General features: G+C 37.3%; 3 protein-coding genes and 1 long non-coding RNA gene across 10 annotated transcripts; 2 read left to right on the forward strand and 2 right to left on the reverse strand.

Moving 5' to 3' along the window:
• Window positions 1–12,409: 12,409 nt before the first annotated feature.
• On the reverse strand, window positions 12,410–108,720 carry TAFA2 (TAFA chemokine like family member 2). 2 transcript variants are annotated; one of them, XM_026667672.2, is made up of 5 exons: window positions 108,633–108,720; window positions 44,641–44,747; window positions 26,355–26,507; window positions 25,637–25,761; window positions 12,410–12,556 (listed from the first exon to the last, which is right to left on the reverse strand). In XM_026667672.2, exons 2-5 carry the CDS (start codon window positions 44,744–44,746, stop codon window positions 12,545–12,547), a joined length of 396 nt encoding a protein of 131 aa, XP_026523457.1. In that variant the 5' UTR covers window position 44,747; window positions 108,633–108,720; the 3' UTR covers window positions 12,410–12,544. The 2 variants fall into 2 exon arrangements, with proteins under 2 accessions (XP_026523457.1, XP_087824079.1); XM_087967953.1 differs by lacking the exon at window positions 108,633–108,720 and adding an exon at window positions 57,953–58,047.
• An 18,226-nt stretch (window positions 108,721–126,946) lies between these two features.
• Window positions 126,947–130,704, reverse strand: LOC148130166 (uncharacterized). The gene is made up of 2 exons (XR_015750048.1): window positions 130,579–130,704; window positions 126,947–127,255 (listed from the first exon to the last, which is right to left on the reverse strand). It is a non-coding gene; the product is annotated as an uncharacterized LOC148130166 (long non-coding RNA).
• USP15 (ubiquitin specific peptidase 15) lies at window positions 130,556–192,837 on the forward strand. 5 transcript variants are annotated; one of them, XM_026667810.2, is made up of 22 exons: window positions 130,556–131,019; window positions 135,193–135,320; window positions 135,889–136,019; window positions 138,257–138,383; window positions 139,907–140,052; window positions 140,912–140,973; window positions 155,377–155,460; window positions 159,715–159,859; window positions 162,722–162,895; window positions 163,224–163,382; window positions 173,884–174,108; window positions 176,504–176,587; window positions 176,676–176,770; window positions 176,904–177,095; window positions 179,306–179,421; window positions 180,487–180,759; window positions 183,504–183,574; window positions 184,747–184,862; window positions 186,753–186,902; window positions 188,163–188,266; window positions 188,352–188,440; window positions 191,016–192,837. In XM_026667810.2, exons 1-22 carry the CDS (start codon window positions 130,733–130,735, stop codon window positions 191,199–191,201), a joined length of 3,144 nt encoding a protein of 1,047 aa, XP_026523595.2. In that variant the 5' UTR covers window positions 130,556–130,732; the 3' UTR covers window positions 191,202–192,837. The 5 variants fall into 5 exon arrangements, 4 of the variants coding, with proteins under 4 accessions (XP_026523595.2, XP_026523596.2, XP_087824070.1 ...); XM_026667811.2 differs by lacking the exon at window positions 155,377–155,460 and having other exon boundaries at window positions 130,622–131,019; XM_087967944.1 differs by lacking the exons at window positions 130,556–131,019; window positions 135,193–135,320; window positions 135,889–136,019 and adding an exon at window positions 137,819–137,881.
• Window positions 192,838–199,331: 6,494 nt separating this feature from the next.
• MON2 (MON2 regulator of endosome-to-Golgi trafficking) lies at window positions 199,332–269,084 on the forward strand. 2 transcript variants are annotated; one of them, XM_026667804.2, is made up of 35 exons: window positions 199,332–199,666; window positions 211,379–211,442; window positions 214,805–214,932; window positions 216,781–216,912; window positions 218,417–218,546; window positions 219,754–219,851; window positions 221,560–221,685; window positions 222,121–222,315; window positions 222,713–222,837; window positions 223,134–223,273; window positions 224,859–225,012; window positions 227,781–228,016; window positions 229,363–229,444; window positions 233,316–233,497; window positions 233,995–234,107; window positions 236,802–236,906; window positions 237,274–237,354; window positions 237,445–237,518; window positions 237,711–237,801; window positions 240,108–240,209; window positions 242,476–242,586; window positions 243,788–243,963; window positions 245,065–245,227; window positions 246,357–246,650; window positions 249,606–249,804; window positions 250,919–251,547; window positions 254,890–255,033; window positions 255,487–255,504; window positions 255,764–255,892; window positions 257,269–257,459; window positions 260,253–260,313; window positions 260,593–260,716; window positions 261,639–261,846; window positions 265,276–265,358; window positions 267,710–269,084. In XM_026667804.2, the coding sequence occupies exons 1-35, from the start codon at window positions 199,556–199,558 to the stop codon at window positions 267,871–267,873; spliced, it is 5,163 nt and encodes a 1,720-aa protein (XP_026523589.1). In that variant the 5' UTR covers window positions 199,332–199,555; the 3' UTR covers window positions 267,874–269,084. The 2 variants fall into 2 exon arrangements, with proteins under 2 accessions (XP_026523589.1, XP_026523592.1); XM_026667807.2 differs by lacking the exon at window positions 255,487–255,504.
• Window positions 269,085–275,835: the final 6,751 nt, after the last annotated feature.

Raw genomic sequence — 275,835 nt, forward strand, 5'->3', positions numbered from 1 at the left:
AACCCGGGGTTAAGCCGCTTTCTAAAAAGAAGTTTTATGTTTTTATGTTACGTGTTTTGTTTGTTTATGTTTGTTTATTGAGAATTAAGAATGTTGGATGAGAACATATGAAATCATAAATAAGACAGATGAAAGTATAAGTTTAATGAATAAAATTGAATAGAAGTAAAGGGAAAAATAGTGAGAAGTTGGAAAAAGAGTAATAAGATATGAAGTTGAATACATAAGATGCATATTAAATTATGGAAATGTGATAATTTGGATGCTGTACTTAAATAAGATGTTTTATTTGTTCTGTTAAAACTTAATAAGCAGTTTTTAGAAAAGATGTTTTATGTTCTTACATTTTATGTTTTGTTTGTTTGTGTATTGTCTTTGAAAATCAATAAAATTTGTTTTAAAAAAAATATACAGTACAGTCCTGTTCAGAAATCAAAATGCTATTCTATAAATAAGCATAAGATGAAACAAAAAAAGTATTGCTATATCTGTTTATATTATTGGTCTCTAAACTAATGAGAATGCATAGAAAATCTTCCAAACAGCCATAAAATAGGTGGCCTTATTTAGTCAACATCAGTTGAAAAACAAACTTTCCCAAGCATAATCCTTCCAGGAAATTCCTTACTTCTCTTGCTGGCAATTTTCTCTTTCAGAAGGTGGAGAAGACATAAGCATATCTCTGACTTGAGACTAATTTAAGAAATACTAAATTCAGAAAGTAGTAGTGGTAGTAGAAGCATTTGGGGGAAATGCTATGTAACATTGGTTTTCTTGATTGTTATTATTACCTTTATTGTCAGAGTACAACTTGTGTACAATGAGATTGGCTGAACCTCCCTTCGTGCACCACCACCCCCAACACATAAGTGCACCAATGTGCCTACCGTCCCTGTCCTATTGTTTCTTTTATTTTATTTTTAATTTTTCTTATATGTATCCATGTATTTATAACTATGTTTTTACTTATACCTATTATCTTGTAAGCAATTGACAAACCAAATAAATAAAAAAATAAAATAATCCAGACCCAATCTTATTACCCTATGTGACCTTGTTGCACAACGCACCAGCCCCGCAAGTCTGTCATACTATGGTGACATGAAGTTATTTTCCATTCAGTAGTCTGACAGCCCATGGGTAGAAACTGTTCTTCAGCCTGTTGGTACAGCTGGCTATGCTCCTATATCTTCTACCCGATGGTAGGAGAGTGAAGAAGGGCTGACCAGGATGTGAGTCGTCCCTGAAAATTTTCCTCACTCTTCTAAGGCAATGAGCCCCAGCAATGTCATCTCATGTCAGGGAACAGGGCACAATGTTTTGTCCTAAGGAAATGAAGTCTCTGTTGGGCCTTTCTGGCCACCTGGGTTGTGTTGATTTTCTAGGTGAGATCTTCATTGAGGTAGACTCCCAAGAATTTAAAGGAGGAAACTCTCTCCACACAGCCTCCCTCAATGTAAAGTGCGGTGGGTTCCTCTCTCTTCTTCTGGAAGTCTAAATCATCTCCTTTGTCTTGCTGATGTTAAGGTGCAGGTTGTTTTCTAGGCACCACAAGGATAATTTTTGAACCTCCCCCCTGTATGCTGTTTTGTCTCCACCTGTAATGAGACCCAATATGGTAGTATCATCTGCGAACTTAATGATCACAGTGGATGGGTCAGACGATACACAATCATGTGTGCACAGTAAGTACAGGTAGGGACTGAGCACACAGCTCTGTGTGGAGCCAGTGCTAAGCTTCAGGGAGGTGGATGTGACAGACCCAGCCCTCACTGTTTGTGGTCCGTCCCTCAGAAACTCTTTGATCCAGTCGCAGATGGAAGAGGGAAAATCCAAGTCAGTCAGCTATTCGATAAGGATGCTCGGCAGGACAGTATTGAAGGCCGAGTTGTAGTCAATGAAAAGCATCCTGACATAGTTTCCGGGTTGCTACAGATGGCTCACTACAGAATGTAAGGCAATAGCTGGTGTCATCTGTCGACCGGTTCCCCCTGTAGGCAAACTGATGCTTGTCAAAGTCTGGTGGGAGGCATGTCCTAAGGTGTTGGAGAACCAGTCTTTCAAAGCATTTCATCACTACTGACGTTAATGTGATAGGTCTGTAGTCATTTAGGCAGTTAATTGCTGTTTTCTTGGGGACTGGGACAATAGTGGCTGTTTTCAAGCATGATGGAACATAGGCTGTTTGCAGGGAGATGTTAAAGATCTTTGTCAGGACCCCTGCTAACTGATTGGCACAAGTCTTTACCACTATCCCCAGCACCCCATCTGGACCTGCAGCTTTTCTGGGATTCACAGCCTTCAGTGCAGCTCTCACTTGATATTTGTATAGGATGAGTGGCTGGGAATCAGAAGGCTGGCAGGCAGAGGCTATGGGGTCTGGTCTTTTCACCTCGTAGTGGGTGAAGAAAATGTTCAACTTCTCTACCAACGAGGCATCAGCATTGACCATGTTTCTCATGTTGCCCTTATAGTTAGTTAGTTGCTTCAGGTTGTTATCTGCTCGGTGGTTCTCCACCTTATATTTGTATTGTTGTTTTGCTGTCTTAATGCCTCTTCTAAGGTTTGCCCTGGCCTCTCTCTATATATCCCTGTCCCCTGCCTTAAAGGCAGGATCCCGGGCTCTCAGAAGTGTCCGTACCTTGGCAGTTATCCAGGGTTTTACAATTCCCATAGACTCTGATGCACTTGTCCATTGTTTCACTGTCAGTGCATACTTTGATGTAAGAGAGTATGGCATCAGTGTATTCATGCAGGTCTTGATGTTCAAATACATTCCACTCAAACAGTCCTTCAGCTGACTGAGAGCACCCTCTGGCCAAATTTTAACCATTTTCATGACTGGCTGAGTTCTTTTCCTGAGAGGGACATACTTCAGGCATGACAGAAGTGAAAGATGGTTGGATGGACCCAGGTGGGGGAGGGGGATTACTCTTTATGCCTGTTTCAGGTTACAGTACACACAGTCTAAAATGTTCTTCCCTCTGGTAGAGAATTGCATGCACTGCACAAACTTAGGGAGAACTGTCTTTAAACAGGCTTAATTGAAGTCCTCAGCCATGACAAGAGCTCCCTCTGGGTGAGTTTGCTGCTGCCTGGAGATGACATCATATAGCTTAGAAAGTGCCGCACTGACATTGGAATCAGGTGGAATATAAACAGCTATAGTAATTATCACAGTGATTTCTCTAGGCAGATAAAATGGCCTACACGTGACAGTCATCCGTTCCACATCTGGGGAGCATTACATATAAACTACTCTGCTGTTAACACACCAGTCACTGTGTATATATACAGAGTCTACCTCCCTTGCTCTTACCAGTCACATTTCTATCAGAGCAATAAATGACTCAACTTGTCAACTCCACTGCCACATCAAGTATAGCTGGGTGTAGCCAGGTCTCTGTTTCAATCATCACACAGCTTTTGCAGAGAAGCCTGCTTGCTGCCATCTGCAGCTCTAATTCATCAATTTTGTGGATGAGACATCTGGCGATGCTCAAAAAGACACTTGGCAGCGCTAGTCTATGGGGCTGCTTTCGGAGCTGAGCCAACAGACCAGCTCTACAGCTGCGCTTTTGTTTCCACTCCTTTCGCTTTCCTCGACACCGACCCAACCCAACAACAATCCATGGAGATCCTGGAAGCTTCACTATGCAGTTCGGCATGTTGTGGGACTGCTGAAAATCACTGGTAATCCCGGATTGACTTGCGAGCCTGATGTTTAACAGCTCTAGGCGTGTGTAGGCAAATTTTGCTCCTTGCTCTACACTGTGCACACACATCGATACACACATCATTCCAAACACCATACACTAATACCAGGAGCTGGAGGCCACTGCGTGTGAGTGCACCGCCATCTTGGTGGCAGAAAGGCAGGATCAGGAATGGGGGGAAGAAAGCAGCCTAACTGCCTGTTTGGTGGAAGAAAGGCAGAATCAGGCAGGATTGTTAAGAATTTTCAACAGACTATAGTTAAGCATGTACCTTGGACTTCTAAAAGCAGTTTGAGTAAAGTTGTAACAATTATAAAAATATTTTTTTATAAAAATAAAATTTTTATAATAAAATGTTTATCATAAAAGATGGAGGATGGAACTAATACTAATAGAGAAAAAGTAATAGAGGGAGTTGAAGTTGCTGAAACCTTGGGCAAGAGTGACCAGTGTCTTAAACTTTAAAAAAGCTGATTTTAACAAACTCAGAGAGACCCTAAGAAAATTTCCATGGATAAAAATCTTAAAGGGGAAAACAATTCAAAAAGCATGGGAAGCTCTGAAAAATATGATCATAAAAGCCCAGTTCAACACAATACCACTGAAAAAGAAAAATAACTCCAAGAAGAACTCTGCATGGTTGAACACAGTGGTGGGATTCAGCCAGTTCACATCAGTTCGGGAGAGCCAGGTGTTAACTTTCTGAGCAGTTTGGTGAACTGTTTGTTGGAAGAAATCATGAGGGCAGAGAACCAGTTGTTAAATTATTTGAATCCCACCATTGGTTGCACAAAGATCTCTCTGATAAACTGAAGGGCAAAAAGGATAAGTATAAAAAATGGAAAGAGGGCCATATAGCTACGGCAGAATACCAGAAGATAGCCTGAATCTGCAAAGATGAAGTCAGGAAAGCAAAGGCTCAGAATGAACAAAGACCTGCAACAAAAGTCAGAGATGATAAGTTTCTTGCAACATATAAATAACAAGAAAAAAGTCAAGGAAACAGACAGTCCACTAAAGACAGAAGATGGCAAGGAACTAACAGGCAGTAGCGAGAAAGCAGAATTCTTTAATTCATTCTTTGCACCAGTCTTCACACAAAAACAAACTATAGCCCAACCTACCAAAAACATAACCGTAAAAGACAGTCTAGAAATAAAAATTAAAATAAGCAAAAAAATGGTAAGAGAACACCTGTCTGATCTTGATGAATATAATCACCAGGGCCTGATGGATTACGTCTCAGTTCTGAAGGAGCTGGCAGATGTTATCTCAGAACCATTGTACCATATCTTTTAAAAATCCTGGAGCACCAGGCAACTACCAGAGGATTGGGAAAGGGTTGATGTGGTTCCCATCTTCAAAAAGGGGGCAAAAAAAAACAAACAGATCCAGGAAGCTACAGATCAATCAGCCTAATATTTTTCCCCCAGAGTCCGGAAGCTTCCTGGTGCCCTGATCTCGCAGGACTTCAGACACCCATTCTCTGCAATATTGGATGGGTGTCTGAAGTTGCATGAGATCATGGTCCCCAGAAGTTTCCGCTCTTTGTCTGGGTGAAAAGTAAGTGCCCAGATGCAGACCAGAAGCTTCATTTGCATATCCAATGGGGCTCTTGCCTCAAAGCACCTCATCAGTGCTCAAACACTTTTTGTCCAGATGGAGACTGGAAGCTTCTGGGAGCCATGATCTTGCGTGACTTCAGGCACCCATATGCTTTTGCAGAGAATGGATACCTGAAATCCCACAAGATCAGGGCACCCAAAAGCTTCCAGTCTCCAGAGAAAAAGTGTTTCCACACCAATGAGAGGCTTGAAGCAATGCGATTTCCCTGTCTCAGTCTTGGCACAGAAAAGTATTTGCCTAACTCTATTCTGATTGATCCTGAGGCAAGAAACTAATAGAAATGGAACACAACCTGGTGGGAATTTCCAAAAGTTGAAGATATCAAAAGGGCAATTGAAAATAATTTCAAAGAGCATAAAAATAGGGGTCAGCAAAAGAAGCTAATGAGGTTACAGAAAATCTTACTGAAGATGTAGATATATGCAAGTAATAAAAAGAAGGCCATACTACAAATGAAAGCACAGATGTCAAAAATGCAAAAACTGAGAATGAACTGAAATCTTGGCAAAAGATTTAAGAATAACAAAAATGATTCTTTATAGCTGATCAGTGTTTGACAGTAAAGTGGGAACAGGAAAAAGAAAAAGCAGAGTTACTTAACTCATGGTTAAATTTAATATTCTTTAACAAAAAAAGTATGTACTTCACAATTAAACTATGACAAACAAGATGAAGTCACAGGATCGACGCTTGAGATTGAAAGAAGCATGGTCAGGAATTATTTCTTTACTTTGAAGGAATTTGAATTTCAGGGTCAGATAAAGGGAATTGTTAAGTAGTGTATGAGATGGACTGGCTTATATATCATCCTAGAGCATACCCAGAAAATGATGAAGTACTAAATAATTAGAGAAAATGAAATATTGGAATTGTTTTTAAAAAGAGAAAGCAAAGGTGAATGTTTGGGATATTTTAAACTGGATTCATTTACTGAGCATGAGATTAGAGCCAAGGGTCAAATTGGCCCTTCCAACTATATGATGGTATGCAATAAAATTCAAAAATGTACCATCATTCTTCGACTCAGTTGGAAATGACTCATGGACTTGCTCCAAAGACATATTAGCCCAGAAAAATTCTAACATCACAATTAATGTGAAGTTAATTGACACCTTATCAATTGCTATTTAACTGCTGATACTGCACATTCATAAACATGACATCTATAGGGATTGTAAATTTATGCTGAAATGGATGCAATGTATTTGAGTTTGTTCGTTGTTATTGTCATTATTACTATTTTTGTTGTGGGAAACTTCTAAAAAATTTCTATTGCTAGCATCCCTGTTGCTCCCTCTTTTTTTCCTGTACATTTTACACTTTTATTCTGAGTAATAGTCAGAAAAGGCCATCTTTGCCATACTCTGGAACATAACTCCTAATATAAGAGCAGGAAATATTACCCACTATTGTTAATGACATCTATTCAATTACACATTAAGATAAAATGAACGGTCTGAATGTAGCAAATCAATTTCATAAAAATTCAATTCTATTTTAGCTAATATCCCTTCAAGGTTTTTCCAGGAAGGGTTTTATTTTTGGATTGTGTCCTAGCTTTTCAAAAGAGCAGCTGGAAGGTACATGTCTATTACAATTTCCTCATTTTCTTAATAGAAAAAGAGAATTTGACAGCAGTACTGAGCTGAACTTAAAAATCCTTGGAGAACACTAACATTCCAAAAGTGCTCTAATCAGTTCCAATCAACTTTAAATTAATTATTAATATATCTGAAAATTTACATTTGCCTTTTGTTCAGCAGCACAGATTGAAAAAGATGTAACTCTTAAAACATGTATATGAATTAACTTTGATGTACTTCACAATATATTGCTTTTTAAAAATAGTGTATTTTCTTTGACATGCTTTATATTATAAATACAAATAATTAGACACTTTCATTTTCTGTGTACTCAATGTGCAGTGATGGTATAATTACTCTGCTGTTTCAAGACTTTTTAATTTAAATTTGTGAATAGCTGTCATGACTCAAGTAGACTGCATATGAACTCACTAGTTAACACAAAATTAAATCTAAAATAATTTTACACCTTAGCTAAAGTTTGACAAATATAAATTCAGCCTGCATTGCATCATTTACAGTACAAGTAACTCAGAAAGACTGAAAGAGAAATGTATTGTTTAACCATTGTAGTACTGTGTCTACTTCTAAAGTGAGAATAAATTGGAGATATGGTAATTAACTTATGTGTCTGAAGTGGATCAATGACAATTTTCTACAAAGAATGGAAATGCATATAGGAATTTTAAACATAGCATGTTAGAATTGGGAGTGATTATCTTCCCAAAATATATAATTTTCTCTACAAGATTATAATTCACAGTGAGAATCTTGTTACAAAGTAAATTTCCATATGGAAAGTAGTAATAAGATAATGTGACAAAGAATAAGAAGAGAGAGAAAACAGATCACTATTCAATCCTAATATTCCTATACTTCTATTCTATTAAATATTCTATTAACAAATATTTGCTTTATTCCAATTGAAGACAATTCGGTTTGATCTTATTTGCTATCATATTTTATGCAGTTATCCTAGACTTTGAGAATTCTGTGTCTGAAACCAATTTTCTTAATCACTACAGGATCTGTGTCACATTATAATTTTCCTGTGGTAGAAAACTAAAAGTTCTTTTTCCAAATGATATTTCATTAGATTCTATTTCTCAGGAACAAAATAGGGTATAACAAAACACAAGAATCAAGAATAAATCAAGGCAGCAGGTGTATTAGATAAGGAGATATAAGGAATCAATCAATTGCATGACAGAAGATGATATTAGTTGTTTTTTCATCTTATTTGCATAATTGATTAATATGACTAGATGACCAACAGAAAATAGATTGCTAATTTCTTACCACTATCAACCTAGCTCTTACCAATGAGTTGATTACTCAGTCAATGAAAAACCAGCAATTCACTGTGAGAAAAAAGCACCATGGAACAGGGTGAGAGGGATGATGCCTGAACAGCCATCGCTGAATAGAAAATGCTTTTTCTGAGACTGTTACTATGAGAACATGCACAAGAACATGTTTTTGTTAAACAAAAAAAAAATATGTATGTGCATTGCAAGCAATCCACATTGTCTTATTTTAGAATGAATTCTCACAATCAGAAAAATATATTGATTATTTCTCACACTCTGCAAATTAGACATTTTTCTGAAAATGCACAGGTTCCACAAATGTAGAACCATTTGTAAGAATTTTGGGAAAGGAATATATTTTCCAAAAATCAACAACAATATGTGAGACTGTGTAAGCAACAGAAATTATAGGAAATTATAAGAAAACTTTCAAATGCAGGACATATTATTCAACATAAATATGTCCAGGACAGAAGATGGGAGACAGGAAGGGAATCCACCCAGTAACCCTCAGCTCTATTCAGTTGCCCAGATTCCACCCGCACAAGGGGTTATGGGGTTATTAAAAGGGGATGATGATGTCCAGAACAGAAGATATAAACTTAAAAGGCAAGAAATAACTATCCCAAATTACATTTTGCCCAAAAATAAAGTCTGTCTGTCTGTCTGTCTGTCTGTCTGTCTGTCTGTCTCTCTCTCTCTCTCTCTCTCTCTCTCTCTCACACACACACACACACACACACACACACACACAGAGAGAGAGAGAGAGAGAGAGAGAGCCCCAGAACACATTTGCTTTTTTGTCATCTAAAACACTCGTGCAAAAAGTTAACAAGCTTTATTAATTACTTCAAGACATGTAAATGAGTATTCCTGCACTTTTAAATTTATTTCTAATTTGACCTTTCATGCAGAAAAAAAGTATTCCGTTAGGAAAATATCTTGGCCACTATACAGTATATCTCTGTAAAATCATATCACATAGCTTTCTGAAGTAAAAGATGTCAGTGATGCTTATTGCTATATATTCCAGGAATTTTCTGACTAGTTTGTTAATGTTCTAGGAGAAATTTAATATATAAGCAGTTTTGGTGGTTTATGACAAACTGGAGTGAATTCAGTTGTACAATTCATTAGACTATATATCAAATGTTTCTGCTACTGTTTAATAAAACTAATATTAAAGACTGAATCAATTTCAGAATAGAAATTCAAAGTGTAGAACCTAGGTTGTAGTCATAGCAAGTTAATTCAAAAATTAATATAACAATCCTATAAGCCAGGGTTCTGGGAAGCAGAACTACAATATTAAAATATCACCTGACTTCACCAGTACTTCCTGTTTTTAATCTAATTACCAAGTCTCTTGTTTTATTTCATATGTTGTTTCTTCATGAAAAACTGGTGTATGTTTTCTCTAATCTATCTCACTCATTTTTAGAAACTTATGGAACTTCTTAAAATTTGTGGCATCTTGAGACGTCCGGTTTGAGCTTCTTCGGTGACAGACCGAAACCTCGTCTCTGCGAGGCTTCGATCCGTGCTCGCCGCTGGAGCGCCCCGAGCCAGCTGGTTCCGGGGCTAAGCCACCCCGTAGAGGTGGTGAAGAGGGGGGAGACTGCCTGCAGGGTTGAGGAGAGCCGCATCTCTCCTCCCCAGCTGGCCATTACTCCCTTTCCTGAAGGCGGTTGTAGCAGTGGTCAGAAATGGCCACCACAAAGAAGAACTCGACTGGAAAAGAATGTGCAGGAGAAAGATAAGAAGAGAAAGTTTTGGTTGACCAGGTCAAACAGCAAAAGTAACAAATAAGGTACCCTGGAATTTAAACTTAACAACATTGTTCCCAAAGAAGATTTTGAAGCTGCGAAGGAGAGACAGAAGGGAAAGGATTAGGTTTTTTTTCTTCCCTTCCTTATACTGACAGCTAAGAGACTTAAGCAAGAAACTGAAAAAAAAATCCACTTTGACATTAATAGGCATCTAAGCTGAAAATAAAAGTCAAAGGGATAAATAAAGATTTTTGGACATTTAAAAGTTTTTAAAAGCTGGAAAGGAGAAAAAAAAGAATAGAAGGGCAGGATCTGGAAAAATGGAGGAGACTGCCTGGAATTAAGGAATGGAACTGTAATTAAAAGGAACTTACAGTGAAATTTTAACTTCCCTCTCCGTGAGCAGGTGAGTTGGCAGGGTGCTGTCCAAAGCGGTGCCTGGGACTCAAAGGCCCTCTTTCTCCAGCCTTGGGATGGGTGCCCTTCCTACCCTGCCCTGTGCCATGCTTCAGGGAAGCCTGGCTGGGCACCGCGTATTGGGTCTGGTAGCAGATAGGGAAATGTTGCACCTTCCTTTGCTTCCTGCAGGGACTGCTGGTGGAGCATCCCTCATGTGCACCCGCTGCTGCAGTCAGGTGTGCGAGGAGAACTTACTCCACACACAGGCCAAGAGCAAGACCTGCAAGAAGAAGATGACCAACGGTGACCTGCTTTCCAACTGCAAGTCAAAACAGACAGTGGGACAGAATAAGCGCGTCCAGCAGTCCAGATCACATTCCTGCCCACAGCCTCTGCTTGCTACTTGGACAGCCAGCCCAATCCTGGAATTTGTTCTCTAATTATCCTAATGTTGGAGTGGAAATTAATATACAGCATATGCAATGGTTCAAAGACTAAAAGTATCACCTCCATCCATTCAAGAGTCAATGAGAAAAACAAAATTCTCTTTTTAATCAGGACCTGCTGAGAGTTATTCTAGTGATGAGGCAGCGGACAGGTTAGGATCATAATCTTAAATAGGACAAAAGGACCCTAGGAGAAATAATTGCCAGGAAATAGGAGGTGAGGTTAGTATGGAATAAATCACTCTAGTTTCTCAAAATAAACTATAGATCTGTACTAAACCTGTAAAACACAAGTACATTCACCAAAGCCAGAACATACCCTCACAATATAAAGTTATCAAAAGAATCAATGCACACCACAACTCTCAATACCTTGCAGATGCATATCTATATACTACCTGTAAATTTAGAATGCATCTTGATACATATTTTTACCATGTTAAATATAACATCCTATAAATTGTTTAAACATTGATATATATTCAGGGGTGGACTGCTGTGGTTCAGGAGAGCCCCTAGCTAAGATTCTGTGCAATTTGGAGAATCCCCAAATGCCACTCCTGGCTGGCCCCACCCACCTAGACCACCCCTCCCAGGAGTCCTCACACAGCCCGTTTTGGATGCAGGTAAGTGCAGGGCATGCATGGAGGCTTGGGCATGGCAAAAAACAGGCCTCCCGGAAGTTTGGGAAGGCCGGAAATGAGAGCCTCCAGAGAGCCTGCAGAGCCCGGGGAGGGCAAAAATGCCTCCCCGCCATGGTGCAGGAGGCCGACTAGACCATGCCCACCATGTCCACGCCCACCCAACAGTCGGGCAGAGAACCTGTTGCTAAAATTTTTGAAGCTCACCTCTGTATATATGTTATATGTTGTATATGTTGAAGAGTACATCTTCCTATAAGAAAGTTCCATTAAGGGCTTACAGCAATTATACTAAATTGTAAATAAACGTATTAATAGCACAATATAGACAGCAATATTTTCTAAGGGCACAATCTATAACATCTGTTTGATAGCAGATACATTGAGTGGGTAATGGGAGCTGCACAATGTTATATTTAAAGTGACACCACAGGTAACCTCAGAATGCTTTTCCTTATCAGAAATGAAACATTTTCTATGATTTACATTTTTTAATTAAACAGTACTTCGCTTGTTGCAACAGAGGGTGTTACTGAGGCAACACCTCAATTATAAAATTGTCTCTCAAAGGTGAAATTGTGGCATTTAAATGGGAAATGAAAACCATTTTATCTCCCTGTTACATTTTATAATGTAACATAATTAAAGGTTTTTAACTCAAATTTTAGTTAATTTATGACATTTCATTTGTTTTGTTCTGCTATTTAAACTGCTTTTGGTCTCCTCATTAGTGGTGTAAAGCAGTTTAACAAACACTTTCATGGAAGTATAGATAAAATATGTTTAAGGAACAATCTGGTAGCTTAAATTTTACTACAACTACCTGAATTTATACATACCTGCTGTCCTTTGATAACAAACCAAGGCTGGAACATCTTTCAGTAGTTTTGACTCTCTCCTCATCAACACACCTTCTGACCCTTCCTGAGAATCCGACCAAGACTAGGATTCATTACAACTATTGCTCCAAACGTGGAGACAGAACATTTTGTGTGTGTGGAATATCAAAAAATGTCATCAGGCACTGCAGAAATCTCCTTGTTCTTGTATGGTTTTACACATTAGCCTAAGAAACAAACACATGTCAAGTACTAGGATGAGTTGTGTAAAACAGAACTGGGATTAATGGCAGAATATTTGTGGAGAAGAAAAAATACATTGTATCTTTTTAAGTGTTTTAAACAAATACCATGTTTTCCTACTAAAACCAAATGACAAAAATATTATTCTTCAAAATCAATATATTGATATAATTATATTGCAGATAAACAAAGTGTTTAAAGTCAAATATATCATTCATTTAACTGATGTAGTGATACCCAAGAGATAATGGGTATACAGAAGAGGAAATTAATGTTTTTTTAATAAAAGGACCCAATTAACACATAATGTTTGGAATATCATGGAGAGAAAAATCCAAGATATATATGAGCCATAATCACAGTATAACATAGAACATTGGTGGAAGATAAAACTAAAGGAATTCAGCTACTAAAAACTTTCTATTGGAAATTAAAAACAACAAATGGCTAATTTTTTAAAAAAAAAAGAGTTTTGAGTAGGTCATTATAAAATTCAGTCAGGTATCCAATTCAGTAATTCATATCTTGCCAAATTTAATATGAAGAAGAATAAATATTTTCCAAATAATTTCCGACTCTACACTCTTTCTGTGTTGTCTTGCAGGGAAGCTTCATGCCTGTTCTTTATTAATATTGATCTAAGTGGTAGAGCCCACTGTAACTACATAGCCAAAAAGGCATTAAGAGTTGTTAACCTAATCCTACGTAGCTTTTTCTCTGGTAATATCACACTACTAACTAGAGCATACAAAACATTTGCTAGACCAATACTTGAATACAGCTCATCAGTCTGGAACCCACATTATGTATCTGATATTAATACAGTTGAGAAAGTCCAGAAATATTTCACAAGAAGAGTTCTCCACTCCTCTACCAGTTGCAGAATATCTTATGCCACCAGACTTGAAATTCTAGACCTAGAAAACCTAAAACTACGACGCCTTCGGTCCGATCTAAGTATAGTACATAAAATTATACATTGCAATGTCCTACCTATCAATTAATACTTCAGCTTCAACCATAACAATACAAAGCACACAATAGATACAAACTCAAGGTAAACCGTATCAAACTTGATTGCAGGAAATACGACTTCAGCAACAGGGTGGTCAATGTCTGGAATACTCTACCTGACTCTGTAGTTTCTTCCCGAAACCCCAAAAACTTTAACCTTAGACTGTCTACTATTGACCTCACCCCTTTCTTAAGAGGTCTGTAGGGGGCGTGCATAAGCACACCAGCGTGCCTACCATCCCTGTCCTATTGTTTCTTTTATTTTTCTTATATATACCCATTTCATGTATTCATAACTATGTATATACTTATACCTATTATCTTGTAAGCAATTGACAAATCAAAATAAATAATAAATAAATAAATAAATAAATAAATAAATAATATCTGTTTTTACCAAGCAATCCCTGATCTACCAAGAAATAAGAATATTTGCATCATGGCCTGAATAACATAGTGCAAGATGCAGTGTTGAATCACTGTCCTTTTTTAGGCCAATTAATCACAAGGAGGATGGAGAAAAATGAATCCTGCCAAATATCTTGTGTGCATAATTCCAATTAATTCAGGAAGACACTTGATTCATGCTCCAAACATGATCCTCCATCATTACTTTCATTACTTTCAGTCATTACTTTCTTTTGCTACCCCGGGGTGGTATAATTGTTGTGCTTAAGTAATACAAGATATCCATGCATAATCTACAAGCAAAATAATAGACTCAAGCTGTATTGAACAGCTGAACTTACACAAGCTCCATCTGACCAAATTTTTATCATCCAACGGTACAGATGGAGATCCATTTCACTCTTTAGAGCTACTATCCCCTGGTTCCATGTTTAACTGTTGTGCCTATCAAAATATTCATTTTTGTTTATGGGGGGGGAATAAAGAGAATAACTTTTTACACTCCTCTTATTTTACAACAGTATTTTTCTTATTTCTTAGCTCCTTACAAGACAGAATTTGTTCCTTTCTTTGTTTAAGTCTTTTTTACAATACAGATAGTCCTCGAAGTATGACCACAATTGAGCCCAAAATGTATGTTGCTAGGTAAAACATTGTTAAGTGAGTTTTGCACCATTTGACAACCTTTCCTGCCATGGTTGTTAAGAGAATCACTGCAACTGTTAAGTTAGTAACATGATTGTTAAGTGAATCTGGCTTTCCTATTGACTTTGCTTTGTCGGAAAGTCACAAAAAGTGATCATATCACCCCAGGACATTGCAACCATCATAAATATAAACCAGTTGCCAAGCATCTGAATTTTGATCATGTGATCATGGGGATACTGCAACGGTCATGTGAAAAATGGTGATAGGTCACTTTTTTTCAGTGCCATTTTAACTTTGAACAGTCATTAAATGAACTGTTGTAAGTCAAAGACTACCAGTAATGCAATGAAGTGGCCCATTATAAAATCCCAACTCTTATCCTGAAATTCAAATCACTGCCTTTACCACAAGAGTAAGAGAAGGAACTAAAGGAGACATCTGAGATGCTGCCTCTGTCTGCTACTTCCAACATTTGGTATTGAAATATTATTGTCTCTTTCAAGACAATTACTAGCATATGCTCCTTCTTTACCAGAGGGCTTTTCTGGGATGACACTGAGTTGCCATACCTGTACTCCATTGCATTTGCTGCTGTTTGCTTTTCAAAAATATTCCTCTTTGGAATAAAAATGGGGTGGCTGATATCAGCTACTGAGGGTGAGGAACCTATAACTATGAGAATTACATATCGTTATAGTTGTAGTTTTTCATCACTTCATATAGAAATATTGGAGTTGTGATGGTTGCTCCAAAATACTATTCAAATACAGAAGGGTACACAATTAAAAACTAAACAGATTGGATAAGACTGAACAGGGTCAGTTTTAGCTCTAACAGGGACCACATGTTATGCTACACATGATTGTGTTGTGTGAAGTACAGATGAATTCACACCCAATACCTACTAAGTAAAATGTTAAGAGTTTGCAGCAAAGTTCAAATCCAGAAAACACACAGATGACTGACTCAGCAGGATTCATTAACTTCCTTTTGTATAAAATAAGTAAATGTACAATACCAGTACATTTACTTATTTTATATAAGTAAAGGTTATATAAGTAAAGGTTTCAAGCAAACGCAAATAGAAGCAGATACATTACAGGTCCAGTTCAGAGCAGAACTCTAGTTTCAGCAAGCAAGCAAATTAGTTTCTCTTTCACTTTAGAGCTGAGCGCAGAACAGACATAAACCATGGCCAGATTCTCTCTTTTAAATTTCAGGCCCCAATTCAGCTCTCATTGGCTGACCTTATTACTAAGCTCTATTGCAGTTTATGAATACACTCTGAAAAAAGACTGCAGTGAAATCAAACAGCAAAGTAAATTATATGATTTATTTGCACACAATGGTTCACAGAACTGAAAACTCAATTTAAAATGAAATGCCTGAAGAATGAGAGCCAAAATTGAGCAAGGAGAATAACAGGTAGGGAAGTAAAATTAGATCTACAAGTAAGTTCCAGAGAGATACAACACAGACAGTTGTTTCTTCATTACACACATCTGCCATACTGAACCTTTAAATTTATCATCAATGGCCTGAGCCACCTGACCATTATTTTTATGGTAGTTGGTCTCTTTTCTTTAATGCCCCATTTAATTCCCAACAATAGCCTCCCCTCCATCACAGAGACAGTTCATCTACTCTTTGGACAAGGATTTCAGAACTTCGGTTCCAAACTTCTGTTAAGTTTTTTATGGCAAGAAAGACCGGAAACAGATCAGCTTATCTGAAGAACAATAAGAACTTCTATTATGTTCTGTAGAAAAGCTAAAAAGCTAAATACTTTGAAAACATTCCAATAACTGCTATGTATGAAATGCAATTCTATATATAATGAAATCAAGATTCATATTTGGTTGCTTTCTCTCATCTATACAGTGTAATGAAACGATTGTCTTTTATCTGGATGTAAATGGTAACTGGCCATTCCAGAGCTATGGAAGACTGCGACCCAAACTACATCCTCCTACATCAAGACAATGTCCACAAAAGCATGTGTACATTTAAATTTTGGGGGACAATCCTGGACTTCGATTTCATTGTACTGTAGAGGGAAAATGATCTGTTGTGTATAAGGCTTTATTCATGGCTGCAATAAAAATTCTAATCTAATACAATTTTATCTACTAAATAAAACACTTAATCTTGTGTTAAGTCAAACTGGTAAATATAAATCCTTTGAACTATATGTGTAAGTTGCACTACAAGCCCACCTAACACCCTGTAACACATATTTCATATAAACTGGTGGACTTACATTATGATCACATACTTACACACACACACATAATTTTCCATACTATTCTACTGAAATAAGAACTCAGAAAACATATTTTGGTTTTAAAATTATTATTTTTTTCTGTTCACATATGATATGTTTTATATGTTCTCAAGCTATTCAGTTTATAATGGATGATTGGTAAATATTTATTGTTTTCTACCTCTAAAGAGTAAACTTCAAAGTTACATTTCTCCTCTAGGGTTTCTTAAGCTGATCAAACAAGCTGAAATAGTAATCATATTGATGGCAAAATAAATCATAATGAATATGAATTTATTATTTAACAACTAATTATGGGGAAAGGGAATTTTTTGATTTAAAAAACTTCTCAGAAATTTAAAACTTTATGCAAAATGTTCTTCAAGTCATGCCTGCTTGGGGAGAAAGGACACAATTATCTTGATAATACATTTATATTAAGAATTGAAGGGAAATTTAAAATACATAAGTTGTGCACATAAGTCTTAATATAGATTTTTTTATATATGAATAAATATATTGGCATAAGCAAAAGACCTGAGAAAAAATTGTAATATTTTATTTTATGCCTTTAAAAGAGCAATTACTCCTGGAGACTGCCCATACTATTCCCTGACATTTTCATGGCATGATTTTAGAAGTGATTTGCTCTTATCTTCTTCTTCCTACAGCTGAAAAAGAGCAACTGGTCTAAGGTCATCCAGCTGGTATTGTGTCTATTGACAGACTAAAAATCAGGGTCTCATGATTTCTAGCCTTACCACTCCACTAAACTAGTTCTCTAATATTATATAATATACAGATGAAACTTGAAAAATTAGAATATCATGCAAAAGTTCATTTATTTCAGTAATGCAACTTAAAAGGTGAAACTAATATATGAGATAGACTCATTACATGCAAAGCAAGATAGTTAAAGCCGTGATTTATTATAATTGAGATGATTATGGCTCATGATGATTATGGCTTATGAAAACCCCAAATCCACAATCTCAGAAAATTAGAATATTGTGAAAAGGTTCAATATTCTAGGCTCAAAGTGTCCCACTCTAATCAGCTAATTAAGTCATAACACCTGCAAAGGGTTCCTGAGCCTTTAAATGATCTCACAGTCTGGTTCAGTAGGAATCACAATCATGGGAAAGACTGCTGACCTGACAGTTGTGCAGAAAACCATCACTAACACCCTCCACAAGGAGGGAAAGCCTCAAAAGGTAATTGCAAAAGATGCTGGATGTTCCCAAAGTGCTGTATCAAAGCACATTAATAGAAAGTTATGTGGAAGGGAAAAGTGTGGAAGAAAAAGGTGCACAAGCAGCAGGGATGACCACAGCCTGGAGAGGATTGTCAGGAAAAGGCCATTCAAAAGTGTTGGGGACTTTCACAAGGGGTGGACTGAGGCTGGAGTCAGTGCATCAAGAGCCACCACACACAGACATGGGCTTCAAATGTCGTATTCCTCTTGTCAAGCCACTCCTGAACAACAAACAACATCAGAAGTGTCTTACCTGGGCTAAAGAAAAAAAGAACTGGTCTGTTGCTCAGTGGTCCAAAGTCCTCTTTTCTGATGAGAGCAACTTTTGCATCTCATTTGGAAACTAAGGGTCCTTGGGAACCAAGGACCCAGAGTCTGGAGAAAGAATGGAGAGGCACACACTGCAAGATGCTTGAAGTCCAGTGTGAAGTTTCCACAGTCTCTGTTGATTTGGGGAGCCATGTCATCTGCTGGTATTGGTCCACTGTGCTTCATTAAGTCCAGGGTCAACTCAGCTGTCTACCAGGAGATTTTGGAGCACTTCATGCTTCCTTCCACAGACAAGCTTTATGGGGATGCTGACTTCATTTTCCAGCATTTTCCTCTGCCAACAGCACCAAAACCTGGTTCAATGACCGTGGGATTACTGTGCTTGATTGGCCAGCACACTTGCCTGACCTGAACCCCATAGAGAATCTATGGTGCATTGCCAAGAGAAGGATGAGACATGAGACCAAACAATGCAGAAGAGCTGAAGGCTGCTATTGAAGCATCCTGGTTTATTGAAGCATCCAGTGCCACAGGCTGATAGCTTCCATGCCACACCGCATTGAGACAGTAATTGCTGCAAAAGGGGCCCAAACCAAGTACTGAGTACATATGCATGCCTATACTTTTCAAAGGTCCGATATTGTTCTATGTACAATCCTTGTTTTATTGATTGCATGTAATATTCTAATTTTCTGAGATTGTGGATTTGGGGTTTTCATGAGCTGTAAGCCATAATCATCTCAATTATGACAAATCACAGCTTGAACTATCTTGCTTTGCATGTAATGAGTCTATCTCATATATTAGTTTCACCTTTTAAGTTGCATTACTAAAATAAATGAACTTTTGCATGATATTCTAATTTTTTGAGTTTCACCTGTAGATATACAGTATATCCTGAATTGTTTACTGTAATGTTAATGTAGAAGACAGATAACTAGAAAACTGGTAATTTAAGTCTATAGAATGCCAAGAAATCAGGTTCTCTTGAAGATTATACAGTTTTTTATTCTGGAAAACTCAAGAGCTAGGTATTTAATAAGTCTCTATCAGTTCTAAATTAGTTGCATATACTGTTAGTCCTTTGTTTCTGCTGTAGAATATTATTCTCAAACGACTGTCACAGATTCTGTCTGCACTCTACTTTCTCTTTCAGATGCATCACATAGCATCTGCTCTGGTTTCTGATTCCCATTGCGCTCAGTATTAAAAAAAAAAAAAGCTGTTTAATCTTATCTGCAGAAACTTGCATTTTTTGACATCATTCTACAATGTAAATCATTTTATAATCTTCCCATTGCTTTTTCTACAGATTGCCCCACAAACTCAGCAATTGCTCTTTCAGATTAAACCAGCTGAGAGTAGCATCTGGAATGATATTTCCTTACTTTTCCCCCACATGTTGATGATTCTCTTGTCTAACAGAGACTTTATTTCAACTTTCTTCAATTTTGGTTTATTCCAGATGTGCTGGCACTGCAACATTCAGAATTTCTAGTCTGGGGAAAGTTGTAATCAATCAATAATGTTGGTACACATACATATACTAATTTTCTAAGATAAATGAAACATAACAAATCATAATATGTGCTATATTTCTATTTCTGAGAAGAAGAAAAAGAAAGCAGGGCTCAAAAAGGATGAAAAACTATAATCATATTTCTAGTATTTTTATTAGCACCGATAACAGTATCTGTCCTGCTTTGCAGTTACCTAAATTGCATATGAATGTGTGGTAATACTAAGGAGGGACATATACAATGGTGGTATGCTACCGGTTCGGCTGTAGTAAAAAAAAAACACTACCGGTACAGCCAAACCAGTTCCTCCGATGATCAGCTGAAAGGATAAAAGAAGCAACAAGCGCATGGGTGGGTAGGAGGGTCACTCCTAGCTTTTCATTTCTTCATCCTCTCAGCTGATTGGTGTGTTAGGGGCACGTGCACACACATTAGGGGCACGCATGCACATGCAATCACCCACTGAACTGGTAACAACCAACGTAGGAACCCACTACTGGACATATATCGATGTATAAAGAGACACCTTTGACATTAGTATCAACCTTACTTTCAAAATAAATAAGATTCCTAGATACATCATTCATTTCTCTCTTAAGTAAAAGAGCTTATTAAACAGGAGTAGTCTTAATAGAGCAAAAGTGTATAGTGAATGCTATAGTCATGAACACCAGATGATTACATTATTGTACCAATTATAAGTCATTATAATGGCTGGGTGGGGAGTGTATTTATTCAGAGCCATTTGAGGCATCATTAAAGCCTTCAAGCTTCATTTCAGACACCAAGCATACATTGCAGAGCAACATGATTTCACTGCATACTTTCAACTACAAACCAGGTATCTGGTGTCACATTATCATAACAGTATCAAAAACTTTTGGAATGCATGAGCAGAAGGTGAATAGATGCCATGTTCTTTAGTACAAAAACAGCTTCAGTATTTTCTCTATTTCTCCAGCCTCTGCGCAAATTACAATGACTTTTGAAAACATGTTGTGCTGTGAAATCTGATGGTGACCATGTGGTTTTTCAAATATTTCTTATCCCTGCCACATATAGTAGACACAGAAGGAAGAATTATAATTACAAAAGAAAGTACTTTTACTCTTTGCTTTTTGAGATATTTTTCCCCAAGCAAGAAGACCATTGTTCAAAGAACCATACCTCCTTTGCACAGAAACATTTCTAGATGCAATAATTTACATTCTGAAATATAAAGCCAGACATTTCTGAGTGTTCATCTTTAAATTTAAAGAAGCTGCTGCAAAGCAGGTCATAAAATACTGGGCTGAGCATACAATTCATCTAAGTAACTTTCTGTGAATTAAGAATCAGTTTTCTTCCTGAAACCAATTTCAAATGAACTCTCTCATAAGCAATGATAACATAAAGTATGACTATACTGGAAAATGAAACAACATATATTTATTTTCTCATGGGATTTTACATACTAATGTCATTTCCATTTTGATATATATTAATTAAAATTTCCTAATGAGTGGACTTGCCATGTAGCAACAATTCATAGAATCTACTTTCTATCTTCCCTTGTTCTAAGTGTTCTGATCCAGTCTTAGCAAGTAATGATAAGCCACTTACTCACGAATACAAACAAACCCTTTTCAAACAGGGTAGGAACAGTCTTTCATTCATGTGGATAAACAAAAATCAAACGTAATTAGTTCCAACAGACGGGGCCAAGAAATCTGAATTGCTTGCTAAAAGTGAACAGTTGTCTGTGATTACTGGCCACTCCCAAACCCCTACTTCCCAGCCAAGGAGGGGCTGGCTAGCATTCACTTCTGCTTTTCCTTGAAAGATAGCTTATTGTTTTCCTTTGCTCTCCTATCTTTTCCTCTCTGTGCATATGTACGTCTGGGATGGGCCCAATCTGTTCCTCCCTCTCACTCATCTCAGGCCCCAAGGATAGCTATCTCTCCATCTGGGGGAGGACAGAACGCCCTGGCTCTGCCTCTGCCTCTGATTCTGCTTCCTCATCAGAGCCTTCCAAAGGCTCCAAAGTTGACCTAGGCTCTCCCTCCACCTCCTTGTCTGACTCTGCAGCGAGCTTTGCTGGCAGCCGATGGGTCACAACACTGAGTTATTTGGCAAAAAGCAATCTAAGAGTTAGTTCCATTAATTTTAATATGACTTACTCTCTAGATATGTATATTGGACAAAGCAAATAACATTAAGAAAATACACACACACACACACACACACACACACACACACACACATATATATATATATATAGTTTTCTAAAGTTTTCGCTGGTACTTACATGTATGGCCTTCAGCTTTGTTCGGGTATTTTCCCACGTCATAGTAGTGGTGCTTTTAAAGTTGTAGCAACGTTTCAGCAGAATCTCATCTGCCATCATCAGGCTTCTGTATTGTGTCCATCTGTGAGTCAGACTTTTACAGTGGTTTCAGATTTAAATTTGGGGCAGCCTGTTGCTGTGCCAGAATGGTTTTTTCTTCATCCTGATTGGTTGGGAGTCTTGGTCTGTGTTTATTGGTCTCGGGGTTTGCTGTGTTCTGCTTGATTGGTGTCTCTAATATCTTCTGTCTGTTTTTGGCTCTTTTGTATCTTGATTGGCTGGCAGCATTGTGTTACTTTATTGGAGGCCTTTAGTGCAGCTTGGCTTCGGGTAAATGGACGGCTATCATTAGTTAGGAAGCTGGGTTTCATCTGGGTGCCTGGTTGGGATGTGTTTGAGCTGGAGGTATCAGGGGATCTGTTTGTGCCCAGGTGTTTGCCTGGCTTGTGGTGTGGAGATTTTTTTGTTTGTGAGTGCAGGCTTCCAAATGATTGACAGCCTGGTGGAATCATCTCTTCTATTCATGCTTTCTGGTCTTTTTCAATCTCTATGGCTTCTCTGATGATTCTGTGGCTAGGGTTTTCTATAGTGGCTAGGGTTTTGGTGCCATTGAAGTTGATGCTATGACCTGTGGCTTCCATGTGTTGGACTAGTGAGGAAGTGTGTTCCAGCTTTTTGACTGCATTTTTGTGTTCATCCAGGCGGGTGCTTATTCTTCTATTGGTCTGTCCAATGTATGTGGCCGGGCATGGTGCACAGGGGACTTCGTATATGCCTTGGTTTTCCAGGTCAATTTTGTCTTTGGGGTTTCTGAGGATGGCTGCTATTTTTCTGTCTGTTTTGAAGGCAAAGATACAAGATACAAACAAATAGAAGGAGCTCCCATGGGATCACCACTGTCACCTGTCATTGCAAACCTGTTCATGGAAGAATTCGAATCCAGAGCCCTGGCCAATGCCATCCTCAAACCCAAACTATGGTTAAGATACATCGATGACACATTCGTGATTTGGCCCCATGGACAAGAAAACCTAAACAATTTCCTAACACACCTAAACAGCGCACACCCCAAAATCAAGTTCACCATGGAAACAGAAACAAACAAACAACTACCATTCCTAGATGTACTAATCTACAAAAACAGATGGCACACTAGGACACACCATATACCAGAAGAAAACACACACCAACCGCTACCTCAACGCCCAATCCCACCACCACCCAGCACAGATAAACTCCGTGGCTAAAACACTAATTACTAGAACCAAACGCCTGGCAGACAAGACACACATTAAGACTGAACTATGCACCCTGACTAAAATATTGACAGCCAACGGCTTCCACAAAAGCAAAATCACCAACTTGATCCACAAAAACACACTGAGACATAATAGAGACCCAGAAGATGAACAGACCTATGGAACAGCTGTCCTGCCCTACATAAGAGGCACTACAGACAAAATTAGTAAGATACTATACAGACACCACATCAAGACTGCCTTCAAAACAGACAGAAAAATAGCAGCCATCCTCAGAAACCCCAAAGACAAAATTGACCTGGAAAACCAAGGCATATACGAAGTCCCCTGTGCATCATGCCCGGCCACATACATTGGACAGACCATAGAAGAATAAGCACCCGCCTGGATGAACACAAAAATGCAGTCAAAAAGCTGGAACACACTTCCTCACTAGTCCAACACATGGAAGCCACAGGTCATAGCATCAACTTCAATGGCACCAAAACCCTAGCCACTATAGAAAACCCTAGCCACAGAATCATCAGAGAAGCCATAGAGATTGAAAAAGACCAGAAAGCATGAATAGAAGAGATGATTCCACCAGGCTGTCAATCATTTGGAAGCCTGCACTCACAAACAAAAAAATCTCCACACCACAAGCCAGGCAAACACCTGGGCACAAACAGATCCCCCTGATACCTCCAGCTCAAACACATCCCAACCAGGCACCCAGATGAAACCCAACTTCCTAACTAATGATAGCCGTCCATTTACCCGGCCAAGCTGCACTAAAGGCCTCCAATAAAGTAACACAATGCTGCCAGCCAATCAAGATACAAAAAGAGCCAAAAAACAGACAGAAGATATTAGAGACACCAATCAAGCAGAACACAGCAAACCCCGAGACCAATAAACACAGACCAAGACTCCCAACCAATCAGGATGAAGAAAAACCATTCTGGCACAGCAATAGGCTGCCCCAAATTTAAATCTGAAACCACTGTAAAAGTCTGACTCACAGACGGACACAATACAGAAGCCTGATGATGGCAGATGAGATTCTGCTGAAACGTTGCTACAACTTTAAAAGCACCACTACTATGACGTGGGAAAATACCGAACAAAGCTGAAGGCCATACACACACACACACACACACACACACACACACACACACACACATATATATATATATATTTGTTTTAGTAGATTTTCACGGGTACAGGTATGTAGGTCTGGTGTGTTCTTTCCCGTGTAAGCTTACACGGGAAAAGACCTGAACACACCTAGACCTATACATATAGATATAGATATAGATATAGATATAGATATAGATATAGATATAGATATAGATATAGATATAGATATAGATATAGATATAGATATAGATATAGATATAGATATAGATAGATATAGATATAGATATAGATATAGATATAGATATAGATATAGATATAGATATAGATATAGATATATGTATGGTATTCAGCTTTGTTTGGGTATTTTCCCACGTCATTATAGTTGTGCTTTTAAAGTTGTAGCAAAGTTTCGGCAGAATCTCATCTGCCAACATCAAGCAAAAGTAACATTAATTAAGGAGTGATCAGAGATTTCCATGATAAAAGTGACAGTTCTTTCTTCTGTTTTCATTATGAAATAAATCTAAACAAAAGCTAAATCTTAGAAGACACATTTTATTTATTGAATAAATAACTTGAATGTTTGAATTGATTATAATCAGCAGTATAAATGTGCTTGATAAACAAACAATCCAATGTTATAGATACACAAAATATTTAGCTCAATATATGAATCTGACCACGAGTCCAGTTTGGCTCATCACTAAGAGTGAATATTAAATTTCAAGGCATGCAGATCAATTATAAATAATTATCATGACAACAGTTAAATCAAAATAGCTGTTAGATCTAGATACAATAATACTTAGAATAATCCACCAAAGTAACATATTCATAAATAACTTACATATTGCCTTTGATAGATATCCAAGGCCAAGCCAATTATTTTTTTTCTCTATTACACCTATTCCACATCTGTATCGAGTTCACAATTCTCTTTACAAAATCTGGCAACTATATTTCATGGGAAATTCCCACTTACCCTTGTTGTTTTCACTTTATTCCCAGATGAACAGCTCCACCCTTTTCGATCTGGGAGGACTTTGCATTCCTCCCCTTCAAGACATGGTTGCATGTGGCACCACCATTTTTGTTCTACAATTGAGGCTAAAGAAGAGGGAGAGAAAAGCCTATTGTTTTTAATTAAATCTTTTTTGCCTTATATCAGAGAAATATTATCAGGGTGAATATACAATATATATTGGTGATGAATATTAATACTGTACTGAGGTAATGTTAAATTTATATACTACATTGGACTAAAATAGTATTTGATCTCATCCAACATACTTTTTAAAAAAGTTTATAAGACATATGTGTACATTGTATGAACAAAATATTCCTGGCTGGAGTTTCTGTACCTTCTGATGTCTGCTATTTGCATCAGAACAAAACAAAAGGTAGTCTGATGTGCAAATAAACAAAATAAACTTAATACAATTCCTACTATAAAGGCTATATGGCCATTCATTTTTCATAAGGGCTTTATTTCATTTTCAGACTTCATAATTTATATCAAAATTTCTAGTTATCTTTCATTTTAAGTACTTTCACCATACTCCCAAGCCTTCTTCTTCTCTCTCTCTCTCTCACACACACACACACACACACACATTTCAACAATTGTTTTCATTTAAAAGAATCAATCTTAGAAGAGCTACAACTCAAAAAGAAAGAACAAAGCACCAAAGATATCGCACCATCAACACAGGAAGGAGCTGCTCGAGTGGTACCTGCTACCTGACCAGGAAAGCAGGAACACTTGACTGTCTGTGATCTTTCTTCTATTTTATTCTTATTACAACATCGGTGGAGTGCCACCACTTCACAAGTTCCAGTTTTAACATGATGAGCTGTAAAAAGAAGATGTTGAGAGAAGTAATGATTCAACATAATTAAGAAGGACATACAAATTGGAACTTACTTGCATTGCAAATTTCATTAGAAATACTAATGAATGGGTCTTTTAGTTTTCCCTAAACTGAAACATTTATAACTCTTTAGGTCTCAAAAAAGGAAAGGAAGGGTGTTCATTTGACATATCACACTGTGTGGCAAACAACAAATTACAGTTAACAACAAAAAACTATCAAGAAACCAAACCCTATCAATTTTCTGTTTAGCTATCTTATTGCTCATCTGAAATGTGTAAAATGTTACACAAGAATCCTTCCATTTTAGTGGCTGTAACAATACAGTAATTACCTAATTAATATATCTCTCTAAAACCTGTTGCTAAAAGCTCATTATTCTTCAAACTAGGATTAGCTCTGAGCATATCGGTCAAGCACTTCTGCATTCATCCAGTCCTCTTTACCATTACCAGTTTCCCTTCCCCACCCCTCTCTTTCAGATAAACAGTGAGTATTTTGTGGTCCATGGGTTTCCTCTATCATCTTTGTCATCTTATTTGGACTTCCTCTATGCATGGCAGTATCTCTTTAATTTTCTCAGAAATTTGATGGAAATTACTACTGGCCAGCCTGGTTCCAGGTTTTCTAATAATATATATAATTATCTCTGAAGGCGGAATAACTAATATGATGCTTATTGAATTATCATTAGTAAGTTACAACTTTACTCCATCAAAGACTCAAGAATATGGTGGCATATAAGACAAACAGACTGCCATAGATTAGAAACTTTCAATTTCTCAACAAATATTTATTACAAAATAAAAGTAACCTAGTTTTTCTTCTGATTATGTAGCTCTTTCCATTTACCAAAGAATATATAAATAAAATCCAGACTACTAGACTAACAAACAAATATAGAAAATTCTGAACATTAATTAATAATAATAATTATTATTGGTAACTTCCATCTGGTACTCTTATGTTGAAATGGAAGGTTTAAATGCAGAAACTGATGCATAACAGAATAATGTTAAGAATAATGTTAAGAATTAAGAATAATGGATATAAAGAGTGGGCAAAGCAGGCAATCTATGAAACTACATGGAAGGGTCCAAATTTTTCTGTTGTTTTTTTTAGGGGGGTTGTCCTGGTTATTAAGATTATACTAGCACACATACATATTTATTACTTAAAATGTTATGTTAAACTTACATAATGGTCCCATGCTATATCTTATGCATACTCCCACTTCAAAATACCAGGAAAAATATTGGTTTTGAGGGCTACTTTTGAGGGTTCTTTGAGCTTAGACTGTCTGTCTCTGATTTAATATAACCAACTTTTATATTTCAGCTTTGTGGCACAGTGGTTAGATTGAAGTACTGCAGGCTACTTCTGCTGATCACCAGCTGCCAGCAGTTTGGCAGTTAAGGCAGTTTGGGTCTCACCAGCTCAAGGTTAACTCAGCCTTCCGCCCTCCCGAGATCTGTTTTTGCTGGCAGAGGGTCTCCGGAGGCTATCGCAGCCAAAAACGGAGTTCGGAAGCCTGTTTTTGCTGGCAGAGTGCTCAGATCAGCACAGGCTTCTACTTTTTAAACTCCACTTTTTAAACTGAAACTTATGAAGCATTTCTACCAAAAGATGACAGAGATAGAGTGAAGTTGGGTACAATATTTAATTCATGAAAATAAAGGAAGCTTATATAACAGAGGAAATAGAATGACATTTATTACATAAAACCATTTTGGTCTCTGAAATGTTGATCTCATAGTTAGATTTCAGGAGTGACAAAAAAAATCTAACTCAACTGCAATCTCTTCGTTATTTTCCCCTTTTGAGTCTGAACATACCAACCAGATAAGTCATGAAAGCCTCTGTATATAGATAATTCTCTTCACTCTCCTCCCCTCCTGAAAATACATCCATTATTGGGCAATACAGATTACTTACCACACAGCCCTTTTTCCTTATTCTGTATTTGACCACCTTTCTGTAAGAGCCCAGAAATACATGCCAATTTTGGGCTGAGACTAATAACAAATCAAGAACTGGCCAGAAACAATATAATACTCTATGAACAAGCCCACCTCTGCTCCCCATTATGAAGCATAAAAAACAATCCCTTCCATCTTCAGTTTTCTCAGAGATTAAACTAGACTGAAAGTTCCTCTGTGAGTTTATTTGCTTTTTTTAAAATCACAGTTTCTATATGAACTTTTTATTTAGAAATATTATGCATACAACCTTTTGTTCATGTCCCCATATCCCAGGAAAAGAGGGAAAAGAGAAGTTGAAATAACAGTTGTTTCCTTGATGGAGCATATTCAACAGATTTTTTTTATGTGAGTGAGGAAATCCGTACCTCAGCAATTAGCTTCCAAAGATTATTTGAAATAGTATAGTATAATAGTAGTATTATAATAAAGTATAATAAATATAATACTTAATGTGGTTCATAGAGTAAGTTCTCATATATTGTCTTTTATGGCATACCCACCACAAAAAGGATATCTAGTTGCATCCAAGATGCAATATTTTATTAAGATTCATGAAAGATAGTAAAGATACTTCACATTTCCTCCCCCAAATAAATCTAAAATCTTTTATAGCCCTTAGAAACTGTTAAAGCTTACAATGGTCAACTTGCCAAATCTGTTGCATTATGCCAGGAATAAATCTCATTCATCATCTTGTCTCCACTCCACCAGCTATTGTCCTCTGTACAGGAAGATTTTTGTCTCTTTGGCAAACAATCAAGGAAAACTGCTTTGTAATTGTATTATCAAGATAGAAATTTCCTAATGTCCCAAAGAAAAGGTACAGATATCCCAAGTTGGTCTTCTAAATACAGAAATAAATTTCATGTTAAATTAACTCAGCTGAGTGGAAATAGCTGCATTAACAGAAAACTGGCCCAAATTTATCACAACAAATTCAGATTTATCATAATCAACTATGCAAAACCAAAATCCATCAATGACAGCAATAAAGTTTATTGTATTTTCTTTATTTAGATAATGTGTATGGCAAGTAAACAGGATTTTAGTATGGAAAATTATATGTGAATATGGAGTTGGAAGTTGATTGCTAATAGACTGCTAATAAGAAGTATACATTGGAAGGAAACCATATATGAGGATAAACAAAATTATATGTTATGTCCTTAATTAAATGGTTTTTAATGTATTTCTGGATAAATATTAAGGGATACTTGTGGAGTTGTTCATATTTACTCAGTTGTGCTGAGTAAATACAAACAAAGCTGAATTGTTAGCTCAGAATCCAAATGATTTGCAGCAAATGTTAGATATATTGTATGACACAAGAAAAATTATATATCTGAAAATCAAACTCCAAAATAGATATGTTGACAAGATAAATAGAAAAGTTTATGATGAAAAACCAAAGAAAGTAGATGAAGTTGTATAGTGTTATATAATTACTACTAGATATGGAAAATGGAGTGTTAGGATTGGTAGAAAAATAAACATGTATGTAGACCATTGCGCAAAATGAATATTTATTAAAAGAAGCAATTATTTCTTTAATATTTATTAAAAGAAGCTTCTCCTATTTTTTCATGTAGTAAGCAGGGTTGGATTTGTTAAGAGAAATATAAAAGTTAAATGGAAACTGTTGTGATAAGGCAAGAAGATTTGGGATCAAGAATGAATAGATGTTAAATGAATTTTATTGAATTATTGATAAGTACAAAACAAGTACACTGAATGATGTTAAATATAGCATGAGACCAAGCTGCTCAAATACATTATTTACACTTAGAAATTCTAACTGTTTTAGGTAAGCCCCTTCTTTTAGATCTACCTTCATCAAAAGCATGTTTTCTTGCTTAGAGCATTCTCCCATAGAATCTCATGTTATCTTATTTTTGAAATTTTTCAGTAAAATGTTTTGATGAATGTAAGAATGTTTGTTCCTGAGTTGGATTGTTGGCATCTGTTTGATTAATCCATTTCAAATTAGGTGTTAGATGTTTAAAAAAAATATTTAAATTTAATTTTGTTATTGTTAGCCTTGTTGAGAGTTTGTACAACAAACAATAAAAGTTCAGTACTCAGCTGCAGAAAAATAAAACCCTTAACCAAAAATAAAACATATTAAGACCAGAGCTTTTAATAACTGTATCAGCCTAAGGCAGCCACCGGGGAAAAAGTTTGTACAGATTTCTAATTACCGCACTTCTTGTGAAAACTGGTATTCTGCATTAAATTCAGTTCAGCTTGAACATTTGACATAAAATCTTATCTAAACTAATGTCTTGTGTAAAATGCAGTATCTTCCTTTGCCTGTGGATTACAGGATAATGTTTCTACAAGTGACATTCAAAGGCTTCTTCAGTGAAATTTATTTTATCTCAAAGAATCAAGAAAATGAGAGTTCTGCAGAAAAGCTCATTTTTCACATAGGCTACATATATCGCTGTTTACCCTGAAAAGATGATAATGAGCCAGATAGTATTCAGGATAAAGTTATGAAGAGATATGAGCATGTAAAAGAATAAACATAATTCCACGAGGCTTCTTTCCAAATTTTTGATTCCAGTTTGCCTTTCCAAACACCCATCAGTGTAACTGAAAAAAGGTAAAAAGTTTGGTGAGCTGTGGCAGGAAGATTCAGTGGTTGCTGTGTCAAGCCAGAGTCGAAGAAAAGAAAAACAGTTTCCCCAAAGTTCAGAATATCAGATCTCCAATGAATCTAAGAAGAAAAGCTTGCAAAACAAACTCAAGGCTTCAGGTTTAGGGAAGTGCTTAATAAATAAGAAGACATGCTGTATATTAACTCACAACTATTAGTAACACTGCTTCAGGGTAGAAGAGGTAAATCTAACTCTCAGGTATGAAATAATACTTTATGGTTTTTTAATTGCTTTAACAATTCAGACTTTTGGTAATAAGCCAAAAGTTAGAATTTGGCAAGATGTACCTCTGAGCAAACCTATACATTAAAATTTTGAAAAAAAATAATCAGTAAGGGTTCTGACCTTTTTAATTGTGTAAATTTAAGCTTCTTGGCTTTATAAGATAAACTGGACTATTTTATAATTTGTCTATTTCCAATTATTCATTAATGTAGCTTTTTTGTTTCCTATTGCATAAATCTGAACAAATTATCACAATGCATTTATAAATATAACAGAACTGCACCATTCTAGATTATGATTCTGAAGAATTTTCTTTTAGTACCAAATAATCTGCCCTATACTCAGGGGTGGGATTCCAATTTCTCCATTTTTTGGAGCCAGATAACTGGAATGTTGAAGAAGTCGTAGTTCCATGGCCAGAAGCTGAAGAACAATTGCTTACCTTTAATGAAATCTTTAATTATGAAATTAATGTCAACGATTATAGAGATTTCATTGAAAATGTTTTAAAAGATTCAAAGAACTATTCAATTCCTGACAGCATTAAAAAAGCTAAAGATATTGTCAGGACAATTGCTGTAAGTTCAGCAGAAGCGGAAAGGGGATTCTCAAAAATTAACCTCATATGTTCAGAACAGAGAAGTCGGCTAACTGTTTCTAACATAACCAATCTGATGACCATTAGTGTGATTGGCCTACCTCTAAAAGAATGGGACCCTCTTCCTACTGTCAAAAAATGGTTATGAGCACATGATCACACAGCCGATAATCCGAGGGTGAAAACTAAGAAAAGTGCAAGCGAGGAGGGCGCCAATAAAAGAACATTGTGGAAACATCTCAAATAACACTTTTATGTAAGTACTCGTGTGTACCTCCTTCATAGTTTGTGTGTGTTTGTTTTATTCTTATTTAAGTAGTAAGTGCGTGAAATTAAAAACTTAAGAAAATACCTTCTTTCTGCAGGTCATTCATTAGGCCAAACAAGTCAATGATGTGAAGACACAGAGCACTTTTATCATTCTTATGTAAGTACTTGTGTGTACCTCCTTCATTGTTTTGTGTACTTATTTTATTCTTATTTAAGTAGTAAGTGCACAAAATAATAAACTACCTTTTTGTATATCTTCTTTTTGTAGGTCATTAGGGCAAAGAAGTGAGTGACGTCGGCTTGGCCACACCCAGCCAGTCACATGACCGCCAAGCCATGCCCACCAAATAAGCCACACCCACAGTCACATGACCCCTAGACCACACCCACAAAATAGACCATGCCCACAGAACCGGTAGTAAAAAAAAATGAATCCCACCACTGCACACCCATTTTCTTCAACCTTGACCCCCAGGTTGCTCCAATCTAAATGAAGTCGTGAAGAGTACCATTCGCCTTGCACTCAAAAGCTGATGAGCAACTTAGCAAGCTCATCAGCCAAGGTATCTTGGAACCTGTTGACCACGCAAAATGGGAGACTCCAATTGTGACCTCTGTGAAGCCAGACGGTTCTGTCCGCATCTGTGCAGACTATAAATGTACATTAAATAAAGCGCTACAGCAAAATGCATTCCCAGTGGCCATGGTCCAGCATCTACTGCACTCTCTGGGTGAGAGTAAGATCTTCGCTAAACAGGACCTTGTCCAAGCTTATCAACAGCTACCAGTTGATGATGCCACAGCTGAGGCTCAGATGATTGTAACACATCCAAGGAGTTTTTAGATGTCGCCGGCTGCAATTTGGGCTGAGCATTGGCACTGAGACTTTTCCAGAGCCTGATGAAGCATCTCCTGCAAGGCATCCCAGGTGTCATCCCCTGGAAATTTTCCTAGAAATTATTCCCTGGTTCAGAATACAAAATCAGATTCTACAAATATTACTATTTTGGAGCATACATATGCAAAAGGTCATTTAGCATAATGTTATGTTTATATTCTAACCAGATGATCTCATGGGATAAAAGACGTGTAGGTGAATCACCATCACTAGTGAAGGACAAATAATTAAATGCAACCTTTATCATCTTTCTCTGCAGTGACCCCTGCTTTGTGGAACTGCCTCCTTTGGGAGATTAAAATGGCCCACCCTGTTAGTTTTTAATAAGTCCCTAAAAGCCAGGGTATGTTCCCAAGCTGGGGGCACTGAATGTGTCAAAGTAAAGAAGTAAACCCGCTTCCTGCCTTTACTGCTAAGTGGCCAATATTTCAGCTGCTATGTATATTTATTTTGCATGTTCCCATTTTTTGTTGCTGTTCTTTTAAAATGTTTTAATGGTTTTTGTTAGGAATAACATGGTTACCTAACGTAGTTTGGGTAAAATAATATATATAAACTATGATAGTGAGTTTAACTGTGTGTCACTTTAAACTGCAAAGCATGTAATTTTGGGTGCGGTTGTAAAATCGCCATAAGAGGGAGCAAGAGAACTTGATTGATTGCTGGCTTACTGACGATGATGGATTGATGGTTTGGTAACTGCGTGTTCTCTGCTGTTGCTGAAGGAAGAAAGGAGGTTTGACTTCTTCATATCTCTACTGCGAAGAGATATATTACTGGACTGATATTTGTAAGTTTACTGACCTCTTTTTCGACACTGGACTTTGCAACTGAATAATCCCCGGACGGACTGAATTAGTGTATGATATATGGACTGTTTGACTATGCTAAAACTATTACTGGAATAAACTATTTAACTAGCACAGTGTATCTGTTTTACTGAGTGTAAACTACAAAAACGTTTATCTCACATATTTGCCTGCCTGCCTGACTGCCGTGCAGGTTCTGCTAGGGTGTATATCCCTAACACTGGTTATGGGCCCAGGCTGCACAGTCAGACTAACCAGGATATAACAGGCTTATATAAAGTGAGAGTTAGTGTAGTTACACAATACTGTAAACAGGCAGCTGTGTTTTATTAATTATAGTTTAATATCCAGAAAAAGATGGCACAAGTCAATTTACAAAGTTTGTCTCTAATATCCAAACTGGATGGAACAAACTATGTTTCATGGTCTATGAAATGCAGCCTACTTCTACGCAGAGAAGGTTTGTGGAGTATAATTCAAAACCCACCAGAGGTAGATGCTTGGGATCCGGAAGATGAGGATGATGCCCAGAAAATACAAGAATATAAACTGAAGAATGAGCAAGCTCTCTGTATAATAGGACTGACACTCTGTGACCAGCAGCTTGTCCATATTCGTGGAGAAGAAACAGCTGCGAAATGTTGGGAGAATTTAAAGAAGATTTATGTTCGAGACAGTGTAGGAGCACATATAAATCTTACACGGAAACTGTTCAGAACACATCTTCAAAAGAATGGAGACATGTTGACTCATTTAAACACTATGAAGAGAATTTTTCAGGAACTGCATGAAAAAGAACTTATCTTCACAGAACTACATCAGGTTTATATAATTTTGTCTTCGTTAGATGAGAGCTATGACGACTATGTAACTTCACTGGAAGTACTGCCAAAAGATAACCTCACATTAACTGACATTACTGGCAAATTAATTGAAGAAGCCAGGAGAAGGCTTGAAAGGGATCAACTCAGAAGGAAACAACCACAAGAAGATAAAGAATCTACGACAGCCTATACAATTAGAAAATGTTTTAATTGTGGAGGAAAAGGACATTTGGCTAGATTCTGCAAGAAAGGAAAACGCCACAATGCCAGCCAAAATGCTAAAAGGCATCAAAAGGATGAAAAATGCTTAGAGTTAGCCATGTATAGCAACGAAACTGTGAATAATAATTTATGGGTTGTAGATAGTGGAGCATCTCACTGCATAACGAAAGATAAGAAAAGATTTGTTAAGATGTCCACGAGTTCACAGCAGATATCGTTAGCTAATGGCTGGAAAATGAAAGCAAAAGGTGAAGGTATTGCACATTGTTCTTGCATAAAAGAAAATGTAAAAATGTTATATGTACCACAACTTAAGTTTAATTTGCTTTCGGTTAGAGTTTTGGTTAAACTACCCTGTTTCTCCAACAATACGGCCTCCCCCAATAGGAAGTCCCAGCCTGTTTTATAGGCATGAAATGAAATTAAGCCCCTCCCCCAAATTAAGGCCTATATTAAAACATGTGAAATGGGGGAATGGTGTGGGGGCTTGCCATTAGGAAGTACTTTTGTTGCACACCCGGATATGGTGCTGCCTGCGTTGACCCCGATACGAAGTGCCCCACCAACGCCGAGGTCAACATCCAAGCCGTCGCTGCCCGCCCGAAGATGCAAGGGGGAATTAAGTCACCCCGAAAAGACGGCCTAGCCATTTTTTCGGCTCAAAAAAAATAAGACCCGGCCTTATTATATGAGAAACACGGTAGGTTATGTAGTTACCTTTAGGGGAGAAAACTGCATAATAGAAAAGGAAGGTAAAAAAGTGACTGCAACTTTAAAAGGTGAATTGTATGTGTTAAATGATAATCAGTTAGAGGTAGCTAACACAGTGTATAATAACGTTAAACCTCATGATGAATGCATACATTTGTTACACAGACGTTTAGGGCATATAAATTTTAAAATGCTCAAGCAAACGGTTGAACTGTCTGAAGGTATAAAACTGAAGCCTTGCAGTAAGTATTTGCACTGCAATGCTTGCAGTCAAGAAAAAAGCAAGGTAATACCAGCAAATAGAATAAATGGATTTAAAACTAAGGAACCTCTAGAGGTCGTATTTGCTGATATTATAGGTCCTAAAAAACCAAGTGTGGGAGGTGCTCGTTATATATTAAGTATAATGGATCATTATTCTACATATGATTTCTGTTATTTAATGAAGAGTAAAATGGAAACATATCAGAATTTCTTTAATTGGTTGAAGTTTGCTGAAAGAAAAACTAAAAGGAAACTAGTAACTCTTGTAACTGATAATGGTACGGAATTTATAAATAATAAATTCCAAAATAGACTGAAGATGGCAGGTGTTGAACATAAAAAGTCTGCACCATATAGGCCACAACATAATTCCTTTATAGAAAGACGAGGCCAAACAATACAGGCAATGGCTCGTACTATGTTGTCGGATTCAGGATTACCTGAAACTTTGTGGGGAGAAGCAATAATGTGTGGTAATCATATATTGAATAATGTTGTTAACTCAACAACAGGTGAATTACCATTCACACGGTGGCATGGTAGAAAACCTGACCTAAGCTACATGCACACATTTGGAGCACCAGCATGGGTGCATATTCCTACACAACTGAGACATAAGGGGCAGCATAGGGCTAAAAAGTTATTCTTTGTAGGTTATGAATCTAATCACAAATCATACAGATTCTGGGGAAAAGGTACACCTAGAGTTTACTGTAGTGCTAGTGCACAATTCCTTGAACATGTAGGATGGGAAAAACTGGGACAAGATTCAAGTAAGGATGTAATCATAGAAAACTACAAAAGACCAAAACCACATATCAGGAAGAGCCCATAGGACCAGAACAGGAAGAAATAGGTGAACAGGAAGAAATAGATAACCAGGAACAAGTAGTACATGAAAGTCCACCTGTAAGCCCTGTAATACCTAGACGATCAACACGTGAAACCAGACCACCTGACAGGTACCAAGCAAGTGTAGTTTGCCAAGTTAGTAAAGTTCCAACTACTGTTGAAGAACTTAGAATGTATCCAGCAAAGGAACAAGAAAATTGGCATAAAGCAATGGAGAAGGAACTAAATTCATTGAAACAAATGGAAGTTTATGAAAATGTTAAATTACCTCCAGGTGAAAAGTCCATTGGCTGTAAATGGATATTTAAATTAAAAACAGATAAAAATGGGACTGTTACCCATAAGGCTAGGTTGGTAGCTCAAGGATTTAATCAAACTGCATGTGATTATGATGAAGTATTTGCACCGAGTCTAAAAGCAACAACCTTGAGAGCAGCTTTAGTGTGGGCAGCTAAGAAGAACTATATTATAAATCACTTAGATGTAGAAACTGCCTATCTGCATGCACCATTGCAGCACACTATATACCTAAAGAAACCTGTAGGAATTAAGGATGATAAAACAAATAATGACTGTTGGAAGCTTAAAAAGAGTCTCTATGGATTAAAACAATCTGGTTACGAATGGAACCAATATATTGTTAAGGAGTTAAACAATATAGGGTTTAAAGCAGGTTTAGCTGATCCATGTGTATTTAAGAGAGAGAAAAATGGAATAGTGTCATTATTATTGTTGTTTACAGATGATATTGCTTTAATTACAAAAACTAATAATGAAGCTACTGAAATAATATCATTATTAGGTAAGAGGATAAAATTAAAGCAATTAGGAGAGATAAAACAGTATCTAGGATTAACAATAAATAAAACCAAAGGTGGCTATAAGATATCTCAAGAGGATAAGATTTATCAATTACTAAAAACATACAAGATGGAACTTTGTAAACCGGCTAAAACTCCAATGAGTCAGGAATTTGGCCACACTGATGCTCAAAGTCCAAAATTCGATAAGACTATTTATCAATCACTAATTGGTAGTTTATCGTATATTAGTAATTGGTCAAGGCCAGATATTGCCTATGGCGTTAATCAATTGGCAAGATTCAACGCTGAACCCACTGAACAACACTGGCAAGTGACAAAATGTATCTTAAGATATCTTAAAAGGACAATGCACTATGCATTGTATTTGGAGCCAAAAGATGATCCGATTTTAAATGCATATGCTGATGCAAGTTTTGCAACAGACATAAACACTAGGAAATCAACTTCAGGTATGGCTATACTGTTAGGAAAAGCACTGATTGGTTGGAGGTCAATTAGACAGCAAGACATAAGTATGTCCACAATGGAAGCAGAATTTTCATGTCTATCTTTATTATGTACTGATTTAATTCTGTATAAACAGTTGTTATTGGATATGGGAATAACTGTTAATGATTCCATTGTAGTTTATGAGGACAATCAAGCAGCCATACGGTTGGCTACAAATATTGCTGTAAAAACGAGATCTAAGCATACAGATCTTAGATATCTGAATGTAAGACAATCTGTAAAAAATGGTTTAATAAGATTGGAATATTGTATGACTGAAGAAAATATTGCTGATCAATTTACAAAAGCCCAAGGTTCAGTCAAACATAAAGAAAGTTGTGATAACTATGGTTTAAGGTTGTAAATAGATATATATATATATATATTATTATATTACTCAAAAGGGAAGTATGTTAGGAATAACATGGTTACCTAACGTAGTTTGGGTAAAATAATATATATAAACTATGATAGTGAGTTTAAGTGTGTGTCACTTTAAACTGCAAAGCATGTAATTTTGGGTGCGGTTGTAAAATCGCCATAAGAGGGAGCAAGAGAACTTGATTGATTGCTGGCTTACTGGATTGCTTGCTGACGATGATGGATTGATGGTTTGATAACTGCGTGTTCTCTGCTGTTGCTGAAGGAAGAAAGGAGGTTTGACTTCTTCATATCTCTACTGCGAAGAGATATATTACTGGATATTTGTAAGTTTACTGACCTTTTTTTCGACACTGGACTTTGCAACTGAATAATCCCCGGACGGACTGAATTAGTGTATGATATATGGACTGTTTGACTATGCTAAAACTATTACTGGAATAAACTATTTAACTAGCACAGTGTATCTGTTTTACTGAGTGTAAACTACAAAAACGTTTATCTCACATATTTGCCTGCCTGACTGACTGCCGTGCAGGTTCTGCTAGGGTGTATATCCCTAACAGTTTTGTCATATATTTTTAAACTATAAGCTGCCCAAATTGATTGATTCTATGGGTACTATAGAAATTGAATAAAGAAATAAAAAATAAACTTGGTACTTGACCATCTGGAATATGTAATCCTAATATGCTCTGTCTGTCCTCTGCATCCACAGGCTGCCAGAGGATCTCACTTTTCTATCTCATTTTTCTATCCTTACTACTTAGACTACAGTTTTGTTTTTTAAGACAAATATTGTATGTTGCTTATCACAAGGCTGTGTTATTATAAAGGCTTTTTTCCTCAATTTTAATTTATTTTCTTTATCTGAATCACAGCCTTGTCACTTTCTTAAAATATGCAATTAACTGTGGTTTAAAATAAGCTCCAAAACAAAGTGGTTATTTGAGGAGCAAATAAGAACAAATGTACAGTTGTTTTATTATTTCTTCTATACACCACTAGCCAAATATATGTCACCAGAGTCCACTGGAGTTAAGTGGCCAATAAATTTAAATAAATAAATAAATGTCATAACCTGGGTATGATTGTGAAGAAGAGACAATTCTCTCACTTCAGTGATAACTTCCACTGCTACAATTGATTATTTTCTCCAGCCAGTGGGGTTAGCAGCAGTAGATATAAACAGCTGAGTAAGTAAACATGGCTGATATTTTCTGTTCTCCATCCTCATGTCTTTCCATATCTATCTTTATCCTCAATTGTTTAATATCGTATCCTGTAAAGCTTGATGAGACCCCTAAAATCCAGGCTTTGGTATCTTTTTTCACATAATAAATATTCTGCAACTTACTTGAAAATAGGGCAGGGGCAAAGGAAATAGCAATGGAAAACATTATTTTGAATTATTCTCATAACTTTGATAAATTGTACTTAAAATTTCATAGAAATGAGGAAAAAGAAATCCAATGGTTTAATCTTTGTTGTTGTTAGTTGCAAAATTGTGTCCGACCCATTGTGACCCCATGGATAACATTCCTCCAGGCCTTCCTGTCCTCTACCTTCTTCTGGAGTCCATTTAAGCTCATGCCTATTGCTTCAGTGATTCCATCCAGCCACCTCATTCTCTGTCATCTCCTTCTTCTATTGCCCTCAATCTTTCCCAGCATTAGGCTTTAATCTTACAAAGCAAAAAAAAATATCTTTCTAATAATAACTATAATGAAAAATAAGGCATATGGATGAGGAAAAGTTTGGGACATTTAATTTCATTATTTGCCCCAGAACATCTGCCATGTATATGAAATAAAGATAACCGAATATGAAAAGATATATACGATTAAATCAGTGGGGCACTATAGAAACACTAAAAAAAAAAAAAAACCTTCTGACGAGTCAGTGGCAAAAGTTAGATTCACTTAATGTCACTAATTTAACTGAAGTGATTCACTTAACTGTGGCAATAAAGGTTGTCTGACATGCTCTTGTCTGGAACCTTTTTTCTTCCTTACAGACAATTCCCAAAAATTAATTAGCTATTTTATAAAGGAGGGAACAGCCCTTAATCAAGGCAAAGTTGCTCAGAAACCTTAAAAAATCTAAAATTTCCTACCTTTGCCCTCAGCATTAAAATAGAACAGTGGAGAAAAGCTTTGTCTAGAATTTAAGAGGTTGTTCCAAAATTCAGCAGATATGTTGATATTTCCTTCATCTAGCTATCTGAGGTCTTTTCTGGAATTAAAAAAAAAATGCAGAGTCCACTATTCCATTTTTTAATCCATATATAGAATAGAATTCTTTATTGGCCAAGTGTGATTGGACACACAAGGAATTTGTCTTGCTGCATATGCTCTCAGTGTACATAAAAGAAAAGATACATTTGTCAAGAGTCAAGAATCATAAGGTACAACACTTAATAATAGTCATAGGGTACAATAAGCAATCAAATCATACTAGAAAACAGTCAATATAAATCGTAAGGATACAAGCAACGAAGTTACAGTTATACAGTCACAAGTGGGAGGGGACAAGTGATAAGGAGTGATAAGAAGATTAATAGTAATAGTAATGCAGACTTTGTAAATAGTTGGACAGTGTTGAGTAAATTATTTGTTTAGCAGAGTGATGGTGTTCAGGAAAAAACTCTCCATGTGTACAGTTGTTCTGGTGTGCAGTGCTCTATAGCATTGTTTTGAGGGTAGGAGTTGAAACAGTTTATGTCCGGGATGTGAGGGGTCTGTAAATATTTTCACAGCCCTATTTTTGACTCGTGCAGTATACAGGTCCTCGATTGAAGGCAGGTTGGTAGTAACTGTTTTTTCTGCAGTCCTAATTACTCTCTGAAGTCTGTGTCTGTCTTGTTGGGTTGCAGAACCCAACCAGACAGTTATAGAGCTGCAGATGACAGACTCAATAATTCCTCTGTAGAACAGTATCAGCAGCTCCTTGGGCAGTTTGAGCTTTCTGAGTTGGCACAGAAAGAACCTTCTTTGTTGTGCTGATGACGTTTTTGATGTTAGGTGTCCATTTTAGGTCTTGTGATATGATAGAACCTAGAAATCTGCTCTACTGTTGATACTGTGTTGTCTAGTATTGTAAGAGGTGATAATATGGGAGGGTTTCTCCTAAAGTCTACCACCATTTCTACGGTTTTGAGTGTGTTCATTTCCAGATTGTTCCGGTTACACCACAAGGCATGTTGTACAACCTCCCGTCTGCATGTGGATTTGTTGTTGTCTCGAATGAGACCAATCACTGTTGTAACATCTGCAAACTTCAGTATTTTAACAGATGGATTATTTGAGAGTCATTGGTATATATAGAAAAGAGAAGTGGAGAAAGCACACAGCTTTGGGGTGCCCTGTGCTAATTGTACAGGTATCAGATGTGAATCTGCCTAGCTTCACCTACTGCTTTTTGTCTGTTAGGAAACTTATCATCCACTTACAAGTGTGTTCAGGTACCGCTAGCTGGTTTAGTTTAGTTAGAAGAATGTCTGGAATGATGCTATGGAATGCTAAACTGAAGTCTATAAAGAGGACCCTTGTGTAGGTATTTGGAGATTCGAGGTGTTGTAGGATGTAGTGCAGAGTCATATTAACATATTTGAGGTAACAATGAAAATCAAATAACAGAACCTTGCAGCTAAAAAAACATCCTCAGCTAGGTAGATAAAATTAGACAGAGGAAAAAATAGTAAGTTTTAAAAATGTTTCTGCTGAAAGTGAGCTGCCAAATGGGGTATAATAGCCAGCAAATCAACAGAATAATTTGCAAACTACTTACAAAGTGTTACCAGTCCAAGCCTGTTTTTTTTTCTTAAACCAGTTTAAATAAACAGCTATGAGCACAGAAACAAATTAAACAGTTTATGTTGATATATCTGCAGTCACAACCTTAATTTCTCAAACAATTTATTTTACAAATTTAAATGCAATAGTGGCCAACAAATTAGATCCAAAGTATGAAAGTGAGAAAAAAATGTTATACGAAAAAAATTACAGTAAAATTTATTTCTCCTTGCTGTTACACTTTTGGAAAAAGTTGGCAAAATGCCAGTCTAATCTTTTGTCCCCACCATATTTACAGGTCTTTCTGCCAAATACCATAACATTTTGGTCTTTTTTACTGTTCCTATAATAGTATCCAATAGTATCCAACAGCTACCATTTTTAATTACAGAAATAAGTAAAAGGGTTTTTTTTCTAAAGCTTTTTTAAAAACACCAAAGTAGTAAGGAAAGCCCTACCTGATAAATTTCTCAAGCTGGTGACTATATTGACAATCCATGTGCCTACAGTTCTCATCCCAACACATCCGAAATGCATGAAATAGGGGAAGGCTATACTGAGGCAAAAATTATACTGTATATTTGTCAGAAATTCACTGATGTAGAAAAAAAATTGGTATTTCAAAAATATTTTTTTCTGAAAGCCTAAAATGTGAAATAAATACTTATTTGACATTATTAGCAACATTATAAAACATACTTTAAATGAAAAATACATTAGTTTTGTTACAGGGCCTTAGAGCAGATACAAAACATGTCTGACTATACTTCTAACATTAAGAGCCGAGGTGGTGCAGTGGTAGTACTGCTGGCTACTTCTGCTGACTGCTGTCTGCCTGCGATTTGGCAGTTCGAATCTCACCAGGCTTAGGGTTGCCTCAAACTTTCATCTTTTCAAGGTTGGTAAAATGAGGACCCAAATTGTTGGGGGCAATATGCTGACTCTGTAAATCACTTAGAAAGAGCTGTAAAGAACTGTGAAGTGGAATATAAGTCTAAGTGTTATTGCTTTATTATGTCTTTCTTTATAGTTAAATTGGCATTTATTTTTTCAATTGGTCAAACAACTTAGATGAGCCAATCCAAAATTTATATGGTTTGAATGCGAATACTGTGGTAGCCACAGTTGTTTCTTTCAAGTATTTGTGAATTTTGGTTTTGATTTCTTTGTTTTTATGCTTTTAGCCACATGTAAGCCACCCAGTATTATTACTGCAAGTTGGGCAGTTATGTAAATGATCTAAAATAAATAAAGATAAATAGGTATTTTACAATAGTTCAAGAGCTTATCAAATAATTGATTAACAGAATGGGCAAGCAATTGTCTTCAATACAACTATTTTCTAGAAATAAAAATCAAAGCAAAATTACCTTTTCCCTATGTTGCAGGAATTATTATAAGGGAGATAGGAAAAACAAAGGATCATGAATTTACTATGTCTAATCTGATAATATCTTTACTTCTATCAAAACCTCTCTTCCTTTTAATTGCAAAAATAAGAAAATCATTGTGAGCTATGTAATCCAAAAAAAGGTAAAATATGCAAACATATGGATTTCAAAAGCATAGCATTAAAACTATTATTAGTACCCTTATGTATTTTTACTTAGAGCTTCCTTCTATTCATCTATAAATCAAAAGATATCGTTCCCTGAAGAGAAGACCTAATAAAAAATAAATAGATTATGAAAAAGCCAAAAATCCATATTCTATGGATGTTTAAACAGAATTCTCTCATAGATTACTAAGAAAGCAGATTTATTTTCACACAGTGAACCTGCAGAATCATTGGAACACTTCAGAACAGAATGTATTCTCTAAGGTTTTTTTAAGAACTCATTTATAGCTCTTCAAGGAGCTCTTTGAAAAAGGATATTTTATGAATAAAAACTTTTACATAAGCCTATTTATTTTATAAAGTATACCAACTTCAAATGAAAAGGACAAAAACCGAGATATAAAGAGAAATTCATGAAATTCGGGTACAAAAATGTCTTCATGGATAATTTGCAAAAAATTGAAGTAAACTTTTAAAATAAAATTTCAAGTGTAATTTCTATCCCGGCCAAACCACAAGCAAACTATTTTTTTAAACAGAGTCTAATTATCCATGGGTCAGTCCAGCCATCCAGCCATCCAGCCATCAGCCATCCAGTCATCCAGTCATCCATCCTTCGTCTTCCCTTAAATTAGCATGCTCACTGTAGAATTCTGAGAGTTGAAGTCCACACATACTAAACTACTGAGGCCGAGAAACTCTGCTTTAAATCACTTTGTCCTACCACATTGATACATAGAACGTTGCTTCTTACCTTTGTTGTGATTTGCCCCAGATGCTATTTTCCCCCACAGTGTTACAACAAATATTATTATTAGCAGTTTTCCTTTTGTTGCTTTCTGCAAGTATCTTTTATTCATCCTAGAGGGAAAAAAATACACAAAATGAAAAAATTCCAAAATATATTTTTTCATTTTATAAAAACAGTTAAAAACATTTCCAAACACATACAAATCAGTTACTTGCCAAATACAACAGGAAGTTAATCTCTTTAACATAAAGTCAGATCTAGTTCAGTTCATCCACTTAAATCTTTCTGCCCAAACAAAAGTCTCATATAATGGTTCTAAATATGTGAGATTCATGGATGGGCATTTAGCAAGTCCAAACAAAGATACTTTCACTTGAATGCTACCAAACCATGAATTCAAAACAAATTGGGTGCTTAATATGTTACTAATACTTTGACTGGAGCACCCAAAATTGGTTAGAAGATAGGCAACTATATAAATGTTTTAAGTAAAAAATAAGTTAAAAATACTTAATACTAAGGATCAGCAGGAGCTAATTAATTCTACAAGAACTATTAATATCAATTCCTCATTCCTGCTTCCTTGTTTGGACTTTAAGCATCTCCCAAAATTTACATCAATGGGGATAGTACATAAATACTGTTAATTAATTAATTAATACTAAATTAATTATTATTAAATTCAAAGAAACAAAAATGTACAATAACATAACTGCCCAGTTGTGGCCCAATTGTGACAGTGAGGATATATTATCTATAATAGTTCCAGAAAAAAACTATATGTATTACTCAAACAGTAGAAGGTTTATCGTTGGGAGGTAAAGCAGTACAGAAATTTCTAAAATGTTGTGACTGATTATTGAGCAAAAAAAATAGTGAAGTCAATGGCATCTCCAAATTACTGTTCTTAAATAGCTTAATAAAATCACTCAAAATCTTGTTCCAATATCCATAAAATATTTGCCAATATAACAATATAAGATGCACTGCTACAGCAGATAACAATCACCATAATCTTCAGCACGAATGGTCATGTAATGCAATGAACACCTGGTATTAATAATAACGAGAACATATACAAATTATTCTGAATCACAGGAAGAACTCTGCTAATAACATTGTGCCTAATAGGCACAATGCTCCAAACCATCATAAAAAACAAAGCACTTGGTGAAATTTCTGCAATACAATCATTGTAGAAAGCTTCTACAGCAGTGAAGACCCCAGAATAAAAGTCAGTTTAGCTTATTCTACTTACCGGCATTTCAAATATTATAATACACCCAGCCCAATTTCAAAGATTTCTGATTGGTAAAAATGCTAGATTCAAATGTAAGCAGTGATTTATACATATACAGGTAAGTTATATAGCTAAAAATGGCCCTCCATACACAACAAGGAGATAAGCTTTGGGAACTACAAAAAACCCATAATATTTTAGGGAGATAGTAATTTTAAAACACTCAAGCATGATGAACTAGTAAGACAGCTGAAAACCATATATAGCAGAAGCAATTCATGAAGAAATGAAACTGAAGACTCTTCACTCGTGACATTTTGGCACTATAGGATAAGTTTAGCACTTCTGTGATTCTATACTATTGGCAAAGAAATGCTTGGGGGAAGCGAGGGCATCTGGGCACCAGGTGCTGAACTGGGCCCGTTTCTCTCTAGTTGCTGCCTAGGCCCACCGGAGAGAAGGCCAGCATCTACTGGCACTTAATCATGACAGCATTCCAGCTCTGGCCTGAAAGGGGCAGCTGGCATGGCAGGCAGGATGCCCGCTCGCTTCAGCACCTTCCCCAACCCTCTGGTGCTTTGGCCCTGGGCTGCCACCTTATGTACAGGCCCAGCCCCTACCACCTGACGCAGTTTTCACCTGAGTGATGTGATTGAAAATTTCCATTGTTCCTCTCTTGGACTTTTGGGAAGGGGTTTTTTTCAGAACACATCTAACCAGTTCGCAGACATCAATAAAAAATTAGATACTGATTCTATTGAACTGATGCGAACCAGCTGAATCCCACCACTGATTACATTGACTATCAATTTATTTCCAGATGATATATAAAATGTTCCCTATCCAGCTGGAGTCCAGGATTCCTGTCAGAATGTCATCTTCTAAATCGGGGTATCAAACTCAATTTCATTGAGTGGTGCATCAGCATTGTGGCTGCACTCGGGAGGCTGGAGGCATGGCCAGGGTGGGTGTGGCTGGGTGGGCATGGTTGACTGGGTGGACATGGCCAGCTCAACATTGCTCATGTCAGGGGCCGCCTCTGGGGGACCAGGCAGGCCTGCGGGGATCCAGGTGTCTCCGGCAGAGAGAAGCAGCAGCAAGGCTGGTACTGTGCCTGATCCACCCAAGGAGCTAAGACAGACGGTGGCATTGCAGCGAGGCAGCCCAGCTAGTCACCATCACTGCCAGACCCCTTGTGTGCTTGACACCTGCCATCCAATCTTGTCCTCCAGTGAGCCTTCTACCCACCCACCCATGCCAAATAACCCTGGTGAACAGGAAGGGAGGGGAATAAGCTCGCTGGAAGATGAGATTGGACAGTGGGGACCAAGCACTTAGCATGGCATTGACAGCGACTGGCTGGCTGGCTTGCCTCAAATCCACCATCTGTCATTGTTTGCCCGTGGCTGCTACAGCTGGGACTGGGCAGGTGGCCACATGGTCACCCTGCACATCCAGTAGGCCAGGTCATGTGCCTCCCCCACTGTGTCTCTGCCTCAGTATGCTGCTTGGAGACCCAGCCCAGTGGTTGTAGTGCTCCACTTCCACCTGCACTGCATGGACTGAGGAGCCCCATAGTGCAGCGGCCGAGGGGCCGGTAGGCTTCTGCTGCTGGACATAGTCCCTCCTGTGCATATGCTGGCAGGCATCCACCTGGGGCGGGCTGTGGTCAGGGCAGCAGGGACTGGTCCCTCAAAGTCTCTAGGGTGGCCCTGCAGGCCAAATCTGGATCCATCATGGGCCTTATGCTTGACATGTCTATTCTAAATGATTCCTCTGTTCCTCATAGTTGGTCAAGATGATCTGTGGACTTTTTCCACCTTTGTTATGTTCTTATTTTGCAATAGTTCGGGTTGAGCTTTGATGTATTCTCTGGGATATAATCGCAGATGAGTTAATAATCCTAATGTCTGCTGTAATTTTAAAAAAGATTTAAAATTATCTTTTGGAGAGGCATTGATGACAATGTAAACTTATTTGGGGGATTGTACATCAGCAGATTCCAAATGTCACGCAGTCACCTTGAACTATAAGATGTGCCATAAATAGATTTAATAATAATAATAAGTGGCAATCTTCAAATAAATTGGGCCATCAACTTAATCATATAAGCAGAATACCAGGTTCAAAAAGGCTGGATCTCCTGAGAACACAGAACAGTGTTATTATTATTATTATTTAGTTTTTTGTTTTTGTTTTACGTATATATTAATTTGGTTTATTTAGATTTTTAGATTTTTTTATTTAGATTTTTATTTATTGCTTTGTTTGTATTCTGTTCACATTTTTTCAGTTCCTCTTTTCTGTAGTATTAAGAAAATAAAATTATTTGTAAAAAATATTTTAAAAGGTTAATTTATAGAAATGCTGTGAGAAGAACAGTATATTAATATTTTTCTTCTGCAGATGGAAACCTAAATCTAAAATTTAGTAAATGAACTTCAAAAGCAAACCAGTGAATTAATGGAAGAAATGATATTTTAAACAATATTGCATAATTCATACACATTATGCAAAGATATAGAAATGGATCTGATGTTGGGGAAAACAGAAGTAAAGGGAAGAGGATATGTAGCAGCAAGATGGATGGACACAGTTACAAGGGCGATAAGTGCACTTTGGAAAGATCTGGGATATCAGTTTAGGGATAGATCATTATGGAGCAAATCAGTGTGTTGTTAGTAGTTGAAAACTACTTCAACATAATTCTTAGCTTTCTAAACATCACTGTTTAAAATATAGCAGTAATTCATACTTCATTTTTATTGTAAACAAAGTACAAATAGACCATGCTGTGACCATTTACCCACATTATGCAGTTATTTTCTCTCCAATCTATATCCACTTACTTGTAAACAGTAACGAGCAATTGATTCTAATAATGGCTTTGATACTTCTGGAAGTAAGCAAATGATGTCAAACTGCATTCAATACAATTTTCTTTTCTTTTTTATTTCATCTATATCCTGTCTTTCAAATCTTCTCTATATTCAAGGCAACATTTTATAAACAAAATCAGAATATACAAAGTTAAAATATGAAACTAAAATTAATACTAAGTCCATAACATAGGACAAAAAAAGTGTATTCATAATGCTCTGAGAGAAGAGCTAAATGTAATTCATAAGAAAGAGTAGTCCATTGCTACGGAGCATAGCAAGAAAATACCATGTCCATGACTGAAAGATGAGGCTCTACAGAGGGGGCATCACGGAAATGACAACTGTTGCAGATCATAACTGCAGTCTTGTTCATAATGCAGTAAGAGATGCCTTAGTAATGCCTTGTTACTAGGACTCCTCTATAATATTGCACGGACATATGATACAAATTGAAAAACAGAATCAGCAGCAGGAAGAGGTTTCCACTGAAGATCACTTTAGTCTGCTTTTGTAATAAATAAATAATAAATTGTACTTTTTAAATGTGAAAATAATTTAATATGTTAATGTTGGAAAAAGTTATGGGAAACCTTACATACTTAATATTAGCAGTTTCAGATAAGTGTCATATTTAATATCATTCTATACAAAGGAAGTATAAAACCATTTGATTTGAATTATGTGTCATATAATTGGATGCAAAGCTTTGGAACAATATAGTTTTGTTTTTTTAAAAACTGTCTGTTTTCAGGACTTGAAGCGTACAAAAAGAGAATTTCTCATTTCTTCATTTAATACAAGGAACAAATTCTGAGCTCTGAGCCATTTGTTTTATTTTCTGTAAGAACTGCAATTTAGCATATGAGAATCCTAGAACTTAATTGACTGTTTTACCACTCTCTTAAAAAGCAGAGTAATACCTATCTTACAAATATATGTTAAGATGCATTTCAATAAGAATACTAATTAGTTAGTACAACTGATAACAAAGTGCATTAAAATATAATTGCTAAGATACTTGCACAAATAGATAATCACAGAAATTAAAGCCATAATACTGTTATTTTGTAAACTCAGGTTTCAGTTTAATGGCAAAATGTTAATGTAATAGGGTATGGGAAAACATGATATTCTAATGAATTCCAGAAGGGTATCCATGTAATGTTATCGCAGTAAAAGTCATGTGATCACTCCTTGAAAACTAATGAATTGTGACATAAACATTTGTGGACTACAGCCAAATTAAATTTATCTATGATTAGAAGCTCAAACCAACAGGGTTCTAATTTTGAATATATGATGTTGCATTTAGATGGCTATATAGCGCCACAGGAACCTGATAATATATCAACCACTCTGCAATGCAATAGTCTCTCTTACTGAGCAAGTCAAGGTGATTTCTGGTACAGCATAAGACTACCTAGATTTGTTATCTCCCATTATGATAATAGGCTTCTCCTAATTAGTATCTGGCCTCAAGCATACAGCAGGATACATGCTTGCGAGAAATTTTGTCCAGTTGGTCTTGGTATTGTAAAAGCATAGAAACTTTCTATTTCCTGTTTATCAGTATATCATCTTCTAGTTAGCTTTGGTGTAATAAATGCCAAAGATCACTGCTGAAGTGGAAGAACAACTAATATTGACTAATAGATCTTGTTTTAATCTGAGGAATTTTCCATTCTCTCTGTCACTGATACTGCAAGACATCTGGTTGATTTGTGCAACATGAAAATGTTTGGATAGTTTCCACTATAATTCCTAAGTGATCTCTTCCTTCCACTAGAACTCATTCAGCATCTTGATTTATCAGGAAGCTAAGAAGCAGATAGACAGAGTATTCTTATATTTTTTTTTTTTTTAAAAAAAATATATTTATTTTTTATTTTTTTATATAAATAAAAAAAAAAAAAAAAAAAAAAAAAAAAAATAAATATGTAGGAGTTCTCATGTCTAATCAGCTGTACATGGAGTCAGGTCTTTGTTCAAGTTCATTTGAAATACTATATTAATGAAAACATCAAAGAATGCCTTTTTTCGGCTTCCATTGCACTGACACAGCACACTCCAGCATATCTTCCATCAATTTGTAAGGTTCATATGAATCATTTATAGCATATAGATCTTGAGAATATGACCAAAGAATGAAGCGGGATTATATCTACCACTAGTTTAGTCAACCATTGTGCTTTCTGGTCCACAAATTGGGACTGGTTCCATAGTTAAATGAGTGGTCAATGCTTCCTTAAATGTGGATGTGCTGTTGTATCTTAATGGAGATGTAATGGTATGTGGGAATGGCCTTGGGAGACTGGACCCAGAGATGCTGCTTAGGGAATGATCATATAAGAGACAGTATAATCCACAGCTGAATAATCCAGTAGAATAAGATGCTCAGAGTGATGGCTTTTGGAAAAAAAACTGTTCTTGTGTCTAGTTGTTCTGGTGCGCAGTGCTCTATAGCATCGTTTTGAGGGAAGGGGTTGAAATTCTAAGGAACCAATCAATGCTCTTTGGTATTATTCATCTCAGTAATGGACAGTTGAAGGGGACAAGGTAAAAGTAAAACTAGACAAGATGGAGGTGCTGTTGATAAGAAAAAAATATCTGGCTTATGAAATTAAAATGAAGCTTCTCTACATGCAATTGTGCTTACCTAGAAGTAAAATACTCCTAGTTTGGGAAAGCTCTTTAACAATTGCCACTGAAATATAAATTACAACTTTAATTCAGCTAGAATAACTGTCAAGATTGAAGGCTCTTATGCTTCTTTTGAACCATATCGCTTTTCAACTTGCCAAAGAACTGAGGGGAGGGAGGAGGGGAGATGGAATGCAGAGGCTCCGGACTTTCGCCGTGAGAGCCAAGTACCCACCAAGGACACTTCTGTTGAGTTCGTTAGATGGACCATTGACAGTAACATTTTCACAGGATGAATCTTGTGAATTAATTATTTATTTTATTAATTAAAATAGGTAAGCCACACTAAATATATAAGGAATTTATGTGACATTCTAATGTTTCATATTTGAATGATCTTGCATCATCCTGAGCCTGGAGAACATAAGCCATTTCACAAACCATCTCATTCAAAGTATGAAATTCTGATATAAAAGCAGCAATTACGGTACTGAAGAAAAGGATATAATACCTGCTCTTATCCATTAGTGGCTGGGTTGCCACTTAAAATGATAAGCAGAAGAAGCAGCTTTTTTTATCCATTTAAAAACTGTATGACAACAATAGTCTGGCAGCAAAGCAGTAATAGTTGAGAGAGCTAGCCAACAACAGTGATGTTAACAAAAGCCCAATGTCTTTTCACATCTCTGGAATACAATATATTAATCCAAAGCTGATGATAAGGCATCTTTTAAACAATCTGAAAGATGACATTTCCAAAGTGTTGATTGTAGTACAGATATAGCAAATAGGATTAGATGTTCAAAGTTTACAGATTTCTCCCTGTTCCATGCCTAGAATAAGATTTAAAACATAACACAGAGAAGAAAGTTTTAGAGCAAATGTAGCTGTAATCTACAAATTGATCTCTATGTGATTTACACAGATCTACCTGGTTATGCAACTGGCAACTGTTTACAATAGTAATTTTAAGATCAAAATTAGATCATTAGAATCACTATTCAGTAGTATATACTTCAACAGAATATAAAAGTAAGCCAGGACCCCTACTTTATGTACTACTTATTCTGTAGTATTCACTAAATACTACGTAATATTATGGCTTCTATGGTTTTGTTTTATTTGGCCCGCAGGCCTTGAGTTTGACACCCCTGCCTTAGACAGATCAGATAGTTGAGAGAACATCTCCCTATGTCTCAAGAATCTATGGTCTCTACTCAGGGGTGGGATTCAAATTTTTAACGGTTTTGTGGGCGTGGCTTAGGTGGTGGGCATGGCTTGGTGGTCATGTTATTGGCTGGGTGTGGCCAACTCAATATCACTCACATCGAGGCACGCATCTCCTCGCCTGGCCTCTCATGGGGATGAGGATGCTGCAACAGTCATAAGTGTGAAAAATGATCATAAGTCACTTTTTTCAGTGCCATTGTAACTTTGAATGGTCACTCCACACAAGCAAAGTACCAGCAAAGAAGGGGAAAAAAAACTCCAGAGACGTTCCTGAGTCAGGAAGTCTAGTCCTGCCAAGAATGTAATAAGGATTAACAGAGAGGCAGTTTCTGTAAGCAACACCAGAAAGTTTTCTTCCTGCCTTCCTTACAGGACTAGGCCAGTAATTTCTTCTAACAACCGGTTCTCCGAACTGCTTAGAATGTTAACAACTGGTTCTAGCGAATAGGTGTGAACCGGTAGAATCCCACCCATCTCCACCTCTATATGCCTGACATAAAAGGAGCTTATTACTTCCCCATTTTTGGTCTCTTGCTATTCCTGGGGCTCCCACCATCTCATAAAAGAGGAAGAAGCGCTCAACTTGATCATCATCAGACTCCTGCAAGGCCAGTAGTTGCTAAAGATGGGATTTGTTGGAATATTGGTCATGAAAGTGATGCATCAACTGTGGCTCTGTTGGTATCTCCCATGATCTTTCTGACTCTGACTCTGAGCCTTTCTAGTATACCAAGTTATTCAACCTCTGCATCTAGGTTCTAACAACACTTCCACTTCATATCCTGCTTCCTGTTTACTAGAATTGGAGGATGGATAGTGTCTATAAATCTAGGGTGCAGGGGATCCTGTTTCACAAGAAAGATGGATAGAATACAGGGTGAATTTTCATTGATTCTGGCAACTACAAACAAAAGGCTACAGGGTTGATTTGCTTAATCTCTGAGAAATAAATGTTCAAGGTTACAGCAGCCCCTCTCCTAAAAAAACTACTTATGACCTAGTTTCAAAGTTTCAATGTCATTTCTTCCTCCCATAGTCATGTGACTTCATTTTAGAATATGAATGAAGAGGATACCGGCCCACATTTACAGCAATTTGTAGGATCCCACAATCACATAACCATAATTTACGATTTTGCTGGGGTTCTCTTTGACTTTACAGAAAAAAATGTACTATAGTGAAAAATGGGTTAACTTAATAACTGCCACATTCACTTAACAACCATTGCAAAACAGGCCATAAAATCAGGTGGTGATCTGTTTTATGACTTTCACAGCTTACGAATGTAATTGGAAGGCTTAGTTATGGTCATAACTCAAGGACTACTTGGACAAATGATGAACATGTAATTGTTGAAATGTATATACTTATTAAATTTGAAACAGAAGAAGAATAAATGAAAGAATAAATCAAAGTATGATAAAGTAGGCTAAAAGTTTTGTTCATAATATACAGATGGAACAATGGTAAAATATGTGGCAGAAAGCCTATTAAGATTCTCAGTCCTCCAAGTCATGGTTGTGTAGGAAGTTAGTACCCACCCCTCTCCTAGAAAGTTGAAATATCTTAGGAAATATTAAAAAGGCAGAATGTTTCCCCTAAAAAGAGTAGAAACTCAGAAGCAGAAACTCACCTCAGAAGTAGAAGCTCACCTTTGTTAATGGGTGGGCCATTAAGGCCTGGGCCAGAATATTTTACATAACAAAGATCTCCAGGTAAAACTATAGCAATTGCCCAAAGCCCTTTCAGTGCATCATCATCCAGTAAGGCTCAACCAAGCCTGAAACTCAAGACAGCCTACAGAGTTGCCCCTATATGACTCATGGGAGTCTGACAACCAATCAGAATACAAGCTCCAATTCAAATCCCAACAAAGGTTATAAAACCCTGGCACTCTCAGCATATCAGTCCTTCCTTCTCTTTTCCTTCACCTTGGAGCATGTGATCATCCTTCTTTGGAGCTTCAAGCCATGCGGTCCTGCTGTCCACCATTAAACCATCTTTCCTAACAGCCTCCATGTTTCCAGTGTCTTTTTCCCCACTTGGAACTGAACCCAGAAGGATATTTCTTCCAACAGTTGCCTCAAAGGTGATTTTTCAAGAGGCAACTGGTCTTACCAGAAAGTCCAGTTGCCTCTTGAAAAAGTACTTTGGATGTGGCTGAAAGGATTAAATTTTACACTATGTTATAATCTTAAACAAAAAATTAATAAAATGCTGAATTGTTGGTATATGTCACCAAAGAAACTGCCTAGAATGTATAAAGAAACTTCTATGTTGGAAATGTGATAAGAAGACATTTTATCTTATTTGGTAGCTATATAAAAAGTTGTAATATCTTGGATTCAAATACAATGATTCAGAGGATTTTAAAGATGAACATACAATTGAGAAGAAATTTCCTTTTGGAATTGACAGGCAAACAGTTGAAAAAACATCAAGGAATTATTTTTTTTGTGAATTATAACTGCAGCAAAATTATTGTATGCACAAAAATGGCAATATTCACTATTCATTATGGAAGAATAGTTTCTGAGATAATTAAAATGACTTCTTCGCTTAAAGACAACATCTTCATTTATTCTAGTCTTCATTTATGACTAGAAGCCACTTATGGGCTTTTCTGCATAAAATAGAACAAATAATTATTTAATACGATTTATCATTTTGATGATTAGACATGATAAATAATAGAAAGAAGACATGTTGTAACCATAGAGGTAAATTTATAATTGTACTTAAAACTGCTGTAAAAAAGATAAGGAGCCACTACTTTGTATCTTTTTTTCTTCCTTTTCTATTTTTCTTTTTTTACAATTTTTGCTTTCTCTTTGATTTGTTTATTTTCCTTTCCTTTTTCTTGCTAATGTTGGCTTATATCAGTGGTGGGATTCAGCTGGTTTGGTCCAGTGCACTTGCCTGCCTTCCCCATGGTCCCCAAGGCCGAGCGTGCTTGCCTGCCTTCTCCGCTGCTTTTCCCGCGGTCATTGAGGCTGCGCGTGCTTGCCTGCCTTCCCCACTGCCTTCCCCACTGCCTTCCCTGCTGTCCCTGAGGCCCAGCAAACTTGTCAACCTTCCCCGCAGTCCCTGAGGCCTAGCATACCTGCCTTCTCCACTGCCTTCTCTATGGGCCCCGAGGCCCAGAGCGCTTGCCTGTGGCTGCTGCCTTATTGCCTGCCTGCTGGCAAGTAATGGATGCTGCAGAGACAGATTTCCTATATACCATTCTAAGCCCCTTCCCCCCCCCCACCGCCCTTGGGCTGACAAAATAAAAGCCATGACTGCCTGCCAAGCCTGCCTGCGAATGCTGGCAAAAGGAGGCTAGGGGGAAAAGAAGAGAAGGGCCAATGGAAACACCCCTTTTTCTGCCTCCATTTGTCTGAAATGATATAGGGTTTCCTGCCTAAGCAAGGATTGGACTAGAAGACCTCCAAGGTCCTTTCCAACTCTTCTATTCTATTCTATTCTATTCTATTCTATTCTATTCTATTCTATTCCATTCCATTCCATTCTATTCTATCCTTGTACATTATTGTGTTTCAAGCCAGCATTTCTTCACATATGGCATTTAGAAACTGGCTGATCCCCATATGCAGCTCTATTTCTGGCTCAAATATCACTTTTCCAGGGATTCCCTAGCTATCATGGTCTTTCTCTGTATCCTTTCCTCTTTCTAGGAACCCTGAATTCAGAATGATCTAGGGTACAGGTGTCAAACTCAATCATATCACATGACGTATTGAGATGTATCACAATGTTTTTTGCCTTTGTGGAGCCAGGTTAGGTGTGGTCTGCACATGATGCATTCAGCCAGTAGGCCGCTAGTTTGATGCCTCTGATCTAGGGCAATGTGGTTTCTCATATAAAACACTCATAGCCATGGGGCTATCATGAACTGGAGCAGCAATCCAGAAGTTGGTATGCCACGATGGCACAGTGATTAGAGTGCAGTACTGCAGGCTACTTCTGCTTCCTGCCAGTTGCCTGCAATTTAGCAGTTAAAATCTCACCAGGCTCAAGGTTGACTCAGCCTTCCATCTTTCCTTCCTGTGTCCCACTTTAATGTCTTGCCTGTCTATGATACTAAACTGAAGGTACAACAGCACCCCTTTTGCTGAATGAATCAGCTGTGATTGGAAAAACCTGAGATAATGTCCTTTTAACAGCAACTTGAACCTACTATTGTAACTCCTTTTGCTAACAGAAATTTCACTTCTGACAATATCAATATCCTATCATCTTGAATCATAACCCTAACATTTCCAGGAGAGCTGGAAAAATTTATTTTAGCTGCCAATATCTTATGCAGCAAAATGCTCTCTAATTTTATGATTACACAAATATAACATTTTCTATGGTTTCTATGCTATTGCCTGTTTGTAAGATTTCTATTATATCTCATTTATCACAACAAAAATGTGTGAATTTGTAACTCAGTAATTAGCATTTCAGAATTTTATTCATAAAGTGGTTTTATAATTTAGGCAATTAATTTTAAGTATTTAGACAGATTAATACTAGGTCCTGATGGCCATGATTGACTGACTGATATGGAACATGGTGGGAAACAACATTCAGCTTCAAATGCTGAACAAAAAAGCAATCTCGTTTAAATTATTTGCTGATATGACTTTAAACAATTTATTTAATCTTTACCTCTTTTTATGTAAATATCCTTCAACTGTGGGTTTAAAAAGTATAATTTAGTGCAGATTTTAGAAAGTATAATTAGATGCCCTGTCATATGGGAAGACAAATTAAAGGTACAATTCACTCCGCTAAAGCAGACCTGCCACCAAGGAGCAACTAATCTTTTGCACAATTCTTGCAACAGAGTATACTCTATTCTCCATAGGGCACATGATTATAGACTTGCAAGGAAACTGGGAGCTAAATTGTTAATCAGTGCAGCTTTACTTTTGCAGTTAAAAAAAATAGCATGCCACATAAATAGCAAAATCTGTTAATTCACAGCATTTTACAAACTAGCTGCTGGTTTGACATCAGCTATTACCCATTATTTTTACTACACTTAACAGTACCAAGCTGTTATTGATGAGGCAACTGTGTGTTTCCAAAAAATGTACTACAGACAGGATGGAACTTCCATGCAACCCATTAATTTTGCAGAATGCATACATGAATGTGATGTAAATCATTCAGCAGAAGCCAGCCTAAGCACAGTATCTGATTAAGTTTGCTGATATTGCCATATATATTTTGGAAAGGAATAGAAAACCTGACAAAAAAGAAAAATATTTGAAACAAACAGAAACAGATGTGCACACACATTAAAACACTCAGTTTTGAATTATAGATTCACCTGTCTTCTGAGAAAAGTCATTATCACTTTATATCGACTTAGCCCGTTCTAACTGTTTCAGGTGTGCAATCCTCAAAATTGATACTCATTCCGAGTTGGGGATATTGGAAACTGGGATCCCATGAGAGTAAACTAAGCCAGGGTGGAATACAGGTAGTCCTTGAGGTACGAACCTAATGGAGCCTGGCCATTAGGCTCTAAGTAAAAAAAAACTCGTCAAATGAATCAGACTCAATTTTACAATTGTTTAAAATAAAATTCATTAATTGAATCAAATGACTCATTAAATGAACGAAGATCTGACTTACTATTTCCTCCAATTTGTTAATTGATTGCTGCCTGAAAAGAGAAGCTTTCCCCTTTGCTGCTGGCCACCCATCAGCTGTTTCCGGATCAACTTTCAGCCTAGAACTAAATTGTCTCCAAACAGGCTGCACAGATCTCAGTTTGCAATGTTTAAAAATCTATTTGTTGCTACCAAACAACAACAACAACACCCAGCTTAAGAGTCTCCAGCCTCAGAGGGAGGTGGGGGAGGAGTTTACAGAACAGTTCACTTGTAACAGTAACAGAGATGGAAGGGACCTTGAGGTCATCTAATAGTCTAACCCACTGCTCTCATAAGACAGTACAGTATTTCTGATAAATACCTCTCCAGTCTCTTCTTAAAAGCTTTCAATGATGGGGCACCCACAACTTCTGGAGGCAATTTAAATTTAAAAATTACAAACTACAGTAATATATGTTTATCTCCAAAATAAAAACAAGGAAAGACAACAGTTACAGAATGCATTGTGTAAATGCTGGCTAGCATTTCTACAAGCACTTTAAAGGCAAATGCAATCACAATTTATCTTTGCAAAGGACTGTACTTACAAACACAATAGCGAAATACAGTCCTTAAAAAGCAGAGCAGTTCCCAAAGTGTTTGTTTGCAAGGACCATAGAGTAACATTTAAAACAAAAAACAAAAATACTTACAGAAGCAAATCTAGCACTCCAGGCTTCAAGCTTGAACCAAACAAGAGCCGAGCAGTATCAAAGAAGCAAAAACAAACCAGTGCCAGTTCGGGTCTTGTTTGGCTATCTGACCAGGGACAAAACATAAACAAAAAAATCCTGCCAGCTTCTTGTAGTCCCCAATGGCCTAGGCAAGTCATATAAAAATGGCCATTGCTGCAGCAGAAACTGAATCCAAGTCACATGGCTACACAGGCCTCTTTTGGGTCACAAATTTGAATTTTGAATATAAGTACCCTTTGTGAATAAATTCATTTCTGTGAAAACTCGCTAAATAAATGTTCGTACCTGGGGGATTACCTGTACAGAATTGTAAGGGACCTTGGAGGTCTTCTAGTCCAGCCCTCTGCTCAAGCAGGAGATCCTAAACCATTCCAGAAAAGTGGTAATCCAGTCTCTTCTTCAAAGCCTACAGTGATGAAGCACCCATAACTTCTGAAGGCAAGCCTGGTTTTTTGTTCATAATTTTATTATTTTTGTTTTCTTAACAATAAAATATTTATATCTGCCTATATTCTGCCTTATTTCTGCCTAATTTCATTGCTCCGTGAATTCAGCTACCGTGCTTCTGAATGTTTATTAACTTGTAGTTAATGATCAAACACATTTTTATTAATCAGCTTCCACATCTTTCATCTCATTCCAATTTGACACTGAAAAACTGTTGGAAAAAAGCATTGACACAATAATCAAGCACATTCCTCAGTGTGTAGATTGGCACGAACCTATAACTTTGATTGGTAATGGGTTCTGAAAGGCCACTGCAGATGGATGTTGTACACTGAAATTGCATAATGGCATCTCACTGTTGCTAAATCAAAGAAAAACTTTTGCAGAGAGGCTCAGAAGAGGCACAGAGGGGGGAAAAAATTTCATACCAGTTGCCTCATCTACTGCTCTAGCCAAAACAATTGATAAACCATAATATACCAATAGGAGCAAGTAGTAGGAAAGATGAGAGGTGAGAAAGATGAGAAGGTGAAAAAGATGAGAAGATGACAAGAAAATAAGAGTTAAGGGACTTTTGTATATTTCAAAAATCCTTTTTGATTATTCTGTAATTGGAGATGCAGCCTCTACTGAATAGGGCATACTCCTTTCAAAGATCTAGGTTTATTTATTTATTTTGTTTATTTATTTGATTTGTCAATCGCTTACAAGATAATAGATATAAGTATAAACATGAGTAAAAATACAGGAAATAGGTACGAATAAATGGGGACAATAGGACAGGGACGATAGGCATGATGGTGCACTTATGTGATGGTGCACTTACAGACCTCTTAGGAATGGGGTGAGGTCAATAGTGGTTAGTTTGAGGTTAAAGGAGTGGGGCTTAGAGGTTGTAAAAACAGAGTCAGGTAGTGCATTCAGGCATTGACCACTTTGTTGCTCAGGTAGTGCATAGTCCTGGTAGGCATTTTGTGTGACCACTTTGTGTAGTTCAAGATTGTCCAAGCCCAAATCTCAAGCCTGGTGAAGTCAAACTTTCTGCAATCAAGTTTGAAGTCTGGTTTAGAAGCTTCGTAAGATTGAGTTTGTATCTGTGAGAACTCCAAGGTCCTTGTGCTCGAGGTCATATCTGTATTGTTGTGGTTGAAGCTGATTTTTTTACCAAGCGTGTAGGACAGAGCATTTGTTGGCTGGAGATTGAGTTACAGGATGTTTGACCATTCAGACACATAATCAAGATCACTGGGCGATGGTAGCATTGTCAGTGCGGTGTTGAATAGTTTTTCGTCATCCGCAAAGAGGATGCAGTTGCTTATACGGTGATCGCAAAGGTGATTTATATAGAGTATAAAGAGTGTGGGGTCCTAGAACGTAGCTGCCTTGGGCGACACCGCTGTTAACTGGAGCAGGGTTTGATATAGCGCGTCCCCTATTTTTACTATTTGTTGTCTGACAGGGAATGCAGTAAATCCACTCATGGAGGGATCTGGAAATGCCATAACAGTTTAGTTTTAACAGTAGTTTGTCATGTACCACTGAATCAAAGGCTTTGCAGAAGTCTACAAAATTGTGTCTATAGCTTTACCCTGGTCAAGTAGAGTGGTCCATATGTTTTTGCAGTGTAGAGTTGTAGATTGCAGGACAATTTTTTTCCTGGAAACCAAATTGTTTTTTGGAGAGTAGGTTGTTTGACTCTAAGTGGAGAGTGATGAATTGGTTAATGATTGATTCCATGACTTTGCACGTGACACAACACAGTGAGATTGGTCTGTAGTTTTCAACCAGTTTATCTTTTTATCTACCAACATTACTTGAAATTATGTATTGATTTTACCTAGTTTCTGCTGGTATGGTAACTATATCCCTTCCTTTGAGAAGCATATCCAGGGGTGGGTTTCTTGGTTCAAACCGATTCTATAGAACCGGTAGTTATGAGTCTGCAGAAGTTCGAGAACTGGTTGGGGACCCCTGATATAGGGTATTCTGTTGCGAGCAGAGGAGTGTAGAAATACTTCTGGACTTGCTCAATTGTATTAATGTCTGATATGCAGTGCAGATTCCAGACTGATGAGCTGTATTTGAGTATTGGTCTGGCAAAAGTTCCCAAAGCATCTCCGGGTGGAACAGTGACAGCTGGGGTGGGGGCGTGCTCAAGGGCCCGCTTCAAGGGCCCATCATGCTTAAAGCGGCAGGCTGCCACTTTAAAGCCTGCCGCTTGAAGCGTGACGGACAGGCCCTTGCAACAGGACCTTGAGTACCACCCCACCCCAGCTGTCACCGCTCCACTTGGAGATGCTTTTGGAGGGCTAGGGCAGCAGGTGCTCACACTTAAAGTGGTCCCGTTGCAAAGTCCCGTCACACCTGCCTGTCACTTTAAAGCCGCCAATTTAAAGCCTGCCTGCCACTCATTGATTTCCATTTAACATCGCCAGTGCCTCCAGCTCCAGCCATGCAGAGGCAGATGCGAGTGTGTGCTTGCCATTCCCACCTACCCTCCTCCATCCGCGCGTGGCAACTCTACCCCCTCCAAGGAGGGAGAAGACTGCAGTTTTGCTTCAGCCTGCCCTGTTGCTGAATTTCGCTGCCGCCACCTCCTTGGCCAGCAGCTGATTGTGGGACCACTATCTCCTCAAGTGGCAGCCTCGGCATTACTCACTGAAAGTGGGGGGGGAAACACACACACACACACAGAGCTGCCCCACACTAAAGAAGCTGGCTGCACCGGGGGAGTCAACCAGCTAAGCGCGCAAAAAAAGGTGCCTCGAACTGCCCGCAGTCCTCCTTCCTCCTCTTCCCACCCAACGCTCTGCTTGCTCTGTGTGTGGGTCTGCCTGGCTGCGTCTTTCCTACGCTGCCTTCCCCTCAGTGGTGTGTGTGTGTGTGTGTGTGTGTGTGTGATGAGAGTTTGGTGTGTGTGTGAGAGAGATAAAGACAAGGAAGGAAAGGAAGGAAGGAAGGGCAAGAAAGAGAGAGAGAGAGAAAAGGAAAGAGGAAGAAAGAAAGAGGAAGGGAAAGAGGGAAAGAAAGAAAAACCAAGAAAGAAAAGAAAGGGAGAGAGATGAAGTGAAAGGAAGAAAGAGGGGATGGAAGGAAGGGACAGAAAAAAGAAAGAAAGGGAGAGAGGGAGGGGAGAGAAAGAGAGAGAAAGAGAGGGGGACAGAGAAAGAGAGGGGGACAGAGAAAGAGAGGGAAAGAGAGGGGGGAAGAGAAAGAGGGGGGGAGAGAGGGAAAGAGAAAGAAAGAAAGAGAGGGAAAGAGAGAATCCCACCTCTGAATACTTCTGCCCGGATTGTTTTTAATTTAAAAAGTTAAAATGTTGTGGAGCAAGTCATCAGCCCTTGGCATCATCCACAAGGAAAACCTTTGGATACTATTTCAGTCACATAAGTGTTTGTAGGAAAAACAAAATAAAATGTATAGCTGCAATTCAGAACTTTCTTTGGAAATATTTCTGTTCTGTCTAACAAAACAAAAAGGGGATGGAAGAAGGTTAATGATAGGCAAATGGGACAATTTGGTACAATGCTAGCAGTTTGGATTCTGTATATATTTTGTGACTCCCACCCACCTAGCCATTGTAGTACAAATTGTAGTGACAGAACATATTGTGCAGTTGCATAAGTCACAGGGTTTGTGTCATGATGTTTTAATTCTTGTTTCATCACTTGCCTCATCCCCTAGTTGCTTATCCCTGCCATTTTATGATAATATTTATGACATGTTCCATAGCTTTGCCAGGTCTGACATAGATAAATATGTATTATTTTTGGAGTAAGGGTAGGATAAATGAAATGTAAATTTAGAAGTTACTCCATTTAATATGCAAGAGTTTATTTCTGAAGGTAATGTTAGCCTATAAGAATGATATTACAAGGCACCCTGACTTGAAAAACACTATAGTGATTTTAGCATACTCTTAAAAATATAAGTACTGGTTTATATGACTCTACAGAAAAAAATCTAGGAGTGATAAAGAATTCATATTGTATATTATAATAAATAAAGTGTTTGATCTTTTAGAGTAAGTGAATCTGTGATTCTGTGAGCAATTCAATCTGCCTGCCTGCTTTGCCTGATTTTGGGTAAAAGTTGCTCTTTTTAATAAAAATTCAATATTTATATAAATATTTATAATATTTACATACAAGCCATGCCCAGCCAGTCACATGGCCACCTGCCCTGGCCTTGTCCAGCCCTCCCTGTAGCTCCTCTTAACTGCCCAGGCCTCGCCCTGCCCTCTCCAGGCCTTGGAAACAGGCAAAAACACTTGCTAAGCAACTGGCCATTAAGCGAGGACCTGGTCATTAAGCAAGGAACACTTAAATTTGGTTTGCCAGTCTCATGTCCACCTTCCCGGGCCTCGCCCAGGCCTCCCCAGGCCATGGAAACAGGCAAAAAACACTTGCTAAGCAACTGGCCACTAAGCAAGGACCTGGTCATTAAGTGAGGAACACTTAAATTTGGTTTGCCAGTCACATGGCCACCTGCCCGGGCCTCTCCAGGGCTCCCCAGGCCTTGGAAACTGGCAAAAAACACTTGCTAAGCAACTGGCCAATAAGCGAGGACCTGGTCATTAAGCGAGGACCACTTACATTTGGTTTGCCAGTCACATGGCCACCTGGCCACACCCACCCCAGTCACATGACCACCTAGCCACACCCATTCAGCAAGCCACTCCCACCCCAGTCACATGACCACCAAGCCACAACTACAAATTAGGCCACCCCCACAGAACCGGTTAAGAAATTTGAATCCCACCCCGAGCAGATCTAACAATTCAGTCCATATATTGCATAGAAACATATTGGAACTTAGATTGGCACATGTCCTTCTGGCCTTTAGAAAGTGCCTGAAGACTTAACACCCATCATGCACAGCAGTACTGATGAGCCTTGACAATGGCTATATTAAATGGCTATTTTATTTATAGCCACTGCTGACTTTGATTGTTTTATTGATTTTTTAAATCATGTTTCTGGGTTAGCTTTATGCTGTTCGTTTATTTTTACTGCTTCTTTTGTTTTAATTGTTGTAAACCACCCAGAAACATACTTGTGAGATGGCCAGCTGTACAAATTTAATAAACAAATACTAACTATATCTGTTTAAGACTTAAGTCCTATGGTTGATTTAAGGCCTAACTGGTCCATTTCACCTTTGCTTTGGAGAAATTTAGAAAAATTATACATCTAATTTCTTCACTTACAAATTTGTGCTCAATGGTGTAGAAACAATTAAACTAGCTTCCACTTACAAAGTTTTTAGTGGCTCTGAACCAGGATATTGAAAGATTGCCTCTACCCCAAAAGCCTGACTGTTAACTCATTTACATCAGAATCTCTGCTTTATATTCCACAATGTACAGAAACCAGAATGTAGGATCAATAGTGAACTTTCTACAGCAGCACATTACTATGGGATGTCAGGACCATCAATGGAGTTTCAGATTACCAATAAAAATTGTACTGTTTTGTCTACCCCTTTAAGGGTTTTCAATGTTATTTAATATTTATTGATTACTTATATCACACCTTTATTATTTCTACAAATAACTCAAAACAGCAACCATATCCAATAAAACAATATAGTTTTGATTTTTTTTCTTTTATTCTCTTTCATTTTTAGTATATTGGTATTTTAAATCGCACTGAGGTATAAGGGTCTTTATAAAGTAGTTCACTAATGCTTTTATAAATAAATAAAATTAGGCACACAAATTTTATCGTATTTATTTTATCATTTATTTTATTTTATTTTTATTTTATTTTTTATTTATTTTATTTTATTTTTTTATTTATTTTAATGAGGCCAGCGTAAAGAACTGAAATCTCAAAAAAACCAACCAGCAAACACCTCAAGCGGACACAGCAACCAACACTTCTATACAAAGGCAAAGCAAGCTGAAGGCCCATAGGTCCCAGCCCCCCGTGGAGTGAACAGAGCCCGGCAACGCCCCCAACCCAACTGGCCGTCTGGGCCCCATGAAAACCAAACATCCAACACACACAAAGGCCACACACCCCAAAACAGTTCACCTGGAAGGACCAACTCCCTTCAGTGTCTTCACAAAAAGTGCCAAGGCTACCCCAGGCACACACCCGCTCCCTCCCACCACCCGCACGTAAACCGCAACACTAATTGGTAGAAACAAACGCCTGGAACAAGCCAAAGCTGCGCCCTGACTAAAGTACTGACGCCAACAGCTTCCCCAAAGCAAAATCACTGGCTTGATCCACAAAAACACACTGAGACATAATAGAGACCTAGAAGATGAACAGACCTATGGAACAGCTGTCCTGTCCTACATAAGAGGTACTACAGACAAAATCAGTAAGATACTACACAGGCATCACATCAAGACTGCCTTCAAAACAGACAGAAAAATAGCAGCCATCCTTAGAAACCCCAAAGATAAAATTGACCTGGAAAATCAAGGCATATACGAAGTCCCCTGTGCATCATGCCCGGCCACATACATTGGACAGACCAATAGAAGAATAAGTACCCACCTGGATGAACACAAAAATGCAGTAAAAAAGCTGGAACACACTTCCTCACTAGACCAACACATGAAAGCCACAGGTCATAGCATCAACTTCAATGGCACCAAAACCCTAGCCACTATAGAAAACCCCAGCCACAGAATTATCAGAGAAGCCATAGAGATTGAAAAAAGACCTGAAACCATGAATAGAAGAGATTATTCCACCAGACTGTCAATCATTTGGAAGCCTGCACTCAAAAACAAAAAAATCTCCACACCACTAGCCAGGCAAACACCTGGGCACAAACAGATCCCCCCTGATACCTCCAGCTCAAACACACCGCAACCAGGCACCCAGATGAAACCTAGCTTCCTAACAAAGGATAGCTGTCCATTCACTTGGAGCCAAGCTGCACTAAAAGCCTCCAATACAGGAACACAATGTTGCCAGCCAATCAAGACACACACACACACACACAAAAGCCACAAAACAGACAAAAGATATTAGAAACACCAATCAAGCAGAACACAGCAAACTCCAAGACCAATAAACACAGACCAAGACTCCCAACCAATCAGGATGAAGAAAAAACCATTCTGGCACAGCAGTAGGCTAACCCCAAAATTAAAACTGAAACAACTGTAAAAGTCTGACTCACAGACGAACACAATACAGAAGCCTGATGATTGCAGATGAGATTCTGCCGAAACGTTGCTACAACTTTAAAAGCACAACTATAATGACGTGGGAAAATACCCGAACAATGCTGAATAACATACATGCATGCATGCATGCATACATACATACATACATGCCTACATACATACATACTTACATATATAAGGCTTAATGATAAATATTTAATAAAGTCCAAGCTCTTATTTGATCAGACACATTTTATATATTTAAAAAAATTCTCTAAACACTAATTAATTTGTCAAATTCAATATCCTATAACAACAGTGGCAATTCTTTATATGTTTGCTCTTAGTTATCTGCAAGGAAAATATATATTGGATGTCAATATTTTGTCTTTGGCAATTTCTGTTTTTGCATTCTTTTTAATAACTCTTTCTGATTAGATAGAGCAGTTCTGCCAAGTAGCTATTTCCTGCATTCCCTGTGTGCTTTCAAACTAGTATCCATCTGCCCATTTTCAACTTTAAATAAACCTATGACCAATCAATTGGAGAGAAACGGTGGAGATAAAATATGCTTCCATGTAAATCTTGGGGTTTTGTAACTCATTTTCAGACTGAGAACAAAAAAATCAAAATTACTAATATTTATTTTGTATTTTATGATACTTTATAACCTAATTTAAAATATAGACAAAAATACTAATATTTATTTAAAGCATAATCTGACACAATTGGATGAAAACTTCTTTTTTTGTTGTTCCCAGGTAGACATAACTATCATTTCAAACACTGAAGAAAATTGACTTGTGAAAATTTATGCAAGAATAAATGTGTTCACCTTTCAATTGTCAAGAAATCCTTTGTTTTTCTTTATTTCATATATAGTATAAAGAAAGAACATTAATTTGTGTCATCCATTTCAGTGTTTTAGCAGTTATCAAGAAGACTATGCATCTCTAATTTCTTATGCACTGAGTATGACAAACACTACAAATGTCAATGAAAACTACTCTCTTAGTAAAATATCATGTCTGTCTTAAGACATTGGGTTAATATCATTAAACATATTTAGTTCCCTATAAATAAGCATACTTAATTAAGCCTTTTATTTTAACTTGTTACTGCATCTAAATTAATGTAGTCTCTTGTGTTTGTTTTAAATTACAAGAAGTAGAAAACAGCAGGAAGTTTGTTCTTTAACTTCTATTTAAAGTTATTTAAATAAAAAAATATTTAACTTCTATTTAAAGAAGTAATAAATATGTGCATTTTTATATTGCCTGACAAAGCAACGTTTTCTAAAAGTAATTTACAGATAAGCAGATTTTATTCTAAAAATAAAAGATAAAATAAAGGCTGGCTAAAACACCTGGAATTTTAAGAATTATTTAAAAGCTCTCTGGAGGGAAAGGATGCATTTCCAATGAAAAAGCATTTCATAATAATGGGGAAATTACAAAAGCTCTCTGCTGCTCGTGATGGACATTAACTGCAAAATCCTTGACAAGTATAGTCAAAAGATTGCAAAATACTTTGAACTCCTCAGAAAAGCTTGCTTTGCCTGATTCCTCCATTCTTTTTTCTTTGATGCTTGAAATCCACCATTCTGTTCAGAGTAGTTTATACAAGTAGCTGAGGTTTGCCTTTGTTCATTTTTTGCTATAAACACTATAATGCTAATTATGCTGCAGCCCTTATGACTTTATATAATTAGTATTCTTTTGGAGCTAAATATATATTAAATAGGGGCACATAGGAGTAATAAATACAGGAGCTTTAGATACATCCCAGGTTCCTTTTTCAATCAATGAAAGTAATCCTCTTTCAAATTTGCCATTCCACACCCTTCAGTGACCATGCAAAGGATTAAATCCTCTTTAAGAAGGCATGCGAAAGTATGACAACACTATTGAAACATTTTCACCTTGAAAATGCATAATTTACCATGCTGAATCTTTAGAGAACAAAGGTCATTCTTTATGCCATTTTGCCACTGATTTATAGAAGCTGTAACACCACTGTGAGGCCTGACTGTAGCTACGTGATTTAGACTAGACAATGCTTATAGAAGAAGGGTAAGAATATTAAATGTACTTCATAATATGAAAAACTGAATTTCACTTTGGAAGATCTTTTCTTGGATGAACTTGAGTTAAGTACATGCTTTTATCAAGAAAAACAAATAAGTACAAGGATAAAACATGGCTAGGCAAGATCCAGAAGGAGAGCCTTTTCTGCCCTGGCGTCTTGGGAACATCCTCCTATTGAAATCAGCATAATCTCATCCTCGTTGTTGGGTTTTCATAAGGCTTTGTGCCTCAACTTGGTCCTCTGGGCATGGGATATAGATTATATAATGACATGTAGGAGATTAAGGAAATCCCTAGGGAATGCCAGATTAGAGATGGTATAGTCCGCAGCTGCTTAATGGGCAGAGAAAGAAACTCAAAAAGGCACCTCCTTAACTTATCAGACTATAAGAGAGACAGGGGGAAATTTGATGTCAGGTTTCTCAGGTAGACTAGAAAGAAATGCAACCTGATGAGATTATTCTACTTTATTGTAAAGCTAAATTATCTTGCAAGTACAAATTTTGCACCTGATCATTCGCTAGGCAGCATTCCTCCCCGCATCTCCCAAAGTTGTTCCCACATATGATATGGCATATAAGTTGGATAACGCTCCCTGCTTTGTGTATTGTTTTTATTTTTTATAATGTATACTTTATTTTACTGTAAACTGAACTGTAAGCCACCTAGAGTCACTTATAAGTGAGATGGGCAGCTATATAAATTGCATGAAATAATAAAGTAGAAAATTCTGTTACTTAAATTATTAACAGTTGATAATTTTATAAAATAGAAAAATTGGAGAGTATAACTCAGTTGGAAGTTAGGGCCTGACACAGTTATTCTATTGAAGCGCTTCACTGCCATTGAAGAACCAGTAGATTTGAGAATGCAGATCTGGGATGCACAGCAGCAGGATCCATTTCTGGCAGCATGCCATTGTGACTTAGCTAAGGTGCGGAGAATAAGACGACCCACTGGTCCTAGAGGGAAGACGTGTTCCATTTCCAGGACTGCCTCTACATACCAGTGGGGCCACTCCAGGGTCTTGTCTTGCAGCAGTGCCATGACAGCCCAGCAGCGGGCCATTTTAGGATGTTCAAAACCCTTCATCTGGTTTCATGGATTTTGGGTGGCCACGCCTTCACTGGGTATGTGGACTTGTGTGTGCAGTATAGACAAGCCAAAAATGCCACCAGTGCTCCCCTTGGACTGTTGCAGCCCTTGCCCATGCTGCAGAGACCGGGGGGGCTGTCTCTATGGATTTTATCATTGAGCTGCAGCCATCTAAGGGAGCCACCACTGTGTTGGTCATGGTAAATATGTTCACTTAAAATGACCCATTTTATCCCATGTTCGGGACTACCCAAGGATCGGTCCACAACCCAGTTTTTCATTTGCCATGTATTCCGATTACATGGTCTGCCAGACCAGGTTGTGTCAGTTCGAAGAGCACAATTCACAGCATGGTTCTGGCAAGCTCTGCTGAAAGAACTCAAGAGCCAGTTGGTCTCTCCTCGGCCCAGCATTTGAAGACCAATGGGGGTATTGAATTAATAAATGCCATCCTCGAGCAATATCTCCAGTGCTTTGTAAATCAACAGCAGGACAACTGGGCAGATGTGCTAGCTGTGGCTGAGTCTGCATACAACAACTCACAACACACCTCCACCCAAGTGGCCTCATTCTTTGCCAGTTATGGCTTTCACCCATGCCTCTTTTCTTTAGCCCCATCGGACTCTCAGTACTCACAGTGAACATATTTCTCCAAGAGGTTCAAGCTGTGCACCAAGTGGTGAAATGCCAGCTCAACAAGACCAAGGAGGACTACAAGAAGTTTGCTGATAGTCACTGAAGACATTCCCCTGCTAGCCATGAGGGATCAGATTTGGCTTTCCACACAGCACCTGCCTTTGAATTAGCTGTCCAAAAACCTGGATCACCATTATTTGGGCCTGTTTCCTGTTGAATGATCAACTGTGTCACCTTCAACCTAACCTTGTTTCAAAGCATGAGGATCCACCCAGTGTTCCATTGGTCCATGCTGATGCCTGTGTCAACACAGTCCCCATTGTCCTGCTGCACTACCACTGGGTCTTGTGGCCACACAGGGACCTTCGGAGTGCAAGGTGGACAGCATCCAAGATTTGTGTTGGATGCAGGGATGCTTCTAGTATTTGGTGGCCTGGAAAGGTTAGGGATTGGTGGACTTCACATGAGTGAACGCCAAGTATGTCCATGCCCCCATCTGGTTCAAATATTCCATGTCTACCTGGAATGCCCTAGTCTGCATGGTCCTGGGGGAGGGGCCCTGCGGGGGGATAGTGTAATGGCCCCCTCAGAGCCCAGTATGGAGGAGGAAGAGGACGAGTTGAAACTGGGACCGTCTTATAGGAAAGGCAGAGCAGTGGCTGAGAACAATGCTGTCACAGGCCCCTCAAGCATTGGGAGAGGTGGTTGACCAGACAGAGAGCTGCCTGCTAACCAGCAGCACTGCTGATAGGCAGCCGATCTCCTCTAATGATGAGAAACAGCTGTCTATTCCATTCAATCCAAAGGCAACGAGAGTCAAGCATAGGCAAGCCCAGAAAAGGGCTGCAAGGCTACTCAGGTGGAGGTTACCCCACCTCTCTTCGTAAAGACTACCTGGAGGGGAGTAACTTAAGGAGAAGCCACAGGGAGTTAGTCTTTGCCAGGGACAATTGTTTACTATGGCTTACACTCCCTCAGGTTTGACTTGTTTGCCTGTTTGCCTTGCCTTTCTTGGAATAATGTTCTTCACATTTTGTTTTGGACCTAGCCTTTCTCTTGCAGCTGCATTTGGCCTTTGCTTCACTGTGCCTTTGGAACGGCTCCTTGCCTGCCCCCTGTTTCTTATCCTGAAGACTGCCCTTGACTTGTGCTTGGACTCTGCCTTGTGGATTGGACTTGGAACCCAGAACCTTGCCTTGTGAACGTGCTCCTACTCTGTGGGCTTTCTTTGTACTACCAGGGCTGTATTTGGGAGACTGAGAATGGCTGCCTTCAGGGTAGCATTGGGGTGGAGTCTTACCGGTTGTTGGAAGGCAGTTGGCTGAACATTTGTTAAGATAAATAAAGAGCTCTCTAGAGGCCTGCCTGGGTCATAATAACTAGTCAGATCATTGAAAACAATTTTTGCTTTGAGATCATTCTATTAGTAGTTATTTTCAGATTAATGTAAGCTTTATCACAATGGTAGTCATAGCATGGATTTCCTAAGGATGGGTACAAAGAAGAGGCTTTCACAGATTTATCGAATTCCTGCAGGGGATGTTTCCCCTTGAATTTCACCTATGTCTGCTTAAATGTATGCCCAGAAGATTAACATAATTAATTTTTCCTCTTCCAAATTTAGTACAAGTTAAAACCACAAAATCAAGAGCACAGATGTCTGCCAGTTTTTATTTCTTTTCCCTGAAACTGCTTTCAAGTGTTAGTGTATTCATTTTGGAAGAAAGAAGCTCATTAAGGTGAGTGTTTTATACTCAATAAGTATCTGAACAGTAAACATCAGTTAACTCCCATCAATAAGTGAATGTCTTGTGTTGATGAAAAAATTAAAATAGAAATTATGTATTATGTAAATCATGTGGATTATATTAAAACTGTTTACAGCAAGCAGTTGGTAATTATAGTGACTCATGTTGCATCTGGCATTGGATGTTTCCACATAACAATAACACACTTGAAAATATGCAATGTGCTTGATTAGTCCTCTTTTTTCCTGTTTCCTACAGCGAAGAGACTAAGTTAGTCTTAGGGGCAAGATCCAAGGCAGTCAAAAGCTGAGGTGCTCAGTACTCAATGGGCCTGGTATCTCCACTTGGCTGATATTGAAACACCAGGGATCACCAGGAGTAATAATGTATAGCACTGCATATTGCACAGTATTTTAAATGTGATATAGCAAGGAGGTGACTAGCTGGACTACATGGTTATGAATGCTCAATTCATTATTTTTTACTTATAAATCATCCATTTTCTAGCAAGGTGGATGGAAGTAGCTGGTGATAGGATTTAACTAAGTTTAAAAAAAGGAATTGTGCATAGGTTAGCTTCCATCATAGAACAATTCATAGAACAGCCTTCATCAGACTTTGAATTTTGTTAATGGAGAAGAAATAGTAAAACACAGAATATGGGTTGGTTCCATCTTGATATATGGACTGGGAACATTTGTTTTTCAAAACAGACTAGACACAAATAATAAATATTAGTAACTGAATATAGCTGTTTTAAGACAGCAATAGCCAAAATTCCTAGCCATATTCTGTGTTTCTCAGCTTCCACCCCAGCAAGAGGAATTTATATGAAGCAGTAAACCCTTTGCAATTCAATACCAGGTTACATTCAACAACACCTTGTGAAAATAGAATCTTTCTTCCTGGTACAAACATCTAGAGAAAGTCTGCTTGGAGGTCTCTGTTTCTCATCAGGTGTATCTTGGATTGAAAAGCAAACAACTAAATGGAGAACAGCAGAAGAAGTTATTATGATTGCTCACACACACAAAAATAGTGAATATTTGAAAGCCCCAAAGAGAATCCATGCAGGACAAGGAAGAAGTGCCAGGTCATCAAAAAATAATTTATTCAAGTAGCCCAAAACTCTAGAGGTAGTTTAAGTTCTGAATGAGCTGAGGTAGTTAAAGGATCTAGATATATTCGATATAAAAAGAAAAGAATTAGTATACCAGCTGCTCAATAAGGGTAACAAATGTTAAAATACTGGATTGTGCAGGATTTAAATCTCCAAAAGGTCCTTTGGAGTGCAAACACAACACCTGTCTGCAACATTCTAAAGCTAATGAAGCTGTTTTATTTCCCCAACTACAACATTCACTCAATGTAGTTTGGATGAATGAAGAAACACGTCAGCTTTTAAAGGGGGAATTATGAAAAATCTGAATCAGATTTATTATGTGATTGGCAACATATTTTTTTAATCCAGTCAAAAGTATCTTGCTGAAAATATACTATTCTCATTGGCATAACTATAGAAATTTACTTTTATAAAAATGAATATACTTTATTTATTTTTTTAAACAAATTTTATTAGTTTTTGAAGACAAACAAAACATAAACCTTGTACACATTAAACCTCTTTCCCTTGTAAGTTTTTACAAGGCAGATAATACAATATTTTATACAGTGTGATTTTAATATATCCCATTTCTACTTAAATATCTTTTAACACTCTCATTTCTTCTCATTAAATTTAATCATCATATTCATATTTCCCTCTGTCTTGTTTGCAATTGTTCTCCTCCCGCTTTCCTCCAAGGTTTTATTAAATCTCACATAGACATAGACACACAAAACACATAAGGTAAAACTTCTTTTTCAAAAAAGTAGCTTGGCCCCGGATTACCACTCTTTGTATGGACTTCGATTAAATTCATATTCATCTTATATGCCATTACCTATCTTAATTACCATTCTGTAATTTCTTTATAACTTCTCCCCGCTTTCCTCTCTTCTTAATTCTATTTTGTTTATTAACTTAATTTAAATCATTATATTTCTATCCTTTGTCCATTTTTCCAATTGTCTATATATTTCATTCCCCATAGTAAAATAAAAGAATTTCTCCTGAAATCACAAATCAAAGTATGATGCCTTTCCATCGCACCTCTAAATTAACATTTAAGGTAACTCCAAATTCCCTATCTGATTCTGCTTAGTACATACTACTTACAAAAAGAAAATAGTGAATCCATAACATAATTAAATATGTCATTAAACATTAAATCTCATAACATTCCAATTATCTATTTCAAAAGCAAGTATTACAATAATATATTCATACTAACATCCACACAATAGTCAATTAAAATCTATATTTAAACTAAATATTTTAAACCTTCCTTTTAATATTTTATTAAATCTTAAATTCTACCATTATTAAACCTTTAATATTTTAGTTTTTACTTAAATCTTATAAAATTATAATTTTCTATTTCTAATACAAATACTACAATACTATCATATGTACCTTGCAGAATCCTTTTAAAACAAAATTATATTACCCTTTATCCCTAAAAAACCATTTCTTTTTCACATCTTGTTTGATACCCTCGTGGCCTTTTTCCCCCTTCTTCCTCCCTGTCTTATCCCATCTGGTCTTTTTACCCCCCTTAACTTCCCCTCTCTGTTGTATTTCTCTTTCCTTTTGCTTTCTAGCCTTATATTGATTTTGCATCTTATTTTTCTCTTTCTTAGATATTTTTTTAAGTCTTATATCCTTTTTTTCCCTTTCTTTCTCCTTCCTTTCTTAAGCACCTCTATGGGTTCATTAAAGATGGCTTCTTCTTCTTCTTCCATCAATTGTTGTATTTGCTGATAAGTAGCAAGCGCCATTTCTAAAAAGCAAAAAATTTCTCCCATCGTCTTTCTTTATTTTGCCATATTCCTCTCTCAGTTCATCAGCAGATAAAGTCATTGTAAATCCTCCTCCTCTTCTTCTTAAAACAGCCAAAGGTATTTCCAAGCTTAAAGCAAATCCCAAAGTCCCAAAGTCACCAAACAATCCAAACAAAGCACAAAATTCTTCCCTTCTTCCTGGGTTAAAATCAGTTGCAAAGGGAGAAAAAGAAAACCAGTCTGTATTTTAAGTTCTTATTACAGTAACTTCCAATCTCTAAAATCTTCCAGGCATCTCCTTCAACAAAATCTTAGTATAAATTTTCCTTTTGTCCTCTCCCTTCCCATTTATAACAAGAAGCTTTAGATTTTTACCTTTTATAGAATAGTAGTATTTTCAGCATTCATTTGTTAATTCCATGTGGAAGGAGAGTAAACTTTCACTTGAAAACACTTTCACTCGCCGCTTGCCAATCTCTTCTGGAAACAAAATATCTTTCAAACAAAAAACCAAATCTTAGATTTCAGGGTATTAAATGTATCTTCTAATCCCAGTTCAGCCAAAAAAACTTTCGCTTCAAAAATTTCTCCTTCTTCCTCCAGCACGATCTTGTCCGGTTGCTGGCTTCTTTGTGGCAGCCATTGCTGACCGCCGCTGGACCGACTTGAGAAAAGGAGGTTATGCCGGGTGGGGAAGGGGTCTGCGAACACCCCAACCCCTTGTCCGGATCCTCCCTGTCTTCGGTTGCCTCTACGGGGCAACCTTATCCTCCGGACCCGTCTGGGTCGGAGGAACCAAGAGCGGCTAGCGCGGCGGGGATCGCAGAGATCGCGAAACCCCGCCGCCTCCAAAGCCTGGCGAAACCGGAAGTCAAAAATGAATATACTTTATTGTCATCGTTTGAAACAGTAATATGACAAAAAGAACTAAAGAATAATGATCTTCAGTAGCATTAAGCAAGCTAATAAACTACACTCCCACTCTCACATGGAATGATATAACAAAATGTTATGTATTCCTACTCATCAAATGTATTGTGTTAAATGTTGATACTTTCACTAAAAGGTATAGTATATATAAAATCACTGTTTTAGTTTTTAAAAAGGAAATATAGCACTGGTGAAATTAGGAAACAATCCAATGCTTTTCTTTCTTCCACGCAAAGGTCCACCTCTGTAATGTTTTAAAGTTTCTTTAATGTCATCATTATGAAATATCTAGGTAATGTCTCTCATACTATACATATATTATTTTATATATAGCAATTCTAATGGATTCTTCCTCCACTCTATATTTGTTCTTGGCAGTATTTTCACATAACTTTGGCAGGACTGTGTAACTGATCCATTAAGCATTAACACCACTGTCATCTGCTTAATATTTAAAGCATTACATTATGTTTTTATTTATAAATATTTGCCACAAATGTTGAAATTGTGCATGAAAAAATGAATAGTGAGAGAAGTTAAGGGGTTCTACTACAATTAGCAACAAAATTATTTTATCTGAAGCAGAGCTATAACTACCATACTGGACTTAATTCTTACAAACAGACAAGAAATGATACAGTTAAAACCACAGGAACCTTGGTTGAGAGTGACCATGTCATACTACAATTCAACATAACACAAACACAAGCAATAGAACATAATGATACCAGAGTCCTAGATTTTCAAAGAGCTGATTTTAACAAACTCAGAGAGAACTTGAGAAAGATTCCTTGGATGAAAATCCTAAAGGGGAAAGCAACTCAAGAAATGTGGGAAATGCTGAAAAATATTATCATAAAAGCCCAGTCCAGCACAATGCCACTGAAAAAGAAAAACAAGAAATCCAAGAAGAAACCAACATGGCTGCACAAAGATCTCTCTGACAAATTGAAAGACAAATAGGACAAGCACAAAAAATGGAAAGAAGGACACATAACTAAGGCAGAATATCAGGTGATAGCCAGAATCTGCAAAGACAAAGTCAGAAAAGCAAAAGCTCAGAATGAATAAATACCTGCAACAAAATTCAAAGATAATATTAATGCAATATATACTGCACTGAAAGCCAATTTCTATAGTGGCAGGGTAGAAACCAGGGGACCATCAGTTCTAGTCTTGTCCTAGGTACAAAACCAGATAAATAACCTTGAGTCAATCTCCCTTTCACAGTCCTATTAAGCAGGCAACAAGCCACTTCTGAAATCTTGCCAAGAAAACTTGAGGGACTTGTCCAGTTGCCAGGAATAAAACAAATGACTCAAAGGCATGAAAATAAATATATACCACATTGGCATATTACTTTAACACATTAATTTAGCACGTTAGAAGCTAAAATGTAAATTATATTTGAATAAAATTAAAACAGGTGATAGCAATCAATGGACTGATCTCTTTCCATACATCTGCAAGTAAAATCATTTTAAAAGCTTTTGTAGAATATTTGCTTTTTCTTCCCATATATTCCTCAAAACATAGACATAGTTAAAAAAAAAAACACTATGTACATGCTGTCAGTCCTCAAAAGCCCTCCACAAAAGGACAATCTTCAACTTTTTCTGAAAGGCAATGTTGGAGACCAATAAATTTCCAATAGAAAGTCATTCCAGAGGGCAGCCCTAATGGCAAAAAATAATATTTCTGGGCTTCAGTACCATGATCTCCCAAACATGGGGAATAATCAATTGCTTCTCCTGGCATAATTGACATGGCCCACTCTGGTAGGAAGATGTGGTCCTGCAAGTAACCAGGCACCAAACCATAAAGGAGTTTAAAATCAGTTCTTGCATAGTTTTATTGAATAAGGTGGAGATATAGATGAGAAATCTATGAAATCTATATACTATCAAACTCTTGTGTATTTTGGTTTGTAAGCTTCAATTTGGTGAAATGATACATTATGGGCAGAGCTGGGCTGCACATTCAGTAACAACTGGTTCACCTAGTGCAGACCAAAAATGTGAGGGTGCACACGCACGGCTGCTTGTGCACAGCTGCAAAAACACAGGGATTTCCTGCGTGCAGCAGCTGCGGTGAGATTGGGTGAGGTGCAGAAGTGGGTGGGGCGAGTGAGCCAGATGTATAAGACAGGATAGCACCAGGGTTGGTGTGTGGGCCCAGGCGGTGTGGTCGAAACAAACAGTACAGGCGAGCTGGTCCAAACTGGCAGCAACCCACCACTGATTACAATTTTTGAATCAATGACCTCAAAGAATGCATCAAAAATCCAGGACCCATGATTTCTCTGGGATTGAAATTTGAGAACATTGTGGCCACATCAGTGCTGCCACAATCAGCCACATCCTCTTTTTAGAAGAAGGAGGAAGAGGAGGAGGAGGAGGAGGAGGAGGAGGAGGAGGAGGAGGAGGAGGAGGAGGAGGAGGAGGAGGAGGAAGAAGAGGAAGAAGAAGGAGGAGGAAGAGGAGGAAGAGGAGGAGAAGGAGAAGGAGGAGGAGGAGGAGGAGGAGGAGGAGGAGGAGGAGAAGAAGAAGAAGAAGAAGAAGAAGAAGAAGAAGAAGAAGAAGAAGAAGAAGAAGAAGAAGAAGAAGAAGAAGAAGAAGAAGAAGAAGAAGAAGAAGAAGAAGAAGAAGAAGAAGAAGAAGAAGAAGTATAATTCTGAAAGACAACCTGTTTGTGTAATACTAATTCAGCAGGATTTTTACAGAAAAACAATAGCTCAGCGTACATATAAATTGCTGGGTTTAGCAACAATCCCTTTAGGCTAGTGTTAATTATTTGAGAGTGAAGCCCAGAGGCTAGAGTGAGCCAACAAGGCAGAAATTTGACAAATGGTAAATGGTAGCAACGTGTTCCACAAAACAATAAGAATTGGTTGTGATGATGATGCAAAACTGAAAAGCTGTTTGATATGAAATGAAATTATTCAAAGTTAATGAAGAAGAGAGAGTCTTCCAGACTGGGAGCATCATAACATACATATAAAATAACACATTGTAGAATCTGGGCATGAACATTTGGTCTTTTGTTTTTACTCCTGAATGCTCTAGACTGCTAATTAAAGTAAACAGTGTTTGGACATTGCATTAAAATTATTGATGCAGCTTGGAACTGTTCAGGCATTTGGTATGACTTTTTAAAAATGCTGCATTAAATTTACTTATACAACAACTTTTTGCAGGATCTTGTTCTCCAATTTATGCCTTCCCCTTGATTTTTCTGATAAAATAATAAAATAATGTGTAATAAGACTCACACAAAAAAGAAGCAATTACTGTCGTCACTAGGTATTTCCCTCAAGCCTATCTATTACTCTGTCTCTCCCGCAGCAGGAGTCAAGTGAATGAAAGTGCTTTAAACTATGTATTTGTGAATATATTTGAAACTTAGCAAACTTTTTGCCAGGCAAGATTCCAGAGTTTAGAAAGAGTAAGATTTCTATTCTTGATATCAAATATTTTTTCACAACATAAGATTTCCAGCTGTATATTCATTTTAAAATATATCACAATATTAAAAACAAAATATATCACAATATTAATTTAATATCACAATATTAAAAAGTTAATATATGTTTTGATTTCATTTATAAAGTCTTTTAGTAAGCAGCTTCTACAATATGTATGTAAGTTTCATTTGGTATACCAAATATAACACAAAATTTCTATCTTTAGCTGGGCTATATAATCATATTGTGCCATATGGCAACACTGTTTCAACTTCACTGGTTTCAGGGGCTTTTTTAGGTATAATTGAATTTGTTGATTTGCCTACCCATATCTTGACATCATCGACCTGTTCTAAAAACACCTCATGCTGACATTCATTGAATGGCTATTTGGGCAACTATTTTCTCTAAAACAGGCCTCTTAACTTATTAGAGAATTTGGAACTCTAATATATCTGGTGTCAGCTTTGGAAGTCATATTGAGACCAGATGCTCCCACGCTGACACATTTGCGCCTGGGAAAGTGCGAGGGGTGAATTTCTTGGAATGTACGTAGTTAGACATAAAAACATTCTTTTTCTAATTCAAGGTCATGTTATTTTGCGCATAAGTGAGAGGAAGTCTTAACCTGGGACAGATGGTGATTGGGCCATGTGATGTGATGATGGGTACAGGGGGTGGATTTGTAGTTTTTACTTATTGTAAGGGAGCCTGGAACTTTCAGATTTGGGATTCCCCAGTTGTGCCAGTTAATATCCATATAAAAAGGAACCTTTGAGAAGATGTCTGTCTCGGAGTTATTGGGCGGCGTCGAGGGTTGCTGGTATGCTGACATCTGGAACAGTTCATCTGAGGTATGTCTTAAGAGTTTTCAATACCAGGCAAAAATATCACTGTTACATCAAGCAGTTTAACTTATTATATGCTTTATTAGTGAGTTATATTTTATCTCTCTTCTACTCTAAAGCAGGGATGTCAAACTCTCAGCCCGCGGGCCAGATGCGTCACGTATTAGCCATGCCATGTCCGGTTTAGCATAGGGGGAAAAAGTCCTGATATAGCATGTGATGCCACCATGATGACATGAGTTTGACACCCCTGCTCTAAAGTAGTGTCTCAGACTATTTATGGCAGGTTTCTTTGTTCTATATTTTTGTTTGTTCTGTCACGTTGCTGTTTTCATTTGATTGGAACTTTATATTTGTGCAGCTCTACTTTATTGTACTTGTATTTTTGGCGTTATTGGTTGTATTGATTTTATTGCTTGGCTTTAACTGCATGCATTACACTGTCAATTAATAGGATAGCTCATGATTCCAGTCAATCAAATTTTGTGGTTCAATTGACTTGAGCATATACTGTATATAAAAACACATAAAGCAATTGCAAAAATCACACAGCCTGATTTGGATGTTTGCCCCCAACAATCTCGGTCCTCATTTTACTAACCTCAGAAAGATGGAAGGCTGAGTCAAACTTGTGCCAGTCAGGATTTAACTCCTGGCAGTAGGCAGAGTCAGCCTGTAATACTGCATTTTAACAGAGGTGGTATTCAGCAGGTTCTGACCAGTTCTGGAGAACCGGTAGTGGAAATTTTGAGTAGTTTGGAGAACTGGCATATACCAACTCTGACTGGAGATTTTACAGTATCCTTCACCTGCCACACCCACAGAACCGGTAGTAAAAAAAGTTGAATTCCACCACTGCATTCTAACCACTGTGTCACTACAGCTAATCAATACTGGATATACACCGATCTGGAGCAAGGGTCTACAATAGCAGCAAATAAATTTTAAACAACATAGGACTTAACCAAGAATTCATATTGATTCCAACTCTTATATTTCCATGCATGAAAAGTAATACAAAAAATAACCAGTATATTTTTGAAGGAGCCAGCTTTTGAGTTCATTTTTTGTCCAAAAAGCAGAACAAAAAAGAGAAGAGAATATTCAATACTACACTTTTTAAAACTTACTATTCCAGTTGAATCAGATTGGAATTTTGGAACTAAAGAGGTTGTATTATCAACAACACTGAGTAAGAAATAACTGATTCTAGAATGCCAAAATCAATATTGTATAAAATATCTCTGTATGGACCACACTTCAATGAAAAATGTCTTTCAGCTACTTTTGCATTACATGAGAGTAGAAGGCCTTCAACAGCACATCTATCTGCAACCAATCTACAATATGGGACTGGAGATAGTACACATTACACATATTTCAGTATTCATTATATGCCACAGGACACTCATGATACAAGATTGTTGGCTATCTGAGGAATAAGGAACAGAAAGAACAAGAAGATATTGGGGAACTTTAAATCCCAGTAACATTTTAATGGCCTCTATTTTTAACAGACAATCAATCCAACTTCTAGTTTAATTTATAGAACATGTCTTTTCAAGAATAATGCTGCACCTGTTCCAAGATCTGAAATGAAGCCCTATGAGGTTCTTAATAATGACACAAGAGAATGACAGAAAAGAACTGCTGCAGTCAAACAGCTGCTGAAATTAAGTCCCTGGGACCTTGCATAGATAATAGAAAATTGATCAACTTTGGAAAGCAATGGCAGTGAATTTTTTCAATCCAATGAGTAAAACTGAAATGAAAGATTTATGCTGGAGAAAGCATTCTGCAAATCTCTAATACGATTGCATTAACCAGTACAGCACATCTTCTAATGGAATTTCTCCTCGGTATTTGAAGAAGATAAGTTGTAATGAAGCAAAATGGATACATCACATTTTAAAACTCACAAATTTCTCCTCCAATTTTCAAAATAATACCTTAGAATAGAAAGTTAACATTGTACCATTAGCCTAAAACCACGCTGCTTCCCTTAATATATAATTTGGATTAACTAAATTATTTAAATGTGGTTCTTTGACAATGATGATAACAAAACTGATGTTTTTCAAGGAAAATCTTTCTCCCTTATAAAATAGACTTCAGGTATCTTACAAGTTTAACCTATTTTACAGGGTTTTCCTACATATGCTACTTTTTCTTTAATACCAAAACTCCTTCACTTCAAAAGGGTTTTGCTTATAATTGAAACAGAGATCTAACCAGTCATAGCTAACTTAGTCATCAAAAGCACAGACACTTAGAATAACCCTACTTGATGTAAACTGGAATGGAAATTATAGAAATGTTTGAGAACAGAGCTCAAAATGAATCAGTGATGAATTCTAGGTAAATCAAAGCAACAGGACACAAGACAGAGTATTTGATTTATTGTTCACAAGAAGTCTTCATATAGCACTTGTCCTGGAAAAATGGAATCCCATATTCACATTATAAAATATGTTAACTACAAATAACATATATACTGCATATGATTATGAATTCTTATAATTTTGGTATAGTTAGTACCATGATTAAATGTTTTATCTTGGAATAAAACAGATGTGTATTTTGATTCATCTCAAATCTCTACAAACTTATCAGCCCTTCAAGTCAACCTCTCAAAATTCTGTTATTATACCCTACAACAATAAAATAGTATTTCTGTAATCCTTGTGCTGTCTGCTTCCTGATTTAGCTGGCCTTGAAGGGCTGACAGGTTTATAAGATTTGAGACTAACTAACTCGAGACAGAGTAATTTTGAGTTTCTTTCTCACATCTTCTTCTTCCCCAGGATTGCCTCTTCTTTTTCCTTAATTATTCTTGCATGTCTTCTTCAATACATTAATAGTATTGGTAGTTTTCACTACCCATTATGGAAGTAGGGGTGGGGGCCAAGGTTCTCCAGCTAGAGCAGTTATGTAGTTCCTTGTGCCTAATGCTGCAACTCTGTTAATTTATGGAAAAAGAAGGAGAAAGAAACAATGAATTGGAACCACCATGAAGGTACCTTTGTTCCATATTAGCAGGCTTGAAACCCTGCATTCCCATTGGTCCGTTTTAACCGCTACCTGATTGGTCAGCCTGGGCGGTTATGATTGGCTCGCTAAGAGTCTGCCACGATTGGTTAAAACCAAGCGCGGGAGACTCAAAGCGATGTCATTGGCCGCCAAGCCTCGGCTAGCTCTATAAAAGAGCCGCCGCGGCTGCTACCTTCCCTGAGTCTGACCTAGCCTATTAATAAAGAGCTGTTGTTACTGAACCCGAGTCTCTCGTCTCTGAAATCCGTCCTTCCGAACATAACAACCTTGATACTGTCTGGCAATCAGTAATCAGTTGTTTGCACGGCTTAATTCTTATTCCAATAAAGATTTTTCATAAGTCAATCTTATCCACGTGGATACGATTTCTGCCAGATTTATCCTTGGAGCCAGGATTTAGATATAGTCCTGAATTGGAAACGTTGGGAGGGGGAATCTTGTTTATAACAATAAGCACTATTAAAAATAATTATTCCTTTCCTTAGTTTTAGAAACAGATTGGTTGGTCTTTGAGCTCTAGTCTAAAATAATTTCTATAAAAGCTTGGGGGGGAGACATGGGGTTGGTAACCCGGGTTCGAGACCCAAACGCCAAACAATGGGGTGAGCCCCCGTTACTTGCCCCAGCTCCTGCTCATATAGCAGTTCAAAAGCATGCAAATGCAAGTAGATAAATATGTATCACTTTGGTGGGAAGGTAGCAGTGTTTTGTATGCCTTGACATGCTGGCCATATGACCATGGAAATGTCTTCCAACAATGCTATGAAACGCAGATAAGCACCAAGCCCTAAAATCGGACATTACTGGACAATGGAAACCTTTACCTGCACTTACATAAAAGCTTTGTAAATCCATAGAAGGGAGATTGTGAGGCACTATATGCTGCTCGCAAAAAATAGTGAACAGCAGAGAAAATTGGAAATACCATAGTCATCACCAAACAGAACCCTTAGACAATATACAAATCACATTATCAGAACCCTCGTGTATTACTCAGTTACCCATGACAGTAAGGCAGCACATAAATAGCTACAGTATTTTTAATTTTATAACTATTCATAAGGAAGAATATTCCCCTCATATTTAAGACATATTGCCTATGAGTCAGTAAACTTTATTAATATTAAAACCAAACAACTTGATTCTCTATAAAACTCCCCAGGCCTCATTTAAAACCATCCAAATTAGCAGCCACTTTCATTATTTGGAGCTAATTTTATAATTTAACTATATGATATATTTAAAAGGGCAGTTTGGACTCGTTTAAGGCACTAGGCCTGAATCCAGATTATTAATTCCAGTCCTGCTTTAGGCATGGGTGACTTTTGGCTAGTCATAACAAGCCAGTTGGTCAATTTCTGTCACAGTGGTAGTGGTGGTGGAGGAGGAGGAGGAGGAGGAGGGTGTCACCTGATGATAAGCAATAAGGGCTGGCCAATTTCAGATTAGTAACCATGTTTGGTTACCTAAACAGTTCTTTTCAGGGCCACAAACAATAAAAATGTTAACAAACCACTAGCATCAGCCTTAGTAATTGTAACACGTATGCCACTGGGTATGCATCAGTTAATCTGTTTTCATAGTCATTGTAAGCATGCATTGTAAGCATGCAAGAAAATTCACAATCCCCATCCAAACAGCACCAAATTGCAAAAAACTTATGCTTTTCACTTAAAAACCACCAGTGTTTATTTAAATATAACAATATTTGCATAGCAGTTAGCATAAAATATCATAAAATCAATGGCTATCCAAAAAATGTCATAAACCATAAAGCATGCAGGACTTTTTCACACAGCTGTATGTACCTCCTTATTTCATTCCTAAACAGTTCCAACTTTGTAGTATTTCCATGCAGAGAAACACTATATGTCATGGTCATTTAGACTGGCCCCTTTTTGCTCTTCTTCTAGTTCTATAATATCGTCTATAATGTCAATCCTCTATCCTCTACAATATTAATATCTTAATATCCTTCTTTTAGCTCTATACTATCCAGAACTGTACAATTATTCCAAATCTGATCTCACCATTAATTTGTATAAAGGCAGTATTTAATCACCCAGTTTCCATTCAAGTCCCTGTGTTTTCAGATCTCATGCGTGGAAACACCAGATTCTTCTGACGTTTTGGTGAAATATCACAAGATTCTAGTACAAATAGTCCTCAACTTACAACAGTTCATTTAGTGACTATTTAAAAGTTACAACGGTGTTGAAAAAAGTGATTTATGACCATTTTTCACACTTACAACCTTTGCAACATCCCTATGGTCACATGATCAAAATTCAGACACTTGATAATTGATTCATATTTATGATGGTTGCAGTGTCCCAGGGTCATATTGATCACATGACCCTGGGACACTGCAACTGTCATAAATATAAGTCAGTTGCCAAGCATCTGAATTTTGTGACTTTCTGACAAGCAAAGTCAATAGGGATGCCGGATTCACTTAATAACCATGTCACTGACTTAACAACTGAAGTGATTCACTTAACAACTGTAAAATGGGGCAAAATTCACTTAACAATTATCTCGCTTAATAACAGAAATGTCGGGCTCAATTGTGGTCATAAGTCAAGGACTACCTGTAGTTTTATATGAAATTAAATGAATTTTCTGCAATCTTGCATGAGATGGGGTCAGACCAAAAGAGGGGCACTGGACTATTGCAATCATGTAATCTCCCTGTGAATTTAAAAGCTTGCTGTCCTTTATATTTAAGCTCTGCCTGAACTGTAGAGCTTATACTGCATTAAACAGGCTATTACAAAGCAATAGATACTGAAAGCAGCATTTAATATTAATAAATATTTTGAAGGCAGCTAATGCATATTAAAAGTATGACATTTTTTTAAAATTCCACCTCCCCTGAAAACTAGCAAATCACTAGTTAAATTATTTAAGTATTATGTTAAAGTGAACAAACTTTTACTTTTATTTTACAAAACTAACTGTCCCTGCTGCCAGGGGACTGAACAAGATTTTTAATTTATAGACTATCCTACTTCATTACAACTCTAGACAATTTAAAGCAAACAGTACAAAACTACAAATATAGAAAGAAAAAAGAAAAAACAAGCAAACACTATTAGACAAATAATTCCACAAGAGATCTGCCACCTATCCTAACCCTAAGTGAAGAATCTAATTCCCTTGTGTTATGTCTTCTATTGGTCAAGCCCAGACCCCATTGTTCTTTTTTTTACGCTTTGTTTCTTTTTTCATTTGCTTTGCATTGTGCCACAAAATGTATTTTATGGCATTTAACTATATGATGATGTTTATACCATCTTCTTGCTCTCTAGAACATGGAAGCATAAAGAAAAATGTTCTAATATACTGTTTAATTTTTATACTATGCAACAACTTTTAATTGTGCCTTCTAATAAATATTTTGCTTTATGGTTATGGAACAAAAAAAAAAATCTATTCACTTAAGATTTCTTTTACTTGTCTCATTTATTGGAAAGGAAGTTAATCAAGTTATTATTCACAAAGTATATGTTTGAATTTCTACTGCCAAAAATAATGCTTTTATACATTTCACTATTAATGACAAAAATAAGAAAAATACATTATTCAATAGTCATTAAGTAATTTGCTTCTAATGTCTTACTTGATGTTCTGCTAGCTCAAAAATCCAACAAGTAATAGACTGTAAAAGTTATTCCATAAACTATATTGTAAAGTATGCCTATATTTTCTAAAAACAGACATGGATCATTTTTTATTCACTTCCAATTTTTTTTGCTTTTTTTGACAAAATGCTTTTTCATATTAAAAATTATGTAAGCAGTTACAAAATTATTATTTTCCTGATTAAAACACTAATTTAACAGCAGTTTCATTATATATTAAAATAATAAAACAGAATTTGCATGCAAAGGGCCACATTTCTGCCTTAGTGTACAACATTTATTAAATGGTATAATTATGCAAATTCAATCATTTCTATAATGATGTCATCATGTAAACAACACAAACCTCTATGTTGACAAACATTTCTATTTAAGGACCTTTAGGAATAAGAGGAACTCCTCCCCCTAAGTAGTCTATTAAAAAGGAGTGACTATGCCAGAAGTAATAAGGAGAAAGACATTTTCTTTATATTGTAAAAATGGCATCAAGTAGCAAGATCTGTTAGTAAGACTATCCACCAGTTGTTTTCCTCCTATAGAAGCAGCTAATTAACTTACAGAAACATTTTCTGCAATGCTTTCTTTGCAAATGGCCAAATGCAACAAGAATTATTAATTAGAACCTTATCCAGAAAGAATGATGGGCCTTGTTAAAATTCCACACGCATTAGCAAAATCAAGACAATGATACAGTTCTATGAACTCAGTGGTTTTTATATTTCAAAAATGACTTGGCATCAGGAAAGATAGATAAGAACACTATTAGTTAGATAACAATGCATACATCTGATGTACAGAAACCATGCATCTCTATGAAATTACCTGGTGACAGTTTACTCTTGAGGATACCAGCGAGTTTCACTACTAAGTGGACTCTGATATTTTGTCAGTCAAAATAAGACCTCAGCGTAACTGTAAAATTATGACTTCATTTTTCAATCTTATTTTTATTCCGAACGGCTCCACTAAGAAATTGATGGCATTCTCTTATTTGTACACAACCATAAAACTAAATATTTTTCATTATATATTTTTGTTAGGGTTCTCTAAATTCAGGAATATCTGCAACTAAGTTTAGATCATGAATGCTGTTGAAGTTTTCCAGCAAAACCTCATAACTACAATGGCCCGGGAGTAGTCTTGCTGCATTTTAATATGAACATGTTTGAATTCTTTCTGTGGCTGGATGGTTCTTGGGAAGAGTCCATTGAATTGTGGTTGATGTGTTAGTTGAATTGAATTGTGGTTGATGAGTTAGTTCTGTTCTTGTTGATTTGCCTTGACAGTCTGTTATGAATAATTGGATCTTGCACCTGGTAAATTGTCTATTCTTCTGTTGGAAGCTTGTTCACAGGGTAGACCAATCAGATCAAAATTATTCCAAAAGCTCATTTCTCATTATTATACATATGGTTCAGAGGTGGTATTCAGCAGGTTCTGACCAGTTCTGGAGAACCGGTAGCGGAAATTTTGAGTAGTTTGGAGAACTAGCAAATATCACCTCTGATTGGCCCCGCCCTCATCTATTCTCTGCATCCTAAGTCCCAGCTGATTGGCTGGGTCTTCCTTTGTTGCCCTGCACAGGAGAACGGAGCTGGAAAGCAGGTTAGTGGGGTGTGGAGGGAATGGGGATTTTTCAGTAACCTTCCCCTGCCACACCCACTAAGCCACACCACACAAACCAAGCCACGCCCATAGAACTGGTAGTAAAAAAAAATTGAATCCCACCACTGATATGGTTTCTTTTTTACTGAAATAATAATACATCCCAAAATTCTAACTCTAGTAATATTTGAATAGTTCATTTGTCTGAGCGCAAAATGTCAGACCAAAATTGAAAATAATAAATATGGCCCACTATTTTAGCTATGCTCCACATTTGTATACCAGATAAATCAGAGTTGGAAGGGACTCTAGTCGAACCCCCTGCCCAAGCGGGAGACCCAACAACATTTCTGACAAATGGCAGTCCAATCTCTTTTTAAAGGTCTCAAGTGATGGCGCTCCCACAACTTCCGAGGGCAGGCTGTTCCACTGGTTGATAGTTCTCATTGTCAGAAAGTTTCTCCTTATTTCAAGTATTTAAATCTTATTTAATTATTTAAATTATTTAAATATTATTTAAATCTCTCCTTGTTCAGTTTCCATCCATTATTCCTTGTCTGGCCTACAGGAGCTTTAGAAAATAGCTTGACCCCTTCCTCTCTGTGGCAGCCCCTCAAATATTGGAAGACTGCTATCATGTCTCCCCTGGTCCTTCTCTTCACTAGCCAAGCCCAGTTCCTGTAACTGTTCTTCATATGTTTTAGTCTCCAGTCCCCTAATCATCCTGGTTGTTCTTCTCTACTTTTTCTAGAGTTTCAACATCTTTTTTAAACTGGATGCAGTACTCTACGTGTCGTCTTACTAGGGCTTTATAGAGTGGTATTAGTACCTCACTTGATCTCGCTTGTATCCCTCTGTTAATGCAACTTAGGATTGCATTAGTTTTTTTGGCGGTGGCTGCACACTACTGGCTCATATTTAGCTGGTTGTCCATTAAGACTCCAAGATCCCTCTCACAGTTACTGCTATTGAGCCTAGTTTCACCCAGTCTATATGAGTACTTTAGGTTTTTCTTGCCTAAGTGTAGGACTTTACTTTTCTCTACATTGAATTTCATTTTGTTAGATATGGCCCAGTGTTCTAATCTGTAAAGATCCATCTGGATCTTGAGCCTATCTTCTTGGCTGTTAGCTATTCCTGCCAACTTAGTATCATCTGCAAATTTGGTAAGTTTGGTACCAATATTTGCATATATTGATAGAAATAAGTACAGAAAATTTTGAAAATTAGTTCTTCGTGTCTCTCTGCAGCCAGAATTAGGCTATCATAATTAATGTAGCTTTAACTATACCAAATTCATACAGACATTTACAAAGAGTTAAGAATACTTTGCAATAGTTTCAAATCCATTCCTTTTGACAGATTTGGGTCATTTTAATAGGTTTCTCACTTAATTCATCGCCTTGGAGGCTAAATTTGAAGGGGATTTGAACATACCATTTTTTTTAAGAGCAAAGTCAAAAATAAAAGTCCTTGACTGAGCCATTAATAGGTATAGGGATATCTTATATGTCTCCCAAAATAATATACAGAAGACTGGGAGGCTGAAATCTAATCAGATTTCTAAATTTGCCTTGTTCTGTGATACAAAGCATATAAATTCAAGCCATTCTTGTCTTGAATTTAGTAAAATGTGTCTTATGGATATACACTGTCTTTTTTTTTTTACATTACAACATATTCTCCCAATTTATTCTTCCTGTCTGGTCATCTCCCCCTTTTATAATCCATTTCTCATTTATTATTAGAACACTTTTTCATAAAGTATTTTTAAGAAATTAAGTAGAATGTCTGCTGTAATTATTGAATAGTGCAATCTCTAAATGTAATTAAAAATAGTAAAGCTACAGGTAGTCCTCAATTTATGACCACAATTGGGAGCAGAATTTCTGTTGCTAAATAGAGCAGTTGTTGACTGAGTCACACCCAATTTTATGATCTTTTTTGCCATGATTGTTAAGCAAATCATTGCAGTTATTAATGGAATAATGCAAATCTGGTTTCCTCCATTGACTTTGCTTGTTGGAAGTCAACTCGCAAGGTCACAAATAGAGACCATGTGACCCTGGGATGCTGCAATTTCATAAATACATACTGGTTGCCAAATGTCAGAATTCTGATGCTGTGACTGTGGAGATGGTGCAATGGTTGTAAGTCACTATTTTCAGTGCTACTTCTAACTTTGAATGGTCATTAAACAAATGGTTGCAAATCAAAGATTACCTGCAGTCAAAATCTAGTACTGTTTTACACGAAAAGTGAGATGTTACTTCCAAGTAATAAAGCCAGATGGACAGTAAAATTTCAACTGTGGAGAAAAGAAAATCTCTTCTGCTGTCCTACCTGAGACCAGTAGCATTGTTCAGTGTTAGCACACATTGACTTCATTTTCTTTTAAACACGGACAAGCATGTTCTAACAATGCTAGCCTGGGGTAATAGTCAAGCTATTGACTAGTACTGAGACAACCCAGATTCAAGCCCATATTTACCTATAGAAGTTTCTTGACTTATTTAGGGCAGAGGTGTCAAACTCAAGGCTTGGGAGGGCCATGTGTCAGAGAGCTGCAGAAGGCCATCTCAGCTGAAAATGGAGCCTGAAAATGAGTGATGTCGAGCTAGCCACATGCACCCTGGCCACGCTCATCCAGCCCCCAAGGTCAAACACAACCCTGATGTGGCCATCAATGAAATCAAGTTTGACACCTCTGATTTAGAGCCAGTGGGTCCCTCTCAACCGAACACACCGAACCCAGTTGTGGTCATGGGGAGAAATGTGAAAAGGCAGCACTTTGTTTCCTGAAGTCTTTTTTATACAGCTCACTTCCTTTCCTCATTACTGTCCACTTTTTATAACTTTCTCCCCCAGCAAGATAAAGGACTTGAAAGCAGAGTTCCAATATTTTATTTAAAGAAGGAGGAGGAATCTTTTCATTCGTTTATTGTGCTTTAACGGTAGTTTGAAATGTATTTTTATCTTCAGATGCACCAGACTTCCTTCTGTTGTAGTCTCCAGAGAATAATAAAATATGCAGAATAGGATATTTGTTGACCAGCTGCCACTTTATTTGTCATTTTCAATCCCCCGCCCCACACACACACTAAATAAAAGAATGATTGTCCAGCAAGTATAGGTAGTCCTCGACTTACAACTCCAATTGGGTCCAAAATTTATGTTGCTAAGTGAGAAATCTGTTAAGTGAATTTTGCCTTAGTTTACAACTTTTCTTGCCCCAATTTGTTAAGTGAATCACTTCAGTTGTTAAGTTAATAACACAGTTGTTAAGTGAATCTTAGCTTCCCCATTGACTTTGCTTCTGAGAAAATCACAAAAGGGGATGACATGACCCTAAGGTTCTGCAACTGTCATAAATATGAACCAGTTATTAAGCATCTGAATGTAAATCACATGACCATGGGGGACACTGCAATGCTCATAAGTGTGAAAAATGGTCTTAAGTCACTTTTTTCAGTGTAGTTGTAACTCTGAACGGTCATTAAATGAACTGTAGTAAGTCAAGGACTACCTGTAGTCAATTTCAATATCTTGTTCCATTGAATCAGAACTGGGCAGTGATACAACTACAGCAGAATATACCTCCCCTCCCCGTTCTCAGGGTTACTTCTGGGATCATCACATATGATTATTTAAACTTGGGAAATGCTCAAATGGGGTGTGGAAAATGGGCAGACAAAACAGAGTCAAGGGAGACCCACCAAGGCCTGTCATAAAGCCCAGGTGTTTTTCCCATTAGTGGGTTATGTGATTAAACTAACGGGCAGCAAATTCTGAAGAGGAAAACCAATTGATTACAAGTAGCACATTCATTCGACAGTGATTCACAACAAATGCAGAATCAGGATTGGAATTGGGAATAGTTTATTTCTTACCATTTTAAAACGAATGAATTCCACTGACTTAATAGCAGGGAAAGGCCATTAGTTGTATCCTGCAATCCCGGATTATTCCCAGATCTATTGTCTTATTCTCCCATGTGAAGGAGATCAACCCAGCAGCTAAAATAAAGTTTCTATATTTATTCATGCTTAATTTTCCCATACTGAAACGGGTGGGTTTTAATTTCAATTATACTGGATTCCTAAAAGTAAAGCATAAAAGTGAGTTATAATTGTCCTTCTTTTTTCTTATACTCTTCTCAGTCTGCTTTTATTTGACATTCATAAACACTGTAGAGACATTGAAGGCAATTAGTCAAATATATAGAGATGAAAAACTGTATAAAACCAGCAGAAACTAAAAAAAATACAGCAACATATACAATGAGTGGCTTGTAATGGTATTTGAAGGACAAATTATTTGTCAGTTTTAAAAGATTATAGAGAAAGCAAGTTGCTGTCAGAACAGTGATGTGTCTTGCTTCAAATTAAAGACATATGTCATAAGAAACCAAATAAGTGTTTTTTCATATTATTACAGCAAAGGTCTCCATTATGACACTCTTAGCAGATTAATACATTGCATTGCATCAATTTTACATCATTTTCTAATCCAATTTCTCTAAGCCTGATGTATTTGACTGCTACAAGTCTGTCAGCAAAGTGGATGTTAGTTGATAATTCTGGCAATTGAAGACCGATGTATCTAGACAGTATAGCCAGGGGTGAGAAGGAGAAGAAGAGAGAATATCTGTTCTATCTAGGACTGATAGAACCACTTCCAAGTCCCTCAGTTTCCAGAACACATCTATACATTTATCTACATTCATGTGCAAACTCAGTCATTATCAGTATGACTAAGTATACATGTGTTCCTTCATCGCTGGACAAGGTAATATTAATAAATAACTTGGATGTATAAAATAACTATTATCAATTGCCAACAACAGAGCTGTCACAACACAGCATTTTCATCTGCAGCCAGTTCACATAACAACGTAGAAATGTAACAGGTTTGTCAGATCACACTAAAGACCTACCTTCTTAGCATATGGATTCCCACAATAGCCAACAAATACCCTTTGGAAGATAAGGAGCCAAAAGCCCAACTTCCATATATAAAACCCTCTAAACGTATCACCTATAGGAAATCTGCTACAAGCTAAGAGTTTTTTTCACTGTCATTTTCTAGTTCTAAAATGTCCTTTTCATGGATGGGACACCCTAAAAGACACAATGCTCTCAAAACAGATATACAATTGAATTACACAAAAATGCTGCAATACTATTTAGATTCAGTTTCACTCCTGAACATTCTTTACCAACCTGACAAATTGATTTGACATCTTCTGTGAATCATGTTCTCAAAACATTTCGTCTTCATTATAGTCTATTCAGGACTCCTTCCATATTTATGGGGTGGATGAGGTAAGAGAACACTTGTCTAATCTTGATGAATACAAAATCACCCAGAACTGATGGATTACATCCCAGCATTCTAAAGGAGTTGGCAGATGTCATCTCAGAACCACTGTACCTCATCTTTCAAAAATCCTAGAGCACCAGGGAACACAGAGGACTGGAAAAGAGCTGATGTGGTTCTCATCTTCAAAAAAAAAGTGGGGGGGAACCATACAGAACAATCAACCTAACATAAATATCCAGGAAGATATTGGAAAAGATAATAAAACATATAGAAGATAATGCCAACATCTAGAAATAAGTAAAGTAATAACTAGCAGTCAGTATGGGTTTATTAAAAACAGTTCATGCCAAAACAATCTTATTTCATTTTTCAACATAGTGACTAAATTAGTAGACCAGCAAAATACTGTGGACATAATATTCTTAGACTTCAGCAAGGCATTCGACAAAGTAGACCACAAAATACTTCTTGGTAAGCTAGAAAAAAGGGGAATAGATGGCATGACCATCAGATGGGTTTGTAACTGGCTGACAAACTATACTCAACAAGTAGTCCTTAATGGTATTACATCTACATGGAGGGAAGTAAGCAGTGAGGTACCACAAAGTTCTGTCTTAGGCCCAGTACTCTTCAATATCTTCATAAATTACTTAGATGAGGGAATAGAAGGGGAACTTACTAAATGTGCAGATGATATCAAACTGGCAGGAATAACTAACACCCTAGATCAGTGGTGGCTAACCTTTTTTGGCTCCCGTGCCGATAATTGTGCGCACGCTTGCTTGTGTGTGCTTGTGTGCCAGCACCCAGAAGGCAATGCATGCTGGCCCCCCGCCCCCTGTGCAGGCACGCACGACCCTCCTTGTGCGCCGTGCATCTGCACATGCGCACATGATTTTCCCCCTTGCACACCATGTGTCTTTGTGCATGCGTGAGCAGTTCCCTCGTGTGCTGTGTGTCTGCGCATGTGTATGCAATTCCCCCCTCATGCTCCGTGCATCTTTGCACATGCGTGTGTAACTCCCTCCTCACGCACAGCACACGTGTGCGCTTTTCCCCCTTGCATGCAGCATGTCTGTGCATGCATGTGCGATCCCCTCACGCACAATGCATCCCTGCACATGCACGCACGTCTCCCGCAAACCCCCCCTCTGTCCCCTGCACATGCACACCAGATACCCAACAATCAGCTGTCGGGCTGCACATGCGCAGTACAGCTCTTCTGGGAAACCTCTCGCATGCTGGGGGAAATGGCTCTGTGTGCCACTTCTGGCACGCGTAGCATAGGTTTGCCAACACAGCCCTAGATGATAAGCTCAAGATACAGATGGATCTTGACAGACTTGAACACTGGGCCCTATCTAATAAAATGAAATTCAGTGTACAGAAAAGTTAAGTCTTAGGCAAGAAAAACAAAAAATACACATATAGACTGGGTGAAACCAGGCTTAATAGCAGTAACTGTGAGGGGGATCTAGCAGTGTGCAACAGCAGCCAAAAAAGCCAATGCAATCCTAAGTTGCATTAACAGAGGGATACAATCAAAATCAAGTGAGGTACTAATACCACTCTAAAAAGCCTTAGTAAGACCACACCTAGAGTACTGCATCCACTTTTGTTCACCACACTATAAAAAAGATGTTGAGTCTCTAGAAAGAGTACAGAGAAAAGCAACCAAGATGATTAGGGGACTGGAGGCTAAAACACATGTTGAACGGTTGCAGGAACTGGGCATGGCTAGTCTAATGAAGAGAAGGACCAGGGAAGACATGATAGCAGTCTTCCAATATTTGAGGGGCTGCCACAGAGAGGACGGCGTCAAGCTATTTTCCAAAACACCTGAAGGCCAGACGAGGATTAATGAATAGAAACTGAACAAGGAGAGTTTCAACCTGGAAATAAGGAGAAATGTTCTGACAGTGAGAGCAATCAACCAATGGAACAGCTTACTTCCGGAAGTTGTTGGAACTTCATCACTGGAAGCTTTCAAGGTGAGACTGGACTGCTATCTGTCAGAAATGGTGTAGGGTCTGCTTGGGTGGGGGGTTCAACTAGATCAGCATTTGCCAATCGGTGGGCCGTAGCCCACTGGTGGTCTGTGAGAAAATTTTGGTGGTCCGCAGAGAAATGTCACCCCCAGAGCACCCCCAAAGCAATTAATTCAGGCTGTGCAGGAACACAAGACCAGCAGGAACCATCCCCGCCTACTCACTCCTTACCTTGTCATCAAACTTACCTGCTAAGTTGCTATTTTTCCTTTTTTTCCCCAACCATCAGCTGTTCTACTGCGCCAGGAGATTTAGATTAGCTAGAAAGCAGGAAATCCTTGCATTTCTTGCTTTCTAGCTAGTCTTTAGATATTCGGCTGTGCTTTTAAGCAGAACCGAACCTTCCTTACGACTGAAGCTTCTATTCAGTGCAGACTCACTGCAAGCAAATTTTATGTGACAGACTCAGGTAGCCAATGGCAAATAGATTTGCCTCTGAATGATTCTATGAGCAACTCAATCTGCCTGCCTGCTTTGCCTGATTTTGGGTAAAAGTTGCTCTTTTTTAATTAAAAATTCAATATTTATATAAATATTTATAATATTTACATACAAGCCATGCCCAGCCAGTCACATGGCCACCAAGCCACACCCACAAATTAGGCCATGCCTACAGAACCGGTTGTTAAGAAATTTGAACCCCTCCCCTGCTCCTGCCACCATCAGTCAAAATTCATATTAATGGTCCCCAGGATTTAAAATTATGAGTTTGGTGGTCCCTGAGGTCCAAAAGGTTGGCGACCCCTGGACTAGATGACCAACAAGGTCCCTTCCAACTGTAATCTGTAATCTGTATGGTAGGGAGAGAAAACATTAGATCAATCTACTAATTTGAAAAGATACTTTTAAGGTTCCTTCATAGTCTTGTTTCATTACCACCATATAATATAGTTCACTTCCATTAATTATAACATTATATTATGTTAACTTGTCATGAACTAATGCAGGGTATATCTGTATGGATAATCTCTGTGGATGGAAAAAAGCCCATTGGATCAGATTTCACAAATTGTACCTAGAGAAACAACATTTCATCTTGTACTAGACTGCTGGGTATATAAAAACTCATTTGTTTCTTTTTCTGTTGTAGAAATCTCACAAATACATTCCTAGCATGAAATTATAGACACTGAATTTAGTGATAAAAGTGCAAATTTTTGCATATAACTTTAATTAAAAATGTGTACAAAGAGAGAAGGGACTCTATATCATGCCATGCAACTTTCACATCTTACACTAAATAATACATTTTATAATTATATTGTGAAAAGACTGAACTAGAACACACCACCTTCAATACATAGAAAAATGTTCTGTTTTCTTTAAAAAAAGAAACATGAATGGAACCAAATAAATATTATCTATTTAATAAAAATATGTCCATAATTAAATGCATTCTAAAAGGATCTTATTTCCTGAATAGTATAAAATAGATATTTCATATATATTTTCATATATAAACCCTCAATAAAAGTACTATGCAAATGAAACCAATTCCTGTTATAGTCTAGTAATTGAATCATTTATGCATATTTTCCTAATAAAGTTGCTACATTCATAATTAGCAATTTTTCTTTAAACCAATATTTACTGTACTTATAACTAAACACAGTAAATTGCAAATAATTATTTATAACTTACAGCAGTACAGAAGATGTACTAAATAAAAAGGCAAGGTTGTTAAGAGCTGTAGTGAAAAACCAGCTCTGGATGTAATCACCATCCAAAATAAATATGTGTAAGTCTCTTCTGGATCGGTGACTTATTTATGGAACTAATTTCCCATATCCATTTAAATAGCGCCTATATTGATCAACTTTTGGAATTATATGATAAATTAGGACTAATTGAATTTGCTTACGTTTAAAATTCAGTCTATCAAAAGCATTGTTACTTTTTAGCAATCATTGTACTATTAGATTTAAAATGTTTGTAAGCATTTTCAAAAACTAACGTCTTCAAGGAAAAACAAAGTCCAGTTGCCTTTTGAAAAAGCACGTTTTGGACAACCATTACCTGGATGACTAAAAATCTCCACAGACATTATGCTATTAATATTAATTTTTAAAATGATAGATGAAATAAATTTAAAAGATACATGGAGAGAAAGAAATGCTAAGACTAAACAATATACCTTCTATTCAAACAGACATTTATCATGGTCCAGAATAGATATGATATGGATGTCAACAGAATTGTTAGCTAATATTCAAGAAATAAATATTGAAACAAGTACTTGGGCAGATCACAATCCAATGACAATTAAATGGAAAGGACAAAGAAGAAGATCTAGATGGACGTTAAATAATACTGTTTTAAAGGAAAAAGACTTCACACAGTGGATGGAGAAAGAACTGGCTTTTTTCTTTAGAGAAAACAAAAAAGAAGATACATCAATCCAGAATGTATGGGATACAATGAAGGCATATGCCAGAGGCTTGATAATAGACTATACAAGGAAAAGAAATACCATGAAAAGATTAGCCTCTAAGGCAGGGGTGGGCAAACTTTTTGGCTTGGGGGCCACATTGACTTTTAAAATTTGACAGACGGGCCGGGTCAGCACAAGATTTTTTGGGAATCGCCCCACCCTTCCCCCTCTTCTCCTCCTTCCCCTCCCCTCGGAGTCCCCTGAGTCAGGAGTTGCTACTGCCGGCGCGGCTCGCGCGGCTCCAGTCCCGTGTTGCCTCGGGAAGGGAAAGGCAAAGAATCGCGGCGGTGCTTTGCAACGGCAGCAGCGGCACCGGAGGCTCAGGCTCAGCGGCTCCTGGTTTTGCCTTCTCCTTCCCAAAGCAACGCGGGACTGGAGCCACGTGGAGCTGCGCCGGCAGTAGCAACTTCTGACAGCCCCAGCCGGACACCTGAGTGGAGCCCGGGCAGAACTGCCTGTTGCTGCTGCCGGAGCACCGCCGGGTCGCCTCCTCCAAGCAGCCCGCCCACCCGCCGGGCTTCCCCTCCGCCGCGCGGCTTGGGGCCAGGCGCGAGCGCCCGCAAGTTAAAAGGAAGCCGAAAGTTGCTGGGAAGCTGCTCGGGTTTCCGGGGCTTCCAGGCTTAAACTTTGCACAGGCAAAGTTTCAGGCGGGAGCATCTTCCCGCCGAGGAGCGGGAAGGGTTCCGCCCGGTGGGCGGGCGAGCTGCTTGGAGGAGGCGACCGGCGGTGCTCCGGGTTTCCCCTCCGCCGCGCGGCTCAGGGCCAGGCGCAAGCGCCCACGAGGAAAAAGGAAGCCGCAAGTTGCTTGGAAGTTGCTCGGGTGCTGGGAGCAGGCTTTTAAAGTGCCGCCTGAGCAGGACCGCCGAGCCGGGAAACGGGGCACCAAGGCAGGGCAAGTCTCCACCAGCAGCGGCCTAGCTTTAGGTGGCTCCAAGCAGCCCGCCTGCCCGCCCACCGGGCGGAACCCTTTCCGCTCCTCGGCCGGAAGACGCTCCCGCCTGCAAACTTTGCCTTTGCAAAGTTTAAGCCTGAAGCCCCGGGAAAAAAAAGGGGGACCGGCGGGGACTCACCTTCGGAGAGGTCGCACTCGAAGGTGATTTCGAACTCCCAGCCGAGGCCTTTGCAAAGTTCTTCTTTTCTTTCCTACCCCAAGAGCGCTCCACACTGTTTTGCAGCTTTGGGGGCCACGCGGCGCAGGGCAATATGCCACGCCCAGCGATTTTTTTTCAGGGGCGGGCCGGATTGGACAGACCAACGGGCCGGATGTGGCCCGCGGGCCGTAGTTTGCCCACCCCTGCTCTAAGGCATTAGAGGATGAGTATAAAGGACTTGAAAAAGAGCTACAGAAAATGCCACAGAAAAAGGACATTAAGTTAAAAATGGATCTCACCAAACATAAAATGGGTCTAATAGAAAAAGAAGAATTAGCACAGAAAATTAGAGGTGCTAAACATAACTATTTTGAAGATGCAAATAAACCAGGTAGATGGTTACCATATAAATTGAGAAAGAAGAAAGAATCAAGGAAAATATTGCAATTAATAGATGATCAAAGCCAAGTTTGCTATGGTAGTAAAGAGAAGAAGAATCATTCGAGATTATTATGGGAAACTATACACACAAGAGAATATTGATGAGGAAAGAGTTAAACAGTACTTACAGAATGCTAATTTACCCCAGATACCTAAAGAGATTGAAACAATGTTAGAAAGCAATATAACGATGATGGAATTAACTGAAGCACTCAAGAAGCAAAATAATGGAAAGGCACCAGGCCCAGATGGACTTCCGGCAGAATTTTACAAAACATTACAAGAATCGTTGAATCTTCCATTGCTAGAAGTTATGAAGTTATGTTAAAGAAGAGGATACCTAAATCATGGTCAGAAGCTTATATTACACTTGTTCCAAAAGAGGAGACCGATCCATTACAAATCAAGAACTATAGACCTATTTCCCTACTAAACGCAGATTATAAATTTTTTGCTTCAATATTGGCAGAAAGACTTTAAAAATACTTAAATAATTTTATCCATCCTGATCAAAATGGATTTCTGCCAAAGAGACAAATTAAAGACAATATGAGAGTAATCTTGGACATTTTGGAATACAACGAGGCACATCCTGAAAAACAAATGGCTCTGATATTTCTAGATGCACAGAAGGCATTCGATAATGTGAATTGGCGATTCATGTTATTACTGCTGGAACAGATGGGCTTTGCTAGAAAATTTATTCAAGCAATAGAGGCTATATATCATAAGCAAACGGCAAAGGTAATGATAGAGGGAGAACTGACAGACTTTATCAATATAAGAAAAGGAACAAGACAAGGGTGCCCACTATCACCTCTGTTGTTTGTGTTAACTTTGGAAATGCTAAATAGAAATATTAGAGATGAAAAGAATATAAAAGGGATGAAAATTAAAAAGGAAGAATTTAAGTTGCAAGTATTTGCAGATGATCTGGTTTTCCTCTTAGAAGACCCACTAGAAACAGCATCAAAATTGATAGAAAAGATAGAGACATATGGAAAGATGGCTGGTTTGAAAATAAATAAAGATAAGACAAAGATCTTGACAAAGAATATGCTATCAAGACAAAAGGAAGAACTGGCAGTCCTATTGAAAATTCAGGTCACGAATAAGATCAAGTACTTGGGGATATACTTGACAGCAAGATGCAGTACACTAAAAGAGAATAATTATATCAAACTTAAACAGCAGATAGCGCTAGATTTGGCGAAATGGGAAAATTTACAACTGTCATTAATAGGGAGAATATCAACAATCAAGATGAATATATTACCCAGAATTTTATATTTGTTTCAAACAATTCCAATTAGGCTTGGAAAAGACAACTTTGAAGAGTTAAATAAAATTGTGTTGCAATATATATGGCAAGGTAAGAAAGCGAGAATAAAGTTAAAACTTTTGCAAGATGCTAGAATAAGAGGAGGATTTGGTTTGCCTAATTGGGAGTTGTATTACCAAGCTACAAATTTGATGTGGGTTAAGGAATGGATAACATTAAGAAATACTAGATTGTTGACATTAGAAGGACATGATCTGTTGTTGGGGTGGCATGCTTTTCTATGGTATAAAGGAACTAAAACACAGGGGTATTTTAGAAGACATTATATATGGGAGTCTCTGTGGTTAAACTGGGAGAAGATTAAAAGACAATGTTATTTGAAAATTCCAGTCTGGCTATCAACTATTGAAGCATTTTCTTATCCTATAATATACAAAAAGGAACAAACAGTTAGATATGGTGAAATATTGAATGAAAAGGGTGAACTTAATTAAATCCATACAAAAACTAGAGGAACAAGGTATAAAGATGAATTGGTTTTCATATGCGCAAATACATTCAAGGTATGATAAAGATTCTAAAACAGACGGTTTCTATGATAAACTGACTGACTTAGATAAGATTTTGACAGGTACTGATGAAAAGGTGATTAAAAAATTGTATGGATATTTATTAGAAATTAAACTAGATGAAGAACAAGTTAAAGAAACTATGATTGCTTGGGGGAAGAATTTTGGATATGGGATTGATCTAGAGAAATGGCAAAAATTGTGGTCGCAAAATTATAAAATGACAATGTCAACAGCATATAAAGAAAATTTGTATAAGATGTTTTACAGGTGGCATTTCCCCCCGACAAGAATAGCAAGAATGTTCAAGAATAAATCCGAAAAATGTTGGAAATGTCATCAGACACCTGGCTCATATTACCATATGTAGTGGACTTGTGCGGATGCTAAAAAATACTGGACTAAAATCCACACGTGGTTGGAAAAAATGACAAAAAAGCATCTAGACTTGAAACCAGATATATTTTTATTGGGAACTTTACCTGAAATATATAGACTTGAAATACCTGGTTGTAAATGCATTGACGGCAGCTAGGATTGTATTTGCTAAAAACTGGAAAAATGAGAAAACACCACCACAGGAGGAAATCATTAAGAAGATATTGGAATGTGCTGAAATGAGTGGATTGACATTTGAAATTAGAGAACAAGATGATAAACAATTTTATAAAATTTGGGATCTATTCTATCAATGGTTAGACAATAAAATATAGTAATGAAATATGTAGACTTTTAGAAAATAATAAATATATAAAGATGTATTCTTTTCTTATTATATCTACAAAATGATTCTAGGATAGATTTGGGATGATAATATGAACTGTTATAAAACAAATTAAGTAAAATATGATTATTTCGTAAAACATGAGTGAATAAAAGTATAGTCAAATGATTGATTAATAATGATATTAATGTTTTTAATATTTGATTGAAAATACGAGATTATATACAATGCAATTGTAATTGAAGACTACGAAATGGAAGCACAAAACAATTTGTAAACCAACTGGCACACTGTATGTATATATATGGAAGATGGCTTGATGTTTTTATGTTTTGTTTGTTTATGTTTGTTTTAAAAACCAATAAAAATTTTTTTTAAAAAAAATGTTTTACAGGTGGCATTTTCCCCCGACAAGAATAATGTTCAAGAACAAATCTGAAAAATGTTGGAAATGTCATCAGATACCAGGCTCATATTACCATATGTAGTGGACTTGTGCAAATGCCAAAATATATTGGACTAAAATCCACACGTGGTTGGAAAAAATGACAAAAAAGCATATAGATTTGAAACCAGAGATATTTTTATTGGGTGTTTTGCCTGAAATATATAGTAAAGAATTGAAATACCTGATTGTAAATGTATTAACAGCGGCTAGGATTGTATTTGCCAAAAACTGGAAAAATGAGAAAATACCATTATAGGAGGAAATCATTAAGAAAATATTGGAATGTGCTGAAATGAGTAGATTGACATTTGAAATCAGAGAACAAGATGATAAACAATTTTATAAAATTTGGGATCTATTCTATCAAAGGTTAGACAATAAAACATGGTAATGAAACATGTAGATTCTTAGAAAATAATAAATATATAAAGATGTATTCTTTTCTTATTATATCTACAAAATGATTGTAGGATAGATTTGAGATGATAATATGAACTGTCATAAAACAAATTAAGTAAAATATGGATTATTTCGTAAAACATGAATGAATTAAAGTATACTCAAATGATTGATTAACAATGATATTAATGTACTTAATATTTGATTGAAAATATGAGAATATATACAATGTAATTGTAATTGAAGACTACGAAATGGAAGCACAAAACAATTTGTAAACCAACCGACACACTGTATGTATATATATATGGAAGATGGCTTGATGTTTTTATGTTTTGTCTGTCTGTTTGTCTTAAAAACCAATAAAAATTTATTTAAAAAAATCTTTGAAATAATTATGTCAGTAAAATTTTATATAATTAAGCTACCATCATAAACATGTAATACTTCTGCTGAGGGGCTTATATATAGGTTTACCTACCCATAGGTTTATGAAAGCAATTAGAATAAGAGTTGTATTCAATAAAGCCCTATATGACTTGTATCATACATATCTTCAAAATCAGTTTCTCTGCCTGAAAACAGCCACTTGTGCTCCCTGATATAATCTGTAAATGGTATCTTATTATTAACAGCCAATGTCCCCTCCAAGCTGTGTGTCTATGTGGCTGCATCACAAGGCTGTGCATGAGATGCTATCGCGCACACTCAGTCAAAGATGGATTTTTTTGCAAAGGGGAGGGAGGGAGAGAAGAGGCAGAATGGGACAACTTGCCATGGCCAATTCGCCATAGTCAGCTCACTACAGCCAACTCACCCCAGGACAAGTTGCTATGACCCACTCCCCATGGAACTACTTGCTGCAGGACAATTCAACAATTCATTTTAATTATTTAAAATATTTTTTAAATTAATTTTTGTCATTCACATTTCATTCTGTCCCTCCTTTTGCATCCTTTCCTTAATGATTCTATTCTACTTTTCTTCAATATTAGTGTAACACTTGTCCCGCAGCGAGTTATCCCACATTGAGTTGGCCATGGTGAGTTGTCTGGTCGCAAGTTGGACATGGCGGCTTGACCACAGCAAATTGGTTGTGGCAAGTTGTCATAGACCCACGAAGAGGCAGAACAAGAAACTAGAAACTACCCAGAAACTCGTCCAAAAAACACAGATCTTCTGCTGGGCTTCAGGACAAAGGAGAGATTGAGTGACATCAGGAAAGAAAAGAGAAAAACATAGGAAAAGTGAAGAGAAAGAGAAAAGCAACTCACTCTTTATGACTCTGTTTTATTCTTTCTGGAAAAGTGACAAGAATAACCTGAGAAGAATCAACCTTATAGTTAGCTCATGCTCACATTAAAAATAGTAAATCAGGGATAGTAAATAGTAAATCAGTATTTAAAATTATTTAAATACTAATTACATTCATGTATTCTATTTTAACAATGTTTTCATATCCACATATTATGTGAAATTATATTTCCAGTAGAATAAAAACCTGTCATTTATCAATTTTGTTAATAATTTGGGATGTTTATATATTTAAAATGTATTATGTACTTTTTGAAAAATGTCTCCCCCTCCACCAGTCCACAAGCCAACACAACTGTTGCTCAGATGATATCATGCTTTGGGCACCTAGTTTAGAAGGAATATGGCTGACAGCTGAAAAAAACACCAATGTTTTTCCTTTATTCCCTTCATGAGGTTAACAACCATAGTAATAACTGCCCAGAAGCTAGTAAAAGAAGAGGTTTTCCAGAAAGCACTTGGAGGATAATAAATAGCACCTCTGTATTACTACAATCTGTTACATTGTTTCTCTTTAATATTGTTTTATGGTTGTAAACCCCTGGAGCCCAGACTCTATCAGTACACAAATAACCTAATAAACAAATAAAAAACTCTTGTGCAATGTGCTGTTCCATTTTATGCATGTGGCCCATATGGTGTGCTACAATGTAATCAGTGCATTTGTCCAGTACCACTGCTATTGACTAGAAACAGTCAAAGCACAATCATTGTTCTAAAGCTAAAAGGTTCTTAGAGACTAAAGTAGATTTAGTGCATTGATATTGGAAACCTTTACCCTTTTCTACTCAAAATTGAAAATAGGAAAAGATTGAAAGATACAATATGAACACACCCTTTCAAGGAGTGTTCCAAAATGATTAGTTTTCAAAATAGGTTCTCAATAGCATATAGTTTACCTTCCTTGACATTATCAAAAGAAACATTTGACAAAGAACATTATATAACAATTAATAGTAGAATGCTTTTAAGAGGTCACAGGAATCAAATGCATACATTATGCTATAAATACAGTACTGTAAAAGCAAAGCAGGAGTAGCTTAGTCAGAAAGCTTTCCTTATTCCACCATTCAAGAATCCATGTGACAGGCTTTATATTTTGACATAAATTTGAAAAGTGAATCTTAACAGCTTTCCAACTATGAATATAGGTACATACTTTCAAGTTGAAGTGCGTGTTGTATAATACATAGAATTCTACATAGGCTACATTATTTTCTCCATAAATCCCTAATATCATTGCAAAGAATTTTTGAGTGAATTTATTCTTGCTATTTGTGTCCATTTGGAATATCATTCTAGTAAGTACCATTGTAGCTATTTTCCCTTCCCACCCTATACATAATATTTTCAAATATGAAAAAACCCAAAACCTATTTGAAATGCATTATTATGGAGTTGAAAAGTTTTACACTACATTCCTACATAAGTACCTGATATAATAGGGGTTTACCAGGAATTATTGATTGGGAAATAGGTAAATATAAAATTAAAACATGAACATAGCTATTAGGTACCTCTGAAGTCAGAAGGGAAAAATCTGAGGATTAACTTTCAAAATACTAGACAAAATTGACAAAAGCTTTATTCAACAATACCTGCCAGACAGATAGACTAAAACTCTTAGAATTCTGAGGCAACAGGTCCAGAGATACCATTAGGTTCAAGTTAGCAAAGCTGCCATTCTGCTCACATCCCCAGACTTTCAGGTGCCATCATCTTGCTTATACAAGAAATTTAATTTCATAAAAATATATTTATATTACAGTCTAACTGTAAAAATATAGATTTCAATAATTTCCAGTCCAAGAAAATGAAAAATGATTTGTGCATGTTGAATGCTGATATACTAAAAGCTCATATTTTAATCACAGCCCTCTAATATGAAGCTTTATACTTGCGTTATTAATCCCATCTGTTTTAGTGAACTCAGTGTGCTTATTACTGCTTCTATATGCACAGGATTGCATTACTAGTATACTATTAATTTATAATTATGAACACCAATCTTTTCAGAAAAGACATAGTACCCATTAAGTTTCCATATATATTGCATTTACATTACAATAGAGATGGAATATAGGTTTAATACCTATAAAATGCAATCCTAGTAATGTTTATAGAAAATTCAATCCCATTAAGTTAGTAAATTTGAAAGCAATAGTAGTATCTAAATATTTTATACAGCATTTTTATTATATTCAATTCATTAGCTACTCAATTTAAACTAGAAAATAGATACTAGAAAGTATAATTATAGTAATAATTTAGTAAGAAGTTATATTTAAACAATAACAGTTTCAATAAAATTATACAGTCCTCCAAAGTCACAAAATGGCTTTATATTTAAAAGTAATATGTAAAGCACAACTGATATATTTAAAAGGAGATAAAAGTAAACCTTCCTAACTACATTGTAAATTGTATGGGGTTTTTTATAGTCACATCATATTCATTTTTTTTAAAAAAAAAATTTCCATTTCAATTGATGCTATGCTTATACCAGAGACAAAAACCTACCTTTTAAAATTTTACTATACTGTATCTTTGTATATACTCCACTACACTATATTCTATATTACTATACTAACTATACTATACTATACTATACTATACTATACTATACTATACTATACTATACTATACTATACTATACTATACTATACTATACTATACTATACTATACTATATTGTTACTTTGTCAACACATGAAAATGGGCAAAATATATCGCAATGTCAACATTTATACAAGAACTTAAGTTGTAAGCATTATACTTCATAAACATTTTTATTTCTCACAGATACATTCCTAAAACAATTCCTGGACTCTTCAACTTCTCATTTAAGCCATCTATGAAAATAGCTGGTATCCAAACAAAATTTAAAATTTCAGGATATATGAAGCTTGGAAGTTATCACTCTTGCTCATTATGAAAGGAGTTACTGAAGAAATTAATCTTTCTCACAGACAGTTCACCTGCATAAATAGCAAGTAGGGAAAGAAAAAATGAAGGCTCAAATAATAAGATATAATAAAATAAGGTATGGTCAGATTTTCAAAAAAGACTTGACACATATAGAGCACATATTATCAAGCATAAATGGGCTAATTAATACAAATTAAATTTTATTTAAAAAAAACAATACTTACTTCCAGGCATTAATGTAACTCAGAATAAAATTTCAGAGTTCATCTGCCAAAGCAATTTAACCCCTCTTTAACAGAGTAAAATATTCAAAAGCAAATTCCTAATTCCTTGCACTTTTATCAAATATGTTTCAATTTCCATATACACCAAACCAAAATGATATCACTTTAATATGAGAGAAATAGTTAGGTGTCACAACTGACTCCTGAAGAAGTGGATCTCTTTCAAGACCAAACATGCCCCATAGAGAAATCCGCCTCATCCACTAACAAATCCAGAACAATGGCTAACACAAGAATGTCAATGCACAATGCCGAGCAAGAAGGCTTGTCACCCATAGATATATCTTAACTCCTTCAGTGTTACACCAAAAAAGGTATTAACTGATTTTTGTTGCAAACAAACACTAAAGTCTTGTGTTTCTTGCGTCTTTGTCCTGCCAACAATGTTGAAATCTAGACGGCTCCTTTCAGTGTATTTTCCAGTTTAAGGGTAGCGATTGCTCAGAAAGTGGATCTACTGGAGTAAGAGAGAGAGCTACAGCTTTGTCCACCTTCCCTCAGTCCCTATACACCCTATTCCAGACCAAGGATTGTAGAATAACTACGCCGATTTAAGTATTCCTCGGGGATGGCTTAATCGCAACACTTTAAAACATCTACCATTAAGAAGATCAGCCCCACCTATCTTTTCACCACTTGCAGGTTTGCTTTTTTAAAATACCTATGAAAAAAGAGAATGACTGGATAGTAAAAAAACATAATTATTCACCTTAACTTGTGCCTCTGAATAGGGAGAGGGGTTGCTCTCGAGACCAGTGCATCGATGGAGGAAATCGCCGCTTGCGACCCTTTTTTGTTTTTTACTTACCTGCAGACCCGCTTCTTAAAGGAACTACCTAGCGAACCTCCTGCACGCTGGAGACTCCAGCTTTATCGGACTTGCATCGCTTACAAATTCCCAATCCGTCTTGAACACCCAGTGGCATGGGGTGGGGGAGGGGGGTGTCAAGGGTGAAAGGTAGCTGGAGGAGGAGGCGGATGGTTACTTCCGATGGCGAGAGGGTTACTTGCTATTAAATGATTATTAAAGTATTGCAGCCGTTGTTTTTCAGTCTCCTGAGGAAAGCAGACTTCTATTGCTCAGAAATAAATCAGGAGGCAAAGCGGAGAAGGTAGTTCGGGAGCAGGAATCGATGCGCTCACCCAATTTCCCAACCGCAACCATACAAAACGCAGAAAAGAGCAGGCAGCAGAGGAAAAGACAAGTTAGAACCGCAGCCTGGGCTGCTTCTCGCCCTCTCAGAGAGCAGCGACGCTCAGATCCTCCGAGGGAAAGCGAGAAACTCCGCGGGATTGGGTGCGCGTGGGTCCAAGCGTGCACAGAGGCATCCCCACGCTCCGTTATTTCATCTCGGCCGAATTTTCAACCCAGAGAGAGACCCTTTGGGCTCCTCTCCCTCCGATCCGCCGACTGCTTTTTCCCGGCCAAAGGAAAGTCTTCCTTCAGTCGAGGCCGGGTGCCGCACTTCTCCAGAGGGCTGGCCTCTCGCCTCCCTCTTCCTAAGTCAGCCAGGTTCGACAGGATCTCCTCTTTTCTTCCCGCACGAGGGCGAGGACGAGGACGATCAGTTGGGGGGGAAGCTGAAACGGAGGGTCCCCGTCGGAAGATCGCGGATCCCTTAGGATGCTTTGTTAGGCTCTGCACGCATCGCCAACAGATCCTATTGGCTAAACGAGGTGTCAAATCCCCAAAACGGTCCCGCCGAGTCGGGACTAGCGTCGGGTCTCTGCTTCACGCTCGGGTTCTGCGCGGCGCTTCCGAGAGCGTTTCCACGCTCCGGAGTCCTCACACGGGCAGGTTCCGCCTCGCCTCGGAGGGTGGGGGGTGGATAAGAAAACCCAGCGGCCGCGTCTCCCTTAGGCAGGAACGGTTCCAGTCGAAGAGCGCCCTTAAGCAGACGCGCCCTTCTCCTTCGGGCGCAAAGAAAGTGAAAAAGGAATGAGACAGTCGTCGGGTCGTAGTCCGGGGAAGGGGTCGGCAGGTCGAGAAAGTCTTGACACGCCTGGTTCCAATGCTTCCCTCTGAGGAGCTGGAGGCTCCTTGGAGGCTTGACCTGTCCTCTGGACGGGCGAACGGCGAGCCCTCGGGCATAGAGTCGGAGCCCTCGGGCGGGCTGCCGGCCAAGTGGTAAGTAAGGCGCGAGTTCTCGTCAAGCTCAGGCGGACTCTTTCGTTATAGCCCTTCTTGCTTTCTCGGCTAAGGCGAGAGCGCCTGCTGGCGGCTCTGAAATCGGCGGCGTGAAACGTTTTGCAAAAGACGGCCTCTGTCTCCCTCCAGTGTTGAGAACGATGCCGAAGTGCAGTGCAGGAGTGCTCGGGTGAGTGCCGAGAATGGGCTGCGAAGTGACAGCCCAGAATCCCCTCTGAAAGATCTACTGCATTTTAGCGTGGTCCATTGAGCGTGATCGTTGCACACCGAAGCAGTTGAGTCTTATCTGTATAACGCGGGGGGAAGTTGGGTCAAAAGAGGATACCTAATTTATTTGCGGGCATGTGCATTTTTAATCTGCTCAATAATTGCTGGCCCCTAAACATTTTTAAAGATAAATAGTAAATGGTAAAATAAAAAGAGAAAACTACCATACATTAATAACACATATGCCCCCCCCCCCCACCACCAATCTAATGTGAGCTCTTAAATCAAAAGTCCCTGGCACCAAAAGGACATTAATGGATGCTTTCGAAGAACTCTGCACTAGTTCAGAAGTAGTTTTGGATGTCAGGGATCAGGACTTTACCTAAATCTGCAATGAAGATTTATTTGTGGTTCAGTTGCACTATTCATTTATTTAGCCTTTTTTTTTTACAACCATGATGCTCAGAGGAATCTTTGGGTATTCTCTTTCCCCTTTGGAGAATCAAGGATTACAAGCAGCAGATCCAATTCAAACTAGAAAGAAGGATTTGAGGTAGCAATAGCACTTAACAAATAGCACTTAGACTTATATACCATTTCACAGTGTTTTACAGCCCTTTCTAAGTGGTTTACAGAGTCAGCATATTGCCCCCAGGAATATTGGTCCTCATTTTACCAACCTCAGTAGGATGGAAAACTGAGTCAACCTTGAGCCAGTCAAGATCGAAGGAATCAAACGCCTGGTAATGTCAGCAGAGTACTGCATTCTAGCCACTATGCCACCACGATTGTAGAAGAAAGAAGGTTGTATGTATTGTGGTAGTGCCCAATGTGTGTGTGCCAAGTAAATCTCTAATGAAGACACTTATAAATGGGGGCCCATAACTAAGAAAGTCTTTGCCTTTGTCTCTTAAGTTCATTTCCACAGGAACTCATAGGAAAACCTGCAAGGGTAATTGGAAGCTCCAACAGGCATTTATAAAGGAAAGTATACTTATGAGATATTCTGAATCAGGTCTGCGTTTTAAATACCCAAATAGAAGTAGCTGATTCAGCTAACAATCTGTTAGCATTGTATTGTCACCTCAGCCATTCAGATTTGTTCTATTTTCATGAAAAAATATGCCTGAATTTCAACATATTTAACAGGCAGCTCAGCTCAGACTGTTTTTAAAAATCCAAAGTAAATCCTTTGTTAACAAGGATAGATGATGGATTCATATTACAATACAGTAAAAATACACTGCTCAAAAAAAATAAAGGGAACACTTAAACAACACAATGTAACTCCAAGTCAATCACACTTCTGTGAAATCAAACTGTCCACTTAGGTAGCAACACTGATTGACAATCAATTTCACATGCTGTTGTGCAAATGGAATAGAAAACGGGGAAAGCGTAAGCAGTTGGCAAGACATCCCCAATAAAGGAGTGGTTCTGCAGGTGGTGACCACAGATCACTTCTCAGTTCCTATGCTTTCTGGCTGATGGTTTGGTCACTTTTGAATGCTGGTGGTGCTGTCACTCTATTGGTAGCATGAGACGGAGTCTACAACCCACACAAGTGGCTCAGGTAGTGCAGCTCATCCAGGATGGCACATCAATGCGAGCTGTGGCAAGAAGGTTTGCTGTGTCTGTCAGCGTAGTGTCCAGAGCATGGAGGCACTACCAGGAGACAGGCCAGTACATCAGGAGATGTGGAGGAGGCCATAGAAGGGCAACAACCCAGCATCAGGACCGCCACCTCCGCCTTTGTGCAAGGAGGGACAGGAGGAGCACTGCCAGAGCCCTGCAAAATGGCCTCCAGCGGGCCACAAATGTGCATGTGGCTGCTGAAACGATCAGAAGCAGACTCCATGAGGGTGGTATGAGGGCCTGACATCCACAGATGGGGGTTGTGCTTACGGCCCAACACCATGCAGGACGTTTGGCATTTGCCAGAGAACAGCAAGATTGGCAAATTCGCCACTGGCACCCTGTGCTCTTCACAGATGAAAGCAGGTTCACACTGAGCACATGTGACAGACGTGACAGGGTCTGGAGATGCTGTGGAGAACATTCTGCTGCCTGCAACATCCTCCAGCATGACAGGTTTGGCAGTGGGTCAGTAATGGTGTGGGGTGGCATTTCTTTAGGGGGCCGCACAGCCCTCCATGTGCTCGCCAGAGGTAGCCTGACTGCCATTAAGTACCAAGATGAGATGCTCAGACCCCTTGTGAGACCATATGCTGGTGCGGTTGGCCCTGGGTTCCTCCTAATGCAAGACAATGCTAGACCTCATGTGGCTGGACTGTGTCAGCAGTTCCTGCAAGACAAAGACATTGATGCTATGGACTGGCCCACCCATTCCCCAGACCTGAATCCAATTGAGCACATCTGGGACATCATGTCTTGCTCCATCCACCAATGCCACCTTGCACCACAGACTGTCCAGGAGTTGGGGGATGCTTTAGTCCAGGTGTGGGAGGAGATTCCTCAGGAGACCATCCACCACCTCATCAGGAGCATGCCCAGGCATTGTAGGGAGGTCATAGAGGCACGTGGAGGCCACACACACTACTGAGCCTCATTTTGACTTGTTTTAAGGACATTACATAAAAGTTGGATCAGCCTGTAGTGCTTTTTTCCACTTTAATTTTGAGTGTAACTCCAAATCCAGACCTCCATGGATTGCTAAATTTGATTTTCATTGATAATTTTTGTGTGAGTTTGTTGTCAGCACATTCAACTATGTAATGAACAAAGTATTTAATAAGAATATTTCATTCATTCAGATCTAGGATGTCTTATTTTTGTGTTCCCTTTATTTTTTTGAGCAGTGTACAAATTAAGTTCTTTTTAGCTTAAAAGAGGTGCTAGATGCTTGAAATGACCTAATAGTCAGAAATAGTGAAGAATGGTAAGGAATAGTAAAATAAAAATAAAAAACAGCTGTAATTTTCAATTGGTTTAACCAGATGCTGATACCTGATGATTTCCCAGGACATCTGTCCCTGAACTCTTGAGATCTCTTTGATTGGCTTGGGTAAGCACCAAAGGATTTTAGGATTTAAATGACTGTGAATTAGATGGTTACAACTGTTAACATGAATAGAGCAATTGATGCAGACATGAGAGGATAGATTAAAAGCCAGGGTGACATGGAGAATAATGCAAGTCACTTGAGACAGATCACCGTAACCCACTGTCAGCAATCCTGCAGTCCTATTATAGATTATTTGAAGCACCCAAATCATCTTCAAATGGTGCATTGCAGTATTCCTAAGCAAGAACTTTCATGAATATATGACTGATAATGGTCTTTGGTGATAAAAGGTATTCCTAGCCATTGAGATCACTCGTGACAATAATTAATTGTCAGAGTAGCTTCTTCCTCCAAAGTGCATATTCTGTTTTTCAAGGTTCTGCTTTTACACAAGTATCTACTTTCTGTCAATTGGCAATTCAGGAAAAAAAAACAGACAAAACAATCTGTTGATGACATTTCAACACACAATCTCCCTATGTAGGTATTAAACAACATGAAAGGTAAAATTGCTATATAACAGAGCAATACGACCCAATAATCAATTTGAAAATGACAAGTGAATTACAGCAAAACAACAAAAACAACTCCAACTATTAGAATATTTCATACTGTATTATATTGAAAGTCTTTAAAAGCTTCAGAAAAATACAAATGGCTAATATTCTAAGATGCTGATTTGTTCTATAACAAACAGAAGGCAAGGAATGTGAGATGAAGGTGGAGGCTCAGATACTCAATAGTTGGCAATTTGCTATTATATGGTGTTGGAATCCGTCTGGTTCAGTTCCAAGCTGGGAGAAAGACACTGGAAACATGGAGGCTGATTGGAAAGTTGGTTTATTAATGAAGCAGAACCACCAACCACATGTGATTCTGGGCAGCTGACAAAATGGTGTTGAGAGTGGGAGGGTTTTTATACCTTCCCTGGGCTTTGTATTTGAGCTTTCTGTTCCTGTGCAATAATTTGTCCTTTAATATTCTATTGTCTGTTGTCAGATTCCTATGGGGTCACGTAAGGGTTATGTAGGGTCATAGCTAGCTCTATAGGCCAGAGGATATGCAAATCCTAGGTACTTGTATGAGCAACCTCTGGCTTATTGTTTATCTGAGTTTCTAGGTTTCTGTGACTTTGAAGTTTGGACTGTTCTGCGGGTGGTTCAATGAAAGGGCTTATGTTCTGAAAGAGTGTTGGGCAATTTATTTTTTTTTTTTTTTTTTTTTTTTTTTTTTTTTTTTTTTGTGTTTTTTTTTTTTTTTTTTTTGTTTTTTTGTTTTGTGGAGTGGGTAAAAAAAAAAAAAAAAAAAAAAGAATAGAAAAAAGGGGAGGGGGGGGGGGGGGGGTTTTTTTTTTTGCGCCTTATTTTTATTCCACATTCCTATTGTGTCTAAAGGCTTTCATCCTATGTTGGATCTTGGGTGAGTGGCTGCTTTCTAATTCTACCATTCTGCCGAGGAGTTTCAAAATATCCTGTCTTGAATGGATTACCAAATCTGCATTTCTAAAAGCTAGCCTCCTCAGTTTCTGCTTGGGGGGGAGGGCAGAGAGACTGGGGCTGGTTTCTGTCTCCCTTAAGAGCATGTTAAAGGCTGCCCTTGAAGAACATCCAGAACCTCCAGTTGGTGCAAAATACAGCAGCCCGCATGGTTTTGTGCAGACCCCAGTGTGCACATGTTTCACCTCTCCGGCGGGAGCTGCATTGGTTGCCAATTTGCTTCCGGGTGCAATCAAAGATGCTGGTTGTCATCTTTAAAGCCCTTCATGGCTTGGGACCAGGTTATCTGAGGGACCATCTCTTGACAGTCACATCTACCCAACCCACTAGAGCGGGGAGGCAGGGAAGGCTGCAGGTCCCATCCCTGAGGGAGATACACCTGGTGGGACCCAAAAGAAGGGCCTTCTCCGTAATGGCTCCCTCTCTCTGGAACATCATTCCCTAGAGATTAGAATGGTCCCCTCTCTAATACTTTTCCGGAAGGCACTGAAGACCTGGTTCTGCCAGCTGGCCTAGGGAACCCAGAGTGGGATGGATTCTTTTTGTTAGTTTTTATTGTTTTTATTTATTTATTTATGTTTTAAATATGGTTTTACATTGTGTAAGCCACCTTGAGTTGCCATGGGCGAATAGGCGGCAATATAAATTAAATAAATAAATGGCTGCCCATGATATTCTTGGGAGTCTACTCAGAAATGAGCCACTCTGTAATGGAATTTAAAATATCTTCCATTTCCTCCAGCCCCTGTATTTGCTTCTCCTGCTCAAGAAAGATTTGCCAGGTTACCCAAGCAAAAGAGGTTATCTGAGACTTGATTAGTCTCTTATATCGGTAGAGACTTAATTTCTGCAATTTATTTTTTACTGTGATTAATACAAGTAAGGCCTAGTTCATGGCAAAGATTTGAGCAATGTTCACGTTTATTCTTCCTAATCAGGTTTTGTTTATCTATTTTTAGATATGCTTTCTGCAAGGGACTGAATACTAGTAGTTTTTTTTTAATAGCTTTGGCAAGCTGCCTCTTTATATTTCTAAATTCTTGGTCAACAAAGGTATACTTTCTATCATTTTCATTTGAAATGGTTGTATACCAAGAAAATGCCAAGAAAAAAGGAGGATTTGGCCTTCCAGATTTTGAATGATATTATGATGCTGCTGTAGTAAACTGGCTTAAGGTTTGGGTTAAATTAGAAAATAGAAGGTTATTAGTATTAGAAAGTTTTGATCTCCAACTTGGCTGGCACGCCTTCATGTGGGATGGAAAATCTAAACAACATTCATATTTCCAAAGGCACCATGTAAGAAATGTGTTGTTCAATATCTGGGGAAAGATTAAAAAAAACCACTACCCAAAGATTCCATTGTGGCTATCTACATTGGAAGCAGTCACACATCCAAATGTATTGGATTATGAAAATATTGTCAGGTATAAGGATTTATTATATGATGCTGGAGAGCTTAAAAATAGGAACCAAATACAAATTCAAGGAAAGGAGATAGCATGGTGGCCCTTTGCACAAATACAGACCCATTATAAAAAGATAGAGAACAATTTGGCTTTAAAATGACCCCACAAGAATTAGATAAAATATGGCTAGGAGAGGAAAAGAAAACAATTAGTAAAACATATAAATATCATTTGGACTACAAATTAAAAGAAGAAACAGTCACAGAATCTATGATAATTTGGGCTAAAAACGTGGGTCATAGTATTGAATTAGATAAGTGGGAACACATCTGGCCAACAAATTACAAATTAACCATGTCAGTCTCGTATAAAGAAAACTTATATAAAATGGTTCATCGCTGGCACCTATCTCCTGCGAGACTGGCTAAGATGTTCCCCAACCTACCACCCAACTGTTGGAAATGTAACTACGCACAAGGAACATTTTTCACATGTGGTGGACTTGCCCATGTGCTCAGAAGTTTTGGGAAAATATTAGAAATTGGATTTTAAATATAACAAAACAAAATTTAAAACTTGAACCCGAAACCTTTCTGCTAAGTATGATAGATTTAAATATGGAGAAAAAATATCAATATTTAATTTAGCACATCATAACTGCAGCCAGAATAACCTACACACAAAACTGGAAACTGTCTTCCATTCCTTCAGAGGATATGGTAATTTAAAAAACACATGAATGCGCTGAGATGGATAGCCTAACCAAATTGTTAAAAAATAAACAAAATAGTGACTATTATGAAATATGGAACGTTTGGTATGAGTGGTTAAAGAAAAGGTAATATTTGATATTTGGATAAGTTATGAAAATGACAGAAGACGTGCATTTAATCATAAACTATATAGAGAAATTAAAATATTAAAAGAACGAAGGAGTTATTGTAACAAGGCAGATCACGTCAATGATAAAAATAAAGAAAAAAAATTTAACCATTGCTCAATATATGCTGTAAAATGTATATATGCATACATGCACGCATACATACATACATACATACATACATATATGTTTTCTTAAGTTTTCGCGGGTACTTACATGTGTGGTATTCAGCTTTGTACGGGTAATTTTCCCACGTCATTATAGTTGTGCTTTTAAAGTTGTAGCAACGTTTCGGCAGAATCTCATCTGCCATCATCAGGCTTCTGTATTGTGTTCGTCTGTGAGTCAGACTTTTACACTGTAAAAGTCTGACTCAAATCCCCCGACAACTAAGACTAACCTGAACACAGCCAAGCCCCCACCTGAACAGAACACACCCCCAGCCAATCAGAACACAGCCAAGGTTTTTAAGAAGAGACTGGACAGTCACGTATTTATTCTATTTTATTTATTTATTTATTTGATTTGTCAATCGCTTACAAGATGAAGTGGTTTACATTGAGTTTGTATCTGTTGTGTGCTCTTGTATTGTTGTGGTTGAAGCTGAAGTAGTCATTGACTGGTAGGACATTACAGCAGATAATTTTGTGTGCTACGCTTAAGTGTAACCATAGGCAGTGTAGTTCAAGGTTGTCCAAGCCCAAAATCTCAAGCCTGGTGATATAGGGTATTCTGTTGTGAGCAGAGGAGTGTAGTACTCTTCTCGTGAAATACTTCTGGACTCGCTCAATTGTATTAATGTCTGATATGCAGTGCGGATTTCAGACTGATTCGAGTATTCGAGTAGTGATCTGACAAAAGTTTTGTATGCTCTAGTTAGCAATTCCATATTTCCGGAGGAGAAGCTTCATAAGATTAGATTTACAACTCTTAATGCCTTTTTGGCAATGCTGTTACAGTGAGCTCTGGCACTTAGGTCATTTGATATGAGAACTCCGAGGGCCTTGACAGAGTGAGGATCATCAACATGGTCATATCCACCTAGTTTGTATTTGGTGTACTGATTTTTTTTTTTTACCAATGTGTAGGACAGAGCATTTGTTGGTCAAGATTTGGAGTTGCCAGATGTTTGACCATTCAGACACATAATCAAGGTCACTTTGAAGGATAGTAGCATTGTCAGTGTTGTTGAATAGTTTTATGTCATCCACAAAGAGGACACAGTTGCTTATAAGGTGATCGCAAAGGTCATTTATATAGAGTATAAAGAGTGTGGGTCCTAGAATGCTGCCTTGGGGGACATCGCTGTTAACTGGAGCAGGGTTTGATATGGTGCTCCCTATTTTTACTATTTGTTGTCTGTTTGACAGGAATGCACTAATCTACTCATGGAGGGATCTGGAAATGCCGTAAGAGTTTAGTTTTAACAGTAGTTTGTTGTGTACCACTGAATCAAAGGCTTTGCAGAAATCTATGTAAATTGTGTCTATAGCTTTACCCTGGTCAAGTAGAGTAGTCCATATGTTTTTGCAGTGTAGGAGTTGTAGATTGCAGGACAATTGTTTCCAGAAACCAAATTGTTTTTTGGAGAATAGGTTGTTTGACTCTAAGTGGAGAATGATGAATTGGTTAATGATTGATTCCATTACTTTGCACATGACACAAAACAGTGAGATTGGTCTGTAGTTTTCAACCAGGCTGGGGTCACCTTTTTTGAAAATAGCGATGACCGTAGCTAAGGACCATAGGTTTGGTAAGGAGCTGGTTCTGAATGATATTTCATATATAATGCTTAGGGGTTCCGCAATGGCAGAGGAGAGCTTTTTTAAGAAGTATGCACATAATCCATCGGGGCCAATAGATAGGGATGGTTTTAGGTTTCGTAGTGCCTTTTCTACATTATCTTCTGTAAAGTCAATATGTAGTAGGTCATTACAGTTAGTTGTGGTACGACTAGGAAATGTGGGGTATGAACCATTGCTGTTTACGAAGTCTGAACTGAAGAATGTGTTGAAGAGATTGGCCTTAACAGCTTCATCGTTGCAGTCTTTCCCATTTGGTCCTTTTAGGGGTGGGATGATTCTTGATTCTTTAAGTTTGGTGTTAACAAAATTGTTGAAGGAGCAGGTGGATTTTGTATGTAGGAGGCTTTCCTCTTGCTTGCAGTGGTAATTTGTGCATTCTGCCTTTATCTGTCAGCATAGGGTGTTGTATTGGTTTTTAAAGTTTGCTACGTAGCTAGTTTTGTTTTTACGCCATAGCAATCTTTTTTTTTTGATTGAAGTTTCCTTATTGTTATGGGTAATTTGTTTTTTGGGGGGGCGTTATTAATGGTACATATAGTTTAATGACTCTTTCAAGTTCAAAGAAGAATGCATTATAATGGTCTTCTGTAGTATTACAGCTAGAGAACAGAATGTGCCAATCAAGAGATGATAGGTCAGCACCTATGAGATCATAGTTGGCTTTTTTGAAGTTGTATTTTGGGGATCCATCATTATGATCTTCTTTGTGAGGATGTAAATTGAGACAAAAGTCGATCATACTGTGGTCACTGTTTGAAAAGGGTTCTTGTATTTGTAGGCCATATATTGAGTTTGAGCTGTTGCAGAAGATAAGGTCGAGGCAGTTATTGAGTCTAGTGTTGTTAGTTACTAATTGATCCACTCCCAGTGTAGTAACAGCATTGTACAGGGTTGCATGTATGGGTTCAGATGTACATTCATTTAGTGTCCAATTTATAAGAGATAGATTGAAGTCACCAAGGAAAATAAGAGGGTGAGGGAAAGAGGCAGCCCACGTTAACAGTGAAGTTAGCTTGTTTTCATGAACTATGTCATAATTTGGGGCTCTATAGCATAGTAAGAAGCAGATTGTGGCATTTGAGGACAGTTCACAGATGATGGTCTCTGGGAGAGCAAGTTCCTGTGTAATTTGAATCTTTTTTTAGATTTAGGGATTTTTTTGTAGAAGATAGCAACTCCACCTCCTCTACGGATTTCGCAATCCGACTGATAAACGTGATATTCACTGACTATGGAATCTGTAAAAGATGCATTTAACTATGTCTCACAGACAAATATAATGTCGAATGTGGTCGTGCCTAATAAGATGAGGAATTCATGCATTTTGTTTGCAAGGCTTCTTGCGTTGAGTAGTTTGCATTTTAGATATGTAGTAGTGGGTTTGGAGGAAGTAAGGGGCGTGCATGCCTAATGTTGGACATTGGAGTGATGGTTAATGGGATGTAAGTTGAAGGTCTTGCTTTTGATACATTCTGTGTGGTAGTCAATGTATAGGTTAGTATTTCCTTGTTCATGGAGTCTTTTGAGAATTTCGAGAATGAACTTGTCTTAAATGGTATAGGATCTCCTGCTTGAGAAGAGGGCTGGAGTAGAAGATGTCAGGATCCCTTCTAGCTCGATTCTGATTCTGTTTCTAAATTCACTTTGAAATAAGTTATTTGAAAATAGTAGGATTTACTTCTGTGTAGGCATTTAGTTAATTGTAATATTAATATATTGCCATTAAATAACTACCTACATTTCCTGTGGGGTGATATAATTTGTGCACTGTTTTGCTTATGCATTTTTCTTCCTCCCACATCCTTTCATATACATACAGTAGAAAATCATTTAATATCAATAATGGCAAGGAATATGGTAAATAAGACAGAGTAAGAAAAAGGGAAAACAGCAAAAAGGATTTTTGCTCTTAACCCTCTGTTTCAACACAAAATATAAAGTAGGATAATACATATTTATGATATAATATGTATTCATGAGGAAGCATTACCTGCTGTCTTAAAATGCTGTTATAAACATTACTAGTGTTCATGTTTACTAAAATTCTAAAAGTGCCAAAGCACAACAATAATCATAATTACAAATGGGCATACATTATGGAATTATCACTGCCCCCAAACCCACAACAATAATTGTAATCCTCACCCCAGATCCAAAAATAGTGTTGATCCCAATTCGGGCCTGAGCTTGGTGCCAAAGAAGAACACCAGATATGAGGTGCAGGTTTTGTTTTCTTTTATTAAAGTGCTCCAAGAAAAGGGGTCCTGGCCAAATATGCCAAGGTTCCCTGAACAATAGAATTAAGAAAGCTTTATACAATTTCACTAAAGCAGAAGGCAGGATAAGGCAGGATGTATAAGAAATATAAACTAATAAACATTTTAGTAATGATCTAACAATTGTTTAGTTGGTTTCTAGCAGTCCTTATTTCTAAACCTTGGGTAATGAATGCTTCAGGAGTTATCTAATACAGGGATCCCCAACCTTTTCGACGCCGCGGCCCGGTTCCGGCATCAGCTGGGCGCCGCGGCCCGGTACTGGCGTCAACTGGGCGCCATCTTTTATGACGAAAAAGCACTTCCGGTGACATCACCGGGCGTTTTCGTCAAAAGATGCGCGCGCTAGCGCTTCGGTGAGCTTTTCGGGTAGAAATGGCTTTCTACCCGGAAAAGCTCACGAGCATGGCGCCGCCATCTTTTATGAAAGCGCTTCCGGTGAGCTTTCTACCGGAAAAGCTCACCGGAAGCGCTTTTTACAAAAAAGATGGCGGCGCCCAGCAACCAGCGGCCCGGTAAGGCTTGTTCCGCGGCCCGGTACCGGTCCGCGGACCGGCGGTTGGGGACCCCTGATCTAATACACATTCTTCTATTTGCTGCAAGGTATCTATCTATTCCTAACTTTTATCTGTGGTATGTAGGATGTCTCTTTGTTACTGTTATCAGTTCTCTAACCATCCAGAATTGATACAAGTTTTACAGATGCATATTCTTTGTGAATCAGCATGCTTTGTCCTTACCGGACAGAACCCACCATTACAGTCTTCCTGGTTTTCTTTCAAGTATATGCCATAGCCTTGCTTTGTTTTATGACCAGATAGCCCGTAATTCCCCCTGGCCTTTGAATCTGAAAATGATTTAATTTTCCAAGATTCACCCAACACCAATATCAGTGTATAGAGAGGCCCCATAGTCCACCTACAGGTACAAAGGCAAAGCAGAAGGCATTGTAATCCACAACATGGGAGTAAGAGAACAATGAGTATATCTGCCAGGGTCATCATTAGGGTTCTCAGCCAGCTGAAATCAGGTAACCATCCAGGAGTGGGTTTCAAATTTTTTAGCAAGGGACTCTCTGCCCTAATGACTGGGTGGGTGGGCGTGGCTGGGTGGTCATGTGACTGGGTGGGTGTGGCCAACTCGACATCGCTTCTTTCCTCTAATTAGTTATTTATTATTTCGTGCATTTAATACTTAAATAAAAGACTGGGTGAAACCAGTCTTAATAGCAGTGACTGTGAGAGGGATCTTGGAGTCTTAGTGGACAACCAGCTAAATATTAGCCAGCAGTGTGCAGAGGCAGCCAAAAAGCCAATGCAATCCTAAATTGCATTAACATAGGGATACAATCAAGATCAAGCAAGGTACTAATACCACTCTATAAACTAAGGTCTTAGTAAGACCACACCTAGAGTACTGCATCCAGTTTTAGTCACCACACTATAAAAAAGATGTTGAGACTCTAGAAAAAGTGTAGAAGAGAGCAATCAGGATATTTGAGACTAAAACAAGTGAAGAGAAGGACCATGGGAGACATGATAGCAATGTTCCAATATTTGAGGGGCTGCCACAGAGAGGAAGAGGTCAAGCTATTTTCTAAAGCGCCTGTAGGCCAGACAAGGAATAATGGATGGAAATTGAACAAGGAGAGATTAAACCTGGAAATAAGGAGAAATTTTCTGACAGAACACTCAAACAATGGAACAGCTTGCCTCCAGAAGTTGTGGGAACTTCATCACTGGAGGCTTTCAAGAAGCGACTGGACTGCCATTTGTCAGAAATGGTGTAGAATCTCCTGCTTGGGTGGGAGGGGTTGGACTAGATTGAATTGATATAAAATGTGGATAAACAGAGGGAAACAGAAGAAATGGTGGAAAGAAAATGCATAAAATACTCTGACACAAAAATTCAACAAAATGTTTTATTACTTTCTCATAGTCACTGTTTTTATGTAATAAGTTCCAATATTCTTTTTATTTATGACATTACAGTTTGCAAGTATACCTTTAAAAGCTTCATATTTATTTAATAAACCAGGCTTCTTAGATAATATCAGATATTCTGGATTATTTAAAAAAGAAAATTCTGGGAAGCATTAATTTAACAAGAGAAATAATAGAAATAGATTATTGGGACAAGTTTATGAATTTGCTCAAATGAAAAATGTGGTGGCAGCACATACTGGTTTGGAAATGTCAGGTTTCTGGATCGTTAGCTATGGTATTGTTAAATGTCATTTTTTTCCAGGAGAAGGACTTTTTGTGTCTCATTAAATTACTGAGAACATAGTTTTCTAAAGCTTTCTTCCCACATGCAGCAGGCCAGGGAATAAGCCTGCATTTAGACCAGGTTTTCTCAATCTGGATTGCAACACTTATAGATTATATACAATTTTGAGAGGGCTTCACTTACTCTCACTCTGCTTGGAAACCAATAGATTTTGCTACTGCTGGTGCTAGTCCTGAACATGTATGGCATCCAAGTAGTAGCCCTTGAATTCACAGCAACTGATCCTGCAGCAGCCTCAACCTTCTCCAGGATTGTTCAGGACAGGACAACTCTCTGCCTAAGCTCCTCAAACATTTCTTTCTTGAAATGTGAATTAAACTTAGTAACATCTGATCTGATTTACCTATGAATCATAAGATTTTTAAAAGGAAAACTTCAGAGGACACCTCATTGATCCTGTTTTATCTTATAAAATATACATAGTTAGAATTCAGGAAAAATGCAATCTGATGCTACCTTGTCCTTTTAAAAAAGTTTGCATATTTAAGAGTATTCTTGGTTGCAGTTCAGATCCATCAAATAATATAACCAAAATAGTTGGCAGCTGAAAACAGCTTGCTTAGGGCATCAGAAAAAGGGTTTACGGGTAATCCTTGACTTAAAACAGTTCATTTAATGACCATTCGAAATTATAACACTGAAAAAAGGGACAATCAGATAATCAGAGTTGGAAGGGACCTTGTAGGTCATCTAGTCCAACCCCCCCGCCCAAGCGGGAGACCCTACACCATTTCTGACAAATGGCAGTCCAATCTCTTCTTGAAAGTCCAAGTGATGGCGCTTCCACAACTTCCAAGGGCGAGCTATTCCATTGGTTGATTGCTCTCACTATCAGAAAGTTTCTCCTTATTTCCAGGTTAAATCTCTCCTTGTTCCATCCATTATTCCTTGTCTGGCCTAAGGGTGCTTTAGAAAATAGCTTGACCCCTTCTTCTCTGTGGCAGCCCCTCAAATATTGGAAGACCACTATCATGTCTTCCCTGGTCATTTTCTTTACTAGACAAGCCAAGCCCAGTTCCTGCAACCGTTCATTGTATGTTTTAGCCTCCAGTTCCCTAATCATCCTGATTGCTCTTTTCTGTACTTTTTCTAGAGTCTCAACATCTTTTTTATAATGTGGTGAACAAAACTGGATGCAGTACTCTAGGTGTGGTCTTACTAAGGCTTTATAGAGTGGTATTAGTACTTCCCTTGATCTTGATTGTATCCCTCTGTTAATACATCTTAGGATTGCATTAGCTTTTTTGGCTGCTGCTGCACACTGCTGGCTCATATTTAGCTGGTTGTCCACTAAGACTCCAAGATCCCTCTCACAGTTACTGCTATTGAGCCTGGTTTCACCCAGTCTATATGTGTACTTTTGATTTTTTTTGCCTAAGTGTAGGACTTTACTTTTCTCTACATTGAATTTCATTTTGTTAGATACGGCCCAGTGTTCTAGTCTGTCAAGATCCATCTGGATCTTGAGCCTATCTTCTTGGGTGTTAGCTATTCTTGCCAGCTTAGTATCATCTGTATGTTCCCCTTCTATTTCCTCATCTAAATCGTTAATGAAGATATTGAAGAGTACTGGGCCTAATGTACTGGACTTATGACCATTTTTCACACTTAACACTTGCAGCATCCCCATGGTCATGTGATTAAAATTGAGGTGCTTGGCAACTGACTCATATTTATGACGATTGTAGTGTCCTGATGATTGCAATGATCACCTTTTGCGATGTTCTGAACAGCAAAGTCAATAGGGAAGCCAGATTCACTTAATAATCAAGTTATTAACTCAACAACTGTAGTGATTCACTTAACAACTATGGCAAGAAAGGTCATAAACTGGGAGGAAATTCACTTAACAAATGTCTCACTTAGGAATAGAAATTTCAGGTTTAATTGTGGTCATAAGTCAAGGACTACCTGTATTTATTCCATAATACTTTTTATGTTTGCTTTTAGAGAAGGGAATGCACATTTAAAAATAGTGGTATGATTGTTTCAGAAGGAAATAGAATACTACCAGGGAACAAGTAGCTTGATGCTATCCTGGTGATCTCCTTGTACTTGAATTTTGTGAGATAATTAAATCTGCATAGGTCCTTATTCTTAAAAAGACAGACTTTTGTCCCAGTGCAGCAGAGATGCTTACAGCTACCTCCTGGATCTCTGAACAGGAACTTTGGAAAAGTATTTACATGTAAATCAGAGTGGTGCGGTTGCATTGCAGCATTTGAAGGTGGAGCTCTCGCCTCACAATCAGGAGGCTGTGAGCTCGATCCTAGGTAGAGGCCGATATTTCTCTCTCTGGGCACACTGGGTTATATATCTGCTGAAAAAAACTCTTCATTGGTGACAGGAAGGGCATCCGACCAGTAAACACTCAGCTCCATTCAGTTGCTCAAACTGCGAGGTGCAGAGGATTATGGGGTTGTTAAAAGAGGATGATGATGATTTACATGTAAATCTCAGAAATTTGAATTGATTTTCATTGTGCCTCTGAACAAAGTGCTTTTTTTCGACAAGTAGCTTTATCCTGAAGTCATGATGGGATGCTAAACAGAAGTGGGCTGCACATACTGTAACAACTGGTTTGCCTAGTGCAGAACCGAAAATGTGAGCGTGCATGTGTGCACCCGCTTCTCTCTTGTACATGGCTGTAATAACAGGGGGATTCCTTGTGTGCGCAGCAGTGGTGAGTAGAGTGGGCAAGGCACAAATATCAGCTGGGCTGCGTGGGTGGGGCGAGCCAGCCAGATATATAGGACAGGATAGCACCAGGGCAGGAGGGCAAACCTAGCCGGTGATCAGAACTACAACCCTAACCCTTTTGGCTAAGAATATCTAACATGCCTAGCAAAAATAACAGGGACACTTTTCCCACAACAAAAATATAGTATCCTAAAGGCACAAAAAGCCTTCATTTTCTGAATAAAAAAAATTGCAAACCTTTTAAGAACATACAATATTTAGCAATTATCTTTTACTCATCACATTCATCTTTCAAGCATTAATATTAGAATAAAATCAAACAATAGTAATTCTCATCCAGATAATTCAGTAATCTATAAATGTTAATTGCTGAATGTATGTAGATAATGGCAGGAAAAATGAAGTAGAAAAATACTTAGAGCAAGTACATAGAATTTGTATTTGTTTAAATAAGAGTGGGCTTCTATTCACTTTGTTTTATGGATATTACAGTCAAGTATGTTGGGAGAAACTAAAAGATAAAAGCAATGAAAATAGAGTGATGAAGAAGCTGCTGGTAAAACAAGAATAAGATCAAGAATATATTGGTGCTAAATGACATGAATTGAGTAAAAAGGCACGTAACCAGCACAAAAGTACATTGAAAATGTTTGGTTCTTTTGAGAAAATGGATAAATGAGGACTGAACTTGAAAAAAAGAAAAAAATGATAAATTTGAATAACAAAAGGTGAATCAATGTGTGAATGTGACAGTCTCCTTAGATTCTCAAAACAATGGCTCAAAAGGTTTCATTTTGTTTATTCATTTTGCCTGATTCTTGATTGGGAGAACTGACTTATGATCATTCACATTTTTGTCACCTTGCATTCCAATTACTGCAATGCCCTTGGTGACCATGCAAAAGCTTTGGCTGGTCCAAAATGCAGGTGTGTCAGTAGTTAAGAAGGTCTCTGTGTAAACTCCTATTCCAAAAGCTGCACTAGCTTCCAAGTACAATTTTTTTCCTGTGTCTGCATAGTCCTTCACAGCATAGGAAAAGGAAACTTGTGAACCCTCTGTCTCTATGTACATTTGCCCATCAATAAGTTCTGATATTTGCAGGACCCAAGTTATGTATCTTCTCTGTTGCTGCTCCAACTTTTTGGAAATCTCTTCAAAGACAGATGCTCTTTGGAATCTCTCCACCCTGCTTGCCTGGAAAGTATTAAAGGTCATTTTTTATTTTTTAAAAATAAATTTTATTTGGGTTTTCACCAAAAAACCATAATACAAATAAAACATCTTTCTTTGAGAATAGCCTGATCACGGGTTATCACTTCTTCATACGGACACAAACTCAATTTCATGTTCATCCTTGTATTCTATTCCATATCTTATTACTATTTAACATTTTCTACGTAGTTTTTCCCCTCCCTTGATTTTCTCAACTTTTTTTTTAATTATCCCATATCTCAATTCAAATAATTATATTTGTACTTTTTGTCTGTCCTGTTTCAATTTCATATTATCTTTTCTCATTAAACAAATTTTCCCCTGTAGTTACTAATTGGAGTATGACCTCTTTATATCTTTTAATTTTATCCATTCAACTCTTATTTAAACTTCAATTTATACCTTTAAGATAATAACAATCAATATAATACATAACTTCCAATCGAGTTCTGCTTGGTACATTCTTAAAGTACACACTATATTCTTAAAAAATTATATATATATGTAAATAAAACACTCATTTCATTCCAATTCAATTCTCTTGTTAATATTCATTAAAATCTTGACATCTTTTTCTTTTCAATTGAATATCATACTTCCTTGTGAACACTTATAAACTTTCCATAATTAATTCTTTTTTTCATATTTCTCTTCACTTATTTTTATAAATCATTAATAATTAAAATGTTCCCATTCTTTCCTAATTTCATTCTCATTCACTTTCTTTCATTTATTACCTATATTACAATAAATATTTTATCCATCATTTTAGTCATCATATTTTCTAAAAATTATTTCTATTTCTAATATCACAATACTATCTTATGTACCATTGCAGAATCTCTTTTCAATTACATTTTCACCCATTATCTCTAAACAGGCTTATACTTTCAATACTCATACCTTTTCCCTGTTTCTCTGTATCTTGTTTCTGTCTTTTATAACTTCTTTTCCTTTCCTTCTCCCCCACCTTCTTCTCCCTCTCCATTTTTCCCCCTTGTCTCTCTACTTCTAATTCTCTCTTCTGTGATCCCCTCTTCTGTTGCTTTCTAATATTGTAATTATTTTTCCAACTATTCTTTTTTGTTGTTTTTTCAAATCTTAGACTTTTCACTCTCTTTCTCCCCTTTCCTTCCCCCCATAACATTACTTGATCATTAAAGATTGTCCAGATCTTCTTGTTGTATAAGTGTTTCTTGTTGTTTCTCATAGTTCCAGATCTCCATTTCTAAGAGTTGAAATACGAAGCCAAAAGAACCTCTCCCTTCTTGTGCATCTTCTTTGTACTTTTTAAGTTCCATTTTCAGTTCTTCTAGAAGTGGTGCCATTTTAAACACTTTTGAACAACCACCCGATTGATTTTAATCATTTAAATGCAATAGCCAAAAATCCAAAAATCACCAAGTAATCCAAATAATCCAAAGCTGTTTCTTCTTGCTTTTTTTCCACTATCTCTTCCTGGGGTTCTATTATTTTGTTACAAAGTTTCAGTTGAAGTGTATCTTTTAGGAATCTTGTTAAGGTTTCACTGTAAATTCCTTTTAGTTCCAGGCAGTCTCCTCCATTTTTCCAGATCCTGCCCTTTTATTCTTTTTCTCTTCCCTCCTGCTTTTAAAAGTTTTTAAATATCCAAAAAGCTTTATTATCCATTTGACATTTTATTTTCAGCTTAAAAGCCTAATAATGTCAAGGTAGATTTTTGTCAATTTCTTAATTAAGTCTCTTAGTTATCAATATAAGGAAGGAAGGAAGAAAAAAACCCAAATCCTTTCCCTTCCCTCTCTCCTTCGCCACTTCAAAATCTTTGGGAACAATCTTATTTTTATCGTTTAAATTCCAGGGTACCTTACGTTGTTGCTTTTTCAGTTTAACCCGGTCAGCCAAAATTTTCTCTTATCTTCTTCCTGCACTTTCTTTTCCGGGCGAGTTCTTTGAGGTGGCCATTTCTGACCACTGCTACAACCACCTTCGGGAAAGGGAGTTGTGGCCAGCTGGGGAGAAGAGATGCGGCTTTCCTTGACCCTGCTGGCAGTTTCCCCCCTCTTCACCACCTCTACGGGGTGGCTTAGCCCCGAAACCAGCCAGCTCGGGGCGCTCTGGTGGTGAGCACGGATCGAAACCGCACATGATCGCGGAGTTTGGTCCATCGCTGAAGAGGCTCAAACCGGAAGTCTAAGGTCATTTTTTATTTTTGTATATTTGCAAAAGCTTTGGGTTGGGAGTGACATCCCTAAGATGTGAGGATTTTTTTCCCTTAGCATCTATCATATGTTATATGAGTTTTATTGTTTTATAATTTAGTTTTTATTGACATCACTGTTATTGATAATGTGTATTACTCTGAGTCACAAGCTAAGTAGAGAAATGTAATCATATTAAAATAATCTAGGCCAAGGGTCTTCAAACTTGGCAAATTTAAGACTTGAGGACTTCAGAATATCTGAGCTAACATGTTTGGAAGATGAATTCTGGGAGTTGAAGTCCGCAAGTCTTAAAGCTGTCAAGTTTGAAAACCCCTGATCTAGGCTTTCTTGCTTTCCACAACTCAGCTTAGCATCAAATGTATATATACATGCACATTGATCAACCTTTTTTATATTCTAGATGTTCCAGAATTTCTATTTCAGCTTAGAAGCACAGAAAACAGCCTACAACATTCACTGGGGTTTAACTCTATTGTATGTATTTGAAAATCAGATGCTATCTGCTGTTTAAGTTTAATATAGTTATTCTCTTTCAGTGTAGTACATCTTGACGTCAAATATATCCCCAAATATGGGGGAAGATTGCATTCTTATTAAAGAAAATAAATAGCATGTCTATCAAGTACGCATTCATATAGCTATAGGCCAAAGAATAATTTCCCAAACGTTAAAAGAAGCATTCAAGTCTATTGCAGCTTCACAAAAATTAGAAGGTCTATCTAAGTTACCAAGGTTGTTACTTTCTGATCTTACAGAACGTCTAATTCATCAACACCAATGGTCCCCTGTATATTTACTGTCCGCAACCCAAATTTTACAATTCGGCTCAATAATCAGTGGCTCTAAAGGTGCTTTTAACTAAGGTGAATCCCTGGAGCCGTAGTTTCAACGAACTGTCAAGGCGCCAAACCGGAAAGCTACTCCTTGCAAATTGAGTATAAGGCGGCTTATCGCACTATAAACAGATAAAAAGAACCTGCCAATTTTCTATAACCCGCCTTGGCGGTTTCAACAGCCTGACGTTGCAGAAGTCCTGCGCGCCGCTAAATGTAAACATAGGAAAAAGCAAACATTCCGCCGGCGGTGTCATGCCCGGCCCACCTTTTAGGTTCTTTCCATTTCCCCGCACCTGTGCCCCGCCTTTTATTAGTCCCAAGCGTAATCTCATTGGAGCTGTAGAGTCCTCCCAGCAGCCTGGGGATGCTCTCTGGCCGAATTCTCACGCGCTCTCTTCCTCTCCTTCCCGCTGCCATCCATGGGATTGCCGAAGTGGGAGGGGGTCGTGGAGGGCGTTTCCCCGGTCGCCGCGCGGCGTCACTCCCAGCATGCAGCGCGGGCCGCCCCTGCCACCGCCGCCGCTCCTGTTCCTGCAGCCGCCGCCGCTGCCGCCGCCTCTCCGCCTGCTGCCGTCACTTTTGCAGCTGTTGCCGGCGCCGCTCCGGGGCTGGAAGACATGGCGGAGGGAGGCGCGGCGGATCTGGAGACCCAGCGCTCGGATATCGCGGCGCTGCTGAAGACGGCTCTCCGCAAGGGCGACACCTGGTGAGGAAAAAGGAAGGGATGGCGAACTCGTGGGGGGGAATGTTTGAGGGCCCCTCTGGGTGACAGGTGCGGGCGGTGCCTGCCTGATCGCCTTTTGGCGAGGGAGGCGGCAACCCTTCTTGCCCCCTGTTCGATCACGGGAGACGCCTTCCTAACCCGGGAGCAGGTTTTCGGGCACCCTTTTTTGTCCCTCCGGTGCCTATGACGGGCTTTGCCTCAGCGCGCTGCCGGCACGGCGCTAAACTCCTCACCTGCGAGGACGCAAAGGTGGCTGCTGCTGCCGCCAGGTATTTTCTCCCATTGTTTCAAATGGTCGCTAGCAACCCCTCCTAGGTGGAGGAACGGCATGAGTGAATATTTCGGGCAAGGTTTCTCATTCTTAGAGCAGCTTCTCAAGGAACTTCCATGGTAAGGCCTGTCTCTGGACTGATCATCAATGGGAGGGCTGCGGGCACTTCTTGGGTTTATATCTCACCCGTTCTTTACACAACACTCGGCTCTTCCCTCTCTGCCACTCCCTTCAGAATTCCCTAACTTCATGGTCATAACAGTGACTGCAGAAAGGAAGGGAGTAAAACAGCAATGGAGGGTTAGATGAAGGTTTATAAAATTATGAAGGATGCTGAGAAAGTGGAGAGGGAGTATTTTTTTCCTCTTAAATTCTAGTACCTAAAATCTTATAATCTAAAATGCTAGGAGAGCTGGGGCAATACAGAAAAGAAGCTTTATGTGTTTTTGTTAAAAGAACTCATTGCTGCAGAGTTTATGTCCATTAGTTTAGTCTCTAAAAGGAAATGACTGTATACCCATCTATAACGTCTAGGTTGGCTCCAAAATCAGACAAGATGTCACTTAAATTCAGAGCAGTTTAAGAACTGTGAAGAAAAAGGCTGTTCAATCTCATACCGTGATTTAGATTTTAGCTACATAAATATCAATGTTTTATTACTTTAAATTTGGATTTTATAACCTTCTGTATTAATATGTTAAACCTTAGCTTACTAATATTTCAGTATTTATGGATTAAGGTACAGCTTACATTGCCATAAATATATTCCTCAGAATGGGAGGAAAGCAGTAGATTGTGCACACACAGTCCTAATTTTCCATTCATTGGCTTCTGTAGGAATGGAAAAAGTGCAAACTAGAGACTCACCAACATCCCGTTTGCAGCTCCAAGTGCACTCTTTTCTGAAAGGCTGGGATCATAAATGTGTACATTTTGGGTTTGCAAGGATATTAAACTTGTAACTAGCATATTGAGTCTTTGTGAAATACACATTTCACTTCTTAACATTCCTGAAGCCCTCTGCCAAAATGGGCTATGGTCCTGGCCACTTTCAGAGGTACAACCCTACGCATCCACAGAAATCTTGCTGCAATCCTTAAGCCAGCAGAAGTTGTATAGTCCTGCACCATACAACAATTGATTTTGCAGTATTCAATGAGGCCAGATTGGCTTGGAATTCACTTAATGACTGTACGTATTGTGGCAATAGGAAGTACATCCAGTAGAGAAATAGCAATAAGTAAAAATGCCAGTTTGCCTTCCATTGCCATTGATTTTGTGTGGTGAACTCCATGCAGATGACCGGATCCATCAAGTACATGAATTATCTTAAGTTTTTGAAAGTTATTTTGGTATTAACAATCTAATCATATACACTTGGAAATATGTTCTATGAATTTTACCTTTCAGTAACAGAATTTGAAATTAGAGCATTATTTTTAAATGTTAATCTGCACAATTCTTACAGTATTTAATGTCAAGTATATATTTTCACCAACACATACAATTGTTAAACAATTTGGCTTTATGTTCTTACATGTTGAATTCAAAGGTGTGCTCTATACTGCTCATATATAAAATTGTTGATGGGAAAGGAAATAAGCTTAAATTGTGACCGTATATTAAGTCTGTAAATCACAAATTAGTCCAACTTTTATAGATTTGAGTTTTGGGCAGAGATAACTGCCCAGATTCTATTGGAGGAAGAAAAATACAGCATTCTTTCATGGAGAAAAAAATGAATAGCTGAATACTTATGTTTATTTCTATTAGTTACATTTCTTCAAAAAGTTTAGAATGGCATACATCAGTATTTGGTTTTATTGATAACCATACAAGATTTTAGCCTAGGCAATTATTTACTATATACAAATTCAGTACCCTGCAATATTTTGCTATGGTACATTTTGTACTCCATATGCATATATACTTTGTAATGTACTCTAAACAATTTTATCTTGTTTCTAGCAGTATACAAGATATTGTACCCCCTAGTTACTGAAATTAGACCCAGGGTAAAGGCAGTTCATAATTATAACTATGTTTACTTGGTATTAAAGACTGAAAGATTCACAAAATTTAGCTAGGTTTTACTATATACAGATTGTTTCTGTGTGAAGTTTGGATCTCTCTGGAGGATCTCTGGACAGATGTTTTTAAAATGTCAGCTATTGTACCTTTCATTTATATTGTTATTAGATTTGGAAACGGATGTTTTGGAACTGAACCTTAATTGCCAATATTTAGAATTACCATTATATTAGCAATTGTAATTATTAGGATAATAAGAGAAATAATATGATTTTACCTTACTAGTTTTCAATATTTTCTCTCATTCCAGTTATGATATTATAATTTTATAAAGTTAAATTCTATTATTCACATGCTAACAAGTTTGGCATTTTGTTTTCTTTTATTATAAATAAAAAGCTTGTTGCTTGTAATGTGTCTTAGACAATTTACCTGTAATTCACTTCAATTTGTATCTTAAATATATCTTCCAAAAGTTTTGTTTCTTAAAGCTGTTCATAATTCTAATCCTTAATTTAAAGGTAATTTATTTCATTAATCTAATTTCCAGTCTTAAATCATGGGTGAATGAGTGCCTATGAAGCTTGAATTAAAATAACAAAGGTTTAAAAGCAGAATAAATCCACCTGAGTATTTCTAGATAATCTGGTATCGAAGTGATGATACTGTATCTAATTGGAGAGCCAGGAATAATCATGGAAGGCTTTGGCAGAAAATATTTGGAAAATTGGAATGTATTGTACTTCAGATTCAGAGTCAAAAGGTCAATGGGAATGGGTGTGCATAACATATCTGTTGGTACCTCGTTTAAAAAATTGCAGTTTTTCTCTGGGCTCCCACAGAGAAATATTTGTGTTAAGAGTAATTGACAGTGCGCCACTCCACTTTCCAGATGATCTCGTTGCATCCTCTTGATGCTCCTTAAAGTGCATGTTTTCCAGTGATCCACAGCTACAATGTGAAAAGAAAAAAAGCTGAGTTTCTTTAAGGAGTCACTGGTAACAGTTGTATGCCACAACTCATGCCACAGCTCCAGGCACTCATGCAACAACTCCAACTAGTTGTCCTAGCATGTCTTATTAGGCTTCTTTCCTTTTCTGCTTGATTTGAAATTTTTATTTGAATGCCAAAAAACTCCCAATAAACAGACATTTCAAATCCCCCCATATCTATGGCATAGCATAATTCATAAAGGAAAAGGAAAATTGAATATCAGTAGCTGATCCATATCCTCATAAACACTTTGATAAACAGGTTTAAGAACAGAGTGATATGTTCCATATGAGAACTCAGTATAAATGACAGAAGAGGAATAACTAGTTAACTTCTGAAAACCAGAAAAGGATAGAACCATTTCATCAGATTCCCAATTGTATTAAAGTAACCAATATAATGCAAGCAAAAAAAATTTTTATCACCTTGGTATGGCAAATGGTAATAGTGAGGATAACCTGTTTCGTTTGGTTTCAAATACAATATATCCAGAGAACCTAGATTTGCACGGTAGACAAACACTTGAGCAACTTGTCTAGCAAACACAAACTTCTGGATTTGTTTAGCTGCTACCTGTGGCAGGAACCAAGTAGAAGTGAAGCAATATCAGTATTTTCTTTTAAATTTCTACAGAATGTGGATTTGCTTAAGATCCTGCTTGGTTATAAAAAAATGTATGTCTAAATAGAGTTATATAAATATAGCACCAGAATTATTTATTAAAAATGTGCAAAGTTTTGATTACTAGACTCATGTCCTGATATATAGTGTCATCTATGTTTGAGAAACTATGTGAGAAATCATGCAGGTCTGTGGAATTGTTTCATATATATATATACATCTACCATGTTCTTTTGAAGGTATTTAGTGGATAGTCGTTGGTTCAAACAGTGGAAAAAGTATGTTGGATTTGACAGCTGGGACAAGTATCAAATGGGAGATCAGAATGTTTATCCTGGTCCTATTGATAATTCTGGACTTCTCAAAGGTAATTTACTTGTGTTTGCTATTTTAAAAAATTCTGAGATGTCTCAATATATTAATAAGAAAGTTTATTGTTGTAGTTTTCTTAGTGGCTTCACAGCCTGTGTCCTAATTCATGGGATTCAAATATTTAATTTAAAATCTACAAGAATATTCATTGCAATTAGTTAATATTTCTAGGATTTTCAAACTATTCCAGAATTTTCATAAAACAAGTTTCTGCTGCCAAAGAGGGAAAAATACAAATTATTTTGTATTGAAAAAGCAAAATAAACTTTAAACTTTCTGAAATTTAAAATAGAAGATGGAAATATATTAAAAGTTATTAAATTGAGGTTTCAGTAACTTGAATAGTTACCCTTTGTGTATCAAATATTGTGGATTAGTAGAATAGTATATTTCTAAGAATCTCTTATAAAAATATTTGGGGGGACAGTGAAATTCAGAAACTGGCTTACTTCCATCATAGATTAAGTTATATTCATTTTTTAAAGTTTCTCAATTATAATCTCAGTGTTTTAACAAATGTTCCATATTGGCTATAAGTAAACATGAATACTTTTTCCTCATAGATGGGGATTGTCAATCTCTTAAAGAGCATCTTATTGATGAGCTGGACTACATTCTTTTACCAACTGAAGGGTGGAACAAACTAGTTAGCTGGTATACTCTTCTGGAAGGTCAAGAACCTATTGCACGCAAGGTACCTCCTATAGTAAAACACTGAAATGTTAAAAACAGTATTTGGAACTTCTTTGTTTATAAGATCTCCCCACCCTCCTAAAAGAACAAAAATATTTTTCCCCAAGCCACATTGAACTTTATTTGAGTTAACTAGTTCTGGTATTAACATTTAAATTTGTTCACTGTTCACAAAACTCAGAACAAAGAACTATCCATCAAGTATTTCTTATATTAAAATATCAGTTATCTCAAATCCTAGCCTCGTTGTCATTTGTTTCTCCTTGAGTAATCCTAAAATATTTCTGTTCCCTGTTCTTTGACAATCTTCTGTAGATAAAGTTTAAATTTGTTCTTTTCTTGGTACAGCAAAGCAAATTCTGATCTAAGTGTATAGGTAATGCATGCTAATTTCATTTAATTTGCACTTTATTGTTTATGTTTCTTACCTGGTCCTTTAAGTCTGCACTTAACTTTTGCATGCCAGACTCTATGGAGCATTCTGCGTTATTAACATTTGATTTTTGCTTGTTGTAACAAGATATATAGCTGAAGTAGCTATAGATGATACATTTTATTAAGATAATTATTTGACTGTACTGTTAGTTGTAACATCTCCCACTTTTGTATATCTCTTCAATCTTCTTCCTTGTGGATGTGTATGGGTTTTTCCCCCTAGGAAATATTTCTTGAGGTAGCTTCTCTTTGCCAGTATCCATACAAGCTCACTGCAATAAGATTGTTAACTTAATCCTAAACAATCCATAGTTGTTCAATAAATATATGTTTTGAAGAGAAGTAATGTATATGCTTAAAATTTCAGTATTTCTTTATACTGAACATTTAAATGGCTAAAGTTAATGTTACAAAGTGTACCTATTTAGCTATGAAAATACTGGCCTTTTAATTTATCATTTTTGTCTGTGAATATTTTTTCTACTGAAATAAATAAGTGTGAATTCATATGCATATTTAAGTTCTTGATCAAAATACAAAACTTTAATATAAACTGGAAGTTTAATTCAGTGCTAAAATATAGAAATTATTTGATGGTAATTGAAATTTAGCTTATTGAGGACAATAATCATTTAATCCTAATACCTTTAATAAAGTGTGATAAAATAAGTTATGTTTTATAATATATAATACATAGATTATGTTTTGTAATGTATTCTATAATGCTAAGTTTTTAAACTGCATAACTGAGAATGTTATAGGTTACTGTATTTCTGCTAAAGTTAAAGATTTCTGCAGGCCATTTAAATATTTGTGCATGTGTGATACATGATTATGGTGGTTTCAGAGAATTCATAGATATTTTTCACCAAACATACTGTCACAATTAACAGTGGCTGATTTAATATGTTTTGTAATGTAAATTACTTTTTCTATAACTTCTTATGGCGACTTGTTGGAAATGTATAAACCTCTAAATGTCTAAGTATTCTCACTTTTTTCCTAAAGAAAAAGACAATAAAATCATTAGGAAAATGATTTTTGATGCTATAGATTTAATGCTTCTTTGAAACTCTGGCATGCACATGGTTCTATAACTTTAGCAATAATAAGAAAAATTTATAAAAATACAACCTTAGTGGTAGACCAGTAACCATACATATAAATATTATTTGGTGTTCAAGCTTTATATATTAAATCCAGCTTTCTTTCAAAAGCTAAGGACATTTGTCTTTTAATATACCCTTCCCCCTAGTGAGAATTCATTGATTCTGTTGCTATAGCATATGATTTCTACCAGTTATTTGGTACTTCCTTTTTTGCCTTATTTGATGAATCACATACCAAGCTGATGGCTATTTTCAGGACAGTCTACATGGCTGATTTATGCAGTAACAGCATAGAAGATCAGATGGAAATATACAAGAGGTGATTGTGAACATTCTGCTTACCTCAGTTTCCAAGTTTTGTTGGCTATTAGTAATTTATGTTGAAGAATAAAGTTAAGATTGTTTTCCTAAATAAAAATGAAATTAATATATCCAATTTCAAAAATATTGCTGATATCCAGTGCCAATAAGCTATTTATGTTGCTATTGTGAATAGTATTTTTTTTAAAGTAGGGTGTTTGTTTCATTATAAACCTATGTTTAAAATGGAAATTAAATTTTGATCTAATTTTCAGAACCTTACATGGCTTATAAAGCATCTAATTCCAAAATAAAGGTTGAACATCTGAAAATTGTGTATTATATATTTAGGAATGTATATATTCCATTCAGTTTTGATCTACTTATTTTCCAGGTAGTTGAACAGGGTATGTTTGTCAAACACTGCAAGGTGGAAGTTTATTTGACAGAATTGAAATTATGTGAAAATGGAAATATGAACAATGTAGTGACACGAAGATTTAGTAAAGCCGATACAATAGGTATGACCACTGAAATTTCTTATAACTATGTAACTAAATTACTTTTAAAAATAAGTTATTTGTCATGCATTGCTTCCATAAAATAATGTTATGGTATATCACTGTATTAACTATTGAGTTTGATATATTAAAATGATCCAAACATTACAATTTTAATTTTAGAAAGTATACTGCATGCACTAATTTTTCTAAAATGTATTATTCTTATTTGACCATAAGTGGAAAAACTTTCTCTAACATAAATGCAAGTACCTTAGCCCACAAAAATTAAATTTTCCATCTGAAATGCATAACATAATTTCTTTCAGACATTGCTTGAATTTCTACATAACACTAAACCAAGCTTTAGTAATTACTGTCCTAGCTTTTTCAATTCTAAATGAAGTCTAGAGCTCAAATAATTTTATTTCACTGAAACAAATGGCTGAACTTATTACTTAAAAATAATGGTGTGTAAAGGTATGGTCAACAATCAAAACCATTTGCAAACTTCTTTTAAAGTGTCTTTTTAAGTTCAAATTCTTTTTTGCTTGTAATGACAACATTGAATCAGCAAATTTACTCTAATTTTGTAAGAAACACAGGCCTGGCAGTCATAGAGATTTGTTTATATTATTTATCACATTTTTACACTGCAACATTTCCATTGGACTCCCTATGGTTTCACAGTAATACAGCATTCAAAATAACCTACATTCCAACAGAAAATTTAAAAAACAAGCATCTGTAAATGCTTCCAGAAAGACCCAAATACCTCCAGAAAAGCTCATTTCTCGATGAGAAATTATTAGCCCTAAAGTCATGGCTAAATCTGACTTCCAGTGGAGACCATTCAAGAGGATCAGCAGTGCTACAACAAAGTAGCACTTCAAGGCTTTGGCCCCTCTCACAACCCAGAAGTAGGTAAACTTCAGTTATTTTTCCGGACAATATCAAATAGGTTGGATTAAATCAAGCAGATGAACATGGTTCTAAAAGTATATCTAAGCCACATATATAAACATCAGCAGTTTACATTGCTCTGGAAGCTTATAGGAAGCCAATATAGAACACAGTTGTAATGTGTTCCAATTGACAAATGCTAAATAATAAATGGTCTCTAAAGGCAGCTCTACATAAAGTGCTTTGCAGTAATGTGTGTGAGAAGTAGACAGGAATCCCTATGGCAAAGTCCTCATAGCACAACCTCTACCTGTTTTTCAAGCAGCTGGTAGTGCTTCCCTATTAAGAGTCACCACTGGAACCACTTGAATCCCCCAATGAATAAACACCTATTATGTCTTGCTAAGATTCAATTTTAACTTTATATTCTCTCATTCAGAACTTTACAACCTTTAGACATTGGCAAGTGGCTATCGTGGGTTTTGCCTTTCATTGCAAATATTTTTAGTGATAATTTTGATACACATATTATATATATTTTATTGTGCATTTCTTTGCATTATTATTATGTGCCACCTAGGAATCCTAGAATTAAAGTACTTTAAAATAAATTATTTAGCAATGTTTTTCTGTACATGTAGATACAATTGAAAAAGAGATAAGGAAAACCTTCAGTATTCCAGATGAAAAAGAAACAAGATTATGGAACAAATATATGAGTAATACCTTTGAACCTTTGAATAAACCAGACAGTACCATACAGGATGCTGGTTTATACCAGGGACAGGTATGATATATATTTCTGGCCCTAAATTTGAAAATATAAATATTATTTATTTTGATTATGTTGACTGATAGTATGCTGCCATCTAGAACCTCCTGTTTCTTGTTCTCTAGGTCAGGCACAGGGCAGTATAGACTAACTGACTCTATTGGTGAACATGTGTTTGAGAAAGATGCTGCAAAGGTCATAATTAATTGTGGGCTTTAGATGAAAAGTATCTTTTTCATGACCATTGCAACTTTGAACAGTAACTATTTTCTAAGTGAGGTCTACCTGTATACCAGAAATGATACTTTACCAACATTCTAGAATGATTTAAATACAGTTTTTGATCTGAATTTAAAAATGTTAAAATGCATAATATTGGCATAATTGAAAAATCTATCATTTGTACATGCTTCAGCATACAGATAAGTATAGTCTTCAACTTATAACAGTTCATTTAGCGAATATTCAGTTACAACAGCATTGAAAAAAGTGACTTATGACTTTTTCACACTTATGACCATTGCAGCATCCCCATTGCCATGTGATCAAAATTCAGATGTTTGGCAACTGGCTAATATTTATGATAGTTGCAGTCCCAATTGATCACTTGATCACCTTTTGCGACCTTCTGACAAGCAAAATCAATGGGGAAGCCAGATTCATTTAACAACCATGTTACTAACTTAACAGCAATGATTCACTTAAAAACTGTGGCAGAAAGGTCATAAAATGGAGCAAAACTCACTTAAATGTTTCACTTACCAACAGAAATTTTGGGCCCAATTGTCAGAAGTCAAGGACCAACTGTAAATATAAATTATGCCCCATTGTTCTAAACTAAATGAAGTTCATGTTTGTCTCTTGTTGCATATAGGTATTAGTGATAGAACAAAAAAATGAAGATGGAACATGGCCTAGAGGTCCTTCAGCTCCAAAGTAAGTGATTTAAAGAAATTAATGCCTTACACTTAATGGACTTAGGCTCCTTTATCCCAAGCCTTCTCTATTTTGGAAGCAACATTTTTGTAATTCAGAAAGATAGTTTTGTGAAATTATTTGGCTTAAAACTGTTCAGAGTGAAAAATGAGTGTTCTTCAGGATGGAAATTTAGTTGTGATTATAACTTCTAAGAATTTTGGATTAAATTTTGAAATAGTATTGTATTTTCAAGTGTGTCACCACTATTTATGTTAATAGTTATATTTGTTGCATTATGATTATTGGCTGTCTTTTGACTTGTATTGTGATACAAGGACTGAATAATTTGTTATCCTCTCATTAGTCAAAGCAATAAATTTGACTCTTCATATATCTATTCTTATGTTGAGGAACTTGCTTACAGTAAAAAATTACAGACATAATTCAACTAGATTAGTTGTGTTATTGCAAGTAAAAATATAGCCATATGCAGAAAGATTTGCAAAATACATGTTCTAGAGTTTATTCCCCCCTCTACATTTTAGGCCAATCAAAATTTGGTTATTCTCTTCATAGTTGAAATAGGAAGACTCAGTGTTGACATGATTATGTCAACTTTCCTCATTTCTTCACACACACCCCCAATATCTGGAGGTATTCCATTAACCTTTCAAGGTTGTTCAAATCAGGAAGCAGACTGTATAAGATAACTAGGCTTAAGTTTTATTGAGAGGCTGTATTAATGGGATTGTGCAAATCTGTTTGGGTTTTTCCTGTCCTCTGTTTTATATCAGAGAATCAGGAAGTAACCACACTGAATCTCTCCATAATACCACCACCTTTTTCAGGGCTCAAGGATGCTTCTTTGTTTTTGTAACATCTGTTGTATATTTCTCTGAAGACCAATTCCATAGCTCTTTACAGATGTGTCCATCTCTGTGTTCTCTAGTGGGTGGCTAAAAGATATTGTGCCTCCGCTTCTAGTTCCATTTCTTTATCAAATGGAGCTCACAAGATTTCAAACATATCCACTGCTCCATTCTCCCGACTCACTATAATAAGGGAAGCATTCTTTATTTTTCCTTGGGCTAAGCTTTTCTTCGGCTCCCTTTCTAGCCTTTTTCTCCTTCCTCTTGACCCTGGGCAAGAAGCGGAAGGGTAGTATTTCGGTTGCATCAGTCACCCACTGATACCCATCTTTGAATAATTCTCTTATGTCTTTTGTTACTTCTACAATTGTTTTCATTCTTTTTTTCAACATATCCTCTCCTCTTTTGCACAGCCTGCTTGCATGGCTATCCAAGCTGATTAAGCTTGTATAGATTTTGCAAAGCTTTGGTTAAGGGAGATATAGGGAGTAAATGGGAGAACTCTGAAATGGGAGGAGGGGAGCAAAATGTTTTGTAGTAGATGTAAGTAGCTGTAGCTGGCCTGAAATGTTTACATCTAAGTGGTGGCATAAATGAATTTAGTCATAGGTAAAAGGTCAGGTTGATTTTTTTCCTGGTAGGAAAATATAGCAGTGTAAGGTGACATTGTTTTCTCTCTGTTTTATCATCAATCTGTGAATTATGAGTATAGGATTGATGAAGTTTAACATCCTATATATGAAATAAAAACTTTCAAAAAGCTGGCTATGAATTATGAGCCTCTAATAAAAATCAGATTGTGCAAATTGTAGTTCTAGACAACTTGAACAGATAAACTGTTTCATGATTGTAGAGGAGGCCACAGCACAGACTGAAATGGGCTGCCTTAAAGAAGACATCCATTATCACCAGAATGGCATCAGACCTTTATTGATAATCTTAGGCATTTATCTAAAGTCTAATGAAACTATGTCTCCTGGTTTATGAAGGAAAATAATGGGATAGTCTACATAGTTTGTTTATTAGAAATTTGACATGATGACAAATGTAGGGACAAAATTCATGCCTTGACACCAACTCTGCAGTACATGGCAAAATCATGGCAAAGGGAATAGATCATTCTCTATACTGTAAAAGATTCAGCCATTAGGTCGGTGATTCTTCTTAACAACTATAAGATGTGTGGACTTCAACTCATAGAATTCCAGGAATTGAAGTCCACATATCTTAAAAGTTCTCAAGGTTGACAAACACTGTGTTAGGTTGTCAAGTCAAACATTTTCTCCTCAGGAAAAAAGGGATACATACTTGGAAATAGTGGGGCAATCCTCTCTTTTCCCAATAAAATAGTGATAAGCAGGCAAAATTCTACTGTAAGAGTAGTTATGTAAGCCTGCACATGTATCCTGCCTTGTAGAAAAATGGATTTTATCAATAAGAGCCGTGGTGATGCAGTGGTTAGAATGCAGTACTGCAGACTACTTGTGCTGATCACCGGCTGCCAGCAGTTTGACAGTTCAGGTCTCACCGGCTCAAGGTTGACTCAGCCTTCCATCTTTCTGAGGTCAGTAAAATGAGGACCCAGACTGTTGGGAACAATATGTTGACTCTGTAAACCGCTTAGAGTGGGCTGTAAAGTACTGTAAAGCAGTATATAAGTCTAAGTGCTATTGCTATCTGCTATTTTAATTCCTGATATTTCTTGCTTACTATTTATTTAGATATTTTTTCCAAAATGCTTAACTTAATGATTAGCTATTAGGTGGCATAGTGGTTAGAATGCAGTATTGCAGGTTAACTCACTGCTCATTGCCAGGAATTCGATTCTCACTGGCTCAAGGCTTCTATACTTGCTTCTGAGATCGGTAAAATGAGGACCCATATTATTGGGGGCAGTATGCTGACTCTGTAAACAGCTTAAACAGAGCTGTAAAGCACTAGGGAACAGTATATAAGTCTAAGTGCTATTGCTTCTCCAAATAGCTAATTACTGTTTTACAATTGTCCCTGAGAATCTCTATTTTGCTGGTAATTAAACAGATATTTGAACCTGGCTTTCATTCCTAAACAGTTGTGCCTGCAAAAATTGTGTTTTAATGTGATAGATATAGAATCAATGCTGTTGCTTTGCTATTGAACATGCTCTCTGGGGTTGCTGGCAGTAGAGGGCACAAGTAACCCCTGAAGCACATTTTCAGAAAGGGAAACTAGATCAGTTGAAGAAATTATTTATGCTTACCAAAGAGTGTAGGATCTGACATGTTGATGCTGAAAACATTTTGTGTTATCCCAGGGCTTCTATGAAAGTTACTGTGAGCCCTGGATCCATCTTGGGACAGATTTTCAGGGCTGCCACAGCGGGGGATAGATGAGTTGTGGGAATGGGAGAGTAGCAAAGGGAGTATAGCCACAACAACATTATTTCACAAGAGAGATCAAGGACTAGTTGCTTACACCTGGAAGTGACTGAAGTTTGGCGGCACCTGAGGCAGGAGATGGATTGGGCCATGCGATGTGAATGTCACTGAACGGGGCAGGGTGTGAGTATTAGTGTGGGTGGAGGAAAAAACGGGATTTCAGATTCAGGTTTTTCCAGATGTGCCAACATGACTTCTCTCATAAATTCTTACTTTGATGGACTTTGTCTTGGAGTTCTGAATTGGAAAGAGGGTTTACTTGGAATGCTGATAGTTACCAGCAAATTATTACTTGTAGTGTGATAGAAGGGTGAATTGTTTAAAATAATTATACTAACCCATTAAATTAAATTGCTATTAAAATGACATCTAAATTAATTCAATTTTAATTTTATATTGTATCATTTACTTTCTGAAGTTCAGCACTGATAACATTTCAGAAAAAAATGCTGATAATTGCTTTTTATTTTTTGATATGATGATATCTCCAGATCAGCCTTATCTGCTATAGTTTGAAGGAGCTTTGGGATTATCAGATCATTCCAACATCAAAGCAAACTGCTTCATCTCTAAGATTGTTTTCAATTTTTCTTTTGGTAATACAATTCATTGGGAAACTTTAAACCAATAGATTTGGCTCCAAATAGTGTTCATCTATAAATTATGTTATTTGATTGTTATGTATGTATGTATGTATGTACGTATGTATGTATGTATGTATGTATGTATGTATGTATGTATTGATCTATAAAAAAATGAAGTATAGATTTTGCATGGCTAATTACATGGAATGTATAATAAAAATGTATTAATGGTCCAAGACCAAACATAGTAAATACCAGCATATGATACAAGAACTATAATAAGAAATTTTAAAATAGTGAGAAAATCCCAAAGCAGTTAGTAGCTAATTAATAGCATAAGGGAGGAACCAGATAGTTTCCAACAGGCTCCAGCTACTGATAAGAATGTGGCAACTTTTTTAGAAGTTTCTGAAAAGTGATCATACAAGAAAAGGATAGTACCCTCCTGGTCACAATGAACATTAGAGTTATTAACAAATAGAAGCGTTGAACTTGATTGCCACTGAGTATACAGTGAACATTTTAATAGCAAATGTAAGACAGATTCTACCTACCAGTCTGAATAGAAACTAGTTTGACTTTTCAAAAATGGAGGCTTATATATCTACGTTAAAGATAGCACCCAATTCAGGCCAAAGTAGATACTGGGTGGAACGTAGAGCATCTAGGAACAAACCGGAAGGAAGGAACAATTATGCTATAAAAGGAATGGACTAGTAGTCACTTCAGCACTGAAAATAACATGACAGTATAGTCAGCTAAAATATTGCTTTCTTTTATTTGTTCATGTTGATAAATTTATAAAGTGTGAGACCACACCTGGATCATTATATTTCCAGAAGAATATTGACAGCTTAAAGCAGGAAAAGAGGAGAATGAAAAGATGATACTCTAATAGTGATTATCAAAGTATCAGTATTGAAGATATTTATACTTTTAATAGACAGATGATAGTCTAGATATCTCTAGATGAGTTTGGTGTTTAAGTGATATAGACCTGTTACCATCACCATTGTGTTTTCTTTAAGTATGAACTCTCAGATATGTTCTTAAAGAGACTGCAGCAATGAAAATGATAGGACAATGTAGTTGATTGAAATACCGTTTTCTTACAGTTGTTCATGCTGATAAATTTAACAAGTGTGACACCACATGTAGAGTACTGTGCATTTCCAGGAAAATATTGACAGATTAGAAAAGGTACAGAAGAGTGACAAAGATGATATAAAGATTTGGGGACATGCCCTCCAATTCCATAATATTGTGATTCTGTGGATTTAATACATGGCAGGATTGGGATAGACAGATTGCACCTTTCACTATTTTAATTGAGTATCATATAATTTAAAACTGTGTTTCTTTACTTTTTAAAATTATTTCTAGCCTAATCTAGAATCAGAATTAGAAACTTTCTTTGGATTCTACTGGTGTTCTCCATTGCTTTTGATTTAAACATTTTATAAAATTTACATTTAGGACTACAAGGAACATTCATTCTTTGTATATTTTTTCAGATTATTTTTAAGCAAAAATTTACCCCAAACTAAGGAATATGCAAACTGATGTTAACTTTTCTTATTGTTGCAACTTGTTCTGTGTTTTGTCACATAAAGCTATTATATTTGATTAAATATTTGTTCAGTGGAGTTGTAATAAATGGCTTTCATAGGTGATTATATAAATTATTGCATATCAAAATAGAAAGAGAGATAGTTATAGTTATGATTTATAATTATTCTATATGGCTAGTTCTGATTTATTACCATTTGTTCCGTGACTGTAGTTCAGGAGTGCTGAACAAAGGACTTATGACTGATCCCCAATAGCCATGTAACCAAAATTCAGACACTTGGCAACCTGCCCACACTAAACAACTGTAGGGGGTTGTTAACTCTACCCATCTGCCTGTCTCCCCCAATCTATGCTCTTTTGGCCCACTGCACTTGATGAGCCCTACTGCCCTAGTTGACCTTCATGATTTTTATGTTCCTGCTACTGACTAGGCATGCTCAGTGTGGCCCTTTATGAGGTAGTTCCTGGTTGCACAAGATTTTCTTCCCAAGATTATTCATGGCAGCTTCCTTGTGAGATTTGGGAAGATAGTCTCACATGTTCAGCAGCTGCCTCATGAAGGGCCAGGGCAGGCAGCCCTCATGAGCAGTGGGAGCAAGAAAAGAGCGAGGGTCAGCTGGGGCAGCAGAGTGCAGGACAGCAGGGGCCTTGGAGGGCAGGCTGGCGAAGGCAACAGGGACTGGACTGAGGTGGCTGAGGTTTTCCAGGCCACTGTGGTTTTGCACCATGCTGCTTGTTGCAGTCCCAGATGTATGGCGCACCAAAAAGCCCCTGAGCTGCAGTACAGCAAGCAACCCTAGAGGAGTGTGGTTTTGGACCTACTTGCCACCCTGCAAGGCAGGTTGCAGAGCAGCTAAAAGGGCATAATGGTGGGGCAGATAATGTGGGGAGTTCCTTTACCGAGGCTTCTGGGAGAGACCAAGCCTGGAATGGTGTGATGATCCAGGGCACGGCAGAGAGATAACATGAACAACTGGCAGTTCAAACTGGTCCTTTTGTGCTCCATATTTTCCCCAAACGCTCCCATGTTGCTGACAAGTCCCTGAGCAAGGTGATAATAAACCCCCACAAGCAGCCTCTGGTTGCAATTAGTCCAGCCCAGCGCTGTCTGCACCAAGGCTACACAGCAATAAATCCCAAATGTATTTGGTAAAACAAGTGCAAATCAAGGAATTCAGGGAGCAAAATATCCAGATAATCAGTCCAGACCGCCCACAGCATCTCCTTAAGTCTCATTCCCCAGGTGTGCACAGTGAAGCTGGGTGGGGCATTTTCCTTTTGAGTGGCCTGCTCTGTCTGAGCTGATCTCGCCTTCTGTGCACTCTCCGAGCCCTCGTATCAGTAGAGAGTGGTTCTTGCCCTTCGTCTGAGCTCTGTTTCTCCCTGCCTGTAGGCCTAACTAATTCCAAAAAGCCTTGCCTGGATTGACTCAGCCCTTCCCCAGTTTCTTCCAAGGCAAACAGAGTTGCCCTCTCGCTCTCTGTCCTTGTTCCATCTCATCTTCCCCTGCCCATTCAGATTCTGATTGGGGCATGACAAATGGCTTCAATTGGAGTGGATACTTTATGAGTTGTAATTCTCAGTTAATGACAGCAACAGGAAGTGCCAAGATTGCCATCCCTAAGTGATGCTGTCACTTAGTGACGCTTTATGACAACGTTTCAGAAAAATTCTGATCTCAATTGTGGTCATAAGTTGAAGACTACACGTAAAGATTACTTTTAATTGTGTTAAAAAGGTAAGACTCCGTACTGTTGATATGGGACTTTAAACAGAATTTAATAACCTCTGGAGTATCTGATAATTTTTAAACAAAACTTAATTATCTGTGGATTATTTGGTCATTATTTTTCCTTCTAATATTGGATAATTATTTGTGAAAAAAGAAATAATGGTATCTGAACAGTCTAGTCATATGTACATTGCTAAAATTTTCATGTCTATAAACTTTAACTGGGTAAAACAGTACATCATCATAGGGCAGAACTTTTTCAACCAAGGTATCTCAAATGGACTAATTTGCAGAATGTGTCCAAAATCTGGGACCCATGACTCTTGTAGTATCGAAGTTGTTCAATTTTATGACATAAAAATTAACATACAGCATTTTAATGACATAATGCAAAATGTCATAAAACATTTCCTGTGGTCAACTGCTGATGTTTGTCTCTGCTAAATAGTTCAATGTGGGCTCCTTTCAAGGTAGCTACATCTCTGAATAACTCCGTTTTTTAAAGAATTTCCCAGTACATTAGAAGAATTAGAATTAGAATTCTTTTATTGGCCAAGTGTGATTGGACACACAAGGAATTTGTCTTGGTGCAAATGCTCTCAGAAAACTTACATTCGTCAAGAATCAAGGTACAATATAAGGTACATACACTTAATAATAGTCATAGGGTACAATAAGCAATCAAATCATACTAGGAAACAGTCAATATAAATCGTAAAGGATACAAGCAACAAAGTTACAGTTATACAGTCACAAGTGGGAGAGGATGGGTAATAATCATAATGTACAACACTTAATAATAGTCATAGAATAAGCAATCAAATCATACTCTGCCATTGTTGAGTAATCTGCTAATCTGGTATGGAAATACCTCTGAAACAAGATTGTCTAGTTGTCTAGTTATATCTAAATACAGAATGATGTCTAAGAAAACTTTTGGGATTCAATATTTTTGTTTGTTTGTTTTTGGTAACATCTTTTGCTACTAGACCATTAGGTTAACTTGATAACAGAAATAAGACTGTACCCCAGATGGCAGAGTTTTGCATAACAAAAGTTGTAAACTATAAATATTCATCTTAACTCCTCCTAATCTTGTAGCTGACTGGATTTTAAAAATCACCTGTTTTTGATTGATACTTGTTTTACATTTTTCCACTTAGAAATGTATCAAAAATTATTATATCATGGTGGGGGTTTCATATTAGGGGAGCATATGTCTGGCAGGGGAAAAAACAACACATTTCACCACTGTGCAACATAAGCAGCAGATCTAAAGCAATTATAATCTAGGAATATTGTATTTCTCCTCTATTAATGTTCAGTCATTTTTTGAGAGTGTTGCCATTAATGATAACATTAAAGAAATCAACCTTAAGCTAGATACTGGAACCTTAATAAATAGCACCAGATGAGAAACCTATACCCAGGGAGTATTTGCTCATACAATAATAGCAATTTCTGAAAGAATATTAATGTTAAGCAAAAAAAAAGTAGATGATTTTAAGAATGAATGCCATTGACCAGACTTTTTTAGAAGTTAAGTCTTGATCAAAGGGAGAAATGTTAGAGATGTCAACTCCAGAGATCTGAGGTTTCCAAAGAGCTGAGGTTTAATCTTGTGACAATCATCCATTTGAATTTTAAATGGCCCCATCATTGGGACTGTCCTGCCAAATGCAGCTTTGGGGAATGATCCACTGTTGACTATTACTGGCTTCCCACAATGTAGTTCATTCACTACTCAATGTGAAAAAGAAGGCATGTTTGGAATGACTTCCCAGTAATACTAATAATAGTACTGAATACAGAGTTGGCCATGCCAGACAAACTACACCCTACACAAGTGTTCCTCAGTCTCAGCAACTTTAAAGATGTGTGAACTTCAACTCCCAGAATTTCCCAGCCAGCGAGGTTGAGAAACACTCCCCCACAGAATTACAGAATTGCAATAATAGAGTACATCTCCAATGGAATGATAAGCGCGAAACAGCTACCATGAATTACTAAAATTTCTAAACTATCACACTAGCTTTTTTCACAGAACAGTCCCATACGGGATACATAGAGAATTCTGAAGACAGGCAATGTTCCAGGCATTGACCAAGTTTGGCCAAAAGCAATAAAACTGAATCCCAAGTGGTGGGCCTCAATACAAGCTTTTCTGCTTACAGTTACCAACCAAAGTGAAAGTAGAGGATTGAACAGGGAAGGTAATCAGCATCATACATCATCATACACATCTATAAAAAAGAAACAGATAAGATCCAGCTAATTGGGTTGGATTGAGGCAAAAAAATTATTGAAAAATCTGGCTTCAACTTTCATACTTGTTTTCCATCATCTTACCCAGAAGCATATACAAGAACTGCAACCTTTCTGTGCATGGTTTCTCTAGATTTCAATTTATCTTTTGAATATGTCTCAAATATCTTGTTTCAAATTGGCGGCCATGGGTCGGATGCATCATGTGCAGGCCATGTCCACCCCAGCTTCCCGAATGGGAAAAACTTTGTGATACATCATGTAACAGCAATGTGACACGGCTAGTTTGACACCTGTGTTGTAGACAAAACTGCAATACAAGCAGTAGCTTTTTTTTCCTTCAGACTGTTTGCATTGAAACACTTCCTGCAAATAATGTTATCAGAGGCAATAAACATGCAGAGAGGGTTCCATCAAGGATGAATTTTGGCAGTTTTCTTATTCAATCTATATATTTATTTGATGACATCAATTCTCAGTAACCTTAGTTTCTTTATTACCAAATAGTAATCTGCAGAGATCCATCTTTTTACATGCAGGTGTTGCTTCCACTGTATACCAAACTCAAGTTGGGCTCAAAAGAGGAAGGAAATCAATTACCTACAGTGAGCAATTCTGTTACATTCAGTTACATTCAATTATCATTATCCTCAGACAGCCTGGATTTCCAAAAATAAAAAATAAAAGGAGTAGCGAAGAGCCCCAAGGAGACCTTGCTGGCTTGGCCCAGTCGTGGCTTTCTGAGAGATAGAGAAGAGACACAGAGACAGAGGGCAAGTGCGCGAGAGAGAGACACACATACAGAGAGACAGAGAGATAGAGGGAGGAGACTGGCTGACGGGCGAACATCTTTGATGAGGGCGTTCTGGCTTTCTCTGAGCCTGATCCCTGGGGTGGGTATGCAAGGTTCAGCAGGACCAGCTCCCTTTTCCCGTTGCCCTGATCCTCTTAAAGCCATGGCTGAGCGCTGCAGGCCCGTCCCTCTTTCTGTCGTCCCATCCTCCCGGATCCCATTCCCATCATGGCAGCTCTCGTGTTAGCGAGACTGGCATAGGTTGCAGCCAGGCCGGGCCAGTGTCTCAGGGTGAAGAGCAGGTTGCGCGTCTCCCCAAATGACTGAGGCATGCCCATCACCAATAAGGGCCGGAAGAAGCTCCAGCAAGAGTGAGGCGCTGGAGAATCAGCCCCGGCCGCTTCTCCATCCCCCGCCATTGCCCTTACCTTCTCAAGCCAGACAAGGGAGGGGAGGGCAAGGGGCGGGGCCAGTCAGTGATGGGACAGGGAGCCGCAGCAGAGGGCCCAAAGAACTGATGTGGCTCCAGAGCCGCAGGTTGCCAACACCCGATCTAGAGGATAATAAGTAGAGTTGGAATTCTAGAGCACAAAGTAAACTGTTTGTGAAATATGGCCTTCTGTCTGTTATATACAGTGGTGTATATTAAGATCATCTAAAAAATGGGAGTTGAACAACAGCAATTGTGTTTTTTCTTTTAACCAATTTAAGACCATTATCAAAATTTCTATATGAGGCTCATCTGATTTATAGGCATCTTCAACTAGTATTTTAATTATTAATCGAATTTTCACACCACCCATGTCACTATCCAAGTGATTCCGAATGGTTTACAAATAAAAATATGATAAATTTTATACAATGACAAATGAAACAGATATTTTATATGTAGTAATATTTCTAAAACAGAGCATGGCTCAACCACACATACAAAATTTTTGTTTCCTTCTAATTTAAACATTGTTGAAAAAAATCTTTATATCAAATGATATTACAGGTAATTCTTGACTTACAACCACAATTGAGACTATGACTTCAGACATTGAGTGAAGCAGTCATTAAGCGAGATTTCACATGAGTAGCTACAATATCAGCATTCTCAGTGTTGGTTGTTAAGTGATTTTGTGTGCTGTTACCTGTACAGAATCCCATATAAGGAGTGCAAGAGAACCTGGGAACCTCCACTGAAAGGACTAAAAGTCCTTCCTGCCAAAATCCAAGGCATTTTCAGCCCCTGAGCAGAGAGATACTTTTGCATGTGGACTACACCAGATCTCCTACAGTCTTTGCACCCCTCTTAGGCATGCCATGCTCCTTTCCTTAGTGTGCTGCTCTCACTCAATAGCTGAAAGTCCTCTCAGCAAAATTCCAGGCAGGATTTATAACCCCCTAAGTAAAGAGATGCTTGCACAAAGCCTACACCAGGGTTCCCAGAACCTCCCTGACCCACCTGAGATACTCCATTGTCCTAATATTACCATGCTGATTCTCCGCTCCCTGCTTGGATTTTGACTCCTTCTCATCTCTGGGGGCTGGCTGAAAGAGCTGCCTGCCAAAGGAGTTCAACTCCCTCTCTGCATAGAAGGGAATTCCTTCAGGGGTATGCAGGAAGAATGCCAAAATCTTCAATATTTTGGTTTTTTTTGTTTCTCCTGTTGAAGGAGTTCAGCTTTCCACTATTCCCTGAAGGAAATTCTTTCGGCAGGATGCAGGAACAGAGTCAGAATCTTCACGGTTTTGGCTCCGTTTCTACACCCCACCAAAAGAGGTCAGCTTCCCTTGGGATACAGCACTTTCTCTTGGCAGGTGACAGCAGTTTGCAGCCTTCTCTGCCAGCTTCACCATTAACTTCCTGGGAAAAGAGAGAAGATTACAGAGAAGATTACAAATAGCGATCATGTAATCACAGGGCATTTGGCAACTGGTCATAAGGGCAAGCTGACCATTATTACGTGATTGCAGGGTTGGTAAAGCAATGTTTTATAATGGCCAGGAGTGCCTTATGACTCAAAAGGCACTTTTCCACGGCCATTCTTGACCATTGTTAAATGGTTGTAAGTTGCAGACTACCTGTGTTAAGATATTGTTTCACTGAAAACAAAGGTAGGGTAGCACAGAATGCTGCTGTATGTGATTAGATATCACAGTCATGCCATAACATTTAGAACAGTTTTCATTGTTATGGATTAAAGATAATTTATATTGCCCTCATGATTATGAACATGTGTTTTTGTTTAGATCAGGTCACAGCCTTTCTGAAAATACATAAATGTGGCTCTTTTTCTGTGACAAGAACATTCAATTTCAAAAAGCTAAAATTTGAGCAGAATTTCAGTTTCCACAACTCTGTCTTTAAGCATCCTTCCAATAATTTGTGATTTAGAATGAGAAAGAAAATGGAAGCAGCATTCTTTTGAATGATGTCATCACTAAAACTTTGTATAATATTTTGTCATGGAAGAATTGGCAGCTACACCATTCCCCATCAAAATGCAATTGGATAAAAACTAGAAACATGCATTTTTCACATCAGGTACCTCCCAGTTTTCACCTATTATGTGGATGCTAATCCCACCATAGAATTCCAATTTTGTTGGTCTGTTTTAGGAACTATGAATGCTATAGATATTCCAAACTGATGAACAGAAAAGGAAAAATCTTAGTAATTGGTGCACAAATGGAGCATTTGTGATTTTTGGAAACCGTTTTTGCTGCTTCATGAAGAAAGCAGCATCACATCATCATGATTCATTGCTTTATACATCAGTATGGACTGATTAAGAAATCTTCCAACCACAACAGTCATTAATTCAAAGCCAAGACTTTAAATCATTACCTTTTCAAGAAGCTTTGTCAAGACAGAGGAGCAGAATAAGTAGTTCTTCTCTAATATACAAAAGTTTGTTGACTTCCACTGGATAAGTCTTGAAGCACTTAATTGAACATCAGGCAACTTTTTTTGAGACAGAAGAAAAGCCCTATTTCAAAGTTTTGATAGAGAGCAGTTCATTCTTTAACCTTAGCAGATATTTTCAGCCATATGAATAAGACAGATCTTATTGTTCAAGGCCTTTTAGACACCATTATAGATATTGCTAAAAAACAATGAACTGTTTTGGCCAAGTTGCCATTCTGAAAGAATTTTGGAAGCAGACAACTATATCAACTTTCCATTGTTGAAGGAAGCGCTTCTACAGACAAAGTACTGTCAGATTCTCCACAGGTATCTGCAAACATGTGGAAATTCTGCAGAATTCTTTTGAAAGTTATTTCTGCTTAGACCAGTGGTGCTATTCTACCAGTTTGGCCCGGTTCTGGCATACCGGTAGCGCCGAAGATCAGCGGAGACCGAACCAGTTCTCTCTGAGGAGCTGCTGACCCACCCTCCTGAGCTCCCATTTCACCTTTATTCCCTGCTTTTGAAGTTCAGCTGCTTTGCGTGGCACAGCAGATTGCCGTGTGTCAGGTGCTGAAGCAACAGGGAGAGTGCAGGATTGCAGGAGGTGACTCGGAAAGCCTCTGCATGTGCACAGAATGTGCCCACCAAGCCACACCCACCGAACAGAGCAAATGATGCTGATGAATTCAACTTGAAGAGTTTTGGAGAATTCTGATGTTCTTGTCACAAGTGTACCCTTGTTCTAATAAAGCAAAATATGGGAGTTCTGATCCCATTTGGTACCATCTACTTTTGTCAGTCATGGTTTTCAGCACTTATTTCATCAAAATAAAAAAATATATCAAAATAATTTAAATATCAGAGATGACATGCACATTGTCATATCAAACGCCACACCTCAATTTCAACATGTGCTTTAACCTGCTCTTATTTCCATAGTTTTTCTGACAATATTGATGCACCTTTATTAATGACTTCCATTTCATTATAAAATAGCTTCCAAACTAATTTTTGGTAAAGGTCATTTTTTTTTTTTTTTTTGCTAAAGCCTAATTTGGGATTTAGCTGACCATTTATGCCTATAATTTGGTTGAGGGTTTTAAATGTGATAATTTTTAATGCTTTTTGAAAATAGTCAAGTTAGAGTACTTGTGTATTTGTTATTTTGATCATAAGAATCTTTTTTAATTATTATTCACATACATTGCTTCATGTTAGTTTTTCCTTTTTCATTATTAATTTTACAATCTCAACATTTTTATCTAATTTAACATTTTCATATTTTTAAAGGTCCCCAGGTGCATCCAATTTTCCAACTTTACCAAAGATCTCTCCATCTCTATCAAATAATTATAACAACATCAACAACAGAAAGTAAGCACTGTATCTTAAAGAACTTTTAATTTTAATCATCCAAGTAAAGTTTAAAAAAGCAATTGTTTATAAGTCTAGAAAAATAACTTGGATGTAGTTTATTGCTATGGAAATGTAGGGGGCACCAAGACTTAAAGAACACAAAAACCCTAATTAGCTGAGAGAAGTGTTTCTGCTTTGCTTTTCAGAACCTAGGAACGGTAACATGCTTTGTAGCATCACTTTCTGATTTGGGACCATTACATTAAGAAAATTCTTTAGCAAGAAAGGACCACATGCAACAATACTCATGTAACATATTGATCAGGTTGTCCTAGTTTAGGGATTTCTCCTAGTTTTAGGAAGGTTTGAGATTTTTGTGATGTTTTTTAAGTATGTGCATTATATGTAATGACAAAAGCTATGCATATGCTTTATACTACTACTACTACTACTATTATTATTATTATTATTATTATTATTATTATTATTATTATTATTATTATTATTTGCTTCTAACTGTTTTCCTAACAGAAATATAATATACTACAATAGTTTTAAAACATTATCTATCAAACAGTTTAGTTAATTTGGAGTTGTATGTGTTAAATTCATTGCATTTTCTACAGCTCATTACAAATATTAAAATATATATATATACGCTTTTTACTAGGCTTATTGCTTTCTGATAGACATACTGGAAAAAAATGGTAGTTACAAATGCAATGTTGCTTCTCAAAATTTGTGGCTATGACGCAATTGTTAAAATGTTTTAGTGTTTCATAGTAATATTTCTAAATATTTTATACAATATCTTCCAGTTAAATACTGCATTTATGAGAAGGGAGTTTTCGTATGGGGCGAAGTGGCATTTGTGCTTCTACTAATTGTGAGTAGCCCCAACTCTCTGTTAGACAAATACATGTATTTAACTGTAGTCTATTGTACTGTGTGTGTGTGTGTGTGTGTGTGTGTGTGTATTATAAACTCAAAAAATTATTTGATGTATGTAAACCAGGCCTCAATTGATGTTATCATTTTATTAGAATAGTGACAGTGTTATATAAAAAAGCACAATGTCTAAAGTTATGAGACAGTTATCTATTTTAATCTCATTTTAAAATATAATATAATTTTTTAAAAAATATAAAATTGTCTTGACTTTGTTATAAAAAGGACAGTTGTATTTCCATTTGATGGAATTGTCTGATAACTAGCAGGCAGGTATTTTTTATATTTTAAGTTAATGCAGTTTAAGAGTAGCTTCTTAATTCAGTTATACAATGTTGTAGTTCTAAAACACAGAGGCTTCCTCTACTGTAGATTTTGTAAAACACCTTTCTAAAGTTTAGCTAAGTAATAACTTGGAAATAATAGTTTATTTTGGCAAATTCTATGCTTCCTACTGTACTGGTAAAATCCAGATGCAATCCTAGAAGTTGATTCCATATACAATCGCTATGATTTTACTTGGGCTCCTATTTTGTTTTAATTTTTAAAAGCAGGTGTTAGGGCTTGCTTGGAAGAAAGGTGGGCATTTTAGCAAGTTACAGTTTCTATGCATGCAGTCCTGTTATATGATGGACATAGTGCAATGAACAAGTTTATATTCTTTCTTCCTTCTTCACAATTTCTTTATAGATAGAGTCATTTTGGTGAGAGAAAACTGTACTGAACTCATCTGAGCTGATTTTTTTGAATAGAAATGTAAGGAATCTATTTGTAGTACATTGTGACTAGCCTTTTGTTTTTAAGCTATGGTCCAACATAGTTGGAACTGAATTGTGCTGAATTCATAGGAATTTAAATCTTACTTTATTCAATCATAAATATTCATTAAATACTTACAGATCTATTTTAGAATATCCTTTTTACCTGATATTGACTCACAGATACGTTTTTAATACAGCATTTAAAACATACAGCCATTGTATTTTACTATTTATCAGCCTAAAAAAAGTAATTGTTTTAAAACACTATTATTCTCCACTGGTGTTGTATTTATATAACTTGCTTCATATTCATTCATTCGTTCATTAAATTAGTATGCCATCCATCTCACTCTAAACAGTGACTCTACGTGCCTTAACACAAAGGATTTTTCCTGCTTGATTCTTAGAGTTGAAGATCACTGCATTTTTTATTTTTAAAAAAATCCTTGTTACACCATTCATACCTGTATGATATCATGCTTCCCCTCCCCCCACCCCCAAATTTTCTGAATACTTTACTTAATGAGTAAAATAGGCTGAAATTCCCTAAATATGCTTATTTTTCTTGTGCCCCAAAGCCTCAGATTCTCTCTATAAACTCAGTTAAAATGTAAAGAAAATTATGAAGCATGCAATTTTGATGGATTACTTTTATAAATCAGCTCTTTTATATGTATACCTTTAACTTCAAACTACTTTCTGAATTTGTTGTACTACTGTTTTATTTCAGCAATACAGGTAGTGCAACCTCCATACTTACAGGATGCTCACTTTACAGCATTGATACACTAAAAAAACTTTTCTTTTTACTACTTTCATCAATCATGAATAAGCTTCCTACTATAACTATTCTTTTAATAAGAATGGTATCAATTGTATGGATATTGTAATTAAAATATTAATTTAAAAGGAGTACAAAAATTTTGAGCGGTGGTGGTCAAAAAAAAAAAAAATTCCCCCAAGGAAATAAGAACCCTTACCAAAATTGATTTGATTATTTACTGTTTATTTTCATAATATTGTATATAAAGTAGTGGGGGAAAATAGAGAAAGTTGTTAAAAACATAAATATTAAGCATTATTTCTGCTTTACTGCTAAAATTGTTTCCTCACAAATTTATAGAAATTCTATTTTTATATCTTTTTCTATATATTATATTGTAAGTTCAGTATCTTAATTAATTTCCCCATTCTCTCACCAGAATATATTAACAATATGTTTTGTCATATCTGTTTTCAGTATTATAGTTTTTAGATCTCTAATGATGTATCAGTGTTTTCCCTTGAATAAAAACTTTAGTGTATAGAGTAGTGTATGTGCCAGTAAAACCAAACTGTATACATCACTATTTGAATTCCAGGTCATGTAATGTATATTTAATTGACAGCCTGCATAGTAAAGATCCCATGCTGAATTACCTATTGGAATTGATAATTTATCATATATGTTCTTATGTAACTATGTTCATTTGTAACCTTATACGGTGATTAACATACTTTTACAGAAGAAAAAACAAATGAACTTGTGAAGGTATTGTTCCACAGCAGTAACCTCCAGTCTGCTGTGTCATAATCATGGTTCTAATGCAGAACTAGAAGATGGTTTTTGTTTTTGTATTGTTTAAGCAATATTAATTCTAATATTCAGATTTAAATGGGAAAATATGTGATTACATTTATTACATCATTTCAGTGTTGGATAGTTAATAAACTTGTATATTAATAGAATGAGTTTTTTCCTTAAAAAATATTCATTTTAGAAAATATATAAATACTGTTTAAAAATATTCATCACATTTTAGTAAGTTTACTGTGCATTTACTGTAGGTGCACATATGCAGCTACTACCTGTGTAACCAACCCACTGTTTTAGTCTCACAAGTCACATATCTATCTCTGTGGCTGGAATGTTGATACAATTACTTGTGCATATGTCATGTAAATTTCACTTGCATATATTAATATGTCTATAAATCCATATGTAAGCAAAACAAGATTCTGAAGACTGTGGTGCTTTTTATGTTTTGCGATACTTTAGTTTTTCCTAGTTTTATATTTTAATGTAATATAACATACTATTTAATTCTCAAAATATTTCCTACTATAAATAGATCATATATGTATATCTTGATATATGAAATTATAAAACAAATTAAAATACAATGCTTAAAGGTACTGTATGGAGCCTTTATTATTCCATGCTTATTGCTTCATTTTGTGCTGGCATAGTGGTTAATCTAAAAACAGAATTATAATGTATTTAGCAGTTTATTCTTGGAAATCTTTATATCTTGCCTGTTGCTAAAGTTTTGCTGTTTCCAGCTTTTAGCATTTAACAGTAGCAGAATTTAACCATGTTATATATCTGGTGGTGCCAAAAATTTTAACTTTTCAGCTGAAATATTAAAAAATGCTACTTTTTAAATCAAAAGTTGAAAAGAGTTTGAAGAATTTTTATTGTTATTGTGTTTAAATTCAGAGCCTAAATATTTCAGCTACATAATGCATTTAAGCTACACAACTATAGCTTATGCAATTACAAGGTAAATATCTTTTCTTCCAGCATGAAAAATTCAAACTACTGCCTTCCTTCATACACTGCTTATAAAAATTATGACTACTCAGAGCCAGGAAGACACAATGAACAGCCCGGTCTTTGTGGTCTAAGTAATTTGGGAAATACATGTTTCATGAATTCAGCAATTCAAGTAAGTGTTTCATATCAAATAAGATTTTACTTCATTTTCTCAAGAGATTTTAAAATGAGGATTGCTAGTAGAATGGGAACTTTTGCTCATGCAGTGTTATAAGAATTTCAAATTTGCATTGATTTCTGTGATTTTTAAATGCTTTTATAGGGAATATTATTAGGAGGCAAATAGTTATAGAATCTTGCTTGTCTATGACTTGTTTCTTTGATATTTATTTATTGTTTTTCTATAATTTCTATCATACCCACTAATCAAAAACTATTTAAAAACAGAGCCAAAGACCAGGAACATAAGAAAATAAACAGAGAGGAGAACATTAAAAAAAATACTTATGAAGGAAAATAAAGCTGACAGCTGTATTGCATCTATTATGTTTCATTAGGTGCATGTAGTTGAGTCTCAGTTCAAATGTTTTCATCTCAGCCTTTATCTTAGTTGGAATTGATATAAAGAGACAGGTATGCATTAGTTGTATTTTTTTCCATAACTCCAAATAACCTAGGCCATCAGTTTCATAGGTAATATGAGGAATACAGTAGAACTTTATACAGGTAGCCCTTGATTTGGACAATGGGGTCCAAAAATTTATCATTAAATGGTGTGGTCATTAAGTGAGGCATCACATGATGACCACACACAGTTTTACTACTTTTTTGCTGCAGTTATATGAGGTATCACATGACCGCAACTTGCAACATCCTTCCAGTTTCCACATTGACGTTGCTTGTCAGAAGCCAGCTGGAAAGGTTGTAAATGGTGATCATGTAACCACAAGATGCGACCATAGTAAATGTGTAATAGTTACCAAGTGCCTGAATCATGATCATTTGACTGCAAGGATACTACTATGGACCTAAGGGCAAGGACCGGTTGTAAGTCACTTTTTTCAGCACCATCACAACTTCAAACGTGATAAACAAATGGTCGTTAAGTAAGGACTACCTATAAGACATTATAGCATGTCTTACAGCAACAGGAAAGGGCAGAGCAATAATTTACCAGTGCTGCCTTCTGAAACTGGGCCTATATCTAGGAATAGATTACATTTAATCTGGAAAAATAATAATAGAAAAAGCCAATTTTGTGTAGTGGTTAAGATGCTGGCCTAGAAACTAGGAGAGTGTGAGTTCTAGTCCCGCCTTAGACATGAAAAATCAGTTGGGTGACTTTGGACCAGTTACACTCTTACTATCCCAATTCTTCACAGGAATGTTGTGGGGAAAATAGGAACAAGTATTGGTGTACTTGGTGCCTTCAGTTGTATATGAAAAACATCTCTAAACATAGAAGTAATCTGCTCAGAAGAATTTCTTATTTAAAACTTCTGAAATTTCCAAGAAAATCAGCAAATGATTTCCCCACTGTTTAATGTCTGAAACCCAACCAAGAGCTGAACTGAAAAGCAGTCACTTACTCCAGTACCTTCCCAGGAATCAAATATTGATAACAGATCTCTAGTTGCCTTCTGTGTCCATGTTTTGTGGTGGTTGTTACTTTTATTATTAGTTTTCCTGAAGAGACTGATACACCTTTTTTTCTGAAAAGAGATTTTTGTGTGTAATTAAACCCTTATTGGATATTATATAGCATCTTCATAAAGGTCAAATACAGTTTTAATCAACCTAGTTATCTAATAAGACTAGGTGATTTTTTTTTATTGAGACTGCATAATTATGGGGTCCAAATTACAATTATTGTGAACAGTTTTACAGTATATCAACATAATCATCTTGTCACATATGGACATATAATTTTCTATCATCTTTGCCTTTAAGTTTAGTAGCCTTTAAAATACTTAATATTTCTACCCTGAGAAAATGCAATAGTGGAAAATTCACTAGTCCCCATTATTTCAATAAAATGGGTTTAATAACTAGTTCTTATTTGAATTCAGTTGAACAGCACAAGTTATTCCTCCAGCTGCATTCCAATCATCAGCACAAACAGAGCAGCACGATTCCTTAGGCAAATATTCCAGAGCCTCTGTTTTTTGTTATATTAATCAACCTAGCATGAGGAACTTGATGACCTGCATATTGTTGATTTGACTGACATTGGAGCCTAACAGTAAACCACAAATTATCCATTTCTGCATTAATTTAAAATAATCTCAAAATAGTCTGCTTTCCATTCTTACAGGGGAGAAAAACCAGGTGTCTCATAGGACTCATTCAGTCATGTCAGAGGCTAAATATTAATTTCTCATTGTTTTATTACCATTCTTCTGTCCAATCAAGAAAACCAAATGAAGCATGTTTTTATGATTAGCAATGTTTTCAGACACAAAATCCTAAGCCACTGTGGAGAAAACCTTGACATGGAAGTGTTTTTTCTCCGGTGGGACCAGTCTTTGAAGGCAACCTCGTCTACCAATTATGGGATGGAGCAAACATAAATTTATGTCAGTAAAACATAAATTTAATCTTGATATGGAAGTTTAAGTCTCCTAAAACCATCCTCTCAAGAGTCTTCAACAACAAATATGGTTCAACCTTGTTGACTCAGGCATAAAGATTAATTGGTAAAGATATTGTACACTTGGGAAAACTAGTTGTCTACCGACTGGTACTAAAATAGTGTTGTAGCACAGGGCTATCAAACTACCGGCCCACGGGCCAGATGCGTCACATGCTGGCCACGCCCAAGCCAGGTTTAACAAAAAGGGGGAGTCCAGATATGTCACGTGACACCGCCATGACAACGTGAGTTTGACACCTGTTGTAGCACTAAATCAATATAAGGACTAGGAAAGGAAAAAGGACACTTGATAAGGAAGTATGAAAACTGAAGATGGCATTGAGAGACTCTATTACTATGCATTAAACAAAAGTATTTAATTTTACTCATATTCATTTTTAGTGTCTCAGCAATACACCTCCACTCACAGAATATTTCCTTAATGATAAATATCAAGAGGAGCTAAACTATGACAATCCATTAGGAATGAGAGGTGAAATTGCAAAATCTTATGCAGAGCTCATCAAGCAGATGTGGTCAGGAAAATACAGCTATGTCACTCCAAGAGCTTTTAAGGTAAGTGTAACATAGTTGAATTCTATAATGTTTTATTTGCTTTCAGTTATATGATTCTTCAAAACAATAAAAGTATTAAAAATAAAAAATGTAGATATATTAATAAAATAGGCCCCTGAAAACTGCACCTGCTTGCTTTTGTTGTTGTTTTGATGGGAGATTCCTATAAATTGCAGCAGTAACTCCTTTGCTTTTCTTCAATCTTATTTCACAGTATTACAGTTATACATTTTAAAACCCATGAGATCAAAATACATTTTTCTTTGATTTAACAAAAATGCCTTTGCAATGTCACATGACTCCACTATAAAAATATTTTATTCTCTAGACACAGGTAGGACGATTTGCACCTCAGTTTTCAGGATATCAGCAACAAGACTGCCAAGAATTGCTGGCATTTCTTTTAGATGGTTTGCATGAGGATTTGAATCGTATTAGAAAAAAGCCTTATATTCAGCTAAAAGATGCTGATGGAAGACCGGATAAGGTAATGTACCCTTTAGGTAATAAGTCTATATGATTGGGATAAATGTTATAAATGCAAAAATGTACCTACATAATCTAGACAATTCAATCCACATCTGTCACACTGCAATAGTATGTTGGAATGACCTTGGGAAACATGAGTGAGAGCCACAGCCAGGAAAATGGTCAGATAAAAGACAAGCTTATCCACAAAAGGAATGTGGACATTGCCAACATCTCTGAAGAGACTTTCACGACTTTCTTGGGTTGTAAAGTCAAAGTGAGAGAAATGTACATTTAGACCTGCACAATTGTTTTCAGCTTTGCAAGGTAGTCCAGAATGGAAGCATGGTCAGATAAATTAATTCTATGGTAAGGCTAGATTAACAGAATCTTGCATATCTGAAAGTACCTTTGAGTATAGATCATCCTGGAGAGGGTTTGTCTATATGGTTGCTAGAAGTCAACACTGACTTCTAAATGATAAAAACCATAACTGCCCAATAAACTGAGCACAGGTAAAAGGCATGATGTGATGCCTGGTGTGCAAGGGTTTCAGCTTTCTGGTCTGAAGAGATCCCATTCATATTTTTGAGCAAAAGGAAATTCTGTATACAGAATTCCATCCTTGAAACTGTTACAGAAAAGTTGTAAGGAGGCCTATGTTAATGCTAGATCTTAATTATTAAAGTGTTTGTTATTAAAATGTTGTGAGAAAACTTGGCTTTGAAATATGGCATTAATTATTTAAATAATATTTCATTTAACCTACCAACTTGGGGAAAGACAGGAGAAAGACACGCTATGTAATTAAAAGTAGCCAAATTCCAGAAAGAGTCCCAAGTCCTTTGAAAATACTAGATTCTCTATTCTGTCACCATGTGCAATTCTCCCATTCTAGGTGCTTTTTTTCACACATCCAACATAAAAAAAGTTCTCTACTTCTCCCTTCCCTTTTGGCCCATCAACTGCTATTTTTCCCACCTCACTCATGTCAAATACTTGCTGTCTACTTTCTTCTCAGTTCTGTCTCTCTTCCCATCATTAAGCAATCCCAGTTTGCCCCACTGCTATTCACAGACTGCTTTCTCATCATTCAGAGCAGTGGTAGGATTCAAATTTTTTTACTACCGGTTCTGTGGGCATGGCTTATTTGGTGGGTGTGGCTTGGTGGTCATGTGACTGGGTGGGCGTGGCTTGGTGGCCATGTGATTGGGTCGGCATGGTCAACTCGACATCACACATGTCAAGGGGCATTTTGCCCAGTCCATCCCCTCCTAGCCACTCCTTGTTACCCCCAGCCTCAATGTATCTGTAGTTCTGTAAAAAATGTCACCTTTTTTCGACTTTATTATCTGCATCCACATACTATAGATGTACTTTTATAGACCACTGAAAGGAGGAAATGGCTCATATGCTTTGCCCAAGAGTGTGATAGGCAGGTCACAAAACAGGGTTTTGAGGGGTTGCCACAAAGAAGGGGGGGCAATGTATTTTCCAAAGCAGCAGAAGGCAAAACAAGAAGCAATGGATCGAAACTGAACAAAGAAGAAGCAACCTAAAACTAAGGAGAAATTTCCTGACAGAACAATTAACCAGTGGACCTGCTTGTCTCCAGAAGTTCTGGATTCTCCAACACTGGAGGTTTTCAAGAAGAGACTGGACAGCTATTTCTCTGTCAGGCAACCTTGGCAACTTTAAGACTTGTGGACTTCAACTCCCAAAATTCTGGGAGGAATTCTGGGAGTTGAAGTCCAGAAGTCTTAAAGTTGCTAAGGTTGGAGACCCCTGTTATAGGGTCGCCTCCAAAGTTTATTCTGACACCTTTGCCTGGCCCTCCACTCAGACTTGACATCCTCAGTTTTCCTGCCTGAGCAGAGGGTTGGACTAGAAGACCCCCAAAGTCCTTTTCAACTTTGTTATTCCATTATTCCTAAATTAAATAGCTAAGACCCTCATTGGGACTCTCTTTTGCTCCCTCTGGTCTAATGGGTTAATAAGATTTTTAGAAACCTGCAGTTGAAAGTTCTCTATGTCTCCTTACCCTGAAGACCCAATTTCATTTGGAATTTAATCCCAAAGTGATTGCCCTTTTAGCATTTCTCTTGACACTTCTCCAAAATGCACCAAGAAGCCACATCACTCTCCCCCCACACACACACACATCAGAGGTTGGATTGGGTATCTTTCCCTCCCTCTCTGTTTTAGGCTTAGAAAGTTTGCCAGTGCTGCTCTTCATTTCGCAATGCTTAAGGAGAATTAGGGGCTAGAGACAGTTGACATTCTCATCTCTGCTACATGTGAGGCTGTCAGAAATACTTTTTGGCAGGCACGCAATGCCTTCTCCTCAGCCTCTCAGCACTAATGGGAGATGCGGTTCTACTGGCCAGGGTAGGCAAAGCCTCTCATTTTGTACAAACCTTCTGCTGCCAACAGATACACACTTATGGGTGGTGTGGGCGGGTCCATTCAGGGCACAGAAGTTCTGCTGCTTAGCTTGACAGTCCAGCTCGAGTCACAGGGTTTTTAAAAAAATATTTTCCCTACAGCAGGGGTCCCCAACCACCGGTCCGCGGACCGGTACCGGTCCATGGAACAAGTCCTACCGGGCTGCTGGTTTGCTGGGCCGCCATCTTTTTGATGAAAAAGTGCTTCCGGTGAGCTTTTCCGGTAGAAAGCTCACCAGAAGCACTTTTTCATCAAAAAGATGGTGGCGCCCAGCTAATGCCGGTACCGGGCCGCGCCATAAAAAGGTTGGGGATACCGGGCCGCGGCATAGGAAAGGTTGGGGATCACTGCCCTACAGGAAGCTACCGAAATGAGAAGCGTGCCTCTGCCTGCATAACTAGAGGGAGACTCTCCACCCCGCAAAAGCCAATGAGTTGAAAACAGCTCCTCTGCTACCCCCTATTAGGGATAACATTGTTTACCCTAACTGGTTTGGGTAAAAATAATAAATAAGTTATCATGGTTTGTTGGTTAAAGTGTGTGTAACTTTAACTACAAGAATGTAATTAAGGGTGTGGTTGTAAAAGCACCATAAAAGAAACAAGTCAATTGCAGCTCTCTCTCTCTGGCTTAATGATCCCTAATTACTGGATGGATTGATGACTGCGTTTTTCCTTACTGGAACGCAGGAGAGAAAGGAGTGTTGATTTCTCAACGGAGAGAAGAGATCATACGGACTGATTTATTGTAAGTGAACTGACATTGGCTATTCAACACGGACTTTGCAAACTGAGTATATCCACGACTGGACTGACTGAAATGATACATGACTAATGGACCGTTTATTTTGACTATGCTATAATTCCTAATGGAATAAACTATATTTTTGATAGCACAAGCGTATCTGTATTTTTTACTGCGTGTTAACTAAAATACAAACTTATCTCACACATTTACCTGTCTGCCTATCTGACTACACTACACATTCTGTTTAGTTTGTTTTCCTTAACACTTGTTGGGGAATTCAGGCTTAACACTGGTTATGGGCCCAGAGACTGCAAAGTCAGTTTAACTAGGATAAAAAACAGGTTTATGTAAAAAGTGAGATTTTGTGTTGTTACACGTTACAGTAAACAGACAGCTGTGTTTTTTATTAATTATAGTTTTATATCCATATATTGAAACATGGCACAAGTCAGTCTACAAAGTTTGTCCCTTATATCCAAGCTGGATGGAACAAACTATGTTTCATGGTCTATGAAATGTAGTCTACTTCTACGAAGAGAAGGTCTGTGGAACATAATTGAAAACCCACCAAACGTAGAGGAATGGGATACTGAAAATGAGGAAGATAGTCAAAAGATAGAAGACTTGAAACAGAAAAATGAACAAGCTCTTTGCATCATAGGACTAACACTATCTGATCAGCAACTTGTTCATATACGCGGAGAGCAAACAGCTGTTGGGTGTTGGCAAAAACTGAAGAGGATTTATGTCCGAGATAACGTTGGTGCTCACATAAATCTAACACGGAAGCTTTTCCGGACGCATCTCCAAAAGAATGGTGATATGCTGAGTCATTTGAATACTATGAAAAGAATTTTTCAAGAACTGCACGAGAAGGAGCTTATTTTCTCTGAACTACACCAGGTCTACATAATTCTATCTTCATTAGACGAAAGTTTTGATGACTACGTAACTTCCCTTGAAATTTTACCTAAAGAAAGCCTAACTTTAACTGATATCACTGGAAGATTGATTGAAGAGGCCAGAAGAAGGCTTGAAAGAGATCAGTTAAGGAGGGAGCAACCTCAAAAGGAAGATAATGAACCTACTGCATACGCAATTAAAAAGTGTTTTAATTGTGGAGGAAGAGGACATTTGACAAGATTTTGTAAGAAAGCAAAGCGCCAGAATGCAAGCCAGAATACTGGAAGTCATCAAAGAAAAAATATAAATTTTGAGTTAGCCATGTATAGTAATGGAGTTGTAAAAAATAATTTATGGGTGGTTGACAGTGGAGCATCCCACTGATAACAAAAAAATTGTAAAAATGTCCATGAGTTCACAGCATATCTCATTAGCAAACGGCTGGAAAATGAAAGCAAAAGTTGAAGGTATTTCACATTGTTCTTATATAAAAGAGAACGTAAAAATGTTATATGTACCTCAACTTAAATTTAATTTGCTTTCAGTTAGAATGTTGGTTAGATTAGGATACGTAATTACCTTTAGGGGAGATACTTGCTTAATTGAAAAAGAAGGTAAGAAAATTACTGCATCTTTAAGAGGTGACTTATATGTGTTAAATGATAATGGTTTAGAGGTGGCTAACACGGTTTATGATAATAAGAAACCTCATGATGAATGTATTCACTTGTTACACCGACGGCTAGGTCATTTAAATTTTAAAATGATTAAGAAAAGTGTTCAACTATCTAAAGGAATAAGTTTGAAACCTTGTAATAAGTATTTGCAATGTTCTGCTTGCAATCAAAGCAAAAGCAAAGTTATACTGGCAAATAGAGTTGATGGATTTACTACCAAAGAGCCTTTAGAGGTAGTATTTGCCGATATAATAGGTCCTAAAAAACCAATTGTAGGTGGTGCTAGATACATATTAAGCATAATGGACCACTATTCTAGGTATGGTTTCTGTTTTCTAATGAAGAGAAAAACTGAAACGTATCTAAATTTCTTTAATTGGTTAAAATTTGCAGAGAGGAAAACTAAAAAAGAAATTAGTAACTCTTATAACAGATAATGGTGCGGAATTTACAAATAATAAATTCCAGAGTAGACTTAGGATGGCAAGTATTCAACATAAAAAGTCTGCACCATATAGGCCTCAACATAATGCCTTTATAGAGAGACGAGGCCAAACACTGCAATCAATGGGACGGACTATGTTGTCTGATTCAGGATTACCTGACAATTTGTGGGGAGAAGCTATAATGTGTGGTAATCACATATTAAATAATGTTGTTAATTCAACAACAGGTGAATTACCATTCACACTGTGGCATGGTAGGAAACCTGATTTAAGTTACATTCACACATTTGGTGCACCAGCATGGGTGCATATCCCTACACAACTCAGAAACAAAGGACAGCATAGAGCTAAAAGATTATTTTTTGTTGGATATCAATCAAACCATAGATCATATAGATTCTGGGAACCAGGTACATCTAGAGTATACTGCAGTGCTAGTGCACAATTCCTAGAACATATAGGATGGAATAGATTAGAGCAAGATTCAGATAATGGTGTAATTATAGAACCCTACAAGAGGCAGAAAGAAAAAACTAGTTATAAGAAAAGTCCAATTAAAGAAGAAGTCCATGAAGAGCAAATAGAACCAGAACAAGAGGAAATAATTGATCAAGAGGAGATAGATAATCAAGAACAGGAAATAAAGGAAAGTCCACCTGTAAGTCCTGTAATACCTAGACGAACACGTGTAACCAGACCACCTGAAAGGTATCAGGCAAGTATAGTTTGCCAAGTAAATAAAGTTCCTACTAGTATAGATGAACTTAGAATGTATCCTGTAAAGGATCAGGAGAATTGGCAAAGGCAATGGAAAAAGAGTTAAATTCATTAAAGGAAATGAAAGTATATGAAGATACCAAATTACCTCCAGGAGAAAAATCCATTGGGTGCAAATGGATATTCAAAGTAAAGACTGGAAATAATGGGACAGTTACTTATAAGGCTAGGTTAGTAGCTCAAGGATTTAATCAAAATGCATTTGATTATGATGAGGTATTTGCACCAAATTTAAAGGCTATAACTTTAAGAGCAGCTTTAGTGTGGGCAGCTAAGAAGAATTATATCGTTAACCATTTAGACGTAGAAACTGCCTATCTACATGCACCATTGCAGCATACAATATATTTGAAAAAACCAGTTGGTATAAATGATAATAAAGCAAATAGCAATGATTGTTGGAAACTCAAAAAGAGTCTATATGGATTGAAACAATCTGGCTATGAATGGAACCAATATATTGTGAAAGAATTAAACAATATAGGGTTTAAATCTGGTTTAGCAGATCCATGTATGTTTAAAAGAGAAAATAATGGAACGGTGTCATTATTGTTATTATTTACAGATGATATTGCTTTGATTACTAAGACCAATAATGAAGCTACTGAGATTATTTCATTATTAGCCAAAAAGATAAAATTAAAGCATTTAGGTGAAATTAAAAAGTATCTAGGATTGACAATTAACAAAACCAAAAATGGATTTAAGATATCTCAAGAAGATAAAATTTGCCAATTAATTAAATTGTATAAAATGGAACTTTGTAAGCCGGCAAAGACTCCAATGAGTCAGGAAGTTTGCCAAACTGATGCTCAAAGTCCCAAATTCGATAAGATCATCTATCAATCTTTGATTGATAGCTTATCATATATAAGCAATTGGTCAAGGCCAGATATTGCTTATAGTGTTAATCAGCTGGCACGATTTAATAATGATCCACATCAATGTCATTGGCAAGCATTAAAGAGAATTTTAAGATATCTTAAAGGAACAATGCACCATGCATTGTATCTAGAGCCAAAAGGTGATTTGATTCTTAGTGCCTATGCAGATGCAAGTTTTGCAACTGACATAAACACTAGAAAATCAACATCTGGGATGGCTATATTATTTGGTAAGACACTAATAGGGTGGAGGTCAATCAGACAACAGCATATCAGCTTGTCCACGATGGAAGCAGAATTTTCATGTCTGTCATTACTATGCACTGAGTTAATTCTGTACAAACAGTTATTATTAGACATGGGTATAACTGTTAAAGATTCCATTATTGTGTATGAGGACAACCAGGCAGCCATACAGTTAGCTACTAATATTGCTGTAAAGACTAGATCAAAGCATACTGAGTTAAGATACTTAAATGTTAGAGAATCTGTGAAAAATGGTCTAATTAAACTAGAGTACTGCATGACGGAAGAAAACATTGCAGACCAGTTTACAAAAGCTCAAGGTGTAGTAAAATTTAAAGAGAGTTGTAACAATTATGATTTAAAGGTGTAAATGATTATATTATTATTATTATTACCCAAAAGGGGAGAATGTTAGGGATAACATTGTTTACCCTAATTGGTTTGGGTAAAAATAATAAATAAGTTATCATGGTTTGTTGGTTAAAGTGTGTGTAACTTTAACTACAAGAATGTAATTAAGGGTGTGGTTGTAAAAGCACCATAAAAGAAACAAGTCAATTGCAGCTCTCTCTCTCTGGCTTAATGATCCCTAATTACTGGATGGATTGATGACTGCGTTTTTCCTTACTGGAACGCAGGAGAGAAAGGAGTGTTGATTTCTCAACGGAGAGAAGAGATCATACGGACTGATTTATTGTAAGTGAACTGACATTGGCTATTCAACACGGACTTTGCAAATTGAGTATATCCACGACTGGACTGACTGAAATGATACATGACTAATGGACCGTTTATTTTGACTATGCTATAATTCCTAATGGAATAAACTATATTTTTGATAGCACAAGCGTATCTGTATTTTTTACTACGTGTTAACTAAAATACAAACTTATCTCACACATTTACCTGTCTGCCTATCTGACTATGCTACACATTCTGTTTAGTTTGTTTTCCTTAACACTCATTGGGGAATTCAGGCTTAACACCCCCCACCCAACCCCCCCCCCCCGCTGCCTTCCCCACGGGGGGAATTGCAAATGCGGCGTGCCATTCGGGTGGGAAATGCCTGGAACACAATAAAGCCCACCCACTCACCTCCTGCTGGCAGGCTGGCTAATGGGGAAAGAAGGAGAGGTGGAGAAGGGGAGCCGATCGGAGCCCTCCAAAAGAAGGTGGGGTGAAAGAAAGTGCAGTTTGCTCAGATGCCGTCCCTCACCCCTTTGCCTGGATTCCCTCCTGCAGTCTCCTCAGTGCTCCCCTTCCTCAATCTATCTTGATTGTAGGCAGAGCCACATTGCCTTTTGCAAGCCTGCTGTCGGTGAAGGTGGGTGCTGGTGAGGGCTGGCTTTTTGCATAGCTTTGTCCAGCTATTGGTGGGGTGGGGGAGAGAATGGCTTCCTCCCCAGGCCCCTGTCCATTTCCCTCCTGACTGGGGAGAGAGAGTGTGAGCAAGCCAAGGCCTTTCCCTCCAGCCTTTGCCCAAAGCCCCTTACCGCATCAGGAGGTTGAAGCTTGAATTTCTTCACCCCCTCCGACCCGCGTGTACCTTGGCAATGGGAGTTTCTCTCCACCCCCTTTTCCAGCTACTAGATCAGAGGATGAACCTAGCTTTGCTGCCCGTTGCATTGCAAATAGGAATCTAAAAGCCAAGAAAGAAAGGGAAGTTCCTGCACAGTAAGGCTGTTGCTACTGCCCACCGGCTCTGGGGACCTCGTGTAAGCGGCTTCAGCAGCACTTTGCACAAACGCCCCCGGAACACTTTTTTCTTTTTTTCTCTTTTCTCTTTTCTCTTTCTTTTCTTTCTTGTCCTTCTCCCTTCCTCTCTCATTCCCTCTTGTTCTCTTTTTCCCTCTTTCTCTCTCTCTCTCTGTCTGTCTCAAAGCCATGGCCAAGTGTTCTTTGCTACTTTCATTTCTTCTTTTTGGAATCAAGAGTAGCTGAACAAGGATTGGCAGCCGCGCTGGAAGCGTCCCTTCGGGTGACCCTTCTCCTCCTCCTTCACCTCGGGTGTGCACGCCATCCTCCCGGCCTCACCACGGCTGCCGGTCACGAGAGGAGGGAGAGGGAGGGGGAGACAGGTTGCCTGAAGAGACACTTGCAGCGTGGCTGGCTATCCTTGTTCAGCCAGTCTGAATTCCAAAAAGAAGAAATGAAAGTAGCAAAGAGCACCAAGGAAAGCCCAGCCACGGCTTTGAAGGAGAGACACACACACAGACACAGAGAGTGGGGGAGAGAGAGGGGGGAAGATAGGGATCCGGCCGCTTCACTATCCCCTGCCGTCACCCTTACCTTCTCAGGCAAGCGAGGGAGGGGAGGGTGAGGGGCAGGAGTATCGGTCACTTCAGGCAAGGTGAAGAGGCGTCGACCAAGCACGGGAGAGTAGAAGCCTGGGAACGGCGGCTCCCGGCTCAGCTAGCCCAAGGGGTTGCTGCAGGCATATCGGGACAAAGGCAGCGAGAAGCCCTGGGACATCTGCCCACTCACCTGCTATCTGGCCAGGCCGGGCTGGGCTGGAAGAGACACATCAGCCGAGAGAAGGAAGAAAATGTGCTCCGGGAGGGCGGGCAGGTAGGCGGATGTCCCGAGGCTGTTGCACATGCGTACTGCAGCCCTGGGACATCCGCCCGAGCTGCGCCATGGCCACCACGTGGTAGGGAAAGCTAGGAGAGCAACTGGGACAAGCGGGTGACTGGGCGACCCGGTTCAGGGGCGTGGCCAGCCAGGGGTCACCACCAGTTCTGCGACCCATGCCAAATCACTGCTACCGGTTCTCCTGAATAGGTGCGAACCAGTTGAATACCACCTCTGATTCAGAGGCAACAGCAATGTTCTCTTTTTTTTTTTTTTGTAGGTTGCTAGAAATGCTTCCAAACCAAGAACTTCTCTATAATTGTTCATTATTTTTATGTTCCAAGAAATTTTCAGTGGAATAAGATTAATAAATGGAAGCCATTTTTTCCATTTAAAAAAGAGAAACACAAATATGCTTTATGGGGACTGGGGAGATGTCCATGGATGCTTTCAGATCCTATATTTAGGGAATTAACTATCTCAAAATGGCATTGCATAGATACTATGATTAAAGATTCTTACTTTTGATTCTATTTCTTTCCCTTAGTCAGTTGGTCCTACTAGATATTAGAATAAAATTTTATGCCCAATGAAAGACCCTAAAAATTATCATCAACTTTGTTTGAGATAATCTGGCATTCATAATGAATATAATATAAAGAGGATAATATATAAAGATACTAAATGATTTATCTTTCTTGAAAATTACTTACTGTTAAGTTCTATATCGTACATATAGGTATGTGCATGATATCTTAATTTCATTTAAGTATTAAATGCTTCCTAAAAGTTATTTGTACTATTTCAATTTTGTCTTAATTTAGATAGTTGCTGAAGAAGCTTGGGAGAACCATTTGAAACGAAATGATTCCATCATTGTAGATATATTTCATGGACTTTTTAAATCAACCTTAGTTTGTCCAGAATGTGCCAAGATCTCTGTAACATTTGATCCCTTTTGTTATTTAACTCTCCCTCTACCTATGAAAAAAGAACGCAGTTTGGAAGTTTATTTAGTTAGACTTGATCCACTTTCCAAACCCATGCAGGTGAGAAATTATGACATATTTTACAGCAATAGTTGCTTTAATGTTTTAATTGAAATGGATTTTGTTTATTTTTATGAATTTCAAATCATACTTTCAATTTGATACAGTGGTCCTTTCTCTTAACTATGTATATAACTTGTAACTTTGCGTAATTTATAGTTCCATTGTAAAGATGGAAGCTATTCACCCCTTGAATCATAATAATATTTGATGTTATGATTACTACAGCGATACAACACAATAATTTGTTATGAATACTAGAACTATTATAAGACAAAAAGTCTGTAAAGCATTTTGATTTTTCAACATGATTGATATTAAATAATATAATTTATAAATATAATTTTCATTTCCCTCATAATTTAACCATATTTCTAGAGCCATGTTGATAGTTCTGTGTTCTGTTAAGAAATCACCCATCTCTCAGCTCAGATTTCAGAAAATCACCCAGTATTTATCATTGCTTTTGGGGCATAGTTCTATCCATAATCTTAATCATTTTTATGGTGGCAATCAGTGGTGAGATTCAAATTTTTTTACTATCAGTTCTGTGGGCGTGACTTGGTGGGTGTGGTAGGGGAAGGATACTGTAAAATCTCCAGTCAGAGGTGGTATTTTCCAGTTCTCCAAACTACTAAAATTTTTGCTACCAGTTCTCCAGAACTGGTCAGAACCTGCTGAATACTACCTCAGGTGGCAATTATAACCAAAAAACTGAGCAAAACTGAACAAAGTATCAGATATTTTATATATATTATGGGAAGAAAAAAAGAATCAAGGTTGGGCTTCTGGGTTAAGCAAAGTTATTAGATAAAGGTCCCAGTCTTTGCATCTTTTATCATAACTTAAGAAAATATATCTGTTTCAATATTCTCATTATGTTATCTGTTCAAATCTGTTTGATTAGGTCTGGTACCTGATAGAAGTTAAGAAACAGCATTATAGTCAAGCTGCCATTCTCAAGAATCTTTGTATTTTAAAATGAGGTTGTATTCCTAAGATAATTGGCAGAATACGTTACAAGGCTTCCTTTAACAATGATGAAGTGGAGAGCAGGGGTGGGATTCAAAATTTTTAACAACCGGTTCTGTGGGTGTGGCTTAGGTGGTGGGCGTGGCTTGGTGGTCATGTTATTAGCTGAGTAGACATGGCTTGGTGGTCATGTTATTGGCTGGGTGTGGTCAACTCATTATCACACACATCTCCTCGCCTGGCCTCTCATGACTGTAAGGATGCTGCAACAGTCGTAAGTGTGAAAAATGGTCATAAGTCACTTTGTTCAGTGCCATTGTAACTTTGAATGGTCACTCCACACAAGCAAAGTACCAGCAAAGGAGGGGGGGAAAACTCCAGAGACGTTCTTGAGTCAGGAAGTCTAGTCCTGCCAAGAATGTAATAAGGGTTAACAGAGAGGCAGTTTCTGTAAGCAACACCAGAATGTTTTCTTCCTGACTTCCTTACAGGATTAGGCCAGTAATTTCTTCTAACAACCGGTTCTCCGAACTGCTTAGAATGTTAACAACAGGTTCTAGCGAACAGGTGCGAACTGGTAGAATCCCACCCCTGGTGGAGAGTCATAAGCTTGCAGTTGAGTTTGTGCATTCCTCAAAAGGAAATAAAATACATTATTGTTTCCAGTTTGTAGTGCACTGGAACTCAGTGCTACAGTATATAGAGATTCTGTAAGGGGCAAATTTTGAAAACATTTGTTCCAGAAAAATGCAGTTTACAATTTATGTGAGAAAAACCTGTTGTGTATTAGATAAGCAATCAGCAATAGGGCAAATTCAATATATTTTTCTTTATTTATTCAGATCTGTTTATTTCATTAAATTGATTTGTTTGGAAAATAATATCTTAAAGGTACAGCAAACTAACAATAAAATGAATGCCTACATACTGTATTGGGGTAAGAATTACTAGATCAGTTAATGAGTTGTAAGGATTCATTATAAATCATATACATAAGGAATATTATAATACTTTACTATAGCTTGAAAAACAGTAGTATGAATTGGAGGATGATGGCTTTGAAATTCAGATATGAGCATTAGTTTGTTTAAATGTTGCAAGAGGATCAGGCTGTACACTTTTCATTGTAGGCAATTGGATTTTATCAGCACGTTGTTTATTAATAGATTTCCTTTCCACCACCAAAAATTTCCTATTAAGCCACTGTCATAGCTAGTAATTCCTTTCCTTTAAAGATGGACTTGGGACTTTGATTCATGTAAGTTTACAGCTCATTCAAAAATTAACTCCCTAACTATATATATTTTCAAAAGCTCTTTTTCATATACATTTTCTTATGTTACTTCAATATTAAATATTAGGGATTATATCCAGTTATCTTCTTTGTGTTTTAAGAATGACAATATTGTATTTTATTTTCTAGTACAAAGTAGTAGTACCAAAAATTGGAAATATACAGGATCTCTGCATCGCATTATCAACTTTGTCAGGTGTTGCTGCAGACAAGGTATGATATTTCTTAGGTGATTGTACATCAAACTAAATATTATCTATATATCTAAACAAATGTAAAATAAAGTGTATTTCTTTTTTAGATGATCGTTACTGATATATATAATCATAGGTTTCATAGAATATTTGCAATGGATGAAAATCTAACCAGTATTATGGAACGTGATGACATTTATGTGTAAGTTCAAATGTATAATCAAAATAATATTTTTATCATAAATTGTATGTGATTTAGTTGAATTATTTAAAATATGGCCTAATTTAAAATGAGTATTTTGTGTTTTTGCTTGACTTCATTTTTCCTGCTTTAGATTTGAAATAGCCATCAATAGAACTGAAGATACAGAGCAAGTTGTAATTCCAGTTTGTTTAAGGGAAAAGTTTCGTCACAGTGGTTATAGCCATCATAGTGGTTCAACACATTTTGGACAACCTTTCCTTATAGCAGTGCCTAGAAATAACACGGAAGATAAACTGTATAACCTTCTGCTATTAAGAATGTGGTAAGTGTAGAAGAGAAATGCTACACTACATTTAACTTATATTGGAAATATTTGCACATCGCAAATGAAGATCTTCTAGCAAAAGGTAAAAAACTTTAAGCTGCTTTTTTTTGATTCCCTGGTTAATCTTTAAAAAAAAGGGTCAGCAATGACTGCATGATGCTACATATTTATTTACTTACAGTTGTACTCATAAGTTTACATACCATGGCAGAATTTATGATTTCTTGGCCATTTTTCAGAGAATATGAATGATAACACAAAAACTTTTCTTTCACTCATGGTTAGTGGTTGGCTGAAGCCATTTATTATCAATCAACTGTGTTTACTCTTTTTAAATCATAATGACAATAGTTTACATACCACAGTTCTTAATATGGTGTATTGCCCCCTTTAACATCAGTGACAGCTTGAAGTCTTTTGTGGTATGTGTGGATGAGGCTCTTTATCTTCTCAGATGGTAAAGCTGCCCATTCTTCCTGGCAAAAAGTCTCTAGTTCCTGTAAATTCTTGGGCTGTCTTGCATGAACTGCATGTTTGAGATCTCCCCAGAGTGGCTCAATGATATTGAGGTCAGGAAACTGAGATGGCCACTCCAGAACCTTCACTTTATTCTGCTATAGCCAATGACAGGTCAACTTGGCCTTATGTCATGTTGGAATGTCCAAGTATGTCCCATGCGCAGCTTCCGGGCTGATGAATGCAAATTTTCCTCCAGTACCTTTTGATAACACACTGCATTCATCTTGCCATCTATTCTGACCAAATTTCCTGTGCCTTTGTAGCTCAAACATCAAGCGATCCACCTCCGTGTTTCACAGTTGGAATGGTGTACTTTTCATCATCGGCCTTGTTGACTTTTCTCCAAATGTAGCATTTATAGTTGTGGCCAAAAAGCTCGATTTTGGTCTCATCACTCCAAATGATTTTGTGCCAGAAGGTTTGAGGCTTGTCTCTGTGCTGTTTGGCGTATTGTAAGCAGGATACTTTGTGGCATTTGCGTAGTAATGGCTTTCTTCTGGCAACTCAACCATGGAGCCCATCTTTCTTCCAGTCCCTCCTTATTGTGCATCTTGAAACAGCCACACCGCATGTTTTCAGAGAGTCCTCTATTTCACCTGTAGTTATTTGTGGGTTTTTCTTTGCATCCCGAACAATTTTCCTGGAAGTTGCGGCTGAAATTTTAGTTGGTCTACCTGACCGTGGTTTGGTTTCAACAAAACCCCTCATTTTCCACTTCTTAATTAGTATTTGAACACTGCTGATTGGCATTCTCAATTCCTTGGATATCTTTTTATATCCTTTTCCTGTTTTATATAGTTCAACTACCTTTTCCCACAGATCCTTTGACAATTCTTTTGCTTTCCCCATGACTCAGAAGCCAGAAATGTCAGTGCAGCACTGGATGAAAGATGCAAGGATCTGTCAGGAGTCCAGGAACTCATTGACCTTTTATACACACACACTAATTACAAGCAAACAGATCACAGGTGAGGATGGTTACCTCGAATAGCCATTCAAACCCCTTTGTGCCAACCTGTGTGCATGTTATCAGGCCAAAATCACCAGAGTATGTAAACTTTTGATCAGGGTCATTTGGGTAGTTTCTGTTGTCGTTATGATTTAAAAAGAGTAAATAAATGGCTTCAGCCATACGCTAACCATGAGTGAAAGAAACGTTTTGTGTTACCATTCATATTATCTAAACAATGGCCAAGAAATAATAAATTCTGCCAGGGTATGTAAACTTATGAGCACAACTGTATTTCATTTCATTTCTACATCCATCTCAATAAATGGCTCTGAGCATACATCATGGAATATAAAAACAAATTAAAAACAATATAAACAATATAAAATAAATTCTGGTGGCACCAAGTAGAACTGTTACCATGCATAATACAACCAAGAAATGGGGCCCTTAACACTCTGGGTCTTTAACACGCTCTGGGCCCTACCTAGGCCAGGCATACAATCTTATGAAAGCCCAGCAAGATTGGGTTCAATCGATATGTGAAAGGGAGAGTGTTCCAGTGCGTAAAAGTAGAGCAATTTTTATCAAGTTATGCTGCTGTAGCACAACTATAAAATACAAATACAGCATTACTCGATTTCCAAACTTTTTAATGGTTAATTTCATTGCATTATAAAATGTTTAAAAAAGTATTGTAACAAAAAGGTTGGTATAATAATTGATTTGCGCATTTCAGTCGATATGTGAAAACCTCTGCTGAAACAGAAGACACTGAAGCATCTCTCCAGTGCTGCAAGGACAATAGTATCAATGGTAATGGTCCAAATGGAATTCATGAAGAAGGATCTCCAAGTAAGGCTTGAATTTAAAAAGCTGCTCTAACATTAAACTCTGTTGTCTTCCTTTAAAGCTTATTTTGTCTTGTCAATTGCCTTTCAGCATCTTGGTTATCCTTAATCCATAATCCTTATTAACATTCTAATAAATGTAGAAAACGGTCACTCCCTAATACTTATGAAGCTAAAAAGTACAAACATAAGGAACATTTTTATTGTCAAACGATCAAATCTTATTTCATATACTGTATATTATAATTCACAGTTAGTGTGTACTGTGTTAAAAGTATGTTATTTTAAAAAGTTTAATACTTTACATGTCTCATGAGATTGCTCTGTTCTCTTTTAAAATAAATGTATTTTATATAGAGAAATTGTGAAAGAAAGTGGCTTTGTAATAACAGTGCTCTTTCATCTGATAGAATGGTGCCATTTATATGTATTTTTCATTTCATTGACATGCCATACAATTCTAATTATTTGGCTTAAAATACTATGGGCAACACTTAATGAAATCTATGAAAAGTCCTAGCAGAAAGATTGAATAAAATTCTAAAGAATCAGAGTTACTCTTTTTTTTAATAGTTTAATTTGTAATTAGCATATATAGTAGAATAAGTTGAAATTGCTTAAAATAGATTAGTATAGAATATACACAGATTCTTAAGTTTTTCTCCTTTATTGTTCTGAAATATTTGAGTTTAGACATTTACCTCTTTTTAACAGCTAGTGATATCCTCAATCCTATAATATTTAAAGAAATATCTGAATTGATTAGAATCCATATTATTTATTATTATTAATAACATTCTTTTGGCTTAATAAATCATTCAGACTTAAGGTAAATCAGGTAGACTTTACCTGTCCTGGTTTCTCAATGAGAATAGTTTATATACAGTTCTGTTAATCTAGTTTTATGCATGTGTTTCAACTTCTAACACAAACAATTTATAAATTTGTGTTTCAGAATTTTTCATTAGAAAAAGATAGTCATACTGTAACTCTTTATGCCTTGATTTTATAATCCATATATAATCCACATATCCAAAAGTCAAAGATATCATTATGTCTTCCATCATAGGTGAGATGGAAACTGATGAACAAGATGATGAATCTAGCCAGGATCAAGAACTGCCATCCGAAAATGAAAACAGTCAGTCGGAAGATTCTGTGGGAGGTGATAATGATTCTGAAAATGGATTATGCACAGAGGATTCCTGCAAGGATCAACTTATAGGGCACAAAAAAAGATTGTTCACATTCCAGTTCAACAGCTTAGGCAATACAGACATCAATTATGTCAAAGATGATACTAGGCATATACGATTTGATGATAGACAACTTAGACTAGATGGTAAGTTTTATACCAGAATAAATTGGATTTTTGTAAATGTTACGATTACTGGTCAATGAATAAATAATATTTGTCAACTTTTAGGGTAAATCCAAAGGTATACAATGAAAATGATAAATTGAATAAATATATTTTTAAAAAGCATTAAATATGTTGCTGCAATGTAAAATCTTACATTTCAGACTACTATATATCCCCTACCATAAAACCATAATGCACTTCCCAAAGTTTGCTCATTGTTGGCTTTTTTACTTTTTCAATCAGAATTTCCCCTTATACCTTGCTAGATAAATTTAACAAACAAATCCTTGTAGTTTTTGTATTCATTCTTACCATTTTTTACTTTTATAGAGAAACAATAATGACATTTTTCCAAATGACAGAGCATTCAGATTCCCATTAAACAAGTTAAACATGGCTCCATAAACAAACCATATCCATGTTTTAATATTTGTTCACATACATCATATATATATGTAGATTATTTTTCAACATTTTCTCCCAGTTTTATAAATTCCTTCCTACCCATATTTTCTTGGACTCCACATTTGTAGATAAAGTTGTAATTCCATACTTCAATGTATCACTATCATTCCCATTCAGATCTCTAAAATACTCCATCCAGGCCGCTTTCTCTTCAGATTCATCCTAATCATTTAATATTTTAAAAATGTCTTTATTCTGCTGTTATTTAAATATTTTTAACTATATCCAAAACAATTTTAACTGGCAGGGTCCAGGTAAAGAGCTTTCTCTCCCATTACCCCCACTCTATGGAGGTCTCTCTCCCCAGAGTTGAGGTGGGCCACCACTCTCCTGGCCTCTCCTGATTTTCCAGAAAGGTTGCTTGCTTGAGACACATAGAAAAGCATGCAGCCATGGGGCTGGTTAGCACCTGAAATCCTTTCCTTGCCTTTAAATTATTTTTTTTAACATTCCTTGCCTCTTTTTAATTTTGTATAATGTTTTATGCTTTTAATATTTTATTTGTATGCTGCTCAGAATCCCTCTGTGAGGAAAATGGGCAATTCCTAAATATGAAAAATAAATAAATATTTTATTTTCACAATTTTTTTGGCATTTTCTGCCCCTTTAAACCTTAAATCTTCCTTACTCTATTTGATGTCTCTTCTTCAACTCTACTTTTTTCAATACTTGTTTTTTGCAGTAATTATTACATTTTATGCATCTTTTATATCTATTGCTTTTCCAGTTGTAGGTATAAAATAGACTTCTGCTTAAACCATGTAATCAAAAGAAACCATTCTTTCTTTATTCACCAATGCCATTATTAGTCATTTGTGGGTATCTGAATAGCTGTCATGTTTTGTTTTGCAAAACAAATCACAGTGACCCAGTGGAAGATGACAGACATGAATTGCTATTTAAAGTAATCCCCTACCCCCATTCTTGTTAAGATTAGAGCTGCAACTTGATATAGGTGTTAAACAGGAGAGGGTACTCCATATGGAACCCCCTGCCAGCCATATTTCTTCACTGCAATAGCCACCACTAGATCCCCCCATTCAAAAAATAGGAAAATTATCATAATACAGTGGCTCCTCAAAGACAATCACAAAGGATATTGTGGTTGATAGTATCAAAAGTTGCCGAGTGGTCTAGAAATAAGTTGATTCTTACAGTTCCACTATCCAAGTCCCACCAGAAGTTAACCATGATGTTCTGTGTCCAAGGCTGCCACTTCTCAAAATCTCTGAAGTTGTCATCAAGCCTTTGCAATTTTCCTCACAATAGTGCACAGAAAAGCCCATTCCAGGTGATCCATATCTGGACTAAAGCATATATTCCAACATGCAGGTTATTTGTGGTGGGGTGATATGTGGGAAACATTGGTGGGGAAGGTGGACAAAGAAAGGTACTCAAAATATCAACAGACAGGTTAGAAAGTGAAGGAAGAGGAGGAAGGCACACCAGTCTTGTTTTATTCGTCCTTTAAGATCCTTTATAATAACAGATAACAGATAATCAGAGTTGGAAGGGACCTTGTAGGTCATCTAGTCCAACCCCCCCGCCCAAGCGGGAGACCCTAGATCATTTCTGACAAATGGCAGTCCAACCTCTTCTTGAAAGTCACAAGTGATGGCACTCCCACAACTTCCAAGGGCAAGCTGTTCCATTGGTTGATTGTTCTCACTGTCAGAAAGTTTCTCCTTATTTCCAGGTGAAATCTCTCCTTGTTCAGTTTCCATCCATTATTCCTTGTCTGGCCTACAGGCGCTTTAGAAAATAGCTTGACCCCTTCCTTCCTGTGGCAGCCCCTCAAATATGGGAAGACTGTTATCATGTCTCCCCTGGTCCTTCTCTTTACTAGACTAGCCAAGCCCAGTTCCTGCAACCGTTCGTTGTATGTTTTAGCCTCCAGTCCCCTAATCATCCTGGTTGCTCTTCTCTATATATCCATCTGTATTTTGTTTCAACCGAGCAAGATGCTGAAGATGTTTTATATATGTGTGTTCAAAAAAAAGTTTCTTATCATGTACCCCACATTTGAGCACTTTAATATAAAATTATAATAACTTTTGGTAGTTGATTTCCATTGCACTGCGAAATAAAATTCACATATTTTTTTTATTTAAAAGTGCAAATTAAATCGATATGGTTATGATTTTCTAAAGTTCAGAGTTATAATTTAATATTATATAATTAGTAATCAGAAGTGTAATATTTCCTTAATTGAAATTCATGCATAATTTCAAATTCTTGTATTATCTTTTTCCTTTTAGAAAGATCTTTCTTGGCTTTGGACTGGGATCCTGAATTCAAGAAAAGATACTTTGATGAAAATGCTGCTGAGGTATGTGATATTTAATAAACAGAAAACACTACCTAAATATTTGCCACGTTGTTTGACAGTGGTAAATTAGACTAATCCATTTGATCTTTCCAAATTATGTGTAGTCAGTTTATCATGGAAGAAAACTACTTTATTGTAAAAATTGTATACATTCAGGAAGGAAGGACAGTATCTACTGTCAGCTGGCAGCCAATTTTTAAAAATGAAATGTTTTATCAAAGAGTTTACCAGTAGAATTGTTGAGACTAGAAAAAGTACATAGAAGAGCAACCAGGATGATTAGAGGTTTGGAGACTAAAACATATGAAGAACGGTTACAGGAACTGGTCATGGCTAGTCAAGTGAAGAGAATGACCAGGGGAGACATGATAGCAGTCTTCCAATATTTGAGGGGCTGCCACAGAGAGGTGGGGGTCAAGCTATTTTCTAAAGCGTCTGTAGGCCAGACAAGGAATAATGGATGGAAACTGAACAAGGAGAGATTTAACCTGGAAATAAGGAGAAACTTTCTGACAGTGAGAACAATCAACCAATGGAATAGCTTCCCCTCAGAAGTTGTGGGAGCGTCATCACTTGAAACTTTCAAGAAGAGGTTGGACTGCTATTTGTCAGAAATGGTGTAGAGTCTCCCACTTGGGCGGGGTGGGTGGGTGTTGGACTAGATGACCTACAAGGTCCCTTCCAACTCTGATTATCCGTTATCTGAGAATAGTTGCTGTTTTCAAATCAGATTCATTTTCCCTGGGCCAAAATAGTCATGGTCTAAGATGTAGAAGATATCATCTGAGGCACAAATGAAAGTCTGCTTGATCAGACTTGGGTTTAACATAAAAAAAATCATCTGCATGCTTTGCTGTCATGATAAACTCCCTTCCTGAAGAAATGGTATAAAATGAATTGAGTTATCCTCCTTTCACCCCATTGCATAATTTATCCAAATTTCCCTCCACAAAATTAGATGAAACTGGAACATGCAAAATAACACTTTCACTCATGAATAATGTCTTTTTTTCAAAGACTTCCAAATAGATTAAAACTAGCAAAGTTCTACTTTCCAATTTGGCATATTTTTCCATTAGTAAACGTATAGCTCTTTTTTACAGAAAGACAAAAATCACTAAAATGAATTTTGTTTCATTTGTTCTTTTAACTCAAGAAATACTTCTCTTTAGGATTTTGAAAAACATGAAAGTGTGGAATATAGACCTCCAAAAAAACCATTTGTGAAGTTAAAAGATTGCATTGAGTTATTTACAACTAAGGAAAAGTTGGGTGCTGAAGATCCATGGTAAGAGCAAAATTTACTGAAATTTCTATACTTTTCACTTTTCTGATAGTTTACTAATAGTTTCTAAGCTTAGTATACATTGTAGAATAATGTGGCTGGTGTTTTTTTTTCCAAAGAGCAGAGATGTTTCAGATATGATGTGGGTGTGTTTACAGTACATGTCACTAGCTTCCTAAAGAATCATCTTTTTCTAAGCTGCAAGATCTATAGTTATTTAACCAGACCTATATTTACTGAAAAATAATTGTTATGTAATACTGTACATAACTCACTTTCTTTTTCTCTTTTTTCTTAACGTGTAGAAAAAATACTAATGAAACCCAGATTTATAATTCTACCAAAAAATTAACATATTGGCAGTAATTAATTAGGTCAAAGAGAGGACTATTTATTGCAGTAACTTGTAGAGAGGAGGCTACAAAACATTTCAACATATGCTTATCCTATGAATCCTATGATGACATATCTGAAATATCTGATCAAAAAAGACTAAAGAAGAAAGTGATGAATTTGGTCGCTTCCTAACTATCAGAAAGATCAAGCTCACCAATCTTGATTAATTGAAATGTCAAATTAACAATTGATGTTAAAAAGATCAAATGCAACTTCCCCACTTATCTATCTACCGTCATCTATGTCCTTCCACTGCCGCTGCCCCCCCCCCCCGCTCAGTACAACCCCAATCATTGGGGCTGATGCAGGTGGGGGCAAAACCCACACCAAATTGGGGACTGGCAAGTGCTGCCACACTGTCTTATGAGGGTACTTGCTGGCAGGAATATTTCAGTTTCCATCACCATGCATGAGGAAAAGGTCAGATTGGAGTGGTTGCCATATCCCTGAGGCCTGCCTGCTTTCTGGCTTCTCCTTCCTGCCCTAGAGTAAGGCTGGACTGGGGAAGCTGGGGCTTCCCTGGCATTTTACTTTTCATTGGAGGAGAGGGGGAGAGGCACTGCACTCACATAATACTGCAGCACCCCCACAATTTTCATACAGCCTGTGCCAGGTCTCCCTCATACTCCTGAGGCACGTCACACTGGGACTTTATTTGTTTAACAACTCCTGAGATTGCTTAACAACTGTAATCAGGAATGCTGAGATTATGTTCATTGACTGAACCAGTCACATGATATCTTGCTTAATGACCACTCCATTCAACATTCTGATCCAAATTGTGAACCTAAATTGAGGACTATCAGTAATTCACATTATTCTTTTCCCACAGTAAACCTACAGTTGCTAGAATCAATGAAAAAACTAGATAGGAGGAAAATTGACTCATTTGGGCTATGGTATTGGAGAAGACTCAGAGCTACATTCCTTGGACAGCTAAGATGACATAGAAGCAAGTTCTGAAACATATACCAGACATACTGTATCTCTGGAAGATACAGCAAAATCACAAAACTTTGTGAGATAAGCACAACCTATGATTTGGTAGTTCTAGCTAGCATTCAGCACCTGTGTCTCAGGCAATTTATTTCTCCTCACATAAGCAACCTTACTCCCACCAGCCACCCACTCACATCTGGGTTGCAGATGGAAAGCACCTCATGTTAAGCTAGACAGACACATCCCTCCCTCCTTCATCTCCTGCCCAAGAGCAGTAGTCAAGCCCCCTGTGTCCCCCTTTTTCATAGATAAGCTTAAAGACTAGAAGGAAAAAGTAAAAGTAAAAAAGTGTTTTTTTTACTACAGTATTTGCATAATAGGACTGATAGTATATTTCCACAAGTTTCAGGGAAAACAGAAAAAATATATCTCTAAGGTTTTAATTTGTAACAAGCATTTAATAAATTAAGCATAGTAAGAAAAGTTTATCTTCATATTTTTCTTGCCACATACTTAATTGTAAAATAAGTCTTTAACAAGATTTTTTGGTCTCTCTAGGTATTGCCCAAACTGTAAAGAACATCAGCAAGCTACCAAGAAACTAGATTTGTGGTCGTTACCACCAGTACTAGTGGTGCATCTAAAACGTTTTTCTTATAGCAGATACATGAGAGATAAATTGGATACATTGGTTGACTTCCCAATAAAGTGAGAACATATCACTAATGGATAGCTTTGTGTTTACTGTTGATATGCTTGGTGTACTTTTACAAACATTTATTCTACTTGTTTGCAAGAATATATATTAGGTATTTATAATATTATATAATGAATCAGGGATAAGCTTTCAGGCTGAATGGCCATGGCCTTTTTTTCTTTTGTCCTGATCATGGCCATTTAGTCCAAATGCTCATAACTGTTTAATTGATGCCAGCTGCAAAAGCTTACACCAGTATAATAGTATATTCTATAATATTTATTATTCTGGTGAATATACATAGTGATATAACTAAATTATGGAAGTGTGATTATTATATTTGGAACTTAACAATACTTTAGGTTATGGTTGCCTGAAAATGAATCTACGTATCTGATTTTTAAAAAATTCTAAAATAAGAGGAAGAAGATAAGGCATAGGCCATTGGGTATGTTATATTGAAATGACAGAGAATATTCTTGCTTTTCTGAAGTTTCAGAACTATACTATAAGTTCATTTATTATATAGACAAAATTAGTATACTTTAATTTGAATAGTATTATGTTGCCTTTTTCATCCAAAAAACTGCTTGCTCTCCAGTGTTTTAATTAAATATGAATACATTTCCCTACATTAAGTAATCATGCCGAGTAATTCCATATGTAGACAAAACTTTGGTCCTATATCCATCTGTATAGAATTATTCATTTATTTTGAATTATGTGTCAGTTTTATGAGGTAGATCAGAGTAAGAAACCTTTCTTTCTTACCTGAAAGAAAAATGCTTCTGAACAAAATATGAACATGCTTATGAATTAAGCTTGTTTGATTGAAGCAGCATGAAGTAGCTGACAGAATGATGAATATACATATACATACATACATACATACATACATACATACATACATACATACACCAAATAAGTAAAGGATCACTTTATTTAGTAGATTTATATGTTGTTTCCTTCAAGAAATACAAAGCAAATATATATGTTCTTTCCTCATACAGGTATTGCTTACATATGGTATGAGATTGGTTGTCACTAAGTGAACTTCAACTTTTTAACTTGACCTTTTACAAAAAAGTGTGACTAAATTATTTTAGAAACTATATCTGTTGATAAATTATTGTAGGTTTTTTTTTTACAAAGTCTTCAATCTCCTAGATTTTTAGTGATTCATTTATTGCTTTCTTCGTTATTGAAGAAAATGATAATTACTGATAATAGAGTTTTTGAAAACTAATCTTGTTTGTTTTTTTAAAAAATAGTGATTTGGATATGTCTGAATTCCTAATTAATCCAAACGCTGGACCTTGTCGCTATAATTTGATTGCAGTGTCAAATCACTATGGAGGCATGGGAGGAGGGCATTGTAAGTAATGTATTTTATATGTATGACTTTATGGTTACTATGGCTGTTATTAGCATTTTGAGTAAAATGATTTTTCTTATTCTAGATACTGCTTTTGCAAAAAATAAAGATGATGGGAAGTGGTACTACTTTGATGATAGCAGTGTGTCGACTGCATCCGAAGAACAAATTGTGGCAAGTATCAGTTTCCAGAAAAAATAGCATTATTGCACAGGAACAAGATCCAAGAGTGATATAGTGTTTTACCATGCCATAAAACACATTGTAATAATATAAAACTTTATGAATTGTATTGTTGTTCATGCAGCCAATCTGGAAATGTAAATCCAAAGCACCATTATAAATGCTGTAAGTGAATCTTGTCAATTTCATCCAGAAAACCAGAGTGCCCTTGCTTCTTATCCTGTGCACATCACTGAAAATACTTTGTACCTTTACTTAATAAATATTTTTCATCCAATATTATTGTATGGACCTTAGGAGGTATTTCAGAAAGCAATGCAGCATACAAAGTCTATTTTTAGATTCCGTTCTTTATGAAATGTTAGCAATAAATTTGTAAACAGACTTTAAATGGTTCAGTTCATTCCTGGAAGTAAGGTCCCTAGTGATGGCAAACCTATATCACACATGTCAAACGTGACATGCCACAATATTTTGGGTGACATACCAGTATTCACCAATATCCAACCACTATTCTTGGTAGCATGCCCTATTCTTGTATAATTTTTGGAGGTTGTGAAATCCTCATGAAAATGAGGTGTGCTGTGATGCAGCTCTGGACATTCTGGGAATTTCATGAAGGTATATGTTCTTGCACTGCTTCCAGGGCCTCTGAAAATCACAGAACAGGTTATGCTATTCCATGGTTTTCAGATGCTGCAGAAGCTGTAGAAGAGCATTCTGTAAAGCTACTTCAAGAACAAAAGCCTTGTGCAACCTGGAGCTACCTCAAATGAAAGAGAACACTGCATGAAGATAAGCAGTGTGCAGTGGTGGGATTCAAAAATTTTTACTATCGGTTCTGTGGGTGTGGCTTGGGTGGTGTGGCCAGTTGTCATGTGACTGGGTGAGCGTGGCCAATTTAGCAGTCCATTTTGCCAATTTAGCAGTCCATTAAACAATACACAGCAGCCCCCTTTTCTATTTTTCTTTTTAATTCTGCATGAAGTTTTTGCTCATGTTTTTTTTTTACTGTGGGGAGAGGTTGGCAATGCCTGGGGAAGGAAAGGCATGCTTTCCACAGGTCTCATGGCTATATTTAAATGGCCAGCTAATGTCATTGGTGTTGGGAGATTCCTTGGTGAGGTGATAGTAACTGGATGTGTGATGTTCACTGGTGCAGTAACTGGAGTTAGTAAATTGACAGGTGTGGTGAGTGTTAACGGAGAACTAATTGGGCTGGAGATGTTAACTGTGCTCAAAACATTGGCTGGGCTTCTCATATTCATTGCAGCAGCCACAAAGTGAGGAGCTGCTCCTTTGATACTAAGTGAATTTTGCCCCATTTAACAACCTTTCTTGCCACAGTTGTTAAGTAAGTCACTGCAGTTGTTAAGTTAATAACGCAGTTGTTAAGTGAATATGTCAGAAGGTTGCAAAAGTTGATCACATGATCCCGGGACAACTGTCATAAATATGAACCAGTTGACAAGCATCTGAATTTTGATCATGTGACCATGAGGATGCTGCAATGGCTGTAAGTTGAAAAGCAGTCATTTCAGTGCCATTGTAACTTCAAATGGTCACTAAATGAACTAACTTAACTGCTGTGATTCACTTAACAATTATAGTCATAAATGGATCAAAACTCACTTATCAATTGTCTTGCTTAGCAACAGAAGCTTTGGACTCAGTTGTGGTCAAGGACTACCTCTACAGTAGGAATCTATTAAACTCATTTTAGGTTAACAGGTAGTCTAAAAAGACGTTGAATTGGCTCTTTTACCTGCTGATATTCTGAGCAAAAGGAAAAGTGTGCATGGCTGCAGCCAGAACCTGGTTTGGAAAACACATGCCTGGGGCGGAGGAGCGATCCTCCTTTATACTGCTTCAAGGCTGGCTTCTTCATGGGCGCTGGAAGTACTGGCTTTCCCCACCCTGTCAGCCCACACTCACCTCTCACTCCAGGCATGTGAACCTGCATTTTTAAAACAAATACATAAAAATCATCCTTTGCTAGGACTTGATGTTCCCCAAGTGTTATTTTAAAGTTTTATTGGCAGATTTAGGAAAAAGAGTTGCTTTTCAATTGCTTTTAGCTTATGCCCAAATAAGTTTTAGTCTCTTTTTCAGTGAGCTACAGTGCTAATGTATTTGAGATTATCCACTGCCTCAAGTTAGTTTAGTAACTATATCTCCCTGCCCTGCTTAGTTCTATGTGATCAAATTTAATTGATTTGTAGCATATTTATTCAAAACAAATCCTGTTTTCCTAATATGCTTCCTCTTTATTCATCTCTCTCATGGTCAATTTTCATTTATGCCTTGTGATGGGCTACTTCTGCATGTATTATCCATGTGCAAACATCTGACCATTACTAAAAACCTAGGAATTAAATGCAGTATCAGTATAACTATTTGCCAAAGGCAGAGACTAGTTATTTATGTATGAAAGCAATAGAATGAATTGTATTGTCCTTAATTTGAATATATTTTACTATAATAAAATTGAAAATTGAAGTAATTAAAACAGGTAGTTTAACTTTGATAATTAACATTTCTCCCCTTTTTTTTTTTTTTTTTGCAGTCCAAAGCAGCCTATGTGCTCTTCTATCGGAGACAGGACACAATCAGTGGAACTGGTTTTTTCCCTCTTGATCGGGAAACTAAACAAGGTGCTTCTGCTGCTACAGGCATTCCATTAGAGAGTGATGAAGACAGTAATGAGAATGACAATGATATAGAAAATGAAAATTGTATGCACACTAATTAATTGAAGAACTAGAAGCCATACAGATGGGAACTCTCAATTTTAAAAATGAAATTATTCACCAAATTAAAAATAAAATCTGAGATGGGAAATTTCAGATAACAGAATGTAAATCCTTGTTACATTTTAACTTGTGCAGTACCTGAAGTGAAACACAATGAAAACACTAGAATTTGTCTCTAATATCTTTGCAATCTTGTATTTACAAGCTATATAGGAAATCAAAATAAATCCCTTTACAATTTCTGCTGCAATCTGGATGAATTACAGTTTCTTTGTTTTGGATGCAAATTAATATTGACAATTTTGGATTTGTTTTTTTGTCTCAATACCCCAAGATTATTACTGCAAAACCTCAGTTTTTCAGTGGATATGTCCTTAGACCGGTAACAAAAACATTGACTAGTATATTCAACTCAATGCAGCAGCATTCTTGGAATGTCATTTTCAAGTGTCTCCCTCAAATGTTGATTAAAAAGAAACTTAATCATGATAAAATGACTTGGAAAAGGTGTTTTAACCTTTTGTAATAAAAGTAATCTTCCAGAATATTATGTTCATCTTACTGCTGCTGTGGAACAGGTTCTGGATTTCATGCTGCATTAAGGAATTGAATTTTTCAATTAAATGTAAGTATCCCTCATTGCTTGTTGGATCTACTTTGTAAACATAATCCCTGTTATCTTGTTTATAAGATGTGCGTAACTTTAATCTGGTGTCAGTCCAAAAATTTTGACTGTGCTGTAAGTCCTTCTCTTCCTCCCAATTTTTAGTAGTTTGACAGTTTACAAACTACATACAGTGTAATAGGTTCCGATTTTTAATAGTATACTGTATTCATAGTAATGATTGTGCATCAAGCTTAGATGACTTTTCCATATAACTTGCCTTCAAATTTGTTAATGGGCAACTGGTTCAAAGGTAGGTCTGATAATTTTTCATGTGCGTTCTTGGTGGATTCACCATAGCCTTACATCTTATCTCAAAAGGTAACTTTACTTAATATAGAAGAATTGGCATTTGCATGTTCGAGAGTCAGAACCTGTACAGTAAGTAGATAAAGTATACATACCTTGAATTGGGTTTTAATTGTGTTGAAGGAGTATGGGATGCCAAAAATAAGTGTGACCGTTTGAAACGTTTTTGTTTGCCGCTTTCCCTTTGATAGTTGAAGAAAAGTATTGTTGATTCATATACAATACTGTCTTTGATAGAAACTCTCTTAAGTGTGGAGGCACACTTCACATATCTACTACCTAAGGTCCCACCATTGTTAAAGCAAAAAGTATGATCTTCACTTGAACTAAGCAAATACAATAGGTTATAAATTGTGTATTGTAAATAAAGTTCACTCTGTGAGTGCACATTTTGGTAAATTATTTATTTATGTTAGCATTTAAAAGTTTAAAATTGCATTTGACCAGGATAAAATTAGGTTTGTGGACATGGCTTTGCTTTATACTTTGATATTAAAAGCTGGTGTTTAATCCTGGTATTTTAAAGCTGCTTTTTTTCAATGTAAGCTAGCCTCCTGCATGACAGAGGTTGAAAATTGTCTGCACTTGAGTTCACTTGGGTTTACATTTGAAATGCGCATGTTTTATTTATAAAAATTTCAATAAAGCTATTCAACGCCTTATTTAGTTTTCTTGGTTTTTTCAAATCTTTGATAATTGCTGTGTGGTTTTAGAAATAACAATCTTCATTTAATAGTGAATATGCCATCATTGAATCAAATACAAATATTGGCCACAGCTAAATTTTCAGCCATCTTGAAGATCTGAAAATGAATGTTCTGAAAGTGTGTCTTTTTAGAACAGTACAATGGCATGAATAAGTAAAACCTGGTACAATTTTACATATACTTACACCAAACTAAATTCTTCCGAACTGATTAAGATACTATCAGCAATATGTATAGGATTGACTACATTTGAATTGTCCACATCTCAGAAATGCCTCACCACTATTTTGACCTCTTTCACACATTGCATTGCTTTATAAAATCAGTTTCACAATTATATAGCACACTTGTATTTTCCAAGCAGCTGATTTAGAAAAATATTCATAATACATGTTCATATTAATAACTAGGTTCACAGCCTGCTTAGACATAGTTTGCTTAACTATGGTTGTTAGAACTATAATTGTGTTTGCATATTAAGTGGATTTGGCATAAGTCCAAAACCAAACCGCATCATGTATTAGTGTGATATGTAAATCAACCCACTATACAAACTTGCTGTGCTAAATTAAACCCCAATTAATTTAGAACACTTATTTTTGGTGAAAACATGAAAAAGAGCATTGGTCTTACCTGAAATGCATCTTCTAGTTGTACTGGAAGTGAATCCAAAGCATGGGTTGTCTCTGCTTCCTTGCTTGAAGCCTGAGTCAATCAAAGCTTAATCCCGCCTCCTACTGGGCATGCCCAGTTTTTGATGAAGGCTAAATGATTGACTGGAGATTTTCTTGGTGCTCTTCCTGGATGCTCCTGAACTCAGGGGCCGACATTGTCAGGGTGGGTTTGGATTCTCCTCCAGTACAACTAGAAGATATGTTTCAGGTAAGCCAACACTCAGTTGTTACTGGTCAGAGAATCCAAAGCGTGCGGCATACCAAAGCTGTCCTAAGGGTGGGTAGTAGTCTGGTCCTGAGTCCCCACTACTTCTTCCAAAGACTGCCTCTGCTGATGCGAAGGCATCCAGTTTATAATGCCTGATGAACAGAGGTGGTGATGACCACATTGGTGCCCTACAGATCTCCTCGATAGAGGCCTGGATGTTCCAAGCCGCAGCTGTGGCTGCACTCTTGGTTGAATGGGCTGTCACTCGGCCGGGCAGTAGCAACAATTGGATCTCATAAGCCTTTGCACTGCATGCCCTAATCCACCAACCTATGGTCGATGGTGAAACCTTGTATCCCGAAGAATCAGGCTGGAATGATACAAACATTGATTCAGTTTTCCTAATAGAGCCTGTTCTCTTTATGTATATGCGTATCGCCCTTCTAGCACCCAAAGAATGCCACTTCTTTTCTAACCCATGGACTGGTTTCGGGCAAAAGTCTGGCAGTACTATCTCCTGCACTCTATGGAACGCAGAATTCACCTTCGGGATAAAGGTAGGATCTAGCCTCAATGCTACTCTGTTTGGGTGGAATATGCAAAGATCCCCCCTAATGGATAGGGCTGCTAGTTCTGATATCCATCTGGCCAATGTAATGCCCATTAGGAAAACCACCTTAAGTGAGCAAATGTAAGCTAGCCGACCACAGTGGCTTGAATGGCTCTATCATAAGTGCCCTCAGCACTTTGGTCAGATCCCAGGTGGGATACCTGTGTATCACTAGTGGTTTTTAATTGGTTGCTCCTCTGATGAACCAGTGAGGATCACCAGTGGATGCCAAGTGAAAGACTCAAAGGTTCCACAACCCAAAACTGATGATATTGCCCCCTTTGTTCTTTGGGACAGGCAGCTTCGCCTTTGCTGGAGTTCTGCTGCCGCGGTCTGATGATTTATGACCACTTGAGAGTATGCTCAACCTCAACTGAGTACGGACACTCCTACTTGCTTGGGACCCCCTTCCTTTGGAATGCTCTAGCTGCTTTCGGGGATGGCGGAGCTCTTAGCCGCCTGTTTGTTTGGGACCATGGCAGCTCTTTTCTAAGTGCTTCCCTGCTGCGTTTTTGCCTCGTGGCCTCAGGATAGCCAAGTGCCAGTCTGCCTTTCCCTCTGGGCCCCTCTGTGATTCAGGATGGCCAAGTGTCAGCCCGCCTACTCGTTAGGAGCCACAGCGGCTTTCTTCTAAGCGCCAAACTGCTCTCTCGAGTCATGGCTTTGGCCCGCCTCACAGTTTGCTGAATTTGCCTGTTTGTTCTCTTTTGAATTGTCTGTGGAATCCAGAGTGTGATTAATTTTTTCTTCCTCTGCAGCACTCTCTCCGTGCTTCTTCCTTGCATGAAGACTGAGTCAAAAAATGGGAATGCTGAGGAGACGAGATTAAGCTTTGATTGACTCAATTTTCAAGCAAGGAAGCAGAGACAATTCACGCTTTGGATCTGCAACCAGTACAACTGAGAACTGATACACCATGATGCAGACTAAGCTAAAACACTTGACTCAACTGATATTTCAAATGTTCAACCTATAACATGATGGACTCTTTTAACTGTTAAGAAAGTAGACAAGATTTCCCAGGACTGTAAGCCCAACTAGTTAACTTAATCTCTGTCCCTCCTGATTGAAGACCAGCTGGGGAATGATAGGCATTTGGTCCAATGGTATTTCGCCTTCCTTAAAGGTGGCAGTGTGCCCCTCCTCAAATCAATGCTGGACCCAACTTCAGAAAAAGTTGAAAAGGTGATCAGGCTGTGCCTTTTGTGGATTCTGGAAAAAAGAGATTATAGTGATGTTTCAGGCACATTTCAGACTGGGGCGGACTACTGGGATACTGGCCACACTTTTTGATGGCTTCCAGCAGAGGCATGGGAGGGTTGCTGCAACTGTTCTGCTTCTCCTGGATCTCTCAAAAGCTTTGGATACCATTGATTTGTGGGATCTTCAATTCCCAAGAGGGATTAGGAGTGGGGGTGCTGTGTTTTGTGATTATAATCAGTTTCGGTCAGAGAATGTTTGTAACCAAAGCCCCTGAAATGTAGGGTACAACAGTACTTGGAATTTTCACCGCTTCTGAATAACAGTCACAAGACTGCTGAGGTTGGTCATTCATCATCTCAAGCATGAGTCAACCTTGAGGCTGGTAAGATTCAAACTGCAAATTGCAGGCAGCCAGCAGTCAGCAAAAGTAGCCTGCAGTACTGCATTCTAACCACTGTGCCATCTCAGCTCTTGGTTCTACTAAAGAATTTATGCCTTTCTTTAGCTTACTATTCCTTATTCCCTATCTTGAAAAAAGCTTATCCCAAAAGGGAATAGCTTCAATAACTAAAGTAATTAAAGCAATATCACAAAGTCTCACAATTCATTTCAAAGCAAACTCGTATATGAAATAAAATCAAGAGTTATTACTTAATCTATATACTGTAATATATTCCCATCAGCGTTACCTTTAGTTTCTTGAATAGCTACTGTGTTTCTCACAAAATAAGGCCGGGCCTTATTTTTTTTTGACCCCCGAAAAAACGGCTAGGCCGTCTTTTCAGGGGTGACTTAATTCCCCCCCCTTGCAACCTCAGGGGGGCGGGCAGCGACAGCTTGGATGTTGACCTCGGCGTTGGTGGGGCACTTCGTATCGGGAGACCTTCCGCCACCGTTGCTTTCCCTTCTCCCTTGCTAGAGCAACGCCGCGGCGTTTAGAGCAACGCCGCGGCGTTTGGCTCAGCCATGCACAGCCAGCTAGGACTCCTCCCTGCAACCGGAGCCCGGCGGAGACACTCGGCTTCAGGCGCTCCTGTTGCCGCCTTCCCTTTGCCTTCGAAGGTAAAGCCAATTATTTTTAAAACAACGCCCTACTACAACAAAGCCTCCCCTGCCCGAGAGGGCAGCCCAACCCAGCCCGAGGCAGTGATAGCGGCCACCCGTCCACGGACAGGGAGGCTAGGTGATGGCAGCACTGCTTCCCTGGCCGGCAGAGAGAGCCCGAAGCCACCCGTCCTTTCCACCCCTCACCCAGCCCGTCCCCGTGCATCTCCAAATGCGCCAGCAGCTCCAAACGCTGCAGTAGAACGGGCATCAGGCAGAGGCGCTGACTCAGCGGGACTCAGCTCGGAGGAGGACACAGTGCAGGCCGTCGCCTTGCCTCCCTGTCCATGGATGGGTGGGCGCTATCACTGCCTCAGGCGGCCTCTCCCGGTGGCACCTTCGGGTTCGCGCTGGAGGGACTTGGGAAGGAAGCCAAGCTCAGGTCGGCCTGGCTCTTTTGCTTGGCAGGCGGGCGCGCACCCGCGGTTTGCTTTCCAGGCTCTGCCCAGCCCGCACGGCTCTGGTGTGGCCCTGGCGAGATGAGCGGAGGGTCCAGCGGGGAGGTGCTCGCTGCCTTGGCAAGAGCTCCACTGCGGGCAGGAGGGCCTGCCTGTCAGCTGCACTGGGAGCCCCAGGCGAAGCTCTTCGCGCTCTGCCCGGCGCCGGGCAGGGATGGCGGCTGGGTGCTTCTCCCAGGGTGGGCAGATCCTGCGCTGTGGCCCTGGGAGATTCGCCTCCCCACATGGGGTTGGGCTGCCCTCTCGGGCAGGGGAGGCTTTTTCATACCTGTAGTAGGGTGTCGTTTTTAAAAGAATTGGCTTTGCCTTTGAAGGCGAAGGGAAGGTGGCGACAGGAGCACCTGAAGCCAAGTGTCTCTGCCAGGCTCCGGTTGCAGGGAGGAGTCCTGGCTGGCTGCACGTGGCTGCGCCAAATGCCGTGGCGTTGCTCTAAACACCGCGGCAGCAAGGGAGAAGGGAAAGCAACAGTGGCGGAAGGTCTCCCGATACGAAGTGCCCCACCAACGCCAAAGTCAACGCAGGCAGCACCATATCCGGGTATGCAACAAAACTACTTCCTAATGGCAAGCCCCCCCCCCCCCATTCCCCTCCATTTCGCATGTTTAATATAAACCTTAATTTGGGGGGAGGGGCTTAATTTGATTTTATGCCGATAAAACATGCTGGGCCTTCCTATTGGTGGAGGCCATATTGTTGGAGAAACATGGTATGTGCATTCTTACCTCAAGATAATGTAAGATTCAATTACAGGCCATTATCATATCTTGACAGGATATGATAATTAAAATATTTCAGAAGCTAAGACTTTTAAGCATGTGAATAGCTTTACTAAACACAATTTAATCATATGCATAATTATATGCCTGTTTTACTGTCACGTTATTAAAACCATCTATATCACATGATACCATTGACACTCCTCTTAATTTTTAATGGAGCAATGCTTTGAATTGAACATGAAAGGTGAGTTGCCTAATTTTTCCATTCAATGACATACCTTAACAAGACTCAAGGCTGTAGTCCAATCATAGCTCCTAGCAACATTGAAATGATGGAACTTAGAAATCCATATTTAGAGAGCCATAGTTTTTTTTTTTTATCTGCTCTAAAATAAACAGCAGTAGTCTAGCAAAATCCTTTAAAGTGTTGTACTGAGTTCAAATTTGCACAGAGGAGTTGGCAGAATAAGATAATTTAACTGTATTTCCATGACTGATCAAGTAACTCAATCTTTAATACACTAAACATTTTCATAATACTGCTCCAGGGAAGCAGGTATACAAGTTGGAACAGAATGCAGAATCCTTAAAAAGACACTCAGCCAAAGAAAAGATTTTGGTATCTCCAAGAAGACATATGCACTTTCATATAGTGACATTTATTAATCTCCTGAAGCAGTTTCTATTCTAAACAAGGAAAGCAACATAGACCACTAGACGTCTGCCCGTAGGTAATGTAAAAAAAAAAAAAGATAGTTTAGATTAAAACCTTGATGGAACTACATTATTATACTGCATAAAATAGGGGAAATAAATATATGAGAGATATAAAGACCAAAGCCCACAATGCTAGCAGGAACAAACCTAAATGAAAGTCGAAAATCAGGCAAGGAGATTTACTTCGAGCAGTTGTTTGCTGACCCTATTCGTTAGCTGGCAATCTTATATATACTGTACTTACCCAAGAGCAAAGCCTATTGAACTACAATTAAAAGATATACGTAGCCATCCACTTTTTGCGCCTTATCTTTAACAGAGCAAACCGAAAAACAGTGCTTAAAAAGATAGACACATCCATCCGAGGCCGATGCTGTAGATCAGGGGTGTCCAACCTTGGCAACTTTAAGACTTGTGGACTTCAACTCCCAGAATTCCTCAGCCAGCTTTGCTGGCTGAGGAATTCTGGGAGTTGAAGTCCACAAGTCTTAAAGTTGCCAAGGTTGGACACCCCTGCTGTAGATGAAGAAAATACTGGGTATTTCATTTGTGCCAGGACTGAGTCTGGTCACCAATTAAGCCCCGAAAGTGACACTCTGCCTGCCGCGGAATCAAAAATCACGGCATTCCCACAGAGCCCACGCGACTCCGAGGGTCGCTTGGAGGAACCTCTCCGAGTCGTCCAGTCGCCGCCCAGCACTCCCGCTCCGCCTCTTCCCCCGAGGCCCCGCGCGCGGAAGCGGGGCTGACGTGCGCAACGCTTGGCATTGTGGGAACTGAAGTGGACGTGGACGCGGCCGGACCGGCCCCTACGGGGGTGGGGGGAGGAGAAGGAGGACTGCCTTCCTGAGGCAACAATACTTTCCTTCTGGATTTATTGATTCGGGGACGCCCCTCGAAAGACGGGTGAGGCTGGCTCGGCCGGCTGGTCATTGTGGGCCTTCTCTCTTTGCTACTGTGCTGATCCCCCCGGCAAAGCCATGGCCGGCACCAGCAGTCCTGAGGCCGTGAAGAAACTGCTGGAAAATATGCAGGGCGACTTACGGGCCTTGAGCCTGGAGTGCCGCAAAAAATTCCCTCCCGTCAAAGAGGTGAGCGGGACTTGGCGCGGGGATGTCTCTACGGTATTAGGCTTTCTTTTGGTGCGTGTGTAAAATTGTGTTGGCTTCTCTTTCGTCCTGGAGCGATTATCTCGAAGTCGTTGGGTACGATAGTGTCGTCCTTTTCTCCCTGTAAACTGAAAACAGTTGGATTAAGACGCGTGGATCTCTTCGCCACAGTTGTCCGATTGCATCGCTTCCTTTACATTGCCCGCACTGTCTTGTCGGTTGCGTGCCTTATTCAGATTAATTTATCTCCTGTCTCTCATGTACTGAATGTAGGATATTGTTCTGTCTCCTGCATGTTGTCTTTTCGATACCCATTTCCACTCAAAGTAGTCTCTCAATATACAATACATTGTACCTAATTTGGCTCTCTTTATAGGGTAATTTTCAGTTCAAATTCTTGTTTGAAGATGACCTGACAATTGGAGTGTTGTCATAATCAAAGGAGGCTTCTGTTTATATATACTCGGTGCTATTACTATTTTTTTCCATATACAGGTAGTTCTCAAGTTACGACCACAATTGAGCCCAAAATTTATGTTGCTAAGTGAAACATTTGTTAAGAGAGCTTTGCCCATTTTACAACCTTTCTTGCCACAGTTAAGTGAATCATTGCAGTTGTTAAGTTAATCTGGCTCCCCCATTGAGTTTGCTTGTCAGAAGGTTGCAAAAGCTGTTCACATGATCCCGGGACACTGCAACTGTCAAAAATATGAATCATTTGCCAAGTATCTGAGTTCTGATCATGATCATAGGGATGTTGCAGTGCTCATAAGTGTGGAAAATGGTCATAAGTCACCTTTTTTCACTGCTGTTGTAACTTTGGAATGGTCACTAAATGAACTGTTGTAAATCCAGGACTACCTGTATAGATAAATAGGTGTTTGTTGTACTCATCACTATATACCATAATATTAACTCTCCCACTTGGCCATCAGAAGTAGAGTAATCTTACACAGATAGATTTGCAAACTTGGATGAGATTTCAGATTTGTAAGATGTATCCACAGTATCCACAATAGTTACTGGTAAGTTTGTATATGTCATTTACATATCATTCTCTTCCATGCCTGAAATCTTAAGACATAGTTGTCATTGATCAATTAGGGATCGAATAATATCAACATGTGATTAACAATATTTTTAATACTGCCAATACTGCCATTGTCAGAATTTTAATTTATTTAGGATGCAGTCCTAGTCTTGTTGCACCATTCCAGCAGCTATATTACCCAGATTCCCTTTTCTAGCTTCAAAGAGAAAAAGAGCTTAAATCTAGAGACAGAATATGAATGCTTTATGTGAAATCATACATAGAGTACAATAAATAAAGATTGCTAGATGAATAGCAGCTATGTCTGAATCAGCCCCATCTGGCAATTGTTATTTATACCTTGGTTGCATCATGCTTAAACTATTATGATATCCTCTGTTGAGGCCTATCCTTTAAGAATATCTAAAAGCTTCAGTTGCCAGAGGACAGCAGTTACGTTGTCGAATTGTATAGTATTGTGATTTTAAATGTCTCCATATTTAAAGATCCTAAACACTGAAGTTAAAACTTTACAGCCTAAAGTTTAGGTAATTAAAGAGCTTCTTTTTTCATTGAATTCCCATCAACGAAGTCCCACCTTTGGCAAGTATTAGCTCTAATGTATTGTAGCATTACTTGTTCTGACCCCAACCTTGTTCCAAGGAAACAAACACCAAACAGAGGTAAAAGCAAAACCTTTTAATGCTTCTCTGCAAATTCCGTTCATTCACAGTTAAAAGGCTATGAAACTATTGTCTCTGATAAGAACGAGCCTTACCAAGGTTGTTCAAGACTGCGAAGAACATTAGATTTAATTGCCAAGAACTATTCAAAACAAAAAGTCTCCAAACACAAACCAGATAGTCCGAATGTCCACAAGGCTTGAAGTGCAAGAACTTCTTTGCTTCCTGCAAAGAATCCCGGTCACTCAGGATGGCTTTTATCCCTTAAAGGAAGGGCCATTATCTTGCAGCCTTATTCCCAAGTCGCCTGTGCTGCTGTAGCTGCTCTTTCCTTCGAGCAGCCCTGTGCGCGCGCGACCTGGGCACAGGCTCCTCGGGGTCCTCTGCATCACTGCTGCCAGCCTCCACAATCTCTGAAGGCTGCATTCCTCGCTCTGATAGTCCTGGCCCCATCCCTGCATCACACGCAGGCCCCTCATCTGAGTCTTCATTCTCCGAGACCTCAGCCGTCCGTACCTGCTGCCGGCGACACAACATTACTAAGCAAAAGAAGTGTACATTTGTTGTAAGAGTCCTCTAAACAAGATTTAAAACAACCCTTGGTTCCTCAATTTCCATCCTGGAACCACAAAAATGTGTGAGGTATTGTCTGCTCCAGGGGTGTCAAACTCAAGGCCCATGAGCTGGATCCGACCTGCGGGGTGCTTAGATCTGGCCTGCAGGATTGACCTGGAAACAGCGAAGGACCAGCTCGGGGTTCCTCTGCCAGCAAAAACGGAGCTTGGAAGGGCCACACATCCATCCCCTGAGCTCCGTTTTCACTGGCAGAGGGTTGCAGGAGGCCATTGCAGCCAAAAATAAAGCTTGGGAACCCGTTTTTGCTGGAAGAGCACTTGGGCCGCCACAGGCACCCCGACACAAGTGATGTCAAGATGGTCCTCCCCTGGTCCCCCCAAGGTCAAGCACAACCCTGATGCGGCCCTCAATGAAATCAAATTTCACACCCCTCGTCTACGCAGACTGATATTTTATCATTCAGTAATATTAGCCAAGGAAATTACTATGTTATATGATAAAGAGTTCCCTACTAATTGTTTCTGCCAATTCTACCCAATCTGGCAGGAAGAGCCTGCTTTGGATACCTTTGGTAAGGGAGTGTTGGCGGGTGGTTCTCAGAAGGAGAACCTTTTCTGCCATGGCAACTGTCCTATGAAATATCATCACTCCTGAGATTAGATTGCCTTGTTAATGTTAGACTTCTATAAAATCTTGAAAACTTTCTCTTGTGCCTAAGCCTGGGAATAGCTCACATAAATAATGTTTGGCTGCTATGTGTTTTATTTTTATTTTACAGTTGTGTATTCTATATTTTACTCACCTGGAATCACATAAAAGTGAAATGGGAGGAGATATAAATTAAATAAAATAAACAACTAAATAAATTGTATTTTTGCACATGACTTGGCTAAGGCAAATAGACACATTTCAGCAAAGAAGCAATAACTATTATTTATTTCAATAGTAGAGCCTTTGAGTAATATAAGAATAGCAAAAATGTATTTATCTGACTGAAGACTTGAGATTTTTTCTAAAGCATATTTGCACACTGACACTTTGTACATTAGATAATCTGCAAAGATAAACATGCAAATAAGATATGGTTGTTTTTTTAAGTTGACAGCCTGACAGCCCAACTGTGAAGCCACTCTATAAGGAGATGTAATAGAGTGCACATTTTTATATTCAACAATTTGCTTAAAGCGCTATGGGCATGTCCAGGGATTTTTTAAGTGTTAAACCTGCAATAAAAGACGTTTCTGTCAAGCAGACATTTTTTTAATTTCCTCAGTTTCTGAACACTTGTTCAACAATATCAACTCACTCTCAGACTCCTTACTTCAGCTAGTTCCACCCAGTGCCAACAGGAATGGAACCCATGCCTGCTATTATACTGCCTAATGGAACCTCTGGATTTCCATGGCTTGAGGCATTGTTCCATTGTCACACTCAAAGCAGTATGGAATTAGTCTTGTTGGTTTTGTATAACAACTGTATACATAAAGGGTTATCAAATCTTTTACTGTTTTCCATCTAACTCTTCTCAATTCTCAGCATTTCTCAAAAACATTATTTTTACTTTGTTCACAAACACATACATGATATAGATATATTATTGGGAATACATATATATTCTCTACATTTGTGTGACAATCATCTTGGGAAAAATATTCAGAGATGTTTGTAAAGGAATAACCACCTTCTTCAAATTGTGATTGGCATCTTTGAAAGGATACTAAATTTGCATACTTCCTTTTCTGATCACTTTTGGAAATTGCTTGTAAGCTGTTTTTCAACTATTAGGAATCTTTGGGTTAATAAGCTTTACAGCACTGCATGAATTTCCTTCAATCCTTAGCGAAATAACTTTTAACTACAAGTTTAAGAATTTTTTTTAAATGCAATAAATAGCAAAATTTATAAATAATTAAAAATTTGATTTTAGAAAGTAATAAGTGGACTAAAGGTCCAGATAAATTTGAAATAAGATTTTGGAATTAATTATAAAGAATCCTTCCTATGGGAAAATGCTTTTGTTTTGATTTTTTTTTTTAAAAAAAAAATAAGATTTTAAAAATTGGATGTCCAACTAGTGAACCCAAAACAAGGAAACACTCTCAGGAAATTTGAATTCCCAAAAGTAAAACTTTATTGGATATACCATGTTGGTACTGAAAAACAAATCCAGCTCTGGTTTTCCCATGTAATTGCTTGCCTAGTTAAGCAATAGCTTCCTCTTCTCCCCACCCCTGACTGATCACATTGTCCAATTATCAGATGTTCTTTTGTTATGGGAACAGTACATCTCTTTCTCAAGCACCTGCAGTGGTGACCTTGATGGTTTCCATGCTGTCACATCTCTGCATATCTGCACACATTCTCGGCATTCTATTTCCCCCTTCCCCTCCCCCCAGTTCATTGGCAAGTTGAAAAGCATTAGGGTTTGAAAGAAGCAAAACAATTAAGTCTTGACCTTGAATACTACAGGGAACTAAATTTTATAATCAAAGAAAACATTTAAACTCGACTTACAATTGCAGAATGAGGCAAGATATTCTAACGGGCATATTGAAGAATATTTTTGAACATGGACCCAGAAGTTGATTTTAATAGTATCTGCTTCTATGGCTAGACTATCTCTAAAGTATGTTACAGAACAGCAAAAGTTCTATCTGATAAGATTGAAAGTGAGTTGAAAGTGGATTTACAAATGACAGACTAATAGAATGACATAGAAAAAGTTGTAACACTGAACAGAGAAAAGAAACTGGCATGTTTTAATCATTAAAAAAAAAAAATAGGGGGGGGGGGGGGGGGGGGGGGGGGGGGGGGGGGGGGGGGGGGGGGGGGGGGGGGGGGGGGGGGGGGGGGGGGGGGGGGGGGGGGGGGGAAGTAAGAGAATGAGTTGGATAAATTAACTATATTGGAGTTACAAATTTACAAAAGAAGCTTATTATAGTTTTGAAGAATCTTGTGAGAAAGAACAAAGAAAAAATGAAAAGAAATAAAGTCCTATGACATTATTTGAATGCATTAAAGATTAATATTGTTAAAAAGAAAATATATATAAATTGGATTATTTGGTCAAAATTAAAATAGATATTATCTCTACTAATGGATTTTGCTAACATCAGGCCTGAAATGGCAATGTTTTACGGATTTGTTTACAGATAAGATAAGAAAAAAGAAGTCAATTACCAGTATTGTATTTTAAGTGAAAGTGATAAGTTATTAAATTGTTTACTTGTTGTGAGGAATGTAGGCATCATTTTTATATGTTTTACTTTTTTCTTTTTTTCTTTTTCTTCACTTTCTCCTTTTATTCTATCTTTTTCAGTTTGTTTGGTTTTTACTGTTATAATCTTTAATAAAGTTAATATTAAAAATATGGACAGCTCATTCAATAGTTCATTTTACAAATCATCTTAAAATAAGTTTTCTTAAATTTTTCAGGTGTTTCTTGAAAAGGACTACATCTATTTTCTTTGTCCTCCTTTTCCTACAGAAACATTAATTTTCTGGAAATAACTTCATTTAGAGGTTATTCCAATCTGATCTGTTGTTTCCTTTTAAAGATGAATGTTCAGGGGAGAGGAGAAGATGGGTCTCAAGGAATTTGCCAAGAGTTTTTTGTGAACTGCCAGCAGAAATTAATTTAAGGACAATTTTTATTATTTATATAATAGTAATAGCAAATGGACTATCTCCATAGTTAGACTACTTAGTACAATTTCATTTCATTTCAATGCCACCCAGCTCCAACTCTGTGCAGCTCACACTATAAATTCTACAGTTTTCTTTTATATGCAAAGTACCTCTGAGAAAATATTCAAAAATATCTATTGATTTTGCCACTGGGTGATTATGCTTAATGAATTGGGATTGTTAAAAATCCAAATTCTCCACTGAGTTGACAGGAGAATCCAGAGTGGGTAGTCTCATGTCATGTGCTCTTCAGAATGAGTTGAATTCTGAGGACACGCCTCCCTAGTAACTGTCCCCATTCTTCAACTCAGTCTCAGTTCTTTAGAGACTTTTCTTACTCCCTGGATTCTTCCATTCGATTTCTTTACAAGAGGAGGACAAAACATCATCGGAACAAGTGACAGAAGCCCCTGAGGCAGCTCAGTAGCCCCTTAACAGGCTGCGAGAGGGGACTGGAGTCCTTATTGCGGCTCATACAATCAGAGGATACGGTCCATTCCATTAGAAGACCCTAGCCTGCAGAGCATACTATTTAAAATAATTATGCAGGGCTACAGTCAACCAGTTGTGCGCCTGCATCCCAGTTGTTCAAACTTTCAAGCACAGTTCATGTGGGGTTTCTAGTTGGCATGTCTGTGGTTCTCCGATAGGTAAGCTGGTCAGGCTGGTAGACAGGGGGCTTCACATCGGAGCAGGTCCTCTGGCACTGGTGTGTTCAGGCAGGTTTCGTATAGATGTCAGGTCATATAGACAATTCAGGCAGCCAGATGGCCTTTCACTGCTAGGATTTATGATCCTACGTGGAAGAATTTCTGTGATTGGTGTTCAAGGCGACAGATTAAACCCACCTCGGTGTCAGTGGCAGATATTCTGGACTTTCTGCAAGACGGTCTAGACAGTGGTTTATCACCAAATACTTTGCAACGGCAGGTGGTAACCTTGGCTTCAGTGGTGTCAGGATTCTGGCAGTTACTTCAATTAAATCATGAGCCTTGAGCCACACTCCCAAAACTAAAAAGGATTTATTTGAAGTTAACATTCTACGTTCAGCATTAACCTGGGCGTAACCAACTCTGAGATATGTAATTCACTTTTACCCTTGATCCTGCTTTTCCCCCCACCCCTCTGGGTGTATCATCCAATGAAAAACATCCATAGCCAAGAGTCATCAATCATGCTCTCCAATTAGATTTTTGCGCAGCAGAAGCTTCAATCATCTAATCAGTCTTTGAAGAAAATATGAATGGAATGTACAGTACTTTCGATTCCACACTGCTGCCTGCTCTTCGAAACTCCCCCCTTCTTTCTGTTGTCAACTATAAAATGTGTATACAAAATGTTTTATGAGTTGACATTTGGCTCCCCTCACTTCTTGAAAGTGATCTGTACAACACACACACAATCAATTTGATTGTAGATATGGAAGCTTATGCTCACACACACCCCAGGTTTGGTTGGATTTTCTGCATGAAACCTTGCTACAAGGCGATTAGCTTGGACGTTCCTACTCTTTACCCATGATGCCTCTGATCAGGGGTAGCCCTTCCACTTGATTAAATATTGGAGTTGTCTCCTGTGCCACTTCGAATCGAGGATTCACAGCACCTCATAAGGGGTTTGGCCTCCTATGACCGCGGGTTTTAATAGGCTACTATGAAATACCGGGTGTATTTTTCCTAACACAGTCAGGGCTCAACAGGCAGCAGAATGAGATGACCCCACAGAGTGGAAGTTCCAGGCCATCACCCCAAGCTCAGCTGTGGAACTATTGAGGAGAAGTTTGAGAGAATGGAAGTTCGCACCCTGGTGACACCAGGAGACACTGCCCAGTACTGAAACCCATCACCACCCCTGCAATGGCTCCTGCTACTGCTACTCATCCACCAGAAGCTCATTCAGCAGCCCTGGTAGTGCAGGCGGCTTGTGGGCCCCTGGCTCTGGGATTTAACCTGGTTCGTGAAGACCACCAGCTATCTCTCTTTGCAGCTCATTTTGATGAGTGGCTGAAGCTCATTTCTTAGCCTAGGCTTGGCATCACATACAGCGCTACAGAGCGTTATATCCAGATAGTGTAGCCCAGGGGTCCCCAACCGCCGGTCCGCGGACCGGCACCGGGCCGGAACAAGCCTTACCGGTCGCTGGTTGCTGGCGCCGCCATCTTTTTGTAAAAAAGCAATTTTTCGTCAAAAAGATGGCGGCGCCAGCTGACGCCGGAACCGGGCCGCGGCGCCAGCTGACGCCGGAACCGGGCCGCGGCGCCGAAAAGGTTGGGGATCCCTGGTGTAGCCCATGTTGATGCTGTTGCTGTCAACCTGGAGGAATATGCTTCAGAACGACTGATGTCACTACATGATGAGGAAACCCCAGAGTTAATCAACCTCAATGCAGAAACCTGCATCTAGGCCATTAAACGGGAAGCAGCCAGTAACAGAGTACATTCAAGACTTCTGCCATCTGGGCAGCTACCTAGGAAACTGGCCTGAATGTGTATTGATCGCCCATTTCCAAGAAGGGTTGAGAAAAGAGGTGTACTACACCAGCCTATCCCGGGGAATGTTGCAAACCCTATAAGTGTGGTAGCATCTGATCAGTGAAGTGGAAATCGATCTGAATGAGTTTCATAGGCATGAGGAATGAAAGACCTGAGGCCACCATCCACCTGAGAGGAAGAAGAAGATGTACAGCCCCTGCCAAGATAGGCAAAATATGCTAAGGCCCTACCAAATATTTCCGCTACAGCAAGGAAGGGCAGAGAGTAGCCAAGTGTCTCGCACCAGTCCTGGGGACAACCAAACAAAGAAAAACCAAAACCAAAAAAAGGTGTTCGTAAAGGAGTAGAGGTCATAGAGGTTACCCCACCATCCAATGAAGAGGAATTGATAAATGAGGTCCTACACAAGCATTTGTACAAAGAGATTTGGTATATTTTGATTTATACCAAAACAATTGAAGAACATGTGAAATTAGTCAGAATTTGAAAAGAATTTGAAAAGCCCAGCTTTATTTAAAACTGTCCAAATATGACTTTCATAAAACAAAACTGGATTATCCAGGATACTGAATTTCGCAGGACAGCATAGAGATGGATGCTGGAAAGGTGCACGTAATCTTAGATTGTGAAGCACCTTGGGTGATGAATTGCAGAGTTGGCTTTGCCAACTTTTACTGGTAATTTATCCCTGCATTTGCTCAAATCATCCTGCCCATCGCAAACTTTTTAAAAACTAAGGGGGCCACAAATCCATGCCAAGACAGCCCTTAAAGCTGACAGGAAAAGAGTGCTTCAAAAGGAGAATAGGGCATAAGGTGCACCTTTCCACCAAGATTTTGCAGTCAAAGCAATCCTTCAAGAAGTTGGGTCCCAAGTACTTGGGACTTTTTCCCATCATCTGGATCATAAATCCAGTGACAGTAGAGTTAAAGTTACCAAAGAATTTTAGGTTCATCCATTCAGTATTCCATTGTAGTTTACTGAAGCTGTTCGTAGTTCGCATTTGCAACCTGACACTAAACCATCTCCCCATTTGGATAGAGGGAGAGAAACATTTTGAGGTGAAAGACATCCTTGAGTCTCGGTTCCATAGTATTACATAGTTACAGTATTTAATCTTATACAAAGGCACAGGCAGAGGCAGAATAGGTAGAAGCGACAAATGCCCGTGTCCCTAGACCAGAGGTGTCAAACTCGATTTCATTGAGGGCCACATCAGGGTTATTTTTTACTTCGGGGGGTTGGGGTGGGCATGGCCAGGGTGGGCATGACCAGCTCGACATCACTCGTGTCAGAGGCGCTTGTTGTGGCCCGAGTGCTCTGCCAGCAAAAACAGGCTCCCGAGCTCTGTTTTCAGCTGCAACGGCCTCCTGCAACACTCTGCCAGCAAAAACAGAGTTCATGAGTACTGCATGTGGCCCTCCTGAACTCCGTTTTTGCTGGCAGAGGCACCATAGGCTAGTCCTTCACTGTTTCCAGGGTGGCCCCATGGGACAGATCTAAGTACCTCATGGGCCAGATCCGGCCCCCAGGCCTTACGTTTAACACCCTTGTCCTAGACTCACCTGGACATTCTATGCCCAGTATCCAGACAAGCCAAGGTGATTTTTGTACAGTAGTGGTATTGTCATGTTATTAATGATGTATGTCTGTTTGTTATATTTCAGGACTAGTCCTTTTTGTAAGGGCAGCATGCAGGGATGGGATTCAAATTTTTAACAACCGGTTCTGTGGGTGTGGCTTAGGTGCTGGGCTTGGCTTAGGTGATCATGTGACTGGGTGGATGTGGCTTGGTGATCATGTTATTGGCTGGGCATGGCCAACTCAATATCACTCACATTGAGGCACACATCTCCTCCCCTGGCCTCTCATGACTGTGGGGATGCTGCAACAGTCGTAAGTGTGAAAAAATGGTCATAAGTCACTTTTTTCAGTGCCATTGTAACTTTGAATGGTCACTCCACACAAGCAAAGTACCAGCAAAGGAGGGGGAAAAAACTCCAGAGACGTTCCTGAGTCAGGAAGTCTAGTCCTGCCAAGAATGTAATAAGGGTTAACGGAGAGGCAGTTTCTGTAAGCAACACCAGAAGTTTCCTTGCTGCCTTCCTTACAGGATTAGGCCAGTAATTTCTTCTAACAACCGGTTCTCCAAACTGCTTAGAATGTTAACAACCGCTTCTAGCGAATAGGTGCGAACTGGTAGAATCCCACCCCTGGCGGCATGTCATGGCTGCAAATCAGCTTGCTCTGCAACTTCCACTCGGAGACAGACATTTAGCAACAGTGGGAAAGTAGTGGGGGTGGGGGTGGTAAAAGAATGCCAGCTTCCCAAGGTTATTTCCTGGGAATGTCTGCCAGAATGAAAACTCTGTTCTTCAGACAAAAAAGAATGCAAATGATTCGACAGTGAATAACAACTATGGGCAGGCCAAGGGAAAAGTTAAATATGCTTTTTATGCGCGAAAATATCAGAGTTGACTTTTCTTTTCTTCTGTATCTATTTAAAAAGTGTACTCTTGGTTAAACAATGGCCCAACAGCCTTTCTTTGCTAGCTAAAGGAATGGGACAGTTGACACATTGCTGTACTTTAAAAAAAAACCTTCTTGGGTGATAACCAAAAATGTAGGAAAGAGCCTTGTTTTATATTTATTCCAAACTCTTAGGATGACACTCCTAACAAAATGATCCTTAAAATCTGCATTCGCTTTAGCTTTGTCATATTATAAATAAGTATCTCTCCAAATCTCAGTACAATGTCTGATAGCCTCTTGTTCTTTAAAATTATCCAGTTCTTTATCCTGGCCAGTTGAGACTCTTAACCTAAGTTGTGCATGCATGTAAACTCTCCCACTGCTTGCCTTTATGAACTAAACTGCATGTTAAACTTATGTGATTTAATTTTTTAAAAAATTGTTTGATATGGAATTTGTTTAAACAGAAAATATAAACAAGGATTTTTTTGCTTGGAACATTTTTTTCAAACAATTCACGTACTTTCCAAAAAAAAAAAAAAATCAGATGAGACATATTTCCATGATTAGTGAGAAACTGCATATAATATGTACAATACACCTAATTTAAGTAAAATTTAACTAGGCTATGAGTATGTATACACTTTATAGTTGCAATTTATGCAACAATAAAATAACATTTTAAGGTGCCGTTAAACAAATAATTACTTATATAAAGTGTAAAATAAACTGATTTCTTAATTATTTTTTCACAGGCTGCTGAGTCAGGAATAATAAAAGTTAAAACAATAGCAGCACGACACACTGACATCCTAGCAGGTAATTATTTTCATACAAAATAAATAAAAGCATTGGTTTTATTAAAAAGTTATATGAGTTGAATCTGTTATGTTTGATGTGAAATTAAGTGTCGTTATTTTTAGAATTTGGAAGTAACAGTTTTAATTTTTTAATTCAGTTGAAGCTAAAATACAGCTTGCTGGAGTGATTTTTAGCCAAAACTAGTAAACTATTACACTAATACAAAAAAACCCTTATCTTTGATACTACATAGATTTAGTAGGTTTTTAAATAGAATGAGTGCTTTATGTAAATAGATAACGTAACTTTAATATAATGAATCATTGAGAGTTAAAGGGAATTCTATTGTATTATTATTATTGATCATCATACAGTCAACCAAATGTTCAGACTGGGCTTGGCATTTTTGTCTAAGGACTTGGGATAAGCAGATATGGATGTTTGATGGTGTTACAGATATCGTCTCAAAGTGGAAGCTGTTCCAAGTAAAGCCGCCTTTTGCAATTGACAGATGGCAAATTTGTCAATGCCACTGGTGTTCAAGTAGTGCTCTAGTTGTTTTGGGATTGCACCAGTAGTGGGATTCAAAAATCCTAGCAATTGGTTCACTGCCCAGTTGCTGGGTGGGTGTGGCCACGGTGGGCGTGGCCTCCTGGTACTTCTGGTAGAGCCTTTTTTCGCCTTCCCAAGGTTCCGGAGGCCTCCTTTGGGCCTATGGGAGGGCAAAAATGGCCTTCCCCGGGCTCTGGAGGCACTCTGGAAGCTGGAAACAGGCCCGTTTCACAACTTCAGATAGGGCCGTTTTTCACCTTCCCAAGGGTCCAGAGCCTTCCCTCAGGTCTCTGGGAGGGTGAAAACGGCCTCCACCGGGCTCTGGAGGCCCTCCGGAAGCCAGAAACAGGCCCGTTTCCGGACTTCCGGTACTTCTGGGAGGGCCGTTTTTCGCCTTCCCAAAGGTCCAGAGGCTTCCCTTGGGTCTCTGGGAGGACGAAAATGGTCTTCCCTGGGCTCTATAGACTTTCTGGAAGCTGGAAACAGGCCCGTTTCTGGACTTCCAGTAGTTTTGGAAGGCTTGTTTTTCCCCCTCACAGAGCCTCCGTGCAGACCCTGCACTTAACTACATCGAAAATGGGCCATGTGGAGACTTCTGGGAGGGGAGGGGTGGGCAGGGCCAGCCAGTCGATTCAAATACCGGTTCAGCGAACCAGATGCAAATTTAACATCCAGTTCACCTGAACCAGTCTGAACCGGTAAATCCCACCCTTGGATTGCATACAAGGCACCTATTACTATTGCTGCTATCCTTGCTTACCTTTGCCACAGTCATTCTATATCTATTTGTAGATCTTTGTATTTATTGTTGTTATTACACGGGTCTATGCTGGTCTATTACTTAAGGAATGAATTGGCATCCTTCAGTCTCAAGAGACTATGGTATTGTGCTATGAAACCGATAACTGTCACTTCCCATGTTGTTTCAATGCTTTATGCAAAGCTGGAGTGTCCTCTCCAGAGCATGAGGCCAGGGTGATTTAATATGGAGGATAAAACTGTTACCCAAACAGAAAGTTACCAGAATGTGATTGTACACAGTCACAAACTGCTTCCGGAACCAGCTCTGGATTTTGCCTCAAGGTTGACTTCTGAAGCCTTTTCCAGTAATAGATTGGAAGGCAGTGGAGGTTTGAAATCAGAGTTTCCCTTCTAGAAGATGGTTCTACCGTTTTATCTGCCATTGGGGCATAAAGCCCTCTTCCACCTTCAAAACTGTTGACCATCTTCTCCTGGAACATTGGAAAGGGGTCCTTACAAGGTGCTACCAGCCAGGCCAGCTGGACCAAAAAATCTTAAGGAGGTATTACTCCTCCAGCACTCCTCCTCATTCTAAGACGCCCGGCTCAGCTCCATTTGCAGTGTCCATTATCTTCCAACTGTCACTTTCCGACCATTCCACTCTACCAGCTCTTGGTTTATCAGTTCTTCACCTTTCTGTTTCTTCAACAAATTCCAGCCTCAAAGTTTGTCTCTTTCTTGCCTTTCCCTCTACACGCTCTTCCACTTCCACATACCAATCTCTATTACTATATCTTGAGCTAATAAGCATAAAATGTTGAAACAGTACTTACATTACAGCTCATCAAAAGAGATATATAACATAAACAAGTTTCAAAAAACAGAAATTGTTTTTTTAATATGGGAAAAAATATGTTCAAAGAATAAATTCACCTGGAATGCCAATACTTACTTACTGTATGACACTTTAATCCAAGTGTTCTGCATGTTTGCCTATCAGCATTAAAAATAATCGGCTGTAATTTAGCACTAATGAAATTATTTTTAATGTACTTTGGAAGGCAAAGTTTAAATGAAAATTGGCACTGGTTGGTTATGATAACCTTTACTTGAGATTGAAGGTATGTTTTAATGGACGAATTGAAATAGCAGGTGTAAGCTACGTATTTGAAAACATATATATGATATACATATCAAGTTTTTTTAGAAAGATTATTTGAGAACAAATTATTTTTTCTACAAGATTTTATTTTATTCATTCACATTTTGTTTAATTTTGAATTGAGTCATCATCATATTAGTAATACTATAACCCTAATATATTTCTAGAAATGCTGCATTTTCAGCAAAGATAATTCTATTTTCATAATAAATTAACCATTTTTATCAAGTGGACTATTGCCAGTTATCTAATAAACCAGATCTTTTATTTTATTTATTGTTCTAAAACTAAAAAATAAGAACTTTTTAAATATGATTATTTTCAAAAATAAAATGATAATGCTACTAGCAATAAAATTATTTATTGTACATTGTACTAGAAGCTAATGTCAGAATATTCCTTGGTAACAAAACCAATATGATGGATAGATGGATGGATATACACAAACACACACACACACACACACACACACACACACACACATACATACATACATACATACATACATACATGTTACTTAACTTGAAGAATTATGTAAAATCATGTATAAAAATATATTTCAGTTGTAACTTTTTTCTGCTTTCACAATTTTTAACATCCATTAATGGGTAAGAAAAAGTAGTCTTGAGGACAGCTGTATAGCAATATGATATTTCTCATTTGAGGTACAGGAAGATACCTTAAAATAATTTAATATCTGGGTTATATATGCAGCTTCATTACAGGTGTTGATTTATTACTGTTTTTCTACTATTATTTACTTTAATTTAGTTATTGGAGGGTGCTTAATTATAGCATAAATTAAATATGTACTAGTCTAAATATGTTATCAAATATAAGTTGTTATCATAAATATATTGTTAGTATTCCTGATTTTATTTTATTTTTAATTTCCCTTCTTGTGTTTTCTCTCTCAATTTCAAAGCTTTGAAAGAGAATAGCTCAGAAGTGGTTCAGCCTTTTCTAATGGGCTGTGGAACAAAAGAACCAAAGATCACTCAGCTGTGTCTAGCTGCTATCCAGAGGCTCATGTCTCATGAAGTTGTTTCAGAGGTAAGGTTAAGGTAACCAAACTGGTTTTATTCAGTGGAAATATTTCATGGTATTATTCATCTTTAAGGAATTAATTATGAAAATTTCAGATTTGCATAGTAGAAAACTGAGGGACCAGTGTAATACTAATACAGAATATTGGGAATACCTTTTCTCTAGACACTTGGCCTTTCAGTTTCAGAAATATAGCATTATGAGAATTAATGTATACTAATATAATTAATATAATTAAGCTTAATTTAGGTAGATAAAGTCTTCTAAAGCACATGTATTATTTAGTTGTGAGAAGCCAGCTTTCTTTTCTTATGAGATAGATGAGTTTGTTTTGAAATTAAAATTGGACAGTACAACTGTATCTGCTGGTGTGAGCTGCATGATAGGAAATATAAGAAATTGTACTAGGCTGCATGTTTTATCTATATACTGATTGAAGCTATTACTGATGCTAATATAACAGCTAATATAACAGAAGCCATTAAAAAAAGTAGGAAAAGATATGCAAGTTTTGAATTCTGTCTTTAACTTATATTCATACTTTGGGGAACAAATCTATTATAGCAATAGCACTTAGACTTATATACCACTTCACAGTGCTTTACAGCCCTCTCCAAGCAGTTTACAGAGTCAGCATGTTGCCCCCAACGAACAGGGTCCTCATTTTACCAACCTCAGTAGGATGAAAGGCTGAGTCAACCTTGAGAATCAAACTGCCAAACTGTAGGCAGCTGGTAGTCAGCAGAAGTAGCCTGCAGTACTGCATTCTAATCACTGCACCACCACAGCTCATAATATTATAATATGTATTCAAGATTAAGCCTACTGTATTTTATTTCCTTAGCAATTAACTTAATGATTCTAATTAGATCTGGAAACTCCATCATTGAGCCACATACTTATAAGCAAAAAAACAACCATATGACTGCATTGTTTAGTGATGGCAGTCCCAGTTGTTGTTGTTGAGTAAGGACTATGTGAATCATTAAGCAAGGTCCTCATGTGACTATAATTTCATGCCGGCTTCTGCATTGAAGCTAGCAAGGAAGATTGCAAATAACAGTCATATGATCAAGGGATGTTGAAGTGGCTGTAAGTGTGAGGATCTATCATAACTACTACTCATTCAGTGCTATTCTAAGTTTGAATGGTAGCTAAACAAGTGGTCATTAGCAAGGACCATCTGTAGAAACCTCACCTAACATTATTTTTAATACATATGAAAATATTAAAAATAAAAATAGGAAGCAAAATACTTTCACTATCATTCTAGAGCAGGGGTGTCAAACTCAAGGGGTGCTTAAATCTGGCCCCTTAGCCGGCCTGGAAATATCAAAGGACCAACTCATGGTGCCTCTGCCAGCCAAAATAGGCCGTGGTGGGCCCTCTGAGGCCCCTGCATGGCCTGTTTTCGGCCTCCCCAACCTCCAGCAGTGCTCTCCCTACCAAAAATGGGCCACTTGGAGACCTCACAGGGCCTCAGCGTGCACCGCTTTTGACTGGGAGAGTGCTGCAGGAGGCCATGGAAGCTAAAAATGAGCCCCCTCAGTGCCCATTTTTGCTGGCAAAGTGTTGCTGGACGCAGTCCAGGCCAAAAGCAGGGCCCGGGGTTGCACACAGCCCCCGTGCCCTGTTTTGGCTGGCAGGGTGGTACAGGAAGTATCCGTTCCATCTCCCCATACACACATGCCCTGCCACCAGCCTGGGGAGAACTACAGTGCTGATCTGGGCCTTGAAGAAATCCAGTTTGACGCCCCTGCTCTAGAGATTTAAAAACCAATACCAATTTAAAGAGTGAGCCCTAGCTCTGTGTCTAGGCATGTACAGTAATTATATGTCTCAATTTCTTCCAAGGTTGCTGCTGGAAATGTTATTAATATGCTTTGGCAACTTATGGAAAATAGCCTTGAGGAACTTAAGCTGCTTCAAACTGTTCTTGTATTACTAACAACCAATACTGTTGTCCACGATGAAGTGCTTTCTAAGGTAATCATTTTGTGCTCTTCAGAATTAATTAATGACAAAATGACATCAACTAATTGTATTTGTATCAGGATGACTCATTCTCTGAATTTCTGTAGCCATGCTTTTGTATACAATCACAGCAAGGGAAATCAACAGGAAAATTACATACCATTATAGATTTTTACATTACTGCTGCAATCTTATTTAAAAGGTTTCACATCTTTCTCTTTCTATTCTTGAAAATCTTATATGAACCTATTACTAATCAGTTGTATAAATATTTTTAATATGAGAAAAAAGCAGTCCAATAACTCTGTAAATGTTTAGCATGCCTTAGCTACTTACTTTCCTTAAGTAAAAGATGTGGTTTCTGGGTTGTTGTTATAATTATAGCAAAGTTTTAAAAAATCTGAAATTCCATTTCGATTACGCTGCCTGAATTCTGAGTCCCTCTCAGATGTAATTCTGAAAGTAACAGCTTTATAAGACTTTCTCAACTCAATGCCTTTGAGAGCTTTTGCACATTAACTCCAGAACTGTATGCACATTTAATATGTAATATCTGAGCAATGTTTGCTAGGCATACTATCTGGGTTGCAATGATCCCAATGACCACTAACACACACACACACACACACACACAAGTATTTCTGCCCATATTTTTGCAGCCTGTGTGATATATTCAGATCTACATAGGAAAGGGGTAGGTAAGACAGGCAGCAAATGATAATTAGAGTGCATTTGGATTTTATTTTTAATATGTTTAAAGCCCTATTCAATTTATGTTTTTCCTAGGATTAGGCTCTATAGTAGAAAACCTACTTATTGTCTGTTTGTAAGCTATTTTTTCCCATAGGTCTAATCCATATTTCCTTTCCTATTGTATATTTTCTAATAAAATAAATGCCACTGTTTAGTGCCAGCTTGTGTCCTTTTTATAAAAAGTATAAATGGATGCATGCATGTATGCCCACAATCTGCTAATAACTTGGGTATGCAGAAAGCACACAGAAGTTGCCCACATTTCCTCCCCCTCACCTTTTCTATTGTCCTTTTTGTGTACCTCAACTTTCCCAATGCACAATGGGGGCTCCCTTTTTCTTTTCTTGTTTTAACCCAGAAGTCACCAATTTCACATATATCTTTACTCTTCCTTTACTGTTGAGGCACGGATATCAGCAATCTGGTTCAACTTGTGAAGTTTTAGGGGGTGAGGAGAGGGTCATCTTTTAAAGTTTTCATTGAGGCACTTTCTTCACCAAGGGGAAGGGTAGGGTTACAAGGGAGGAAGAAGCAGGAAGCCTTCCTAAAGTGAAGAAGATCTTTTATACACATAATACCATGTTTCCTTAACAATAGTTTCTGGAATCATTTCCAGAAAAACATTTTATTTTATTTATTAAACAAATTTGACTCAGCGCCTTACAGCACTAAATTATAAATTGCAAGAATTATTATGTTTCTCTTGAGTAATGACAATGCTTTTCTGTTGAGTAATGAGTATATTTTAATGTTTACTGTTTAGGCAATTGTTCTTTGTTTTCGATTACACTTTACAAAAGATAATATCACCAATAATACTGCAGCAGCCACAGTCCGACAGGTAGTTACTGTTGTTTTTGAAAGAGTGGTTGCTGAAGATGAATGCTATAAAGGTGCGTATGTCTTGTAATATAGTAAATATTTAATTTTGTCTTAAGCATATGCTAAACTTTTTTTTAAAGCAAATTATTACAACTCTACTAAAGATAATGATAGAGAAGACCAACTAGGACAATCAGTAATCTTTAGATCAGACAGAAGTGCATCCAGTCTGTTTTCTTAGTTTACAAAAATAAAGATAGTTTAATTTTTGCATACATGCATACTGCACAGACACATGCATTTATATAGTTAACTAGCTAATAACCCAGCGTTGCCCAGGTATTTATTTATTGTATTAGACAGGAAAAGGAATAAGTTATATCTATAGTGTCAAATCAAAGCAATTTTATTTACAGGGTTTTAAAAGTATAAGTAGAGTATAAAAATTATAAAGGAAGCTCTAGATGTAACAGCTCTATCTTTCTTATCTTGTAGTCAGGACTCACGCTGTTGTACTGTCTCTGAAGCTCTAGATGTAGTAACACAATGTACTATGAAGTCATTACCATGTCTACTCCACTGTGCTGTACAGTAGAAGCCATTTTAAGGCACACATCCCAAGGGTATTTGGTTTAAATTGCTTGAGGCTTTCCAGAGTTATGCTGGAACATACATACACACAGCCATTTATTTATTTATTTGTGTGTGTGTGTGTGTGTGTGTGTGTGTGTGTGTATTTTCTTAAGTTTTCGCGGGTACTTACATGTATGGCATTCAGCTTTGTTCGGGTATTTTCCCACGTCATTGTAGTTGTGCTTTTAAAGTTGTAGCAACGTTTCGGCAGAATCTCATCTGCCATCATCAGAAGCCTGATGATGGCAGATGAGATTCTGCCGAAATGTTGCTACAACTTTAAAAACACAACTACAATGACGTGGGAAAATACCCGAACAAAGCTGAATGACATACATACATACATACATACATACATACATACATACATACATACATAGACTCATTGCTTAGCAATTGTCATACATACACTTCATTTTGTGATTAATTGGAGGATTCATTTCTTGATTACTATTTTTTTGCTAGATATGTATACTTTTTCCTACTTAGCAGGATAACAAAGCAACTATAATATAGACCAAAAAGTTTCTTGCAAAACATTTAAGTAATTGAATCAATGTAGGGAGAAAGAATGAAGTATTGTTCAGTTTTGATAATCCAACTATTCACTTTATATTTTCTGAATTGGATCTATATTTAATATAGGTTTTATTGAAGAACCAGTAGGAAATCAAGGAAATAGTAACAGAAGATCTGTAAGCACCTTGAAACCGTGTGCTAAAGATGCATATATGCTTTTTCAGGTATTGACTGTTATGTTTTTCCTTGACTCTTGCCTATTCATGTAAATTGGTCTCTACATAAATTATATAGCTAATTGGAGATGAATTGGTTGTGATGGAATATAACTACAATAAATAAATATGATAAATAAATAAATCCAAAAGCAATATCCTTTACCCGAACACTAATTTATGTGAAAAAGTCTCAGCCCTAGGAATAAGGCAAACCATTTTTAAAAAATCTTACCAGTAAACTTGCAAGGACTAGTCCAAGCAATAATCAGGAAGCAACACTGACTTAAAGCACACATACATAAAAATTCCAATACTTAGGTCTGGTAAAAGGTAATTTTATGATTCCATGAAAATATTGATAGCTGTTACATTCCTTTATTTCATTACCAATGAAAATAAATTCACTATGCTTATTGGTTTCTGGTATAAACTTTTCTTGGGTTAGTGGTTATGGAATACTCAAAAACATATATTGTCAAATTCTACTTTCCTCTGTCCAATATTCATATCCCAATATAATACAATGATAATATTTATTGAAGTAACTGTAGAGAATTGAACTTTTTCCCCCTCTCCTCTAGAAGAAAGGTACTGGATGGGAAAATCAAATTAACCCTTTAGCCCTAAAACATCTTCCCTAGATTGTAGGATTGCAGCATTCATTAAGATAAACAGACTTTCTTTTTGTTTAAATTTGAGGACATATTCAGAACTCATACTCAGGAAATGTGCCATATTTAAAGATACTTGTCAAATTGAAAAGGTTTTATAAAAACAATTTCACATGCTAAAATTGGATATATAAACAAAAAGTCTTATGAACATAGAAAATGTTCTTGTCTAAGTGCAAACAAAAGTAATGAACCAATAGTTTATATCATTATAGCAAAAAATACAATTTTTTAAAGGCATTTTTATTACATTTATAATGGGATTGTTTTTAGTCATTTTGGCACTATAGACATCTTTAGGCTGATATTAACTACTCTCTTTTATTTTTCTTGATTTGAGGGAAACAAATTTATGACATTTGAATTGGCAACCAATTTTTAACCCATGGCTTCCTTGTTTACAAGGTGATTATAAGATATGAAAGGCAGATTATATGCTTTATAATCAGCATGAAATATTTTATAGAATTATCCACAGGCTCAGAATTATTATTGTAGATATCATAGTAAGTTTATTAACAAGTACATTTGTTTAGTCTGTCAGGTCCACCATCATGTCCTGCAGTTCTGTTGGAAGGGGATGGCATGCTTTGGATGCTTTCACTTTTGCCTGAATGCTTGGCAATTAGGGAGAGTGATTGTCTTTGGAGACAGGGCAGACTCCCTCCCAGCCAGTTTCAACCAAGGCTGTTGGGCCTTGAGAGTGACCTGTTATCTGTCTAGCACCTCAGCGTTCTCAAAACATCCTCTTGGCATTACATTGGCTGCCAGTGGTTTGGTCAAGAGGGTTGGGTTTGGGGAAATGAAAGAATTGCTTTATAGTTTGTGCAGGATCTTGAGATTCCTCATGACTTTATGCAACCGCTTTCTCTCATAAAAGTTATTTTGATTCAATTCAATAGATTGAAGAGTCTTACTTTCCTGAGGGAGGTCCTTACATAGTCATTCTTACCTCTTTAAAAGGAGTAGAACTGTATAGTTTTTCCAGGTTGATTACAGTAACAAAGATACAGGATAATTGTTTATTTGTTCGTTTGTTTTAGGATCTTTGTCAACTAGTTAATGCTGATGCCCCTTACTGGCTTGTAGGTATGACAGAAATGACTCGAACATTTGGTTTGGAGCTACTTGAATCAGTCCTCAATGATTTCCCACAAGTATTTTTACAGGTAACTTTTTTATTTATTAATTGTAGAAAGAAGCTGATAAGATTTCTGACATGTAAGTTTAACAGACTATATTTAGACGTAGAAATAGGAATAGGTTGGAAAAGATATTGAGCTGTTAGAAAGTATCTGTTAACATTCAAATATTGACAATCTTGATCATGTTTAGATAACCTAGTAAAAAAAAAGAAAATTAAACTTAACTTAATATCATTTGATTTCATTTTCTCCATTTTACCTATAACATTTTGTCAACCCAGAGTTGGTTAGATAAAATCATACATGTTTTGGTATACCTATGATTCTGAAGGTTAAAAAATATTGAAACATATGTATTTATGGCTGTTTCAGAATGTTAATATCAACATAGCATTCCTAAAGATTACTAGTGTTTTTTTCTACTAAAACGTATCATGTTAATGTTCTTTTTACTTTCAGAATCAAGAATTTAGTTTCCTCCTGAAAGAAAGAGTTTGTCCACTGGTGATTAAGCTCTTCTCACCAAATATCAAATTCAGACAAGGCTCTGGTACTTCATCTTCACCTGCACCAGTGGAAAAGCCTTATTTTCCTATTTGTATGCGCCTTTTAAGAGTTGTTTCTGTATTAATCAAACAATTCTATACTTTGTTGGTAAGAATGGAGTTTTAATATTAATATTTTAATATATTATTCAAATGATGTATCTTAAATATCTTGTGCACCGAAATGTGATACATGCTATTTTTGTTCTATATACTTGAAGTCACCCTGGGTAATTTTCAGTACAGCTCCATGAAAATCTACTTAGAAGTAAATTTCAGAAGGTTTTGTTATAGACCATTATATGTACAAATTAGAATAAAACTTTATGAACTTGAAAAATTGTATTCAATTATTTTCTAATTGTTTAGAAATGAGATTTCTTAATCATGCTTCCCATTAAAACTGAGGTTGTAGCTAAATGTAACATGTAAGTAACAATAACCTGTTGCACACATTACTTTAAATTAGAATTATTTGTCTCTCAACACGGTATTTTTTTGTTTAGGTAACTGAATGTGAAATCTTTCTGTCATTACTTGTAAAGTTTCTGGATTCAGATAAACCACAGTGGTTAAGAGCTGTTGCAGCAGAATCTATACACAGACTTTGTGTGCAACCACAACTGCTAAGGTAGAGGCTTTTCCTGAATTGATGTACTAAATTAAGTGATTTTTAAAAAATTAAATACTTATATATTTGGAGATATTCTAGAATCTTTGTTGGGTGTGCCAGAAAGTATTATGATGCGTGGATATTAAAATCTATTTTGAATTATTTAATTTAAAAGCTCTTCTATAAAACATGAGGTCTTTTCCTAATTTTAATAAATTGAAGGATAATTATTTTAAAATATGGGGTCACAAATTCTTTATTCAGTAGATGTTTGAAAATAAAAGTAACAATGGTTTTACTCATATTTTTACCAGGTCATTTTGTCAATCTTATGATATGAAGCAGCATTCTACCAAAGTATTCCGTGACATTGTGAATGCTTTGGGATCATTTATTCAATCATTGTTTCTTGTACCAAACACAGGAAGTGCCTCAGCTACAATAAACCAAACTGGTAAATGGAATGTATTGTTTTAAATTGTTTATTCAAGGACCAATCCTATTTCAGTATATTTTATTGTTATTATTATTTTATAATTCCTCTGCTATAACTTTTTTACTTCATTTACATTTTTGCACAAAGAAATTCATATTTGATGAGAGGTCTGTGATCTTTAGAATATGCTTTACATTTTTAGAACTCTGAAAAAATTCAGATAACTTATATCAGGGGTGTCAAACGATTTCATTGAGGGCTGCATCAGGGTTGTGGTTGACCTTGGGGGGCAGGGATTGTGGGGGCATGGACAGCTCATGTCAGGTGCCTATGGTGGCCCAGTTGGGGCTGGGGGGATCTTCAGCAGAGGAAGGCAACAGCAGCATGAGCACCAAAACTTTGTCCACCAGAGGAACTTCGCCATCCCTCAGGCCAGGCAGAGAATCCCCGGATGGCGGCACAGGCTGCCCGGAGCCCTGGGCAATGGAGGGCAAATGCCCAGCCTGGCTCTTGAGCTTGCAGGGCACCGGGACCCCACAGCCCAGACCAGCCCCACTTCCCCAAGGGGATGGCTGCACTTACCTCCTCCTCGAGGCTGCTGCTGCTATGCTTGCTCTCTATAGCCAGGTTGATCATGGTGTGTGAGGGAGGACAAGGTGTGTGGGTCAAAGGGAGGCCCACACCCTCTCCATGCAAGGAGATCCGGCTTTGTATCAAAGCATCCTCAGCTATAGGATGTAAGACTACCAGGAGAGGCAAGGGGATGGCGAAAGTTTAGCAGGGCTGTTGGTGGCCAAGTGCTAAAGTAGAACTTCCCTCAGAAGTCCTTTCTCCCTCTCATAATCTCCTTCTTTCCTACCTTCCTTCCTTCCCATTCCCATCTTCTTTCTTTCCTTCCTTCCTTTCCTTCCTTCCTTCACATTCCCATCTTCCTTCCTTCCTTACTTCTTCCCCCTTCCTCCTTATCTTCCCCTCCTCCTTTTTCCTTCTCTTCCTCCTCCCCCTTCCTCTTTCTATCCCTACCCATTTCCCTTCTTCCTTCCTTCGTTCTTCCCTCCCTCCCCTGCTTGTCACTCCCATCTGCTTCCTTCCTCTGTGTTCAGGAAGAGACGAGGGTAGGGGATTGGCAGTGCTGCCATAGGCTATGCCGCTGACAGCTGTGGCTTTCCCATGCGGGGGCAGTCCGGTGAAAGGAAAGCCTCGCAAGCTGTGAGGCCAGGCTGGCAAACAGAGCATGGAGGCTTGTAGCGGCTAACAAAGGCTGGAACGTAGTCAACCTTAGATTTGACCCACCCTGGAGGCAGTGAGGGGCTGCCCCCCGCCTCAGCAAAAGGGGAGCCTCATGGGCTGCGAGGCAGGGCATGGAGGCAGGTGTCGACCATCCAGGCCGGAACACGGTCCTTGTGTTTGACATGTCTGGCTTATATCAATAAATCAAACTTGTCACTGTTAAACTATTATCTAATTCAGCTCTGGGTCATGTCAGAATTATTTACATATTGCAGGACTACAAGAAGTGAAAATAGAATCATTAGTATTTTTCAGTCTTGTTTTACTGCATAACGCAATATATCACATTATTTTTTCTTATTTGTTTGTATAGGAGGCAATGTTCCTGGTGGTATAACCTCAACACAATCCAATCCTGGAATGATAAGTATTGGTGGAGGTGTGACTGTATTACCTGCTTTTGAATATAGAGGTACTTGGATACCTATCCTCAATATATCCGCACAGGGTAGTGCTAAAGCTACCTAGTAAGTTAAATAATTTATTTCTCTGTTTGTATAAACTTGTTTAATTCATCTTCTCAAAACTACGGAGTAAAATATCCTCCATACCCCCAGCACGTACACGTGCTATTTAGAGTAATCAAAAATTGGTAGTGATGATATCCCATTTTATTTTTTTAAAAAGTTTTTTTTAAAAAAATCGTACACTAAGTTGGTGTAAGGAGACACCAGCTAAAATTATTTGGAACTTTTATAAAAGAATAGAAAATGCTGTAATCCCCTCCTCCCCCAAACATCACTCTCCATTAGCTGAGATTAGCCCCATCTCTGTTAGTCTTTCAGAAAGCCTTAAAAATGTGGTTCTTTATCAATCCTGGGGATCCTATGGCAAGCTTTCAGAATGGCTGAATAAGGTTAAATGATGGTTGTCTTCCCATTGTCTTTTATGGTACTTTTATGTTTTATTACTTTATGGTTTTATTTTTGTTTTTATTTATGTCTTAAGTTTTTATATCAAGCATATAAATTGTTTTTAATTGTTATTTTGCTTATAAATCACAGAATCACTTGTGAGATGGAGCTATGTAAATTTGCTAAATAAGCAAATAAATTGAAGTAATTATTGCAACAGACAATATGAGTGACTACTTTATAAAAATCAGTTGTTGCTGAGAGAAACTTGCTGGCTCATAGTAAGTCAGCTGGCTTCTATCCCTAAGAGGACTAGAACATGGGTCTCCCTAGTCCTAGTCCATCACTTTAAACTACTAGATACAACTAGTTCTCTTTGTAATTTAAAATGTAATTTTTAATTACGGCCATTTATAATACAGATAGTCCTCAACTTATTCATTTAGTGACTGTTCAAAGTTAAAACAGCACTGAAGAAAGGACTTACGACCTTTCTTCACACTTACAACTGTTGTAGCATGCCATGATCACATGATCAGAATTCAGGCACTTAGCAACTGGCATATGTATTTATAACAGTTGCTCTGTCCCTGAGTCATGTAATCACCATTTCTAACCTTCCCAGCTGGCTTACAACAAGTAAAGTAAACGATTCAGTTAACAGCTATAGTGATTTGCTTAACTATGGCAAAAATAGTAAAATGAAGCACAACTCACTTAACTGTTTTATAAGGCAGTGAGAATTTTGGGCTCCGTTTGGTCATAAGTCAAGACTATCTGTAAAAACAAACTGTTTGGTTATATTTCGGCCTCCAATTAAATCAAGAAACTTCACTTTTGATGCAAATGAATATTGCAGTGCTAAACATATTGTATTTTTAGAATAAAAGATCAAATGATTGAATTAATAAATTGATATTATTATTTGATGGTTCAAATAATTAATTAAAATATAATTGAATGAAATAAAGTTAATTTTTAAATAAACATATAAGGTTTAGGTTTATTGAAATACTGTTGATATTTAGAATAGAAAAAAATTATATTGTTAATATTGAGCACCTTCTTCCATTTTGGGGGAAACTAACAAGCTCCCTGGTTTGGGAATTGACTTTGGGTTGATAAACATATAGGTAGTTCTTTCTTAATGATTGGCAACCATTTAAAGTTATGAAGGACCCCAATAAAGGATTTAGGATTGAAATTTGAAGTTCTAACATTTGCAGCCTACCCCCACCCCTCCCAGTTGTGTGATCACATTTTGGGTGCTCAACAACTACCCTGCATTTACAGTCATTTGTAGTGGCCCATGGTCACAGGAGTGCGATTTACATTTTTTGCTAGAAGCTGGCATTTACTTCTGGTTTCCAACAAAAAATACCCATTATAAACAATGGATTCAGTGGGTTCCTAATGACTTTCCCATTTGCTTAACTTCACAATTGCCACAAAAAATGTAACATTGTCATGTGATGACACATTTAACCATTCCAGGCTCAATTATGGCTGTAAATCAAAGGCAACCTATAAGAATAGAACTGAAGAGGAATGTAGAACTGTAACTGACTTTGATCTAGAGACTATTTTGGGATCTGTTTCATCACAGTGATGGCAGCAGATAAATATTTCCCTTCGCTGTTCTGTTTTCATAAAATTACGCAGATGGGTTGTTTTCAAGTGGTTAGCATCATGTTACATGTTGTTACTTGGTATTTTAATTGTATTTCTGTTATCTGTGTGTTTTTATTCATCCTTTACTTTTAGATTATTTCATTTTATTACATTTTAATTGTGGTTTTATTCTGTATGCCCTACAAACTAATGAAAGACCGGAACAAAAATGCAATAAATAACGCACGCTATTCTTATGGCATCAGACCTTTGCATCAGAATAGTATTTGAAAACTTTAGAGGCTAATCTTTTGACATACAAAGCATTAAATATTGATCTTATCTTATTTGGTTTAATCAGTCTAGAGTAGGGGTTCCCAACCCCTGGTCCGCAACCTGGTGCCAGGCCACAGCCTGTTGGAAACCAGTGCTCACAAGCAGCAGGCAAGTGCGCAAAGCTGCATTTGTGCAAGCGGTACACAGTGCTTGAAACCATCCCCTCTCCCCTGCCCTCCAGCCTCCACCTGTTTGCAGAGCCTTAAAGTTGGGGACCACTGCTGTAGAGAATTTCAATTTCCCTAAATCATCCAGTTTGAAAAATAACAATTTAACCAGTTTAATTTTCAACTGCCTTATTGACTTAGGTTAATATATTTTAGTTTTCTTTTGAGTATGGACATGCATGCTGGTCTTTTGCAGTAATGTAAATCTATTCATAAAATAGCATTTCCATATGATTGATTTTGGGTGGGTTTTTCTTCATATCTTAGTCTGGAAATGTTGGATAAAGTTGAGCCACCAACAATTCCCGAAGGCTATGCTATGTCAGTAGCATTCCATTGTTTGCTGGATCTTGTCCGTGGTATAACTAACATGATTGAAGAAGAATTGGGACATATTGAAATAGACAGTCAAGTATCAACAGTCGATGCACAGTCCTTACCGACACCATCTTCATACCGCCAGGATTTTCATTCAGCATTTGATCAAACTCACAAAGATACAGGTATATGATGATATCCAAAACTGGGTTGATAACAGGAAGAAGGCATTGAGGAGCTGATAGGATGTGTTTCTAAATCATCGATGCTTTCTATTCAGACCAAACTTTGTTGATTTAAAATATATTTATTTATTTGATAGTTTTTAAATATACAAAACTAGTTCTTTAGATTTTGTTTACTGAGTGTTTTTGAGTGCTGTTGAAATATTCCATTAGTTTTGCCCTTTAATCTGGTATGTATTATTTTACTTTAAAAATTCCATTCTATTACTAAACTTTGGACAGCCATATTTAATAACATTTTAGATTATTACAAGTTTGAATTAAAGATGTAATGGAATGTGGGACTAACCTTGGGAGATAGGAGGAGACACAGTCTAATGGTCAGATAGTAGATAGCTTAACCTGCAGAAGAAATAGGGATCTGGGAAGGATCTTCTCTAATTTCTTTGACTGTAGATATGAGCAGAGAGAGATGTACTTTTGAATTTGCAAGATTCTGTTACTGTCAAGTTGTAATAGTTAGAATAGTATTTCTGGGTATGCTTACCTGCATTACCTCATAAGATGACAATAGGTGAAGTATATTTCCCTTAAAGCACTGGACGGCAGATTAAAAATATGAAAATTTAAAATTTATTTTGGAATTGTATGTGCATCTTTGCATTAACAAATTACAGTGGAAACTCTGGTCACGACTCTAATCAGTTCCAGGACTTCGGTCACAACCCAATTTGCTCGTGACCAGAAGTGAGATTGATTGCACATATGCACACCAACAAATGGCATGGGAGAGGAAATCACTGTGGCAGGGGAAATCACCATGGCTGTGTTTGATCGCCACCCAAGGATGTGTGCACGACCAGAGTCAAACATTTTGTGGATTTTTTGGTTGGCACCCAATTTGGTTGTGGTCAGAAGCATTCATGACCCAAGGTTCCACTGTACTTAGTCTTCATTATTTGAATCAAGTACAGGCAGTCCCAGTTTACAATGGCAATTGGAACTGGAATTGTCATTACTAAACAATACAGTTATAAAGCATGCTATCCTGTGATTGTACCACTTTGTGATGGCAGTTCCAACAGTCCCAGCTTTGTTATTAAGGGCAAAGGTCATGCGGGTCTTTAAGCAAGCAGTTTACATGACCACAACTTGCAACTTCCTTTCAGCTTCCCCGTTGACTTTTCTTGTTGATAGCTGGCAAAAGGATGTCAGAAATTGTGATCACATGACTGTGAGACAGTGTACGTTTAAGTGAAAACAAAAATGCACCAAGAAATGTATTTTCTATAATTGATTTGCTAAGCATTATTTAATAGTATTGTAAATTTGTTTTTTTTTTTAAGATCACAGAGTTGTTTGGGAAGAAATGGTGAATGCATGTTGGTGTGGTCTTCTTGCTGCACTGTCTTTACTTCTGGATGCTAGGTATTGGATTGTTTTTAAATAGTTTAGTTTCATTTTTGAAAACTATGCTTTCTTACAGACAAGCTAAGATTTCATATAGCAAATTGCACATCAACTATGTATCTTATTTCTTAAGAACTAAAAGAGACAAAATTATAGAAAAATATTTATGGCCAAAAAGCTATAAAAAATTAGATATTGTTGCAATTTAACTGATCAGTTAAGCAAGACTAAGCTTTTCTCTTCTGTTCTTCTAGAGAATATATATATATATATATATATATATATATATATATATATATATATATATATATATATATATATATATATATATATATATAAAATGTTTTCTGAGGTTCTCGCGGTATTTGTATGTGGATCTTTGGTTATTCGGGTTTTCTCCCGCGTAAGATTGGAAGTATCTAGGCAACGTTTCAATGAAGTCTCATTCATCATCTTCAGGCTTGTGTCTTCAGCTCTGTGCTTCTCAGAGTGATCACAAAACCGAACACTTCAACAACAGAATAATCAGAGAAGCCATAGAGATAGAAAAACGCCCACACAGCATGAATAAAAGAGATGACACCTCCCGCCTACCAGCCATTTGGAAACCCACCCTCATGAACAGACAAGTACCTAACATGAAGAATGACACCAGACCCACACCCACCAGGGCCACACAAGATGCCACCACCACACTTCCACGTAAAAAGCAGACTCACACCCACACAGAAGATGAGACACGACCACGGACCAGAAGCCGCACTGCAGCTGCATCACTACCCACTTCAAACCCCTCCGAGCCATACATAAAGCGAACTGACCCCCACCATGAAGATGCGGCACAACCACGAACTCGAAGCCAAACAGCAAGATCACAGCTCACCAGCTCAAATCCCCCAGCAACTAAGACTAACCTGAGCACAACCAAGCCCCCACCTGAACAGAACACACCTCCAGCCAATCAGAACACGGCCAACCCCCAACCAATCAGAACACAGCCAAACCCCAACCAATGAGAGCACACCCCCACCCAATCAGAACACAGCCAAGCCCCCACCCAATCAAGTCACACCCCCACTAGCAGTTAAAAGGAAGAAGCAGCTGCAAGCACAGAGCGGAAGACACAAGCCTGAAGATGATGAATGAGACTTCATCGAAACGTTGCCTAGATACTTCCAATCTTACGCGGGAGAAAACCCGAATAACCAAAGATCCATATATATATTTATATTTATATTTATATTTAACATTGAACTATGGTGTCCATAAATATAGTTACATGAGATTTATCATTTTTGATACCAGGCAGATGATAGCAATAGCACTTACTTATATATCACTTCACAGTGCTTTATAGCCCTCTCTAAGCAGTTTACAATGTTAGCATATTGCCCCCCAACAATCTGGGTTCCCATTTTATTGACCTTGGAAAAATGGAAGGCTGAGTCAACCTTGAGCTGTTCAAAATCAAACTTCTGGAGTGAGCAATGAGTTAGCCTGCAGTATTGCATTAAAACTGTGATATCACCACAGCTGATAATATAACAATTGATTGAAATAAATGAATTATAGCATAAGACAGAGACCTCCACTGACTTCCATTAACTTTCAGATTTTCCTAGCTAGAATTATTACTTTTGAGAATTCTGTGAGATTGATCTTTCTATCTGTACAGCACCAACTAATATAAAGGATTGTGTTACTTTACTATAACACAAAGCTTTATTATACTTTATTTTTTGTAACCCAGTATGCAAAATGATTTTCTAGAAAGATTCTACCGTGTTTCTCATATAATAAGGCCGGGTCTTATTTATTTTTTTAGCCCCGAAAAAATGGCTAGGCCGTCTTTTCAGGGGTTACTTAATTCCCCCCCTTGCATCTTCGGGCGGGCGGGCAGTGATGGCTTGGATGTTGACCTCGGCGTTGGTGGGGCACTTCATATTGGGGTCAATGCAGGCAGCACCATATCTGGGTGTGCAATGAAAGTACTTCCTAACGGCAAGCTCCCCCCCCCCCACCATTCCCCCTATTTGGCATGTTTTAATATAGGCCTTAATTTGGGGGGGAGGGGCTTAATTTCATTTCATGCCTATAAAACATGCTGGGACTTCCTATTGGGGGAGGCCGTATTGTTGGAGAAACAGGGTACAACATGTACATCTTCAAAACATGTACATTTGAAAGATATTAATAAGCTCATATTATTAAAGGACTCTTTTAAATTTGTTTTGTGTCTTCAGAATTACCTTCCATGTCTTATGATACCTTGGTAAATTCTTACATAAATATTTTCTTTTTACACTGTGTGCACATTAGGCAAGTTGTATTTTGGAGGATTAATTTCATTATTGAATAACTACAGTGCTTTCGGTCAATCCAAAATGTTAATAAACCTCAAACTTGAATATTTAAAAAAGTAAAAGTGAGGTTTTGGTTTTCTTAGGAGAATATCTATGTGTGACAATTTTTGGGCAACTATTAGTGTGCAGCATTATTATGCAATTAAATAAAAAATGAAAAATTTGCCCATCTCACGCATTTATTTGCATCTGTTATAGTGAAAATAATAAACAACTAAAATGTACAAATAAGCATTTCTGACATTTCAAAAAAAATCAGTGACCCTTCTTTTCAAAAACAGTCTATCTTTCATTCATGGAGTCTTGTCAATTTCTTGATCTGTTGATGATCAACTTTTTGTGCAGCAGCAAGTATAGACTCCCAGACACTGTTCAGAGAAATGTGCTGTTTTCCTTCACCATAAATCTCCCATTTAAGAAGGGCCCACAAGTTCTCAATAGGGTTTAGGTCAGATGCGGAAGCGGGCCATGTCATTATTCTTTCATCTTTAAGGCCTTTACTGGCTAGCCACACAGTGGAGTACTTCTATGCATGCTATGGAGCATTGTCCTGCATAAAAATAATGGTCTTCTTGAAAGATGCAGGCTTTTTCTGTACTACTGCTTGATGAAAGTGTCTTCTAAAAACTGGCAGTAGGTTTGGGAGTTGATTTTGAGTCCATCTTCAACCTGAAAAGATCCAACTAGCTCATCTTTAATAATACCAACCCATTCCAGTACCCCACCTCCACCTTGCTGGCGTCTTAGTCAAAGTGGAATTCTGTCCTCATGACTGATCCAGCCCTGGGCCTATCTATCTGGTCCATCAAGAGTCACTCTCATTTTATCAGTCCATAAAACCTTTGAAAAATCTATCTTCAGATATTTCTTGTCGCAGTCTTGCTGTTTCAACTTACGTGTCTTGATCAGTGATGCTCGAGTTTCAGCCTTCCTTACCTTTGCCATGTCTCTGAGCACTGAACACCTTGTACTTCTGGGCTCTCCACGTAGGTTGCAGTTCTGGAATACTGGAGGATAATAGGTTCTTGGTAGCTTCATGTTTGATTCTTCTCAAATCTTTGGCAGTTAATGTGCATCTTTTCTCAACACGTTCCTGTGACCCTGTTGACCATTTGCAATTTCAAGAGTGCTACATACCTCTGAAAGACTTTTTACAATTTTTGACTTTTCATAATTAGTGAAATCTCTCTTTTTTGCCTCATTTTACCTGAGGAAAAGAAGCTGCCTAATAATTATGCACACCTTGATAAAGAGTGTTGATCTCCTTAGGCCATACCCTCCTTCGTTACACAAATACACATTACTTGATATGCTTATATCCACTAAGCATTCAAGTTTATACAGCTTGGAGGTGGAAAATATGAAAAAAATGATGATACTGTTAAAATACTCACTTGCCTAATAATTGTGCACACAGTGTATGTATTTTATTTCCAATTGAACAATATGGATATCTATGCTTTGTTTTTAATTGAAATAACTTTTAATATGTATGGATTATGTTAATGATTTCTGTACTATTTCAGTACCGATGAAGCTGCCACAGAAAATATTCTAAAAGCAGAGCTAACTATGGCTGCATTGTGTGGAAAATTAAGTCTTGTAACATCAAGAGATGCCTTTATTACTGCTATTTGCAAAGGTTCTTTGCCTCCTCACTATGCCTTGACAGTACTGAATACTACTAGTGCTGCCCTTTCCAGTAAATGTAAGGATATTATTTAGTCTTATTTTACATCATCTGAATGCAAAAATGCTCTGCAATTTTGACAGAATGTAGTTTTCTTAATATATATTAGACACAAGTACTTATCAGAATTTCGTGGATCTGTGGAACTGTAAGAAGTGAATGATAATTTAATATAAAGAAATATATATGGCCAGATTCTGAAAGCCCGTCAGTTTTTTCTTCATTGGTTGAATGTTATTAATAGACCATAGAAATTACAAACTTCCATGTGCCTATGAAGACTTTCATTGCTGTTTTGGATGCACAGCATCATTTTAGACGTGAAGGCTACATTAAAATATCTCTATTAGTAGCAAACTGATTTTTTACGGATTTTTAAAAATGTATTACTAATAGTTTGTTATAACTATGAGTAATAGATTTAATAAATATTTTTATGTATGTATATGGGTATATTTGAATTAAAAATATAATATTAATGAATGTTCATATCTAAATATTGTTTTGCTTTCCAGCATATTCTATTCAAGGTCAAAATGTGCAAATGATCAGTCCCTCAAGTGAATCTCATCAGCAAGTTGTAGCAGTGGGGCAACCACTGGCTCTCCAACCACAGGGAACAGTAATGGTAAAATACAGTTTGTAAATATTTGTTTTCTGCTTCATTATTACCTATCTCTCTTCTTTTTATTTCCCCCATCACTATTAAGCCATGCTAAACTCAGTAAACTCACATATATTTTCATTAACTGGAAAGCTTCCTAATGTCTTGTGCTAATTATTTATTTAGTCTTTTTATTACACTTTTTATTGCACTATTACAGTTTTAAAAAGGATGGGACTTCTATTATAGCATAGTGAAAAGAACGGAACAAAAAAGTACAAATTAAATCACATAAAAAGCCCATTAGATCAAGAGAGGGAGCTCATGCTAACTACCATTATATTTAAGTGATGTATTCACTGAGGAACAGTATAGATAGCTCCCATTTTAATCTCTCCTGTCTAAAGTTATATAGCATATTTGATCTAGATTCATAATCCTAACAATGGTACATGAAGCAAGCATTATGATTTATTCAGTAACTCTGATTAAATATATCTTGGTTTAATACATTACATGAGCCAAATTTTCACAGCATATTCTAGTTATAAGAGGAAGTATGTTCATTATCAACGTAACCTGCAGTTATTTTCAGATTCATCATTTACAGCTTTTGCTTGAATGATATTTACTTACCTATGTAAAAGAAAGTAAAATAGCCTTGCAGCTGGGGACTAAATCTTCCTAAGCTTTCTTCTGTCTTCATGGCACCATTCTAGTTTCAGTTGTATGGCTATTGTAGAATGTAATCTGATTTAGAAATTATTTAAAATTAGATGATGGCTTGTAAATTTAGACTTCCTTTGTGTTTGTCAACTGTTCTTCCTCTTTACCATTTTCCTGCAAGCTTTATTTATTTTATATTTCATATTTCTTAACCACCCATCTCCCTCGGAGAGGGCTTTGGGCGGTGATTTCCGTCAGTTTTCATTTTTCGCCAAACTACTAAGAGGAACAACAATCCAGCAGAAGCAAAATTTGCATCAGCTCTTCTCCCTTCCTTTCCTGCCTGTTCCCCGCATGCAGAGAAGGGGGAACCCACCTACTCACCTGCATACTCAGGTATCCTGCCAGCCACCATTTTGGATGCGGACTAGGGAGCCACTGTGCAGGTCTTGGTATTTCATTGTCACAGTGGGTTTCTGATTTGGGTCATCCCTGCCCTGATATAAACAGGAAGTCCTTTAAACAGATACACTATTCTTATCTGTCTCATGTTTGATGAGCAGCTTTTTGAGTAATTGAAGTTCATAGTATTTTACATTCTTTTCCATTTAAAAAAAAGTTTCTCCGTATACTTTTAAGAATTTTTTAAGGATAAGTCACTACCTTTTTACTTTTTACTTTTTCTTGCTTTTTGGAGGAATCTTATCTTGGCAGAGGGATTCTTTATAAAAGTTTACAATACTTTTCCAGTATTCAGTAACTAGGTTACTGTGTCTGCTCCCTTTATATTGGTAACCTATCAGCTGTTCTAGATATGGAGTTCCTTTTACTTTTATTTTTCTATTATAGTAATAGTACCTTTAACTAATTAAGATATTTAATATTGTACTTTATGGCTTCTGCTTTGTTCCTGTGATGCATGAGCTACATCTTTTCATGTTTTATTTAATGTCATCTCATTCTCAATTACAATTGTGAATTTATGGTCTGAATATCTGATCTAGTGAGATCTTCAAGCTTTATATTTCACCTTGCAGTAAATTGAGAAAGGGTTTGGTTATTCAATTCTTAATCTTTGTTATTTTTTAAAAAAACCACTAAAGGGATAATATTAATGAACTTGAATGAACGGTGTACAATGAGTTTTGTTTGTAGATATTGTTGCTACTTGTCATTTATAAATATAAATTAGTTCTATCCTGGAATGAATCTGAAAATACTAATTGCAGGAGAACACTACAGGTAGTCCTTGCTTTATGACTGTTCATTCAGCAACCATTCAAAATTATGACAGTGCTGAAAGAAGGAATTTGTGACTATGCCCAAAGCCATTGCAGTGTCCCCACAGTCACATGATTGCGATCTGGGTTCTTGGCAACTTGTTCTTACAATAGTTTGCCAATCCAAATGTGAGCATCATTTGAAATCTTCCCTTGCTAGCTTCTTCAGAGAGCCAAAAGTCAGTAAAGAAAGTTACAAGCTGCCACCGCCTGCTGACAGGACTCCATCTGGTTTTTAGGGTCTGGCTGAAAAAGGTCCATTGGCACCCATTCTCCAAGAGAGTGGAAGACTTACCGGCCAAATTGATTTTGCCCTGTGCAGGGCAGAGTTCCTCCACCAAGCAGCCCAGTCACTCTCAAAGATGTTGGCTGAAAAAGTCTGTTAAAAGCCAAGTAGAACACACTTTAAATACCGTTGTATCAAAAGAAGCATGTATATTTTGGGTTCTCTCTTTTCTGCTTTAGTTTTATTTGTACAAGCTTGTACTAATATTTGTTTGTAAAGTAAAATGTTTGAATATTTGATCAAATTAAAAGGCTTCCCTCTGCCATAATGAATAAGGATTATGTCAGATGTTGTCACTGAAATCCAGGGTAAAATACCCCTTACATACAAGCATCAGTTATAGAAAAATCTAAGAATAAATTGGTGTAATGGGTTGTTTTTTTTAAATGATTATATTTTTCATTAATATTGTTGAAACAGTTTTTCACTTATAAAACATTTTTAGGTTACATCTATAAAATGCTAACTGTTTAAATTTTCTTTTAGCTTACATCTAAGAATATACAATGCATGAGAACGTTACTTAGCTTGGCTCATTGTCACGGAGCCGTCCTTGGTACATCATGGCAACTTGTCTTAGCTACACTCCAGGTGAATTTAAATTTTTTCATAAAAATTGATGTATCATTTTCAGTGGTTGAGCAATGAAATTTCTCATTTGCTAAAAATAAGATCTATTCAATTTGCCAGACTGCTATTGTTATATGACAGTCACCTTGACTTTGGGTATCCATATATGCATGAAATCCTACCATGCATGAAACCACATGTTCTAATCCTATTCAACATCATGGATGGAATGATTATACAGAGCTATAATGATATTTTGCTATTTAGTCTAAGCTTTTAAATTGTGATAAGAACTTTGCACACTTTGTCACAGAAGAACATATTTACAAAGGTGTTTCAAATTTTAAAGTGTGTGGTTTTTTTTGTTTTTGTTTTTTTTGCATTTTAGCATCTTGTATGGATTCTTGGTTTAAAACCAGGCATTGGAGGTGCTTTAAAGCCTGGAAGAGCTGTAGAAGGACCTAGCACAGTAAGATATATATTACTTTATTGAATAGAATGGTATCATATCATATGTTTTTACTATACATTTACCAAATTTTGAAATTATTTCTTTTAGGTTCTAACTACGGCTGTTATGACTGATTTGCCAATTATCTCCAACATTCTTTCCAGACTTTTTGAAAGTTCACAGTAAGAAAATGACTTTGCAAATAAATGTTAGAATACACAGTTATAAAAGTCTGTCTCTAACTATCTATTACTCTTTTTATCATTTTAACCACTTTTATTTGTTGCAAACAGCCCCACTTTGGGGTTCTTTTTTCTTATTCATTTTGAAATAGTTTTAATACTTGATTTCTCGCCTCCATTCCTTCCTCACAGATATCTGGATGATGTTTCATTACATCATTTAATAAATGCACTTTGTTCATTGTCTCTGGAAGCCATGGATATGGCCTATGGAAATAATAAGGTACAATATGTTTAAGTTTTTTGTATAAATCAACCAGATTCATTCAGTTAAGTTTACATATGAATTATATGAACATGAATTATATAAACATTATTTATAAAAAGTATCCCATATGGTCCTTTTAGTGCAAACATCAGATATTCTATTAATTATGTGTCATCAAATTGGTGTTGACTCTTATCAACCACATAGATTTTCTCTGTGATGATCTGTCCCTAATCTGGTCCTTCAGGTTTTTGAACAGTGCAGCCATCCCCACTGGCCTTCCATCTTGCTGCCTTGTCTCTTTTCTCTTTGCCAGCTTTATAGCCTTCTCTAGAGAGCTAAGTCTTCGCATAATGTGTCCAAAATAGGATAATTTGAGCCTCGATATTTGTGCTTTGAGATAAAACTTTGAGATTATTTATTTGATTAATCATTGTTTTCCTGGTTGGCCATGATATTCTCATGAAACTTCTCCAACACCGAAGTTCAAAAGCATTAGTACTTTTTCTGTTCTGCTGCTTCAAAGTCAAGCTTTTGCTTCCATACAGCATCACATGGAGTACCATGGCTTGCACTATTCTGATCTTCATAAGTGTAGGTATATAAACAGCATCTGAACATTTTTTCAAGGTCTTCATGACTACGAAGTGCTATTCCATAATGTATATCGTGTCTGGGGGGTTATGTTGATGGTGGATCCCAAAAGGCTGAAGCTGTTTACCACTTTAGTATCTTCGTTGTCAGTTTTAAGGCTCTTGTACATGTTATCATGAATTTGATCTTCTTTATATTTAATTCTAGTGCCATTTTCCACTGTGTTCTTTGACTTCTATTTTGCAGCTTGTTGATCCTATGCATTTGTGGGTATCAGAGTAGTGCCCTCAGCATAGTATAGGTTATATTCATAAATATAATTCATATGGCCTCTCATCTCACAGAATGTGACTCTGGGTTGCGTACAATAAAATCGTAAAATAAAAGTACTAAAGCAGAATGCCATTAAAAACATTTAAAAGGCTAAGCAAGAACATTAGACATGGAGATATAGAGCCACCATTCCTTTGAGTCTCCCAGGCTTGTTGACACTGCCAAATTTTGCAGGATTTCTGGAAGGATGGAATGAAAATGGTAGATCCCATTGCAGGGAAGAAATGATGTTCCACAGAGAAAGTGCCATGGCAGAAAATCCTTTATAGAGAATCCTTTGTAGATAGAACCCACAACTATAGATGTTTCTTCCTCCAGTTTTTAAAGCAGACACTATTTCTTCAAATGTATCTTCCCTTGATATGTATTTCAGCAAATGGTTTAAATATGAAAGTGGAAAATATACAACCTTGTCTCAGTAGTTTGCCAGTCTGAAGACAGTCAATTTCACGATGTTCATGTTCAGTTTGTACTATGGCTTGACTTGTATAAAGGTTTTGCATGACAGCAAAGCAGTTTTCTGGGATTCCCATTTTTCTAAGCACATTCCACAGCTTGACATGATCAACAGCATCAGTGGCTTTTCTATGAAGCACATAGTGACTTTTGTTGTTATTCTTTGGCTTTCTCAATTATTCAGCATACATCAGCAGTAAAACAGTTTTATGTAACATGATGTATTAATTAATTTACATACCCATTTTAGTCTTTTACCCCTGTATCCAACTCCTTTCTTGATATTCCTTAATTAAGTACAATTGTTCATAATTATGCATTTAGTTCAAATATAGAAGCAATTGTAAAGAGGATGGGAAAAGTTAATATCTTAAATTAAAGCTTGAACTTGATTTATAATCCTAGCTTGTTACACAATTTGTAAATATCATCTTTGTGGCAGAAAAGGGAAAAGTAAAGACCACAGGGAAAGTTTTGTGTGCAGAATTTAATTTATTATACTAAGTTCTGATCAATGAATTCCAAAAATATGCATGTATGCATACTTATGGTCCCTCGGTAAGCTAAGGGTATAAATAAATTTGAATTGTATAGGTATTGGTCATTTAATAAGAATACTTCAATGTCCTCATCATGAGGAGATTTATTAAACTAAAAATGAAATGAATTGATCTCCCATGTATGTATAGTTGGTATTTTAAAAGTATATGTGAAACAGAACCAGCCTCTGTATTCTAACAAATATATACTTCAACTTCATATGAACAGTTGATATATGAATTTTATCATAGTGGATAAAGGATTATAATCCACAACTAAAAATTAAACTGCTATATCAACAAACCTTGAAGATAACACTTTATATCACTGTTCTTCAGTACAGTAACTCAATGTATGAGCTGGTGAATGAAATCTTTTTAAATACCATTTGCATTTAGGAACCATCATTGTTTGCTGTTGCTAAATTGTTAGAAACAGGACTGGTTAACATGCATAGGATTGAAATTCTGTGGAGACCACTGACTGGTCATCTTTTAGAGGTAACGAATCATTTTACAATCTTCTATCAGTATTTTATGTTTGAAAAATCTTAGTAGCTTAATACTTAGAAGCAAGTAATGTTTAATATTAGTTGCTTTCCTGTTCCTATTTTGTTTTTTTTTCTTTATTAACTGTAGAGTCATGGAATTAAAAGGGCTAATTAGACTATTGAATCCAACTCCCTGCTTAATGTGTACTATGTGAATTCTGTACCTGTGTGGATTGGGAAAATATCAGATTAAGAAGAAAGTCATTTTTCCCACATGAACACCATAATTGTTTCAGAAAATGCATAGTCAATAACTTGTAAATAAATAAACCATACAGTTGTATACTAGCAGATAAAACAATTGATGTATCCTTTGTAGTTTTTTTGGCAGCAGTATGGAACAATATTTTTTTCTTTTCCTTTAAAATAAGGAACAAAACAAAATGGTTTTTTCTAACATTCTAATTAGCTTAAAAACCTGGGATTTTTTTGACATCTCTTATCCAAATACTAACCAGGTAGGTTTTTTTAATATTGGTATAGGTAAAAAGTAACATGATTGTCAGTTGGGCTATTATTGTACATAATTTAAATCAGGATAATGCTGCCCAAAATACTATATTGCAAATTAAAATTATAATTCTGAGCTGAAAAGCAGAATAGATATTCTTGGATTGTATACAATGTAATGTTTTAGCTATCTACAAAAGGGTATATTGTATACATGTGCTGCTTATGCTTCTTACCTCAGAAAAATTGCTACAGCTGAATTGTTTTCCTTTACATAAATTTATAAATTTTATATTAGAAACTTTAAGTTTTTAATAAATATGCTTAAGGAGTACTAATCTTTCAAAACAGAGGTGTTTTTTTCCTATCAAAGAGAAGTGCTTATGCATGACCATACATATCCCTGCAGATACAATCAAAACCAGATTCCAAAAGCAGCTATGTTGCCCTGTGTTGCAGCTGCTTAATTGATACAGAGTTCTGTTTTGTAGTTCTTTCTGCTTTTTGTAATACATACCTTTCAAAGGATTTACAGAGCCCCAAAAGTTCTATAGCTAGAAATATTACCAAGATTTGGGGTGCTACAAGTATAATATTAAATATTAATGCTTGAAAATTTACAAATTCATATTGATCAGAAATGCAGTGATTCAGCTTAGCAGACGTGGAAATCCAGGTAGCCCTTCAATGTTGCTAAATTTCAGTTCAAGCCAACATTGCCAATTATGAGATATAATAGCAGTAATAACATTGGAATATAGATGTTCCACACCTCATTGTCAGATCTTTTTTCATTTTTACTATGCATTTTTCTCTTCATAAAATTAATAGAAAAATTATATTTTTTGCATTGATATATCATTAAAATAATTTACTTCTAGGCTGGCAAACTCAGGAAGTGGGGGAGTAGTAGAATTCAGTTTGAAAAATAGGTCAGTTCCATATTTTAAACTACAATGCTACACCAATATTTTGTATTGTTATTTACTATTTATATGCTGATAATAAATGATATTATCTTCCTCAGTTTCATTTTTTAACAAATATGGGGAATAGGTTAGAGTTGGCAGCTATCACAATTCATTGCAACATGACTGAACCAATATTTCAATTCAGATCTTTCCAGGCAAGGCTGACATTTCAACCATTATATTACTTCTGGAAATGTTATGCATCAGATATGAATGCATATATGATATAAAGCTTAGTTTTGTTATTCTAATATTTATTGCTTGAATTGCCTTAGATTCATATTTTTTATTTTTCCCTTTTCCTTTATTGCTTCCTAATTTTTTTAATTCAGAAGGTAAGCATGCCTTGCAAGTATGTCTTACTTATTTACTATCTGATCTTTTCCTAATGTAGAATTATCACATTCTGATGTTGGAAAATGATATATAAAACCAAACTGAGATTTCAAAGAGATGAATTCTAATATAAGCAGAATTAGCATTTTAGAAGTTAGGATGGCACAACACATAAATCTACAACCATGCAAATCATCAGAATTGGGTAGAGGCTATAGTAAAATATGAAAAATATAAAGGTATTATTCACTGATAAATATGCTCTTAATTTACCATATTTAATTTTTGAAAATAAATACAAAACATTTTGCTTCTAATAATGCAACAACTGCTTTGCTTATGTATAAACAGAGTGGTTTATAATTATCAGCATAGACATTAATATTCTTAACAATGATTTTATAGACTGAAAAGCAATACAGAGTGCTGCATATTTATTAATGGGCATTTTGACTGTAGGTCTGCCAACATCCAAACTCAAGGATGAGGGAATGGGGAGCAGAAGCTTTAACTTCTCTCATCAAAGCTGGATTGACATTTAACCATGACCCTTTGCTCTCTCAGAACCAGGTAAATTAGCGTGCTAGAAAATAATTAGTTTAATTGATAATGATGTTGAGTAAGAAGCGAAATTGTTTTTTGCAATTATATTCAAATTTAGTTATAAATAGAGTAGAACTAGAATTTCAATGCCATGTTATTTGATTATAATGTTGTTCTGCTAATCAGTGGGTTTCCTAGGAAATTATCTGCTTATTGGACTGAATAATGGTACACTGATGAATAGTCTTTTCTAAAGAAAACCCCATTTAGTTGACAGAGGATTGCAGCCCAGATAGAATAAAAATGCATTACGAGCAAGTTATGGCATATACAATACATATCATGGCATTAATTTACTAGTGATTATATTGTTACCAGATATGTACAGTGTTGGCAAACCTTTTCGGCACCAAGTGCTGAAACGGGAGCGTACACATGCACAGGGAGCACCAGAAATCAGAAGAGCAGCTCCCCGGTGTGCAGGAGTGCCGGAAACCAGTAGTGTAGCTCCCTGATGTGCATGCACACTGGGAAGCTGAGTGTTGTGCATGCCAGCCACCTAGTCTTCCAGTTTCTGGCATGCAAGTACTCACAAAGACCATCTGGCCTGCACACACCGGAACCCAGAAAAGCAACAGGCGACGGCTGGCATGCCTGGAGAGATGGTTCTGCATGCCACTTCCGGCACGAGTACCATAGGTTCGCCATCACAGTGTTAGAAGATGTGGCCCTATATGTTAATATGATAAGAGGGGAGTTTAAAATGTCTTAAAGCTATAAATTATAGTCTATAATTTAGAGGTATGAAGTCTGCCCATTTATATGATAAAGTCCCCTTAAATAAAACTGATAGTTATAGAATAGTGAACAAGGTTGGGTGTAAATCAGTCTTGTCATTAGTACAGTAAGTAACTTTTCTGCACTTGTTTGTTTTCAATCCCAAGGAAAGCATCTTTCCTACACTTAGAAGTGGTATAGTCACATTTGTTTATATCTGCTAGTATTTCTAAGAATAGGACTACTGGCAGCAGGTTAATCACAAAATTATGATGGTAGAGAATTTGGTTTTGATCACTCATGAGACAGTTGGAACATTATTTTATGTTGTTTCTAATTTTAAGTTATGTTACAGAAGATGTTTGCAACTGATGATGGTAACTATCTTACCATTTCTAGTTATTTTGTTACTTTCTTTGAATGAATAATATTTTCATTTCTTTTTTTCCAGAGGCTTCAGCTGTTGTTACTAAACCCACTGAAAGAGCTGTCAAATATCAGTCACCCTGATATTAGACTCAAGCAATTGGAATGTGTTTTACAGATTTTGCAAAGCCAAGGGGACAGTCTAGGGCCTGGATGGCCCTTGGTGCTTGGAGTTATGGGAGCAATTAGAAGTGATCAGGGGTAAGTGTATTTTATTTATCTATTTTATTTAAAATACTTACATGGCTGGTCATCTTATCTGCCACACTTCTAGTAGGGTACCACCAATAACTAAAATCAAAGATGGTAAAATTGGAGGCTGACATTTCAACCAACACAGTCCAGTACACTAAATACAATCCCTAGGCTTTAACCTTTACCTCTATAGGACAGGACATAGTAATATATTACAACTGAGGGTGAACTTCTTAATAATTAATGGTGAAATTATTAATATTTATGAAATTACTAATGGGTAACCATGATCTGTCTAATTTTACAGACCATATAGCAAAACCTAACTATGTTCAAAGAAACTGCATTATACTGATCCAATAGTACTTGTACATAAAAAGGATCAGAATTAGTGGGATATTTTGTGTTAAGTAAAACATTAAGATGAGTCCTTGAGTCCTTATAGAGGGTGCAATACAGCAAGATGTGGTTTCAATGATTCACTTGTCCACAAGGGCACAGTCTCAACCCATATGGAACTTTTTTGTATCAACTCAGCCCTCCGTAACTGCTATGGGCAGAGCATCAGATCTAGCTAGAGTTAATGCCCTCCAAAATTTAGGAGATACATGTCTCACTGGTTTGTGAAGGGGGGACTATCTGCTCAAGAAAACATTCTTGGAAAAAGCAGACAACTCCTGTTGGACATTGTAATCTTTAATACTATGTTTAGATGCATTAAATACACATTCACAGTCCATCATTAGAAATTCCTCCTTGGAGAGGCCAAGATTTTAGAGTTTTAATTAAATAGTCTTAATCCATGTTGATTAACCTCCATAAAGAGATGGCTCGAACCTATAGGGAAGAACAGTAGTTTCAGCCGGTGTATTATAATGCAAACCCATGCACTTCTTTCAACCTTTATACATTTAAATAAAAAAATAAATAAACAAATGTGATCATGTGACCATGGGGGAATCAGGAGTTGTAACTTCAAAGATAGGTCACAGGTAGCTTTCTTTAAATCCATCACAACTTCAAATGGTCATTAAACAACTGATCATAAGTTGAGGACCACCTGTTTCATAATTCTTATTTATAAATAAGTATTGATTTTGTTAATAGAGAATCTCTAATCCGGACTGCATTCCAGTGTCTCCAGTTGGTTGTGACTGACTTTTTGCCAACAATGCCATGTACTTGCCTACAGATTGTAGTAGATGTCGCTGGAAGTTTTGGACTTCACAACCAAGAACTAAACATCAGTTTAACATCAATTGGTCTTTTGGTGAGGCTTAATTTATTCTATTATTTTTACCCCCTAAATATGTAGATTTTTATGTGAAGGTTTAAATTGATATTCTGTTCTCATTTTCCGATAAATAAACCAAATCATGTTAGAGATTGCTTCAAAATAAATATGGAGTTATAAAAGCGTTTGGCAAATAAATGTTAATAAGTATTCTTGTTATGGCCAGCAGGGAGCCATTATAATTGCATAGCACAAACTTAAAAGAAAAAGTTAAATATAATAGTTCAGCTACCATTTTTAAACTATCACTAGCATATTAGTCAGTGAGAATACAGAACCTAACAATCAAGTTAGGTATCATATTTTTAGATCTAACTAAAGAGACATTAATTTGGAATTCACCAACATATCAATCATTAATATACTAACACATTAATGCACTAATATACAATGTAACATGCTCTTATAGTAACCATGTGCCTAATGTTAGGGACTATTGTTTTAAGCAAACTTTACTTACTCCTGATTGTACATGTTAATATATTAGGGCATCCAAGTACTGTACATATACCTGTATCACTGAAATAAAACTCAATGATCTTAAAAGATATTACGATATATAAAATACCGTGTTCTGTATAAAATAACGGACACAATTGCCATTTTAAGTGTTATTTTTTACTATACAAAATAGGAGATATTTTGTGTATTATCAGCAACCTGATTAAAATTGGAGCTGGTTCACTTAAAGCATACATATAAATACTTTAGTGATTTTTTAAAAAGAAAATAGTTCACTTCTAAACCAAAATGTATTTGATGAAATTCCATTTCTGTGGGAATTTGGCTAAAAGATCTGCTTTTTCATCTTACTGGTTTTCATTAAAAAGGAATTACCAAAGTGTTCTATAATATTTTTATTCAAACTAATAATCACGTATTTTAGAAGGAATATACCTAACAATAGTTCATCAAATGCCTACATTCATCAGTCCATCATAAATGGTGCGTAAAAATAATACCAAGCTAAAGCATAGCTAAATGTTCAGAACAATTCGTTTATATAGTGCATTTCACTGCGAGGGCTTTTTTTACATTTCCAGTGCAGGATTGCCATTCTTTATGTTCAGAAATCATTTATAAAGAAGTCCTCTTTGTTTTCTAGTGGAATATTTCAGACTATTTCTTCCAAAGAGGTGAAATTATTGAAAAGGAATTAAACAAGGAAGAATCAGTGTTACAGAAGCAAGCAGAAGAAAACGGGATAACATTGAACCGTCCCTTCCATCCAGCACCACCATTTGATTGCCTCTGGCTTTGCCTATATGCCAAGCTCGGTGAACTCTGTGTAGATCCACGCCCTGCAGTTAGAAAGAGTGCTGGGCAGACTCTATTCTCTACAATTGGTGCTCATGGAACTTTACTTCAGCATTCAACATGGCATACAGTTATATGGAAGGTACTGATGTTTATATGTAATAATATTGTTCTTACAATATACTTGATCCCAGTTCTCAAAATTATCCTTTTTATGTACTAATTTTTTTCTGTCACCAATCTTTCCAGGCCTGTAAATTACATTTGACTGTATTTTCAACATGGGTTTTGTAGTTATTTATCATATACATGCATTTAGAAAGTATTCAGACCCCCGTCACGTTTGTCAATTTTGTTATGCTGCAGCCTGATTTCTATAGTTGTTGAAATTCATTTTTTCTCATTATCTACACTCAGTACTCCATAATGACAAAGTGAAAATAGAATTTTAGAAATATCTGTAAATTTATTAAAAATAAAAACTGAAAGATCACATAGGTATAAGTATTCAGATTCTTTGCAACAAAACTTGTAATGTAGCTCTGGTGCCTCCCATTTCTCTTGATTGTTGCTAACATGTTTCTACACCTTGATTGGAGTTGACCTGTGGTAAATTAAATTGATTGGACATGATTTGGAAAGGCATACACCTCTCTATAGAAGGCTTCACAGCTGACAATGCATTCTGTAGCAGAGCAAAAGCCATGAGGTAAAAAAAAATTGCTTGCAGAGTTCAGAAACAGGATTATTGCGAGACACAGATCTGGGGAACAATACAATAATTTTTTTGCTGCATTAGAGGTTCCTTAAAAGCACAGTGGCCTCCATAATTCTCAAATGGAAGAGGTTTGGCACAACCAAGACTCTTCTAAGAGCTGATTGCCCGATCAAACTGAGCAATCAGGGGGCTTAGTAAGATAGGTGACCAAGAACCTGATGGTCACTCTGACTGAATTCCAAAGATCCTGTGTGGAGATGGGACAGAATTCTAGAAGAACAACAATCACTGTAGTCTGCCACCGCTCTGGGCTTTATGGCAGAGTAGCCATAGCCTCTCCTCAGTGCAAAACACATGAAAGCCTGCTTGGAGTTTTCAAAAAAAGCTCCTGAAGGACTCTCAGACTGTGAAGAACAAGATTCTCTGGTCTAACGAAACCAAAATTGAACTGTTCGGTCTCGATTCTAAATGTTATATCTGGAGGAAACCAGGCACCGTGACAGGATTCCAGCAGTTACTCCAATTAAATCATGAGCCTAGAGCCACACTCCCAAAACTAATCACCTGCTCGTCATCATTCCAATAGTGAATCATGCTGTGTGGGTGTTTTTCAGTAGCAGGGACTGGAAGACTGGTCAGGATTGAGGGAATGGAGCGAAGTACAGGGATATGCTCAATGAAAACCTATGCCATAGGACTTAGGACCTTAAACTGGGCCAAAAGTTCACTTGCCAACATGCAACGATCCTAAACACAGAACCAAGATAGCACAGGAGTGGCTTAGGGACAACCTGAGTATCCTAGAGTGGTCCAGTCAGAGCCCTGATTTGAACCCTATTGAACATGTCTGGAGAGATCTGAAAATGGTTGTCCACTAATGGTCGCCATCCAACCTGACTGAGCTGGAGAGGATTTGCAAGGAAGAATGACAGAAAATCCCCCAATCCAGATATGCAAAGCTTATCACATCATACTCAAGAAGACTCAAAGCTGTAATTGATGCCAAAGGTGCTTCAATAAAGTACTAAGTGAAGGGTCTGAATACTGAATAATGTGATACTTCAGTTTTTTCTTTTTAATACATTTAGAGACATTTTTAAAATTCTGATTTCATTTTGTCATTATGGAGTACTGAGTGTAGATTAATGAGAAAAAGTGAATTTCAACAACTGTAGAATCAGACTGCTGTGTAACAAAATGGACAAAAGTGAAAGGAGTCTGAATACTTTCTGAATGCACCGTCTATTACATATAAGTAAAGATGCTGAGTGGGTGACTTCACTTTTTTTCCACTGTATTTGTTCTCTTTTTGCATCCCACCTAAGTTGGAAAGTGTAAATTCTGAGAGGAGTGCTCTAACAGTCCAGAAAGTTTCTCTTACATATATGAAAAATGGATATAGGTATAATTTGCTAAAAGGTGAGATTAGTTATTTCTAGCAACAGGTAAAGATCAAATGTAGATTCTAGTATTAGAAGATTGAGTCATACTGTTGAAAAAGCAACTACTTGCTTCTTGAAAATTGAAGTTTTTGCTTGGATGGAAAAGTCAAAGAAAACTATGTGGACTGCTTCTTGCGCATCATCAAATTACTGTATTAGATTGCAATTAAATACTATTTATGGAAACAAACAACATACATCATTTAGTGACTGCAATTGGTTTCAGCAAAATTGTTTCTGAGCAACATACTAACTAAACAAACCATGTGATTGAACTAGAGAGATGGCAAAAACCACTGATTGCTGTCCTGTCGTTCAGACAGAGTTCTCTCATACAATGTCCTCTTTTTTTTCTTTCTCTTTTTTATGTAAATCAATTTTGCATTTTGAATCCCTAGTTAATAGAATCAATCTCACTTGAGCATGTTTTTAGAATTTGGTGAAATTAGAAAGTGGTCTAATATGGTTCTAATTCTTTATTACTGTATAAGTAATAACTTATTATAATTAATGTTTAAAAATTCTTTCAAAGGAAAAGCACTTAAAGAAGCTAGCTTTGTTGTAACACTTAAATCTGTATCAAAGGTGGTAATTCAACTTAAAATATTATAGTAAAATTAAAATGAGAGCCAGATTAGTGTAGTGGTTAACACATCAGGCTAGAAACTGAGACCGTGAGCCTGTCTTAGGCATGAAGCTAACTGGATGATCTTGGGCCAGTCCCTCTTTCTCAGCCCTAGAAAAAAAAAAGACAAATCCCTTCTTCAAATCTTACCAAGAAAATAGCAGGGACTAGTCCAGGTAGTTGCCAGGAGTGAAAACTGATTTGAAATAAAATGAAATAAAATACCAATTACAAATTCTTCATTACAGAAAAGACATTTGCCAATGTTTTTATTTATTAGATATTAGTTTAAAAATCTTAAATGTTTTATAGGTTCTCTTTCATTTGCTGGATAGAGTGCGGGAATCTTCTACAACTGCTGATAAAGAGAAGATTGAATCTGGTGGTGGTAACATTCTCATTCACCATTCACGAGATACAGCAGAGAAACAGTGGGCTGAGACATGGGTACTAACATTGGCTGGAGTAGCTAGAATATTCAACACAAGGCGGTATTTGTTGCAGTCCTTAGGTACGGTGGATTCTTATTTATGTTTAAGACAGGGTTTTTATATAGACATTTTGGTTCTGCAGATGTATTTTGCACAAATAAGACATTTTAATTTTTATCTCGATTATATTTATAACTCTTATCTTTAATACAAATTTGGTTAATTTATTTACTTCATTATATCATAAGATTTTCTTGTCGATTCTGCATTAATTGAAAAGTAATTTCTTCCTTTTATGACACCCTCTGTTAAAACCATCTGTTTCCTTATTGTTAATTGGATCTTAATTTAATTAATTTCAAGTGCAACCCAAAAAAACTTTCTATCAAAACAGCATCCCAAGGTACCAGAGTCCACTGTTTTTGAATTAGTTCATATGATTCCTTTAAATTTTCATCATTTATGTACAAGTAGTCTTCACTTAACAAAAATAATTAGGACTGAATATCTGTTGCTAAGTGATGAGGTTGTAAAATGCAATTTCATGTAACCAGCCACTTAGCGATGGAAATTCTGGCTCTTGTCAAACTCTACCATTGCATTAAGTGCAGTGTCATATGACTGTCATTTGCAACCTCCTGCCAGCTTCCCCATTACCTTTGCTTGTAGGAAGACAGTAATAAAGGTAGTAAATGGCAATCATGTGATTGCAAGATGCTGCAATGTTGTAAACTAGTGGCCAATCACCTTGATCATGAGGACTAATAAAGAACCATTCATTCAGCACCAGCATAGGTTTGTATGGTTGTTAAACAAGTAGTCATTAAGCAAGGACTATCTGTAAGTTTATATCACATACATAATTGTTTAAAATGGTAAAATGACACAGATGATGTAAATTAAGCTTTAATTGACATTCTGCTTTAACAAAGGACTTTTCCTTTTAAAATTGTCTCCTACTGTAACTTGAATTTGCATAGTATTGTTTAATAGGGGATTAGGCAGTAGATTTAGGATACTCTCCACGGAGGCAGAGTGGCTAGTGAAATCTCACACATCCTTGGAGAGTAGTGTAATGTATCTTATTTTTATTCTTTATAACAAATCCATTTTTCTCTTACCAGTGAGCTGTTTTTAGTATATGTCATAGTAATGATGAAGCATATCTTACTGAGCTTTCTTTTTCCCTAATAGGAGATTTTTCTGAAGCTTGGGATGTTCTTCTTGATCACATTCAGTCAGCTGCACTCAGCAAAAACAATGAGGTTTCTTTGGCTGCTTTGAAAAGCTTTCAGGAAATCTTACAAATTGTATCTCCTATTAGAGAAACTGAAAAACCTGATACACCACCTGCTATTAATGTTCCTGTGCCTATCCTCATAGGATCAGTGACTGCCACTGGCCTTGGAAGATCTTTTATGAGAACTGATTCTATAGGAGAAAGGATTGGAAAATATAGTGCAACTGAGCCCCCTGTGATAACTGATGAAATTGAAGACTTGGATCTTTGGTGGGCTGCATGGAACAGTTGGTTTAGAATTGGTTCAGAAAGTACACAGCCCCCGCTTTCTTTTGATAAAATGACTTTTATTCCCAGCCAGCCTTTTCTTACAGCTTTAATACAGATATTTCCAGCCCTCTATCAACACATAAAAACAGGTTTCAGTATGGATGATCTCCAAAAATTAGGCGTCATTCTACATGGTGCAATCTCTGTTCCAATCAGTTCTGATGCATCTCCTTTCATCTTACCATCATATACTGAGGCAGTTCTAACAAGTTTGCAAGAAGCTGTACTTACAGCTTTAGATGTCTTAGAAAAGGTAACACAATTTTTAAATACTTTACGAAAAGCACTCAATTTCTTTTATGCTGTCATCCATGGACTTATATATTAACAATAATTAACTTTAATTACTTTAAATAATTTTCCTACATCTTAAATACTGTTTCAAGTGGTCTGCTCAGTATTCTTTATTCAAAAGATCTGTCACAACATAGATTAATGTTACATTTTTAATTTTATTATTTTTGTATTTATTTTTTAATATTTATCCCTCAGATAGGGACTTTGGGCAGTATACAATAAAATGTTAAAATATAAAACAGTATATTTAAAAGTTAAAATTTTAAGAGGTGGCAGATTAAAATTAGTTAAAAGGTGATTCAGAGACTAACCAGCCCCACAGCTGTGTGCTTCTCTGAACTTCTCATGCAAGGCCACAGAGCCATGTTTTTACTCCTTTTCAGAAAATTAGGATAGTGGGGGTGAGTCTGCTTCACCTCCAAGGGAAGAATATAGTGGGGGAAACAGTGGAGAAGGCTCTTTTGCTAGACCCTGCCAGTCAGAGTTCTTTAACCTTATACTTCAGGGGTCGCCAACCTTTTGGACCTCAAACCACCAAACTCATAATTTTAAATCCCACAGACCAGAGACCCTGGGAAAATCCCCAAAACTGTCTGCAGGAAAATTCCCCACCCTGTTTTCATACCGATCGATCATTCTTTATTTGGGATCACAGGATACCGTCTCCAGCTCCGTTCTCAGGGGGAGAGAGAGAGAGAGAGACTTTTGGCTTCATGCAAGGAAAGCAGCAGAAGCAGCAAAAGTCTTTTTTTTTTCTCCCCCAAATTCCACCAGAAATAAGTCTTTGTGAGACTTCTTGCGCCAGCGCAGCCTCTTGGAGCAGGATGCCTTGCAGGGTTCCAAAGACTCATTTCTGGCAGAGTTTGGGGGAGAGAAAGAAAGACTTTTGCTGCTTTCCTTGTGTGCAGCCAAAAGCAGAAGAAAGAAGCAGATAGAAGCTGCCCAGTGGCCAGGCAAGGCGTGTGGGGCGAGTGGGGCAAGTTCTGCCCTTTCCCTGTCCCTTCAATACCTCGTGTTGTTCGCAATGCAAGCGACACAAGCCTTGTGTTCCCGCAGGCCATGTTCCTGCGCAGCCTGAATTAATTGATTTGGGGGGTGCTTTGGGTGTGACATTTCTCTGTGGACCACCAAAATTTTCTCGAGGACCACCAGTAGTCCCCGGCCCACTGGTTGGCAACCACTGTTATATTCGGTACATATTTTCTGAATCAAGAAAATGTTTTCAAAAAATACAAATCTGCAATGAATTTTCTGGTGCTGTAATTCATTTAAAATGAAATGGACATGTAAAATATAAATTAAATTGATCAGTGTAATTCTAATCTAATAAAGTTTCAGTGAAATTAATGAAACTTGCCATTACACTTAATTGAAATCTTGTGATTTCAGTGGAATATTCATTATTTCTTTTTTTAAGTATTAAAAAAATTAGCAAATTTTATGGGTTGGCTTGCAAGCAAATTTTATGTGAGAGACCCAGGTAGCCGATTACAGAATCATAGATCTCTAAGTGAATCTGTGATTCTGTGAGCAATTCAATCTGCCTGCTTTGCCTGATTTTGGATAAAAGTTGCTCTTTTTTTAATAAAAATTCAATATTTACATAAATATTTATAATATTTACATACAAGCCATGCCCAGCCAGTCACATGACCACCAAGCCACACCCACAAATTAGGCCACACCCACAGAACTGGTTGGTAAGAAATTTGAATTCATATTAGTGGTTCCCCAGAATTTAAAATTATGAGTTTGGTGGTCCCTGAGCTCCAAAAGGTTGGCAACCCCTGCACTAGATGACATTGGTAGGGCTCGCTACCTTAGAAAAGTGAGAAAAATTCTCAGGGACGACTCACATCCCAGTCAGCACTTCTTCAATCTCCTACCATTGGGTAGGAGATATAGAAGCATAGCCAGTCACACCAACAGGCTGAAGAACAGTTTCTACCTGTGGGCTGTCAGACTTCTGAACGGAAAATAACTTCATGTCACCATAGTATGACAGACTTGCGGGGCTGGTGCATTGTGCAACAAGGTCACATAGTGTAATAAGATTGGGATTGGGTTAGGGACTTGTGTCCTCACTGTGAGCTGTGTTGGGGGGGGTGCATGAAGGGAAGCTCAGCCAATCTCATTGTACACATGTTGTATTCTGACAATAAAGGTAATAATAGATACACATTCTAAGCAAATGCTCAACAATCATAATGCTCATTCATTCTTGGACTTCTTAATGGACCAATTTCTTGCATATGCCACCTAGAAGATAAATATATTGACAAATGCTCAATATACAGGTCATCCTCAACTTACAACAGTTCATTTAGTAACCATTCAAAGTTACAGCGGCATAGAAAAAAGTGACTTCTGACCATTTTTCACACTTATGACCATTGTAGCATCTCCATGGTCACATGATTTACGTTTGAATGCTTGACAAGTGGTTGATTTACTAAAAATATGGTGGTAAAATGGAGCAAAACTCACTTAAATTTCTCACTTAGCACAAATTTTGGGCTCAATTATGGTCGTAAGTTAAGGACTACCTTAAGTAAATAGATTATTTAATATTAACCTAGTTATTGTGAAATCATTCTCTTCAAAATATTTTATTTAACCTGTTTCATCATAGAATTACAAATTGAAGTGATAGCTATCTGAAGCTTTCCATTGTGTTAGAATATTTTTTGTTTGATATAATATTGCATAAAGTGGGACAGATCATTTGAACAAGCATACCATTCAGATTGTTTTGACCTACTATTATTATCTTCATTATACTCTTCCTTTGAACTATCTTCTTTATCAATTATTTTGTTATTATGCACACTATTATTATAGAATTTTGGTTGTATTCTTTCCATAATCTGTATATAACTCAGGGATCAATTGCCCTGAATTATCAATTATAATTTTTTTGCAATTTGACAAAAATACTCACTACTTCTATCTTTCTGTCTGATCTGCATTTTCCACTGTTACTATTGTATCTACCGTAAGTAAATCAAATGTTAGCTAATCTGAGTTTCATTGATTTCTGAATTGTTACCGCTTTAATGTATTAGTATATTTAATGTAAAGTTTAGAGGTTAAGTAATTACCCTTTGAATTAGTTCAGCAAACTGGACTGCTTTATCAGTTCAGCATATTTTGTAGCAGTAACAGACTTCATGAAGGTTTCTCATACTAAAGAAACCTAATTCCTATAGCATTTCAAATTTCTGAACTATATACATGTCATATTTTTGCAATGAATTAAATATTTTCTGGAAAATTAATTTTTAATTGGTTTTTATAGGCTATATGTATAGGTTCAGAAAACATGCAAGTAATGTATCCTGCTATCTTTGATCAGTTGTTAGCTTTTGTTGAATTTTCCTGTAAACCACCACAATACGGACAGCTAGAAACAAAACACATTGCCAATGCAAAATTCAATCAGGTAAGATGTTTTACTTTTACTGTTTTGCTTTTAAAAGCTTAGATTGAAAAGATACATATAGTTTTGCACGAATTGATAATTATCAACCAACTGAGTTTGGGCAATATTTGTTACCAACTAATTAAATAGATATGTAAAGTTTTCCAGTTTTCTTTTTTTCCGGTCACTTTCCTACTTGATATTGATACTATTAAGAAAAGGCATTATAAAAACAAAATAGATGTCCTAGTTAGCAAAGATGGTTTAACTAACTTTGCATTTTCTTGTGAATATTAAATGACATATTTTACTTTTAATACTTTATTTTATGAAATTCAAACATAATGTCACTGATTTGATTGCATTTTCACTAGTAATACTATTCAATCAGAAGAATGATATAGGTAAAAAGTATAAAAATATATTAATTTTTCCTTATTCTGTTTGTTATGCAACACAATGGGATCACTATAGATACAACTGTTTGCACCGGTGAGTTAAAATCCTTTAAAAGATCATGCTTAACATTCTTCCTTCATAAACTGCAATATTGCACGTGTTTAAAAATGTCTTTGATTCAAACTGTAATTGCCAGTTCAAAATTCTATATAGATATGTGGGACTGGGAATGTCTTTTAAAAATTATTTCATGGATCAGATATTTTTCTTTTAGTGATTTTCAAAAAATGTGCATGCAACCAAACTAGGCCTATTTATTTTCTTTTATAAAATCTGTTATTTGTTGTTTCAGGCAGAATGGGTAGCACTTAATTATGTACCATTTGCAGAAAGATCTTTAGAAGTTGTGGTAGATCTGTACCAAAAGACTGCTTGTCACAAAGCTGTGGTAAATGAAAGAGTCCTTCAAAATATTATCAAGGTAAATATTTTATATAGATTTTAAAATTAGCTGCATTGTTGTTTTCCAAGTCTGAGGTTAGATTGTGAAACTTGCATGAAAGCCTAAGAGTGGCTTATTACCTTTTTTTTTTTTTTTTTTGCAGTTATAAGATTATTTCAATAATTACACTCTCCCATATCTTTGTTCTTTGAGAATCACATATTTTGTCAATTATCAGTGGATCACATTCCTTTATAACCTTTTTTGATAGCAATTATTATTTGAAAGATATGAAGATATAGTAATCAAAAATAGTATATTATCTTGTTTTAAATTATTAATTTAATTACCTTTCATGGATGATGAAGTCATTTAAGTCTAAAGAACATTGCAATTCAAAATTTATTCAAATCTTTATTTCATCTGTGGTACCTGCCATATATAATAAAGGGGCTGACCAAAGTGTTTAAATGTCTTAAGTTTTACATTGTTTTGTAAAGCTGAGGTGAGGTAACATAAAAGCCTACCCACACATACACATAATAAGTTTAATGTGAAGTATATTCTTCCTATTAGCAACCCTTAATGTTTATGAACATAATGAAAGAAAAGCCACAGACACGATATTTCTTGGTATGTGTCTGTTAGTTATTTACATACTTGGTTCAAATTTTGCATGTATTTCCCAGAGCTGTATAGAGAACCAGCAGTTTTTCTACCATATTTATAGAATACCTGAAAAATAGTATGTGTATGTAATATGTGTGAATCAGTTTGCATGTCCATTCTTTTGAGATGGTTTCTTATTAATAATTTGCAGAACCAACATGAAATGCCTTTAAAAAAATTCCCCAGATTTCACTCATTCCCATCAATGATACATGTTGTGACTTCTCTTCCACCTCATGCATTTAAGTCCAGCTAAAGTTTTAGGTTGTTTTCTTCCTTGCCTGTAAGTGGGATTTAAATGCAAGTACAGGTAGTCCTCAACTTACGACCATAATTGAGCTCAAAATTTCTGTTGCTAAGTGAAACATTTAAGTGAGTTTGCCCCATTTTATGACCTTTCTTGCTACAGTTATTAAGTGAATCACTGTAATTGTTAGTCACACTGTTGTTAAGTGAATCTGGCCTCGCCATTGACTTTGCTTGTCAGGATCACGTGACCCCAGGAGACTGCAATTGTCATGAATATGAGTTAATTGCCAAGCATCTGAATTTTGATCATATGACCATGGGGATGCTATTACGGTCATAAGTTTGGAAATTGGTCATAAGTCACTTTTTTCAGTGCCTGTAACTTTGAACAGTCACTAAACAAACTAGTAAATCGAGAACTACCTGTACTGCTAAGTTTCATATGTTTCATATACATATATCTTACTGAAACCAATGTAAATATTTTATTTTGACAGACACTAAGGATGCCTCTTAGTCTGAAATATGCTTGCCCTTCAGAAAGCACATGGAAACTCGCAGTCTCTTCACTCCTTAAAGTTCTCTCAATTGGGTTACCAGTTGCTAGACAGCATGCTTCCTCTGGAAAATTTGAGAGTATGTGGCCAGAGCTAGCCAACACTTTTGAAAACTTTTTGTTTACTAAAAGGTAAAGTATAATTGTATAGTTGTGGGGCAATGTAGGGAGGATGAGGTTCAAGTGTTTTGGAATAGAATAATTTGAATTTTTTTCCACATTGTGCCTTTAAATAATGACCGCAATATTTGGAGCAGTTGTTTTTGGCTTGTTTTTATTCAGCGGTAGTTGTGGGGGTTTTATCCTATTGTATAATATTAAACTCCCTAAGAAGGGAAATACAATTACTGCCAAGAACAAGCTTCTTATTGCAGTACTGTAGCTAAATCTGTCTGATTACCTGAGGGCCTTTCCCATCTCAATGCTGTCAGAAAACTGTAAGTGTTACTAGATGAGTTCCCTTATCTGCAAAATATAGACCTACAGTCCGGAACACTAAACTGATCTAGGTAGAGCTCCTAAACTGCCAGTGAACCAGCACATAATGTACTTTCTAAAACTGGCCTCATACTTAACAGAAATTAATTTACTCATAGTATAGAAGAGCATTTACCATGGCAAGATGTGGTGCCATCCTTGAACAGTGCTAAAAGGAAGATATAAAAATAATAATCACCTATCGAAAATAATAGTAACCTTGTGTAGATGAACAATATATATAAATTTATTTATATATAAACAAATAAGCATTTGCTATTTGCTTGACACAGTAACCATATAAAAGTAACTCTGTTACACAAGTAGTGGACCAGGGGTTTCAACCTCGATTTCATTGAGGGCCGCATCAGGATTGTGGTTCACCTCGGGGGGGCAGGATGGTTGGGTGGGTATGGACAGGTGGTCTCAGCCAATTGGGTGGGCGTGGCCAGGATGGGTGCGGGCAGCTTAACATCACTGTGGTAGCCCGGGCAGGGCTGGGGGGCTCCATTGTCTCCAGCAGAAAGCAAGACTAGGGTAAGAACCAACTCTTGTCCACCAGAGGAGGAGCCTCACCATCACTCTTAAGTCACGCAGAGGACTCCCACACACAGTGGCACGGGCTACCCAGAGCCCTGGGCAATGGAGGGCAAGCGCCCAGCCCTCAAGCTCTCAGGATGCCAGGACCCCACAGCACAGCACAAGTCCGGTTCCCTGAGGAGGCACCCAGCTACGCTTAACTCCTCCTCAAGGCTGCTGCTGCTGTGCTCATTCTCCTTAGCCAATTGCTCATGGTGTGTACAGGAGGGCAAAGTGTGTGGGTCAGAGGGAGGCCCATTCCCTCTTCTTGTGAGGAGACTCAGCTTTGTAAGCAAAGCAACCTCAGCTATGGGGTGGAAGACCACCAGGAGAAGAGGGAGCAAGGGGATGACGAAAGGGCAGCAGGGCTGCTGTGGCCAAGTGCTAAGCAAGATTTTCCTCAGACCCACCCTCCCTCTCCCCCTCTCATAAGTTCCCTCCCTCCTTCTCATCTTCCTTCCTCCCTCCCTCCCTCCTCCCCTTACTCGTCCTATCCCTGCCTTTTTTCCATTCTTCCTTCCTTCTCTCCCCTCCTTCCATCCCTTCTCCGTGCTCAGGAAGGGACAAGGGGAGAGGGAGACATTGACAGCGCTGCCAGGAGAGGTTTTCCCATGCAGAGGCGCGAGCAGTCCTGGTGAAAGGGAACTTGGACTGCAAGGCCAAACCACTGAACAGCAGCGCTGATCTACAAATTGGTGGCGGCCATATGGGCCGGAATGTGATCAGCCCTAGATCTGACCTGCGGGGCCACCCTGGAGTCAGTGAGGGGTCACCCTGCCACCTTGGCACTCCCTGATTGTGTTCACAGGAGGTGGCCCTCCTGTGCATGCACCTGGGGCAGGGGGGGAGTAGCCTGACTGCATTCCAGCCCGGATGGCCGCCACCAGGTTGTAGATCTGCGCCAATTGGCCTGGGCTGGGCCAAGATGCTGGGCTGGTCCTTCACTGTTTCCAGGGCAGCGTTCCGGGCCAGATCTAACCACATTGCAGGCTGGATCTGGCCTACTGGCCTTGGGTTTGACACCCCTGTAGTAGACTGTCTAGGTCCGTGATGGCGAACCTATGCCATGCATGCTGGAAGCGGCACGCAGAGCCATCTCTCCAGGCATGCCAGCTATCGCCTGTTGCTCTTCTGGGTTCCGGCACACGCATGCACCCCGGCCAGCTGGTCTTCGTGCACGTGGGAATGCCGGAAATCGGAAGATCAGCTCCCCAGAGCACATGCGCACAATGGCCAACTGGTCTTCGCGTGCGAATTAGAAACTGGAAGACCAGGTGGCCAGCACCCATGTGCATGTCAGGAAGCTAAGCTTCCGGCACTCCCACGCATGCGCATCGGGGAGCTGCTCTTCCGGTTTCCAGTGCACATGCACACACACGTGCACGCTCCCGTTTTGGCACTTGGTGCCGAAAAGTTTAGCAACCACTTATCTTGTCCCACACATTTCTATGCATCTTTTCTATTATCTGACAATACCATGTTATCCATGTTTCCTTCACACAAAATTAGTTAAAAGAGCACCATAAAGAAGTAAAGTTAAGAATCATAAAATGTTTGGAAAGAGCTGTGGTCCTTCTGTCTCCTGTAATTTACATAGTGGTTCTATCTTGCTGCTGCAAATGTTTGATACCATAATATGTGTGAAATATCCAGAATCAACTCCACCATTGATTCACAAATGTGTCTTAGTTCTCCATTAGTAAAACAAGAAAATAATGAACTAATTGTAAACCACTGATATATTCTGAGGTCTAATTAAAATGATCTTCCCATAGAAATATTTACTAAAGCAAAGATAATGTTTCTTTGGTATTTTTTACAAAATGGTTCTCCAACCCCTTAATTAAGGCTATTTTACTTGCCTTTCAGTGTACCTCCAGATAATCTTTCTATTCAAGAGTTTCAAAGAAACGAAAATATTGATGTTGAAGTGAGTATAGATTTCTTAGCATCCAAAAATATACAGTTCATATTTGCATAACAAAATATTTTATCATAATAATTGCTAAATATTGTAAAGTATAACTTTTGCTGTCAGTTGTGATACCTGTTTGCAGAGGATGTTTATCTACATACTAAACGAAGTGGTCAGTATATTCCAGTATGCTGACATTCAAAATTTCATTTAATTTTGAAGTTGTTGCTTCAATCTTGCTATGAATGTTTGCTAAATTACTAGTTCAAAAACTTTGTCTGTCATTTGTTACAGGTGGTGCAGCTCATCAGTACAGAGATATTGCCATACGCTAATTTTATTCCCAAGGAATTTGTTAGTCAGATTATGACTATGCTTAATAAAGGTTCAATACATTCTCAGTCCTCTTCATTTACAGGTATGTCAATCAAAAGAATTTTATAAAGAGATATATTCAGGCACAATAAAAATTCAGTGGAAAAGATTTAATATGTTTAGCAGTAGTGTGCACTGTTCAAATCCAAAACACAAAAGGGGTGTCTTTTGAAATTTACATGGGCTTAATTTTAATTTAATTTATGTCTTTGTAGCCATTTGGGTTCAGAAAAAAATATTCTTGAATTAAGGAAGCATTAGGGTAGCTGACATCTAGTCACATAACTTCTTTAAAATGTGCCTTTTCCTATGCTCATGTAGCAGCCATATTTTTTAACAAAATATTTACAATCACAATAGTTTAGTGACTGTTCTTAAAAATTAAGTTGTAGAAATATATATTTCTACTTGTAAGTAAAACTTAACAAATTGAGAAATCATTTCTCCCTGCAGTAACATGTCTTGACGATGCAGTTACTAAATATTCTGATTAAATACTTTAATCAATGAATATATAGTGATATAGGTTTGATTAAATATGTGATTTCTACTTCTGTATTGAATTATCTTTATTTCCAAAAGGAAGATAGGAAGGAAACTGATAGAATAAAGTCATGTTTAAGTCTCATCATTATAAATTATTTATATCTCATTTAAGCTATTGATTTCAAAAGACCTTGACAGCTCACTAGTTTCTTTGGAATGCTGTCTATTAATAGGGAAAAAATGATTATCTAGAATAGTTGACAATTTAAACCATTAAAAATATAGATATGGCCACAGTTAATTAATCAGATTTGTGTTAAATTGTTCCTATACATCCTTATATTATATTATCCCTGTTATACTTTGCTCTGATTAATTTTCTCTATGGGTATTTTGTCTTTCTTTATATGTCCTACTATTCATTCCACTAACTACTTTTAAAATAAATTCTTAAAATAAGGATGTTTTAATTTTGACAGAGGCAGAAATTGATATTCGTATGAGGGAGGAATTTTCCAAGATGTGTTTTGAAACACTGCTTCAGTTTTCATTCAGTAACAAAGTAACAACTCCTCAAGAAGGCTATATTTCACGAATGGCACTTTCTGTTCTGTTAAAACGATCTCAAGATGTGCTTTATCGTTACATAGAAGATGAAAGATTAAGTGGCAAGTGTCCTCTTCCACGGTATGATCATTGTTTTGTCTGTATTCCTTTTCTCAATAAGGCTATTTACTTATTGATCACCCATTAGTGATCAGTTAATTAATTTTAGACCTGAGACTTAATGTTTATCTAGGATTCTTTTGGGCAAACATGTATTACCCAATAACAAAATGATTTGTTAACTCTGGTTTTAAAGAAAGAAATATTTTCAGAATATACCATCATGATTATAAGAGTAGTCTTTGCTTTCACTGTTAAATAAATTTGACAATAATAATCCCACAAAGAATTTCCTACTTTTAAAATAAACTAACAGAAAAAGAACATATGTAACCTTGCATATATTATCCCAGACACTCTGGATATAAATGTTCTAAAAGCAAAGAAGGGAAGAATGTTACAGCAAATGGCACATTGTTCCAGCTCTTTTTTTGCAAGCCCTTAACTTGTAAGTCCTGCCTTATTGGCCCCTTTGAGATTTGTAAGCTCAGTTTTTGGTGGGATTCCAATCAATGCTACTTGCCCTTAGATTTATATAAAAGCCTTGCTGGTAAAAGATGTTTATGACTATGGCTGAACAGCTGAAAGTATTTGCTATTATATATTTTAATTATCATATATAAACATAAAGTTAATACTGGGTTAGATTATCTTTTTCTATTCATTAGTTCAGCTATTATAATTTTCTAGTTTACAATACTAAGAGCTAAGAATTTTTATTTTAACTAAAAATTTCTGGGGGGAAATTATGTGTTTTGCAGTAACAATATTTTGCTTACAACAATCTCTCTCTTTCTTGCTGTTTCATTGCATTAAAAAGTATTACTCCAATAAGTAAACACCTGGCCAATCGTTCTGTATAATATTTAGCTGAGATTTTTATTTTTATTTTTTAGCTAAACAAAGTTTTAGTTTGATTTGCCTAAAATTAGAATTTAGAAGAAAGATGGTTAATTCTGAGAATGATTCTAATGTTCCTATGAAAAGTGTTGGCAAGAAATAGCATGCACAGTAATCCTTAGATTGCACATTTTGAAATTAATATGAGCAATTATCCAAAGAATATCCATTTGCATTCTCCCTTACTTTGGACAACAGATTACTAGGTTCTAACAGAAACATATTTTGAAATGCCTATACTGTAATTTTAAAAATGAAGTATTACAGAGATTTTTTTATTAACATATAACATCTTCCAAACTCAGCAGTCTGAAAGAAAAACAAACAATTCAGCAACAACTCTTGCTTCATCATTCTTTACATAGCCAGAGTTCAAAAATTCTAGAAACAAATAGGATCTGCAATAAAATGTCACCCTTACATACTTCAATCTACCCCAGGTATTTCTGTCCATACAAATAGACACAAGGCTGAGCGTGCCAAGAATGCTTTATGGAGGCAAGGAAGAAAGGTTGTCTTTTGAGTTCTTTTTCCCTAAAATTTACTTCAGTATTTCTGCAAAGCTTGGGCTCCTCTTCTTCCTCAGTATACATACAGGTGAAACTCGAAAAATTAGAATATGTGCAAAAGTTCATTTATTTCAGTAATGCAACTTAAAAGTTGAACCCATATATATGAGATAGATTCATTACATGCAAAGCAAGGTAGTTCAAGCCATGATTTGTCATAATTGAGATGATTATGCTTACAGTTCATGAAAACCCCAAATCCACAATCTCAGAAAATTAGAATATTGTGAAAAGGTTCAATATTCTAGGCTCAAAGTGTCCCACTCTAATCAGCTAATTAAGCCAGAACACCTGCAAAGGGTCCCTGAGCCTTTAAATGGTCTCTCAGTCTGGTTCAGTAGGAAGCACAATCATGGGAAAGACTGCTGACCTGACAATTGTGCAGAAAACCATCATTGACACCCTCCATAAGGAGGGAAAGCCTCAAAAGGTAATTGCAAAAGAAGTTGGATGTTCCCAAAGTGCTGTATCAAAGCATATTAATAGAAAGTTATGTGGAAGAGAAAAGTGTGGAAGAAAAAGGTGCACAAGCAGCAGGGATGACCGCAGCCTGGAGAAGATTGTCAGGAAAAGGCCATTCAAAAGTGTTGGGGACTTTCACAAGGAGTGGACTGAGGCTGGAGTCAGTGCATCAAGAGCCACCACACACAGATGGATCCTGGACATGGGCTTCAAATGTCGTATTCCTCTTGTCAAGCCACTCCTGAACAACAAACAACATCAGAAGCATCTTACCTGGGCTAAAGAAAAAAAGAACTGGTCTGTTGCTCAATGGTCCAAAGTCCTCTTTTCTGATGAGAGGAACTTTTGCATCGCATTTGGAAACCAAGGGCCCAGAGTCTGGAGGAAGAATGGAGAGGCACACACTGCAAGATGCTTGAAGTCCAGTGTGAAGTTTCCAGTCTGTGTTGATTTGGAGAGCCATGTCATCTGCTGGAGTTGGTCCACTGTGCTTCATTAAGTCCAGGGTCAACACAGCCATCTACCAGGAGATTTTGGAGCACTTCATGCTTCCTTCCGCAGACGAGCTTTATGGGGATGCTGACTTCATTTTCCAGCAGGACTTAGCACCTGACCTCACTGCCAAAAGCACCAAAACCTGTTTCAATGACCGTGGGATTACTGTGCTTGATTGGCCAGCTAACTCGCCTGACCTGAACCCCATAGAGAATCTATGGGGCATTGCCAAGAGAAAGATGAAAGACATGAGAACGAACAATGCAGAAGAGCTGAAGACCGCTATTGAAGCATCCTGGTCTTCCATAACACCTCAGCAGTGCCACAGGCTGATAGCTTCCATGCCACGCCGCATTGAGGCAGTAATTGCTACAAAAGGGGCCCAAACCAAGTACTGAGTACATATGCATGCTTATACTTTTCAGAGGTCCGATATTGTTCTATGTACAATCCTTGTTTTATTGATTGCATATAATATTCTAATTTTCAGAGATTGTGGATTTGAGGTTTTCATGAGCTGTAATCATCTCATCGCATAATCATCTCATTATGATAAATCACGGCTTGAACTATCTTGCTTTGCATGTAATGAATCTATCTCATATATTAGGTTCACCTTTTAAGTTGCATTATTGAAATAAATGAACTTTTGCACGATATTCTAGTTTTTCGAGTTTCACCTGTATGTCTCATAATTATTTGTCAGCAAGCTTGTTTTGAATCCATCCTATGGACGGTACTTGTTCAAGTAATTGTTAGTATGCATAATGAAAACAGAACTATACTTAGCTAGTCTTATTTTCCACTGCTTTATTGAAGATACTTTAATTATAAATGACCAATATTTTTGAAATAAATCAAGTAAGAGAAATGTTTAGATAAAATACAAGCTTTTATTTAAATTAAAGTATAGTAAGGGATATAGAGAAATGACAAAAGTGTCCTTTACAAAATAAGTGTAATCAGATCTTGATTATAACTTTCTACAATTTTAACATCATCTTATTTTTTATTCCTACTCTAGGCAACAAGTTACAGAAATAATATTTGTTTTAAAAGCTGTCAGTACTCTCATAGACTCTCTTAAAAAAACTCAGCCAGAAAATGGTAAGTAATATTTTCTTATAGGGTATCAACTTTTTCTTTTATTAATTATAGTCTTGTAAGATAGACTGTTAAATTTGGCTCTGATAGTGTAGATTGATATTGTAAAGATTTTCACGATGAGTCATAATTTGCAGTTGCTAAGCCATAAATGCTTTAAAGTACAGTTATATAAATTAGCAATTTTTTCCTATTGCAGTATGTATCTACTATGAATTTTTGGAAGATTAAAGTATTTGTTCTAAATAATTTGAAAGGGAGTTGGATATTATTTTAAATGTTTCAAAGATGGAATTTAGAAATTACTCATTTTTAAAAAAATTATTTAAAAAAAGCAAATGAAGTGTTTTGGTTTAGCAAATTAAATACATTTTGATTCTTTTAAGAATAGTTAGATATATAATGAGTTGATTATATAACAGAAGGATAATCAATCATACTAATTTCAGATTGGCACATGAGACTAAATGTAGATATTCTACAGCTAGTTCTCAAGTTACAATCATTTGTTCAGTGGCCGTTTGAAGTTACAGCATTGCATAACGAAGGCTCTTACAGCCAAACCTTGAAGCATCAGGCCATTTTAGCATCCCTGCAGTCATGTGATCCAAATTGGGCACTTGATGGCCCAGTTGCATTTAATGAAGGGATGCTTCAACTTCTCCCATCCACCCCCTTCCCCCTGTTTATGTCCTTTTTGCCCTTACACTGTGTCCTTGCCTACCTCACCTTTCCTCCCTTCTTGCTCCTGCTGCTGACCAAGCATGCCTGGCCTGGCCCTTCATGAAGCAGCTGCTGGCCGTACAAGACTTACTTCCCAGAGTCACATATGGCAGTTTTTTCATGAGACTTGGGGAAAACGGCTTCATGATCAGCAGCTGTCTCAAAAGAGCCAGGATGGACATGCCTTGTCACAGCAGGAGTAAGAAGATGGTGAAGTCAGCTGAGGAGGCAGAGTCCAGGTTGGCGACTGTGGCTGGAATTGCGATGGGGCATCTGGGGCTTCCCAAGGTGCTACAGCTTTGCACCATGTTGATAGGGTAGCTGCAGCTTTCAAAGACTGAGACTTCATACTACACTGTGCCTCAAGGGCTTCTTGTAGCTCCAAAGCCATGGCATGCCAAAAAACCCTTGAGCCACATTTGTGACGTTAGATTTTATGGTTACAGAAATGTAATGGAAATTATGTTTCTATTAGCAATGGAAATTCTGATACCTATTACCATTATGCCTTGAGGAATCCCTTACTTAATGTGCTTTTGAACTGCTTGTTACATGTATGAAAGTTATATCAGTTTTAGGTGTCCTGAAATAAATTTAGCACAAAATACTTTATATTTCAGTCTTGGTACCACTTTGAATCATTTTCCCATAAAGCCAATTCACATTTTGAAATTGTTCCCCAATTTATTTAATATCTGTTTATAACCTCTAATTCTGTATAGTCTTGTATTTCTGATAGCATTAACCAATACCCAATAATTTAAAAGCTTTTTTCCAAATGTCACTATGGTTTTACCCAAAATGCTAGAAACAGATTCTGTTCGATTTTATTTATTTTTCATACAACAAAAACTTAATTACCATTCACTTATGAATGGTCTTTAGTGAAAGGCAGGTCATAAGCAATTCACTGGAGATGTGTCTTGAACAGTTGAATTATGATCAAGGAAGAATGGACATAGAAAACTGTTATTTATGGGTATGTGAGTCTTATTAGCTTAAGAGTAGATAAGGCTACTGAGAGCTAGAAGCCAAAGTGCTAGGAACAGAAGACTGTTCAGCATTGTTTGGATATTTGTGTGGCTGAGCAATCTCATGCTAAGGAATGATTGCCTCCTTCGCTGTCTTACATAGCTTATTTGTCCATCCATCTTATCTTAGCTGAGAAAGACTATTGTAATATTTTTGCATTCTGAACTTTGTTGTTCCTTGAAAGTATAACTCTAATTTAATTTCTTAATAGAAGAAAAGAAACATCTAGACAGAATGACTCATTTTCTTTAATGGCTAAAACACTACCATAACTGATTTCAAAACCAGGTTTCTGCAGAATTTTAATCACAGAAATTCTGTGGTGTAAGACACATATATTCAGGCAAGATGCAAATGCCCACATGTTATCTGGTTCCATCACGTATGGGAGCATATTTGCTAGAACAAAAGCTGTTTCTGTCAAGATAATCTCCAGTAGTTGCTTCATTAACTTGACCAATTTTACAGTTAAGAATTGCAAGAAATAAAAAGCACTAAAAAGTCCTTCAAATTTTCCTTCAAATTTAAACAATATTAATAATACTTTTGTGGCAGTGAAAAAGGTTCTAAAAATCTAATAAATGTACTTATTGTTACAGTTGATGATAACACATGGGCACAGGTTATTGCTCTGTACCCAACATTAGTAGAATGTATCACCTGTTCATCTTCAGAAGTCTGCTCTGCTCTCAAAGAAGCATTAGTGCCATTTAAGGACTTCATGCACCCACCAGTATCCAAGGTACAGAATGGAGAGTCATGACCAAGTTTTAATACTTTTTAAAGAAAAAAAATCATCTAATAAAATGTTTATTATGACTTGACACATCTCTAATAAATCTCATATGACTTGTACTTGGTAAGCAGCATTGACAGCTTCTAAACTTTATAACCAGAACTCAGTGATTCATATCAAGCTCGCATCTGAATCTAGTTGAGTGGAGGTATAAAGTACAAGCCTTTGACTGAGAAGAATCCATTTTAAAGTACAGTACTTGATACAGTAACTTGAAGTGATGATTGAAAAGTGGACTTATGTATAGCTTGTTGTGGACGACTTAATGATGTAATTAAGAAACTGATTTGTTGAATTTATTAGGCAGGAGTTTTACACTCTTTTTTCAAACTGTACTAAACTTTTATGCAAGATGGTACTGTAACATTCCATATTATCTGTAACCAGCCTTTGTAAACAAAGGGAATGTGTATTTCTGTGTATAATAAATCATACAGTTCTGTAAAAAAAACTGCATTTATTATTTAAATTATTTTTAAATATTAATAATGTTTAAGGATTGAACTATATTTATTATGGATATTAATTTATATGCATTTTACTTAAGTGCATTCATCTCTGAGCATACTGGGTTTTTCTTTCTTTCATTTGGCATATTTGAATGTATATTATCTGTGGCCATTGAATAATAATTTTACTAACAAGTCATGTGAATAAAGATAGTGGCAAACAGCGTGTGAGCTGCTATGTTAAATTAATCTGCATAGGCAGAAAATTGTTGTGTAACATTCAAAACTATCATACCTCATTTCACAAACTAATTATTTTACTTTTAGCCCTTCCATGCTACACTTTTTTTAAAAAAATCTTATATTTTAAATGTATGTGTTTTCTTTGTTTTGGTCCTAAACAGCTTGGAACCATTAATTATAACTAAAACAAGATATTTTCAAGTATCAGCAATATTTTACTGTATGTCATTGTCATGATTCCAGCTATCTTAAGTGCTTCGTTTTGTAATATCTTTTCAAACTAAAAAAAAACCTGTTCTTTTTTGTTATGATGTGAGTGTGATACAAGAAAGAAGTGTGTTTTTGAAGATAGCATAGAGATACAGTAAATTGTCAAAGTACAGATGTTGTTTCCCTTTACTTAGAGTCCATGGGGTTGCAAAGATTTAGCAACTGAACAACAACAATCACAGGGTTATTTTTAATAAAACCATTTTGTCATAAAAATTATGTTAATATGATATACTTTTTACTAGAAATTGTTCGAAATCCCAATCATATCACTTTTGTTGTTTGGCCTGCTTAAAACAATAACTTTCAAACTGGGAAAATATTTCAAGTCACTCACTTTTGTAATAGAGTACTCTGAATATTGTCACAAATACTGCATAAGTACATTTGTAAGATTGAGTTATGTTCTTTTTTTGTCTTAAGAATTTTGGTGAAGTAGGCAAAGATATATGAATAAACATCATTTTATAGCAATATACTTTCAAAGATAATTTCAGTGAGACTTTTAAGTTACCTAAAATATTTCGAAGTGCCCTGAATTTAGAATAAGAGAATATGATAAATAATCCTGGTAGCATTGATAAAAAACATGTGGCTCCTGAGACAACTTTGTCATCCTCCCTCTCAGCCTGGTTAATTGAAATCAATAAAACTGGTGCTTTGGGGGAAAGGGAGTTGAAGTTACAGGTTTGTTAGCTCTAGTATATATTCTATTAGCATGCTAATCTGATTAGATTAAATCTTAAACTGGAAAAGACCTCACAATTGGGGTAGTCTATACAGGTGATCCTCAGTTTACAACCATTTGTTCAACTATTCAGTTATAGCAGCACTGAAAAAAATGGATTCAGTCAAATGTGATTAAAATTTGGGTGCTTGGCAGCCTACCCACAGGACACAGATATCCTCCAACTCCCGCCTCTCTCCCACCTCATCTCTGCCCTTTGATCACCCTGCATCCTCCCCCTTGCAGAGTGGCAAGCAGCTCCAGAACCATAATTTCTATGGCTGCTTGCCATGCTCTAGGTCAGTGGTGGCTAACCTTTTTGGGTTCCTGTGCCAAAAATTGTACGGTTGCATGCATGCTCGCGTGCCAGCACCCAGAAGGCAATGTGCACGCCCCCATACCTTGTGCATGCATGCGTGATTTCCTCCCCCACCCCCGCTGCTGCCCTCTTACCTGCAGTGCACCTCCCAGCTGATTTTCAGCCTGTTTGAGGCTTTTTTCAGCCTGCCAGAGGCTTGAGCGAAGCCTCTGCAGGCTTTGCCGGCTGAAAAATGGACCCGTTTTGTCACTTCCGGTATTTCCGGAAATACAGGAAGTTATGAAATGGGCCTGTTTTTCGGCCTGCAGAGGCTTCCCTCAAGCCTCTGGCAGGCTGAAAAAGGTCTGAAAATCAGCTGGGAGGCGCGCACATGCGCAGTGAAGTAAGTTTTCCTGAAGCTCGTGTGCCCACACAAATGGCTCTACGTGCCACCTGTGGTATGCATGCCATAGGTTCGCCATCACGGCTCTAGGAAGTTACAAGTGCCCTATACAGAGACACTTGCTAGTCTGCATTCCACCACCCCAGCTCACCTTTGCTGTTTTCTTCCACTGCTGATAACATGGGCTAGCTGCCAATGACCCAGGCTGAGCTTCTATTACAGGAAAAAAACAATCCAAAACAGTCCTTAAGCAGTGTGCCAAAATGTCTTTTTCAAAAAGCTCCGGGAGTCTAGCTCATTTAAACATCCGTTTGCAGAAAAAAAATGTCCCTGCTTCAGATCAATATGACATTGCCCTTCACAAGCAAACTGGAGGCCAGATGGCTTTTATCAGGCAAGAATTAATCTGTGGTACACTTCTCTCACCTGTGATCTGCTTTCCTGACTTCTGGTTACAAACTCATGGTGAATGAAGCAGCAGGCTAGAAGATGGGCAAACCATAGAGAAACTAAAGTCTTTGGTATGGGGACCAAGCAAAATGAACAATGCCTAAATTAGTTTTAAACTCAAATGATCAATGGATACCAGCCAAGATATCAGCCAAGTCATATTTTCCAATCAACCCAATGTCAAACAGAGGTGCACATAAGAGCTGAAAAAATATTTGCTTTTTGTCTTAGAACAACCCTGTGAGGTGGGTTCGGCTTAGTGTGATTGGCCAAGATCACCCACCCACCTTTTGTGCCTAAGGTAAAACTAGAATTCTTAGTTTCTAGGCCTTATACCAAATTGGATCTTTTCATTTTTTTGTTGGTGAAATTATATAGTCCCAATTTTTTGAAGGTCTGCATCCATAATCATAGCAAGCTTTTGGTAGAAGCAGTACGTAATATTAAGCAGTAATAAACTTCGTTCTTAACATTTAACTTTTCTTTTAGAAGAGTTCCGTAGATTTGGGCATGTTGAAAGATGTTGTGACTTCAATCAAAATTGAGCTGGACGGGACCTTGAAGGTCTTCTAGTCCCTGATCAATGAGGAGACACTATGCCATTTCAGACAATTGGCTGTCCAGTCTTTTCATAAAAACCTCCAGTGATAAAGCACCTACAACCTCTGAAGGCAAGCCATTCCACTAGTTTATTGTCCTCACTGTTAGGAAGTTTCTCCTTAATTCCAGGTTGCTTTTCTCCTTGATTAATTTCCTGTAATTAATGTTTCTTGTCTTGCCTTCTGGTGTTTTGGAAAATAAATTGATCCCGTGTTCTTTGTGGTAGCCCTTCAAATACTGGAATACTGCTATCATGTCACCTCTAGTCCTTCTTTTCTCTAGACTGGCCATACCCAATTCTTGCAACTGCTCTTCATGTTTTTGTCTCCAGGCCCTTAATCATGCACTTTTTCCAAAGTCTCAACATCTTTTTTCTAATGTAACCAAAACTGGATGCAGTATTCCAGGTATGGCCTTACTAAGGATTTATAATGTGGTACTTATATTTAATGTAATTTTGATTCTATGCCTTCATTTATGCAACCTTGGATTGTATTAGCTTTTTTGGCAGGTCTGCACACTGCTGGCTCATGTTTAAGTGATCGTCCACTAGGACTCCAAGCTCCCTCTCACAGTTACTGTTTTTGAGACAGGTTTTGCCTACTCTGTAATTGTGCCTTTGGTTTTTCCTGCCTGGGTTTAAAATCTCCACATTAAGATTCATGTTGTTGGACAGGCCCATTGTTCAAGTCTGTCAAGATCTTTTTGGATCCTAAGCTTGTCTACTGGGGTGTTGGCTATTCCTGCCACCTTAGTGTCATCTGTAAATTTGATGAGTTCCCCTTCTATTCCCTAATCTAAGTCATTTATGAAGGTATTGAAGAGTACTGGGCCTAAGACAGAATCTTGTGGTACCCCACTGCTTATTTCCCTCCACGTAGATGTAGTATCATTAAGGACTATTAGTTGAATACCGTTTGTTAAAATCTATCTGGTGGTGATGCTGTCTATCCCACATTTTTCTAGTTTACCAAGAAGTAGGTTGTGGTCTACTTTATCAAATGCCTTGCTGAAGTCTAAATATACTATGTCCACAGCATTTCGCTAGTCTATTAATTTATTCACATTGTCAAAGAATGAAATAAGATTGCTTTGGCATGATCTGTTTTTAACAAACTTGTGCTGGCTACAAATTATAACTTTGTTTCTAATGTTCACAGATCTATTTCTGACTATTTCCATTATCTTCCCTTGTATTGATGTTAGGCTAATTGGCCTGTAGTTTCCTGGGTCTGTTCCTCCCCCCCTTTTTTTTTTTTTTTAAGATGGAAACTACATCAGCTCTTTTCCAATCCTCTGGTAGTTCTCCAGTGCTCCAGGACTTTTAAAAAATATGGTACAATGGTTCTGAGAGAACATCTGCCAGCTCCTTCAAAACCCTGGGATGTAATCTGTCTGGTCTGGCGATTTATATTCATCAAGATCAGACAGGTGTTCTCTTACCATTTTCTTATTTTAATTTTTATTTCTACTCTGTCTTTTAGTTATTTTTGGTAGGTTGGACTAGTTTCTTTTTGCGTGAAGACTGATGGCAAAGAATGAATTAAACAGCTCTGCTCTACTGCCCATTACTTCCTTGCCATCTTCTCTCTCTAGTGGAAAACTGTTTCCCTGACTTTTTTCTTGTTATATGTTTTATGATTATATGTTATATGATGTGTAGAACTCTTGTCTGACTAAATATATGAGTTAAAAAGGTTAAGTTAATAAAACAGCAGCATTGATATGTTCCAAGCTTTGTAGTAGAATAAGTTATAATGACCATTTAGAAGATAGTTTCCCAACACTAAAAACCTGTTTGATTCTAGTTTCAGTACTTTCAACAGGACGATTAAGGGGAGAATAGACAAAAGTGCTTGAATAGGTGAACAGAATCTTGGGTTCCAGCTACTGATAGTTCTTCTCCGTCATGGTTCTATTAAGTGAAAGCCATTATTTCTCCATTCCATACATATAAAATAACGCGCACGCATTATGCATTTTTCAGGATAATGTACTCAATGCAGAGACCGCAACTTAGTTGCAACGCGATTTTTCTCCTATATTTAAAATGCGTTTATTCCACGATCAAATCTTCGTTAATTCTTCACGAAAAGTATAGCCGCTGGTTGGAATTAGTGCATTCTGAACTACATTTCCCACTATTCCTCACCAAGAGCGCGAAAAGGGTAGCCTTTCAAGTTTCCCGCTATTTTTTGTTTTCTGCTGAATGGCCCCTAACTTGATGACAGAACAGAAAAGTGGGTTGCATTGGAAATCCATTAAAAATTCCAACTTTCTTCGGGGTTTCGATTTGTAAAGTTTCGATCTTCGCATCACTTCCCAACAAGATTAGCAAGAAAAAGAACTTGTAATTTGCCTTATTTCCCCCTCCCCCATCCTTCCGGTTCAAAATGGCGCCGGCAACAGCCTGTATGACACACAGGTCTAGTCACGTGTAATTTGCGAGCCCTTCACCTCCCCTGTTCTCTATGGTTTCCGCCGGTTGGGCGCGCGAGAGGCTGCCAGCGGAGGCGAGTTTTCTCATCCTTTCCGAGAAAGCCGCGTGGGCGGGAAGGGGAGCCGAAAGCGGCGGGAGCGTCAAAGATATGCAGTCGGAAAGGTTTAGCTCTGGTCGGGAGGAAAAAAGAGGGGGTCAGCAGCTGTTCACAAAGAAAGAATTCAGGGTCTCTGGCGTCCCTCCATCACCCATTTCTGTCTCTCATTCTCTGAGCCGGGGCAGGAGACAGTCGCCGTCATATACCTGCAGCCATGGACCGCTCGGAATGGCGCCTCGCTGGGCGGCTCTTTGTGAATTCCTGCGTTTTCCTCCTAAAATAAGGTGATGCATGCCTGAAGAGAATACCCTCCTTGCTCGGACAAAGGCGAGTAAGCGCTGAGGGGGGGAAAGCGGGTGCAGCGCAGTGGATTTCCTGAGGGACTTTTCCTCTTTGTGGCGCTACGGGCGACTATTATGCTGGTCACAGCTGGGGCCTTTAATGTGCCTAATGAAACGAGATGTTCGGGTCAGGCGAGGAAAATGGCAACGTTGGTGGGGACAGCAACGATTGGGGCGGGGTCTCCGTAGCCAGACGAGGACAAGACCCGGGCTGATGTCTGCGGCAGATATAGGGGCGAAAATCTTCCTCCAGCTCTCTTTGGAGATTTCGCTTCGTTGAAAGTTGAGCATGCTTTCCATCCCTCTTTTCCCCCTTATCGCCTCCGCCCTCCCTTCCCCACTCAAGATGGGTCGGGTGCACCATGACCCTGGCTGAGGTAGTAGTTTGTGCTGTTCGTCGGGCTGTGATACTGCCCGCTGTGGAGATAACTGCGCAAGCTACTGCCTTGCTAGTGCTGGTGATGATCAGCTGCAAATGAAGACAATAACAACAGGAATCCCCTTTGTTTTCCCAGGGATTATATTCGGGAAAGAGACAGAACTTGGCTTTCTTTTGACTCCTTAAATAATCTTACGAATATGTGGATGTGCTGGAACTTTAATGAAAATACAAATAATTAAGAATTTTCTTTCAGGGAATATTCCAGGAAAATCATGTTAACCTATTATTGCAAAAAAAAAGGGTCTGGTAGAACCTTTTCAGAGTACTAAATACTATTAAAAAGCACAGGCATTCATAGTTACAACCTTTTTAAAAAATCTGTTAACCTGAGTACCTGCTAGATTCTAGTCTCCTGATGTAGCTTTTATTGCCTTTGAATATATGACATCTTGAGAAATGTTGCTATTGTAGGACTAAATTGTATATAGAAAACTAAAATAGCAAGTATTTTTGTACTTTGGGAATACATACAAAATAGCCTCGTAGTTTCTCATATCTTAAATGTTTTGTATTAATAATATAAAGCAAATGAATTCAATTCATGTTGCAATTCTGACTTTGTAAGATAGTTGAATGATAAAAACCATCTGAAATCTGAAAATTGAAAGTAGTTTAATATTCTGATAAATATGTGTTCTGTATAAACTATATACTTTGCTTCTAGATCAGTATCTACAGTTATTTTTATTAATATATTTTAATATAGAATGCCTTCCTAAAGAGATATTACAAATTAGTGTTCAGGATTTTGTTTTATATTGTAATTTTTTCAAGTTTAAAGGCATCAAAATTGAATGAAATCATGCATCTGTATATTTCAAAGTTTAGACTATAGAAAAATGTTAGGATTGCATTAAGATAAATAAAACTACTACTAAAACTATATTAAAACATGGAATAAACTTATTGTGCATATTATTATCAGAACCCATATATTTAAATATATATATTTTCACCTTTAGTAAATAAAAAAGAACTCTGTAAACATTTTCTAAATCATTTTAAAACTTTCTATTGGAAAATTTCATTGAAATACTTAACCTGTGAATAATAAAGAAATTCTATAACTTGCTTTTAGTAAAGGATTCATACATTAGGTTACTTTGTGAAGATTCACTACCCAACCATAATGGAGGTCATGGTTCATATTATTTTCTTCCATATTTTTT

This window comes from Notechis scutatus, chromosome 6 (assembly GCF_049901735.1).
Source record: "Notechis scutatus isolate UNSWTSFEM ecotype Mainland chromosome 6, rNotScu1.2, whole genome shotgun sequence".
Taxonomy (NCBI): domain Eukaryota; kingdom Metazoa; phylum Chordata; class Lepidosauria; order Squamata; family Elapidae; genus Notechis; species Notechis scutatus.

What these genes read in the sequence shown, in the direction of transcription:
- USP15 (XM_026667810.2), top strand. Translation starts at nt 130,733, where the DNA reads ATGGGATTGCCGAAGTGGGAGGGGGTCGTGGAGGGCGTTTCCCCGGTC. An exon ending in TCACTCCAAGAGCTTTTAAG is followed by an intron (nt 162,896 to 163,223) that starts GTAAGTGTAACA and finishes TTTATTCTCTAG; the next exon opens with ACACAGGTAGGACGATTTGC. An exon ending in CTTCTGCTATTAAGAATGTG is followed by an intron (nt 177,096 to 179,305) that starts GTAAGTGTAGAA and finishes TGCGCATTTCAG; the next exon opens with TCGATATGTGAAAACCTCTG.
- MON2 (XM_026667804.2), top strand. Translation starts at nt 199,556, where the DNA reads ATGGCCGGCACCAGCAGTCCTGAGGCCGTGAAGAAACTGCTGGAAAAT. An exon ending in TGAAGATGAATGCTATAAAG is followed by an intron (nt 218,547 to 219,753) that starts GTGCGTATGTCT and finishes TATTTAATATAG; the next exon opens with GTTTTATTGAAGAACCAGTA. An exon ending in GTATTTGTTGCAGTCCTTAG is followed by an intron (nt 249,805 to 250,918) that starts GTACGGTGGATT and finishes TTTCCCTAATAG; the next exon opens with GAGATTTTTCTGAAGCTTGG.
- TAFA2 (XM_026667672.2), bottom strand. Translation starts at nt 44,746, where the DNA reads ATGAATAAAAGATACTTGCAGAAAGCAACAAAAGGAAAACTGCTAATA. An exon ending in TGGGGCAAATCACAACAAAG is followed by an intron (nt 26,508 to 44,640) that starts GTAAGAAGCAAC and finishes TTCTTTTTACAG; the next exon opens with CTCATCATGTTAAAACTGGA. An exon ending in AGCTCCTTCCTGTGTTGATG is followed by an intron (nt 25,762 to 26,354) that starts GTGCGATATCTT and finishes CCTCTTCTTTAG; the next exon opens with CCTCAATTGTAGAACAAAAA.